The sequence below is a fragment of the Sminthopsis crassicaudata genome, chromosome 2, assembly GCF_048593235.1.
Source record: "Sminthopsis crassicaudata isolate SCR6 chromosome 2, ASM4859323v1, whole genome shotgun sequence".
NCBI lineage: Eukaryota > Metazoa > Chordata > Mammalia > Dasyuromorphia > Dasyuridae > Sminthopsis > Sminthopsis crassicaudata.
Genome location: NC_133618.1, coordinates 502,439,670 through 502,666,803, shown reverse-complemented (window position 1 = coordinate 502,666,803; position 227,134 = coordinate 502,439,670). Strand labels below are relative to the sequence as shown.

Below are 227,134 nucleotides of genomic sequence, written 5' to 3'. Positions count from 1 at the left end.
GCTAATGGTACCGGAGATAGGTGATAATCCAGCAATGGAGAATGAGAAGAAGTAGACAGGTAAGTGGAAAATCAGGAGGAAGCAGAAGTCATTGATGGAGAAAAGATCTAGGGTTTCAAATTTTGCAAAGGAGTCAGGAATAAAGACCGAGAAAAAGCCAGTTGAGATCATTAGTAACTTTAGAAAAAGCAATTTCAGCCTAGTGGAGAGGTCAGAAGCTATATTGCAAGAAAATAAAATAAAAAGATGATAAGGAAGTGGGCATGTTGAGTATAGATGACTCTAGGATTTTAGCAGTGAAAGAGAAGAAAGCTGTAAGATAACAACTTGAGGGAATGTTAGGGTCAAGTGGGAGTTTTCAAGAATAGATCTCAGCATGTTTGCAGGCAGTGGGGAAAGAGAAAAAGTACATAGGGAAGATTGAAAATGAAAGAGAGAAAGTGATTAATGAGACAAGCTCTTGGATGAGTTAGGAGAAGATGGGTATCAGGGCAGAAGGATTGGCCTTGACAAGTGGAAGGGTCACTTCTCTATCAGAGAAAGATAAGGAGAAGATAAATAAAAAGGGGTTTTGTTTTGTTATGTTATATTTTAGGAAGAGGGGGAAGAAAGGGAAATCCCAATGAATGGCGATAAGGACAATTTTTTAAAAATTTTAGTTAATTTTTTGTTTTTTTATTAAAGCTTTTTATTTTCAAAACATATGCATAGATTATTTTCAACACTCACCTTTACAAAACCTTGTGTTCCAATTTTTCTCTCCCTCTCTTCCCCTTCTCTAGATAACAAGTAATCCAATATATGTTAAATATGTGCAATTCTATATATATTTCCACAATATCATGATACACAAGAACAACTAGATCAAAAAGGAAAAAATAATGAAGAAAACAAATTCAAGCAAACAATGATAAAAAATTAAAAATACTAGATTGTGATCCATACTCAGTTCCCAAAGTCCTCTCTTTGGGAGCAGATGGCTCTCTTTATCACAAGACCATTGAAACTAGCCTGAATCACCTCACTGTTGAAAAGAGTCACATCCATCAGAATTGATTATCATCTAATCTTGCTGTTGCTGTGTACAATGTTCTCTCACTTCACTTAGTATCAGTTCATGTTTCCAAACATCATCCCACTGATCATTTCTTATAGAGCAATAATATTTCATAACATTCATATACCACAACTCATTCAGCCTTTCTCCAATTGATGGGCATCTACTCAATTTCCAATTTCTTGACACTACAAAAAAAGGTTGCTACAAAAATTTTTGCACACATAGATTCTTTTCCCTTTTTAAAAAATCTTTTTGGGATAGAGGCCCAGTAGAGACCCTGCTGGATCAAAAAGTATGCACAGTTTTGATAGCCCTTTGGGATATCACATCCAAATTGCTCTTCAGAATGGTTGGATCACAATTCCATCACAATGTATTAGCATCCTAGTTCTTCCACATCCACATCCGCATTTATCATTATCTTTTCTTAACGTCTTAGTCAATCTGAGAGGTGTGTAGTGGTATATGGGAACAATAATCAAGAAGGAAAAAATGGAAAAGACGTGGTGCTTGGAAAAAGAAAGTTTGAAGACAGAAATAACTGCTAAGGAGAATGGGATAGTGAGATACTTAAGGAAGAATAAAAAAATTTTTTAACGTAGGATTGAAAACCCATTTGAAAAATGAAACATTTGGATTAAATGTTTTGTAAGGTGTGTTCCAGATCTAAATCCAGTCATATGTGAACAGACAATTTTCAGATAAAGAAATTAAAACTATTTCTAGTCATATAAAAAGGTACTCTAAATCACTATTGATCAGAGAAATGCAAATTAAGACCTCTCAGATTGGCTAAGATGACAGGAACAAATAATGATGAATGTTAGAGGGGATGTGGGAAAACTAGGAACTGATACATTGTTGGTGGAGTTGTGAACAGATCCAACCATTCTGGAGAGCAATCTGGAACTATGCTCAAAAAGTTATCAAATTATGCATTCCCTTTGACCCAGCAGTATTTCTACTGGGATTATATTCCAGGGAAAGGGACCCACATGTGCAAGAATGTTTGTGGCAGCCCTTTTTGTAGTGGCCAGAAACTGGAAACTGAGTGGATGCCCATCAATTGGAAAATGGCTAAATAAATTATAGTATATGAATGCTATGGAATATTATTATTCTATAAGAAACTGATGGGGATGAACCCTGAAACTGTGTCCCCTTTAATCTGTAAAAGAAGGGAGATTTGGGGTCTCAGGCTCACCCATGGGAAAAGCATACCTTTCCCAGACAAGCTCTTCCCAAGTTAAGTGGCTTCATTCTATTAGAGATCTTGGTCAAATCACCCTCCATTGAAACTGAGATCTTTTGGGGGTGGTCTGGATCCCCTTCAGGGAATTCCCAGACTTTAGGGAAAGGCCTTCAAAATAATTTTATTCATTTGAAGATCTCTGTCTGATGGTCCTTCATTGATTAGCCCAGACATTTTCCAGCCCCAGGCCAACATTTTGTCTGCATAACCAGGGGTCTATTAATACACTTTTGCCAAATTACTCATTAGGAATTTGCCAGCTAAGAGAGCTCCTTCTTAGTAAACAATAAGCTTTCCTTTTCTGCCATTCATACTTTTCCAGTTTGCTAATTCTTTTGCATTCTTTCACCTGCTCCAGACCAGAAGGGATTCCAAAAAAACAACAAACAAACAAACAAATAAACAAACAAAAAAACAGAAGGGATTTCCCACCTCAATTCTCACATCTCTTCACTGCCACTAGCACCACATCAAAACGATCAATAGGATGATTTCAGAGAAGCCTGGAGAGACTTCATGAACTGAGGCTAAGTGAAATGAGCAGAACCAGGAGATCATTGTTCCCAGCAATAACAAGATTATATAATGATCAATTCTTATGGATGTGACTCCAACAATGAGATGACTGAGGCCAGTTTGAAAAAAAAAAATGGTGCCCCACATTGGGCGCCATCTGAAAGGGCAGGTCACTTCATTTGCAAATACCCTAGTGTTACTCTGCAGCTCTTTACAATGCCAGTCTGTCCTAATTCCCAGGGCTTCCGAGAATCTCTGGTCACTGATCTTTTACAGTATCAACCAATAAGCTGGCTTACCTCTTCTGAGGTCTTCAGAGGTCTCTAGCTATGATTTCATGAACCGCAGTTTTAAAACCGATAGCCCTTGCTTTTATATTGTCCTGACCTGTTAACTCCCAAGTGAACATGATGTCTGAGAGAGACCCACGTGCTCACTATCAAGCTGCTTACCTCTTAGCTATCCATCCACTCAGCTCGGCTCCCCAGGCTGACCTCTTGTTGCACTGGGCTTAAGAAGGGTCTGTGAGGTCACACACAGCCAATCAGAGAAGGAACCATCTCTCGTTATGAAGCTATCTCAATATGACCAGGGTCCCACCCGTGAGGTGGTTTCTGGTCACAGAAATTATTTCTAGGCCGTTCAAGTTCAACCTCCTGTTTGCACTGGGCTTGACCCTTGCAAAAAGACCCTAACACAATAGTCTTGTGATAAAGAAAGCCAACTACACCCAGAGAGAGGACTATGGAAACTGAGTGTGGTGCACAACCGAATTTTTGCTCTTTTTTCTTGTTGTTTGCTTGCATTTTGTTTTCTTTCTCATTTTTTTCTTTTTGATCTGACTTTTCTTGTGCAGCAAGAGAATTGTATAAATTTGTGTGTGTGTGTGTTTGTGTGTGTGTGTGTGTGTGTATATATATATATATATATATATATATATATATATATATATATATATAAACATATATTTTAATATGTTTAACATATATTGGATTATTTGCCATCTAGGGGAGAGGGTGAGGGAAAGGAAGGGAAAATTTGAAACACAAGCTTTTGTAAGGATCAATGTTGAACAATTATCATGCATATGTTTTAAAAATAAAAAGCTTTAATAAAAAAATTTAATTATAAAACACTCAGCTTTCTTTTTTCCTGTAGAAATAGTGGTTAGATAGTTCGTTCCATGTTCAGGTGACTTAAGGAGAGCCAGTTCAAATGGACATTTTTATCTTTCTCAAAACACAGTGAGAATGAAAGAGATTAAAAAGCCCAAATTGTATTCTTACAATTAAGTGGCCCAAAATGCCTTGTTTCATGCAATACTAGTCTCTTCTATTTTTTGGTGTTCTTCAGTGACTAGGATGCTGGGTGAGATCAGTAGAACTGGGACTTATTCATTTGGTGTTTCCCAGAGTGATTATACAAAATTTCAAGACAATGGTGTCATTCCCCGAATGGATCCCTTAGCTCTATTATGTTCCGCTGGATGCTAGACTCCTGGTTTGTTTATTTTTGTTTTGTATTATTTGGGGAGTTAAGTTTTTTGGGGAAGGAGTGCATCTTTGATCATAATGGTGAGAATGAGTGAATCCATTAGATTAAATTACAGATCCAAAAATCTTTGGATTTAGAAGATTCAGATTTGGATTTGGAACTGAAAGAGATCTGAGACAATATTTTGTTCAGTTCTTTCCCTTGGGGAATCTGAGACCCAGAGAGGTTTTCCAATATACCTAGATCATTAAACAATTTATACTGTTAAAGCTAACTTAAAGATCTTCTGATTCATTCATTTTATGATTTATTAGTTGTCTGGTGAGACCTATGCATTCCTTCTTAGAATGTTTTTAAATGCATAAAATAAAAATACATAGGATCACCAAGAAAATAAACTACTAAAATACAGTTATCAAAATATTTTTTAAAACCAAGTTTATGGACTCCAGGTTAAGTGAAATCTTTCCTTTTGCCAATGAGAAAATAACTACATAGGGGAAGGAATCTGCCCTGTAGCAAACATCTGGCTCTTGGCAAAGTAAGGATCATATTCTAGCTCTTCTGACTCACAAGTCAGTTCTCTTTCCATTCCACCACACTCATGTAGGCAGATGAGAGGCTTCTTCCTTCCTGAAATGCAGAGCTCAAAATAAGGTGAGAGAAACAGACACACATGACAACTGATCTCAATACACCTAATTAGTACAAGCTGACAATAAGATCCCTTCTAAGGAGGGCTTTGGATTTAGTGGAGAGCTTCAAGCCTGCATTTATGGCTTTAGAGACTTCCATCAGCAGATTCAATAAGTGCCAGTAGATTTAGAACAAATTTTGAGGATCACCTGTTAAACCTCTTCATTTTACAGTTGAGTAAACTTGATGCCCAGGGGAAAGTGACTGCTCAGGGTCAGAGAGTTAGCAGAAAAGCTGGAACTAGATCCCAGAGCTCTACCTCACTCCAGATTACTTCCTACTAAACCAAGGTCAAAACTGTACATGAATGCCTACTCAGGTTAAAACTTTATTTTATTCCCTAGGCTCTGAGCTGAGGCCTTCCTTACGTGCCAGGACCACATACCCCAAACCTGTCTTGGTACCATCTTCTCAAGATTAACTTGTCTCTTAGGAGCAATGATAAGAGCGCTGGACCAGCCCCACATACTGTTTTCAGGTATAGCTCTGGCCTAATTTGCTTTATTCACAAAAAGACCCATGCACTTCACAGAATTTTAGAATTTGCAAGTTGGAAAAGACCATGGCAGCCACCTCCTCTAACCTGTACAGGAAAGGAATCCTCACTGTATTATGCCTGAGAAATGGTTGCCCAGCTTCTGGTCTTGCCCTCTTGTTCCTAATCCATCCTTCACATGATTATTCTTCAAATACTTGAAGATAGCTATTGGATTCCACCCCCAAGTCTTCTCTTCTCCAGACTAGATGGGCTCAGTTCCCTCAATCAACCTTCTTATGACATGGATTCAAGGCCCTTCACACTCCTGGCTCCATGGGGATACTCTCCAGCTTATTATCTTAAATGGATGTGCCCAAAACTAATTACAACCCTTCAGATGAGACCTGAGTTGAACAAAGTACAGAGGAACTCCCACTTCTCTCACTATTTCAGAGACCCATGCCCCTTTTAATAAAGCACAACCCGGCATTAATTTGTTTGACTGCACACTCCTGACTTACATGGACTTGTCAGTCCACTAGAAATCCGTGGTCAGTTCCAGAACAACCTCTGTCTATTCACAATTACCCCATCTAATACTTGTGAAGTTGATTTTCTGTATCTAAGTTCAAGGTTTTACATTCATCCTTATTGAATTTCATTTCATTACATTCTACCCAATGCTCTTACTTGTCAAGATCCTTGGGAGTCTGGCTCTGTCTTCCACCGAGTCAGTTATCCCTCCTGGCTTGGTGTCATATGCAAATCTGATAAGCATGCATCTATGTCTTTACCAAATCACTGATAATAGTGTTGAAACACCAGTGGATCTATACCAGAGTATAGATACATAAGGTACTCAACTAGAGATCTCCTGCCAAGCCTATATTGAACCAGTGTCAAATAACTGTGAGGAAGTCAGATGACCGCATTGCTAACAGGACATTGGGTCTAAATCCCTCTTTTTACAATTGAGAAAATTGCATCACATAAAGATCAAGGACTCCAGCATCACATGCCTACTAAGAGTCCAAACCAGGCTATGAATTCAGGTGTTCTTGACCCCAAGTCCAATGTTCTGTGACCAATGCCATCTCCTGACTGCCTCACAGTTATTGTCAATGGTTCAATGGTTTAAGATCTCTTTAGAATACAAGTCCAGTAGAAACACTACTGAATCAAAGAGCATGCACAGTTTGACAGCCCTTTAGACATAATTCTAGATCGCTCTCCAGAATGGTTGGATTTGTTCACAGTTCTACCAACAATGTATCAGTGTCCTGGTTTTTCCACATTCCCTCCAACATTTATCATTATCTTTTCCTGTCATGTTAGCCAATGTGAGAGGTGACACTAGTTTTTAAAATTTAAGTTGATTGGAAAATTCTCTGTGCTTACATATTGTTTTTTTTTTAGATGAATACCATTTTCTCCTCAGTGGAATGGCTTATCTTTGTATTTTCAGATTTTCCTCTAAGGTTGACTTCCTCTGAAGCATTTTACTTCATGAGATCCTTCTTATCTTTCCTCTGAAACCTTTGAAATCTGCTTTTCTGAGATGTAGACTGTGCCTGGATTTCCCCTCCTCTATCAATATCCAATCCAATTTGGATTCCAAGATGGAGTAGATGCTTCCTCTCAAGGTTTCCATCATTTCCAGCTCAGAAACAAGTTCCTAGCTACTAGTAAAAATTAGATCCAGAATATTTCCCCTTGTTTATTCTTCCATCTTTAAAGGATGAAATTATCAATAAGGCAAATCAAAAAGTTACTAATTACTCTCCTTTTTTCAGAGATCTCCAGTAAATATGTATATAATTGAAGTCCCCCATGGCTACCACATCATTATCTATGTGCCAAGCTTGTGATCTATTTCCCAAACTCCTCATTCACTGAAGTGGTTTAAATTTATAGCAGATGAGTTAGCCCTCCAAACACTAGATTTCTGAAGTTGAGTATAAAGTTAATGCTTATCCTACTTTCTTCCTTTCCTTCCTTCCCTTTTATGTTATAAGGTCATTTAGATTACTGTGTGAATAATTATATCAGAGGCTTCCTTAAACAGAATTTTTGATATAAAGGAAAAGGAAAGAGACTAAGATTTTGAGTCCCTTTTCTGAGGGTAGATTTTGATATGGAAAAGAGAGAGCCTGCTGATACTTAGGTACCTTGGAGGTAGGGTAAAGGCACAATCCCATTCGCTGCTAGTAATCACCTACGTGACATTGGGCAAATTATTTTCCATCCTTTAGTTTCCTGGCCTTCCTTCCTTCCTTCCTTCCTTCCTTCCTTCCTTCCTTCCTTCCTTCCTTCCTTCCTTCCTTCCTTCCTTCCTTCCTTCCTTCCTTCCTTTCTTCCTTTCTTCCTTCCTTTCTTCCTTCCTTACTTTTTAAGCACAACTTAGTTGTAGATTTATTTTATCGCACCTGTATCCTGTATTCAGAGTCCAGATCCAACCTCAGGAAGTTTGGTCCCAGATTGAAGGCATTGCTTAATAAAAATATATTCTTAGAAGAGCAAATCTTGGTTTCTTCAGTCATTTAAGAAACATGGAAATGATAATTGATTAATCAGTAAGGGCCAGTTTTCAGATAAGACATATGGGTTGCTCGAGATTTTGTTTGTCATTTCTTATAGCATAGTAATAGTACATTGAATACATATACCACAATCTGTTTTACTGTTCCTCAAAGAGTGAACATCAACTTTATCTATAATTCTTTGCTGTCAGAAAAATATTGCTATAAATATTATAGTATATATAGGGCCTTTCTTTTTGTTAATGACTTCCCTAGGGTGTGTGTATATATATATATATTTATGTCTGGCAATAGAATCTCAGAAACAAAGACATAAGGGAATTACAGAAATTTGGGATAGCAAGTGGTTAATTGTGGGATTAGTGAACCACACTGACTATATTTTATAACTAAATTCTAGAGATAGCTCAGTTCCTTTTCTATTTCATATGAGTCTAGTCTAATTTTTGTCTTGCAAGAAAATGATATTCAATTGTGGAAATTGTGCAAAAACCTTGCTGTATTGTCTGAATCTAACCCTGCATGGCTGGGAAGCTGAACCACCTCTATCTGCTATTAAAGATTCAACCAAGCACCTAGGTTATACTGACCAGAAATTTGATCAAATTCAAAGAGGGATGCAAGTATTTTTCTCACAAGTATAAATCCCATTCATAATCAAATATGCAGATAGCCCAACAAATACTAACTATAGATATTAACCATGATCAAAGATGAAGCTAGCCCGACTAAAAGAAAGTTAACTGTTCAAAGGTGTACCTCTGAATTGGGATGGGCAATGAAGGGGGTCTGAATGAATGTACAAGATTTAGTACAAATGGAAATCCTGTAACAAGACAACAATGTCCTTGGGAGTGTTTTTCAGTCATTCATTTCAGCCTTTTCTCCGTTCAGGGGTCTTGCTGGGTAGAGAAACTTGGAACAACTTCATGGAAATAATGCCTTTCTTCTCTCTGGTACTTTCTGGATGTGTCATGACTAATAATGTACTTTTCTATGGCATTTGTCTCACAATGATTCTGTGAGGCAGGTTGTGAAAGTATTTTGCTTCATTTTTGCAGATAAAGATGCAGAAGGAAAGTATTGAATCTAAGACTAAAATCTCCTCATTCTGAGCCCACATCCAATGGAAACAGGACATCATGTTGCCTTCTTAGAAAGCATCTTGGCCACAAACTCATCCTTCCTAGGCAGGCTCCCAAAGAGGCTAATAACTCTTATTTCTTCCTTTTTGCTTTCTGCCCAAGGCATCTCAGGCCTTTCTCTAGGGTCCCAGGAGCATAAGATGTGAAGTGGAAGGAACATCAGAGATCATCTTCTCTAATTTTAGCGGAAGAAATTGAAGGCCACTATTCATTCCACTTTTGAACAGTCCTGATTATTTGAAAGTTTTTCTTGGCTCTGAGATTAATTTTTTTATCTTTCCAACTTTCTCTCTTTCTGCTCTCACTGTCCCCACCCCCCACTCCTCCATTTTTATTCCTAATTTTGTTTTTCTCTTCTCTGGGATCAAGCACAGTAAGTCTTAAGCCCTGTTCCACAGGACAGCTCTTCAAAGGCTTGAAAACAGTTATCATCCTCTTTTCAGTCTTCTCTCCTTCAGTCTATTGATCTCTCTGAATTTTAGTTCTATTCAGTCCTCAGAGCTTTTGTCTTGAATATACCTCAACTTGGAGCGACCTTGGCTATCATCTAGCGCAGCCCCTTCATTTTACAGATAAGGAAACTGGGCTTGGACAGAGAAAGTGAATGACCTAAGGGTACATGATAAAAACTGCCAAGTTTTCATATGTGTGCTTCATCTTTCTAACCAGGTAGTGTTTAAAGGAAGAGACCCTTTTCTTACACTTCTCAGTATCCATCAAGGTGCCCAGCACAGGGCCAGACACAAAGAAGAGGTTCTTCTTGGAAGCGCTGCCTGATGACTCCATCCCACAATGATCTCTCCCTCTCCCCTTCCTCTTTCCTCTTCCCCCTCACTCTTTTTCTCTCCCTCTCCCTTTTCTACTTTTCTCTTTCTCTCCCCCTCTCTCTTCATATTTTCTTTTCTTCTTTCCTCTCTCCCTTCTTTCCTCCCTCTTTCCCTCTTCTCCCTCTCCTTCTCTCTCTTCTCTTTCTCTCTCTTTCTCACTCTCCCCCCATTCCTTTCACACTTGTTTGTACCGTCTAATTAATCCAATTGTATACTCTTCTCTGTATGGCACAATTCACCTCTTCATTATCTCAGTGGAAAATGCTGATAAATCTATTATTGCCTTGTTCATTAATTGTGTGCATATGTGTATGTATTGTAATTTCAGCAAGATTGTTCAGAGAATTTGGGGTTTTTCTCCTTTTTTTTCTTTTTACTCTTTTTTTTTTTTGAGCCTATTTCTGTTATACCCCACAGCACTTAACATCAGTGCTAGACTCACACTAGACTCAACAAACATGGGATGATTGATTGATGGATATCTTCTTATTGCTCTTGCAAAAGGGAAGAATTCATACAAAGGACATTGAGTCCTTCATACCTTAGGAGGTCTTCAAGCAGCCTAGATAGCCACATGTCAGATTCAGCAATCATGATTTGGGGGTGGGATTGAATTAAAAGACCTCTGAGTGGATCTTCCAACTCAGCAGTTCTCCAATCCAGTAACTCACTGCGTGACCTTGAGGAAGTTGCCCTATCTAAATTTTAGTTTTCTCATTCTTGAAACATTGGAATTGGACTAGATGGTCTTTAAGATACTGTGATTCTGGCAGCTAGTTGGTGTAGTGGATAGAGCACCAGCCCTGAAGTTGGGAGGACCTGAGTTCAAATTTGACCTCAGAAACTTAACATTTCCTGCTGCGTGACCCTGGGCAAGTCACTTAATCCCAATTGCCTCAGGAAAAAAAAAAAAAAAGATACTACAATACTTTGAGGATAAGTCCATATATTTGTAATGTGTTGTTGTCTCCAGAAACTGCAGATCGCTCTCTGGGAGATCTGCTGTTTCAACTGCCGCCAACTCTGACCTCATGTAGAGACTCTTCTTCCTCCAGAGAGCAGCCCCAGGTCTGGCCCAGACAAGACTCTCAATCTCTCGAGTGCCACCCTCTTTTATCCTCCCAGAGAATGGGCATGGGATAACGCAAGGGCTTCTGGGAAAAATTACTTCAACCAATGAACTTGCCCCTCCTAAGCATGCAAGCTCTTCCCCAGGAGTTCGAAGGGGTTAAACTCCCAGTAAAGGCCAGGACTAGAGAATTGTTAAGTACCGACTTAGCACTTAGTAAGAACCTAACATATATTGATAGAAATACTGTAGAAAAAGTGTAAGCCAAGTGATCACCTCTAACTCCAATTGCAAGTGATCTCTCTGGCCTATCAATGAAAAAGTAAAACGTAGAGCAGCTAGGTGGCACAGTGGATAGAGCACCAGCCTTGAATTCAGGAGGACCTGAGTTCAAATCTGGTCTCAGACACTTAACACTTCCTAACTGTGTGACCCTGAGCAAGTCATTTAACCCCAGCCTCAAAAAAAAAAAAAAAGAAAAAGTAAAACACTTTGTTGCACGTTGTTATTGCTGCTTCCCTTTTTAAATGTTCTCTAGTCATCTCTTTAATGACTCATTCTAGAATTTTCCAGGAATCAAAATTGAGTTTTTGACTCTGCAAATTAAGATCTAATGAGCTTGAATTCATTTTCTAGGAAAATTACAAAGATCCAATAAAGCTTTATCAATAAGAAGTCATGCCAGACTGCCCTCATTTCCTTTTTTGACAATTACTAAGTTGGTAGATCACAAGAATGTCTAAGCTGGAGTTAAGCTGGAGTTACCTGGAGTTAAGTGAAGGTTTGGATAAATGCACTTTTTCTCTATAAGATTGATTTATGTGATATAATCATTCAATTAGATGGATGTAGAAGTGATTAAATGTTGTAGAATTTGATTTGCTGTTGATGGTTCCATATTAACTTGTTAGTAACATGGATACCCCAAAGATCTTTATTTGGTTCTATGCTACTTAACCTGTTTTTCCAGTGGCTTGTATTCTATATTCATTAAATTTGCAGATGACACAAAACTGGAAGTAACACTGAATGACAGAGTTAGGATTCACAAAGATGGTGAAAGGCTAATTTTTTTAAATTTAATTTTTATTTTATTTTATAATTATAACTTTTTTTTGACAGTACATTTGCATGGGTAATTTTTACAACATTATCCCTTGCACTTACTTCTATTCAGATTTTTTCCCTTCCTCCCCCAACCCCCTCCCCCAGATGGCAAGCAGTCTTATATATGTTAAATATATTACAGTATAATTTAGATACAATATATGTGTGTAGAACCGAATTTCTTGTTGCACAGGAAGAATTGGATTCAGAAGGTAAAAATAACAGTTTACACTCATTTCCCAGTGTTCCTTTTCTGGATGTAGCTGATTCTGTCCATTATTAATCAATTGGAATTGGATTAGCTCCTCTCTATGTTGAAGATATCCACTTCCATCAGCATACATCCTCGTACAGTATCATTGTTGAAGTGTATAATGATCTTCTGGTTCTGCTCGTTTCACTCAGCATCAGGTGATGTAAGTCTCTCCAGGCCTCTCTGTATTTCTCCTGTTGGTCATTTCTTACAGAACAATAATATTCCATAACATTCATATACCACAATTTACCCAACCATTCTCCAATTGATGGACATCCGTTCATCTTCCAGCTTCTAGCCACTATGAAAAGGGCTGCCACAAACATTTTGGCACATACAGGTCCCTTTCCCTTCTTTAGTATTTCCTTGGGATATAAGCCCAGTAGTAGCACTGATGGATCAAAGGGTATCACATTTTGATAACTTTTTGGGCATAGCTCTGAATAGTTCTCCAGAATGGCCGGATTCTTTCACAACTCCACCAACAATGCATCAGTGTCCCAGTTTTCCCACATCCCCTCCAACATTCATCCTTATTTGTTCCTGTCATCTTAGCCAATCTGACAGGTGTGTAATGATACCTCAGAGTTGTGAAAGGCTAATTTTAAAGACATACTTGAATATAAAAAAAAATCACCTTTACAAATACAAGATGGTTAAACATAGTTAGGTAATAATTCTTCTAGAAAATTAGTGGATTTTAAACTCAATATAAATTCATTATGTAACATGGCGTTCAAAACCATTCAATGCAATCTTGATCTGCTTTAAAAAGTTGTAGTTCCTGGAAAGGAGAGGATAATCTCATTGGATTCTACCCTGTTTAACTTTCATCTGGAATATTCATTGTATTTGACATTGGGCACTTCAGTTTAAGAAAGACATTGATTGAGAATAGACCAAGATGGTCAAAAGCCTTGGGTTCATATCACATAAAGATCAGTTAAAAGAACAAAAAATGCATGTAGCCTGGGGAAGAGAAGATTCAGGGAGATACTTGGTAGATATCTTCAAATATCTAGTAAGGCTATTTGATTAGCTTTGTTCTCTGCTGTCAGACAGCAGAATCAAGAGTCACAGGAGGATGCTACAAAGAAGCCAATTTAGGTTCAATGTCAGAGAAATCTTCCAAGTAAATAGAACTTCTCAAAATTGGAATAGGTCACCTCAGAAGATGGTTCACCCTCCTGTGGTTGTTAAGCAGATGCTAGGTGGCCACTTTTGTGTGACACGATGAGAATTCCTGTTATGTGTGGGTCAGACCAGATTGTCTTTAAAGTCTCTTCCAAATCACAGATTCTGATTCCTCAGATTTCTTACAGCATTTTGCTATATAAACCTCCTTTGCCTTTATCATGTTCTCCTGAGTATCACATTTATATATTATGGAAAATGCTACATAAATTATGAGAAGATTAAATTTAATTAGTAGTATGCTTTATTGATTAATGGATCACTTGAATGTGTTTTCAAAAATTCTAACATCTAAAATTACTCATTTTCTAATGACTTTAAACTTTGTAAAATGACTAAAAATGATATATATTATAAAAATAAAGTAGATTAATGGAGGCAGCTAAATAGCTCAATAACTAGAACACTGGCCCTGAAGAAGGAGAATCTGTCACCTTGATCAAGTCTCTTCACCTCTGTCTGCTTCCATTTTCGCAACTGTAAAATGGGGATGATGGCATCTGCTTCCTAGGGTTGTTGTGAAGATCAGATAACATTTGGTTTGGGGGTGTGTGGCAATTTTAGGATTAAGTGACTTGCCCAGGATCACACAGCTAGTAAGTATCTGAGGCCAGATTTGAACTAAGATCCTCCTGACTCCAGAGTCAGTGCTCTATCCATTTCACTCCCTAGCTGTCCTTGGGATAATATTTCTAAGTCTGGCACATACCAGACACTATATAAATGCTTGTTTTTTTAAATGTGTTTCTTCATTCCAAAGGAAAAATTAAAGGTATGGCCCATATGGTGATCAAAAATGTGTACCTATAAATATTGCTCTTAATTTTTTTTTCTTGCTAACATGGACATTGCTAGAAAGAGATCCTTTTGCTTTCCATCTCATAGACAAATTCTTTTTAAGTATCAAATTCCCAGTCTCTCTCTTCTCCAGTCCATCCTCCACATAGCCAAAATAAGCCTCCAAAAGTATACATTTGACTACATTGTCTCTAGGGTAATGTACAAATCCTTTGCTCGACATTTAAAGCTTTTTCCATTCTGGCTTCAGTCTACTTTTTCAGACTTATTTCACATTATTCTTTTGCATGCATACTAGGTTTTAGTCAACCTGATTTATTTACCATTCCCTGAATTTAGCCTTTAATCTCCCATTCCCACTCCCAGAAAAGGCTGTATCCAGTACCTTTCTCACCTCTATCCCTTAAAATTCCTACCTATTTTCAAAGTTCAATTCTTACATGAAGCTTTTCCCAATTCTCTTATTCGTTAGAGCTCTACTTCACACCCCAGAAATTACTTTGTGTTTACTATTTATATTTTGTGTTTGTTTACATGTTATAATATAAGCCTTATAAAGAAAATGATATTTTCATTTTTGTCTTTATATCACTCAGTCCTTGTCTATTTATGTATACATTAGGGAATTAATAATGCAAATTGAGTTGAATCCCCCCAAAACCAAATGCATTTATAACTGTAACATCGCCTGCATTTTTATCACTATTATGCTAGAAAAAGAGAAGAGGTAATAAAATGATGGAAGGGATAATCACATAAGAATATCTTGAAAGCAGTCAAGGATGGAGATATCTTTTTGTCTTAAGTTCTTAAGACTCAACAAGCAGTTATTAAGCAACTGCTATGTGCTGGGCACTGCTAAGTACTGGGATTTAAAAAGAATGAAAGAATCAGTGGTTTGCTGGTAGATAGTGACAATGGCTCTCCGGGTAGAAATATATGCCTAATACACATTTAGGTCTAATCGGAATTATTAAAACTTTCTTCATCACCTTCCTAAGTCTATAATGATAATCAACAAATTTTGAGGTATAAATTTTGCCAATTTCTGAGGTATAAATACTTATACTAAAAATTTAACAATTGGCTCTAGTAACTGGTTTGAGAGGGCTTCATTACACCCCAGATGGGGGTAATTCTTACAAAGAGGAATTATTAAGGACAAGCTTGATTACATTGAAATAAGGAAAAAGATTTATCATTACAATAGCTAGTATTTACATAATAATAACTAGCATTTATATAATTTTTAAAATGTGCAAATGACTTTACAAATATTGTCTTGTTTGATCCTTGTAACAACCCTGAGAGGTAGGTGCTACTGTTATCTCCATTTTACAGATGGGGAGACTAAAGTAGACATACTAATACCTTGCTCAGAGTTACCCAAACTGGTATCTGAGATTGGATTGGAACCCAAATCTTCTTGACTCCAAGTCCAGTTCTTTATTCATTGTTCCACATAGCTAGAAAGACCTTTGTGAAATAATGCATTACACATGTTTTACCTATATTGAATTACTTGCTATCTAAGCAAGAGGGGAGGTGGGAAAGGAGGGAAAATTTTTGGAACACAAGGTTTTGCAAGAGTGAATGTTAAAAACTATCTTTGTGTGTATTTTGAAAATAAAAAGTTATTGTTTAAAAAATTAAAAATAAATAACACAAAGGTTTTTACATACACATATAAAAAAAGAACTAGAACAATAGAGAACATACTGACTACTACCATAAAAGAGGAAATGTTAATGAATAGGAAAACTTAGAGGGAATAACTAAAGGACTTTTATTACTATATGCATTTATTTAAATGAAAACAAGGCAAATTTAATTGCATATGTGTTTATTATTATTTTTATGATTGTTTCTAATAAGTAATTTTTTGAGTTCTATAATCTTTTTAATTTATTTTTTATTAATTTTATAATTATAACATTTTTTGACAGTACATATGCATAGGTAATTTTTTACAACATTATCCCTTGTACTCCCTTCTGTTCTGAGTTTTTCCCCTCCTTCCCTCCACCCCCTCTCCTAGATGGCAGGCATTCCCATACATATTAAATATGTTATAGTATATCCTAGGTACAATATATATGTGCAGAACCGAATTTTGTTGTTGTTGTTATTGTTGCAAAGGAAGAATTGGATTTGGAAGGTAAAAATAACCTGGAGAGAAAAACAAAAAATGCTAACAGTTTTCACTCATTTCCCAGTGTTCCTTCTCTGGGTGTAGTTGATTCTGTCCATCACTGATCAATTGGAATTGGATTAGCTCTTCTCTATGTTGAAGAAATCCACTTCCATCAGAATACATCCTCATACAGTATTGTTGTTGAAATGTATAGTGATCTCCTAGTTCTGCTTATTTCACTCAGTATCAGTTGATATAAGTCTCTCCAAGCCTCTCTGAATGCACCCTGTTGGTCATTTCTTACAGAACAATAATATTCCATAACGTTCATATACCATAGTTTACCCAACCATTCTCCAATTGATGAGCATCCATTCATCTTCCAGTTTCTAGCCACTACAAAAAGGGCTGCCACAAACATTTTGGCACATTCTTTAGTATTTCCTTGGGATATAAGCCCACTGCTGGATCAAAGGGTATGCACAGTTTGATAACTTTTTGGGCATAATTCCAAATTGCTCTCCAGAATGGTTGGATTCTTTCACAACCCCACCAACAATGCATCAGTGTCCCAGGTTTCCCACATCCCCTCCAACATTCATCATTATTTGTTCCTATCATCTTAGCCAATCTGACAAGTGTGTAGTGGTATCTCAGTTGTCTTAATTTGCATTTCTCTGATCAATAGTGATTTGGAACACTTTCATATGAGTGGAAATAGTTTCAATTTCATCATCTGAAAATTGTCTATTCATATCCTTTGACCATTTATCAATTGGAGAATGGCTTGATTTCTTATAAATTAGAGTCAATTCTCTGTATATTTTGGAGATGAGGCCTTTATCAGAACCTTTAACTGTAAAAATGTTTTCCCAATTTGTTACTTACCTTCTAATCTTGTTTGCATTAGTTTTATTTGTACAAAAGCTTTTTAATTTGATGTAATCAAAATTTTCTATTTTGTGATCAATAATGGTCTCTCGTTTCTCCTTTGGTCACAAATTCCTTCCTCCTCCACAAGTCTGAGAGGTAAACTATCCTCTGTTCCTCTAATTTATTTATGATCTCGTTCTTTATGCCTAAATCATGGACCCATTTTGATCTTATCTTGGTATGTCGTGTTAAGTGTGGGTCCATGCCTAGTTTCTGCCATACTAATTTGCAGTTTTTGTCAAATAATGAATTCTTATTCCAAAAGTTGAGATCTTTGGGTTTGTCAAACACTAGATTGCTATTTTTAGTCACTATCTTGTGCTGTGAACCTAACCTATTCCCCCGATCAATTAGTCTATTTCTTAGCCAATACCAAATGGTTTCGGGGACTGCTGCTTTATAATATAGTTCTAGATCAGGTTCAGCTAGGCCACCTTCATTTGATTTTTTTTTTTCATTAATTCCTTTGAAATTCTCGACCTTTTATTCTTCCACATGAATTTTGTTGTTATTTTTTCTAGGTCATTAAAATAGTTTCTTGGGAGTCTCATTGATATAGCACTAAGTAAATAGATTAGTTTAGGGAGTATTGTCATCTTGATTATATTCGCCCAGTCTATTCAAGAGCACTCAATGTCTTTCCAATTATTTAAATCTGACTTTATTTTTGTGCAAGTGTGTAATTTTGCTCATAAAATTCCTGACTTTCCTTTCGTAAATATATTCCCAAATATTTTATACTATCAACAGTTATTTTGAATGGAATTTCTCTTTGTATCTCTTGCTGTTGGATTGTGTTGGTAATGTATAAAAATGCTGAGGATTTATGTGGATTTATTTTGTATCCTGCAACTTTGCTAAAGTTCTAAATTATTTCTAATAGCTTTTTAGCAGAGTCTTTGGGGTTCTCTAAATATACCATCATGTCATCTGCAAAGAGTGTAATAAGTAATTTTTAAAAATGAGTTTATTTCAGAAAGATGAAGGTTAAAAATTACATGTCAATTCAACAAGTAAATAAACATTTATTTAGTCTTTTATATGTGCCAAGTCTATTCTAAGTGCAATAGATACAAATATGAACAAAAAGAAGTATAGTACCTGATCTCAATGGGTTTCCAAAGGGGACTAAAAAGCTAAGGGAAGGAGGGAAGGAAAATGGTAGTGAAGAACAGAGCAGGAAAGATGGTTATTCAAGGAAGAATTTACCAATAAGATAAGGATGTTGCAGAACCAGAAGGCAAAGGTAGCTGAATCATGGAGGAAGTCAATATAACCAAAGTTAATATAAACAAGAAAAGGACAAATGTTGTGGCCATTTTTTTTTCTGAACTAGGATTCTAGAATTACAAGGTTTCTCTTAATAGCTTCCCATTGCCTTTGTGATAAAATCCACTCTCTTTTTAACCTAGCTTTGAAGACTCTTTACATTCTGGCTCCAGTCTTTCTCAGTTTATTTCATATTACTACCCTTTACAAAATCTATATTCTAGACAAACTGGCAGGCTTATTTCCCTAACTTCACTTCTCCATTTCCTTCCTCTGTGAACACAGAGGCTGTGCTTCATGCCTAGAATCAATTCCCTCCTTACTGTGCCTGGCTTGCTTTAAGATTCAGTTCATCCACTTATTGGAGGCCTTTCCTGATTCTCTCTTCTTTTGAAATACATATATATATATATATATATATATATATATATATATATATATATATATATATATATATATATTATCTACTTACATGTTTTGGCCTCCAACTAAAAGTGTGAGATCTTTTAAGACAAAAGACAAAAGACCTTTAAGATAAAAAAAGTGTGTGAGGCTGGATTTTATCTTTGTATCCTCCACATTTGACACAGAATCTTTCACACATCATAAGTACTTAATGAAGGTTTATTGAATAACATTGGATCCGATTGGAAGCTACCAGATATGTTTTAGGAGTGAACACCTTCCCTGCCTTGTGTCAGCATCCCAGCCTCTCTATCTCTATCCCACCTGAGAGTACCTTTCCTTCCTCTTGAACAAATATTACTGTAATAGCTCTGTAGAACTGCTTCGCAAGAATGTACTTTGTGGAAGGGAGTTTGATTTTTTTTGAGGGGGAGAATTCATTGTGACAAAACAAAAGGGATCAATAAAAATTTTGTTATCAATATATTAGTGGTGTGAACTGACTGGCATTGTGGAATTTTATTTCAAAGAAATAAATATTCTCTCTAAGCATTGATAGGATGCCAGTAAGTTTGTAAACTCTTAAAATGAACTTTTGTAAACTCTTACATGAAATCCTATACACATATGTGTGTCATATGTACTTGTAAATCCTATAAATTTAGGCTATATATGTATATGTATGTATTTGAAACTCCTATACACACATGTTTATATGTACATATGTTAGATATAGTCAACTAAGTAGTGCAGTGGACAGAGTACTAGGGCTGGAATCAGGAAGGCCTGAGTTCAAATCAAGCTTCACACACTTACTGGACAAGTCACTTAATCCCATTTACCTCCATTTCTTCATTTGTAAGATGAGTTAGAGAAGGAAATGACAAACCAGTCTGGTATCCCAAATTGGGTCATTAAGAGTTGAAAGTGACTGAACAACAGCAAATATACATATTTAAGAAGGCCTTCATGAGATATTTAAATCTGGACAGGAACTCTGAGACCACTTAGCTCATCTCCCACTCATTTTATAGAGATAAACAGAGGCCCAAAGAAGTGTTAAAGATCATTAGCTAGTTGGTACCTAGCTTCCCTTTGGTTCCATGACTCCAAATACAAAACTGTGCCATCTTGAATTATGTATCTGTATAATCACAGCTCTGCTAATGTTTGTGCTAAGGCCTAGAGAACCTCACTTTTATATTGCATACAGGGCAACAGGGACAATAGTTTCATTTTGATTCCCATTCAAAGGGAATGCAACTTTGGCTGAGCAGGGTTTTTAGCTTGGTGTCCCCTTCTGCCATACTGTACTGGCCTCTAGTGGAATTTGCCTGTAGTTCTGAAAGAGGGGGATCTTGAATGGACTCAATAAATATTCCCTTCTCTTTGTGAAAAATCTCACAAGATCCTTGACTTTTTGGAAATCATTTGCTAGTCCATCAAGTCCTAGCTGGTGAGACATACTTATCATGTCCATAGATGATGTATGGGGAGAGGTATATTTGTTGATTCCTGGGTTTTTTCCTTTTCCTTCCTCAGAACAGATGCAAAAATGCCATTGGTTCAGGCTACAAGGGAAAACCATATTTCAGCATTGTAGTGTAATTAAATAGGGATGTTGTGGAAGTAAAGAGGCAGTCCTGGGGATGGGGGGGAAGGACTAGAAATCAAGATGTTTTATTGACTACAAATCTTACATAATAGTATGTCTGTGAACAGCATGTATTTGTGAAAAGCAAAAATGAAAAATCCCTTATTCATACCTATAATTTGTACCTTAATAGCTACAGATCACAAATATAATTATTCAACTATGTTTTAAGAAACAATGACTAATTAAAAAAAACCTTTGAGCACTTTCTTTTTAAAATGTTTTATTGTTATTTTCTATTTTTATGCCTTCACTTACAAGTGCATCCCTCTTCTCTTCCTAGTTCTCCTAAGACAGTCAAGAAACTTTCACTTGTAATAAAAAAGAAATGGGGGAAAGGAGTTCAACAATATAAGCCAACTCATAAACCAACTCTGACATTATCCAACATTCCATACTCATAATCCCCCACTTCTGCACAGAACAGAGAAAGGAACATTTTTTTCCTCTCTTCTTCAGGACAAAACTTGATCATTTTAGTTATTTAGCATTGTTTCATTTCTACTGGTCTTTAGAAAACAAGTGTTTTCCCCCTTTCTGTTTAAATTACTAGAGTGATTGTTTATGTTGTTTTCCTGATTTTGGTAATTTCACTTTGCATCAGTTCATACAAATCTTCCCACTTTTTCTTTGAGTTCAGCTTCGCCATAGTAACCCATAATGTCTTGTTGGCTGTGGCTCCAGTCTCTGACTACAAATGGGCTAAAGGAATGGCAGATTGCTTGTAGCATATTTGTGAACTTTACAAGTGAACTGCAAGAGTTGATACCACTATGTTCTTCCCCAGAAAAGGTTCCTCTTTCAGAAACTGCACAAGATCAGAGAGTGAAGAAATGACAGGGAACCTCAGAAATGGTATAATCCAATTGCCTAAATTTTTAAATGGGGAAATTGAGATCCAGAGTTGGGTGGTTTCTCTGCTCAAAACTAAAAGCACAGCAATGGCACCCTGAACAGAAACCAGATTTTTGTAGCTGAGTCAGCCCTCCCTGAATGTGGCAAGACTTCAAGTTCTCCACTTAGCAGCATTCCTTTGGGATCCAGTAACATAGGAACATGGTCAGCTAGGTAGTGCAGTGGATAGAGTGCCAGGCCTAGAGTCAGCTAAGAACTATCTTCCTAAATTCATAAATTCAAATCTAGCCTCAGATACTTACCAGCTGTGTGACCCTGGACAGGTCACTTAATCCAGTTTGCCTCAGTTTTCTGAAGAAGGAAATGGCAAACCACTCCAGCATTTTCTACCAAGAAGATCTCAAATAGGGTCTTTGGAGAATTGGATATAACTGAACAACAACAACATGAGGAACCTCTGGGCTTGAGCTCAATTTGTCTAACCCTTGCGCAAGCTTTTAAGTAAGCTCTTAAGCAAATATTGGAACATGTCAGCCCCTTACTTCATAAATTACAATAACTTTCTTTTATCTCTGGAAATAGATATAAATGCCTTTGGCATTTAAAGGCTTTCAAAGTCTGGCCCCTACTTGCCTTTCCAGCCTTATTCATCACTGCCCTTTATGAACTCCCCAATCTAGCCAAACAAGCATTCTTGCTATTCCTACCTACTATACTCCATTTCTCTCAGTGCCTTTGTCTGTCCCCCAAGCCTAGAATACATTCCCTACCTCTCTTCAGCTCAATTTTTTCCTCATTCACCCAGCTGCTAGTACCTCCTCAGTAAAATTATCTCATTGATTTCAGTACTTCTGTCATATGCTGTCTCTATATATATTATTTCCCAAATGACATATTTGTAAAGGGCTTAGCACAGTGCCTGGCATAAAGTAGGTGCTTAATAAATGCTCATTTTCTTGCTCCTTTCTCATAGAATGTAAGGTCCTATAGAAAGAACTGTTTGGTTTACATCTTACTATCTCCAACACCTACCACAGAATATACTTTGGTCGATGATTGATACCAAAAGGGCATAGCTTCATTTAGCAATAAATGGTAATATCTTAAGTGGACACCAGATGGCGATATTATGCTATGAAAACAATCATTTTTCTCTATTAAAATGAGATTATAAATTTAGTGTATGAAGAGACCTGAACCAGTCTAACTTGCCATTTTATAGAAGAGAAAACTAAAACCCAGAAGCTTATCACACTTCCTTTCCCAGAAGGAACTTCATTTTCAACTCCACTGAAAATGTGAGAAAAAAGATTTTTAAATTGTTCTTATTTTTGACAAGCATTAAAATATAGAATCATAGATTTAGCATTGAAAAGGATCTACAAAGTCGTCAAGTCCAACTCTTTTGTTTTACAGATAAGGAAACTGAGCCTCCAAGGAGATTAAGTAAGTGACTTAACCTAAAGTCATGCAAGCAATAAGTGGAAGAGATTCTTTGATTCCAAATATTTTAAGACAGTTCTGGTCTAGCTATGTGCAATCTCTCTCTCTCTCTCTCTCTCTCTCTCTCTCTCTCTCTCTCTCTCTCTCTCTCTCTCTCTCTCTCTCTCTCTCTCTCTCTCTCTCTCTCTCTCTTTCTCTCTCTCTCTCTTTCTCTCTCTCCTTCTGTCTCTTATCTCTATCTGCTTCTCTATCTCTGTTTCTCTATCTCTGTCTCTTCTCTCTCTCTCTCTCTCTCTCTCTCTCTCTCTCTCTCTCTCTCTCTCTCTTTAATTTTAGAGGGTTGATTTTTTTTTTTTAAATAAGATTAGTGACAAAGGCAATGTGATAGCATGGGTCAAGATTGGACTCAAGTCTTGTCTTTGACACATACTGTCTATGTGACAATAGGCAAGATTCTAAATCTTTTAATACCTCTATAAATAACAGAAAAATCTCTATCTGCATAGTCAAAGGGAATTTTCACACAGGAAGGCACCTACATCCATAAAAACACTGGTCAAAACAATAACAATTAGAATTAATGAATGAGTTGTTTCTTTAGATCTGACAAACACTGAGGTTTTTATATTATCAAGATTGTATTTTGAATTGTCAATCTGTTCTTCTCTTTTCTCTCCCCACTGAAAACAATTTCTCTCTGTTTTTTAAATGTCCTTTAACTGGATTTAATATATAAAACTCAAGTCACAATATTTGTTTATTGTATAACATATGGCTCAAATTCCCCCATCCCCATCTCCTAAGCTTCTGGGTGGCTCCCACAAATGACCCCAAGGTAGTCATTTTCTTCTTTTGACTCACTGCCCTGTCTCTTAGTTATTCCAGGAAAAGTTCTAAACACAGCTTATGTTTAGGTTTTACCCATTGTGGGTAATTGGGTCCCAGTTTCTATCCAGGAACTCAAAGTGGCAAAGTGTATTGGTAATACAGCTTTTATTTTATGTGACAAAATTCAGAGACAATATAAAAAAGTACCAGGAGACCATAGGTAGGTATGGAAGACATAAAATATTTAGATAATTTGTTATTCTCCTTGAAGGATAATAAATATTCTAGTTAATCCTTAGCCCTTCCACACCATGGTACCCAGTTTCTCTCAGACTTGCCCATCCTGAAAAAGGCAAAACTAGATTAGGACTACCGAATAGGCAATCCCCTTCTCAATAACTTGCTAGCTCTTCTTAGCAAATAGAGTATTATACAGGAATTATGTACCTGAATTTCTACTTCTTCAAGGATCAAAATGATGTTGGAAATTCCCCTTACTCTAGAATGTCTAAACTTGGAGTAAGTCACAAAGCAAAACTCCAAAGTCAGGAAATCCCCCTTATCTGACTAGAAGACTTGATTCTGAAGAAACTCTTCCTAGAGAGTCCAACATTCCCTCTTTTCTTCACAGAAATCTGGGATTCATAAATGCTGCCAATGAACTATTTTACCAGATTTTGTAGGCAAACTTATGCCTGACTTCTCTGTGCTCTGAAATCAATCTCCCAACCTACACTTGGACTGATAGGTCAAGTGCCCAGAGCTGAACTAGTAAAACCTCCTCAGGATTCTAGAGATAAAACTTTGAGGAGTTGTGTAGTTTCTTTCTAATATTATTGACCAGTTGATCTCTCCTCAATATCAATTAAGCAATTAACATTGATTAACATTTAGGAAAAAGATTTTAAAAATAAAAAATATAAATAATGACAGGAGTGTGTTGGTGAATGGCTCTACTGCTAGGGAGTCTGAGGCTGGTGCAGCTCTTGAGTTCAGCAGTTCTGAGCTTTGATGGGCCTAAGCCAATGAGATGTCCAAACCTACCATGCTTATAAGGGAAGACCTTGGGAACAGGGTCGAACCAAGCTGCTTAAGGACCAGCAAATTGCCCCAAGTGAAAAACAGAGCACAGAAAATGTTCTGTGCTTACTAGTACAGCATTGAGCCTAGGAGAGGCTACTGCACTTTCTGCCTGAGCAAGATAGAGAACCAGTCTCAAAAACCAAAACAAAACAAAATAATTGCCCATACATGATCACCTCAAAAACTGAGGAGCACAGACTTAAGAGGCAGCTAGTAGGTAGTTCAGTGGATAGAGTGCCAGGTGTGGAGAAAGGAAGATTCCTCTTCCTGAGTTTAAAATTTGTCCTTAGATAATAGCTGTGTGACCTTGGGACATAATCCTGTTTGCCTCAGTTTCTTCATCTGTACCACAAGCTGAAAAGGAAAGGGCAAGCATTCCAGTATTATCACCAAGAAAATCCCAAATAGGGTCATGAAGAGTCAGATATGACTGAAATGACTGAATAACATCAAGTACACTCAAATTTAAAATGGTGGTTACATTCCACCAATGCAGTTCTGGCTAGAACATAGTCAGTGGACGAGTTGTTGTTCCCTTGCTTACAGGAAATGGCACACACGAAAAAGGAAAATGACCTATATGTACAAAAAAAATTCATAGCCCAGGGCAAAAAATGGAAACTGAGGGGATGCCCATCAAATGGGGACTAGTTCAATAAACTGTAGTATATGTTTGTTCTGTAATATTATTGTTTTTTGGGAAATGATGAGCAGGATGCTCTCAGGAAAAAAAAAATCCTGAAAAGACTTCCATGACTCAAGCAAAGTGAAACATACTGTATACAAAGTAACAGCAATGTTCTGGGGATGACAGCTGTGAATGACTTTGCTATTCTCAATAGCACAATAATCCATAACTACTCTGTAGGACTTATGAAAAATCCTAACCAGACCCAGAGAAGGAACTGATTGTGTACAGATTAAAGCATTCTCTCTTTTTCTCTTTTTTTTTAACTTAATTTTTCTTAAGGGTTTTTACTTTTTATTAGAATGGGAGATCTGTGTTTTCTTTCACAACTTGACTTTTATAGAAACATTTTGCATAACTTCACATGTGGTTTCTTAATTATGGGTGGGGATAAAGAAGAGAACTTAGAATGTGAAATTTTAAAAACAAATATAAAATTTTTAATGCAACTGGGAGGAAAATATTAAATAAATCAAATGCAAAAAAAAGAAGAAGGCTGGGTGATGCAAGTTATTTATTCACCAGGGCTGGCTTCTAACTGAACTTAAGTGCTGTGGCTACTTGATAGACTGCTACAGATTGTAGTTATTGGACTGGAAGCTCTCCCAACATTTTAAAGCTGGAGAATTGGTAATCTGGCCTGTAGTGTCACTGGTATTCATTCACCTAAGCTCAGGAAAAAATCAATACAATGGAGATAGAAAAACAACATGTGTTCGAGGTCACAAGGCAACCAGGTTAGAGCAGAAGATTACCCCTTGGATGCTCATGATGTTGATGAACTGATGTTCTTTGCTACTAGGGAAAAGAAGAAAGAGTTCAATTCTTCTAGCTCAGCAGACAATTAAAAGGTTTGTAGTGACCATGTAATAAACTGACAATAGAGGACACCTATATCCACACATCACACATATCCACTCTATCACATATTTCCAGAAGTATATTGGCAGCAGAAACAGCACTTTGTGCATACTGTAAAGATTGAGTCTACACGACAACATCCTCCAATGTGTAATTTTTAAAAATTATAATATGACATAAATCATAATATATTTAAAAATTATATAGAGCTTTATTGTGGTAAGTAGGTGGTACAGTGCTTAGAACATTGCACTTAAAATCAAGAAAATTCATCTTCCTGAGTTAAAATTTGGCTTCAGATATTTGTGAGTTGTATGATCCTACGCAAACCACTTAACTTTGCTCAATTCAGTTTCCTCATCTGTAAAATGAGATGGAGAAGGAAATGGCAAACCACTTCAACATCTCTGCCAAGAAAACCTCAAATGGGATCATGAAGAATTGGGACAGTTCTACAATTGAAAAACACTAGCTCTAAAGTTTGCAAGGTAGTCACAATATTATTCTATATGATTTTCATAAAAATCCAGAGAAGTAGATGTTATTCCATTCTTTTTGTGGTAGCAAAAAATTGAAGGGATGTCCATCCACTTGAGAATGGCTAAAGAAGTTGTAGTATATGATTGTGATGAAATACTATTGTGCTGCAAGAAATTGCAAACAAGATGATTTTTTTAAAACCTGGAAAAATTTATATCAACTGATGCAAAGTGAACTGAGCAGAAGCAGAACATTGTAGCAATATTGTGTAATGATTATGTGGTAATCAATTGTAAAGGACTTAGCTCTTCTCAGCAATGCAATGATCCAAGACAATTCCACAGGATTCATGATGAAAAATAGTATAGTATCTACAAAAAAACTGGAAGAATCTGAATACAGGTCAAAGCACAGCATTTTTCTTTTATTTTTTCCATGTTTTTTTTGAGGGGTGTCTTTCACAACATAAAAAATATGGAAATGTTTTATATGGTTGCATATGTATAGCCTATATCAAATTGCTTAGCATTTTGGTAGGAAGAAGAAGGGAAAGAATTTGGAACTCAAAGGTTTCTAAAATGTTAAAAATTATTTTTATATATAACTGGGGAAAATATTACTGAGGTTAAAAAAAGGAATAAGTATTATCCCCATTTTTACAGATGTTGAAACTGAGAGGCAAACAGAGATTGTGATTTAGTCTGACTCATAGCTATTACCTAAAGCAGGAATTGAGTTTAGGTCTTCTAGAGCTTCCAATTTCATTTCTATCCACTGCACTAGTTAGCTGCTAAGAACTACTTTCTGGAGCTGAATAGGCTCACACATTACCCACTTCTGCTATAGGTTTTAGCAGGAAGTCTATCAATGCCCCAGGTCCTGCCATCTTTTTAGCTCTTATTAGGCTTCCCTGAGGCAGATACAACTGCCACACACTTCTGCATAAGGCAATCATTTTGGTACTAGTGGGAAGAACTATATGAGAGAGCACAAGCTTCCCTCTCTTCAGGAACAAGCCTGCTCTTCTGTTTGCTGAGACAGGAGAAAACAGAAAGAAATTCTTTCCTCCCCAGGAAATTTTATAAGTCAAAGAGATGGGCAGCTTTTCCCCACAAAGATCCTTCTTTCTGAGTCCCAGTCAGCCAATTATCTTGGCGGGACAATTACAAGGCAACCCAATGAACCATAAAAGTAGTAGTTCTGAATCCTCTCCACCAAGAATTTGCCAGCATGCCTGGTTCCAACAGATCAGAGCCTCTTGGATGCCTCTAAACAAAGTCTCAGAGGAAATCATCACAATGATCAGTACTCTTGCTCCTTACACTCAGTTTTATGTAGTCTAGTCTTAATTTTTAAATGGATGAATAGAATCATACATTCTGGTTAGAGCTAGAAAGGATCCTAGAGACTGACAAGCCCAGCATCTTCATTTTCCACACAGGAAACTGAAGTCCAGACAAGTGAAGAATATTGTTCCAGGTCACATAGTTAGGGGCAAAGTCAGGGCTAGAATACAACTTTCCTGATTCTCAAGTCAGGATTCACAAGACACACAGACTCAGAGCTGAAAGTCAGGATTCCTAAGACCACAGATCCAGAGTTGAAAGTCAGTATTCCTAAAACCATTGACCTAGATTTTAGAGATGTAATCTAATCCAATCCCCTCATTTTAGAGATAAGCCAAATGAATCCCAGAGTGGTGATTATGACAACATGCTCAAGGTCAAACTAAACTTCCAAATGAAGACAGGTGTCAAACTCAGATTCTCTGACATTGAATCCAGCCTTCTTTGTACTGAATCAGTTTCCACTAGCTCTTTCCACTTGATCAACTAAATCCCCATATTTCCCACTTCCCTTTGTAAAACAATAGCAAGGGTACAAACTAAATAAAGCTGCAGTTTATTTCTGTGGTCCCTAGTTGATTTTTTTTTTCTTACAGATCTCATGACTGAATCATATATTAGAGCAGCAAAGGAAAGTCACTGATAATTCAATCCAACCTTCCAGTTTTACAGATGAAGCACAAAGAGGGTAAGTGACTTGAAGTCATACCATTGACTCTCAGGAGAAAAAAGTTCTTCACCCTCCCTCCCCCCCCCCCCACTTACAGCAATGAAGATCTTCCTTTAAAAAAAAAAAAAGTAAATTATGTTATCTGAGAGAGATGATGCATTACACTAGGCTTAATGTGAATTTGCGATCAGATTAGCTAGTTAGTAATAGTTCCTAGTGAGATTAAATACAGCACAGCTCAATTTTGTTTGGAGAAGGATGAGGAAAGGTCTCTGAGCAAAGTAGAATACCATTGAAGAAAGGGCAACAGAATGGAAGCTAGGAAGAGGACAAGATGGAGAGAATAAATATCTCTGGGGAGTCAAGGAGGCAGCATGAAAGTGGGAACCTCCAAAAAAAGAAAAGCTTAAAACAACAGTACACAAATGATGATCTCCAGGGCCAACTATGACCTTCTGCCTGCTTTTGTACTGCTCATTTTAAAATAAAGTTGTTATTTGTTATTATTTATTTTTATTTGGTTAATATCTGGCTGCTAGTGCTAGATAACTTCATTCACCCCCCATCTTCTCTATGTGATCTCCTGCCTCAGGGGAAAAGTCAGTAGTGTTTGCAGTGGAAACAGTGGAAATCCTTCCAAGGTCTATAGAAATAGAATTAATTACTGAGACTTGTTTATTCTGCACTTCTTTTCATTTTCCATTAAGGTGGGCATCTCTTTCGAGAATAAGTGAAAACTGGGCTAAAGAAATAAAAATATGAGCTGAAGAAATATATATGTAGCACGTAGCCATGTCCTCACTTGGCAGTTAGTATCTTGATAAAGTTATTTTTCCTTCCCTAGGAAAGAAATTTTCTTCATTTTCTTCAATTGTAAAAACAACTCTTTGAGTTAAAATCAACAGTTCTTTGAATATGCATTTATTACCTAAAGAAAAACAGAATTTGGAAGGGCAATCATGTGCAATATTATTTTTGCAACTTGCTTCCATCTCTTTGGTGAGCTAATTAATCCCCTCTCTCCTAGAATGTGCCATGTGGGAAATAAAATTGTGATACATAAATCTAATATTTTATTAGAGCTGCTTCTGGGCCCAAGTGGCTTGGGCCATTCCATTCCATCCAGTTTTCCAAATAGAACCCACTGCTTAGATCAAACAGGGTATAATCCTGGGACAAGCCTGGCTTCTAAAAAGAGGTAGATACTCTTATCCTATTGGCAAAGTTGGCAAATAAGGAAATGACAAATGGTGAAGGGATTAGGTGCAGGGAGAGACAGGAATTGACATATTAAAGTAGTGTTGGTAGAACTGTGAACTGATACAGGAATTCTGCAAAGCAGTTTGAAAATATGTGCCAAAAGTCACTAAACCATGCATACTCTTTGATCCAACAATGCCACAAAAAGGCCTATATTCAAAAGAGAACAAAGAAAGAGCAAACACACACACACACACACACACATATATATATTTATATAGCTTTTTTATATATGGCAAAAATGTAAACTAAGGGATAACTTTTAATTGTAGAATGGCTTGACAAATAATGGTTTATGAATGTGATAAAATGCTATTATGCCAAAAGAATTAGGAAAAATTATAGTTTCAAAGAAACCTGGGAAGACTTATATAAACTGATACAGAGTGAAGTGAACAGAACCAAAAGAACAAATTATACAATAATAATATTGCAGAGATAAACAGCTTTGAAAGAATTAAGAACTCCCTTAAATGCAATGATCAACCATTATTCAACCTCCTAACATGTGATGGACTTGGTGAGAAATGAGACATACATTTTTGGACATGGCAAATGTAATAATTTGTTTAACTTGACTACACACATTTATTTCAAGGGTTTTAGTCTTATTTTTCTGGAAAGGAAAAAAAATAGAGTTTTATTCATTAAACAAAGAAAATTTATAATGTTGAACAAAAAAAGGATATCCAATGAATTGCTAGACTTTCAGGATTTTATTGTAAAAAGACCTGAACTTAATAGAGAATTTGACATAAAAGATCCAAGAGAAATACAAGGTAAACATCAAAGACTAACTACAAGGCATTCAGTAAGGACAAACTGTTGTTTATTTTTTGTATGTGTGAAATGCAAACCATATTAAGATCATCATTAGTAATTAGCAATGTAAAAGAAAGATAGGGGTAGAGATGAACATAATGTCACTCTAAGAAGCAAAACTATGTAGAAAAAGTAAAAGGTATTTTATACAAATGAGATGCAAGAAGAAGAACTGACACAGGCAAAGATGGGTGAGGAGGGCTAATAATTCTGGCATCCTACAATCATCTGGAATGGGTAACAGCGAGAATAATACATATATACACATATGTATATATGTACCTATATGAATGTATGTATATGTATAAAAGTCTTCTAAATTTAGAAAGAAATAAGAAGGCAAGAGGATAAGAGTAGGAAGAGGAAAAGGAAGGGATTTTTAGAGGTAGCCCTACCCACATTAGCTGTGGGTTAAAGAGAGAACAACATATATATTTAAAAAGAAATAAAAGTTTTATATATACAAATATGTAGATTAATGAGAATGGGATAAAGCAGGAACAACATATATTTGGAAGGCTATAAAAGTCTTCTAAATTTAGAAACAAGATGTAGGGGAAAGGATGGAGGAGGAAAGAGGATAAGGGAGGGATTTTTGGAGAGGGGGTAGGTTAAGTAATAGGACAGCAAAGTAGGAGGTAGAAGTAAAGTAGAGGAGTCAGGAAGGAGATGAAATAAGAGATAACACACAAAGATCAGGAGTAGAATTTATTATGTAAAAAAACCAGGGATGATAATTATGATCTCAGATAAAATTAAAGCAAAAATAGATTAAATCAAAAGAGGAAAATAGGGAAACTATATTACATGAACACCCTATTGGATGTTAGGCCTATATTTAGAGTGTTTTTACCTTAGTAGAACCAGTCAGCTCTTGTGCTGTTCAGCCATAATCTCTGAGAATCCAGTCCTTTCCAAAAGGTGATGAGCTACCATAGTAGGACTTTAGAGTTGCCTGCCTTTCCAAACCACAACTTCCTCTATTTAAGAAGGAGCCTCATTAGGAGGAAAAATTTGGCAGATTAGAAAACTTCTAGCTGGATTCTTCCTAACTCTTCGATGTTGGTCAAGTCATTTGAAGTAATGTTTGTAAAACTTTAAAGTGTCTTATAAATGCTAGAAGTCATTATTATTACTACTAATAATTTTATTTTATTTTTTAAAATTAATTTTATAATTATAAAATTTTTTGACAGTACATCTGCATGGATAATTTTTTTTACAGCATTATCCCTTGTACTCACTTCTTTTTCTGAATTTTCCCTTCCCTCCCTCTCCTCTCTCCCCTAGATGACAGGTAATCCCATACATGTTAAATGTGTTACAGTACATCCTAGATACAATATATGTGTGTAAAATCGAATTTCTTGTTGCACAAGAAGAATTGGATTCAGAAGGTAAAAGTAACCTGGGTAGAAAGACAATAGTGCAAAGAGTTTACACTCATTTCTCAGTGTTCCTTCTCTGGGTGTACTGATTCTGTCCATCATTGATCAGCTGGAACTGAATTAGATCTTCTCTTTGTTGAAGATTTCCACTTCCATCAGAATACATCTTCATACAGTATTGTTGTTGAAGTGTATAGTGATCTTCTGGTTCTGCTCATTTCACTCAGCCTCAGTTGATGTAAGTCTCTCCAAGCCTCTCTGTATTCCTCCTGCTGGTCATTTCTTATAGAGCAATAATATTCCATAACCTTCATATACTACAATTTACCCAACCATTCTCCAATTGATGGACATCCATTCAACTTCCAGTTTCTAGCCACTATGAAAAGGGCTGCCACAAACATTTTGGCACATACAGGTGCCTTTCCCTTCTTTAGTATTTCTTTGGGATAAAAGCCCAGTAACTACTAATAATTTTAATCAGCCTCAGTTTCCTCATCCATAAAATGGGAATAATACCCAGAGCACCAATCCCCTGGGGCTAAGAGACTCAAAAGACAGAGTGGATCCATGCTCACACAAACTTAAAAAAATAAAATAAATCTAAATTTATACTAACAAAAAAAAAATCTTGATCTAAGTTTACAGTATACTTTTTTAAACATGTGACCCTTTTACATGAAGTTTAAAATTAAGGAAGTTCAGCAGGGAGCAATTTGTTCTTCTCTATGTTGGGTTCTAATCTGTTTGGCTTTCTAGCACAATCTCCCCATTCATTAAGTCATTTATGAAATGCAGTGACTCATTTGAGGAAATGACAACACCCATGTAAGATGTGCTGTCCATTGACCTCACACTGTAAACAAACTGGCAGGAAGCCACCATGGAAGCAAAAGAACTATTCTTCCTGGTTTTTCTGTTTGTTGGTTGTTGAGTATTACTTCTGAAAATGAATGGCCACAACTACCACCACCGGTAATGTGACAGCCCTTGAGCATATAGGAAAAAGGGACAGCAGGTACCAAATCAGATAAATTCAACTCTGCCAATAACAATGACAGAATGTCAACCTCTTCCAATGTGGTAACAGCTCCTACCAACTGTTCTCTTGGACATGAGAAAAAAAAATGTTATAGGACCTTAGAGCTGGAAGGGATCTTAAAAGGCCCAAATTAATTGTAAAAAGGATAGGCTCATAAAAACCAGCCATTTTTTTTCTATCCCATATTTGTTCAATCAATAAACATTTATTAGATGAAAACTTATGGGCAAATGATTGTACTCCAGTGCCATAAGCAAATCAAAGAAGTATGTGTCCAACATGGCTGTGGAAGGAGGAGCAATCAGCCAGATCCAAAATACCTACTCTAGCAGAAAGTTTAACTTTTCCCCGGAATAAATAATGAACAAGAATCCAATGAGAAACTGTGAGTAATTTCTTCCACCTCAGAATTCCACAAGTCCATCAGCCATAAGTCCAAAAGCAATTTTAAAAAGAACTCCTGACAAAGCATCAATGACACAAACCATCAAACCCCCAAGGATATTGTAAACGTTTGGAGAGAGCAGAGGCCAGGGTGGAGAGTTGGTACTCACACTGTGACACCAAGCTCAGGAGTTCTGAGATCCCTAACGCTGCCCTAAGGCATCAGAGGGGATCTTGACTAACTAATGATCTGAACCTCAAAGATCCAGGAAAGTTAATCTTAGAATTGGGCGTCAACATAGAAGCCAAGGTAATCTAGAGTGAGACCAAGCAGGGCCAACCACACCACCCAAAAAAGCACAATGGAGGATTCAAGTAAATCAAAGAAAACAATAAGTATAAAAATACTATGTAACTCTAAAGATCCCTTAAAAGAAAGAATAGGTAAATAGTTATAACAACAAGCAGAAACTCAAAGGGAAAATAAATTGGTTTTTCATAAGGACTATATAAATACTTAGAAGAAACGAAGTGAGAGGAAGAAAAAAAAATCTCTAAAGGAAACAATTGGAAGGAGAATAAATAACTTTAAGAGAAAAAGCAAAATTTATCCAATTAAGGGAAACCATCAGAACTAGACCAAGAGAAAGACAATAAAGCAATAGAAATCAATGACTTGATGAGACAGAAATATTAGGAGAAAAAATTAAAGATTAAAAAAGAACAAATAGGTACTTAATAAAACAGATCTGAGAAACAGGAGAAATTGTTAAAAAAAATAATTAAACTCCCTGGAAATGAAATAAATAATGATAAAATTAATAAATTAATTTAAATAATTAAAAAAAAAACTTTGACACTCTACTTCCAGAAATCATAAATGAAAACTGTCCAGATTAATTACATTACATCTCTCAGACTGGCTAAAATGACAGGAAAAGATAATGACAAATGTTGAAGGGGATGTGGGAAAACAGGGACAACAATGCATTGTGAGAGTTGTGAACTGATTCAACCATTCTGGAGAGCAATTTGGAACTATGCCCAAAGGGCAATAAAACTGTGCATACTCTTCTATCCAGCAGTGTTTCTACTGGGTTTGTGTAACATGCTCTCCTGGCAGTTACAATTACTAGTCTGTCCTAGACCCACCAGAGTACCTTTGACCACTGTCCTCTGCAGTGTGAACTCTACCTGGCTCACCTCCTCTGAGGCCTTCAAAGGTCTCTGGCCACAATCTCTTGAATCTATAGCTTAATAACCAGTAGCGCACTCAAGAACAGCCACGTGTAATCTTAAAAGCCTTTATTATACCTCCTCACATAATGCCCTGACTGATGCCCTGACTTGTTGGTTCCCGAGTGAACACCTGGTCAGAAGACCCACGTGTTCACTACTAAAACCCTTACCTCTTTTGGCTATCCATCTTGGCTTGGCCACCCAGGCTAGGGAGCCAGGGTGAAGAGCGCGAGGTTAAAGAGGACCACCTGCTGCCTGCAGTGGGCTTACATAGGGCCTGTGAGGTCAGACACACAGCCAATCAGCGAGAGAGTCCTCACCCATTATGAAGCTATCTCATATGGCCAAGATCCCACCTACAAGGGCAGTCCTAATATCCACAGAAATTACTTCCGGGCCTCAATCTCCTGATGCACTGTGGCACCCATTTAAAGGCCCAAAGAGATCATAAAGGAGGGAAACAGACCCACATGTGCAAAAATGTTTGTGGCAAGAAATTGGAAACTGACTGGTTCCCATCAGTTAGAGAATGAATGTACAAATCATGATATATGAATATTATGGAACATTATTGTTCTATAAGAAACAATCAGCAGGATGATTTCAGAGAGGCCTGGAGAGACTTACATGAATTGATGCTAAGTAAAGTGAGCAGAACCAGAAGAACAGCATACACAGCAACAACAAAATTATGTGATGATCAACTCTGATAGACATGGTTCTTTTCAACAATGACGTGATTCAGGCCAATTCCAATGGTCTTGTGAGGGAGAGAACCATCTGCACTCAGTGAGAGAGGACTGTGGGAACTGAATATAGATCATCACACAATATTTTCACTCTTTTTATTGTTGTTTGCTTGCATTTCATTTTCTTTCTCATTTTTTCCCCTTTTTGATCTGATTTTTCTTGTGCACATGATAATTGTAGAAATATTTGTAGAAGAATTACACATGTTTAACCTATAGTTGATTATCTATCACCTAGGAGAGGGGGAGGGAAAAATTTTGGAACACAAGATTTTGTAAGGGTGAATGCTGAAAATTGTCCATGCATATGTTTTGAAAATAAAAAGTTTTAATAAATAAAAAAAAAAAAGAACCAAAGGGTACCAAAGTTAAGGTGGCAGAACTGCAGAAAGAAGTACAACTAGTCTCCTAGCCCCATTCTCCATATATAACTCCACAAAAATCTAGAAAACATGGAAGTATTCATTGGGAAATACATGAAAAAAAATTCTAAGCCACATTAGCAAAGAGGGAAAGGTGCAGAGGTCTATGGACAGTGGGCATGGGATATAGGCAGGAAAAGTCTATGTAGAGCATTCCAATGCAAGGAGAAGTTGTGCACTGGAGCAATAACTGGTCACAGATCCTCTGTAAAGAGGTGTAACCTTTTGTAGGATATAGGAACAAGAGCAAATTGGCAGATCTTTCACTACCCAGTTCCAGGCCATTTATTTAGAATTGACTGAGGAGGGGACCTGCAATTACCGCTAGCATTCCAGAGTAAGGAGTGCTCATTGGCTGAAGGCTGTATGCTGAGCAGGGAATTAGTTCAGAAGCAACAGTCACAGGGCTTTAATCCGACAAATGGAGTATGGATTAAAATAACACTCAATACCCCAAGAAAGCAGCAGCAAGACCATCCCAAATATTATCTTCAAAAGTGCACAGAATCTGCCTTTATATGAAGCTTGATGCCTGGAAGTAGTCTAGAAGAGTGGACAACACAAAAAAAGAATGCTACCATGAAAGTTTTTTATGATGATAGGAATATTCAAGTCACGAACTCAAAGAAGAGAACGTAGTCTAAAAAATCTACAAGCAAAGCTTTAAAGAAAAATACAGCTTGTTCACTATTTCAACTAGAATTCCCAGAAGAGATTAAAATAAGAATTTTTAAAAAGCTTCAAAATTTTTTTTGTAAATGAAGCAAAAGCACAAAATGGGAAAATAATGAAAGTAATGGAAGAAATAATTGGAAATGGAATTAAAAGCTTGATATAAGAAGTACCTATACAACAAACTATCTGAAATTAAGATGGACCAAGAAAATAATGATTCTGTGAGATAACAAGAAATATTAAAACAAATTTAAAAGACTGGAAAAATAGAAGAAAATGTAAGCTCTCCATAACAAAACAAAACAAACAAAAAAAAAAAAACTGATATGAAAAGCAGATCAAGGAGATATAAGAATCATTGGACTACCTGAACACTATGACCCAAAAAAGAACCTAGGCATCCTTTTTCAAGAAACAGGAAAGGAAAATTATCTAGACCTTCTACAGTCAAAGGGCAAAGTGCAAATTGAAAGAAATCCACTGGTGACCTTTTATAAGAAACCCAAAAATGAATATTATATTAATCCCGGGAACATTATAGTCAAAATTCAGAGTTCTTTTTGTTGACGATGTTGATGGGTTGGGTTTTTTGTTTATTTGTTTGTTTTGCTGATTGAAAAAAAATTAGTTCAAAAAAGAAAAAATAATAAATGATGGAAGAGACAATTTCAGAGAATCCTGAGTAGTTCAAATTGATTAAGTTCAGAATTTTAAAATTCAAATGAAATTAGTGGGAAAAAAAAATGAGATATAAGGCATGCCCCCTGTTCCTGAGAAGCTTACAGACTAGTTCAGGATAAATAATGTACACATAATTATATAAAGAATTAGCAAAGTTATTTAGTCATTCATTTATTCAACAAGCATTTACCAAACATCTATATTCCAGGCTCTGTCCTAGGTACTAGGATACAAAGACAAAATTAAGTATCCAAACCTATTATACCCTTTAGCACCCTAATCTGCCCTTTCCTGATTTCACTTGTCTCCAATAGGGATTATAATATTCTCACTGTTAAATCAAACATGTGATTACAGAAGCAGATGGCATTGCACAATGAAGAAAGATGGGGAACGGCAGTGGAAAGAGCTCTGACCTGGGAGTAAGAAAATCTAGAGTTTGGTCCTATTATGTAATCTTTGGCAAGCTGTTTACTCTTTATAAACCTCAATTTTCATCCTCTGTAAATTGGGATTAGCAGGAGCTAATATGATGTGTTGGGGCAGCAAGGTAGCACAGTGGAGAGAGCACCAGCCCTGAAGTCAGGAGGACTTGAGTTCAAATTTGATCCTAGCTGTGTGACCCTGGGCAAGTCACTTAACCCCACTTACCTCAGGGGCAAAAAAAGAGAAAAACAAAAACAAACAAAAAAAAAAATGATGTGTTTTTCTTGTGTGTGTGTGTGTGTGTGTGTGTGTGTGTGTGTGTGTGTGTGTGGCAACTGGAATTAAATAACTGTAGTCCCTTGTCTTTCTTTCATTGTGCAACATATGACACAGAGACATGAGGTGCTATTGGAAAAATGAAGCAGATATTGTGCATAATCCCTATAGCAGCCAAGTGAAATTGGGAAAGGGCAGATTAGGGTGATAAATTCCAAAGTCAGATAGATTTGCTTGATAAAAGTTTACCATAAACCCTCAATTTGTGTAAAAAAAAATAAAATAAAATAACCCAACATCTATGAATTCCCAATAAAATGAAATATTCCTGGAAAGGCTGAATAAGATAAATGATAAAGAAAAGAACAAAGGAAGAGTTATGATCACTTGGGGATCATAAGGAGGTTATCAAAAGAGGAAGAGATAATGCTTAGTTAAGGGAATTAGAGAAGGTTTCATGTAATAGCTGATCCTGAGGCAAGACTTGGAGAAGCAGAAAATTTCGAAGCCACTAGATTTAGAATAAGAGGACCTGGGTTTGTTATCCAGACTCAAGGTCAATGTGGTCTACTAGAGAAAAAAAATTGGATCTGCAGTTAGAGATCCTCTGTTGGAATAGAGTAGCTCCCACTATTCTAGTTGAAAATCTTTTCCCTCTCATCTGAATTGTAATAGCCTAATGTCTGGTCTTCCAGACTACAGACTCTTTCCTCTCTAACCTAGCCTTTATACAAATGCCCAAGGAATTTTTTTCATGTTCTAAGAGAAGATATCCAAAAAGCAGTTGGTTGAAAGTACAGGACTGGAATTCAAGGAAGGTATTGGAAAGGATCTTAGAGCAGCAGAGAACTCAGATCAGAAACAGGGTATCTCCTCTCCCACTCTCCTTGCCTTGGAAGTGTTTCTATGTTAGTTTCTGATTAAATACGAATTTTAATAAGGAGAGGCAACACTACTCTGTAGTGTGGTGGGGAAAGAGCTGGCCTTTGGGTGAGGAATATCTAGGTCGGCGTCCTCTCTGACACATGAGTTATATGGCCATCATTATACTAACTTCTCCTGGCTCTACCACAGTCATCTCCTAAACCTGGCAATGACTTTTTCCTTATAGCCCCTTCTTCTTATTGGTGAGTTCCTGCCTAGAATCACATTTAAGTCCCAGAGCATCTTTGTTCCCGTTTTTCCTGGTTCCACTCCTGATTCTTGTAGGTCCCTCCTACAAGTGGAGACATTTCCTTCCAGCTCTCTTTTATGAGTTATCTTACCCTATTAGTATATAAGCTCCTTGAGGATAACAGCTTGTCTTTTTTTTTTTTTGGCTTACATTTATGTCTAAAGTGAACATTTATTAGCAAGCTCCTACTATGTGTCAGATACTGTATTAAGTGTTGGAAGTACAAATAAGAGAAAGAAAATCAGTCCTAGTTCTCAAGGAGCTTACAGTTGAAAGGTGGAAGACATTACACAAAAGAAAGATGAATGTGCAGAGCAGGTTCCTGGGAAATGAAGAATTGGCTGGGCTTCTGAGCCCTCTTTAAAGGGAGGGGGGACTTTGGGAGGAGACTTCGGGTTTTTTGCCTCCAATTAGCAGTGCAGAAATGACTAAGAGTACTGATGCAATCTCTAGGGATGATGAATTTTCTGGTAACTGGTAGTTCCTTTTTAGGGGTAGGAGTGGGAAGTGGGGCATAATGATAGGAAAGTTGAATTCAACTCAATAAACATTAAGTTCTAAGCACTGTGCTAAGTGCTAGGGATAAAATTAATTTTAAAAAAAAAAAGATATTTCCTGCCTCCAGTCTAAAAGGGGAAGACAACAGGAGAAAGGAGGCAGGAAAGTGCCTGTGTGGGGTGGAGAGGGAGATAGGAACAGGACTGCAGGGGTAATCTTGTGAAATGGAGTTGAAACCAGGCAGGGGGAACCGATGCAGAGTGGAGTAATTTGAGCGTCCAGTTTCTGCCCTTTCTAAAAGAAGGAATTGATAGAAATTTGCTGTTCTGCTCTCCAGCCTTCCAAACATAAGGGAAAGGAGGCTGAGGAAGGTGGAGTCCTTTGAGGCTTGAGTGTAGAAGAGATGAGCTGATTTTGAAGGGGCATCTTGTTGGAACCAGGAAGGGCAGCAAATGGACAGTGGAGAGTGCATTGAACAGTGTAGCCCAGAAGGAAATACACTTAAGCACAATACCTGGCACTGAGCAAGCACTTTCATTTAATAAATTCTCCTCATTCTATCATCTATCTATCTATGCTCCTGGCAATTCTCTAAGATCATCCATTAGAAAGGAATTGCTGATCTGCATTTGTGAAGGGATTTTCACACTGAGAATTCCTTACACCAATGAAATCACACATCTGGACTCTTCCCCACCACCCCAAACAACAAAAAAAAACTATTTCTGTAACGTTTATCTGCTCCATGAAATTTTGTTTTGCTAATTAGAACGTACTTCTTCTGCCTTGCTTTCTATAGGGCACTTAAAACTTCCCACTTTGAAACACAGACCCCATCACCAGCAACGGTTAGGGGTTTGATGATTCCAGTGTTGGGGGAAGCAAAGGAATGGCCGCATGCCAATTTTGCTTTGGAAATGCAGCTGCCTCTATTACAAGGGAAAAGACTATGAAATGAGACATTGGATCAGAGCCCTGTGCTCAGCAACTATCCATCCATTTGAACAGTAAATGAATTTGTCAATCTTTGCCTTTCCTTTTCACCCCTGGAGGGCAGGAAGTGAGGAGGCCAGAAGCTGTCTAGCTCTGTAGGAGCAGCTAGGTGGCACAGTGGATAGAGTGCCAGCCTCATACCAGGAAGACTCATCTCCCTGGTTCCAATCCGAACCCCGGATAGTCACTCTGTCTTGTTTGCCTCAGTTTCCTCATCTGCAAGATGAGCTGGAGAAGGAACCAGCAAATCACTCCAATATCTTGGCCTTGAAAACCCAAAATATGGTTATGAAGAGTTGAACATGACTGAACAACAACATATAAGTAGATATTAATGGAGTGATCACCAGTGGAGAAGGGAGATGCAGTTTTATTTTATTGTTTTTTGAGAGTTTTTTTTTTTTTTTTGGCAAAATATGTTTATTTAGGAGAAGAGATTACAAGACAAAATAAAGAGATATCATAAGACATTTTTTCAGGGATGGTAAATACAGAGTTGGGAAAGAGATACAATTTTGGATCTCAATTTGCCCCGTTTCTTTGCTAGCTTTTGGGCTGGCCCTCCTCCTTGTTGCAAAAAGGAAAGCAAACTAGAATGCAGATCAAACTGAGACAGTTTATGGGATTTTTTTTTTCCTGACACATAAATAGCCAAAAGATCCTGCAAAGGCTGCTAAGTGGCCTAATCATTTGGATAGCTGTTGGATTCAACCTAATTAGCCTTTCCATGTGTTTACCTCAAGTAGGCCAGAAGTTTCTGAGGAGGGGACTTGGCTTGGCTATCTCTGTGTGCGTCTCGGAACCGGGAAGGGGACTTTCCCTCAGCGGCCTCGGCGAGCACTTGATTTGATTCTGGGCTCTGCTCTCAGGGGTTACAGATCTGAGCTGGAGGAGACCAGCGAGAGCTTCAGACAGCACGCCCTCATTTCTCAGATGCGGGACTTGCCGGGCCTCAGACCCCCAGCGGCTTCTCTCCCCGGGGCGTCCCATCGAAAGTCACATTATCCGTACACTTCCGACTCTTCTTTTTTTTGAAATGGGGCATTTTTTCTTACAGGACCACGGAATGTCAGGCCCAGAGAAATCCTTGAAGACTCTCCTTGTTTTATTGTTGTTCAGTCACGTCTCACTCGGAGACTCCATTTTCTTGGCGGAAATACTGAAGTAGTTAACGCCGGTTTCAGTTAAACCCCTTGTTGGGTACATTCTCCCCTCCCCCCCCAATAAAGCCGGTTGTTAAACATTTTATTAGCCAATCTCTAGCTCCAAGAAAGTAGCTACGACAAACGAGGAATTTGGTTAAATCGCCCTTCACTCTGGGAAACACCCTCCGGGAGTGGGAGGTGCCCCCGTCTCGGAGAAGACCCGGCCCCGGGAGCCTTTTGGATCGTTCTTCCATTTCTCTCGTTCCGAGAGGGAGGCGCAAGGTCCCCTCGGCCGGGATCTCGGTCTGTGCAGAAAGCCTGGGAGAAAGGGGAGCGAGGCGGTGCCGGGGACGGCGAGGGCTCTGCCCCAGCTGCTCGCATTACTCTGACCTTCCAGGGCTGGCAGAGGGCCTGAACTGTGTTTGGTTCTCTTGTGAAAAAAGTGCTCTTATCTCCCATTTTACGGATGAAGAGACTGAAGCAGCCGGCAGTTAAGTGATCCGCTTAAGTAGAAGTTTCTGAGGAGGAATTTGAACCCAAGACTTCCTAAATCCCAGTCCATCCCGATGTCTACTAGCCAGTTATAGTTAATAAATATCCAATTGAATTTAACTGCACTAAGCGGACAGGGTATTGCACCCGAGCGCCTTACGAGGGTGGGGCAGAAGGAGCGGTGGCCGAGGACTTGCCCCGCTCGGGAGCTGGGTTGCTAGGAGACGAGAGGACGCGAGCCTGGGAGGGGGCGGCGGGAACATTAGATTGTAAGCACCTCGAGGCCAGCGCCTGGAAACAGCAGGCGCTTAAGAAATGTTACCGTTTGTCCTCGGTTCTGGAAGGAAACACGAGTGAGGTGGAACGTTACAACTGGGGCGTCGCGGGCAGATGCTGGGTCCCCGGGGCTGGGCGGGGAGAGGCAAGGCCCCGGCAGAGGGCGCTGCGTCCTGGGGCAGGGGCGCGGGAGACCGGGAGAGGGTTAGCTTCCGGCTCGGGTCGGGAGAGGGCGCTGCGTCGCCGGGGCAGGAAAGTCTTCAAGCGGGTTCCCGGCACTAGGCTCTGGGCTTGGCCCGCCGAGGGCGCTGCTGGTCAGGGCCGCCGCTCCGCGCGCTGTCGTGCGGAGGCCGCCCGGCAGGTCGCGCTGTGGCTTCGGCTCTGGCCCGGCTGGCGCTTGTTGCGGCGGCGGCGGCAGCGGCCCGGGCTCCGAGGATCCTGGCGGCGGCGGCGGCTGGAGGAGGAGGTGCAGCGGCAGCGGCAGCGGCGGCAGCAGCAGCGGGAGCGGCAGCGGGAACAGCGGCCGCCTCAGCAGAAGCAGCGGGAGCAGCAGCAGCAGCCGCCGCCGCCGCCCGGGAGCTCCGGGAGCAGGGGCGGCCGCCGCCGCAGTGTCCGCTCGGCCTTCGGCCGACGCGCCCTCCGGGGAGGGAAGGAGGGAGCCCCGGAGCTCCGAGGCCCGGGCCATGCTGCGGCAGCGGGACTGAGGCGCCGCCGAGCCAGGGCCGAGCGGAGCCTTCTCCGGGCCGCCCTCCCGCGCCGGCCTGTGCGCCCCGGGCCCCGGAGGAACGGCGGCCTCGGCCTCCGGCGCAGCCCGGAAATGTCTGGCAAGATCGAGAAAGCAGGTGAGGGAGGAGGTAGCTGGGAGGAGAGCCTCGGGGCCCGGAGGCAGCGGGCCGGGAGGGAGCCGAGGCCTGGGCCGGCCCGCTGAGGGGCGATGCGGGTGTGAGGGGCGTGCGTGCCGAGCCGGCCCCGCTTCTTTTGCCCATTTGTCCCGGGAGACGAAATAACGTCTGGCTGGGGCCGGGGCGTCCCCCAGGGCTTTGTCGCCGGAGCGTAACCGGGCTTCCCCGCCCCTCCCTGCTGATCCAGACGCTCGGCCCGGCTGCGGCCGGGCCCTGGGCTTTGCCTCTGGCCGCTCTCCCCGCCGGGAGCCTGCGGGGAAGACGTGAGGGAGCCCGGCGGCGGGTCCGAGAAGGAAGGGGTCAAGCGAGCGCATTTGTGCGGGACTTTGGAACCTGCCCCCGCTCCCGGCGTCCGGCGAGTTTTCTCAGAGACTCGGGGAGACTCGCGTCTCTGAGCGATTTTTAAACAAGAGATACTTATTAGAACCGGAGTCCGTCGGGCCGCAGGTCCACTGGGTCCGCTGAGCTTCCAGCCGGGGTCGAAGCAAAACTGACATCTTCGAGGCCTAAACTCGGTAGTTAAAAGACAGCAAAGTGTCGCCCATTCCACCTAGTTCCTTGTTGGACACTGCTTGCAGTTCAGTTTCTCTGATTGTGGGGATGGGGAGAGAATCAACAGATCCAGTTGATACTTTATTCTTTAAAAAGGACTGGAACGGAAGGTTTCCCTTTAAGCAGGCCCCCCCCCCCCCAAGTATTTGTTTTTCTTAAAACATTAAAAAATAGCTTACAGAGAAGAGCTGATGATCTGGAAGAGATCTGTCATGACAGACACGTTTAAAAGTATCTCCTAAGCTATGTGTTTGTTGCTGGTTGGTTTCCCTTTTATAAGATGAATAACCCTGATAAAGTGTCCCCTTTGTAATGGACTCAGTGTTTGCATTGAACTTAAATTGTCTTCCACTTACTTGGAAGGAAACAGAAAAGATGATTCTGTATGGACACACTGGAGAGTTCAGTCAGCCATTCCTATTATACCAGCTTAGATGTGGAAACTGCCCATGTGTCTACCCCTCATGGCTTGAGGGAATGGGATCTTGTAAATCTTGATGCAAACCTCAGAAAAAGGCTTTGGTTCAGCATTTCTTTGTGTTTCCTAGAAGTCTGGAAGGGTCTCTCGTGGGTATCTGATTTTCTCAGCCCTGGGAATAGCCTCTCCAAAGACTTGACTACTGTTTCCCAGTGTAAAAATTCTGGTGAGAGTGCTTAAGCTGAAAGATGGCTAGGGCTCGACATGGTTAATGAATAGTAGTAGTTTTAGTTGCTGTTAGTGTACAAGTTTTCACAGCTTTCAACTAGAAAGAGGTCATTAGAAGCTGCAGAAGTGACTGAAGCTGAGTTTTTTTTATTGTTGCTGTTATCATTGTTGTTTTGATAATTTTTTTTTGTGGTTTTCTGTCACCTGTTCTTAGTGTTGTAGGAAGATGCATTTTCCCATGAGATAGTCCTAAAGTACTTTCAGTAATGGAAGAGAATAAACTAGATAATCTTTAAGGTTTGTTCTGACTCAGTGATTCCTTTTTTGCTTCAGGAATCTGTTTATAAACAGGACTTTTCCAGAGGTTCAGCAACTTGTACTATTTATTTATTTATTTATTTTTTTAGTTAGTACCACCATGTATCCCATTACTGGACAAGTGCTATTCCAGAAATACCAGGTGTTAATCTGTGCTGGATTTCTTAGGGGCTTCTTAAGCAGTATTCAGTCTTCTAGAATGGTACCATTTCTGAAGTCTGGATTGTTTCTGAATTAGTGGTGTCTTCATACATTTTTTTTTTAATTGTTCTATGCTCAGACTGAGTAAGAACAGCTTGTAGAACAGAATTTTTCAGAAAAAAAATTTTTTTACATGAGGTCTTTTAAAAATGTGATACATAATGGTCTGTTTGGGGAAGATTCAGAATATGTGCCTGCAAAGATGTAGTGAAACAGACAGCCATTCTCTTTTTTTTTTTTTTTTTTGCTGTGAAATGCAAGTGTCTCTCTCTCTATGGAGGAAGCCTGCTTCTCTGTCAAAAGCTGCATTTAAATTGACTTTTGATATCTTCTGGAGAGAGTCCTCCCATGATTATGTCAATGAAAGGTTGGCTAGGATATTTTTATGAGTCTGTCGGTATACTTAGTCAGCAAACATTTATTGAGTGTGCTTAGTACGTTAGTGGTCCAAATAGAAGAAACAATTCGAGCTATCATAATCTATTATGAAATCAAGGCACTGCTGTAGAAAGTTAAATAAGAATCTAAGACATATATTGAGACAATGTGATCTCAGATTGGAAGCCCCTTGAAGTTAGACTTTGTAGTCACTGTGACATTGTTAAAAATGGGACTGGACTTGGAGTCAGGAAGCTGGCTTTAGATGCTCTTGGTGGCTGTTGGGGTCTGCTAACTGTGTAAGGGAACGGAAGTGCCTTCACTCCACTGTCTCATTTTTCTCATTTATAAAATGAATAGGGAAGGAAGTGGATGCAGTGGTCTCTCAGGTCCTTTCCAGCTTTAAATCCTTGACCCTTCATAACTCTCACAGGCCCAGCTCAGTAGATAGCACTTAAATGTTTGTTGAATGAGTGCCAAATAAGGGTGCAGATGGTAAGTGTTTTACCAATTCTAAGGAGGAAGAGAATTCTGTAGTTCAGAAAGAAGGTTTTGGGCAGGGGTCAGATTAGGAGGACAGAGAGAAAGGGAGATGCAGATCTAAAAAAATCTGCCAATTTAAATTGGATTAACAGTTCAATCCATCTAAAAATAGAAGGGGCTTCTGCATCTGGGAGGCTTTCAGGCTCAGGCTAGGGGACAATTTCTTAGCTATTTGGAAGATAAGATTCTTGTTCAAGTTCAGGTTAGGCTAGATGTCCACAGAGATCTCTTCCAACCTTGAGGTTCTGAGCTCAGAATAGAGTTGGGTGTTGAAGGTTTTTAAGAAGGCAGAAGATATTTCAGAACAAGAGATGGGGATGGTAACAGATCTGGAAAAGAATTTCTGGTGGTGATAGAGCATTTGATTTGTGCTGAGGGAATTATAGGCCAGGGAGTAGGGTCAAAGAAAAATGAGAAAGAGAGGCTTGGAAAGGTAGTTAGGAGCCCCAGTTGTGGAGGGTCCTGATAAGGAGAATGAACATTACCTTTAGGTGATGGGAAAGCCAGCAGAAGTTCTGAGAGTGACATGAGGTAGATGAAAACAGCATTTCAGATTAACTTGGACATGATAGGGTTGGATGAGGCAAGAACTTAGAATTAAAGGGACGAGTTTAATGGAAGCCATTCAAAGTCAAGCTGATAGAAAAGATGCTGGAGGTTGTGTCAAGATATGTGACTTTCTTTCTGGGTAAGTCATTTCCCCTTCTGAATCTCAGGTTTCTTATCCCTTCTCTTCTGGACTATTTGTGGTAATCTCCTGATTGATCTTGTATCTAGTCTTTCCCCACTGCAGACCATTCTCCTATTTGATATTCCTGAAGTGCCAGTCTGACCATGTCACTTTTCTGCTCAAGATTCCCTGTCTTTAGGATAATATACAAACTTCTCTGTTTGGCTTTTAAAGTTCTTCACAATCTGATCCATCCTATGTCTAGGCTGAGTATACATCATTCCTCCTCATGTACTTTACTACAACCAAATTGATGTACTTGCTTCAAAGCTTGAGGGTGGAAAACTAGAGAAGGAGGCAAAGACAGAGCATTGCAGATGTGTGAGTGATCTAAGCAGAGACTCAGGGAGAGAAGGGGATCGAGCTAAGTAAAGCTGGAAGGGTTGGTGGGGCATCAGATGGTGGAAGGCTGGCTGTCATTAACATTTTTTTGAGTTTATGAGTAGAATTAATTAATACAGGTTATTGGATAGTACTATGCTTGTTGGTTTGGAGGGGGAATTGGACGCATGTTGCTCTGAAAACCTGTTGACTGGTTTAAACCTACTTCTTTTCCTTTTGCACAGATTTCTGTCCCTAAGTTTTCTGTCCATATTGGCTTACATCAGGCTTTTTACTCCCTTTCTTTAGACATGTTCTTAGACCATCCATGGTTACAAAATGAGTTGTGGGAGGGAAGGAGGGCTTACTAATAGATTATTACCAAGCTTGCTATGTGGCTTGTAAAGATGACTCATATATTAGTTTGCAGAAAAACCATTTCCCAAATTAGACCAAATTTGAAGATGGCCTGTAAGCCAAGCAGTATCATGCACTACTCCAGCTAAATGTATTTGTTGTTGCCACAATAAGATGATGAAATGGAAAGAGGGAAAGTTTGGAAATATTGCCTGATTTTACTTGTTGCCAAAGATCTCTTCCAGCCTTGAAGCTCTGTCACTGAAGTTGTGATCCCCTAAGGCTGTGTCCCTGTTCAGTGGCTAAGACTGAAAGAATCCCAGATTTGATGAGGTTTGCCTCTTGGTTTCCTATTGTGCAAGAGTTCACCCAGGAAAGCCCAAGTCCAGAAGTCCAGAGAAGGAGTTCTAATTTCTTCTCTCTTAGATGACCTTGGTGAAGTGCCTCTCTCTAGACCTTAGTTTTTTTGTTTTGCTAATAAGGGGATTGGTGCTTTCCCCTGCTCTAAGATTCTGGGCTATCTCTCTGTGTATCTTTTTACCTTAATTAGATTATTCCAAGAGTAAAATATCCTCATGTCTTATACCTGGAATCAGGGGAGATCCTATTTTTGAATCCAGACTCTGACATTTAGTTAGTGTGATGTGGGCAAATTACTTAACTTTTCTGAGCTTTCTTCATCTATGAAATGGTGATCATCATGCCTATACTGTAGGAACTACTTCACATGGCTATTGGTAAGATTGAATGAGATAATGTCTGTAAAGTGTTATTTAAACCACAAGGTGGTATATAAATAAATGTCAGTTATCATTGTTGTTATTAATCTTCTCTATTCCTAACAGTGAATTCTCTATTCTCTAACACCTAACAATGCTGAGCATATGCTAAAGGTTAAATATATATGTATATACATATATACAGGTATATGTACACATATACATATGAATACGTATGTCTGTATATTCACCTATATGTGTATGTGTACATGACCATAGAAGCATGTATTGATGCAGTGATTCTGTTAATTAACTCTGAAAAACAACCATATTTTTTCTGGCCAGAAGTTGGGTGCATTCAGTCGTGTCAAACATTATTGAAAAGTGAACCCTAATTCTGGGGCCCTCTGGTTCTTTATCTCAAATTTCCATTCCCATACTCATTGAATTGTCATTGCTTGTTTCATTGGAGGAGGCTAATGGTAAGACAATTTCTTAGATAAAAGGGCATGAAGTTAGCTGAGGTCCTATGCTAAAACTTATAAAGGAATCACTTGGTCAGTATTTAATTATTCTCTGTAAATTTCTAGTAAAGCCAGGACAAAGATACAAGAATACATTATAGAAGGACTAGAGACCTAAGGGAAAGGAACTGCTTGTAAATCAACTGAAATAAATTTTGTGTTCATCCTTAAACAGTTATTTTCTTTATGGTATTCAGCCACGAAGTGAGTGTTCACTCATTAGGATCAGGTTTGCCGCTCTAGTTTTGGTTGGTGGTGCTAGGCTAGGGGCCTGTTCGAGCTGTGTTCATTTTGTTATGTGGTCACCCTCTCTACCTGCTATTTTCCCATTTAACAGCTTGGTTTGATTGAAGGTTTCAATTTGGGCTTCTTTATCTCTTCATCAACTGCCACTTTCTGAAATGTCTCAATGGTTATGTCATTTGTGGGGGGGGTTCCCTATTACATCTTCTGTCTTTCTCCATTTTATTTGTCGTCAGATTGTTTCAAGAAGCTTATGGATGTTTGTGTCCTTTCTTATATGCTCAGTTCCACTCTAGAGTGTCAGAGAAGGGCTTAAAGAAGGTAATTAGAAAATTGTCATTTGATAAATACAGAGGGAGGAAATTTCTCTTCCTCACCCCCTTTGGTTTGAAGACTAAGAACTGAAGCAGAGTGGTTCATTAAAAAGAATGCTGGATTTGAAGTCAGAGGGCCTAGGTTCATGTCCTAGAGATACCACTTACTAAAAAAGGGTGTTGAACTAGATAACTTGCAAAGTTCTGTTCCAGCTCTAAATTCAGGATCTTGAGCATCTGATGGATATATATTTATATATATATAAATATATATATATTTTTTTCATGTTTTGTACTTGTACCTTCAACATTAACCCATCTCTGCCTTTACTTTCTGCCACAATCCAGAACTAACTCAGCTTATATTCTGAAAATTTCTTCATTTTGCCTCCCATCCTGTATGGCCTTGCTTGGGGAGAGAAGCTTTAAAATATGAACAAACCCTTACTTCCCACTTTCAAATTAATTCTTATTGCCTGTTTCTATCAGCAGTAACTTTCCTGCAAGTTAAAGTTTGAAGAGAGGAAACTCTCCTGACTTTGTGGAAGAGGGACCAAACTTTCAGGAGTATGTGGGGGCTTCCCAGAACTCACTTCAGAAGAGGGTGATTTCATGCACTGCCTGGTTGCCCTCCACGAGGGCTGACACATGTGCCACAGCTCACATTGGCCAGTTACCACGCTCACCAGGCTCAGCCCTCCAACTCGTTGGAGCAAGAATCAGATGCTTGTAATGTTTGGAGAGGGAAGGAATGGACATGGAGAGAGAAAAGGAGACAGCTGAAGTCCTGTGGAATGTGATGGGGCTGCATTTCACAAGTGGACAAAGAAAGGGGAAAAAAAATCCCACCAAAAACTAGGGCTGGAAACAATTGTTCTGTTTGTTTACTGGATTTGGATAATCACTTTTGCCCTGTCTTCTCTGAAAGGATAGCCTGTTCACAGGCACAAACTCCTTTTGCACTGTCTTTCAGTACTAAAGGGTACACTGTGGCATTGGGGAAAATATTTGAATAAAAAGGTAGGACTTTGTACAACCCTGAGGAACTCCTGGCTGACATGTTGAAATAGTACCAGGATCCAGGAGGCCTTATTCATGGTGTAAACTTGGACCTGGGCTTCACCTCTATCCATCTGTTTCCTTCTGAAAGGAGGAGATTGGACTTCCAGCTTTGACATCCTATGATTCTTGGCTAGAGTTTAATATGTAATAAGGGTGGAGACATTCTAGTGAATGCTTTTTATAGCACCAATCATGGAAGAGGTACTAAATAATTATTTATAAGAATGCCTTGTATTCATATGGCATTTCCTGCTCTCTGCCACACGGCACAGTCACATTTATGGTTTTGTTTGACCTCATAATATTCTTGAAAGGTGGGGGGGTATATGATGCCCCTGAAAAGCCAAGGCTCTTGAGAAGTTAAAAGCTGTCCAAGGTTACACACCAGGAAAACAAGAATCTTAGAAACTGGGAAAGGCCCAAGAAACCATTCTAGTCCAGTTCCTTCCACATGCGGGGAAGCTGAGACAGAGAAAGAATTGATTCTAGAATCCAAGTCTTATACTTCCAGTCCAGGTTTATAGAATCTGGAACCTCTTGATCTTCTAATTTTATTTGTTATAGCCTTAAACCAGCAAAAGTAATAGGAGATTCAGAGATGCTGCATTATCTTCAATAGAAATGACTGTGGGAATTCCCTGGTGTTTTCTAACAAGCCTGTCTAAATCTGCCAACTCCTTCTTGACACTGTTTGGGCTTCTAATGTATAGAAGTGGCCTACAATTTATGCTTAAAAACTGAGTGGTGGACACTTAACACTCCCTACCTGTGTAACTGGCTCAGCAAAACAAACAAAAAAAAAAAAAATGAGTGAAGTGAAACCATTTGGGAAATATCCTTCCTTAGTCTTAGCAGAGGGCTGCCCTATTTGGTTTAACTGGCCCCAGCTGAAACCCTTAGTCATTCTTCTGAGATGGGATCAGGGTATTTTAGATTTAGAGCCAGGAGTCCCAGAGCTGGAAGGGGAGGACCTTGGATGTCTGGCAGTCCGACCCTCTTCTATAAGCGCGGCAGAAACTGAGGCTCGGACAGGTCAGGGACTCACTGGGGTCCTGCAGCTGCTGTCTGAGGTGGGCCTGTCTGACTCCAAATGCAGCCCCTTTATTGTACAGACAAGGAACCTGAGACTCAGAGACTTGGGAAACCTGCCCAGCATCCCCAAGGCAGTCAGTGGCCCAGCTGGATTCAAGCATGAGTCCCTTTGCCTGATTAAGTGTGCTCTTGAGAGCAGAGATTTCTACACAGGCTTCCCTCAACCAGGAAGCCTTCGTTTTTGGCCAGCATCTAACAAATTCCTTTTGGTTGCCTTTTTTTTTTTTTTTTTTTTTAATAAAGCATCTGAGACTGTTGAATGATGGATTTTTATGACCAAGAACTAAACTTATGAATTACTGAATCTAGAGAAAAAGTGGATGGCATCTCATTTTAATTGCACTAAGACTATTGGTGAGCTAGATTGATGCTTGATTTTTGCTTTCCTTTATGGCTATCTTAAAGGCATTCGGCAAAACTCAAGAAATGTTGGTAGCCGCCAAGCTCAAGACAAGCATTTCCTTCCTCTTTTTCTGCTCCTCCTCACTGCTTGCCAGTCCTAGGGAATATAAAAGCTGTCTCAGTTTTCTCTGCTGTAGGGATGCTATCAGGATTAATTAAGCCATCTTTGTTCAGCAGTGAGGGAGAAGTGATAGAGTACATTCCTGGCTTTTGGTGACAGATGAAATACCACAATCCACTGAAGATTCTTGTATACAGGCAGACTTATAAATTGCTTGTGATAGCCCCAAGAAAGGTGATGAATACCCACCATGCCTTTCCTTTGATTAATTTCCATAGTTAAGGTAAATAGAGAAATGCTAATTTATTTGTTTGGTTCTTCCTTATTAACCTCTGCCTCTATAGGGGCATTTGGTGGCGTCATTTAAATGTGTCTGGGAACCTTGGGTGGTCATGAGTGATGGTTGTCCCATTTGGAGGAATGGCAGAAGCAAGTTGTCCCATCACTTTAATCCTTTGCTACTAAAGATCCTTTACATTAAACAAACTAATTTCAAGTGACACTGTTAAAGAAGGAGCCATTGCATATACAGTATAGGATTTTTAACCCAGGTTTCCTTTTAGGAGTCTGTGAACTTGGATGGAGGAAAAAAAACCACACATCTTCATTTCAACATTATTGGTTCTTCTGTCATTCTGTGACTTCCATTTTATATATTTAAAAATATTTCTCAAAAAAGGGGCAGTAGGTTTTACCAGGCTTCCAGCAGGGTCCATGATGCAAGAAAAGGTGAACCAGTCCTGATGTAGCCGATGGAGAGCAGGCTTCTGGCTGTGTGGCTCTGACCTCTCCATGCTCCAGAAAATTCTAAGACCCAGTTACACAGCAGGTGTGCATCTCTCTTGGGGTCAGCTCCCTATGTAGATGAAATAACAGATACAGTAAAAAATGGGGAGACTTTTAAAGATCAAAAAAATCCAATCATCCATTCTATGGAAAACTGTCTAAGGAAGGGAGAATTGGCTGGACAGAGACTTCATGACTAGTCATTGGCAGTTCTCCTGGCTTTCAGGAACCTTTCCCACTACCCTATATTGCTCTTTATACTGAATTTATTAAAGGAGTTTAAAAATATTTGTTCAATCAGGTTTTGCAGGGGTGAATGTTGAGGGTTGTTTTTGCATGTGTTTGGAAAATAAAAAAGTATTATTATTTGGGGAAAAATGTAAAAAAAAAAAAAAGAAAGAAAGAAAGAAAGAAAGGAAATATTTGTTCTCCCATGGTGCTTATCAGACCAAAAGGCTATATGTATGTATATGCATATGACAAAAATATGCTAGCAAAAACAAACTTACATTTATTAAGACCCTATAATCTATAATAAAAGAATAAGTAAGTGTAGTAAGTAAATAGTAAACTTCAGAAATAGGAAGAACTGGATTCAAGTCTCTCCTCTGACATATGTACAAGTATAACCCTGGGCTTATATGTAACTTCTCAGTTCCCAGCTGAACAGTAGTCAATCTACATTGGTGGAGGGAATTTCCTTAGTGGAGGTCCTTACAACAGCAAAAATACAGGTCCCAACACACTTCTTGATAAATTACTGATTTATTAAATATTATGACTAAGAATCAAGATCCATGAGACCCCCATTGAGTTACACCATCAGCACCTATCTACAGACAGGTACTATAGATGAACTACTAAGCTGGGCCCTAAATTGGACAACAAGCTAGATTGTACTTAGGGAAACTGCCCATTTCAGTGGTCCTGAGTTGCTATTTACTACCGAAGTCCATTAAAAACATTTTTAAAATTTGGTTTTTATTGCCATTTTGTTTTCAGATCATCTACATTTCTCATTTTATTCTTTCCCACTGGTCCTTTCTGGAGAGCCAGCCTTTAATATTTAAAGGTTAAAAAAATGAGGAAGGGGAAACTCAGCCAAGTTAACCAGCAATTTGAAAAGCCTCACATTATATGCATTTTTTTTTTCACAACAGCAGTCCCTCATTTCTGGGTAGAATGAGGTATATTTCTTCACAGGGGCCAAGATTGATCATTAAAATTTCACATTCAATTTCATTTGTTTTGTTGTTGTTCTTTCATAGGAGATTAAGAAGTACCCAGATAACCTGTACAAATTGGAGTATGAGAAGTGTAAAGTGCTTTGAAAAACCTGAGAAGTAGGAGGAGGCCACTTTTGCTAGTGTGGGGCTCCATGAAAGGTCTCCATCCAAGGACCTGCCCTCAGAGTTTGGCTTTGTGGCATTTTAGAGCAAATGACACAGTACTAGGCCAGTGATCTCACAAACTGGAGAAGTCTCATTAACTAGAGAGAGCTTTCCAGAGCTTTAAAGGAGAAAAGGACTTGAAAGATTTTCTAACCAACCCCCTCATTTTACAGATGGGGAAACAGTAGGTAACAGTGTAGTTCTCAGCAGAGACAGGATCAAGCACTATTGCTATGTCAAAATCACAACCAGATAACACAAAATGATGAAGGATGTATAAATCTGATGACTTTTTTCTTTAAAACAGTAGCAACAAAAAGCTAAAAAGATTGAGCCTCCAGTAAAAAGATTAACCAGTTGTTAAATACAAGTGATTTGGACAGATTAGAAAGAATTACACTTGTTTATTTTATTATAGGTGTAGCAGATAAAGTGAGTATATGACTCCTGGGGCCCACAGAATAGTAGGCAATAAATAGAGTTTCTAACAAGTAGCCAGGAGTAGACAGAAATGTGACTCATTTTTTATGTAATTGATGAACTTGGCATTTAATCAGATTTGCTGAAGCCATTTTCTGTCCTCTCCCCTTCTACAGTTAAAGGACTGCCTAAAAGTGCTTCTTCCCCCCCTCCCCTAAATTGGCTACTTGTCCCAGAGGAACATTTCCCTCACCACCCTTTTCTCCAATTAAAGAGAAAAGAATCAATGAGGAGAGGCACTTGTGCTAACAGTCAGTGGAGAAGCCCCAGAGATTTGACCTAAAAAAAAACCTTTATGGCTGCCAATGGTGACTTGGGGGTCATATTTTTCTGGTCCTGCATCTCTGTCCTTAGCTTTCTGTTTTCATATTGCTGTGTATGTTTACTTTAGACTTTGTGACTGTGTCTACTTACATCAGTGTTAGGTGTTTTAAATCTAGAATTTATCATCTTAAGAGTTTCAAAGGACCCTAGAGACTATCCAGTCTAGCCCCCTCAATTTACTGATGAGGAAAAAAGGCACAGAAAACAGAAATGATTTGTCTGTAGTCACAAAGCTGATTGATTAATGGCCACACCAAAGTTCTGAACCTAATTTCCCTGATCTTCAGAGGAAAGGTTCTTAACTTTTTTTTTTTTTTGGTAAGGACTTAGAGACCCCTTTCAGAATATAATTTTTACATGCATAAAATTAAATATATAGGATTACAAAGAGAACTGGTTATGCAATTATATAAAAATATAATGGAATTTTTTAAAATTTATAAATGTGAGGGTAAGAACCTCTATTCTAAACCACCATTCCTTATATGGGCAGATTCCATGCCTGAATTCTACATAACACCAAATACTATAGTCTCTGTGTCTTTGTTTTACGTAATTATTGTAAGAGACAGACTTCTCCTCAAGAATATTGTTAAAAGAGTTTTTCCTCTCATTTCAGAACGTAGAAAAGTTAGGGCTCTCAGAGAGAATACAAATCTTACTTTGGGTGTTTTTCTATGACCAGCCGTGAGTAGGAGGTCTGGCTCATGATTTAGTAAAATCTCAGAAAAATGAACTAAGAACTACTCTGAATCAAGACTCTTAAAAGCCAATTATTTATTTATTTATTTATTAGCAATTAAAAGTGTTGTGAACAATTTATCCGCTAAGCCTTATTTATCTGGTTTGTGAAACAAAAATTTCTTCATCTGATTGATAGGAGTCTGATGGTCAAACTGAAGATTAGTCAGGTCATAACTTAAATTCTTCAAAGACCTGTGATCTCATCTTTGTAAATATTCCCTCATTGATGCTGGTTGTAGCCCTTTTACTGAAGCCTTAGGAGATGGTTCACTAAGTTGCCTAAAAAATTCACTGCATCCTTTTAATGAGGAGATTCACTGAATTCAGCCAGGTTGGCTGAATCCTAAATAACAGGCCTCATAACTATTACTAGGCCGAAAGTCTAAGTATTTACAGTTTGAAAGAACTTGCCATAGCTTAGGTGTTCCCTTGGGCTTTTGATATCACATTTAGGACTTAGGAGAATTAGATCATGAAAGATAGAAATAGACCTTTGTTTGTTTTTTATTTTCATTGCACATGGGAAGTGTTTTATGTAAAGATCATAAGATCATAGATTTATATGGATCATAGGTTTAGAGCTAGAAGAGATCTTAAAGGTCATATGGCCTAACAATCCTTTAAATTTTTTAAATACATTTTTATTCATGTCCTCTATTTCTTAGTTATCCTTAAGATCCCTTCTGTTCTGCCTTGTCCTCCCAGAGACTTATCCTTTATAACCAATGGCTTTTTTTTTTTTTTTAAAGAGGAAAAAAAATCAACACAACTGATCAATACATTGAAAAAGGCTAAAAATATGTGCAGAGTTCAACACCTCTGGACCTCCCAGCTCCTTGAGGGGGTGGGATGGAGCCAGCCCCTTAATTTAATAATGAAGCAGTCTACGTCCAGAGGGTGACTTATCTAGAGTCGCACACAGATGGTAGCAATGGCACATTTTGGGCTCAGGTCCTTTAACTTCAGGCTGATGACCGAAGAGGATTCCTGTAGGGCATTATAAACATAAAGACTTTCTTGTGCAAGACACTTTCTAGGTATGAAGGATACAAAGACAAAATTCCCCTTCAGAAAATTTCCATTCTACTTGGGGGATGCAGTATGTAAATATTTTTAGAGGAAATGTTGCTGCATGGAAATATTCTTGTGGAATATGTTTTCACGTAAATTGATTCAATTTAAGAAATGCTGATATAGAGTACTAGTGGGAGAAAGGGTTGGAAAGGTATTTTGGGGGCAGATGCAGAGGACTTTGAATAGCAGGCTCAGGACTTTGGACTTTTATCCTGCAAGCAATTAAAAATAGGAATGTTTTCTACATTCACATTGTTTCCTGAATATACTAAGGGTTGTGAAATAGACTGAAAGGAATCAGTATTTAAACTTGGATTTCAGGGGAAAATTTTTTTTTTAAACATAACAGTACTTTTCTATCAAGTCCAGATGGGAGTCTTTTCTATCCCCTTTTTGATGTCCCTGTGCTATATTTACTTACTGGCACATTCCTGGTGCTTCCGACCCCCCACCCTAAATCAAAACAAACAAACAACTTCTTCAGAATTCAGGAGTGTTGACTTTGCAGTGAACTCTCTACTGGAGTTAGGTTTCTTTTTATCAACTAGAATAGCTCAATGGGGTCACTTGAAGTCACACAAAAGCGTGTTGTGTGTGTGTGTGTGTGTGTGTGTGTGTGTGTGTGTGTGTGTGTGTGTGTGTACACACACTGTACTAAACTCCTGTAGTTTTCAAATACTAAAATTGGGACCACCAGTTAAGGTGATCATTGTTGTAGAAATCTGTTTCAATTTCCTGGGTGCTATAATGAAGAGGAAGAATAACAGTAATAATATGGAATAGTAATGGAATATTATTGTTCTATAAAAATTATGAACAAGCTGATTTTAGAAAGGCCTAGAAAGATTTACAAGAACTGATGCTGCACAAAACAATCAGAACCAGGAATACATTGTACATAGTAACAGCAGGCTTGTTGATGATCAACTATTAAAACTTATTTCTTTTCATTGCTTCAGTGATCTAAGACAATCCCTATAAACTGGATAGAAAACACCATCTGCATCCAAAAAAAGAACTATGAAGATTGAATGTAAATCAACACATGCTTGTTCATTTCTTTTTTATGTTTTCTTTTTTCCTTCTCTCATTTCTCCCTTTTGTTCCAATTTTTCTCTCCCAACACGATTCATAAAGAAATGTATACTTTAAAAAATTAATATACATGTGTAACATGAAAAAAAAAAAGAAAATCCCCATTTATATCATGTGGAACTCAGTTATTGATATAAGGAAATTAATGGTAGGAGGATATTGTATAGTAGAAAAAACCAGGCAAAGTAAGGCAGAGGTACATGGCATGTTCACCAGATTATTAGATGCTAGTTAGAAGACTTGAAATTGGTTCCTAATTCTACTACATGCATACTTGTATTTCCTGCTGGGGTTGAAGTATATAGCCTTCAATTGAAAGTCCCTTTGATTCTAATTTCCATATTGCTATGATAAGATTAGAAAAGCTTTTGAGGATAAGATAATTAATTTTGCTGCCTGAGTAAGTCACTTAATCCCAATTGCCTCAGCAAAAAATAATAATAATAATAATAAATATATATATATATGTGTGTGTATATATATATATATATGTATATGTATATGTATAAAATTCATTTTGCCGTTACAACTCATAGGAATTTCTCATTCCTTTGATCCATGAATAGAGTTCACAAATTTTGTAATATAGAAATACACATTTTTTTCTTGTATGATAGAAATTTTTTAAAAATTTAAACACTGTTTTTATTTTATATCATCTGGTGCCTTTACAAAGTCTTCATGGCACAAAGTGCCTCATTCATCTTGATGTCAGAGTGCTCTCGTATTCTCAGAGGCATAGATGAAGGTAGTGAAGTCTCTGAGAAGTCTTTGAGGAAGGGCCTGGTTGCCTGTTGGATATGTGTCATTCAGAGAGCATCCAGCCAAGTTTGAAGTTGTTCACACCAGCTTAGTTACAAGACACCAGTCACTCTTAAAGATTTTCTTTTGGTCATGAAGGACTTATAGTCTGCACTGGAGGGAATACTTATTCTGATGAAATCAATGCTCTTTGAAATATCAATGTATATTCTAATATTTAAAATTTAGGGAACATAAACATTGCCAGCTAATCTTCATATTGAGCCAATTTCTATGCTCTTCTGGCATACTCAAATAACTGGAATGATGCTTCATCTGAAAATTCCCTTTTTAGTATATTATTTCCTTTGGAGACAGATAGCATAATTGGGAGTCTCTGAAGAGGAAGTGACTTCAAAGTGGAACTTGGTATACAGTATACAGTAACTGAGTTCCTGCTGGTATTTGGTTCTGAGAATGCTTTTCCTGGGCTGGCTGCTTCATTTCAGTGCTGAAGACTATGGTTTGAAGTGGCCTGGTCTGTTTGTTTATTTCCTATACCCCGCTATAGTTCCCTCCTTGAACGTTCCCACAGTGCCTGGCTGCTTCCTGGTATTGTTGGAATTTTCCTCTGGAAGGGAAGTGGCCATCATCACATTTTCCTCTCCATAGGCACATTCCGCACACCAAACTACAGGCAACTGAAAGGTCACACACATGACCTTGTACTTCAGATGTTTCAGTTGCTAGGAATATGTTGGGACATTCTGATCTCCCTTCAGTTTCCGAGTGAGGCAATATGAATAACTTCGTAAGAAGCATTATGGCGTAGTGTTAGACACAGTAGACTTGGAGTGGGAGCTAGTTGTGTAAATGTGGTTAAGGAAGCAATTTGGCACAATTTATACAGTGCTGGACGGTATAAGATCTACATTCGGAGCCTACTTCAGACACTGCATAAACTGTGTGGCTGTGGGGAAGGCAACTTAACCTCCCTGAGCCTTATTTATAAAGTGAGGGATTTGGACTCAGTGACCTCTTGAGGTCCTTTCTAGATCTAAGTTTATGACCTTATAACTCACTTTCTTTCTAAAATTTCCCCCTTATCTATAAAAGAAAATGATAATTGTACTATTACTTCACAAAATTCCAGCTCTACCCTCTGAGGCTACACAGAGTAATTCAAGTCATTCCCTCAAAGAGTTGAAGATAGCCAACCTTTTCCAAATTAACTTTTCCCAGTTCTTTTATTACTTCCTTACTTGAGGGTAATAAGTTATTTATTTTGTTGACCTGTATCAATAGCTGAAATGACAGGGTTGATCAAAAGAGAGTTTTTGTGAAAGTGCTTTATAAACTGTAGCCTATTTTTATTATAGATGCATATTATTTTTTATATATCTTGTACATACATAATTATCTACATGCCCTCTCTCATACTACATTGTAAGCATCTTGAGGGCATGGGCTGTTTTTTGCCTTTCCTTGTATCCATATAACAAATGAGCACAGCACTTAGCACATAGTAAATACTTAATAAATGTTTTATTGATTGACTGTCACATTGCATCTAAACTTTGATTTTGTCCTATGAAAATGAGTGTCAGATATTTTTGCCTGCAAGATAAGGAACAACTTCCCATTGGGGCTTTATACTGCATACATCTTAGATATACATCTAAGGTCCTTCCAACTCTCATAGTCTGTGCTCTGTGCCTCTGCCATCACAGGAATAGGGCCATGCACATAGTGAGGTGTTGATAACTTGGAAGTATATCTTAAGTATATTAGAGTGCACATCTCCTTGGCTCTCTAAGGAAGAAAAATGAGAGCCAGATATGTGGGAACTAGTGGGAGAGCAACTAATTGAATATTATGAAGCTATGGATCCTGATTCAATTCCTGAGGAAACATTCCTTATGTACAATGTAAGGTTACTCATGCAGTTGTTACTGTTCCAGCTTATTTCAATGAAGCCCAGCATCAAGAAACCAAAGATGCTGGTGCTATTGCTGGTCTCAGTGAACCACAGCAGCTGCCATTGCTTGTGCCCAGACAAGAGGGAGGGAGAAAAGAACATCCTTGAGTTTGATCTGGGTAGTGGCACCTTCAATGGGTCCTTGCTCCCTACTCCTTCATTCTGTATGAATTGTCCTAATACATCTGCTCATTTAGTTCTTTTCAATCCATACAAGTCTTCTTGGCTTTCTCTGATCCATCTCTTTTGTCATTTCTTACAGGACAATAATATTCTGTTACTGTATATCTGCATGCAATAATTTATTTAGCATTTTTCAGTTGATGGGCATCCATTTTATTTCCATCATTTTATCACAACTATATTTTTATCACTATTATAAATATTTTCATATATGTGAGTCCTTTTTCTTTTCTTTTCTTTTTTTTTTTTTTTTTTTGATCTCTTTGGGCTATCTGGGCATATAAATAATGTATAGTGCTATGTCAAAAAGAATACACAGTTTAATGTCATCTTGTACCAAATTATTTTCCGAAAGTTGAACCAACTCATAGCTTTACCAGCAGTGAATCCGGTTTCTTATAGTCCTTACAACAATTGCCATTTACCATATTTGTCATCTTTTCCTTTGCCGATCTGATAGGTGTGAAAGGGGAATCTCAGAGTTATTTAAATTTGTATAACTTGTATTATTATTGATTTGGAACTTTTAAAAATATAGTCATCAGTTGCTTTCCTTTCTTCTTGGGAAGACTTTTTATAAAATCCCTTCCTCAGTAATAGTCCAGTCCTATGGAATCTGTTTTCACTAGGCTGATTGACCATTTAATAGAGTCCTACTTCTAGTCTTCCTACAAAGTGAAGACTAATAAAGCAAGTAATTGTTCCCAAATTTATCTGTTTTGTTTCTCTCAGGTTGGGGTGGGGAGGAAGGGTTAGCTTGGTGTAGGGGAAAGAAAACTGGACCTCAGAAGAAGTGGGCTCTAATTTTGGCTCTGCTGTATGTTCTTTCTTCCTCTTTTTCTCATTTTCTCCATTTTTGACCTAATCTTAAAGGCCTCTTCAAGCTTTATATCTTGTTAGGACAGATATTCCTGGTGTATTAGTAATGATACAGTGGTAGCTGACCACATCTGCTGCTCGTTCATGGTTTATGGGCAAGAGATGGAAGAGAGTCATCTCTATTGGCAGCATGTTATACTTCCTACTTCTGAGAGCACAAGTCATTTTTATTCATCTTGCCTATTACAGTTTCAGTGGTATCTGAACAACATGAGTCAATCAGTAAATATTTAATAAGCACTTACTGTGTGATGGAGCAGGGAGGATCAGATCCAGAATTGGGAACTGACTCCTTCAAAAGGTGAGATTTCAGCTAACTTCAGCTGACAGAAGGCAGGGAATAGAACAAGGATGAACAATATTCAGGGATGATGGGCAGGTAGTACCAAGGGAGAGTCTGAAATGGAATATCCTCTGTGAGGGACAACAGGTAGACCAGTGAAGCTGATCACAGCTTGGATGGAAGGGAATAAATTGTAAGAAAATTGGAAAAGTAGAAAGGAGCTTTTTAACACAGATACTGTACCTTCTGGTTTGGGTTACTATTATCTATAGTTTTGGGGATGGCTCCTTTAAGACTGTGGTTTAAATCAAAGAATTAGAAAGTCTCAGGCTTGGAAGGGACTTCAGGTCTGATTCAACCCCTCATAAAGTATGAATTGCCTTCATTTCATGCCTGAGAAGTAGTCATACAACTTCTGCTATAGTAACGAGGAACTTTCTACCTACTGAGACAGCTTACTTGAGTATTATTAGCTCTTAAGAAGTTTTTCCAGATATTAAGCCAAAATCCTGCCTCCTTGTAACTCTTATTCATTGATCCTCCTTATGCCCTCTGGAGCTGTATAAAATAAATATAATCCCACTTTCTCTAGGTAGCTTTCCAAATAGTTGAATATAGCTATTCCTCCCCCTCCAAATCTTCTTGAATTTTTATAGCCTGACCTCTAGGCTATCCACTCCCAGTTCTTTCAGTGGTTTCTCATGCAAAGATAATAAATGTTTGTTGGGTTGAATTGAAATGAATATGAAAATAAGGATCCATAGATCGTTATACATGGCAACAGCAAGCTTATATGATAATCAGTTCTGGTGGGCATGACTCCCATCAACAATGAGGTGATTTAGACCAGTTCCAGTGGTCTTGTGATGAAGAGAGCAATCTACACCCAGAGAGAGGACAATGGGAACTGAATGTTGACCACAACATAGTATTTTCACTATTTTGGTGGTTGTTTCTTGCATTTTGTTTTCTTTCGCATTTGTTTTCCTTTTTGATCTGATTTTTCTTGTGCACATGACATTTGAAGAATTGCACATGTTTAACATATATTAGATCACTTGCTGACTGGGGAGGGGGTGGGAGGAAGGGAAGGAAAAATTAGAGCACAGGATTTTGTAGGGGTGAATGTCAAAAATTATCCATGTATATATTTTGAAAATAAAAAACTATAATCTAAAAAAGAAAAGAAAAAAAGGATCCATCATTAGTGATCTTATAACATATTGCCCATCAACTGATTGAACTGGCAGAAGAAAAAAAAGTAGTTTTCAGTAGCACTGGTTAATTTAATTCAACAAGACATTTATTAAGCATCTTCTGGGTACAAAATGCTGGATATTACATAAGAAGGATGAAATAGTCCCTAACCTCAAGGAGCTTATGTTCTGCTGAGGGAAAATAACTGAATCACAGATTACTCTGGCAAATTTCTTTTGTAAACTGAGAGTTGTAATGGATGGCCTTCAAAGATTCTTTTCGGTTCTAACCCTGTTAGCCTCTTATCCTAGAATACAGGATCTCCTACTTAGATATGGATTCTGTACAGTTTTATAAATAGTTATGGGGTTCTTAGACAAGCCCACAAAAAGTTATCTTAACCCATGGTACAACTGAAATCTTGATTTTCAGTCCCTTTGCGGGCCTTAACAGCTTTTATCCTTGAGTTCTGTTACTTGAGGGAGTGGGGTCTGAATGGACGGGCAACTCTAAGTCAAGAAGATTGCGATCATGGAACAGGGCAGCAGCTGCTATTCACAAGTGTGAATGAATCCAGATGCTAAGGGAGGAACTACTGTTACAATAAAGAAATCAGTGGCAATAGGCTATCAGTTATTAATAAATTATTTTTGAATTATGATATTCATTAAGTAGCATTATTTAAAATGGAAGAAATATAAGATACTTGGTTCTAGGAAAATGTTATATCAATTAAATTATTATAGAATTAGCAAAAACCAATAAAGTAGCCATTTTCAAAATCATCAGTTCTGTTGCTTGATCCTCCCAAAAGAAAATAGAATGGTTTTCTGATGCTGCTAATTTAAATAGTGGATATTTTATACAATTTTTCAATAAACGACTTTAATGAGAGCTCTTTTGGCCTCATGATGTGAGCATCACTGGGCTATTATGTGTTGCCCATAATGTCTTTTGCCCAATTAGTGTTGTAAAAGACATTATTCAAGAAATAAATAATTGCAAAAGGTGATGATCTGGAGGAGTGAGAGTTGCACTGGTGCTCATGGAAACAATAAGCAAATAAAAACCTTAAAGGATGGCCTCCAACATGTGAAGTAGATTCTCTGTGGAGGTCATGGAGAAGAATTACACAGAGTGAAAAAGGTGATAGTAAGAAAGAGCTGTGTTGATGAGATCATAGACTCACAGACCCACAGAAGTAGACATTTATTCCCAGTCTCTGATGTTGTTATAGTCCTGGGAAAAGAAGGATGAGGAAATGGTAGTTCTTAGCAGTAATTTGTTTTCTCCCCATCGTTTCATAAATCTTTATTAAATTGATTTTCTCTTTTGAGAAACCAAACTCTCATTGTACCATTTTCCCAATTTGGAAAATCTGGATCTTACCTTGTAAAGTGTTTTTGAGATCTGTGAATCAAGGCTGTTTGTTTGTTTGTTTGTTTGTTTGTTTGTTTTATAAAATTTTTTTGACAGTATATATGCATGAGTAATTTTTTTATAACATTATCCCTTGTATTCATTTTTCCAAATTATCCCCTCCGTCCCTCTATTCCCTCCCCTAGATGACAGGCAATCCCATACATTTTACATGTGTTACAATATAATCTAGATACAATATATGTGCATAAATCCCATTTTCTTATTGCACATTAAATATTAGATTCCGAAGGTGTAAGTAACCTGGGTAGATAGACAGTAGTGCTAACAATTTACATTCACTTCCCAGTGTTCCTTCTATGGGTGTAGTTATTTCTGTCCATCATTGATCTTCTTTATGTTGAAGATATCCACTTCCATAAGAATACATCTTCATACAACATTGAAGTGTACAGCGATCTTCTGGTTCTATTCATTTCACTCAGCATCAGTTGATGTAAGTCTCTCCAAGCCTCTCTATATTCCTCCTGCTGGTCATTTCTTACAGAGCAATAATATTCCATAACCTTCATATACCATAATTTACCCAACCATTCTCCAATTGATGGACATCCATTCATCTTCCAGGGCTGCTGCAAATATTTTGGCACATACAGGTCTCTTTCCCCTCCTCAGTATTTCTTTGGGATATAAGCCCAATAGCAAGGGCTGTTTGTTTTTTATAGGCTGGCCCCTTTTTTGTTGTTCCAATTCTGTCTGAATTGGTGTTTAGTGGTTATATCAAGCATCTGTTGAACAACCTAAAAGTTTAATGGTAGTTTAACTTGACATTTCCCCCCCTTTGGATCATATTTTAATTTTATTTTCAGAATCATTTTCCCTTTGTCCCTAGCTTAAGGTGATTGAAAAAGGTTAAGTGACTTGTCAAGTAAATATCAGAATTGGAACTTGAAAGTCACATCTTCTGACTCCAAGATGTCACCATAGCACTCTAAAAAAATTAGATCAGTGTAGATATAATTTCTCTTGTTTTTATATTACCTTAGTTTCCCAACATAATCCTCTCTTCACACCAAGAAGCCACCCTTATAACAAAGAACAAAAAGGAAAAAAATCACCTAGGCAAAACTAAATATATCCATCAAGTCTGATAGGAGATGTTGTGTTCCATTTCCATAACCCCCCACCTCTGCAAAGAAAGAGAAAGGTGCATTCTCAGATCTGCTCTACTCCTCTGCCTATCCTAATTATATATGCCATCCAAAAGAGTTTCCTTTTGAAATTGTGTATTTCTAGCACAATGGTCTGAAGCAGGCATTTCTACAGCAAAAATGCTATTATTGCCTCCTTGCCACCATGATACACTGGTTGGTCTTGCAGTCTAGTTTGGGTGGTTTGGGCCAGTGCAGTCTTGTGCAAGTCACTTGTCTCTGGGCTTCAGTTTCTTGACTGAGGGAATTGGACGAGGTGATCTCTAAAGGAAGAGTTGATTTGAGCTCCAGAAAAGTTCTTGCCAGAAACCATTGAATATCTGTGACAGCCTGCATGTGCTGAAGTTCAGATACTACACAAGATATCTTCTCAAGAGATGTCAAACTCAAATAGTTTTAAAGATCTTAAGTCCTTTGAGACCTTTCTTCTTTAATAATTTTCTCATTATATTTCTGCTCATCTCTTTTTTTTTTTTCATTTTCATTATCTTCAGGCCTTGTCTACAGGCAAGTAAACCTATACCTCCTAAAATTCACATTACAGATCTTACCAGATTTCCTGATGTTTTTTCCTAAAACCGGAATTGCATGTCCTTCCCTTTCTCTTTCCCAGCAGACCTGTACAGAACTCAGGTGGCGCCAAATTTTCTCCAGGGAAACTGTCTGTATGAGTGTAAGGCTGTGTGGTTTGAGGTCTTGCTTTAATTAGTCCCTGTTTGTCCTTGGTGATATTTTTTCCTCTGGAAACTTATGGTGGGAGGTTTAGCAAAGAGGTGTAGCCCCAGGTTTTTACAGATTCCTTGGGGCTGTTTTTTTTTTTTTTTTTTTAAACCTTAGCACAGCAGTAATTAAAGCAGCTTGTTTATGTTGATGTAACACATAACTCACCATTGACTGTACACTCGTTGGTTCAGGATGTATAAAAGCAGAGCATGGTTTTTCCAGGCTCCAGAGCTGTGTTTTCATCGGGGCTTTGTGTGATTCTTATTTCTCTTGGCACACCCCAAAAAAGATGCCATTTATATCTCAGGATTTTGGTCACCTGATTTTTATCCCCTTCCCCTTAGAGGGAAACTACAGTCTTGAAAGTGTGCTTTGAAATACAGTTCATTCTGTGAGGCCACGGCTGAGCCGAGGAGTAATGAACCCCCAAAGGAACTGGCAGCAAAGATTTTCTTAATATAGACTGATTACTGAGACACACCGGTAGGACTGATAGCAAGAGTTTGTGTCTGATTTTTCTCTCTGGGGTTGAAGAAGATTCAGATGTCAAAGACTTCAGTATAATTGCTGAAGTTTTCCTTGGAATCAGGACGTGAGGAACAAAGTTGGTTTTGTGGACTGTGAAACGAGGTGATTCAGGATGCGTATGGAAGGATGAACAGTAACTTGGTTCCTCCTCAGCAGTGAAGGAACCCCGGGATCTTGTTGGTGTAGAATGGGGAATGTTAATGAAAAACAAAAATCTTGGAAGCAAAGCAACTTGTACCTCTGGAAACAAGGTAAGGGGCTCCTGGGGTCATTTAGCAGGCATTCAAGTCTGCCTGCTACTGAGTATTCTGCTTAAAAAGTGAACAGGACACTGGGAAATGAATGTAAACTGTTATTTTTACCTTCTGAATCCAATTCTTCCTGTGCAACAAAAAATTTGGTTCTACACACATATATTGTATCTAGAATATACTGTAATATATTTAACATATATAAGACTGCTTGCCATCTGGGGGAGGGGGTTGGGGGAGGAAGGGAAAAAATCTGAATAGAAGTAAGTGCAAAGGATAATGTTGTAAAAAAATTACCCATGCATATGTACTGTCAAAAAAAATGTTATAATTATAAAATTTAAAAAAAAAAAAAAAAGTGAACAGGAACAGCCAGGCAGAAGAATGGTTTTCTGGTCTAAGAAACTCTTCTCTCATTTCTTTGAACTGGAGACTTTGCAAGTAATTTAGTTAAAAATTAGCAAATAAATCTCCAAAAGATTTAAACAATTCATACTTGTCTTGGATTTGGTGGGGCTTTGCTCACAGTGTACTTGAGCTAAGATGGTTTATTCAGGTGTGGAATGTTTGTTGACCCTTTTCAGTCTTGTTGGGTTTTTTGAGAAATGTTTTTGATGCCAGGACTTCGAGTCGTTACTGGAATTTTTGTAATAGGACTAACCATTGCTTAACATTATCGAAAATAAGACATTGGAGAAAAAATTGGCTGCAGATGTGACTGCACAGGTCAGCAGGGGAAAAGAACTATAGTGCTAATTACTAGTTACCAGTTAGCCAACATGTGGGCCTTAGTTTCCTCAGTAAAAGGAGGATATTGGATTAACTGAAGTCTAAACTCTCCTCCCAACTTGAAATCCCATGAACTTATGAAAAGGGAAAACTTTTGGGGAACATCTTTCCACTCTCTTTAAATATCTGAAGGGCTTCTGTGTGAATGAGGAAAACAATTTTTGGGTATTTTTAAAGGACAGAAGTTGGGCCTGTGTGGAGACCCTTTCTAGCAGCAAAGGAACGAGATGCCTGAAGAAGTGATGAGTTCTGTACAGATGTGTACATATATATTGTATTTAAGATATACTTTAACATGTTTAACATGTATGAGACTGCCTAGGGGAGGAGGTGGAGGGAGGGAAGGGAAAAGTTGGAACTCAGAAGTGAGTGTAAGGGATAATGTTGAAAAATTACCCATGCATATGTTGTCAATAAAAAGCTATAATTAAAAAAAAAAAAAAAAAAAAGTGATGAGTTTTGCATCACTGGAGGCCTTCCAGCAAAGGCTAGGCAATCACCATGGGGCAGTATAGAGGGGATTCTGTCAGGTCCTGGACTGCACTAGATAAATAAAATGAAAAACAAAAAAACAAAACAAACAAACAAACAAAAAAAAAAAACAAACCACAGTGTATTAGAACTGTAAGGGAGCTTCAAGATCTCCTTGGAATGTCTTCTGTTTCTGTGGTCCTATTGCTAAGATCATCTTGTGACTGGAGAGCATCTTGTTTCAGAGGAGTTCAAAGTACTTCCTATAAATGATTTAATATTTATCTATTTAAAGTGTGGCATTGTTTTCAATTAATGCTTGTTAAGTGTCCACTGAGTGCATAGCTCTGTACCATATTATTATCTTTGTTTTATGACGGATGAAACCAACAAGAATAGGAAGCACAGCAGAATGGGGGAGAGACTGAAATATGGAAACTAGCTCAGCTAAAGCCATCTGTTGACTGCCACCCCTGAGAAGAGTCAGTGGGAAGCATGCCCTGCCCTTAAGGCAAGTGGACAGCCTCTCCTTGTTATCCCCTGCCTCCCTTTCCCTCCTCAGTGGTGGGCAGGCAGGAAAGGGATTGGTACAGGAACCTGGGAGTGCTTTTTTTCAAAAAAGTAGAAAGTACCCCTCTTCTTTTATAGAACACTCCATGGTAGTGATCTGTGGCTTATAGGTTAAGAATCACATGGAAATGACAGCAGGTCCCAGTTGGGGGTGAGGATTTCCACCACCTAAAGAAGGATGTTTTGAGTTTCAAACAGTTGAAAATTAGAAATGCAGGGTCCTAATCCCCTGAGGCCCAGGCAGCTAAAGGTATTACCATGTATATATTTATCAGTTTACTTTTTGTCCAAACCCAATGGGATATAAGCTCTTTGAGAATAAGGAATGCCTTTTTCCTTTTTCTTTTCTTTTCTTCTCTTTTCTCTTCTCTTTTCTTTTTTCTCTTCTTTTCTTTTCCTTTCTTTTCCTTTCTTTTTTTAATCTTCATATTTTAAATCATCCTTGAATGATGGGAGGGAAAGGAATAGTTGTGTGATTTTTATTATTGATAGAGAAGTGCTAGATGAAGAAACTCTCTAATACTGCAGGCTGCACCTTCTCTGCAACTGACTTAGTTTAGAGATTTTCTCAGTACCTGGAAAGAGGATGGCTTGCCCAGGCTCCCCTGCCTTCATGTGTGGACTCTATGCCCATCCGGGGCTCTTCTTTCTCCTTGTCTCACACATGGAAGTCGGCCTTACTTACTGATCAAGCCCCTGGAGCAAGCAGCTTTTAGAACTTCACTTGGGCTATTGGTCTGTTGTCGTCAGGCAGTTTTCCTGCTGCAGAAAGTCTGGTCCTAGAAAGCTTCAGTTGGAGGACTGTTTTTTGCCTATGTGTGGGAAGACAACGTGAAAATGGGTAGAAGTTGGAATTAATAGAATGTTTTAGCCTGGATTCCCCTGGCATACGGGCTGGAGCTGTGTGGTTGAAGTCCTTAGCTGTTCACTACTTTTATGATTCTTTGTCTCGGATAGGAAGCCCAAGTCTCTGACCTTCTATCTGCCTGACCTGAGGCAAGGCTCTCAATCTCTCCAGAATTATTGTCCTCCTTGGAATAAATGTCCTGTGAAGTCTTCCAGATCTAAAGCCATCCTTTGCAGAAAAATCAATAGAGCTACATAGGGTTCCTTCTTTCTTTCTTTCTTTCTTTCTTTCTTTCTTTCTTTCTTTCTTTCTTTCTTTCTTTCTTTCTTTCTTTCTTTCTTTCTTTCTTTCTTTCTCTCTTTCTCTCTCTCTTTCTCTCTCTCTTTCTCTCTCTCTCTCTCTCTCTCTCTCTCTCTCTCTCTCTCTCTCTCTCTCTCTCTCTCTCTCTCTCTCTCTCTCTCTCTCTCTCTCTCTCTTTCTTTCTTTCTTTCTTTCTTTCTTTCTTTCCCTGCCTGCCTACAAGGAAATCAGCTAGTGTCAAGTGCCTAAAGATCTGACCACTGCACCACCTGGCTGTCCCATTTCCTTCTTTAAAGGGAGGATTTTAAACTTTACGTAGACATTTAAGCAGCTGGATACTATCCCTGTCTGTTACCTGGGTTGGGTTTTTTCTGGTTTTTTGGGTTTTTTTGGGGGGGTTTTTTGGTTTTGTTTTTTACTTTTTTGGGGGGAAAATGAAGAAAGAGAAAGTAAATTTTTGTTCTGGGGGGGAGGAAGACAAGAATAGGAAGGATAAAAGCAGGTGAAAAGAACTATAGACCAATTTCTCTAATGACCAGTGCTGCAAAAATATTAAATGAAGTACTGGCAAAAAAAAAAAGGGGGGGGGGGAGAGATTATAGAAAAGTGAGCACCAGGGTCCAGGGTGTAAAAAAATCCATTTTAGAAGGGGTTTTTCCTTGAACCCTAAATCTCTTTACCTAATTGCTGACAAATAGCAAATCTTTCCTAAAGTCTGGACTTCATTTTCTCAGCATAGGCTCTGAGACTAGTAGTTTCCCTCCAGCCCCTAACCTTATCCCCCCCCCAAAAAAAAAAAGAAGAAGAAAGAAAGGTATCAGGGAATGGAGCATTCTTGTCCTACTGGCTGAACTTTCAAAAAAAAAAAAAAAAAAAAAACCCCAAGGGCTAGAGCCATGTGCTTGGGGCACTCCATACACAGTTCATTTCCCTGTCTTTGGAAATGGAAAAGTGCCAGAAAAATATACTTTGTAGATATATTTAATGAGTGGCAACCACCCTCTTCTTCTGATAATAAGAGTTGTTGTTATCATTGTGTCCTGACTCTTCATGATTCCATTTGGGGTTTTCTTGCAAAGACACTGGAATGGTTTGCCATTTTCCTTCTCTAGTGGATTAAGGCAGACAGAGGTGAAAAGACTTGTCCAAAATCATATAGCTACTAAATGTCTGAGATCGCACTTGAACTCTGCTCTTTCTGACTCGATACACTGAGCCATCTAGCTTCCCCCTTGATATTAAGAGTATTCTTAGGTTAAACAAAGTGAAACAACCTCTATACTAGGGTGATTCAGGTTCATTTCCTGGCACTCATATTTGACACACACAGAACTAGCAATGCAAACTCATTTGTAAAATACGGGTCAGATTAAATGGCTTTTGAAGTCCTTTTCAGTTTTGATTTTCAGTAACTTTGCTATTAAACTATCTTTATTAACAAATGGCAAGAGAAAAACAAAATTATTGAGGCCATTAATTTTTTTTTTTTTTTACAATTCTCAACATCAAATGAAACAATCATTTCCATATACATAATAGAACAGAAAAAGAGTATTGCACATTAAATTGCAAATCTAAAGAGCTAGTTTTAAAAAATTAATCATTTTGGAAATAAGCACAAATCATCTTTGGATTCTCTGCCATTTAAAATTGTCCATATCATTACTCTTATCTTCATCTGCCTGGATATTGGAAAATTGAAGTTATTATCCAACTGTATGTCTCCTGTTATGTTTCCCACTTTAAAATCAATTATACTTAATGAAGCAACTTCTCTCTCTAATGAACTTGACCAGCATGACACTTCAGGCATGTTTTTTTTTTTTTTCTTTTAAACAGAAGCTGGGTGCAGACCATCTTTTATTCAGTGTTTGATACATTTTAAGGTGGGGAGCTAGAATTTATCTTTTGGGCTCCATAAAGGAGTGATGTTTAGGACCTAAAACCTAATTGACATGAAGAAACTCATTCAGTAGTAGATTAAACTGTTTGTATTTTTCCCCCTCTGGTTTCCATAATCAGTTTTTTCACCATTAATCCCTTATAGAGGGGGATAAAATTACTACTGATTTGCTGGCAAATGCAGAGAGTGAATCTTAACTTGAAGATAGAAGTCATTGTCTTCCTGGACTTTAAAATAATAAAGGAGAATTACTACTTGCCCAGGAAAACCTGAATTTGCAAAGGAGAGAACAGTGCTACTGGAAATTCTTAACTACTCAGAAGGATTACTTCAGGACTAGCCATTGTTCAGTGCTTTTCAAGTTTTAGATTTTTATAGATGATTCTTTGACCTAGGGAGAATGGCAGAGGAATTTACAGCTGAGTTGTTACCCATTGGCAACAGAGGAGACATAAAAAGTGAACTGAGACTAACTCTGAAGTTATAGTGCTAGACTTGTCAGAATTTGACTCCCCAAGGTGGTAGCTTAATGTAGTGAGATGCAGAGAGGGAAGGTTCAAAGCCCAATTGGTTATGTGGCCAGGGGAACTCATGGGGATAATAACTCTTGCCTCACTGGGTGTGATGAGGAACATCAGAAGAATAGTGAGTGTTTATATGATACTACTATGTGCCAGGGACTGTGCTGTTATTTCATTTGATCTTCTCCATAATCTTGGGAGTAGGTGCTACTATTATTCCCATTGTATAGTTAAGGAAATTGAGGCAAACAGGTTAAGTGACTTGTCCAAGATGACACAAAATTGGGTCAAATTTATCTGAGGTCACATTTGACTCAGCTGATACAGTATCATGAGTCAGGCATTGTGTAGGATTAGAGAGAATAATGAAATAGGCCCTGCCTTCAGAAGCCTGTATTCCTATGTGTGGAGGGGTAATATAGACATATAGGATCATTTACCTAGTAAGTACGAGAGAATTAGAGAGCAGAGCTCCAGTAAGAAGAGCTTCGGAGACATGGTGAAGAGGCGGTGCATTCCTGGCATGAGAGTCTTTGAGTAGAGATGAAAAGTTATGTATGAGGAAAGCCAGTCTGTTCAGACCAGAGAGTGGGGACAGGTGGGCTAGAGCCAGGCTGTGAAGGACTCTCAGGGCCAAAGAGAGTTGCTCGGACTAAATCCTCAAGACGATGGGGCACTGCTGGAGCTTCCTGAGGCAACCGAATGACATGGTCCAGTCTTGGATTCCAGAAGCATCATGTGAGCATCTATATCCAGGACAGTTTGAAAGCAGAGGGGAGAGATTGAGACAGAGCAACCAGCTGAGAGGCAGTGGGTTCGGTGAGGGGGCATGAGGAGGTGATGAGGATGCAGAGATGTGTGAGGACGGGATGGAAGGGGATGGAGGAACTGCTGAGAACGGGGCTGAGCTGGGAAACTGGGTGCCTAGGGCGGCAATGGCTCCGAGCTGTGGAGATGGAGCTTGGCAGACCTTCAGTGATGGCTGTAAGGATTCTTGGACTCTGGATCTAGGCTGTCTGCCGGCAGGCATCCATCGCTTCCCTTGGATGAGGCTCGGTTTCCTCATCTGTCAGATGAGGCCTTCCCAACTCTAAAGCCTAGGCCCTTAGATGGCTTTTCCAGGGCAGCCCCAAGTCCCCTATAAAGGGCACCTGTAATTTTTTTGCAATTGGTCTGGAGGTGGGCAGAAAAGTTTCTTTACTGGAATCATCCTGCCTCCGGAGAACAAACAGAAGTGGGCAGAGGCACATGTCTCCCTCGGTAGCGTCTTCCTAGCAGCAAGGGGGCCATCCCAGCTGGGGGATGGAAATGCTAATGACTTGCATGTTTATATACAGTGTGGGTGTAAGTGTATGAAATTAACACCTCTCTGTGCTTGAGCTAACTTGGGGGAAAAAAAAGGCTCTTTCCTAGAATAAGGCAGATGGGGGGTTATTCTTTTGGGAAGCAGTGGGGGAGAAGGAGTTGGACTGGGAAATTTTACTCTTTTGGTCTCTTGCTGATGATACAGGGGGATAAATTCTACATTTTGGAGGTCCCAACCAGAAATGGAAGTGAAATAAAGTGGTACAGTAGATAAAGCATGAGACTTGAAGTCAAGAAATTGAGTTTAAATTCAGACACTTTCCAGCTGTGTGCCTGGTCACGTGTCTTGATCTCTTTTTGCCTAGGCTTCTTCATCTGTAAAATGAAGATAATAAAGGTAGCATCTACTTCTTCCAATTGTTGTGAGGATAAAATGAGATAATAGTAGTGCTTTGCAAACCCTAAAGTGCTATGTAAATGTTATTTTTTATTGTAATTAATAGCTATATATAACATATAATATAAAATCTATATTTATGCCATATACTATGTAATATTTATATGTTTATGTACAAATATATACTATGTAGATATTTGTAATATGTAATACTATATACAATATATATATATAATAACAATATAATCGTAGCTTGTTTAAGCTAGTAACAGCAGTGTACCAAGTCACTAATAATGTTCTTTCTTGCAGAGGTAGTAATTTCTTGATTGCTGTGTCCTGCAAGCTTTCCCCTTCAGAACTTTGGCGCTCCCTATTTCTCTAGTTGGTATCTCTGTTTGCTGTCTGTTGGCTTGTCAGATCTCTTCTGCCTCTCTTATTGACTCCTTCTGAGATCTTATGTGAGTTACTTCTCTCCAGCTTCTAGTGGAGATAGAAGCTCCATTTCTTAGTGAGCCAGTGGATTTGTAATCTCACTGAGGTACTGCTACCTCCATGCAAAACTCCATCCATCCATTCTTTTCCATACCACATAGCTCTTGTCCATCGCAAACCCATTAAGTTTTATCTGGAGCTGGGAACTTGGAGGGACTTCAGAAGTCCTCTGGGTGAATCCCTTCATTTTAAAGATGAAGAAACTGAGGCCTAATGAGTTTAATGAACTGTCCAAAGTTACACATTTAGTCAGACAGGATTTGAAATGAGGTCCTTTGGTTATAGAGCTATAGCTTTTCCCACTGTATTTTGCTTTGGTTGTTATTTTGATGATATCCTTTTCACCACTGCTTCTTGGGAATGACATATCTAACATGTTATATAGACTGTTCATATCTACTGTTTGCCCCTCCATTTCCCTTTGGGTCATCCTCAACTCTAGTTAGTTTCCTCATCTGTAAAATAACAAGATTTTCTCCAAGTTCCTATTGGCCCTAACATTTCAGGGTTCAGTGATTTCTGCTCTTTTTACACTGATAGTGCATTTATTATAATGGCCCTAAGATCCTACCAAATCTTGAAATATCTTCAGTAGCTTCAAAAAAACAGTTCTGTCCATTCAATCTAGTTTTACTGTTATATATAGAATATATAGACACATATATAGGATATATAGGTATAGAATATAGACCTTGGAACTTAAAGGAACAAGCATTGGAAATAGCTAGATGTAGACCAATCCTCCATTTTATGGATAGGGAGGTTGAGGCTCAGAGAAAGTAGCTTGCCCAAAGCCAGCCAGCCTACCAAGCCTCATACCAAGATTCTAGAATAGTACATGAATGGAATGCCTTAGCACCACCTTACTATGCTAGGAAAACAGTACATTGTTAATGCTCGGTTGTTTCCCCCACACACACACATGGTTTTCTTCCCTGATTAAGGGTCTCACCATGGCTTTGCATAGAAATCTAAGCTCTCAACTTACAGAATCCCACATGGTTTCCCAGCCCTATCCACCATTTGATGTTGGTGATCACCAGGGGTCCAGAGATAGTCTGGGATCCATGTGTGGGATAAAAGTTTCCATTTCTATCAGAAAATTTAGTTACTTCCCTTCTTCCCCCACTTAATAGGTCTGGCCTAATTTCTTGTAAGACTTGAAGCCACATGAAAAGGATATGTAAAACCTTCTATTTAATCATGACATTTCTTACCTTAGAACTTAATGGGATTATAAACTTCTTTGATATTTTCCCAGTGTAATAGTAGTATGAGCCTGAGATTGTTATTAGCATTATTATTGCAATATTCATGCTTTATGACTAACTGCCTAACTCTTCTCTCCTACTGCTCCTGGACATAGACTGACTGACTCATTGACCTCCATTTCTGCCTGTGTGTGTGTGTGTGTGTGTGTGTGTGTGTGTGTGTGTGTAAACAGAAGGTTGAGCTTAAGTGCCATTAACACAGATGGAGACTCTGTTATTAAATAGTTTGTTTTTGAAATGGTTGAGTAAAAAATTAGAATAATGTCTCTATTCCTTGGCATCTAGGAAGTGCTTAATAAATGCTTGTTGAACTGAATTGAGTCCTGCCCCATCCCAATCAGAATATACTATAAACCAGTTTTCGTGTTTTTAACCCTAGATATTGGGGCCTTCCACTTAGTAGATAGTTGCTTAATAAATGTTTTGAATTGAAATGAGTTTAGAGAAAATCTGATCCAGTAAAAGAGCAAATTGGATTTGGAGCCAAATCCTGACATTGTCATCAGTTTGATCTTGGACAAATTACTTAATTTCTTTGAGCCTTAATTTTCTCAATTGTAAAATGAGGTGGTTGAACTAGATAGTCTCTGAGGTCAGCAGTATTAAATGTTTAATGTTGGCTCTAAAATCAGAAGCACTGTGTTCCGATTCTACCTCTAATACTTTCTATGTATAACTTTGAACAAAGTCTTAATCTTCCCAGATTTCAGTCAGTCAGTGACTCAACAAGTATTTATAAAGCACTTACTATATATCCAAAGCATTGTATTAAGGGCCAGAGATGAGAAGAAAGGTTAGAGATGAGAAAAAAAGTTTAAAAAGAGGTGTTGCCCTCAAGTTGCCCATGTCCTTATGAGGGAGACCACATGCAAACAAAAAAGTATAGCAGAATAAATTGGAGGCAGCTCTGTGTAAAACAAGAGGGTCAAATCAGATCATCTCTGATATTCATTTCAGCTCTAACTTTGTGATCCTTTGAATTGATAATTGTGCTTTTGAGCTATCAGTTAATTGAGAGTAAGTCTACAGCAACAAACAAGGAGCATATCTAAATGTCTTTGGTTCTTCTGCTGACTCTTGATGCCCAGTGATAGAACTACAGAATTGTTCAAGCTGGAAAGAAACTTTAGAGATCACCTAATTCAGGTTCCCCATTTTGCAGATGAGGAAACTGAAGTCCAGAGATAAAGTGAACCTCATAGGTCAAAAATAACAGAGCTAGCTTTTGGAGCTTATTCAGAAACAAAGCTAAAAGTCTCTTCATACCCTCTTCAATTTAACTTTACTAGTGTTCCCAAACTGACCTTGGCACACATTTTTGATCAGCTGACATATAGATCTCCAGAGTTCCCCCTAAACTGATTGTCCTTAAGTGGGAGATCAGTTGAAGGAAATGGGAACCAAAAGTGTGAAGGAATTTTTCTCATGAGAATTCTGGGGTGTGGGCATGGGTTGGAAAAGGGAAGGAAACTTCACGTTGTCATCAGATAATATTTTTAAACTTAACAATATCTATCTCTGGCCACCAGCTTGAGGAGATGTGTTATCCTGGGAATGTGGATAAAAGTTATTCCCATTTGACGATTTCTTTTTCAGCTGTAGAAAGGTTGTAACCATTGTTTACAGAGAGCAACAGTGGCAAGAGGCCAGTTTGTGTCTCTTTAGCTTACATTTTTCAAAGAATTTTTAACAAGAAATTTGATTTTCAAAGCTACTTGCTGCTGAAATATGCAGCTGAATTTTTTTAATATTTTAACTTTGCTTCACATTAATTCTGCAAGTTCAGTTTGCCTTGCCAATATTGCCTTTCCAGTGCGAAGGTGACTGGTTAGAAGTCTTGGAAAGCATTTGTTGCCTAAATTCTCAAGAGCACTGAGTCAATCTTTCCATCTCTGCCATTAATTAACTACGTGACCCTGAGCAGGTTAGAGGATAGTTGGATAAAGAGCCTTCAATTCCATCCCTTTTGTGTCACTGTTGAGGGCAAAGTGCCTTGCCCAAAGCCAAAGAAGTTGGGGGCAGAGCCAAGATTCCACCATAGGCCTTTTGACTCCAAATTTGATATTCTTTCCTCTCCCCCATGCTGATCCCCTGTTATAACTCCTCACATAACTTCTCTGTCAAACGTGGAGATCAAAAATATCTGAATCCTTTCTATTCAGTTCAGTTAATTCATATGTGTGTGTGTACACACACACACACACACACACACACACACATAATGCTTAATGTATACCAAGTACAAAGAAAGCAGTTAAGGAAATTACATTTTTTATGGAAGTTAGGCTTATGTTTTAGATAAATGAATGCAGGGTGATTTGAGGAGGGGGAGAAGAAGGAAGATCAAGGCTCTTGTCTAGAGATGACACTCAGACTTAGCCTAGAAAGGAGACAAGGATTCTGAGACATGAATGTGAATTAGGATCCTTTTCTAGGTCTGGGGAACTTCTGCAAATGACTGAAGTCCAGACATATGGAAAGCAACAATTAGTTCCATTTGTCTGATGCACAGAGTGTGTGCTTGTGAGTCATATGAGCTAGCCCTAGAGAGATGGGTTGTAACTGTCTTGGGGAGTACATTAAGTACTGGACTGAAGAGGTTGTAATCTATCCTGGAGGTAACAGAACTCCTGAAGATTTGGGGCAATGGTGACATGGTCAGATCTTCATCTTAGGAAGATTGTGACAGAGGAGAGATTTGGAGAGACCATGTAGGAGATTGTTAGCTATGAAGATAGAAAGATGTTGATTGACCTCCAAAATAAGACTTGGCAATTGATTAAATGGAGGTTTGAGAAGGAGGAAAAAGATACTCTAGGTTTTGGGAGCTGTCTATAAAAATATGATCATTGCATCCATAAGAACTGATGTAATGGCCAGAGAAGAGTAATTAAAAGAGGACCCAAGAGAGTCTTGAGGGACAATTCTGCTTGTGAGTGGGAAATAGATGTTGAACCAGTAAGCAAAGAAAACCGAGGAGCCATCTGGTAGGTTGGAGGAGACCCTGAAGAGAACTTCATGAAACTCAGGAGAGAAGAGACTATCTGAGAACAGTGGATAATCAACACCCCCAAAAGCTGCAGAGAACTCACTAAGTATGAGCACAAAGAAGTTATATTACCATGGAAAGATGGTTTCAGTGTTGAGAGAACAGAATGTGTGAAGGAATGCTAAAAACAAAGAATTCCAAGAAATAGGCTTGTATCAAATGATGCAGAATGAACAAGGCGGAACCAAAGGAACAATCAATATCATAACTGTAACCATCTAAAAGAACAACTTTTGGCTCAAATACACTAGACAAAATTGATACTGACCTGTTAAAATCACACTTTTACTCCATTTTCACTAACAGTAAACTATAAAAGAAATGTATTGTTATTTGCAGTTTTTTAGGCAGCTTTGCTTAATTTGTTTGCAGTGATTATAATTTCTGGGGGGTTTCATTTAGGAGTATGTATGCTGTGGAGGAATAAGATAGACCCACAAGAAATTTTTTTCAAGTAGAAAAGGTAAAGCACTTTGTTCCAGCTCATATTTCAGATATTTCTATTCAATAAATCTATCTTAAACACCTAGTTGGATATAAGGCACTATAGTAAGTGGGTGTTGCATATATACAGAAACAAAAACAAGACAGTTGCTACTTCCAAGGAATACTAAGAGCCTGACTATGTGAGAGATCAGGGAAAGCTTCCTAGAGGAGGAAGTAGCCGAGCAAAGAGCTCTGAAGGCTTCTGAGAGGAAGACAAGGGAGGGCAATGCATTCCAGGTATGGCAGATGACTCATGAAGATTCAGAGGAAGAAGGCAGAAGGGTCTTCATGGAGGGGGTAGTGCAGTTTGTCTGCTGTGTATGTAGAATGTTAAAGGGAAATAGGAATCAACTTGTAGAGAACCTTAAATGCCAAGTCAAGGAGCATTGTCTGTCAGATGATGGAGAAGAGAGGCAAGGAGATCAATTAGAGGCTCTTGGAATAGCCCAGAGAAGAGGTGATGGGCTTGTGGACTACAGCAGAATATCTCCCTCCATGAGACAACACTTGTGTCTGAGAACCACATTGCTCTATGTCCCTTGAACCAATCAGCATTTGTCTTATGGAATTGAAGGCTCTCTGCTCTCGAATTGATGGCGTTCAAGGACAAGAATCCTTGCTAAATGACTGTTTATAGTATTGTCTAGTGGATATTGAAACCTCTCCATTTCTTATTAGATATGAATAGGCCCTGGACATTTAATAATACATTTCAAAGCTTCTGCAAATTGTACTTGGTTCTTCCATTGCTTCCAGTTACAATAATCAGTATCTCCAGCAGGGAAACTGCTATTGTATGTCTTTTAAATGACATTTCTTTGTTTATTATTTACTATCCCTGGTAGCTCCTAAGCCAAGCCAGACCACCTTTACTTTTCTAAGGGAGTGATACCAGGTCATGGCAATGGAGGTGTTTGGATCTGGAAAGGACTTGTGAACATAAAATACTAGAATTGCAAAGAAATTGATAATAGAGCATCCCAAGAATGAAAATGGTAGGGATTTTAGAGATGATCTGGTCCAGTTTGCTCTCTTATATGCTAGAACTTAGAATGCTTGACAGGAAGCAGCCTTGGAGAATAAGGCCTAAGACATTCTCCCTCTTTATGTCTCTCCTTCACAGAATCCTCACAGCTTCTTTCCAAGCAAGTAGAGTTGAGGCGTCACCTCCTGCAAGAGACCTTTCCTCATCTTTCCTTTCTCCTTATTGATTCTTTCTACCTTCACCCCAGAAATTGCCTTGAATTTACTACATGTTTTTGTTTGCTCTTATATAAAAATACTTCCCTGTGTATATCAATATTGTTTTTCCTCTGTAGAATCAAACTTTTTTTGTCTATCCCAAGAGCCTGTACAATACTGATACCTATTAGGCATTTACTGATGCTTGTTGATTTAAATTGAATTGAATAAAATGCAGCATGGTTTAGTAGATAGGGCATTCCCTTCACAGTCAAGAAATTCCACCATAGCCACTTATTAGCTGTGTAACTCTGGGGGAGTCCCCTTAACCTTTCTGTGTCTTAGTTTCCTTGTCTGTAAAATAAGAGTTTTGGACTTAAGTTCTAAGGTCCCTTCCAACTCTAAATCGATAGATATTCTGTCATTTTAGGGGCCTCCATACATTTACAGTTAAAGAAACTGAAACCCAGAAAGGTCGAATAATAACAATTAATAATTTCTTATACATGTATTTACATATATGTATATGTTTCATATATATATGAAGATCACTAGATTACTATTAAGATCAAAGGGAATAATATACATATATTATTCCCTTTGATCTTAATAGTAATCTAGTGATCTTCATTTGGATATTGAGCAGCCAGGGAGCAAGAAGGAATCATAAAGACACATATCAAATCTCAGATGTTTGCCAGCCAAGCAAAGAGGAAGAAGTATTTTTCAGAAGTGGCCCAGACTATTTTTTAATAATGGGAAATAGAAGCAGGCAGCTCAATATAGTAGAAGGAACACTGAATTGGGCTTGAGAGGACTCCAGTTCTCATTCTAGCTGACTGATTTGCTGATCTTTTCTGGGTCCAGTTGCTTCATTTGTAAAATGATGGGATTTGATAAACTCAAGCAGGCCTAGAGAAGAATTAGGATGGAGACAGCTTTGGAGTCACTTCCATCTTTATATCTGAAGGAGAAGTGGAGATGGTCAGCCTGGAAAAGAGAAGACTAAGGGAGGATACAATAATTGTCATTATACATTGGAAACACTCTTAAATAGAAGAGGGATGAGATATGTTTTGCTTGGCCCCAGAGAGTAGAGCAAGGAATAATGAGCAAATTTTGCAGAGACAGCTTTCAGCTGGATAGAAATAAAAGCTTCCTCACAATTAGACTTGTCCTCAAGGTGTTCTCCCAAGCTCCAGGAGGTCTTGAGCTCCTTATTCCTGAAAGTTTCAGATGGAGGCAGGGTGATCACTTGCTAGTGATGTTGTGGAGGAAGATAGAGATACTTTAGACTAGGTGACCTCCAACATCCCTTCCAACTTTGAGATTATGTGATTAATAATCCCTTAGTAGCTGTTAACCAAAATCAATAGCAATAATGACAGATAGAATTTACAAAGCTTACTCCTTAGAGGCAGGTAATGTATCTGAGGCTTAGCCAATTAGTTTGCTGTTTAGTAGGTGATAGATTATCCAGACCGAGATCTCCTGCCTCTAAAGTTGAGCACTCTTTCCGTGACAATCTGTAGTATGCTACATTAATAACAAGCCACCAACTTCTGAGATGAAATTTATTGGCCAAGCTAGTCATTTACTGGCTGCCTTCTCTTTTTCCTCTTGGCAATAAGTCTGTGCTGTTGAGATATATACAGGAGCAGCTATTATTATTCCCATTTGGCAGATGAGTAAATGGAGGCTTAGGGCATTAGTGACATACCCCAGGTCTCTTACTGGTAAGTGGCAGAGCTTAGCCTGAAACCTAAGCCTCCTTTGTGGAAGCCTGCTATGATTCCATACTTAATCAAGCCCTGTTTTGGTTGCTTTCTGGGTCCCAGGCCCATCGACACTGTACAGTGTGTAAAACAAAACTGTTAGCTGTCCCCCAGGACAGGACGGTTGGCACGAAATGCACTGTCACAATGAGACAGAGAAGAGTTTAGTAACTGGGATAGGTGGGGGTGGAGCAGTCGCAGCACTAAAATATGGTTAAAAATATACAAGGCACTAGGCAGGTGGCAAGTTATAATGGGGCAGTGACTGAGAGACATGAAGACAGCTAACTATGTTGGGGACTACAAGGGCACAGAAGTATCTCAGACGGTGGCTGGGAAGTGCTTGGACATAATAATAACAGAAACAATAATAACGAGCATTTATCTGTCACCCACTATGAACCAGGTCCTGTGTGAAGTCACTTTATGGATCTTATCTCATTGGATCTCCATAACAACCCTGCCATGGAGGTGCTGACATCCATCCACATTAATGGTTGAAGAAAGTGAGACAAACATTGACTGAGTGACTTGCCCAGCATCACAGAGTTGCTGGCAAGTGTCCAAGAGCAGCTCTGAACTCAGGTCCTTCTGTTCCAGGCCCACTGTGCTCCCCACTCTCCCTGGCTGCCTCAGCTGTATCAGGCTTAGAACCAACCTGCTCATCTGGCTTGCCAGGGTGGACATCACTGACGATAAAGTGAGGAAAACTGGGTTTGTTTTGCACTCTCTGTCTTCTCAACTTTATTTCTCTGATTTGGGGAGCTTTGTTCCACATAGCATGTGTTTGAGGGAAGTGCAAATGATCACTGATAGCTAGCAGTTCACATAGCATTTTAAGATTCTTTAAGGTTTTTTTAATATGTTATCTCATTTGATCCTCACATCAACCCCATGAAGTACAGGAGCTATTATTATCCCTACTTTGCAGGTAAAGAAACTGAGAATGAGAGAGATTACAAATTGAGAAATATAGGGGGGATAATTTCCTTTTATTCCCTAGGAAATGATCCTATATAATCTAACCCAACAGAATATTTATTAAGTTCCCACTATGTGGGTGGCAGGACACAAGATGTTGGGGATATATATTTTTTAAGTCCATGATCTTATCTTCTGGGAGATACAATAGGATAGGATGGGGTCTGTGTTTTCAGCCGCACCTACATCACTTTATGGTGTCAAATTGTAATAGAAATGGGGCCCACTGATTTGTAATGTAAGAATCTCTTCAGGCTACATATTGACCTAGCTTTAAAATGTTATCTTTTTAAAAAAAAAAACTTATTTTATTAAATTTATCCCAATTATATTTTATTCCAATTCAGGCACTTCAGAGTATAGGAAACAGCATGTTTGGCACTCTGGTGCAGAAAGTCTTGAGAGTTGCCTAGATCATAGGCTATCTACTGACTTAGAAAACTACATATTAGCATTATTTATCTTATCTTGTATTTTGTTTATTTTGTTAAATATTTTCCAGTTCAAATTTAATTTGATTCAAGCCACATGTGAGAGTGTTCTTGTATCTACTATGCCATGCTACCTCTGAAACTGATTATACATGGAGGATAATTTGAGGAGAAAAGAGAAAAATCAATTAATGAAAGTATCAGGAAAGACCTCCAGTCTTTGCTCAAACTTGAAAGAAGCTGAGAGACTACAAGAGGCAGGGGTGCTGGGGATGAGGGTGAATTTTAATTTTGAGGGTCTTATTTTTTCTTTTGTAATAAGCCTTAATATAAATACTGAAGAATCATAATAGAATTCTTTCCTTTCTTCTTGTAGTCTTTTCTTAGGAACCCTTTCCAAGGCCTGCTGTTTCTCTTGGCTTAGGAAGCTTAGAAAGAAAATTAGCCTTTACAGGGATGGGGGAGTATGCCATAGTCACTTGAGAATAGCATCTCTCTTGGGAGGAACAACATCTCTAAAGGATGAGCTTGATCTAGCAGTTCACTTCCCTAACGACTTTGTAACTGATGGGTTCAGCTAGTTAGATCACCGTGCTACAGACAGCAGTCTGCTTCTTACCCTGGCTATCTGTTAAAAAGGAAACCAGGCAAAAGGGTAGGAATGCCCAATACAGATGTGCTCCCAAATCTCAGACCCCATTTTTGAGGGTAAGTTTGATGGTTTCACATTTTTAAAAGAAGGACAGTAGAAAGCTTGCTTACAAAATTTGGTTTTCTTCTCCTTAGGCTTATTCACTTTTAAAATGTTTCTTTTGGTTTTATAAAAAATTAATTCACTCCGAAATTACAAAGTCTGCTTTTGAGTGCAAAAGCCCTGTGCTAGATCTGAAAGAGATAGAAATATGAATGGCACAGACCCTACCCTCAGGAACAGTATCATCTCATGGAAGAGACAAAATTTATAACTTATCTTAATGCTCTAAATATAGGCTAAATCCCCAGACCTGGCTTGGATAAAACTTAAATTCATCCTGTAATTGGAATTATTTTTAGGGTCTTTATACATGAGTATACACATACACACTTTTCCCACAGTCTGACTTTCTTTTTAAGAAAGGGAACCTATATTTTAGGGAATAGCCAGTATTAGGAGCCATATAAGATAATTCAAACACCCAGATAAAAGCATGGGAGAGATGCAAACATGTGATGGCAGAATAAAAAGATGTTGCTTCTTTGGGGGGTGTGGTGTGGAAGTATCTCAGGGGCAGTTTCATGGAGGAGTTGCCCTTGACGTGGGTCTTGATGGATAGGGGAGTGTTTCAGCAGGTAGAGATGGGCTGGGAAATGCCCAAGCATGCTTATGCAGAGTGCTACAGGCCTGTCTAAAAAAGTACCTTGGAAATAAATGGAGGTTCTCAAGCAGTCTCTGAGGCCCCTCCCAGCCTCAGTCTGTGATCCTAAGTCCTCTTCAAGGAGCAGAGCAGGCCTAGGACTGGTTTGGGGTGGCGTCAGGCCAGAGGGGCTGAGGTCAGATTGTTGACCTCTGTCTGTCACAGCCTCATGACTCCCGGCCTATTCCATGTGTTCCTCTTTACTGTGTTGTCATTTGGTACCAATAACTTGCTGGCCCCAGGGCCAGAACAGTTGCTGTCCCCTCTGATTCTAATTAGGAAACGAGTGGGAGAGAAGGGGTCTGTCTGGGTGGGAATGATTCAACCTCTTTACCTCAGGCTTCTTCCTATGGCCCAGTCTCATCAGATCTTTGAAGGAAAGACTGTGTGAAGAAGTGGGGAATTATTTTGGAAGGTCATTGCTGATGAATGACCTTTATAAGAAGAGTCTTGAAAGTTCAGTTTAGACAAAAATGGAATAATTTAGATAAATTATCTGACAATTTCATTCTTAGAGCTCCTTCTCCTTCCTCCCATTTTGAATTAGAGGAATAAGTCTGTAGGAAGGGGCTGGGGTCCCTGTTCATTCTATATTCTCTGGGACATGGGAAGTGGCCCTTTGTTTGGGGGTGTATTTTTAGCAAGCTATTGACAGAGCAAGAAAATCAGGAAGCAATACTTGTCTTAACCTTTATGGAATTTGATTTAAGAGTGAAGAACAAATTATTTTTGCCCATACCTTGAGTTATAGTACATGAAAAAGTGATAAATAGAATCTTCTTTAAAGTAATTTTGCAAAAACCCAGAATCAGGTGCCAAATAAATCCCATGTGTGCCCTGTGTAAATTCAACAAACTAATCAAGGTCTCTTTTAAGCACTAACATTCTTTGTTTATGACTCGAGTTAAATGTCTAGCACCTCCTTATATACAACTGTTGGTACTAATTCTATGTTTATATCATTGTTTTATATAAAGTTTCTTAACCACAGTTAAGGTGTCTTCATGGGAGTCATTCAGTAGGAACAGCATGTTTCTATATTGTTTCTCTGACTTTCTTCACATCAGGTTTAACCAATCTCATAGTATTTGCCCAATAGTAGGAAGAAGGAAATTGCAGTAATGACTCTTCACTCAGATGCCAAATAGTACTTAAGCATCTTTCTAATTCTAATTTCTAGTTTGCTTGTATTAGATTTATCTATATTATCATCTTCTCTCTCTGACTCTCCTTTGGGGGAGGGACTTCATCTTATATAAATTTCTTATCTCTCTCAACCTGAACATAACATTTTGCACATAGAAGGCATTTAATAGTTTCACAGATTTGGAGGTAGAAGTCTTATTGCACTTGTTCATTGAGGCAAGAGAGATGGTGCTTTTCCAAAGTCACAGAAATAGTAAACTGCTGAGCCATCATTTAAGCCTAAGTTGTCCGACTCTGAATAATAATTGTAATCATAATATTTAACAATGATATCATGCTTTAAGATTCACAAAATACGTTACATAATTTTAAAATAATGTGCCTTTGGACAGTTAGGTAGTAAATTTGGGCAGTGGATAGATTCCCAGACCTGGTCTCTTTCTGAGTTCAAATGTGGCCTCAGACACTGATCAGCTTCTTGATGATGGGCAAGTCACTTAGCCCTGTTTGCCTCAGTTTCCTCATCTATAAAATGATTTGGAGAAGGAAATGTCAAACCACTCCATGTATTATTACCAAGAAAATGCCAAATTGGAGTCATGGAGTGTCAGATACAACTGAACAACGATTCCGTATTTTATTTCATTTAATCCTGCAAGGTAGGTGATACTGTAATTCTCAAATTATAGATGAGGAAACTGAGAGTGAGCGAAATAAGGTGACTGGCCCAAGGTCACCCAGCAGGTGTGTGAGACTTCCAGCAGTGGGCCTCTTTATTAGAGCTACCCAGTGGCCCTGCCCTGCATTGGGCCACACTGCTTGCAGTGTTGGTTTTTTGCAGTCCTGTACCATTAAATTGAGAGAATGCAATTTATGAGCTAGTTACTTGAAAACATTTTTATATTTTGTAAACTCCTCCAGAATAAAGCTCCCTGAAGGCAGGAGCCCTGGGCTTTCACTTTATTTTTTGTCTCTGTATTCTCAGCATTTTCCCTGCTTCCCCCTTAGTAATAGCTCAGTAAGCAATTTTCTGTTGATGATGCTTTGGGTTTTAATCTAAAATTGTCGTTTTACCATTTCTCATGGATATTCTTTATACATTCTTGCCATGTGCTTTTCTTGCACTCTGATCTTCCATTATTTGTCGAAAAGATAAAGTTTAAGACTTGACCATAGAGCAAGTGAGTGATTGGGGGGGGGGGGCAAAGAGTCACCTCTTAAATAAGATGACTCCATTTTAAGACCTTGGATGTTTTGTTATTGACTATAATTTCAGTGTTTGCAAGGGCAGGATGATATTGAGTCAGGAGGATTGTGAACCATTTGTGTTTGTAAGGCCTCAGTAAATTTCTGTAAATTCTCAATGGGGCCTAAGTTGTGGAATTTGGTGACTCTGAAAAGGAATAATTGTGAGTGAAGATATTGTTGCCTTAAGGCTTGGAGACTCCTTCTTTCCCGGAAGCTATTAAGGCTACAGATCACCTCTTTGGCTGATATTACTGCTACCCAGGGAGATAGTTGAGCATTGACTACCTTTCGCAAAATAGGTATGAGCCCAGGAAACTGCTCATTTTTATTGCTTTTCATGGGTAATTGGGTTCTTAATGAAAATGTTTCCCATTAGGAGGTCCCAAGAAGCCTCCACACATGAGTAACTCAGTATGATTTTTACATGGAGTAGTGCTATGCAAAGTCTCCCCGGATGGATAGTTAGAGGATTCTACCAGCATTCAGCAGGATGTTGCCTTGAAGTTATTGGATTCATGTGATGCTGATACAGGCTTTAGAGTGACAAGTTAATTTTCAATTTCTATGGAAATCTTCAGGGCCTGGCATAGGGAAGTCCTCTTCTCATGTGTGCCCTCTGTGGTACGAAAGAAAAACAGTGCTGGCTCTCTGGAGAAGGTGCAGGTAATACTTTTTTTTTTTTTTTTTTTTGGCTAAACTGCAGCTCTACCTTTTAAAATTCTATTCAGAAAACCATTTGTGAATAAATTGGCTTGGTTCTGAGTTCTAGAGGAGGCCTCGAGGTTGAATGCAGAAGTCTCCCTGTTTTACAGTAGGAAAATGAGCCAGGATGTGGCCACCATAATCTGTCAATTAACAAGCATTTTATTAAGCACTTATTATTGTCTCAGCCAAGCCCAAAGGATACAAAGAAAAAGCAAAAAAAACAGTCCCTGTTCTCTGGAGTTAATGTCCTAATGGCAGAGATAACATTGAGTGGATGTAAGTTAGCCTTAGAAGGAAGCTGGAGATAGCACTTTGGCCACTAGTGTGTTGAGTTGAAACTTGAAGGAATCCAGGGATTCTAAGAAGCTGCAATGAGATCATTTCAGTAGTGAATCCAAAGGCATGGCTATGAGAGATGGAACATGTTGGATAATGACTAGCATGTAGACTGGTATGGTTGAATTATATATAGAGTAATATATGGAAGACTGGAAAGTGCCAAGTTCTGAATAACTTTTTCTTTAATAAAGCATTTTAATTATCAAAACATATGCATATTTTTTAACATTCATCCTTGCAAAACCTTGTGTTCCAAAGTTTTTTTCTCCCTCCCTTCCCCCTCACCTCTTCCCCTAGATGGCAAGTAATCCAATATATGTTAAACATGTGCAATTCTTCTATATATATTTCTACAGTTAACATGCTGCACAAAAAAATCTGAAGAAATTTAAATGGCAAACAGAAGGGTTGTTTTTATTTGATTCTAGAGGTAATAGGGAACCAATAAAGTTTATTGAGTAGGGGAGTAATATGAAGATCAGTTCTTCAGAAAAATCGTTTTGGCAGTTTTTTGGAAGATGGATTAGAATGGAGAAAGACTTAAGTTAAGGAGACTGATTAGGAGGTTGCTACAATATACACCTCTGAATTAAGGGAAAGCACACTTGGAACTTAACTTGAGATAATTCTACTGTAACCATCCGAGCAAAAAGGGATCATAAATGGAATTCAGGATACTTGCCTAATTCTTTAGGGGAGTATTTTCTTAGCATCTCCACTGGGTGGTTGGTTGCTCATTTGTCATACCAGGCTTCTGAGCTGCCAGGCTGACTTTTCGGAAGGATGGAGATACTATACAGCACAATTTAACTTGGCCTTTCTTGAGAGTGACTTTGTCTTACTGGCTCAGTTTTAAACCTCAATGATTGAACCATTTCCCTTAAGTTTAGACCTTTCTCTTTACCAAAATCACATGGAAGGATTCATTATTCAACAAATTTAAATCTAGCAAAGCTTAAACCATCCTGAGACAAAACACTCTGTAGAACTAGTCTAGACCACGATGCTTCTGTGTTTCTAAAGAGCACAGCTGCAAATGACCAGGATGCTTCTGATAGTTGACATGTAAAAAGCATCAAGGTGTAACAAATACTTACTTCCTCTTTTTCATTTGAACTTCATAGCAACAGAGTTAATAGGCAGTGGAGAATATTATGGATCTCTTTTCTCCAAGTAAGAAAATTGCATCTTACAGAGGTGAAGAGCCATAGAGCACACAATTGAGTATCTGGCAGAGCCAGAACCCAGACTGTGTCCTCTGGCTCCAGATCTAGAGTTCCGTCTTAAATGCTAATGCACTTCTTGATACTAGTTTGCTGTGGGGGATGAGTAGTGTTATTTATAAAACTGTAGACTAGAACAGAAAGGGATCTTAAAGGCCATTTGGTCCAGTTTTCTCATTTTTATAAATGAGAATCATAATTCTTAGAGAAATTTCTGTAATGTGTTAAGAGAAGGAAAAATGAATGAATACATCTTAATTAATCTAATTCTGAAGTCTAGAGGAAGTTTATTTAGCCTTATAAGTAATAGAACTGAAAATGAGCTGAGAGGTATCTTTTTTTTACAAAACTCTTTGGGTCCAGCACAACTCCTGGACTGTAAAGGTACTCTGAATTGTATATGGAAAATCCTTTGTTATATTTAACTTAATGGGGTGGAAACAAACTTTCCTGTAAAGGTCTGATTTTGACTGGGTGCTGATTATAACCTTGAAATATATATTTATGTTCTTTTGACCATCCTTTAGAAGTCTCCAATTCAAAACAAAAATTGACTATCCTTAGTATCAGCATCCAAGTGGGTTATGGAAAGAAAGCACTGAATTTGGGGTCAGGAAACCTGTGTTTGAATTCTAGTTTTATTGCTTATTACTTGTGTAACCTGGGATAAGTGTCTCTGGGCCCTTAGTTTCCCCAGAAGTAAAAAAAAAACAAGGGAGGGGATGAAGTTTGGACTAGCTAATCTCTAAAGACCTCTTTCAACCTTAATATTCATGTTTTAAGTAAAGTCTTCTTCAGTTTTGATGGTGTTTAATTGATAGAAATCTTTGAGAAGTTATTTCAGCTGTAACATTCTCTGTTCTGGGATTACCTTAAACTCTACTATAATAAGGGGGCCTGATGGTCTAAATTGTGTTTGGTCTTAAAGATTAAGTCTATCACAGCTTCTTTTAGGAGACATTTTTTTTTCAATAACAAATTTATCCAAAAGTTTAAAAAAAAAAAAGCAATTATCTTGCCTGTGCTACTAATCTCTTTGGATCTCATTTTTCCTCATTGGTAAAGTAAAGGGGTAGGATTCATTGGTTTCCAAATTTCTTCCAGTTCTCTCTATATTTCTGTGTCTGTTTTCTGTCTGCCATTGTGCCAAAATGCTTTGATGTGATCATGTTACTTCTGCTCAGAAATAGTCAGTGGGTTCCCTCAGGGCTTACAGTATAAACTTTCCTAGCATTCCTCTCTCTACACTCTTTATCTCAGGTACTCCACAACTCAGGCTGTGCTCCCAGGTTGATCTCCACCATCCATGTACTTTTGCTCAAAGTATCCCATGTGCCCAAAACGAACCCTCCTCCCAGATACTACATTCCCACTTCCTGCCTCTAAATCTCTATTGTTGAATCTTGTCCTTTACCTCTTCAGGTGCCACCTTCTCCATGTGAACCTTCTTACATTCCTACAACTGGAAGCGATCTTTGCTTTCCCAAACATCTCATGCCTTTTCTTCAGATATTTTTTTTCATTTTTATTTCTCCTATTCTATTCTGATCATATCTAATCTTTCTCCTTTCCATTACATTGTAAGGAGTTTATTTTTGAAAGACAGTGATTGGCCTTTTGTCTTTATTGATGTGTGTGTGTGTGTGTGTGTGTGTGTGTGTACCCACTATATAGTAAGGGCTTAATGAATGTTATACTAACTTACCTTGTTCCAGTTTCTAAAGAGGAGTGGAATGCAAGGGAGTTAACTGTATGTGATATTTCTGGATTTGATACAATAAGATACACATTGGACTCACTCAGAAGGTAAGATTTCTTTTAGCTGTGTAGTCTTAAACAAATTAATTAATCTCTGAACCTTAGCTCCCAAGACTAGTCCTGACTACCTGACAGGATTATTATTATTATTATTATTATTATTATTATTATTATTATTATTGGCTGAGGCAGTTGGAGTTAAGTGACTTGCCCAGGGTCACATAGCTAGAAAGTATTAAGTGTCTGAGACCAGATTTGAACTTAGGTTCTCCTGACTTAAGGGCTGGTGCTCTATCCACTGGGCCACCTAACTGGCCCCCCCTGCCAGAATTATTAAAGTCAAATGAGATGAATTATGAAAAATTTCTTTGCAAAAGACTTACACAAATATAATCATTTTTTTTATATCATTAGCTTCTGAGCACAGTGCCTTTCACATAATAGGCACTTAAATGCTTATCAAACTGAAATAAATCTCATCTCCATACACATAGTGGGTGCTTAATAATGTTCATGGAATAAATTAATATTGTTTTATTTGCAGCACATGATTTGCTTACAGTGGTAGGGAAAAGAAGGACAATGCAGTATTATAGCCAGAAAGTTAATTAGTACTGTTACTAATAATATGTTAGTTTGATTGCATTCTTCCTCCTAAGCTTGAAAAGTATTTTAGCCTTTGCTTGTGTACTTCCTTTATACTGCTTCTTTCTTTTGTAACTGCCAGCTGCTAAAAATGTCACCTCACAGTTTCCTTCTGGAATAAAGTGCAAGACCATGAGGTGCTGTGGTCTTGTACTAAAATAGCTTCAGTGTCTGTAGCCCTTATGTTGTCTGACCTGTGTGTTATTGTGGGATCTGATTAAAAGAAAAGCACACTTTGCATCATTCTCTGGCTTTGTGTCTTATGCATAAGCTGTTCTCTGGTTGAAGCAAATCCCCAGAATCTGCTCTCAGAGTGGGCCATCCAGCCCCACCCACCCCGAACCCAGAATCCCCCCTCATCACTGACAAGTAGATAGCAAACCTTTGTTTGGAAGCCTGCAGGCAGGGACCCCACCACTTCTGGAAAGCGGCTAATGCTTAGAAAAGGTTTTCTGCTTGATAACAAGCCTCAGTGTGCCTCTGTAGATATTGGGGGTCAGCAATTTAGAGTTGGGTTGGGGAACCTTAAAGGCCGCCAAGTCCAACCCCTTCATTCTATAAGGGAGGAAACCCAGGTGCAGAGATGATCAGTGGTTTGCTCAGGGTCACATAGTTAGTGTTGGAGGCAGAATTTGAAACCAGGTCTTTGTGACTCTAGCTCCAGGACAGCCAGTGACTGTAAGGGAAGTTTAGCTCGCTGTGGACCCAGGGAACAGACTTTTAGCTGTCTGACTAGGAACCAGGGTGCTGAGCTTTTCATATAGGGGACGCCTCCCTCTGGAGTTAGTCAGGAGGCACTTGTGAGGAAAACTTTCCAAACTTTAAAGCACTGTTTAAATGTGAGCTGTTACTGCCTTTCTTTGTGAGAAACGTCCACCAGGCAGCAACCTGTGTCTGACTGCTAAGAAGACCTGGGAGAATCCGCTGGCATGAGGGTGCCTCTGAAACTTGGGCAGTACAAAAAAGGCCTCTTAGAGAGCATCTGGTTCCACCCCCTCATTTAATGACCGAGGATCCTGAAACCTTTCCAGAAGGATGACTTGTCCAAGGTCACCCAACACATCCATGGCAGAACTGACAGCCAGGATCCTAGATCTCCTTCTAGTCCAATCTGCTCATCTTACTTCTGGTATGACACTGAGCAGCTCCCCTAATCTTACTGTACTCTGCCCTCATCTGCAGCCCATCTCTAAAGTAATCTTCCTTTTTTAAATCCTGTACCCCTATTCAACCAAATTTAAGAAACATTTATTAGAGACCTATTATGTATGCCCTGGAGCATATATAAACCATATATGGTATAGATAAAGGCATTAGAGATATATAAAGCATGCTTTCAGGACTTTACAGTCTAATGGGAGGGAGGGAGGAAGTGTGGAGAGAAGTATAGAAATGTTTGATTTAAGTTCAGAGGAGAGATCCAGGCAGAATGTAGTGAAAAATTCCTTACAGGATGTGACAACAGAGCTTCAAAATACATAAATGGTGTTTGAACTAATTTATTTTCCTTTTAAAAATTATTGACATATGTGTCTCCCTTTACTCTTATCTATCCATCTAGCTGGCTCTTTTATCAAAAAATTAAAAAAAAAAAAAAGAAGAAGAAGAAGAAGGAACAGTTAAGCAAAATTAACCCAGTCCTTCAGCCCAGTCTGGCATCATTTGCCTTACTACTACTGAGAACAGAGAAGGGTGCATTTTCTCTTCTTTTATCCAGGATAAAGTTTGTCATAATTATACAGTGTTTGGTTTGGATACTTTTATTCCTTCCATTTATGTTGTGATGATCATCATATATATTGTTTTCCTGGTTTTGCTTAGTTCATATAAGTCTTCCCATTCTGGAATTCTTCATATTTGCCATTTTTAGAGCACAGTAATAATTTTCCATGACTGCTCATATACTCATGGTTTGTTGAGCCATTATCCAGTCAATGGACATTTACTTTATTCCCAGTTCTCTGCTACTACATATAAATATGTTGATATATATATATGGGACCTTTCAGTCTTTGACCTCCTTAGGATATGTGCCTGGCAGTTGGGGTCTCTGAATCAGTTGCTTGTTTATTAAGCAATTGAGGTTCAAGCAAACATATTTCATACCTCTTCAAAACCTCGCCGTGAGTCTTCAGAAATTTGAACACCTGTTGTACGAGACTTACAAGGAAGAAATGAATTAGAGTTGATTGTATTATTTCTTCAATACTTTCCTTCCTTCCTTCCCTTCCTTCCTTCCTTCCTTCCTTCCTTCCTTCCTTCCTTCCTTCCTTCCTTCCTTCCTTCCCTCCTTCCTTCCTTCCTTCCTTCCTTCCTTCCTTCCTTCCTTCCTTCCTTCCTTCCTTCCTTCCTTCCTTCCTTCCTTCCTTCCCTTCTTCCTTCCTTCCTTCCTTCCTTCCTTCCTTCCTTCCTTCCTTCCTTCCTTCCTTCCTTCCTTCCTTCCTTCCTTCCTTCCTTCCTTCCTTCCTTCCTTCCTTCCTTCCTTCCTTCCTTCCTTCCTTCCTTCCTTCCTTCCTTCCTTCCTTCCTTCCTTCCTTCCTTCCTTCCTTCCTTCCTTCCTTCCTTCCTTCCTTCCTTCCTTCCTTCCTTCCTTCCTTCCTTCCTTCCTTCCTCTTTCCTTTTCTCCTTTCTTCTCTCCCTTCTTTCTTTCCTTCTTGTTTTCCTAGGAAGTGGTAAATGGGGATCATCTCCAGTATTAAATATTTGTGACCAATAGAATGGCAAGTTCATTTTATATTGTGGTTTTGTATATCTTCCTGTGCTTTTGTGGGGGCCAAGGTTAACAGGAGAGAGATATCCAGAGTTAGCCTGTCAGGTTTCAGCAAGGCCATGGTATAATTAGTGCTTATTCTGTAATGTGATTGGCAGTGCAACACTCAGAGTAATTATAGTTCCTTCATACTATTTTTTTTTTTGCTGTAATGATTATGCACATATGCTTGCAAGTGTTTTTTATTTTTTAATGTTTTATTAGAAACCTAATATTATATGCCAACACAACTAATTAAACTTGTTATACAACTATTTACATTTAAATAAATGAATACCAATGCATAAAATACCATAATAATTTTCTCATCACTCTCTCTGTCTCCATCAAGATCCTTTGTCCTTCTGATCCAACTTGCTTTTCTGCTTACATGGTTTTGATATGTAGCTGTTTAATTTTACTTTGCATGATTTAAGACATCTTTCCAGATTTCTTTGTATTCTGCTTTCTTGTTGATCTTAATTGCTGAAGAAAATAGAAAATAAAATTGTTGATCTTAATTGGTGAAGTAAATAGAACACTGGCCCTGGGGTCTGAAGGACCTGAGTTCAAATGCATCCTCAGACGCTTAACACTTCCTAGTTGGGTGACTCTGGGCAGGTCACTTAACCCCAAGTATCTCTCAAAGAAAAAGGAAAAATACCTTGTTATATTATATCATTTCATTCCATTAATGGACCACAATTTAATTGTTTCACAGTTCTTGGACATTAGGTCGCTACCTTCAATTACAAATAAGACTATCATAAAGATATTTGATAATTATTTTTTATTTTCTGATAACATTTTCAGTATGTATTCACATCAATGGTGTTATTGTCACATCAATGGGGTTATTGGGTCAGAAGATATGATTATCATTGCAACTTTTGCTCCTCACTGCCTGATTAATACCTAAAAATATTCCAGTAACTTGCCATCATATTAGTAATGACTAAATGTAGTTATTTCTCCATAACCTTTACAAACATTGTTTTGTTGCTTTTAATTATTGTTGCCAATTTAGCAGAAAAAACATGATTTAGTCAAAGAACATGGGTTGGAACTCCATCCATGCTACTTACAGTAGTCAATAAGCATTAAATTAGGTGCTTAGCTTTATATGGCTGGGCACTGTGCTTAGTGCTGGGAGTACTAATACTATCATCCTTGTAATTGGGTAAATTACTTGACCACTCTAGTGATCAGTTTCTTCATCTATATATCCAGGATGCAGGGTTTGCCTTTTGTTCCCAGTAGCACATATTCATCGATTGTCCACGTTGTGCAAGGCTCTGTGTTCTAGGCTGGTGATATAGGGAAGGACTTGTGTTTAAGGAACTTGGGAAGGGGAGAACAGTGGGAGATGAGGTGAATGTAGCATGTACACAGATATATTTAATGCCAAGTAGAGTGTGATGGGAGCAAGGGGAAAAATCATCTTCAGCTAAGGCTGTCAGGGAAGGCTTTTACCAAAGCAGTGGTACCCAAGCCGAGCTGAGAAAGATTTTGATAGAGATACTAGGAAGTTCATTCAGGCATGAGAAGTGGCTTTCCCAAGTGAGGAACAGTTTGTCTGGGGAGTGGTAGAAGGCATTAGGGAGTTAGAAAAGGAGGACTGAAGCCAGAAGACCCACCAAAGCTTTCATCAAATAAAACAATTCAGATACTCAAAGGTTTCAGTGGCTTCCAGTTATCTGTGGCTTGAAATATAATCTCCTTAACATGATATTTAGGAATAAATGATCAAAAAGCATCTTGAAGTCAGATTTATTGGAAAAGGCCTATTTAGGGGCCAACATTCCAGAGTCACTTTTAGTTCATAGTTTTTATAAAAGTGAATGTCTGAGATAAAGTAGTTGTCACACACTTGAATTGACCTGGAGTTTAACCAAGTTTCAGGACAAATAGTTCTATGCTAATATTTTTGTTGTGATGAAAAATTCAAAAATATCACCACAACCAACCTCCAAGAGTACAAAAATATTATTGTAAAGAAACCAAGTATTTAGTCCTCTGATCTTTGATGTTTCTTAAAAGTTTATCACAATAACAAAAAAAAATTATATGTTTTGTTTTAATCACCCTGAACAGATATCATCCATACTGCAAAGATTTCAGCCTCCTTATTTTGTTCATTAGGAATTATAGAATCATAAATTTAGAACTAGAAGTATCCTCAAAAGCCATCCAGTCCAACCCCCTCATTTTAAAAATGTGGAAACTGAGGTACAGAGAGGCAAATGTAATGAGGGAAGGGAAAGGAAAGGGGGAACCCCATTTCTCGGCACATAGATAATCCCATGAGGCGCAGTGTCCCCTGTAAAATGAATTTACAGGCCCGAAAACCTAGATTGATAAATAAAAAGGTTTATCGTAGGAATTTGGAAGTAAAGCTCAGTTAGAAAAATGCCAGGGCCAAAGGTGGCCTTTGGCAGGCAGGGACCCTTATATGGCTGGGAGGGCTCCTGCAATGAAGGCGTTCCAGCTTGTTTCTTTTATACCTAGAAAATGATGAGCGGTACCCAGTTGTGGCGGGCTTTTCAGTTAGCCCAGATCAGGTGAAGGCTGGGGGAAGCTGAGCTGAGAGTGGGGGGCTGGGCCCGGATATTCAAAGGGTGCCTTTGACCAGGATTTGTGAATCAAGGTCATCATGGGTTGGGCAATTAGGAATCTTAAAGGGACCCCAACTCTCATCAAATGGACTTGTCTAAAATCACTTGGTATAAATTGAGGCTTAGGATTGAAACTCTTGATTCCAAGGTCAGTGGACTGTCCCTCTTGCCATATAGTGCCTTTTTAGTTTCATAACTGTAATGATAAACTATAGAGCTTCTCTCTGAGATGCAAAATAATTTGGTGGAAAGAGCAGTGATTGGTCTTTAAGTCAGAAGACCCGTATTAATCCCAGCTGACCCAATCTCAGGGTTGTGAGGCAGAAGGAGAGCACATTTGGCCACGGGAGTTATTGAGTATAAAGCAGAACCAGTCATGATGAAGACAGCCTTTTTTTCTCATTGACCTATTATGACCCCATGAAAGAAATTTCAAATAGAATAGAAGACAAGATTTCTTGTTTTGTCCTTACCACTTGATTTAAAAAGTATTTAAAAAGGATCAAAAGAAGTAGCAGTTAGCATTTTCCCTTCCTCTTTCCCCTTGTGGCCAGCTGTGTACTCCCCCCACCCCATGCCTAAAGTGACCTCTTTTAGTTTTCTGACCCCTTAGAGCACTGTATTTGAATGGGGATGATTCCCCCTTTTCTTCCTCTATCCCCAGCTCTATTGGGTATTACCACTTTTCTCTCACACCGCCTCTTAAACCAAGTCAGTCATCATAGATATAGTAATGATGATAACAACTCTCTTTTATAGAGCTACATTCTAATAAAAAACTCATTGGCTAAGGGGTATGTAGAATTCAGATGTGTTTAACCATGGCACTCTGACTTCAATGTTTGCCTTTTTAGGTTCTTAAAGACCTGAGTTGGAATCTAGTGCTTAGCTTAGTACTTAGCTCCTCTGAGCTTTAGTTTCTTTACTTGTAAAATGGGAATGATTATTGCCTTCTACCTTACAGAATTGTGAGTCTCAAATGTATGCAAATCTTTAAAATGTGAGTTATGACCTAATTTTGGCTTGTGTAAACCTTGTTTCAGAAGCTATTTTTTCTACCTACTTTTCCCTACATAGAGGGTCCCAGGAATACTTTGAGGGATTTCCCCTGGTTCACTGTTTCAACCATGTTGAACCTGGTAACTTCCGGTAGCTTCTGGCCTTCATATAAGGGTAATCACCAGCTCCCTTACCATCATGGTAGATATGACTCACAAAGCTTCAAATCTTAGAAGCCTTAAATTGTTAATCACTAAATGAAGCATTAAAATCACTTTTTTTTTTTTAATACAAATAGAACAAAGAAAAGACTTGCATCAAGAGTCCAAAAAGCCTCTGTTTTCCTCTTGAAGCTGAATCATATCTTTACCTTGGATGAAACTCAGACAAGAGTAGGTCAGGGGAAGAATTTGGACTTTGTTGGCTCTCATTCACCACATTGCTCCTCTGCCAGTCTGATAAACTAACCCTGTTCCTTAGCTTTCATCAGGGATCTTACCTCAAGGCGTAAAAATCTCCTTATCTATGGGACAGAAGTAGTAAAGCTAGATCACCCCTTAGCTTTTACCCAGGAAGAGGCCTTTGCCTAGAGGTAATAACCTTTGGGTAGTCCCTATCACATTTAGATAATTAATAATACTACATTTATTAATGTTTAAAATGTTTATAAATTTGTAAGATGTAATGAATTGGGAGGAACTTGAGAAATCATCCATTCTAATCAATCTTATCTTATAGATGATGAATTTTAGATTTTGAGGAGGAAAATACCATAAGGCTTTCTGGTGGGCCTGGAAAAGACTTCCTGCAGAAGGTGATATTTGAGATGAGTTTTAAAGGAAATGATGGATATAAAGAGACAGCATCAAGGAGGAAGATCATCCTAGGCATGAGAACATAGCCAGGTTAAACATCCTGGACATAGGAGATACGGATCATTGTGCAAGAAACAAGTATAGCAGTCTTGCTGCCCATGGAGAGCATGGTCTCTTCAGTCTAGGAGGAAACCTTCTGATCAAGAAACTGAGCATTTTGTTTTTCCAGTGGGGGAAGGGTGAGAGAAAGTAAGTACTTATTAAATGAAAAACAAAAAATTTTTTTAAAAGTCCTGTGGTGGAGGAGCAAGTAGGGAGTTAGTAGAAATAGCACTGAATATAGAGACAAAGGTTGTGGAGTTTCAATACCATTCTGCTGCCTGCTACAAAGTTTCTGGGTCTTTCCTTATCTATAAAATGAAGAAAATTAGACTAGATGATGTCTAAGGTCTCTTTCAATTCTGGGGTTGGGTTTTTGTTTTTTTGTTTTTTTGCTTTTCTTAGCATCCCCAAAACTGAATTTGATGTCTGACTTATAAGTAGATAACTAAGTACTTACTGACTTGACTCAAACCTCTCATCCTGTGACTACCTGCCCCACAAACATCCTTCACACTCTATGCAGGTGCTTTAGAATCCAGCAGACAACTTTTATCTTCCAGACCTAAATACCAGTTTACTAGCATGGTTACTAAAAGATGTATTTACTAGGGAGAACTTTGAAAAATGGGATATAGGGGCAGCTAGGTGACGCAGTGGATAAAGCACCAGCCCTGAATTCAGGAGGACCCTACTTAAAATGTGGTCTCAGACACTTAACACTTCCTAGCTGTGTGACCCTGGGCAAGTCACTTAACCCCAGCCTCAGGGAAAAAAAAAGAAAAATGGGATACATTCTGTGTAAGATGCACAGATTTTCCTGATGGGCAGTTTTTATCCAAGATTGAAAGGACTAGATGGGTCTAAGTACAACTCTTGTTAGAGGCTGTGTCCTGGATGTTGTCTGTCCCTCTAGAATTCTAGATACTATTAGTGGAGAAGACTTTCAGAGAGATGATTTGATTTTTATAAACTTAGGGATTCCAGGCAAAGAAATACTTGTGTCAGTTCTAAGCAATTTAAATTTTGAATTCCAGATCCAGCAAAAATGATTGTTTGTATTTGCTTTATATACAAATAATAAATAACAAACATTTGCTTTATATGTTTATTTAAGTCTGTCAAAAGGGGGCAGCCTGGCAGCCTCTTACAGCAGAATCAATCAGAAAACTTCAGCTTCAGCCCTAGTTATAGTAAACTAAATTCATTCTATGACCCAATCCAAATCACTTCTCTCTGGGTCTTCATTTTTACCCACAGTTACAAAGACATTAAATATCAGAGCTGGAATTAAAAACCATTTCCAGAATTTCCTATAAAATCTTATCTGGTGGCATGCATCTCTTTTGATCAGAGCTGTGGGCACAGGTAATAAGTAATTTTGTGATCATGGATATTGAACTGGAAGGAATTTTATTAGCAGTTACCTGGTCCATCACCCTCATTTTACAAATTCGAAAACCTCTGAGATTTCTTAAGAGACTAGCCCAGGGTCACACAGGATAAAAGGCTTAGCTGGGACTTAAACCCAACATATGAATTGTAAGCGACCCCACGAATACTTTGTTTGGGTTGCTGTTGCATTAGGATCTCAAACATTGCAGTGGTCCCAAGTTAAACGTGCAGATTTCAGCTTCCTTGGCAAGTACCCACTCAGGACCCAAAGAACCCAGCAAAGTTTTTCCCCTTTGACAAAAAGACCCCATTAAGTTTCCGACCAAAACACAAGTAGTAGCGTAGCCAAGTGACCTTTCTTTGATGTCAGGTAGCCTGAATGAGCTGCTTTATTTCTGGAATTTTCCAAAAGGCTATGATTCATCTTTTACATACAGATCACAGAGTTTGGGCCTTTTCTTTTAATCCATGTGGTAGCATGCTTTCCCACTGATCAAAGCTGTGAACACATGTAATAAATGATTCATTTGCTGGGTCTTGACATAAGAAAAAGACACCAGGATGTGTTTTCAATCACTGGATGGACACACAGAGTATTAATACTCCTGGCTTATGCTCTGCTTTTCTCCACATGGGAGGTGTCCAGTAATTGCTTATTGATGATAAAGAGGGACCACAGTAGTACTGCCTCGAAGAAAACATCTGCATGAATAGGAGATGATGATTTTTAAACTCTAAGCTTAGGAAACAATGTCTGGGATGACATATCTGTCATTTTTCTTTGGCTTTATGCCAAAAGTTTTCTTCATTATATGGATTTGTCGCATTAAGAGAAGAAAATGAATATTCACTTGTAGTGGACACACTTGCACACTCTTCCTGCAGGGCTTCAGTCAGTTGAGATCCTCCTACTGACTGTTACTGTACAGGAGCCATCTTCTCTTCTTGGTACAGCTGGGTGAGATGATGAAGACATCCCAGGCGTCCGAGGACTTGGTTTTGAATGCCCCTGCTGCCACCTGCATGATGTGCTCTGTGGGATTTGGGGGAGCTGATTTCTGGGACCTCCAAATCTTTGGGCCCTATGACCTTAGAGTTCCCACCCAGTGGTGCTACACTGGCAGGCAGTTAAGTAAATCCATGAGCTTGTCAACAGCATTAATGTTTGTTTAGTTTTGTCTGCCCACATCTGTGATGCCGGTGGTGGCCTTCAGGTGGATGCAGATTAGTCTAGAGCCTTCAAGAATCACTGAGAGAAATTCTAGATTCTGATAATTAAGCCCTATTTAAAGTGTTTGTAAAAGCAAACAAAAGCATTCCCCACTAATGTTTGCCATGTTGAAAGAGAGGTAGTTTTTCATGTCTTTAAATCCAGATAGTAAAAATGGTTTCCCCAGAGTCATTCAGCCAGTGAGTGTCAGAGGTAGCACTGAAACACAGACCTTCGTGATTCTGAGGTCATCTTCCTATCTATTATGCCATGATGCCCCATAGAAAATTAGTCCTGTATAATTAGTAGTAGCAGTGGTAGAAGTAGTAGTAACAAATTGTATTTGCATAGTGTTTTTAGGTTTGCCCACCTCCTTTTCTGATTGTGTATTTTCTGAATTGTATCTCTTCTGCTCCTTTTACTGACATGTGTGCAGTAATTTGTAGTATTTTCTTTTCTTTTTTTTTAAATGGTATTTAATTTTTCCAAATACATGCAAAGATATTTCAACATTCATTCGCCTTCGCAAAATCTTGTGCTCCAAATTTTTCTCCCTCTCCTCCTCCTTCCCTACTCCCCAAGACAGCAAGCAGTTTTTCTAAACATATTTCCATATTTGTCTTGCTGAGCAAAAAGAAAGAAAGGAAGGAAAGAAGGAAGGAAGGAAGAAGGAAGGAAGAGATCAGATCAAAAGGGAAAAAAAAAACCCACCACAATAAAAGGATGAAAACACTATGCTTTGATCCACATTCAATCTCCATACTCCTCTCTCTAGATGTAGATGGCTCTTTCCATCACAAGTCTATTGGAATTGCCTTGAATCATCTCATAGTTGAAAAGAGCCAAGTCCATCACAGTTGAGCTTGAATTCATCACTGTAATCTTGTTATTGTAAGCTTTGTTATTTTGTTTGTGTTTACATTAATCCAGCATTATCCTCCATATGTAGTATTCTGAGTGTTCCTCTTCCCCTCCAGATTTCTTTCCCCTTCCTCCCATCACCATCAGCCTTTAGATCACTGGTAGTTTTGAGTATTCAAGCAGTGTATTCCAGTTGCTGGAGGTGAATTTTTTTTTGATGGAACTTGAATTTTGCCTACTCCATAACCATTAACAGAGGAGAAACTATTGACATCAGCCAAGACCCTGAGAAGTAAGGCTATTCCATTTTTCATTTAAGAGAGACTCTGAGGCAGGATCTTCTGTTCAGATCATTGAAGTGGGAGGGAGGGGCAGACATTGCAAGCCACTGAAGATGTGATAAGGCCCCCCATTTCATTCCCAGAAAGAGGGACTCTGGTCCTGTCATTAGGTTTAACTGCAAGAAAGACTTTCTCCTAATTCCCCTCAGGCCTTGGAGACCGAGAGTGTCGCTTTGGAGACATGGTTCTGTTCCAATTCTTCAGCTCTGCTGGAGAATTCCGGAGTCTTTCACAAGCCCTGGCCTGCCTTGGCAGCCTGCTGTCTCTCTCATTTTTCTCTAAGTGACTTCATGAAGTTCTAGGAACCATCCAGTATATTCTTTCCCTTCCTGTACAGTCTCCCAAAGAGCCATCAGGGTATGTTCCCCTTGGGAGACCTAATGACAAGGAAGGCTCTTTATGTCCACCCTGAGCCAGGTTCCGGTACTATGAAGCTAGTCAGAAGGTGGCCAGGGTGGTACCTGGCCTAGCTGGGTCCCTAACTCCTGAATTTTCTTCCAGGGTGGGAGGGGAGAGAAAGATGAGCTTACAGGCTGATTCTGAGCCCCACCCATTTCCTTCTCCTCCCAGTGAGCTATTTCTTCGTGGGGTCTGAAACAGCTGGAGGTGGTGTCTCATTCTCTGTTGCTTAGAAAATAAATAAATGAAGACATGCTCTCTGACAAACACCCTCCCACCCCCAAAAGGGCTCCTTTCCTTTCCTCTGGAATCGCCACAGGGCAGCATGAAAACTAATGAATTCTCTGAGTCAGGGAGAGTAGCAATTGCCAGCTTAGAAGGGGCTGGTTTTATGCTACAGCTGCTGCATAGGACAAAATCCTCCCACATCATTGTATCATGGACTCTTAGCTGGGAGTGGGACTGTCAGGCTTCCTGCTTCCAGATCCTGGCTGTCTTGCCACTGACGTGATGCTGAAGAATGGGTTCCTTTGGCTATACAGGAGTGTTGTTTGGATTCTAAAATGTGTGGCCTCCACCTTTTTCCTCTGCACCCTGGCAACTCTCCTAATGTACAAGTCCCCCAGAGGGACCTAGGCTGTTACAAACAGCCCCACCTAAAGTACAGAGGTCAGGGTGGACCTGCTTCCTGTATGATGAAGGACCTCCACAGGGTTTTGAAATCATTTAACATCCTATGGCCCCACCTATCCCCCCCATGATATTATTGTTGTTATTATTGATGATGATAAATTATTGTTTTAACTTTTGATATTGTGTTTTGTCTCTAGGGGAAGAAGTCTTTGTGTAAATAAGATAGATTAGAATTTCTGAAGATTTGTTTGCAATGTTGGTAGCCTTAAAAATCTCTAGTCTGATTTGAAAGTGTACTGGAAAGAATCCTTGACTAAGAATCCATTCCCTGTGGCAACTAAAATAGATCACAGCCCAGAAAGGCCCAGAAAGGACCTCAGTTGCTCACCTGTGAAATAAGAGGATTAAACAAGATGAACTCTAATAACCTATGCAATTTAGGCCCTAAATGATCGTTTTGGGAAAAAAATTTTTTTTTCTTTTCTAGGCCTTAGTTTTCTTATCTATAAAGTGCCAGTAATCCTCAGAGATGATCACTAAAGTCCCTTTTATTGATAATGCTATGTGACACCATAATACTCATACTCATCCACATGTTGGAGAAGAGAGTGACAGTTAAAAATCTCTGCAAGCCTGGCCTGCTGGTGCTTGGGCAGCATTCAGGGCCCCCTTTCAGTTCTCTTTTATGTTTACTCCAAAAGCAAAAAACAAACAAAACAAAACACACACACACACACACACACACACACACGAACTGTGCTGTTTTAGAAATGAGATTTGAGAGGGCAAAGCCTTGAAATTCATCTGGTGTCTCCCTAAACTAATCTATTTATTTAGTGCTATACCAATCAGACTTCCAAGAAACTATTTAAATAACCTAGAAAAAATAACAACAGTATTCATATGGAACAATAGAAGGTCAAGAATTTCAAGGGAAGTAATGAAAAAAAAATTAAGTGAAGGTGGTCTAGCTGTACCTGATCTAGAACTATATTATAAAGCAACAGTCACCAAAACCATTTGGTATTGGCTAAGAAATAGACTAGTTGATTAGTGGCATAGGTTAGTTTCACAGGGCAAGATAGTGAATAAAAATAGCAATCTAGTGTTTGACAAACCCAAAGATCCCAAATTTTGGGATAAGAATTCATTATTTGACAAAAACTGCTGGGAAAACTGGAAATTAGTATGGCAGAAACTAGGCATGGACCCACATTTAACACCACATACTAAGATTAGATCAAAATGGGTCCAAGATTTAGGCATAAAGAACGAAATCATAAATAAATTGGAGGAACATGGGATGGTTTACCTCTCAGACTTGTGGAGGAGGAAGGAGTTTGTGTCCAAGGGAGAACTAGAGAGCATTATTGATCACAAAATAGAACATTTTGATTACACCAAATTAAAAAGTTTCTGCACAAACAAAACTAATGCAAACAAGATTAGAAGGGAAGTAACAAATTGGGAAAACATTTTTACAGTTAAAGGTTCTGATAAAGACCTCATCTCCAAAATATACAGAGAATTGACTTTAATTTATAAGAAATCAAGCCATTCTCCAATTGATAAATGGTCAAAGGATATGAACAGACAATTTTCAGATGATGAAATTAAAACTATTTCCACTCATATGAAAGAGTGTTCCAAATCACTATTGATCAGAGAAATGCAAATTAAGACAACTCTGAGATATCATTGCACACCTGTCAGATTGGCTAAGATGACAGGAACAAATAACGATGAATGTTGGAGGGGCTGTGGGAAAACTGGGACACTGATGCATTGTTGGTGGAGTTGTGAAAGAATCCAACCATTCAGGAGAGCAATCTGGAATTATGCCCAAAAAGTTATCAAAATGTGCATACCCTTTGACCCAGCCATACTACTACTGGGTTTATATCCCAAGGAAATACTAAAGAAGGGAAAGGGACCTGTATGTGCCAAAATGTTTGTGGCAGCCCTTTTCATAGTGGCTAGAAGCTGGAAGATGAATGGATGTCCATCAATTGGAGAATGGTTGGGTAAATTATGGTATATGAATGTTATGGAATATTATTGTTCTATAAGAAATGACCAACAGGAGAAATACAGAGAGGCTTGGAGAGACTTACATCAATTGATGCTAAGTGAAATGAGCAGAACCAGAAGATCATTATACACTTCAACAATGATACTGTAAGAGGATGTATGTTGATGGAAGTGGATATCTTCAACATAGAGAAGAGCTAATCCAATTCCAATTGATTAATGATGGACAGAATCAGCTACATCCAGAAAAGGAACAATGGGAAATAAGTGTAAACTGTTATTTTTACCTTCTGAATCCAATTCTTCCTGTGCAACAAGAAATTCGGTTCTACATACATATATTGTATCTAGAATATACTGTAATATATTTAACATGTATAAGACTGCCTGCCATCTGGGGAAGGGGGTTGGGGGAGGAAGGGAAAAAATCTGAATAGAAGTAAGTGCAAGGGATAATGTTGTAAAAAATTACCCATGCATATGTACTGTCAAAAAAAAAGTTATAATTATAAAATAAAATAAAAATTAAATTAAAAAAAAAAAAAAAAGAAATTCATCTGGTGTCACTTAGTGACAGAATGATGAGATTAGATTCAGGGAACCAAATTGAGATTAGGATTCCTGGTGGTCAGGAAGTTAAATGATGAGGTTAGTGGCAGGTTTTGGGGTTCAGGTTTGGCACAAGGTAGAGAGTTGTAGGAACCCCCGAGGCAGTTGTCGGCCTACTCATCACGCTCCACTACCTGTCATCTGGAAGTGCATTTGTACCTCATGGTCAGACTGTAATTTGGACAACAGATACTCATGGGAGCAGGTTTTTGGTTTTGTTGTTTTCCACCAGAGACTATCAGTTGATATAACGTGACCAGTGGTGATTAGCTTGAGGACCCTGCAAAGTGATTGACCTATGTTTGAAAGTGTCATTTTAAGAGACAGCATATTATTACCTGACATTAAGACTCTAGGCTTAGATATAATTAGCATTTTTCTTGCCCCTTGGCTTCATAAGATTAATAGAGTACAAGATCTAGTGCAGGGGTCTTTTTTTCTTTTTCTTTTCTTTTTTTAATTAAAGCTTTTTATTTTCAAAATATATACATGGATAATTTTCAACATTCACTCCTACAAAACCCTGTGTTCCAATTTTTCTCCCACCCCAAATGGCAAGTGATCAACATATGTTAAATATGTGCAGTTCTTCTATACATATTTTCACAATTATCTCGCTACATAAGAAAAAACATCAAAAAGGGGAAAAAATGTGAAAGAAAACAAAATGCAGGCAAACAACAACAAAAAAGAGTGAAAATGCTAGGTTGTGGTCTATATTCAGTTCTCTCTTAGGGTGCAGATGATTCTCTTCATCACAAGATTATTGGAACTGGCCTGTATCATCCCATTGCTGAGAAAAGCCACATTCATCAGAATTAATCATAGTATAATCTTGTTGGCTTGTACAGTGAACTCCTAATTTTGCTCATTTCACTTAGCATCAGTTCAGTTCTCTGAAATCATCCTGCTGGTCATTTCTTACAAAGCAATAATATTCCATAACATTCATATACCATAACTTATTCACCCATTCTCCAATTGATGGGCATCCACTCAGTTTCCAGTTTCTCGCCACTACAAAGAGGGCTGCCACAAACATTTTTGCACATGTGGGTTCTTTTCTCCTTTTTATGATCCCTTTAGGATACAAGGCCAGTAGAAACACTGCTGGCCCAAGGGTATTCACAGTTTGATAACTCTTAGGGCATAGTGCCAGATTTAGTGTAGAGGTTCTTAATCTATTTTGTGTCTTATACCTTGTTGAAGCCCAGGGAACTCTTCTCAACAAAATGTTTTCAAAGACATAAAGAAAAGTAGATTGGATTTTAAAAAATCCATTTTGTTGTCCATTTCTTATCAAAATATTAAAAGTTTCAAATTCATGGAACCCGATTTAAGAATTCCTGGATTGTGTCTTTCTAAAGAGGATGTAAATACTTGCCTCTAAGTCAGTCCACTAGGTCATGTCTCTGGGTCTCAGTTTTCTGCATTATAATGAGGAAGTAGGCTAGGAAGTAAGGACTTCTTCCAAGGGCCCTTCTAGTTCTAAACTTATAATCCTAAATGGTTCAGTAGAGACTCTCTTCTAGGCCTTCTTACTCCAAACACAGAGCATTAATGAATCCTGCCTCTCAGAATCTTTTCATTGGGTTCCTTGCCCAGGATTTATGAGAAAAAAAAAAAAAGGGAAAACTTAACAGAAATTTTTAATCATATGGACTTGGATCTTATTGAAGTTTGGTTTTTGTGAACTTGAGTTTTGAAACCTGGGAATGGAAAGAGTTTAAATTTTGTCAATTTTAGATCTAAATATTTTGTTAAGGCAAAATATATGTATATGATGTGTCTTTATATATGTAATTTTCTTTTTTTTTTTTTTGCTGAGGCAATCGGGGTTAAGTGACTTGCCCAAAGTCACACAGCTAGGAAGTATTAAGTGTCTGAGGTCAGATTTGAATTCAGGTCCTCCTGCCTGCTCCTCTTTATCCACTACACCAACTAGCTGCCCCTCATATATGTATTTTATAACTGTGTGTATGTGTGTTATCTTAAAGATCAGATAGGACAGTCACCTTTTTTTATACATATGTCAGAAATTAATACCAATGTCTAAGGTTCAACATTAGTTTTTCAGACTTCAAATCCCAAATCCCATTCCTTTCTCACTTCAGCTTGCTGCTGCTGTTCTTCATCTGAAGGCAGGATCTCCATCAATAAATCTTAGAATGCAAATGATATTTGTATTGTGACTAGGTAGGTCATTTTACATTTCTGCCTAGCCTTTTAGCTTCTCATGAGCCCAATAACTTGACATATAAATAAGTCGTGCACCTGTTTTCAGATTCTATAGGATTCTGTTTTTGGCAACCTCCTTGCCCATATCAACAGATATGTGTGTTTTTCAGAACCAAAAAGTATTACCAGATACCTTTACGGGGCAGCTGAGTGAGGAAGAGAACAGGTAGAATCATTTTTTTAAAATCTGCATTTACATCCTTTTGATTTTCTTTTTAGAACACTTGATTAGAAAGGCAGCTTGAGGATGCTCTAAAGAGCATTGCACTTGGCATCAGGAACAAGTTGAGCTTTGATTTGGCCTCTTGCTTTGAGACTGTAGGCCAGTCACTTAACCTTTCTGAACCTTTCTTTACTCCTCTCTAAAATGGAGATAATTATTCCTGTCGTACCTATCTCTCCAGATTTTTATGAAATATGAAAGGAATAATGGGTGTAAAAGTTCTTGGCACACTTTAAAACACTTTTCTGTTAACATCAGCTATCTTTTATTATAAGGAGGGAGGGAGTCTTGTTTGTGGGAGAACCCGAACAAAGGTTTTCTGACAGTTCCCTGAGGCTCAGTTTCCTGTTATCTTTTTTCCCTTTTTCTTTTCCCCAACTAGGTGTGCCAGTGGATAGAGCTTAGATCTGGAGTCATTAAGACTCCAGCCCAAATTTGGCCTCAATACTTACTAGTTGCGTAACTCTGGGAAAGTCATTTAAACTCTATTTGCCTCAGTTTCCTCAACTGTAAAATGAAAATATCTCCCAGGATAATTATGAGGCTAAAATGGAATATTTGTAAAGTGTGTTGATAAACTTTAAAGTGCTAAATAACCTTTAAATGCTAGCCATCATCATCATCATTATCATTGTAGCTATCTATAAATTGGGGATAATATCCTTTAGAACCTGCTTCACTTGGTGGTTGCAAGGATCAGATGAGATGTCTTTGTGTGCTGTCTTTGCCCAGTACCCATGGTAAGAAGGTATCCTTGCTCAAAGATGGAGCAAGAAACCTAGAAGGGAGTCGTCAGAACAGGAAAAGCAATGTGGTGTGTTGGTAAGAGTACTGGTCTTGGAGTCGGGAAGACAGGGATTCAGATCTCTTCTCAGATATTTACTAGATGTGTGATATTTACTAGTGGCAGGTCACTTCCCCTTTCTGACTTGTAAAATGAGAGTTGGATTCAGTGGCCTCTTAAGATCTCTCAAGATTCTGAATACATGCTCCTTTGACCTCTTAGTTTATTATTGTTTACAGGAAATTCTCAATTAGAGGTCTCTGAATAAACTTTCTTCAAAGTCCCTGAGACAGGTGAGCAGTCACAATTGTATATTAATTACTGAGAACACCTGGGACAGGTGAGAGGATAAAGAGCTTTGTGCCTCAAATTTAGTATAGCTCTAAAAGTTCAGAGCTATGGCCTAATGAAGCAGTCCTTCATTGAAAACTGGGAATAACTATATCACTGGGGAAGGAGCCTCTCCTCAAGTGTCAGACCCTGTGAGCTTTGCTGAGCATTGATCATACCACTCTTTTTTATGATTTAAACTGCAGATCGAATATTGTTTTTAGGCAAGCATTTTTTAGGAATTTGTATAGCCATGTAAAATGTATGGGATTGTCTGTCATCTAGGGGAGGGAATAGAGGGAGGGAGAGGAAAATTTGGAAAAATGAATACAAGGGATAATGTTATAAAAAAAATACTCATGCATATATACTGTCAAAAAAATTTATAATTATAAAATTAATTTTTAAAAAAAAGGAATTTGTGTAGCCATCAGCAAATGTGAACATGGATCTAATATTTTTGTCAGAATTGTATGTGATGTACCCTTAATAAAAATGATAACTCATATTTCTTTCATAGCTTATACCACTGTTAGTTTACTGTTCCCACTTACCTGGGAAGGAGGTGGTATAAAGAGCAGTTTTCAGACTAGGAAGTTAAAGAAAGAAGTTAACTGTCTCCTCTACTTTGATTTTCCACTGATACACATCAGACTTGGGATTCAAAACTTTGACCTGTAGAGCTGAAGGTCCTTTAGAGATCATCCTAGTGATGGATATAACATTGAAAGGGATAGTTGAGATCATCGAGACCGATTTCTTCATTTTACAGATGAGACAGCTGGGTCCCAATAACTTTGTTCACTTTGTGGGTTCAAACACAGGTTCTCTGACTCAAATCTAGCTTTCTCTACTCTACAGATGAAGAAATATAGGCCAAACAAAGGGAATGACCTGCCTAAGATCATACTTCCACAGTCATTACTGGATCTTGAGATGTAGAATCTTTTAGGACCTTAGAAATCAGACAAGCCAGCCACCTTTTTTTCTTCCATTTAGGACAGAACTGAGTATCAAATGACTATTTCAACATCAATTCTGGCTTTGAATCCCATTGTGTTTTCCACTTAAGTTTGCGGCAGCCATCCTTCATCTGAAGGTGACAGACTCTTCATCACTGAGATCTTGGAATGCAAATCTACCAGTATGAAAATGGTGTCTGTACTGCATTGTGCTATCCTGAAGAACAAAGGCCCTGTCTGAAGTATTCCACTTCATTAGTGCCTAGCATACTTCACTGACCACAATTAGTGGTCCACAAGTGTCTTATGAATTTTTAAAAGGTATTTATCAAGTACTTACTGCATAGAAAGCAGTAGGGAGTACAAATAGAAAAGTGAAGACATCCCCTGCTCTCAAAGAGCTTCTCTTCTAGTGGAGGATGCATTTAGGTGGTCTCTGCTACAGTTCAGATTTCTAAAAGGCGTTTGTGATTCTTAGGGTGTTATAATGGAACATCTGGAATGGCATTTCCACTGATAAAAACAGTTTGATAGCCCCAAGGACATGAGTGTTGCAAACATTCTTTTCTGATCCTTAAGTAGATGTGGTTGCTGTGGAAGGAGGGGCTTTCTCACTTGCAAAAGCAGTTGCCAGGTGGCTTTCTGGGATGATGGCTGCAAGGGACAGGTTTAGAAACAGGACTGGTGGTCTAGGAGCCACCGCCATTCCTGGGGCTCTTGGACTTAATTGCCCATAGGTGGCAGTTTGGTCAGTGCTTAGTGGTCCGGCAGATGGTCCCCTTCTTCACAGGGATTACCCCTCTCCATGATGTCACTGTGACCAGGCAACAATTCATAAGAAAAACAGGACAGTTTATTTGACCACCAATTTGCTTTCATTCACAAATATTTATGGAGCATTGATGTAATGTGCAAAGTATTATATATAAATTGCTTTATTCAATGTTGAATGAACTATAGCTCTTAAAATAGTTAACATAATCTTAACAGCATTAATAAAAATTTTGATCAAGAACTAGTAATAGTCCTACTATTGTGGCCAAGCCACAATGGAAGTATATTGAGTTCAGTTTTGGACATTACATTTTAAGAGAGAGATTGACAAAGTAGAGCAATATTTTTCAACTCAACTCTATTGAATAAAGGAAAGGTCAGGACTTGGATAGTTAGGATGCTAGAAAGTGAAAGATAAGGCCTGAGTTTGTTTTTAATACTACATTTTAAGAAATAAGAATTTTAGGTAGTAAAGTTCTGTGGACCAGAATAATTTGTCATGGTTATTGTTTTTTTGAAACACTACATTGCATTCTGAATGCTGGTAGAATTGAATTCTAGAATGCTAGAAAACCATGCTTTAGGAGGAACAATTGAAGGAGCTGAGAATGTGTAACCAGGGGAAGAAGAGATTTATGAAAATCAGTTAAAATTTTTGTGAACATAAGGGAGCAAACTCATTTTGTGTAGCTTCAGAGATGAGAGCAAGAATAGTAAAAAGGTTTCACATAAGCATAAGAAAAATCTTAAGTATAAAAACTTCCTGGCAAGGACTATCTCTGCAGATATTCTGTGAAAGTTAGGTGTGTCATCTGTTGGGAAGGTTGTAGGATATACTAGAAAACTCCAAAATCTATTGTAATATTAAAATCCATCTTTCAGTAATCCACAAACATATGTGTCTATGATCCCTCATTGTGACATGGAGGTGACTCTATGCCCTCAAAGCTAAACCAGCTGAATCCAACTTCTGATGCTTATCAGTTTGGAAAGGTTTTGAGGATGGGCCTCTGTTATCTGAGAACTTGCCTAGCTAATTTTGGAGAGGTTCATCACCAGATTGGCCCAAGGGTGATGGATTTTTTTTCTAGTAACAGCTGTCAAAGACCATCTACCAAGTCACACAGTACTTGCAGTTTATGTGGATGAAAGTGGTTCACACACACTGACAACTCACTCATCCTAGAAGCATTTAGTTGGGCTATAAGTATTAAATGCTTACTATGTGCCAGGCACTTGGGCTATAAAGAAAAACAGAGAACAGTTCATTCTTTCTAATGGGGGAGACAACATACAAATAGGTGTGTACAAATAAGAAAAAGGACAAAATAGAGTTAATCAATTAGAAGGAACTACAATCCTGATCTGTTACATATAAAGTGTGACTAAGTGAGGGGGTTTTCCAGGTGAGGTTTAGGAGTCATTCTCAGTGCTAACTGACCACATTTTTTGTATCCTCATGTCACAAGGATCTTAACTGTCCTGAACCCTACTATGTGTGGGTGACCTCTTCTAATATAACTCTGTGTTTCATTTTGACTTTATGGAAAGAAATGCTCTCATGGTAAAACCTGGTGGAATTCACATATACCTTTTACTGTATACTTAATTTTCATCTCTTCTCATTCTTCTGTGGGGTAGGCAGTATTTGTAGTTGATCCAGGCCTCTGGGAATCAAGAGGGACTTGTTTCAAATCATTCTTGGTTTCCTCATCTGTAAAATATGAATAATAATAAATAAATAATGATTAAATAATAAATTAATAAAAATAAATAAAAATTTAAAACCCTGCCTTTCAGGGTTGTAATGAAGATCAAATGAGATGATCCTTTCAAAGCATTTAGCTGAGTCTGGCACAGAGTAGGTGTTCATGGAAAAGCTTTCCTTATTTATATTTTTAACCAACCCTTTGAAATTCTTCTTTCCCTTTATGTCCCTTCAGATTTAAGCTTTCATAGAAGAGCTTCTTCATCTCACCTCCACTTTCTTATCATCCACTCAGTCTTCAACCCTTTCCAAATCTGGCTTCCATAGGTATCACTAAAAAACAAAACAAAACAAAACAAAAAAAACAACAAAACAAAAACCCACCAACCCTTTCAAAAGTTAACAGGAAAAAATAAAGATAAATGTTGGGGGGAATGTGGGACAGCTGGGACATTGGTGGAGTTGTGATCCAGCCATTCTGGAGAGCAATTTGGAACTATGCCCAAAGAGCTATCAAACTTGCACACCCTTTGACCTCGAAGTGTCTCTATTGGTCTGTATCCCAAGAACATCATAAAAAAGGGAAAAGGACCCACATGTGCAAAAATGTTTGTAGTAGCCATTTTTGTAGTGGCAAGGAACTAGAAACTGAATGGATCCCCATCTGTTGGGAATGACTGAATAAGGTATGATATATGAATGTTATGGAATAGTATTATTCTATAAGAACTGATCAGGGACAGCTAGGTAGTGCAATGGATAGAGAACCAGCCCTAAAGTCAGGAGGACCGAAGTTCAAATGACCTCAGACACTTAACACTTCCTAGCTGTGTGACCCAGAGCAAGTCACTTAACCCCAATTGCCTCAGGGAAAAAAAAAAGAAAGAAAGAAAAAAGAAATGATCAGCAGGATGATTTCAGAAAAGCCTGGAAAGATTTAGATGAATTGATGCTAAACAAAGTGAGTAGAACCAGGAAAGTATTGTACCCAGCAACAAGATTATGTGATTATCAGTTCTGATGGAAGTGACTCTTCAGTTCCAATCGTCTTGTGAGGGAGAGACATCTGCACCCAAAGACAAGACTGTGAGGACTGAGTATGGGTCCCAACAGAGTATTTTTATCTTTTTAGTTGTCATTTGCTTGGTTTTTTTTTCTTTCTCATTTTTTTTTTTCCATTTTGATTTCTTGAGCAGCATGATAAATGTGGGAGATATGTATAGAAGAATTGCACATGTTTAACCTATATTGGATTACTTGCTGTCTAGGGGAGGAGAATAGGGAAAAGAAGGGAGAAAAAATTGGAGCACAAGCTTTTGCAAGGGTGAATGTTGAAAGTTATCTTTTTTTTTTTTTTTTTTTTTATTATTATATATATATATATATATATATATATATATATATATATATATATTTTATAATATTATCCCTTGTATTCATTTTTCCAATTTACCCCCCCTCCCTCTATTCCCTCCCCCCGACGACAGCAATACCATACATTTTACATGTGTTACAATATAGTCTAGGTACAATACATGTGTGCGAATATCACTTTCTTGTTGCACAATAAAATTAGAATCCGAAGGTACATGCACCTGGGCAGACAGATATTAGTGCTAACAATTTTCATTCCCCTCCCAGTGTTTCTTCTCTGGGTGGCTACCTCTGTCCATCATGATCAACTGAAGTGAGTTGGATCTTCTTTATGTTGAAGATTTCCACTTCCATCAGAATACATCCCCATACAGCATTGTTGTTGAAGTGTATAGTGATCTTCTGGTTCTGCTCATTTCACTCAGCATCAGTTGATTTAAGTCTCTCCAGGCCTCTCTATATTCCTCCTGCTGGTCATTTCTTACCGAGCAATAATATTCCATAACCTTCATATACCACAATTTACCCAACCATTCTCCAACTGATGGACATCCATTCATCCTCCAGTTTCTAGCTACAACAAAAAGAGCTGCCACAAACATTTTGGCACATATATGTCTCTTTCCGCTCTTTAGTATTTCTTTGGGATATAATCCCAGTAGTAGCGCTGCTGGGTCAAAGGGTATGCACAGTTTGATAACTTTTTGGGCATAATTCCAGATTGCTCTCCAGAATGGCTGGATTCTTTCACAACTCCACCAGCAATGTATTAGTGTCCCAGTTTTCCCACATCCCCTCCAACATTTGTCATTATTTGTTCCTGTCATCTTAGCCAATCTGACAGGTGTGTAGTGGTATCTCAGAGTGGTCTTAATTTGCATTTCTCTGATCAGTAGTGATTTGGAACACTCTTTCATGTGAGTGGATATAGTTTCAATTTCTTCCTCTGAGAATTGTCTGTTCATATCCTTTGACCATTTATCAATTGGAGAGAAAGTTATCTTTACATGTATTTTGAAAGTAAAGATCTTTTATTATTATTATTTTTTAAAAAGTTAACAGTGACCTCCAAAATAAATCGCTGACATTTCTATCAGAGCCTTGATCAATCAGTATCACATTGGACTTGCCTGGGCAAGTCATCAAATCTCTTGGAGCCTTGGATTCCTGATATTAGAAAGGATGTGTGTGTGTGTGTAAGTAAAATAAGAGCACCTACCGCACAGTGTTATTGCCAGGATCAAATTAAATAACAGTGCTTTGCCAACTTTATGCACTATGGAGTTGTCAGCTATTATTATTAATGATGTTAATATGGTTTTATTTAGTTAATTCTGGCTTCATAATCATAATAGTTCCCTTCCGTGAGATAATAGTACAAATATTATTATTGATCCTATTTTACACATGAGGAAATTAGCAAAGTTGCTTATCCACAATTCCATGTCCAGCATCAGAGCCAAGATCAAGTTTTCTGACTTCAAGTCCTTTGCTCCCAGCATTACAATTTGCTCTTAGCCTGTGAAAGGATTGGAGATTTCAAGGCACATTACAGAAAGCTTCTTCCCAAATTGACCTTACTAAAAGGTTTGTTGATCATAAATAAACTGCTTAGAAAACATTTATTTATAGGAAAAGGCCTTGAATTGGGTCTAGGCAGTCCAATGAATCTACATGACCCTGTGGTTTGGAGTTTTGTACCACCATAGAGAGAGCTCTAGGCTTCAGTCCAGTGTGACCCAATTCCAGTTGCCTTCCCATCCTATACAGAGTGGCTCAAATAAGTCTGAATTCAGAGATTGACATATTTCCTATAAAGTCAGAGACTCTCATCATGAATATATTCATTAATCATTTTAAATTAAGGGTTCTTAATCTGGGATTGATTTTTTAAAAAACATTTTTATATATTTCAATATAATTGGTTTCCTTCATAACCCTTTGTATTTGATCCTAATTCCTTTAAAAACAGTATATTCAGAAGGTTTCCATAAGGCTTCATCTAACTTCCAAAAGGATCCATGACACAAAAAATTGGTTAAAAGTTCTCATTCCAGATGTTTTTCTCAGTATGTCTTCCCCTCTTTCCCTCCAGGTGAAAAGGCTAATCTAACTAACTACCCTACAGAAATCATTCCCTCTATCCTCATCAAAGGTACCATTTATTCAATCCTGATATTTTCTTGTAGAGAGAATGGCTATGAGAAGGCTATCAGAAAATGCTTCCCTTGAGCCCAGGACTGGGCTAAGAAGATAGTTCTCTTACCTTGTAGTGAGAGCTTTCTGCCTTTTCCTGTGAAATCTGAATTAGACACGTGCTGGTTGGAGGAGACAGCCATATAGTCCTCAGTAGAACTATGACTCAACAACTGGGAGCAATCCAAATCCAGCCTCCAGAGGATCCTTTTCTTGAGTAGAAGGATGGACCAAACAGCTACAAGATCAGCATTTTTCAACTTGAACAAAAACAGCCAGTGATCTGAAGGACATAGGGAACTCACAAAGAAGTAATTTGCCACGCTAGTTTGCCTTTGAAATCATACCATGCTAGAAGAGAAATATGTAATAAATGTAATAGAAAAAATGTAATAGAGGGAGATGAAGGCTTCACTTTGGGAAAGTAGCCAAAAATGAATTAATCTCTTTCTTCTTGCCTAGCAGAACCCTTCACCCCAATTATTCACTTTGCCTTGTTTTGCATGGGGTCTGCTAAAATTGCTATGAATGGAGTAGCTAGAAACCCAGAGTTCCCCCCAGAGCAGGCTTTGAAGTTCTCAAAGCTGTTTGTATAGCCAGAGCATTCATCACCTGTAGGCAGGTGCCCCTAAGGAACAGGGGAATAGCCCTCAAGCCATTCAGTTTGACTAGAGGGATTTATTATGAACATCCTATGTGAAAGGCAGGATAGAATAATGGGTAGAGAACGGGCCTCAAAGTTAGCCTTACATCCTAACCAAGTGACTTAGAACATACCACTTAATCTCTGTGCCTCTCTCTGCACCGTCACTCCTCCCACCCTCTAAGACTTGTTTGATTATGAACTCAAGGGCAGGGACTGCCTTTCTTTGTATCCCCAGCACTTAGCACAGTGCCTGGCCCTTAGTAGGTGCTGAATATAAATATTTATTAACTGAACAGCTGACTCTTAAGTTGCAGAGCAGCTGCTGACTTTCATTAAGAGAGAATTTCTTCCCTGAGGATTTCCTTTGCCAATGAAGTCTTGGTTCCAACTGCAATAGTGCAGATGCTAAAAAATGCTTCAGAGAGGACAAAATCAAAGCATTCCTCCCCTCACTAGGTTTATATCCTACTGGATTGATTACCTGTTTAGCGTCCAGGAAATCACATAAATCAAATATCAGTTGAATGTGAGAGTTGTTAAAGGATAAATAAAGGTATCATTAAAACTTCTTCCTTTTATTGGCTTTTTTCTGTGTCACAATGAAATTTCTTCCATCCTTGAAAAGCCTTCCCTTAACTGGTCTACTCTGTCCAATTACTGCCCCTTTTAGGAGTATGCTAGTAAATGTGTAACAATAGATTATTTCAAAACATGGCACACTTTTTGTGTTTAATTTGCATTATTAACATTTTCTTCACCACTTTCTTAAGTCTAGACAATCAACAAAACAATAAATCAAGCTTTGATAGGTACTCTTTGCCAATTTTCTTAGGGGAAAATGCTCACATTGAAAATTTAACAATCTGTCTAAAGCCTGGTTGAGCTGGCCTCATCCCACGGCCTCATCCCACCCTTGGCAATCCCTTTCCCTGCCTTCACTGTTAAATCTCTGGAACTAGATATGTGTATATATTCCATGCCTCTAGTTCCTCATCACCCATTCACTCTTTAGCCCCTTCCACTCTAGCTTTCACACCCACTACTCTAATGAAGCCCTCTTCTCAAAGGTTAACAGTGACCTCTGCAGAAGTAGCTGACATTTCCATCAGGCCTTCAGGTTTACCAAGTGCTCTAACCCTCTCAGTAGGCCTTCAGGCATTATTATCCCTATATCACACGATAAATTTATGAGAGTCCCAGAGGGAGATTGAATCAAAACCCCTACATTCAGATCTTGAATCTATAATTGCAAGCCGAATTCATTGATCGTCTCTTTCTCTATTTTATGCAAGTAAGCCTCTAGAGAGATAAAATTTCCCCTTATTACCACTTTGGCTGTGTCCCACAAATTTTAGTATGTTGTCTCATTATTGTCATTCTCTTGGACGAAATTATTGATTGTGTTTATGATTTGCTGTTTCACCCATTCATTCTTTAGTATGAGATTATTTAATTTCCAATTACTGTTTGTTCTATTTTCCTCTGGCCTTTTATTGAATGTAATTTTTATTGCATCGTGATTTGAAAAAATGCATTTACTATTTCTGCCTTTCTGCATTTTATTTTGAGGCCTTTATATCCTAATATATGGTCAGTTTTTGTATAGGTTCCATGAACTGCCAAGAACAAAGTGTACTCCTTTCTGTCTCCATTCAATTTTCTCTAAAGATCTATCATACCCAATTTTTCTAATATTCTATTTACTTCTTTAACTTCTTTCTTATTTTTTTTTTGTGGTTTGATTTATCTAATTCTGAGAGTGCAAGTTTGAGATCTCCCATTATTATAGTTTTGCTGTCTATTTCTTCTTGCAGCTCTCTTAACTTCTCCTTTAGGAATCTAGATGTTACACCATTTGGTGTATATATGTTTAATATTGATATTGCTTCATTATCTATGCTACCCATTAGCAAGATATAGTTTCCTTCCTTATATCTTTTAATTAGATCAATTTTTGCTTTTGCTTGATCTGAGATCAGTATGGCTAGCTCCTTTTTTTACTTCATCTGATCTTGAATCTATAACTTAAAATCTATGTGACCTTGAGTAAGCTATTTCTGTTTTCCATTACTTTCTTATTGCAGAGTAAAATTGTAGAAAATGCAATGAATTTGGATTTAGAGGACCTAGGTTCAAATCTTATCTCTTCCTTTACCTTATAAACTTTTTTTTCAACAAACAAAAATCTTTTCTTTCTCACTTTCTTCCCAGTGGAAAAAACCAAAACCCTTTAATAAATGTGTAGTCAAGCAAAAAGAAAAAAAAAATTCCTGTATTGGGCATGTCCAAAAAAAATTTCATTTTCTTCCTCTTTCTTCCTGTGTGATCACACAGGAGTGAGACACTTAGCTTTTTCATGTGGTAAAATGAGGGACTTGGCCTTTCTAGATCTCAGTCAATGCTGCTATAGGCAGATGCTCTCCAAGGTTCTATACTTCTGAAACCTATGAAATTCTGCTTCTTATTAGGTCTCATGGGTCTCAATTATCTTTCCAGTTATATGACTATGGACAAGTCACCTAACTCCAAGTAATAGAGCCTGAAGATGAAGTCCCAAGTCCTTGACTGATATGTGGTTATCTATACAGGTTTATGTATTGTATTTCCCTATTAGAATCTCAAATTCCCTAAGGACAAGAACAGATATTCTTTCAATCTTGTCTTTTGCTTAAATGATGTTTTGCTCACTATAGGTTGAATACAATTGAATTAAGGGTATTTGACTTTTTCAATGATATTGGGAAAAGGCCAATAATTCACTTTATAGACTCCAAAGGTCCCTGGAGACTACTATTGTTTTCATAGCCAAGTGGGACTTTTTTCTTCCATTAGTATGGAATTGCCTATACACATCGCTGTGAGTTAAACTGGTTGTGTTTGAGTAGACTCTAGCCCACTTAAGAGTCATTTGGTTTCTGATCATTATTAGCCATATAAGTTTGGAATTTGTTCTTGAGTTAGAAAAAATTAAGAGTTTCTTCTCAAAACAAATTCCCCCCATTGTATAGTAATCTTTCCATATACTTCTTTTGTTAAGGCACATAATTCATCATTAACATCTCAAGTCCCCAGCTTCACAAATGTAGCATCCCAGGGTAGCTACAGCACATGCTTTTTTTTTTTTTTTTTTTTTTTTTTTTTTTTTTTTACTTAGGCAAATACAGTCTCTCCTCACCCAATACAACTTGCTATTTGTGAAGGTAGTTCAGGTCACCTGAATAATAGAAGTTTATGTACTTGAAAGCATCTGCCTACTTTGATCAGAATTTTACCAGTATTGCTCAAAAAAAGTTTCCTTGCTGAATTTCTATTGTGAAAACTGCACATCTTATCTTAAGTTGGAATTTGTTATATTCTTAGCTCTCTTAGTTCACTTGACTGTGAATTCATCTCATTTTCCTTTATTGGGTCATCTTCCATTTTCTCCCTCTATGAACATTCTCATTTTTATGATTTCATCCAGTCTCACTAGTTCATGATCATATCACTGTAGGTAACTCAAATCCATTCCATAATTAAATCCAAATCATAACCTTTCCATTGAACTCATTCCTATATTACTAATTCCAGCTGGAGATCTTTTCCTGATGGTCCTATCTAAATAGGAACATCTCAGATTCAGAATGTATTATTTTCCCCACTATGGTTATCTTTCCTTCAGACTTTCTATTCACTCAGGTCATAACCTGGGATTTTTCCATCTTTCTTTCCTGCCCCTCATCTCCTACATTGAATCAGTTGCCAGTTTATTGACTAAGTATCCATAACAACTTCTAGCATCTGTTTGCTTATTACAGAGTGGCTCCATAGAAAGAGTGATGGATTTGAAGTAGATGCAAATCTTGATTGCTACTTCCTTCAAAAAAGATTTTTTCAATGAACAAAAAAATCTGTTTTATTTCTTACACCTCCTTCCCATTGGAGAAAAATAAAAAGAAAAATTTGTCACTGATATGCATAATTTTAATAGCTTCTCACAGTTGCTTTACTTTCACAGGGAATCCATACTCCCCTGGGTTGCCAAAATAGTCTTCCTGAATTTGCAAAAAGCTAGCATTTCTTCTTTTTGGTTCCTCCTAAAGAATAAATGTTTCTAAGTGCATTAGATCTCAGGCACTAAAACTAGCCTGAAAAACAATTTTCATTCAGGTCAGTGACCTTCATTAGAATGTAAAATCCATAAAGACAGGAAATGGGGTTTGTTGGGGTGGTTTTTTTTTCCTTGGTGTTTCTATCACTTGGCACAGCTCTTGAAACATAGGAGCACTTAGGAAATGCCTGTTTATTGTAGTTCCTAGTTCATTGATCTGAGACAGGGCCAGCCCATAGATTCCTCCATCCCAAATTAGAAAAGTCCCACAGAATAACCCATTCTTTACTTGATAGCTGCTGTGTTTACAGATGATTCATTCTGGTTAGGGCCAGGCAGCTCATGGTTTCAGAGGAGAAAATGGTTCATTCATTGGGAGGGGAGGTGTTCCTTGATGCACTAGAGGAAGCAAATGCATTTTTGCTATTTTGTTAAGCACTCAACTTTCTGGACAACCTTCCTCAGTTCATTCAGGGTGGGAGTGGTTACTGTAAATACTCAAATTAAAAAATAAAAACATTTAAAAAGATGCTCCCTGCATCTGGAGAAAACTGATAAATAGAAGTATGTATAGAATAATTATATATATATATATATATATATATATATGTATATGTATATACACACATATATAGTTACCATTCGTCTAATGATAACCATCTCTAGGACAAGGTAATAAGGAAAAAGAAAAAAAAAAGAAATTTACATAAAACTTTTGTTCTATATTTGGAGAGTATAGCAAGTTGTATGTAGTAGATTTGCAGTTTCATGTGCAATTATTTTTTTTTTTATTGTACTGTGTTGTGGAAATGTTCATTTTGTCCTGTGAATTAAAAATAAAACAAAAACAATTTTAAGACCAAAATAGTCTTTCCTAGAGCATATGCTTGACCATGTCACTCTTCTGCTCTAAAGCTGCTTAGATTTCCCTGTTGTCCCTACCTGGTATGTACTGGCACTCAAATATACTCAAATACTTAGATGGATTTGCATGTACATAAAAGTAGATATTCCCTCCAGCAATGCACATCACAAAATCTCAGGATTGCCAGGTCCTGTGAGTCTGGTTCTAATGTTAGCCACAGGTTGGCCCACTCTGTATGCTTGGGGAGTAGGGAGTGATTCTTCCTTTTCTAGGGCAAAAATATGCCAATAGACCACATAGATAAACCATCATTTAGCCAGGTGATTCTCATCACATGACTAGCCCATCTTCTTTTCCAATTACATTTTCTTTGATAACACCCTGTATTACCACAAAACTGACCTACATACCTACTTTCCCACTTATGTAATTTTTTTTTAAATGAGAATAACTGTCACCATCATTAGTGAAGCTATATGTAGGGAACAGGCAGGCTTTTGCAGATGATGGTCTATATTATCTTTATCATCACAGAATTGACTGGAAGATGGAGAGCGTATAAGATCCCATTGTGCTTATTTTTTGTTGTTTATTTAAAAAATATATACTTGATTTAACAGCATAATGCTGCAATTAAGGCTGTTTTCCAAGAAGATGCTTTCCCTGTGTACATCAGAACATTCTAGATGTTGAGCAAGAAGGGAATTTAAAGTCATCTGTTTCAATCCATTTAATTTGCAGATGAGATTTACAAAAAGATTCTGATTTGTCCAAGACCTCTGACTCAAGAGTCAGTCAGTGCTCTTTGCACTGGCACAGCCTCCTAAAGAAAATGAGGAGAGAACATGACAGAAACCCATGCAAAAGTCTGGAGAAAATGACATGGCAAAGTAAAGGAGTAGCAAGTGATACAACTTGGCTAGAATAGAATATGGAAGGGAAGAATGATGTGAAATCATTCTAGAAAGATGAACAGAGCTAGAAACAGAACAGAATGGAGCCAGATTATTAAAGGGCTTTTAATTTTATTTTTATTTTCAGTTCCAAATTCTTTCTTTCCCTACCCATTGAGAAGGCAAGAAATACTAAATTCATTATACATGGATATACAAAATGTTTCTACATTAGCTAGCATTAGCTAATGCTAGGAGGGGAGGATGAAGAGCAAGAAAAATACAGTCTCAGATATGTCCTAGCTGTGTGACCCTGGGCAAATCACTTAACCCTGTTTGCCTCAGTTTCCTGATCTATAAAATGAGCTGGAGAAGAAAATGGCAAGCCATTCCAGCATTTTTGCCAAAAAACACAAAACAAACAAACAAACAAAAAAAAAAAACACACAAAATTACAGAGAAATTAGACATAATTGACCAACACCAAACCTGACACATAACCCTGCCCTGTTCAGGAAAAGGCAGGTAAAGTAATGGATTAATTTCTTGAATGTGACTTACAGTAGCAGACATTCTGACTTAAAACTTGCTCTAACAAGGCTTTGATGTCAAGACTAGGGGGAAAAAAAGGGTGTATATGCATTAAAATATAGCAGCTTTTTTTGTGGTGGCAAAGAATTGGAAACTGAGGGGATGCACATCAACTGGGGAATGGCTGAACAAGTTGTGGTATATGAACGTAAAGAAATACTATTGTGCTGTAAGAAATGATTTTATGACAACTAAAAAATTGTTGGAGTGGAATGAGGGTCAGCAAAAACCTATTAACAAAAATACTCCTACAAAACCAAATATAAAATTCTCTATTTGACATTTAAAGCCCTTATAGCTTGTCTCCCCCATTTTTTCTCTTCCCCCTCCCCTTTATATCTTACACAATCCCTCCTCCCTTTTCAGTTTTTGATCCAGTGACCCTTGTCTTCTGGCTCTTACTCCATCTCCTCTTCTTGATCTTCCTGGTTTAAGTCTTGCCTTCTATCACAAGCCTTTCCTTGTCTGTTTCCTTTTTTATTCTGGTATCTTTCCTCTGTTAATTCTAGTAGCTCCCCTTTGTTAATAGTTATTTGCATAATATCTTTCCTATTAGATTATGAGCTCTGGAGGGCAGGAATTGTCTTTTGTCTTTCTTTTTGTCCTCAGTATTGTGCTTGGCACATAGTAGGTCTTTAATAAATGTTTATTGACTGACAGCTTGCAAACCCTCATTATCAAAGTCTAACTCTGTACCAGTTAATTCTGGACTAATTTCCATTTTAAAATTTAAAAACATTTTTAAAAATCTTCAGATTTGATTATGTCTAGTGATGAAGCTTGTTAAAGGATATTAAATTCTGTGGGAGAGGAGATTTATGGTGGATATCACTTTCACATAATGGCCTTAATCCAGTGATCCTTAAATTCTGGCAAAGGGAAGACTCCTAGGAAGATATTTCAGTCTAATTCAGTAGTTGTATATTTTCATGTTGATATGACCCAAGTCCTGTCTCAACCTTAAGGTACAAGCAGAATCCTAAATCTTGACTGTCCCAGCTTTAGACCTCCATGGCAATTGAGGTTGGACTCCAGCCAGTAGAAGAGAAGGTGTAATTTCTTTCCCAAGTCTGATGATGAGGTGACTGGGGACTTACCAGTAAACTTTCTCACTTATATCAAGGCAAAGACATGAGCTTTCTCTTATTTCTTTCTGATTAAAGTCTCTTTCTGACTAAAGAATAATTTAATGAGAAGGACTTGAACTTTGTGTCTGTTGCCCAGTTCTATTGTATAATTTGACTTGTTTTTTTTTTTTCAAATTTTATAATTTTTTTTCCTAATCTAAGTTACAGAATTCCTTTCTGCTATCTTTTAGAATGGCCTCCCTTTACCTCCATTCACAGATTTTCACTCAATTTCAACCATTACCTTGTCTCATCTGACATCCTAAATAGGAAACTTCTTTTATTTCTGAATTGGGAAAATCAAGGACTGAACTGATAGCCAAGAAACCTAGAGATGGGTTTGGTATTCTACTACTTACCTAGCCATGTGACCTTGGAGAATGCTTATTCTCCACTCTAGGTCTCAATTTTTTTCCCTGTAAAAACAAGGAGATTGGACTACACAGCCTCTAAGGACCTTGTTCATCTCCAACGTTCTTTGAACTACTTTACCATATTCTTCCTTCTTGAGTTCATTGGAAGCCTGTAAAATTAAAAAGATCTAATCTATTAGAAACTTTTTCTCAAAACTCTTTGTCTTCTCTCCTAACTCTACAACCCAAAGCAACCAGCTGACAAGGAGATTGCTGGTACTAAGATTTGTTAGCTATTCCTCAGTAGATCCTTTCTCTGTCCAAGAAATTGGATGTGTCAGAAAAGCCAGAGAGTCTGTCTCTGTTGGGTAGATCGCTCACTGCCTCAAGCAGCAAGCTTGATCCGGTCCATTCCCATCCTTGCTCATAATGCTTCTACCTGGGATTATTTTCAGATTCCCAGCGCTCTCATCTATCCTCCTTCACCATGAAGCTGATGGACAAATTTCACTCGCCCAAAATCAAGAGAACACCATCAAAGAAAGGAAAACCAGCCGATGTGCCTGTGAAAACCCTTGAGAAACCTGTGAACAAAGTAAGTAGCTAAATGGGGCTTCTCCGCATCTTCTCTTGGGTTAGTCTTGCTCGCCTTTACCTGCTGGGATTGATAGGGGCTTCTGCTGTTTTAAAATTGCATTCCCTGGAAATGTTCCTTCTATTGCACCTATTCCATAGTATTTCATTATTTCAGGAGAGGCCTTCTGAGTTGCAGTACTATAACCGTCCAGATGGCCAATGTGTTTAATTTTTACCAAAAGCAAGGTCAGTTGGCCCAAAGTCATTCTCCTTTTCTAGCTCTGTAATCCTTCGAACATTTAAGCAGCTCTTTGTGGAATTTGCCTCATGTTCACATCCCTCCGGTGCAACCGCCTTCCCTCCCCAAAGTTTCCCACGTTTCCTGGCGTGCGTATGTACCACCATGGAGTTTATGATTTCTAGATCATCTCTTGGCTTTAGGGTGTGTGCTTTTAAAAATGCAAAGTCTTTGAACCTTCGCCAAAGATGTCCTCAATTGCTGGTAACCTCAACAGGGAGAATCCAGCAGATGTATTGAAACAGCTGCTGATGTTGTCGACCCCTCCCTCCAGCCTAAAATGGCCATTTCAAGCCCTGTAGGAATCCAGGTTTCCTCTCTTCCAGGAGGCCACAGACAATTTTCTACCAGAGGGCTACCCTCCTCCCTTGGATCTGGATCACCAAGCAGTACAATTTATGTCCACCAGTGCTGTGGTTCCCAGGTCTCAGAGGCAGAAGGTCAGTGTGACATTAAGAACAATTGGGGTTGCCTTCTATTGCAGTGAACCCTGATCCCATTGTTGGGGGGGATTAAGACAATCTATTCACCTTTATGTATTGGGTTCTCTGTTTTCTTGGGGTTGGGTGGTGGCCGTGGGTCCAAAGAGCGTTAAGGAAACATTCCAAGGGGCCTCAGATACCATCTTAAGATAAAATGGAACTGGCAGCTCCAGTGGTCCTTGGGCAGTACTCCATGCTTCCATGTACAACATTCTGGAGCCCTTTCAATTGTTGGGTTGGGTGAAGTGCTCCTTGGAGTCTGTTCCTGGTAAGTGAGTGTGTTTTATCTCTCAACAGCTGTTTTTCCCAATAACTAAAATTATCTGAATAGCTCAAAAGGTAGTAGGACATTCTGGGGAGAGGGGAGGAGGAAAGATATGGATTATATACTCAGGGAAGAACATGTATCTTCTAAGGCCTTGAACTTTACTAGCAGAAAATAGGTCTTAAGAGAATAAGAATTAAGATGTAAAGGGGACAGTTAGTGGATTCACAAAAGGTATGCCAGCAAAGTAAAATTCTAGTAGCACTGGAAAGGCCATTCAGCCAGGTTCTAGTAACAGACTTTATCTGCTCTTCAAGGACCTCCCTAGCCCAACGTGGAGTGGCTTATTCCCCAAAAGTTGGCCAATTGGCGATAATTTTTTTTTTTAAATCTGTGGTGATTTATCCAGAGGAAATTAAAACTGGATATTATATTAGAGATATTCTGAAGATCACATCTCTGGTCAGCAATTAATTAATATAATATCTTCATATTGACTTGAAATTATAACAATTTTTTAAAAAGCTTAATGAATCAGGACAAAAATAAAATAAACCTTAAAAAGAAACAAACTCAAATGACTATCAGAGTTAGATTGTAATTGTCAGTGGTGATGCAACTGGCCTTTAAATGTTGGTGCTTTGTGTTTTTGCTTTGACCTAGAGTGTTATAGTATGACTGTTTTTCCTTTTGTGTTTAATTCACAGAGTACCTTAAGGAAATACTAGATAACTATGTTTGGGGGTGAGATGGAGGAAGTTTCATTGTCTTATAGTAGAGTGAATTTTTAGATGAACTTTCCCCCTAGCAAGGGAGATCCTAGGATTGAAAATGAAATATTTGGATTTTGCAAGAGCTGATCTAAAATCCAGATTGTAAGACCATGGTTGAGTAATAAACCAGGAAATTTAATCTAGACAACAATTATTTTTATTAAAGCTTGTCTAGCACTCTCCTAAAGGAGAGTTTAATATTAAATGCCGAGGAGAAAGAAAGATGTCATATTGCATCAACCTAGACAGCCCAGCTTCAAATGATTTACTAACAGCCTTGTTCAAGCTTTGCCTGGAGCCTGTTGAAATATTATTGGGTTTATTAGTAGGACACATGCACCCTTTGGCTTTTTTAAGGAATAATCTCTCTTTAAAGGGGCATGGGCATATTGGATATTCTTCTGTCTATACTGTTCTCTCTATAATCATCTGCCAATTCACTGTCTATCAGAGAGTATTTTCGCATATATTTGAATGTATGGAAGCTCTTTTTTGTTTTTTTGCTCAGAGAATCTTAGATGCAAAGCTGTTTCCAATTCTTAATTGTTGCTTTCCCCAGTCCCACCCACCCATCCCCACTCTTGTGTATAGCCTAGAAAGGAAAAAGGGGGAGATAGATGTTAAAGTGTCATTTATTAGTGGGGGATCCCAAAAAAAAAAAATCCAGGCAGATGGCCTAAGCTTGGAAGAAGGCAGAAGGAAAAGGCAGAGGCTCTTCAAGGTGCAGAATGACTCATGAAAGTGGGAATACAAAACATAGCCTGAGGTTTCAAGGAATGTTCTTTGGCCCAGTTTAATTCCTTCTTTGTGAATATACCTCTTCAAGGGGTAAATGACTATAATCAGATGATAAGGCTCTTCAGCGATTATGCTAGACAGAGTAAATAAAACATAATAGGGCATTTTTCTAAGTCCACACACATACAATGGGAACATAAGGACATTCCTGGAAAGGTAGGTATAGTAATCCCGACCAAGCCAAAAAGATGTTTAGGATTTCTTTGTTATTCTGAGATTTAATATTCATTTGTGCACTTTGATATTTACCTATGGGGTTTCCATAACACTTTTCTAATGGAGAATATTAAGTATTCCATAAAAAATGTATAAGCTTTAAAACATTTAAAAGTATGAAATAAGAGGGGGAAAATGAAATAAAATAAACAGAGCTCCAAAGATGAGTAAGATCCAGGGAGGTTAAGCCTTCCAGTGCAGTCAGGCATGTTCTAGGCTCTGTGTTAGGCACTGGGAACAAGAAGACAAAAAAGGGAAAACAGGCCATGTCCTCAAGGAACTTACATTCTACTGAAAATGAACAGGAGTAGGACTTATGGTTCTGTGTCCTGGCACTGAGCAGTAATGGGACATGCCAGGCAGCTCCATTTGGAGAGATTAATATTGATAGCCTGAGCTAGTCACAGACTTAATGGAAAGAGCATGAATTGGGAATTCGATGTGCGGCCTTGACCTAGTCAGCCCTTACCCACTAGCCTCTGGGCCTGTCAGTCAATAAGTATTTATAAGTGCCTTTTACACATCAAGTACGGTACTGAGATACAAAGAAAGAGCCCTTCCCCACCCCCTAAAACACAGTCCCTTCTTACCAGGAGTTCACAGTCTAATAGGGGAACAACATGTAAATCCCTGGGCGCAAACAGATAGTGAAGTATAAATTTTCCCAGAGAGAAAGTACTAAGGTGAAGGACTGGGAAAGTCCTCTTGAATTAGTTAAAACTTTAGTTGTAACTTGAAGAAAGCCAGAAGAGAAGAGATGAGGAGACAGGCTATTCTGTCCATCATGGGTGATCAATGAAAATATTCTCATGCAAGGAAGGGCTAGGAAGCTGGTGCCCCTGAATTGTAGAATGTGGGGAAGACTGGAAAGATAGAAGAGGCCAGGTTGTAAAGGGCTTTAAAAGCCAAATAGAGATTTATGTTTGATCCCAGAGGTAATAGGGAGCCACAAGAATTTATATTTTCTTATCTGCCAGATAAAACATTTGGATCATTTATCTAATATCCTTACCCCTCCAATATTTTGGTGATTTTTCTCTTTTATAGGGTACTCTCTAGTTCCAACAAAGTCTAATTCTGATTCTAGAATTTATAACAATTTAGATGGATGAATGGAGTCTATTTTCATAAATTTAGTTTTGGCCTTTTTACAGTATATATTTTTAAAATTGCATCTCATTGTTCAGCACAAGTTTTTATATTTTCTTGAGAATAATAAAACTAAACTTCTTTAGAATTATCCTAATAATAACTCTAACTTTTTACAGATTGGCCTTCTCCCATGGAAAATGGAGACCAAAGATACTATAAGTACTCTGAATGTTTGTAATTGACACAATTATTGGAAATACTAATGGTACCCAGTTAGGAAAATGGCAGCAAAAATACAGAGTAATAAAACACAGAAGTGAATGGTTATCTAGTTTCTAAAAAGAAGCCCTGTAGGACTTCAAGTGAGTATTTGCTGATTATAGCATTGATCTATCTAAGGACCACAGTGAGAGTGCTTCTGTCACCAGCTGCTCAGCTAAACCTGTCTTGGACAGAATATGATAAAATAACTGAGCAGTAGTTATGTAATCATGTCGAAAGAGCACTGGAGTGAGAGTCAGGAGACCTGGGGCCAATCCCAATATTAATTCAGTGTGACTGTAGGTAGATCTCACTTTTCTTAGTCCTATTTGTCAGATTACTAGAATTTCCCTGAGGTTTCTTCTAGGCCTAAGGGTATAATCCTAAAAGCATAGTTTTAAATAATTGAATCTTTTGTCTTTTTTCATCTCCTTTTCACTTTTCATACTTTTTCCTAACTTTCCTTCTGCCTGCCTGTGCTTTAGATCTGCCTTCCATCCCTATGGACATTTCTTAGTGGGGTGATTTTGGGGAGACTAAAAGAGGAGCTGACTCCTGACTCAGACCTTATTCATATGTGTAGAATTGCATGGTGATTTGAGTCAGTGACAGTACCTTGAGCCTGGTGCCATGAGCCCCATGTGTCAGTGAGAAAGTTGGACTGGTTTGGTTTGGGTTCTGAGTATATGTCTTTATCTAAGTGAAGTGAATTCCTATTTCTTGCTCAGGCTTCTTGTAAATAATTATCTCAGCCTAAGATTACTGATTGAATTTTCCAAGAATGCTGTTAATTTTGGAAGAATTTGTAGGAGAGTTAGTATATGAAACCTGAATCTGTCAACTCCTTTTTTGGGAAATTCAGGCTGCTTCCCTAAACAGATTCAACAGAGAATTTTAGAACAACAGAGTTTCAGGTCCCCAACACCAACATGCCATGAAATCTTCCCCTGAATTCTGAATCACCCATTGCCTTTGGAAGGGTTTCCATCCCTATAGCAAAGCTGTTCACAAAGTTTTCTCTGGGTCATCCTTTTTTTCTTTCTTTCAGTTGTCACCATTGATTCCACCTTGTAAAGATATTCCAAGAGCTCTAGGAATATATGTGAACTGGAAATGGAGTGTAGAGATCAGTTATTATATCCCAATTGTCTTACTTTACAGTCTTTGAAAATTGTCTTTTTTTTATTTGTGCACAAATGGAAACACACTCTCTTTTTTATGTGCACAGACAAAATGAAGGCCCCTCTTCTCTTTTCCTTCTGTGCTGTTTTGCTTGATAATCTCATTAGTCTCATGGATTGAATTATTTCTGTGCAAATGATCTCATGGATCTGTTTATCAATCGCTAACCTCTCTCTTCTATTGTCTGGTCTCAAATCTCCAACTGTCTTTTGAAATCTTGAACTGGATGTCTCATAGACATTTTAAACTCAATATGTCTAAAATTAGCTCTTTATCTCCCCCCCCCCAACTTCTCTTCTCTTTTAATTTCCTTATCATTATTGAGGATACCATCATTATTGAGGATACCACCATAATCCCAGTCACCTAAACTTACAACCTGGGTGCCATCCTCAGCCCTTCACTCTCCCAATCCCCATATAAAATCTGTGGCCAAGCCCTGTTAATTATACTTTCCTAACTCTTGCCCATGTCCTTTTCCCATCCTAGAGGTCTATCCTTCACTGGGCTATCAAAAGGATTTTCTTAAAGTGCAGACCTAAGCTGACTTGCGATAATTAACCCCAGAGACTTCCAATGGCCTCTAAGATCAAATAGGCAGTCCTTTGTTTAGCTTTTAAAGTCTTTCACCCTGGTCCTTTCCTACCCTTCCAGCCTTCTCAGACTTTACTCCTTTCCAAGTACTCTGTGTCTTCCTCTGTCTCCTCCAACAAAACCCTGTGTCTCTTGACTCTGGGCATTCTCCCTGGCTGTCTACCATATCTAAAAATCTCTCCCTCCTCATCTCCCCTCCTGGCTTCCCTGACTTTTTTCGGGTCTCACCTCAAAGAAGTCTTTCCCAGTCATGCTGGATACTATTGCTTTCCCTATGAGATTACTTCCAACTTATCCTTTTTATGTCACTGTCATTTCCATGTTGTCTCTCTCATTAGACTGAGAACTATTTCCTTGCGGGTAAAGACTATTTTTTTGCCTGTCTTTGTACCCCTAGTTCTTAATATGTTGCCTAGCCCATAGTGAGTGTTTAATAAAAATGCTTTGGATTTAAGATTTATTCATCCTCTAACGTTCCTTATCTCTTCTCTTTTGGGAACAAGAAGCTAGTTTTCAGATTCACAAATGTAGTATGCACAGACTTTTCATTACTTTCCTTTTAATTATTTAAAGAAGCTACAACTGGAATGGTTAATAAGGTTTGATTGGCAGAGATGTGGGTTTATAATCCAGTATTGCTTTTTGTGTTTGAGTGTCCAGTCTTTTGAGCATTCTCACTGGTTGAATCTACATAATGAAGTCCCCCAAAGAAGGGACCCAATCCCATGAAAAACACGGGATATCATTTTCTTCATATTTCCTTGTTTAAATTTTAATTGTAATCTCTATTATTTGGATAGGTTATCCATTTTGTGAATGTTTATCATCTACCATTCCCTTTTCACTACCCTCCCTTTCAGTCACAGACCATTAAGAGGGGATAGATTGGAAACAGCATGATATGTGGAAAATCTTTTGTTTTTGGAGACAGAAGGACCTAGGTTCAAATCCTGCTTTGCTACTTGTTATTCTCAGTATTTAAGCAGTACAATTAAAGAGTTGGCCTAGATGACTTTCCTATGTCCTTTCTGCTCTAGATCTAGAATCAGATGACCCAGATTGGGAAGGAGAATGGAGATGAGTATAAAAAGACTGGCTACTGAGGGTCTGCATTTCTCTGCCTGACTACATGTGACTTACTGAATCCTAAAGAGAAAATGGCTTGGGGCTACTTGATGCCCTGTGTTAATGTGGATAATCAAAAATGGATTCTTTTCTTCTCCCTGATGTAAGAGTGCTTTTACTGGGAGCCAAGGAAACCTGGATCCTGACAGCCACTGTTTCGGCCTTTCCTGAATGAATAATCATTGTCATCTTTTCACCTAGAGAACACTCAACTCTTGGTGGTTCCCAAGTTCTTTAGGATTAATACGTTTTTAATTTGACATGTGTCCAAGCCTTTTGGAAGTAGTTTTGTATCCAATGGAAAGTTATGACAAAGTATTTTGTTTTTAATCCTCCTAAATTTAGATAGGTCCACCAATCTTTGACAACCCTAGAAGGAAGATTCCTTATATAATCTGTAACCTATCTATATGTTCCTCATGGGGCCCTCCTGCTGGTTTTCTAAATATATTATGGCCATTAGCAAATTAGTTGTCACAATCCCCTTGATTAGTGGCGCTCTCTGTATGGGGATGATGGGGATGATGGGGAATCTAAGAAGTAGGCAGTGAGTGACTTGTCAAGGTTACAAGCTAATAAGTCTGTTTGAGAAGCCAGGAAGGGAATTCAGGAAGAAATATATAAATATTCTATGTCCAGGCACTCTCTGGCTCCCTGGAGGAAGACAGATATGAGTGTGTGTGTGTGTGTGTGTGTGTGTGTGTGTGTGTGTGTGTGTGTGTGTGTTGTGATACAGAGAGATCCATATATGTGCATATGTGTATTATGTATGTATATGTATATATACATTCAGTCACACACATACCTATATCTCCACTGCCATTTTCTGTGGCTGAGAGCTTTTCCTTTTTCCATCAGCCTCAGACTAATTTTAGTGAAATAAAAATAGCTCCCTTTAATCTCTCTCTTTTCCCCCCTCCTCATCATCAACTCACTGTTTCAGAATCTCAGCTGGCTGGAAGAGAAAGAAAAAGAGGTGGTCAGTGCCTTGCGCTACTTTAAGACCATTGTGGACAAAATGGCAATTGACAAGAAGGTATTGGAAATGCTTCCAGGTTCGGCCAGCAAGGTCCTGGAGGCCATCCTGCCCCTAGTGCAGACCGACCCTCGAATTCAGCAGAGGTGAGTTGCTTTGTGGTTTTGGAGAAGGTCCAAACTGGATAAGAACAGTTCCAGAGAATTCAAAATGTCATTAATCAGGTGTTACTGTGGTATGGACCTGACTGGTGTTTTTATCTTTTGTATTTTCCGGCTCCCCTCCACCTATTCTCTGATTTACTCAAATGAGTAATTGCCTAAGATCATTGGACTTAGAATTGAGAGCTCTCCCCTCATCTCACCTCACTGTGTTCATACCATTGACTTCCTTCTTAAGAATAATTTTTTAAAATATATAATAGAATTAAAAAGGAAGCCAGTTATGTTGAAAAAATGTTACATATATATGTATAGGTGTAGGTGTAGGTAGACACACACACACATATGTCTTATATCAGTTTCATGAATCTGGATTAAACACTTCTGATTTTGTCCAGCCCTTTCATTAGACAGTAAAACTAAGATCCGGGGTGGGGGTGGGGGTAGGGGTAGGGGAATGGTAGTGTCTGGTATAAGTACACACAAGTGCTGAAGAGCCAAGCTTTGCTTAGAACTTGGGTCCTTTGAGCCCAAATGCAGAGTGTTTTTCACTCTGTGATGCTACTTATTCACTATGCTATTGTCTCTTGCTTCTGGGTTCTATATGAAATGAACTCCCAGCCCTTTTCCCCTTTCTCTGTTAAAATTTGACCCTGATTAGATGCCACATCCTAGAATCATAAAGTTCTGAAAAAGAAAGTGGTCTGGGCAAGCATCTAACCCAACTCTTGCCTGAAGACTAACTTCTTCTTGACCTCCCCAAAAAGTGACTGGTCAGCCTTGGCTTGAAGATCTCCTATGATGGAAGATTTAACTTACCTTTTGAGATAGCTTGTTGTTTTTGAACAGCTCCAATTATTAGAACAATTTCTCTGAACCAAAGTTTGTCTCTTTTATAACTTCTTTCCAATGGTTCTTGTTCTTCTGTGTTCTGGGGCCCAGATGAACAAGGCTAATCCCTCATCCACAAGATGATCTTTCAGATATTTAGAGATAATTATCTTAATTCCCCCCCCAAAAAAAATCCCCAAACATATCTTGAGTCAAATCATTATCAGTTCCTTAAACTGAGTAATAAATTTGAAGTTCAAAGGACAAATTACAAATCCCAACTCTGCCACTTAGTAGCTCTGTGTGTGACCTCAGGCCAATTTTCTCATCTGCAGAAAGAAATAGTTGTATTTGATGACCTCTTTATGAAAATTTAGCCAGTTCTCTCTGATATGTTTTCAAGTTTCTTTTTCCGTGAAGCTTCCCCACTTTTCTCCCTGTCAATTATGACTAATGTCCTCCTCATGTTCTGAAATCACATGGCACATAGTCACTCTGCTATTGTCTCCTGCTTCTGGGCTCTACCTGCAATGAACTCCCTACCACGTGACACTTTCTTTGTCCCTCTCACAGCAAGCATCTCATCAAAATCCTGTCTCTTGTTCCCCTCATCTCACACATAATAGATACTTACTAGTGTCTGTTGAATTGAATTGTTAAACTGTCCACAGTAATTGAACTGATCTGGACACATATAGATTTTCAGCTTGTTTTTATTAAGATAGTGGTTCACATAAGATACATAAAGCAGGAGAGTCTTATTAACCTTTCCAAAGACCCTAGGTTATTGCAAATTTGAGTTCCCATCTGCTATGTGAGCAAATCTGGAAGTGTAAGAGAGGCAAGCTGATCTTTCCCACTGCATCTGCTTTGTCAGGAGTTTATGTGAATTGTGGCCCTCTAATCTACCAACTCCTTTCGTTCCATAATCACCTATTGTACATAAACTGTTATTCTAGGTTGTGGGAATTATGGGCCGGTTGAATAATTATCCTCATAAAGCTTATAGAAAGAGAGTTCACTGCATCCCACTTTTCACTCTCTGAGTCTGTTTTCTTCTATGTAGAATGTTATTAGCATCAGTAATACCAGCTTCACAATGTTATTATAAGAAGCTTTGTAAATTTCAAAGTATTTCTTAAATTTAGGTTACTGATTTTTGAAATACAAATACAGTTAATTGTAGTATATAATAGTTCACTTTAAAAATGGAAGCAAGGTGCTAACTGAGGTTTAAGGAAGGAAATAGTTATTAATTAGGGGATCAGAAACGATTTCCTATTAAGAAATAGCATTTGAAATAGGGCTTAAAGAATGGATGAGAATTCAACAAAGAAAAGAAGGGGAGGAAACAACTTGAACAAAGGGCCAGAAGCAGCAAAATACTGTTTGTGTTTTGGGACTGGGTCCAGTTTGACTGGTATAAAGGATACGTAGAAGCAAATGATACAGGTTGAGACTGGAGAGAGAAGCTGGTATCAGATGAGGAGGATCTTTGAATGCCTACAGAAGGGCTCGAACTTAATTCAGTAGTCAGTAAAAACCTTGGAGGTAAGGGGCAGCATCAACAAATAAATGTTTAAGAAATACTATTTTGGGCATGATGTGAAGGGTGAATTAGAAAAGGAATGCTTAAAAAAAATTATAGTTGATTATGTCGCTGCTAGAGTGCATGTCTCTCTTAAGGAATAAAGCGATAGATTTGTCCGGAAAAAAAACCATTCTTGTTCAATTATACATGAAAAGGGTTTTTTAGGTTTTATTTTTTAACAAAATCCTCAATGAAAGCAAACCGGGATGAGATAGGTCTTGAGCAACTGCCAGATTCCCTGCTGGTTTCATGTTTTCCTGCTGTATTACCTGTTGAGGATAAAAACGTCCTCATTTTGATTCCTTGATATGGCTTTATACTTGTATAGCCTCCTGAGACTGAAGGTTTTATGAGCTGCTTTCCGAAGCTGATGGTGAGGGGAATATTTTCTTTCTTCAGAGAAAGAAAAAGCAGAAGAGTCTCTTAGCATTTCCCAAGGAACCATCTGCCCCCTAGGCTTCCTTTATAGGATTTCAGTTAGTTGGCCCATTTACACATTGAACTGGCCCATATTGACTAAAAGCTCATTGGAATTAATCTTAGAAGAGACAGTTGGGATTTTTATGTATCAAAAAATCAGTGCTTATCCTGGAGCCTTGTTCAACCCTTGTCCTTAAGTTAAATTTGGCAGGTAGTCATCACATGTGCTGTTTTGTTCTTTATTTAAGAGGCAGCATGGTGTCATGGAAAGATCACTGGATTGGAGGACTTGGAATCAAAACCTGGCTATGCTACTTTCTAGCCAGGTGACCCTGGACCAGATTTCTCATCTCTGAAATGAAATGGGTCTCTGAGGCCCCTAGAGCTTTATTTGGCCTCTACGAAGTGCCTGCTTATGCCAAGCACTGCACTAGGCCCTGGGAGAGATCCAAAGATAATTACATTTGTGTACTGAAGGCTCTGTGAATGATGACAGATGATTCTCCTTCACTAAGTTATCAGCAGATGTCTTAGAAGACATGTTAGAACAGCATTATTGCAGGCATGTGCAAGACTGCTTGCCTCCATCTCAGAGACTGGGAGTTGACTGACCCACCAGGCAGCATTTTCATACTACCTGCCCCTCTCCTTCCTTTTCTGACAGCAAACCTAATAGGAATATTATTTTACTTAGGAGCTAGTGCATAGAAGATGAGAGGAGGGAGTGCTTTGTGCTAGAAAGCAGTATAATTATGGAATTCCTTTTGTGCTTCTAGGTAAACATTACCACCAAAAGGAGATAGAAATAAGTTGTATAAAGTGAGCTTTTTGATTTTTACTTCCATGGAAGACTAACTAGCCTACCAGAGTTACTTTGGGGGAATTCCTTTTTAAGCAGTGTCTCCATTATGGGAACATTCTTGAGAACCTAATGGAGTTTTCAAAGAAGGACTTGTGGGTTCTAGATCTGAAGAGGACCTTAGAGATCCCATCACTTATACGCTCCATTTTACAGATGGGAAAACTGACATCCAGAGAGGGGAAATGACTTCTACGACGTCCCACAGATTTTAAATGGCAGATCCAAGATTTAACCCCAAATCTAATGCCTCTGACTCTCAGATTATTTCTGCTTAGGATACTGTGAGCATTAATATGCCCTCATTTCATTCCCTTCTTTCTCCAAGGTTACCAGTCCTGGACCAACAGTTGGTTCTTTGTACCATGGTTTCTTAAAGCTAATCAGTGAGGAGTTTGTCTTGTTCTGTAGACATTTTTCTGTTTCTAATGGAACTTGAAAGGAGCTTGCATTTTAGTCTTACTCATCTCTTGTTTGAACATGCATGGACAGAACTGGATGATGGGTTAAGGAGAAAAAATGTAATTTTCCTTTGAGACCTGCATTTGAACAATTTTTTTTCCTTATCTGATTTCCAAGGTCTTGTCATTGGAGTGACAAGCTAAGCACTTCCATTTTCTTTCTGCTTTGAAACAATGAATTTTCTTCCCCCAAATAGGGTATTTTATTCCTAAATGATTATGTCATTCTTTCCCCTCCCTCCCCAACCTGTCCCCACAAAGGAAGAAAAGGATATTCATTAAACAAAGTCCCCCCTCTTCCATTCCCCAGTGTTCATTGGTAATGTTTAATGCATAAAATACTTAATGCACTGAATGAAGAAAAAATTGGTTTTGGCCTTCCAAGGAAGCATAAATGAAAGTTAACTGAAAAGTGATTCTAAAGTACATGGCAACATTATGAAAATATCTTTTTCTTGGCTACTGCTGCATAGCCATTAAGGCAACCTCAGAATAACCAAAGCTTCTGTTTTCTTAAACTTGTACTAGAGCAAATGACCTCACAGCTTTGGACTTTGATCCACTCCCCATGACCCCTCCCCCAGCAAAAATCATAGATCTGTATGTAAATTTATTATTCTTGGGATGATTTGATTAAAGTTTGGCCTGTGAGAGACAAATCACAATAGAAGAAAAGCCTCACAGCTTACTATGGGAAAAATTCTAATATATTACAAATGCACTAAGAATTAATGACTACTCTTTCCAAAGAACCTGCTATGAAAATATCATGAGCCTTTGGAGGTTGAGGTCACAATTCACAAAGGTGGTATAATGGTATAAACCAGGTGTTTTTAAACTTTTTCCACTGGCAACCCTTTTTCACTCAAGAAATTTTTACACAAAATTGGGTATATGGGTATTTAAAATAGTTGTACAAATCAAACATTTACTAATAATAACTCATAATTTATGGGATTACATGTGGGGTTACAACCCACAGTTTAAGAAGCTTTGGTGTAGAACATGACTGATAAGTAAATAATACTTTTTGTGGAAGAAGATAAGGGAGATACTTTGTAAATACTGACCATTGATGCAACAGGGAAAATCCAACACTGTTGGAATTGTATTTTATTTTCCAACAGTTCATTTGATGGTAGGATTTCTTAAAGCATCAGACCATGTTCTTGCTTACTTTATCAATCCTGGATTCATTCTCTCCCCTCCAGCTCAGCCATCTCTTCTTGCTACAGCCGGGTATACCAGAGTCTAGCTAATCTTATTCGTTGGTCTGATCAAGTGATGCTGGAAGGTGTGAATTCGGAAGATAAAGAGATGGTGACAACTGTGAAAGAAGTCATCAAAGCTGTTTTGGATGGAGTGAAGGTACTGGCTCCAGATGTCATGCTAACATTCTGTGATGGGATTTGGGACAAAAGGAAATGGTCACGTTTGTGCATACCTCTACCAAACTAGCAGACAGGCTTAGGGTCACCTAAAGCATAAAGGACTTATTTGTGACATTAATACATTTTAATCTTTTACATCAGATCAGGACTGACTGAATGAGCTGACCTGTCTGGTTATTTACTTAATTCTCTTAGGAAAAGAATATCTGGTGACTTTAACAATGAATATTCCCTCATCCTGGCAGTTTAGGAACTTGCTAGAAGCAACCCACCTTAAATGAGCATTGTATTAAATTTACAGCTAACTTTCACACTGCATGTCTGACTGGGCTTGTTTTGTTTCCTGAACAAAATCTGATGAGAGATGTTCTGAGAAACAATATGTCACCCATCACCTCTTCATTTTCTGGAAAGTGCTTTTTGTCAATTTTCTATAGGAAAAACTAAATTCATTCCTCTGCAGGGACATTGCCTCAAGTCTTCTACTTGGGAATAGGACAAAGATTGGAGGCTTAATCTTTCTTTTGAGCACTTGATTAGTCTGAAATCCAACTTCAGTCTTGCATTCTTTTTAAATGGTTAGCCCTGTTGACAGATTTCCTGAAAGATGCATCAACATGACTCTCTTCCCAATAGCTCCAAAGGAAAAACTAGAACTTAGCCCTACAGATTTTGAGAGGCAGTTTCTCCTTCAATAAAAGGAGGATATTTCTAACAATTAGAGCTATCCAACGTAATACATTATGAGCTCCTCATAATAGGAACTGTTCAGAGATTGTTACAGTTTATCAGGAACTCTATAGAAACAAGGCCTGCATTTGGAAGGAGAAACGAGGTTAGACCCCATGTCTTCTAAGGTATATGCCAGTTCTTAACACTATGTTCTAAGGTCCCTTCTAGCTATAACATTCTGTGTTCTAAGGTTCCTTCCAGCTGTAACATTCTGTGTTCTTAGGTCCCTTCCAGCTGTAACATTCTGTATTCTAAGGTCCCTTCCAGTTATAACATTCTATGTTCTAAGATCCCTTCTAGTTGTAACATTCTATGTTCCAAGGCACCTTTCAGTTCTGACATTGCAGATTTTCAGATCTCTTCCAGTTCTGATAGTCTCTGTTCTAATACCTCTTTCAGCCCTAATAGAGGTTATTTTCTGTTCCTGTTCTAATATTCTATGCCATAAAGTCCTTTGCTTTAACAGCTCCCAAGTAGCTTTCTTTCTAATGAGACCCCATTGAGTTGTCATATTTGAGGGATACACAGCTAATTGAACTCACCTTTGGAGCAATGTAGTCTTCTCATTCTCATCCCAAAGGATGGTTTAAAATAGGCATTAGCCACTAGCCCTTCTAAGTTTGCATTTAGAAATGTTCTTAATTAGAAGAATTTTTTAGGACAGATTTTCAGTGCTTTTGATCAAAGACTATTTGGGGGGGGGGGAAGGTTACTTTGGAAGCTATTAAAAAAAAAAGCAAAGTAATACAAAGTAATACATTTATATGTTATTTTCTGAGATTGATAATTAAGAAAATAAAATAAAAAGTAAGAAGTTACCAAGATCAGAAAAGAGTTATACTGAGTTTCTGAGCATGAAAACTTATATTTCTACCAACCTGATTTTCCACAGAGTTATGAACAGTTAAACATATTACTTCTCTGCTCTACCTAACATAGTCTTAGGTATGACTTATGAAGTAGTTGATACAAAAAGAAACATGTTTTTGTCAAAATTGTTCTCAGTTGACAGGTATTCAAGTGCTCATTATTTAGTAGGCATGGATGTTAGGATAGTAAAGAGGGAAAATGGTGCCTTCCTCAAGGATCTTATATTCTAATGAAGAATACAACTTGTGTATATGTGTGTACATACATGCATACATACCACATACAAAGCAAATAGGTAACCTTGGAAGAAGAGACACCAACAACCAGGAAAGGCTTCAGGCAGAAGATGATACTTAAACTGAGTCTTGGATGAAACTAGGGATCCCAAGAGGTAAAGGTGAGAACAGAACATTTCTGTTGTGGGAGACAATGAGTGCAAAGCCTGGAGATAGGAGATGGATTGTCCTATGTGAGAAACATCAAGCTACTGGAGTGCATGGAGGGGTGGGTATTGTGGGTAACAAGCCCTGAGAGAAAACTGTCAAGAGCTTTAAATACCAAACAAAGGATTTCCTATTTAATTCTAGAAGTAATAGGGAACCAGTGGAGTTGATTGACTCAGTGTTATGATAGGATTAGACCTGCACTTTAGGAAAATCACTTTAGCAGTTATACAGATCACTGGTGTCAAGTTCAAATAGAAACAGGATCCCTGTGGCTATATATTGACTTAGAAAACCACAAATAAACATTATCTGTGTTTTGTTGTATTTTTATTTATTTTGTTAAACAGTTATGTTTTAATCTGGTTAATTTTTTTTAATCCAGTTGTATATTAATCTGGTTTTGGTTGTATTTGGTAGTTTTGCAGGATGCCATTGAGTTTGACACCTCTGACATAGGAATGGACTAAAGAGGCTATTGAAATAGTCAGATGTTTAATCTATATAGGATTACTTGCTGTCTAGGGAAGGGGGAAGGAGAGGATAGAGGAACAAAAATTTGAAACACAAGATTTTGCTAGGGTAAATGTTGAAAACTATCTTTGCATATATTTTGAAAAATTAAAAGCTATTATTTTTTTAAAAAGAAATAGTCAAGCAAGAAATTATGCTGGAGTAATGAGTACAAATAAGGGAAAGGAAACAAGTAATACTGTCAAGAAAGAAACAGGATTTAACAAGTACTTGAATATATAGGGTAGAGTCAAGAAAGACATCTCAAGGTGATAGTTCTCTTGATGGGAACACTGAAGTTTGAGGTTCAGAAGAGGGATGAGTTGTCAAAGGAAAGGTAATTGAGTTCTTTTACCACCATGTTGAATTTGAGAACCTATGGCACATCCAGTTCAAAATGTCTAATGTTTAATTTTGATGCACAGTTGGAGCTCAGAAGACAAACTAGGGCTTGAAGTAGAGTAAATTTAAGAAACCTGATCTCTGCATCATTTTATACATTAAAAAAAGATGTTCTGAGATGTACTTACCCTCACACCCCACCTCACCAGCCCCTGTTCAAGACATCTACAAATAAAACTGGGGGCAGGGCAGTGAGGAAGTATGTGGGATCTGCCTCCAATTTTACAGTAATTCAGGCTAGAAAGTTGTTAAGTTTATAAGTTGTGAAGAGATATCAGTTCCTGTTTTTAGGAGTGCTTCAGTTTGAAAAAAAGCTCTGAAGGATTGTTTGCTTTACTTCAGAGACCATCTGGCTTTTAGCCTCCCCTGTTGACCTATTTAGGCCAAGACACCTTATAAGCTAATGTTTTGGTACCGTAAGGAAGTACAACAGTACTGAATACAGAAATGAAGTATGGTTATGAGGATGTATTCATCAACAGTTGGAGGAGAAATGCTGGCACGTTCCTTTGAACTGACTCACCACTTTTGAAGTAACTCATTTAGTTGTTAAATGTGATCTGTTTTTTATAAGGTTATAAAAGTGTGGGGGGATTTTTCTCCCTGAATGAGTAATGTAATTTATCATCACGTATTTCCTCTTCCATTCCCCCTCAAAAAACCCAAAAAACAAAAAACTGTACACCTCTGGACAGGTGAATTATTTTCTAACTTAGTACCTTCCTAGAACTTATGACTGACTGTAGCTTTTGTTTGTGTCATCACACCTCATATTCTGATTACTTAGATATATGTAACCATATTCTTGGAAAAGTTGTCTTAAAAATCATTTTAAAATGCACTAAAAAGGTTCCTGGAAGATTTTTTGATAAAGGAAAATTATCATCTAATTTATCTCGGCTGTAAATTCAGATTTTTCATGCATGAAATGTGAGGCATGCCCATGTTCATTTTTTAAAAGCCTTCATAATATCCTATTTGATGTTTTAAGAATTAAATTTCCCTTTAGTAAACCTGATTTGACTAGAGCATGAGATAGAATTTTTGTTTTATTTATCAAGAAAAAAAGAAGGGTATTTGGGTGTAGAACTACCACATCTGCTCCAACTATTGTAAGGAACAGCAGTTTTCCCTTTTATTTGACCCAAATGTGTTATTTCTCAGTTCCATCCTATTACTCATAGTTATTAGATTGGCTGTTCCAGGCCAAGAAATCTTTTCATATTATCAGGTATTTGTAGATGTTTAAGTTTTCCTAGTAACATACCAAATTTTAAAAAGGAAAAGACCTCAGAGAGCAATTTAAACTGTCTCCTATCTCCAAGACAAGATTTGATTATAGAGGAGAAACTGAGACAGGATACTTCCTCTTTTTACCTTTAATTTTTAGTTGGAATTTTTTTGTAACTGGACGTGTTTATTTCTGATACAAGGGTGTCCTGGTTTCAAAACGGTATTCTAAGTACAATTGTTTTTTTTTGTTTGTTTGTTTTGTTTTGTTTTGTTTTTCCTGAGGCTGGGGTTAAGTGACTTGCCCAGGGTCACACAGCTAGGAAGTGTTAAGTGTCTGAGATCAGATTTGAACTCGGGTCCTCCTGAATTCAGGGCTGGTGCTCTATCCACTGTGCCACCTAGCTGCCCCCTCTAATTCAGACATTTTCCAGCACTGTTAGCCTTCTTTCCTCATCATCCTTTGTTCACACTTGATGTGGGAAGACTTTGAGCTTGCCTCTGACTGTCTTGTTTCTAGCCTTTTTAAAGAATGCCAGTTTGTATCTAGAAGTGAAACTCCTAAGAGCTATTCTTGTGATACTACTGAATCACACCAAATACACTTCTCTATTTTGAACTCTTGCTGCTTTGCTCCTCTTTGAGGAAGAAGCTTTTGCTCTTGGTTTGTTAGCTTTTTTAGAAACGTTGATCTGTGGGCAGGATAGAAAAATCCCCTTTTGTCACCACGATAACATTTGTGTCAAAAAGCCCCATGAAATTTATTAAGCAGCACTGGTTAAGAGAAACATTTCAGTTGTATGTAATTGCTACTCTGACCAGCCCCATATTGCCAGGGGTTCACAAAGCCTCCTCAGTTAAGATCAAAGCAGTATAAGGAACCACATCTCTCAAGAACTGATCTATAGATAAAAGGACCATGACATGCATTGGTGAAGTTGGAACAGTGCCCTGTTGTCATGTCCCAGGAAACCAGACCATCTCCTGTATGACTTAAGCAAGTAGAAAGGAAGGGGAAAAGAGAGATGACCTAGACAAGGACAGCCTTCAGCAAAGTTTCATTTTTAAGACAGTCCTGTAGGAGATAGGTATGGAAATGGGGCTGCTACTGGGGAGTTGTATGGAGTATGCACTTCTTGGTGAATTGTGCTCCATTGATCCTGCCAGTGAATAACCTGGCTGGAGTGTTATCATCAACTGGATATTTATAATAACCTGTCTCCCTTCCCTTGCTAGACATCCTTGTTCCCAAGGAGAGAATCATGAAAACATTTATAAAATGGTTTAATTTTAACAACTTGAAATCTTCCCATTTCCTTCTTTTTTTGGTGGATAAAATGAACAGTACAAGAAGGAATGACAGCTCAGAGTTAGTCTAGAAAAAAACATTAAATAGACCTTCAAATCTCCTTTTTGACTTTTACACAAGAATTAGCATGGTCCAATGGAAAGTGACTCTGGTCTTAGGTTAGATGCCCTATGCTTGAATTCTGGTTCTGCTTTTAGATTGGTGGAGTCAATGTCCTCATCTGAGGTAAAGTAGATGGGTATTCACACTACCTCCCTCATGGGACAATTGTTGAGAAAAAATACTTTGTAAATACTTCGAGAAGTGATTATTATAAAGCACATAATATGTTTAGGAAAGATAGACTTAAATTCTTTAGCATTTTTAAACTTTGTTTTTGGTCTGAACCAATGCTTTAATTGTACCAGTACAGATGAACGTTTGTTTTACTACTTAAGTGGACTTAATTAAAAGGGTTATCTAGAGCAATGATTTTCAAAGTGTGGTACAAGTGTCACAGCAGATTCAAGCAGATATGAGACTCATCCAGTAGTCTTTGAGATTTGTAAAAATTTGTGAAGCATTGTCACTCTTCTACTCAATATTTTTGTTTTTGAAAATATAGTTATTTTTCATAAAAATATATTCTGTTCATGTGGAATGGGTTTTTGTTTTAAATTAATTTTTTTCAAATTCTATCAGTTTTGGTTTCAAATGTTGTAAATATATATTCTAGACAGAGAAAAGCTCTTTGAAGTCTTTAGTAATTTTTAATAGTGTAAAGGAATGCTGAAACTAGGTTTGAGAACCACTTATTTGGGATATAGAAAGGGTCCCAAAATCCATTATATTTCAGAGGCAAGACTTGAACCCAAATCTTCCTTCCTCTGAGATCAGCTCTTCATTTACTTTACAAACATGTCTCCCTGTGTAATTGTTAGGAAGAGCATTTTTAAAATATTCATTCCTATTTCAGTAGTAAAGTCAAAGGTATTCAGTTTGCTGCATTGGAATGTTATATATCAGGCAGCTAATATTTGAGGCTAAATTAGATCAAAGAGGAAAATAAGAAGATGGAATAGAAGTTATAGAGCGCACTCTATTTGTCAAGTTGCTAGCAGTTTCTCAGAAATTGTGTTTTTGTTTTGTGCTTAAAATGTCATTAACCTTCATTTTTTTGCTGCATATACAATGTGGTATCATCACTCATTTGAGTTCTCAGATGTCTGATCATTCTTCCTATAAAAAAAAAAAAAAGAAAGGAAGGAAGAAAGAAGGAAAAAAAAGAAAGGAAGGAAGGAAAGAGAGATAAAGGGTGGAAAGAAAGAAAAGAAAAAGAGAAAGAAAGAAATCTAAGTTTTAGGATCCATACCTTGCTCTGAAGGAGAAAGCAGCAAAAAATGAAAGAAAAAAATTATGTATATAATGTAAGATGTGTCTTACAGATGAAAAGTATCTTCACAGACAAACTAGGACAACATCTGAGCTAAAAAACCTAATCTAAAGAAGGTATCCTTTTACAGTACCCCTGGCAAGTGATCAGCTAATGTTCACTTAAAAATCGCAAGCAATGAGAAACCAACTGTTAGCTCCCAAGGCAGTGCATTCCAGTTTTGGAGAGTGCTAATTGTGAGGATGTTTTTGCTTACATATCCAGTGTAATTCTCTTCCTGTGGTTTCTATTGAGTACATTATTCCTCCTGACCAGCCACTGGGATTAATCCCCCTTCCTTGCCATAGCTTTCCAGACACTTGAAGATGGCAGCCACATTTCCCTCTTTGATTAGACTTCCCCAATTCCTCACGTCAGTCTTCTCTTGTGACATGGCTCCCAGTGCCTTTCACACCCTGATCACTTTCTCTTGCATGTAGGCCTGGTGACTTGAACTCATTGAGGAAAACAAGGTATGTTCACATAACTTATCTAGTCCTCCCAGAGCCTTCATTTACAGATGAGGAAAAGGGAGGACTGGAAGTGTAGTGATGATGTACCTGATTCAGGCATTCAGTGCCAACATTGGAACCCTGGTGTCTCTGCGATTTCAATGCAGTTATCTGTGGAATTATCTTTTATAATACTCAGATTGACCAGTAAAAATATGTTCTGGACATGTATTGGACTCCAAACTCCATTAGTCACGCCAGTCCCATCAGCTTGCTCGAAGGGATGCTAGGAATGCAAGTTCAAGGGGTGCAGCTAACCTCGCCATTGCAGAGGCAGCTCCATGGAAATTTAACAAACTCTTCTTGTCCCTGCATGTAAAGCAGAAGCTTGAGCAAACAGATGGCCTTCAGTCCCGCCCCCAAGGCCAGTCCCTTCGTGCTGCACTAGAGCCTGCAAAGGAACTTATTGTGAAAGACTGGACTTGGCCTTGTAGATGCTTATGCACTTAGTGGAACAAAAATGACCAACAGTCACTCCCCAGAATCAAGCCAATATCCACTGTCCCCCACCCCGTTACTGCTGGCTGGAGTCTTGAAAGGCCGTGTGCAGCGTGACCTAGACACAGGCCCCTCTGGCCACAGTGATTCCTAAGGCATCCTTTCATAGAGCAAAGAAAATAGAGGCAAACAGGACATGGTCCGCTCCCTCAGGCATGGAAGTTACTTGCAGGGAAGTAACTCCCACTTCTTATTTTAGCAGCTGCGAAGCAGGCATCCTCTTAGAAGTCAGAAGGGAGGCTTGCACACGTTTGCTTCTCCAGCCCTCATATGTAGCGCTTTTGCCTTTCTCAAGGGAGATTGGCCACTGTCTTACTGAGGAGCGATGACCACTCTTTATTTATTTATTTATTTTGCTTTATGTATATTTTGTTTTATTAATTTTATAATTATAATTTTTTTTACATTACATATGCATGGGTAATTTTTTTACGGCATTATCCCTTGTACTCATTTCTTTTCTGAATTTTCTCCTCCCTCCCTCAACCCCCACCCCTAGATGACAGGCAATCCCATACATGTTATATGGACCACTCTTATTTTTTAAGAGAAGCTCGACTTTCCCTGAAGGGCCAGGCCTTTGTCTCAGGTTGCTGATATAAGGTGGAGGAGGGAAGCCTCCCAAAGGCAGTTAGCTACATTTGGTCCTGTCCCCTCTGAGCCTTCTGGAGAGAGGGGGGCTTCCCCTTCATTCCTTATGAGGACAAGGACCATGCTAACCTCTCTCCTGTGCGGTTGTACTTCTGGTTAGACGGGGCTCTACAAACCGCCCCCCCTTCCAAAAAAAAAGGCCCAGAATAAACTTCTAACCCCACATGAAACCATTCCCAGTTATAGCTCCAATTTTTCTTTTCTTTTTTCTTTTTTTTTTTTTTAAGGCTGGGGTTAAGTGACTTGCCCAGGGTCACACAGCTAGGAAGTGTTAAGTGTCTGAGATCAGATTTGAACTCTGGTCCTCCTGAATTCAGGGCTGGTGCTCTATCCACTGCGCCATCTAGCTGCCCCTATAGCTCCAATTTCTAATGAAATTTTGAGACACTTCTTTACTCTCTCAATAGATATGAAAAGGTACCCAGCATTTCATTGGGCCCCTTCACTCTGCATATGATTTAAAAGGCTTTCCTATGCATTTTCTGGCCCAAAAAACTTGTCTAAGGCTTGTCAGTAATCTCAACATAGCATCCCTTACCTCACTCTAATTTGATAGTACCATTTTGCAACAAAAGTTAACAGAATTCATTTTAGCTGCTCTTGTAACAGCTTTATTAGCTTTATGGCCTTTGTAGCTATGATATGCTGACTCTCCTCAGTGGCATTGTGGGGAAAGGAGTCCTTGTTTTAATGGTTATTGGGCATATACATACAGCAGGATAATCATATTCTTTTCTCCTCCTATGCTTCTCAGCCAGACTAGCCAGAGAAGTAGTTGCCCTTTAAGTGTTTATAAAACTTTAATGATTCCTAGGGAAATAGTAACATTTACCTCTTTCCCCTTTCTTCTACCAATGTCCTCCCCCTCTAGAATGGGAGAATAGTAGCTCCAAATACTTCTCTCAAGTGAAATCTCATTGTAAGGGAATCTGGTGGCACATAATCTCCTTGTGTACTTTATGCTTTTGTAATTAAGGTTAATTTGATAGCTCTTCACTTAAGAGCCAGCCTGTAACTCCATTTGGTTCTGACATTTTATTTGCTCCATGGATAGGATTTTATTGCTATTTTCTTTGCAAATTTTGGAATAAAAGATTAATAAGAAATAAGATTAGACTCAATACTCAGAAATTAAAATACCAGTTTCTTTCCCCCTTGCTTTTCTGTTAAGATTTCAAAGTGCTGTTGTCATTTCTTTTTCACCCACTATCCTTTCTTGCTCTCAGAAAGTTTTTTAAAATGGTTTTTTATTGTCAGAATATTCTTCTCTTTGCTTTCTAACATATATATGTATGTATATACCCACCCCCCAACACACACACATACATACACACACACACACACACACACACACACACACACACACACACACACACACACACACACATATACACACACGCTCTGAACTCATAGGACCTGAGTTCAGATCTGCTTAATTTAGGCTTCAACTTCTTCAGCTATAATTAAAGAGGTCAGACTAAATAATCTGTGGAATCCCATTAACTTCTTGATCTATGATATTTATATAAATGTGAGTTACTAGTATTTTACGATGTGACTCACTTCCTTTCTTTTCCCTACTCAGAAACTCCAACCAACAGCCCATGGCAGGGACACACGCAAATACAAATATGTAATCTCAAGACTTTAGGGAACTTAAAGATTAGCTCCACCTACAAAAAGACTAAGCATCCCTGCTCTATAGAGAATTCATTGGTCATTAAATAGCACAATCATCTCTGGCTTTTCAAAGCAGTAGACTATTTCTTCCTCTGAAAAGCAGAAAACTTTATAATTTGGAAACTTTTTGGCATGAAACATAAAATGGTATTTTTGGAGGGGAGATTTTGAGAGGAAGTTCAAGTAGCTACATATAGTAATTTCTTTATGGTGTCATGCTGCATCTGCATTTTGGAAAACAAAAGACATTCAAGAAGAAAGGAAGGAGCCCAAAAACTTAGCCTTAGAGGGAAAGCTGATTCAGTGATAGTGAAGATGTGAAGAGAGTTTCATTTCATTGGTGCCTGCCTCATGACTTTTTTGTTTTGGATTTAGGAACTTGTCAGGCTCACAATAGAGAAGCAGGAGCACCCATCTCCCACGAGTCCAGTTAAGCCCAGCTCACCAGCCTGCAAAACTGACAGGTAAGTTCCTCATCCTTGCTCTTAACATAAGAACCCCATAGCCAAGAGAGAAACACTAACCAAATCTGGTCATGCTGTAAAATGTGAAATGGGTTACTTCTGGTTGCATGACCTCCTAATTTTACATTCCTAGATCTGTAAGAAGTAGTTTAGGATAGTGTAAAAAGCAATGGATATGGAATCTAAGCAGCTCAGTTTAAGTCCCACCTTCACTAGCTGCAAAAACCTATCCAGTCTCTTTACCCATCTCAGCCTTTGTGCTTTATTTAGAAAAGTATTCTCCATCACCTATGTCACACAGTTATGATAAGGAAAGCCCTTTATAATTTTATTTTTATTTTATTTTATTTATTTATTTATTTTGTAATTTTAACGTAATGTAATGCATCTGCTTTTGTTGTTCTCACTCTAGAAACTCACTGCCCAAAAGATGATATAGAAATTTTTGAGTTGGGCCTGGCCATGAGCGTTTAGGAAGTGGCCTTTAGAAATGCATTATTTGTTTACTTTGTTTATGTGCATAATGACAAACATTCTCAAGGTTTGGATGACCATCTTTTTTTCCCCCCAAAGTCTGAGAGTTTTGTGGGTATTCTTTTTTTAGTCTGGGTCTGTTTTTGTCTTTTTTTTTGAGGGGAATGGCAAAGAAATTGCATCACATTGTTAATCATATCAGAACAGTTGGCTACATTATGGAAAATTAGATGCCTTATTCAGTTGTATGTTACTTCTTCACATACAATTTTAGAATCTGTGGAAATTGAAAAACTCTAATTTTACATATGAGCAAACTGAGGCCCTTTTAGAATAAGATAACAGGGCTGGAACTTTCTCTGCTCACTCTTAGACCCGTATTCTTCTTACTATGCTACATAGCCTCTCTAGAAAGATTCTGACAGTTTGCCATTCCCTAGGCACTTTTCTTCCTTTTCTTCTTGTGTATTCCTATAAGTATGCATTCCTTGGAACATAGACTCAGAGTTGAAGGGTGACCTCATCAGCCTCATTTTATAGATGATGAAATTGGGACTCAGACAAGTTGAATGCCTCATACATGCAGCATGTTGCAGAGCCAGGCTTCAAACCCAGATCCTCCTAGAGCAGGTCCAAATGCTTTTTTCCCTGTGACACTGAAATTACCCTCCTACCTGGGGCTCAGTCCACTTAGATTTTCTATAATCCCCATCTCTCCTTTAAATTCCACAGCCAACCTGAGCTCCCATTGACTGACCGGGAAATGGAGATTCTCAACAAGACAACTGGTATGTCCCAATCAATGGAGCTGCTGCATCCTGACTCCACGGATGAAGAGGTTGCTCCTCCCAAGCCCCCCCTCCCTGGCATCCGAGTGGTGGATAATAGGTAACATGACCCTCATTGGCTTCCTGTTTTCCAAGCTTTTCTCCCTTCACCTGCCACCATCGATGGCTGGAAAACCTGAATGATGCGGGTAATGTGACTTAGCAAAGCGAATAATTTAATTGTTGGTTGAGTTCTTTGCTACTTAAAAATTGGGCTTCATGACTTTGAAATGAAATATTCATCAGACATTTTCTCTTCTTCATCTTAGCCATGTGAAAGCTGAAGCACTTGATTCTGAGTAAAGAAAAGTCCACTGATTTGGGGTTTCTTGTTATTTATAGGGATTTATCTGGCAGAAGTGAGAGTTGCAGTTAGGTGTGAAAACTGGGTTATGAAGTTTTGACTTCACAATGAGGCTGATTTATCTAGATTTTGGCGGGGTCTTTATTATTGCTTTCTGCTGTCACTCGGAAATTTTTCAAGCCTGACTGGACACATTAGTGCGGGAAGAGTTTTGAAGGCCAACCAGCTTATGTAAGAGGGAGGGAATATTCTTGTGAGTGTCTTTGACTAGAATGGGAAAGGAAATCTTTTCTTTCTTCTTGCTGGGGTCACTAAAGAGGCATCTTCTTTTGTCTTGCAGTCCTCCACCAGCATTACCACCCAAAAAGCGGCAGTCAGCACCATCTCCCACCAGAGTAGCTGTGGTTGCACCCATGAGCCGGGCCACCAGCGGCTCAAGTTTACCTGTTGGAATCAATAGACAGGTAATAGTATCACAGCCATGAAAACGGGGAGATAGGATGAGCTTTTGGCTTTTGATCATCTGCAAGCTGAAAGCAGTGCTGTGGTAGTTATTTTCTGATCTTGGAAATGTCCTGTAGCATATGAAAGATCTTAACTGAAGAAACTTGGTAGGATCCCAAAAAATCTGGAACTGGAAGGCACCTACAAGATCGGCAAGTCCAATTCTCCCACCCCTGTCACTGTGTAAATTTAAAAACTGGACCTGTAGACATACTATTTTTACAAGGCATGTTTCTGCCTCTCCACCTTCTTCTAAAAAGGTTTTTTTTAATTGAGAAAACACAGACTTTGCAGTAGGGATTTTTAACTCAGGATCACAAATATATTTCAGTGGGTTAAAGAGCAACTAGGTGGCATAGTAGATTGTGTGCCAGGCCTGGCGTCAGGTAGATTCATCTCCCTAAGTTCAAATCTGACCTCAGACACTTACTAGTTGTGTGACCCCTGGCAAGTCCCTTCACCCTGTTTGCTTCAGTTTCCCCATCTGTAAAATGAGCTGGAAAAATGGCAAACCACTCTGATACTTTGCCAAAAACAACAAGAACAAGAACAACAACAACAACAACAAAAATCACAACCCTCCAATCACAGCCCATAGTCTATTAGTATACCCATATTAGAAGGTTTTCCAGCTCAGGGGGTGGGGTGGGGTGGGGCTAGGAATCCTACCTGTCAACTAAGCATTTATGAAGCATCTGTTGCATTCCAGGCACCAGTTATACAAAGACAAAAGCGTACTTCTTTCGGGTAACCTTCAGGAACTCAGCATCCCCACCATGGCATAATGCAGCATCAGGCAGTTCCTTAGTGGGGCAGCTGCTGAAAACCTTCCTCCTGTAACCTATTGCAAGGGGATGGGGGGAAGGGCTGAGGAAGGTGGGAACATCTCAGTAATGTTCCCCTCTCTCTGTGAGTTGCTCTACTTTTCTCCTTTCTTATTAACTTATCAATACTATCTCTTAAGAATGATTTGAATTTCTCATCCTTTTTCCTACAAGGACTTTGATGTGGACTGTTATGCCCAAAGGAGGCTGTCTGGGGGCAGCCACTCATACGGTGGGGAATCCCCTCGCCTCTCCCCGTGCAGCAGCATCGGCAAGCTGAGCAAGTCTGATGAGCAGCTATCCTCCTTGGACCGGGACAGCGGGCAGTGCTCCAGGAATACAAGCTGTGAAACACTAGGTGAGTTTGAGCTGTTGTACAGCCACTAAAACCAGAGCGCATCATTTCCTCTTCAGTAGCTTTCCACCATCACTATTGTGTCCACATCTATAGTAATATATCCCACTTACATAATAAGTCTGCTGAGAATTGACAGTACTCTTCATCTGGGCCTCTTGTTCTCTCACTTCCATTTGTGGATCTGGAATTTTGTTGCTTCACCTTCATGTACAACAAAGAAATTCCATAGGATTATTAGATTTAGGGTTGGAACGGACCTTAGAGTCCATCAGGTCCATTCTCCTTGTTTTATAGATGAGAAACTGAAGCCAAAAGAACTTAATTGATTTGCTCAAGATCACATAGCTAGGATGGATCTGAAGCAGGATTCAAATTCAGGTCTTCCCAACTCAAGATCCAGCATTCTATCCATCAGTGCTTCAAAGCCTCTCAATTTTGAATAGGATTTTATGGAAGCAGGAATTAGGCTGACATTGCATAGGATGTCTCCAAAATCTTAGAGAAGTTTTAAGTTTTAATAGCTATTTAGCATTTATTTGTTTGTTGTTTATTGATGTGTCATTCCTGTGTTTATTTATGCAAATATTTACTACCTCTTAAAACTTAAAATTGCTCTAAATTTTTGGGATTATCTTGTATATCTGTGCTTCATTCTTTCAACAAGCATTGAAAATATTGCTAATGATAATTGCTAAGGCTATGATGACATGTAGTACAACAACCATGAGCAACATCATGATTGTTTTATTTTTCATCCAAACCACAATTAATCAACAGGAATATCTGAAGCACCTACATTGCATTGTGCAAGGAACAAAAATATGGCTCCTGTTCTCAAGGAGCTTGTGATTTAGTATGGGATATAACATATAAATCTATTCCTACTTGGAATGTAGCAAGTGTGTTGTATTCTATGTATAGCTCTGCTCTGAGATCAAAAGATCATCAAAGACGCTCAGCAAGAAATGGTTCTTAAAAGTGGATGACATTTGACCTTGGCCTTGAGGAATGAGTAGGATCTTTGGAGATGAGAAAAGGATGAGGGGGCATTCTTCAGGTACAAGGAATAATATGAACAAAAGCTAAGAATAGGAAACCTTGGACTTTGAGGAAGAAGGGATACAGCAAGGCATAAGCTGTACTTTGATTCTTTCCCCCCTGCACTAAATTTTTCTGCTTTGAATCTGTAAATATGTCTGCAGGAGCTTCCTAACGTTGGTGGTGGTCCTAATGTAAATGTATCATGTATTTTATTCCTAAAACTGTAACCTAGTTTCAAGTCCAAATCATTTCTTTAAGAACCTGTTTCTAAGAAAGCAATATGGTGTTGTGGGGCTACAGACAGCACTGAAAAAGACTGCTGATCTCTTTCAGGGGAAGCTACAAAAAAAGTTGGAAAACTATTTCAGATACTCATGTCTGTATACCACAGCAGCTAAACTAGGAACTTAGGAGGAGCATGTGCATGGTATAGTTACCCCTTTGGTACTTTCCATAGTTAGTACTGCTCTGCATTCTTTTACTGCTAACTGATTCTGTAACAAAGGGCTAGTTTAAAATAGTAGCAAAAAAACATTTTTTTTCTTCTGCTATTGGAGGTGCTTCTTTTACAGATGTCTAATTAAAATATTTGTTAATTTGATAAAGGGGCCTTTTAAAGTTGCTCTATGGACCCTGTAGGCTGTGGTGTCTCTCATCTCCAAAGTCCAGGGCTCAGTCATATCAGTCTCCACAAGGTGTTCCAGGATTCTCTGAACCTCACTTTCTTCATCTGTAAAATTAAGAGAGATTAAATCAATAGTGGCAAATTTTTTAAATGCCCTAGAGGCCCACATGTTGATTTAGAAAGCCACAAATTGGTTTGTTTTATATTTTTTATTTCTTTTGTTAAACATTTCCCAATTATATGCTCCTAGACTAAATGATTTATAAGATTCCTTCTGTGCATCTGTAATCTTATAACGTAAAGACAGTATATGAAATGGGAAATATTGCTATTTTTTTCTTGGCAAGGCATGCCCCCCTTAAAAAAATTTAGGGGACTACAGAAAGCTGCTACATGGATCAGAGCAAAGTTATTTTTTCCTCTTAATATCTCAAGAGATTGTAAAAGATGTGGAGGGTAGTTAGTGGGGTAATGGGAATTAGGGGGGTGGAAGGGGAGAAGAAAAAAGATTCTTATTTTCCTCTTGGATAATAGATGCATTTGTTTTCTCTGTTATTACATATAGATCACTATGACCCTGATTATGAATTTCTACAGCAAGACCTCTCCACTGCTGACCAGATACCTCAGCAAATAGCATGTAACCTTAGCCCATTGCCAGAATCTATTGGTGAATCTGGCTCTCCTTTCCATGGACGTCCTTTCCAGCTGCCTCCCAGCAACTCCCCACAGCCAGAGCTTGGCAATTCTTTGCCCATGGGGCATCCTACGGACACACCTCCTGCCCTACCTGAGAAGAAGCGAAGGAGTGCAGCCTCTCAGACCACGGACAGCTCTGGCTCCAGCTGTAGAGTCTCCTATGAAAGGCACCCTTCCCAATATGACAACATCATGGAGGATGATCTCCAGAATCCGGCCTCCCTCCAGCCAGGACCATTCACGCCATTCGCTGCTGTCCTCCCCTTCCAGCAAGGAGGCTCTTCAGCTGATTTTGTGTCTGATTTTGCTACTCCTGACTCAACAGGTCACCCTGAGAAACCACCTCCTCTACCTGAAAAGAAGAACAAACACAGTAAGCTTTTGATAAGATAATGTTTGTGAAAGTGCTTTGTAAACTCCCAGACATAAGGATTGTCATCATTATTTTCTTCCTTCCCCTCCTTCTTCCTCTCTTTCCTGCTTGATCCATGAGAGTGACCATTGAGTTCTGTAGAGGGCTCAGGCCCTTCCTCTGCCTTTGCATGAAGGGTCTTTATTGCTCCATGGGCATTAATCTATGTTGAGGAAGACTCAACACTCTTGAAGAAGTTAGTAGAAGAGCAACATGTTGTGTGATACAAAAAACCTAAACCACACATAGAAACTGAAACCTAAAGACCTGACTTTGAAGCTAGACTTCAGTTCTCACCAAATGGATGACCCTGAGAAAGTCACTTAAGATTCCCAAACTTGGGTTTTTTAAAATTAGGGGATCAGAGGGAATGATTGCTAAGGTCCCTTCCAGTTCTGAGTCAGTGAAATAAGAGATGTGGCTTTCAGTCGTGGCTATATTCCTTACCTAGCTATATAATATGGGCAAGTCACAGAACTTTCTTTTTTCTTTCTTTTTTTTTAAAATAGTTTTTATTTACCCCATATATGCATGGGTAATTTCACAACATTGACAATCGCCAAACCTTTTGTTCTAATTTTTCCCCTCCTTCCCCCCCAGATGGCAGGTTGGCCAATACATGTTAAATATGTTAAAGTATAAATTAAATATAATATATGTATACATGTCCAAACAGTTATTTTGCTTTACAAAAAGAATCAGACTTTGAAATAGTGTACAATTAGCCTGTGAAGGAAATCCAAAATGCAGGTGGACAAAAATAGAGGGATTGGGAATTCTATGTAGTAGTTCATAGTCATCTCCCAGAGTTCTTTCTCTGGGTGTAGCTGGTTCAGTTCACAGAACTTATAAGAGATTTTCCAGTTTATTAGATGGACTTAACGCTACCCATTTCATGAAGTATTTACCAAACAAAGCTCTTTGTAATCTATAAAGCACTATGTTACTGATGAGCTTTTAGCATATTAATTATCACATTAATTTATGATTAGCTGTTAGAAAAGAATACTGATTTTATTCATTTTGTTTCAAATGTGACCCCCTGGGAGGGAATGGCTGGTAAAGAAAATACTTGTCTGAAAGTATAAGGGAGTGAGTGAGTGAGTGTGTGTGTGTGTGTGTGTGTGTGTGTGTGTGTGTGTGTGTGTGTTAGACTAATTACAAGGCTTCATGGGCCAGTTTTTCTATGTTTATTCTAAATCTGACATAACAAAGTATGGTGTAAGAACTGGGGTTTTTGTGTGAAAAATGTATAATTGACTTCTTAACAAAGAAACAAAGACCTGTTTTGCCTAAGAATAGTTCAAGTTGCAGAATCATCCAGCTGGATGGATGCAAACTCAGGAGCATTTTCTTGGTTAATTGTATTTTAAAAGAAGTCCTAGAAGTACCTCTCCACCAAACACTTGCCCCCACCAGTGAGTCTCTTGCTTCTTTGAGGATGGGATGAAGTAGGATCATGGGACTTAGAGCCAGAATGGACCTTGGCCAGCATCATGCAACTATCCAACATCTAAATCAGAATTCAGACTGGAGTCTTCCTGACTCCACCTTCCACATCCTATGCACTTCATCACCTAACTGGTTCTATCTGCTGTAGAATCAGCTGTGGATAGAGAGCTGAAAGGGCCTTCAGAAGCCAGCTCAGTCTACCCCTATTCCCACCTCTGTATTACAAACAGGGAAACTGAGTCTCATAGAAAGGAAGTGAGTTTTTATTCAGGGTGATGCAAGTATGTAGCAGCAGAACTGCCATTCAGACCTGGGTCCAGATTATAAAATCAGGGCCCTTTCTGCTCTGCCTCCTCAGTTTCTAGGAATAGTATAACTAAGGTGTAACTAGAGAGTATAAGGAAGACCTCATGTTGTGGATCATATCCTCAGCTGTACCTAGTATGATTTGCAGTTTAAAAAATTTAAATGAATTCTTGAATTTGGGATGGAAAGGGTCCTCAGCGACCATCTCCTAGGTTAAATGATTTTTTTTCCAGTGTCACACACAGGTAAGACCTCTGGACTCCAGTGCTTTTTACACCAGACCCTTTCACCTTTGAAATGGAGTAAGATTGAATGGTCTTTCCAATACAAGTTTCAGATTCGTTCTCACTCATCCACCAATTTCCACACAGACCAAAAACCCAGCCAGAAGCAAGCAGCTGTTGATGCAGTGGGCATGGTGCCAGGCTAGTATCAGGAAGACTTGAGTTCAAAAATGGCCTCAGAATTTCCTAGTTTTGTGATCCTGGGAAAGTCACAAATTTGTTTCCCTCAGTTTCCTCAATTATCCCTCTAAAATGGGGATAGTAATAGCATCTACCATCTTCCCTTCCTCCCTTTCTCCCTTGTTTACAGGTATTTGGGGGAGGGATTATAGGCTGTGGCTATAGAACAGAGTGGAGTGAATTGTCTTAGACAAAAATCAGTTAGTTGATTAATAAATACCTTAGGTGTACTAGGTGCTAAAGATACAAAGATAAAATTGAAACTCTCTGTGAACATATATTCTATATCGGGGGAGATAACATGTATTGGACTAAATGACCTCATAGGCCCTTCAAACTCTGGATCTTTGATGCAAAATAAATACAAGAGAATTTGCTTGATCAGGCTTAGGGAAAGCATTCTCAAGGAGTTTGCTTTTGAGCTAAGCTTTAACCTAACCCACAATCTAAGTTTATCAGGGTAGTCTGTTAAATCTCTGAGTGAGCCAACTTGCATACACATAAACTTGAGAGAGAAGTGATGGAACCCAGCTGTTCTACATTGCCCAAAGCCATTATCCTATTACTTAGGGTCAGAGTGCTTCTGAGTATTTCTGAATGTCCCAAATAATCATTATCATTATACATGAATAATTGTGTAGACTTCATAGCATGTATGACACTTGATGGAGATATACCTCTATACAGTATTGTTTAACTAGGTATCCAGAGGTGATTTTGAAAATCCTCATCATGAAAGATATTCTCACATGCTCATCTTAGGTCTCAAGGCAAGAATAAATGTTTCACAGGCTATTAAGAATAGAAAGGACCTTAGAGACCCTCTAATACATCTACCTGATGTACACCCAAGGAAATTAGTACCCCCTGAGAAGAAGGCACTTGCCCAAGTTCTTGGAGCAAGGCCAAGGTCTACTTGACTCCCAGTTCAGAACTCATTCCAACTCCACTCTTCTCTACTTTTGCAAGTTAGCTCATGTGATTAGAGAAGCAGAAGGGACTTAATAGGTTGATTTGACTAACCTTTTACTACACAATTGAGTAAACTGAGACTGAGAGGAGAGAAAGGGATTTATACCCAAGGTTACACAGTAAGTGGAAAATCTGAGATTTTAAACTCAAAGTCTTCTGATTTTCTTTCTTATATTCTTTCCAACATGCTATATGGCTTCTTCATTAATGCCTATGTCTTTTGCATTAGGCATTGTAGTCTGGAGGTAGAAGAGCCAGTTATACATAAGAGTTGTTTTCCTTATATAATATATCTGCAGCTTGAAGCTTAGTGTATAAGCAAGTGAGTGGCCCCATTCTGTCAGGGAATCGAGGAAGCTCAGGCAGTTGGCCAGTTCTGTAAGCCTGATTTCATTAATACTGGTAATATGAATAAGCCTTCTAAAATAGCATTTTAAGCTGTCTTCTCCATACTGTCACAGTGCTCTCTAAAACATCAAAAAATCTATCAGCAACCATTTAAGTGCCTACTATATGTCAACCACTGTACTAAGATTGGAGGATACAAAAACAAAAAAGAAACAGTCCCTGCTCTGAAGGAGCTTACAGTCTCTCAGATGAGCCATCAGGTAAGCCAATCAGTTCCAAAATGGTGGTCACTTAACCCCTTCAGTGTGAAAGCTCTGTCTCTCGATTCAATTACAGAAATAGAGAAAAGGAGTTTCACTACCCAATCTGTGATTTACAATAAAGAAAGATTGACTCAGCCTCATCAGTTTGAAACAGAAAGCCATTTGAGTTATAGATATAGTGGACAGATCATGGGCCAACCTCAGACTGAGGAAGAAGTCCTGGGTTCAAGTCCCACTTCTCTCACATACTGGCCACATATGTAATCTTGGTCAAGAGCCCCTGAAGCTCTAAAATACAGACCATGTGCTGATCTGCCTTGGTAGTGGGAGTTGCTGTCCCCACCAGGAGTTTCCAGATTCCAGTAAATCACATATCTGGTCCTCATCTGAAAAAGTCTGGCACAGTGTTTAAGCTAGTATAATTCTCTAGTCCCTGCTGCTCAGTCCTTAGCTATGTTGCATGTCCTGAATTGGTGATACCAAGAAAAACCAAAATGGGCCCTTCCTTTGGGGAGCTTACATTCTAACAGGATATACCATATACTAAAGCAAATGCAAAGCGGTTACTTAAGAGGCTTTGTGATGTAGTCAATTGAGTGTTGAAGCAGACAGAGTCAGGAATACTTGGGTCCAAATCCTGTCCTAAATATTTACTTGTTCTTTTGCCGAGGCATGTCACTAAATCTGAACCTTAATAGGAAAAATAATATCACCAGGCTTAGGTCTGTTGTGAGAATCAAATAACATGATGTTTATAAAACATTTGTAAACATTAAATTTAGCACAACATGAATAAAGCTAACATTACAATTATATGAATATACAAAATTTCTAAAGGGAGAAATGCTAATAACCATAGCAATCTGGAAAGATATGATTTAAGAGGTAATAGCCGGTTGAACTGTGTTTCAAAGAAAACTGAATTCTTCAAGGCAGAAGTGAGGAGAGAAAAGGCATTTTATGCATCAAGGACCACTTTTCAGAAGATAGAATTTGGAAATGAAATGTTAAATGCAGGGACAGTGAGGACCAGAGTACAGTGTGTGATAGGAGTTAATAGTAATATGCAATAATACTAGAAAGGTAAACAAGAGCCATATTTTATGTGAGAAGCAATGGGAAGTCATTGGAGGTTTTTGAGGCTTAGAGAAAAAGAGAGGGAAATCAGATCTGTGTTTTAACAACAGCAATTTGGCAGATGTGTAGAATTGGAGAAAGGAGAGGCTGGAAGCAGCACACTCTTGGAGAAATACCTGTTTGCCAGCACCACCATTTCGTTTGCAAACATTTACAATAACACGTGCAGTAATCCAGCTTGTGATGTGAGGTTGCTTGGCAGGACTGACTGAGGACACTCGTCCCTAATCACACATTTCAGCGGGTGATGCTTTTGAATCACATATTGTGCTGCCTGACCGTGGGTAGTGTTGAGAAAGATGTCAACAGCCCCCCATCTGTTTATTTCATTTCTCTTATCTGCCATGGAATTTCCTTCTAGTGGAAGGCCCCTTTGGTCTTCCTATTCTCTTATCATCCTCCTGAATCCACCAACCTCTGCTTAACAGATTCTGAAGTCCCTCTTAGTTTCTTAATGTCATGGCTTGTTGGTTGATTCAGCTAGCAGCAGCCAACCTCCTAGATAAACAACTTGCCACCCTTGTCTTAAATTCTAATGGTAGTCAACCCTATCCCATTCATACATGCTTCCCTCTTCACCTTCTCTATTTTAATTTACTCTTCCCACAAAAGGTAAAGTGATCACTTTCCTTGCTCTTGATAAGAGATTCCAAAAGGAGCTCTTGTAGTCCTAGGGGAAGAGAACTGTCTTGCTGAATGTCAGTGATTTCAGAAAATAGATCACCTTTGCAAACCCCTGTGTCCTCTGGCTCCCTCTCTGTGGCCTCTTCAAGGAACAAAGATTTTAGCATTTTTCCTTCCCTTCCTCCCAGCTCCTTCTCACACTGCCTCTAATAGTAGGAACTACCAGACATTTAAGATATATGAAGGGGAAAGGCAATAGAGATCAAATTGAAAATGCTCTAGTTTGAAAGTCGATGGACCTAGCTCTGTTCCCTTCTTAAGGGCCTGAGAACAAAGAGTTGCCTTTCACAGCTCATCTTAAGGGTCTTGCCTATCTTTGTCATTATCTCTATGATGCAGGCCCCTTCATATAAGATACCAGGGCTTCTCCCTTCTCTCTTCATGTAAGAAACCAGTGCAAGGGTACTCTGACTATTACAGGTCACTGATGTCTTTTCCCATCTTCTTTTTGAATTGATGCCTCATTAAAAACCACAGCACCAGGGAGAGGGGTCTGCAAAAAGCAATCCCAGGAATATTTCCATTTTCTCAATCTCCCACTGCAAATAGGAGAGTTTTGAGAGTCAGCTTATCCCGCTCTGAATTCCAAACTCTTGTTCCTTTCCTTTTCTAGCATTCTTCTGAGTGTAAAAGCATACACAGGGATTGCATCTTAGCATAGCTGGAAGAGAGACATAGTGTTGGCCATAGATACAGGCATGTAGCTTTATTCCTGGCAATAACTCATGTTATTGGGTGTTTACCCTCATAGAAAAGGGAGAGATACCCCTTTGTGAAGAACAGAAGCAGAAAGGAGATGAGCATAATTTTTTCCTTTACAAGCAGAAGTAGAGTTTTTATTCTTTAAATCAGAGACTAGTTTGGGGGCAGTTAGATAGTTCAGTGAATGGAGCTCCAGACCTGGAGTCACAAAGATTCATCTTCCTGAATTCAAGTCCAGCCTCAGACACTCACTAACTGTATGACTCTGAGAAAGTTCCTTAACTCTGTTTGCCTCAGTTTCCTCATCTGTAAAATGAGCTGGAGAAGGAAATGGTGAACTTCTCTAGTAGCTGCCAAGGAATTCCCAAGTGGAGGCCATGAAAAGCCAGACACAGCTGAATGACTAAACAACCAGGACCAGTTACTATAGGAGTCTTAAGAAAAGAAAGGACTCGTTAGAAGTTAGACTCAGGGTCTGTTTAGTTTTGTTTTACCTTTTGGGTAAGTGTTGCCTGGATCCCATTAGTAAGCAAGCACCCCACATGGGGGACAGAACATGTTTGGGCCTTGTTGATACCTAGCCAGCCTGTTGTAATAGAGGAGACTGGTGTTAGAGATACCTGGAGCCAAATCTGGTCTCCAACCCTGATCAGTGCGACTATGGGCGTCAGTTTTCCTCTCTCTAAGGCAAGTAGGTGCTTTGTGGTGCAGGTTAAGTCAGTTCTCACTCTTGATCCCATGTGGCAGAGATGTGGAGGGGTTTGCCATTTCCCACACCAGCTCATTTGACAGAGAAGGAAACTGAGGCAGACTGGGTCACACGACCAGGAAGTGTCTGAGGCTGAATTTGAACTCAGAGGAGGCTTTCCCATGTCCAGTGGTCTGTGGGGATACCTGCGGTCCCTGTAGCTAGGAAGGCTGAGGCTGAGAGCTCTCGTGAGATTGGAGTTCTGAGCTACAAATGGGCTAAAGCAGACCCCAGGAACAGAGCACTGCCAGCTGCCTGAGAGCAGGCAGACCAGGCCAGGAAAAATGGAGCAAAGGAAAAAGTTTGTGCTGATCTGTCTCCAAAAATAGAGGAAAAGAAGTTGGTAAAATAGTCTTGCGACCCTTAGGGCCATATGTGCTTGTCAGCTATAGAAGGTAGGGTTTGGAGTCAGAACGAACTGGGCTCAAGTCTCATCTCTGACTCAAGTCACTTAACTGCTTGAAAGCCTCCAGGTGACTGACACTCCCATCTGTCTCAGCAGAGAAAACTGAGGAGAAATTCCCTTTGTCCTGTGTACAAGAATAAAATCATAAATCTGGACCCCAAAAAGTAGGTATTACTATGGTGATGTTATTATTATCTTGCTCTTCCTTTTAAAATTAACTTAGTGGGGGGCAGCTAGGTGGCGCAGTGGATAGAGCACCAGCCTTGAATTGAGGAGGACTTGAGTTTAAATCTGGTCTCAGACATTTAACACTTCCTAGCTGTGTGACCCTGGGCAAGTCACTTAACCTCAGCCTCAAAAAAAAAAATAAAAATAAAAATTAAATTAAATTAACTTAGTGGGGGTAGCTAGGTGGTGCAGTGGATAGAACACCAACCCTGAAATCAGGAGAACCCGAGTTCAAATTTGATCCTAGCTGTGTGACCCTGGGCAAGTCACTTAACCCTAATTGCCTCAGCAAAAAAAAAAAAAAATATATATATATATATAAAAACTTAGTGTATGTGAAGTAGACATTTGCTTCCAAGATTTCCTTCCATAGGTCAGATTGACCCTGAGATGAGAGCTGAGCTGCTCAGGCAGGATCCCACCTGAGGCTATCCCGAGGTACGGCAGCAGGGCACTGATCCAGAGCTGCACCCCAGTACTAAGCCGGGCTCTCTGCTGCATGGCCCTGGCCAAGTTACCTACTTTTCTACCCTCCATTTTCCTTCAGGTTGAAGAAAGAGATAACAGTTCTCTCCTGCCTGCTTTATGGGGTTGTCTCTGAGATTAAAAAAGTGATGAAAACCATTCCTTACATTTTAGCAGTACTCTGGGAGTGGGGGTGAGGTGTATGTGCGGGGGGGCAGGAAATCCAGCCATTTACACCACAGCCTTGTATTGTTTTAGATAAGCTATAGAGATCCAGAAACTGCTGCTCACTTCCTCCCTGGGCAGGCGTTTGAGCCCTGGGGTCCTGGATGGGCTCCAGTCTTCATAATTACAGTCTGTCAACCTCAAGGCACCCCTTGGCTTCCATTGCCCACTGCAGCCCCTTCTGTCAAGTGGTGGTCTGGGCCTTTGGGGGAGGGCCGGGCCTAAAATGGGGCAGGGCAGGCCTGCTATTCCTCAGTGCTGGCAAAGTGGTGGGGCAGATTTCTCCCATAGAGAAGTCTCCTTCCATAATGGAAAACCAATTTGTTTGGGGAAACAGTGACGATGATGATGATGGTCGTGACAATGATGACAATGGCACAGAATGCCTTAAGATGTGCAAAACACCTTGTTTGTATCATCCCATTTGATCTGCATAATTCTGTATATCATCATATTCCCTGTTTTTTGAGGAAATCTGAATTCAGATTAAAGCACTTGTCCATTGTCCCTATAACAAGCTGATAAATGATTGAGGTCAAGTTCAAACCCAGGTCCAAGTTCAGTGTCCTAATTATGGGAGCATAGATTCAGAACTAGAGGACCTTAGAATCTATTAAGCACAGACCACTTCTTTAAATCCCCAGATTTTACAGCCAAGGAAACTGAGCAAAGAGATGAAGTGACTTTCCCAAAGTTATACAGCTTTGGACACAAGGTCCAAAGTGGAATTCGAACTCGTGTCTTCCTGACTCTTGGTTCAGCACTCTCTCCAGTACACCACTCCCATTTCTTTGCCCAAAGGAGGGTACTTCAAGATAGCCGTTATAGGTTCTGCCTTTGTAAAACGTAATCTAGCCAGAAGTTACATTTGAGGTGAGGGTAGAAACAGCAGTCTCTTTTAAATCAGCCTTAGAGCTTCATCAGTTTGAAACTGGCCCAGGAGTTGTATGTTTGTGTTGGCAGGACCCAAGAGGCTGAGCTCTTGTAATGGGACTGTCATCGTCTGCTCTTACCCCACTGCCCTTTATCAGAGAGCTCTGTGTCCTCCAGCTGCTAAAATATATGCCTATTTATGTTTGAAAGGAGGCTTTGAAATCAGCCAGAGAATGTTCCTTGGGCACCTGGAGCCACAGGGATTGAGTAAGAAAGAAAAAGAGAAGCTCTTAACTCTTCTAAACTAACCAACTCAGAGGTGCTGCCCCTTGCTCGTTTCTCTGAGTTCTTTTTAGGTTCCTGATTGAGCCATCTGCCTTTATGCTAGCCTGAAAATACAAATTCACTTGTCCTGTTTGCAGACATAAAAAGATTCCTTGAAGTAGTTCCCTGGAGAGAAGCCATTTGATTCACTTCTGAATTTTAGCTCCATCTGTGAGGTAGTAGTAGGAGCCTGGTCTGAGAGGCTCAACATTTTGATTCTGACAGGTCCTAAATATGTGTGAATCTGGTTATTTGTCATTTAATTATCTAAGCTTCAGTCTCAGTCTCCTCTCCTGTAAAGTGGGTATAATTATATGATGCTAGCACTGCCTTTCATCACCAGTTCCAAAAGTACTTTGGAAACCTGAAAGTATATTAAAATTGTAATAATTATTATCATCATCTGATAGATGCCTAACACTGAAGTGACCTAAAATTAAACCACCTTGGTATAAAAATTTTTTTTTTAATTAATTTCTTTCCTATGCATTTCACCACTTGAAATACTCATACTATAATTTCTTTTGCCTAGCACTTCTTGAGTCTCTTAGGATCATAAAAAGCTGGGAGGGATCTAAGAAGCCATCTAATCCAATCCTCTCCATTTATAAAAAGAGGAAATTGAAGCTTGGAAAAGTTAAATGATTGTGTCTGCAAATGCCGGCAAGGGTGTAGGAAATATTTTAGTCCACCTATTTTTCAATAGATTTCAAGTCCACCTATTCATCCAAATCTACTGCACTCTATTACCTCCCAGTATGGTAGCACCTGTCATGTTTCCTTCAACTAGCTGTAGTAAGAGTCCTAGGAGATCCTTTGTGTATGGCCCTTAACCATCCCAGGTAGAGGCAAGTGGCTTTTAGCATTCTAATTAGTGGTAGTATTTCAGGCTTTGCTTCAATTTAGATTATTTACATTAATACTAGACTTTAATTCTCCTCTTCCATTGCCTTCTTAGCCAAAGACTTGCAAATGCCTTAAGCCCAAATAGCCAGAGTAATTACATAATTATGAGTTAAGTAATTAAAAAGCTGAATCTCTGAGTAGGACTGAGCAGCCCAGGTTCTTAATCTACAAGTACTAATTAGATGCTTCTTCAAGAAAGTATGCCTGGAGTATGCAAGCAAACCAAAGAAACTGTGGGCTGGCCTTAGAGGAAGAAGGACTCAGGCTGCTGTCACTTGGTAACTTACATCCTGGCCACAACCATGTACCAAAACCTGTTTCCTTCGGACTTCTGTTCATTTGTTAACTACAAAATCCTGGCTTCTCACAGAAGCCCTCTGGAGTCTGCCGAAGTGGATTTAGGTCTGCAGAGGGGACAGAGGTGACTTTAGCAATTGAACTTGTAAAGCCTAATGAAGTGCAGACTGATGCCCTCATGTGAAGGCTTAGAGCTTATGCACCTGCTATCTTATAGGGAAGGATCTCCATGAGGAGATCATCCCACTGATGACAGCTGAGCTCTTTGTTCTGATTTCTCACCTCCCCAAGAAAAGTCCACTGGGCTTTGAAACACCTGAGATGTATATCACACTTTGCAGAACCAATAAAGTCCTGGCTGCTTTTCCTGGTGAGGTAATGCTCTTGCTTCAGACAAATACACAGTGAAACTATGGCCTGCTGGCACTGGTAGTTGGTGGTATTCAGAATTTGCAGCTTACTGCAACCAAAAGATTTTCTGCAGGAATTTTAGGAACAAGGACCAAAGGTGCATTCTCGTAGCCAGTTTACTTTTCCAACCTCTTCCCATCTTTTTAAAGTGTCCCTGTCCTTCCAGATATGACAGTGACAACCCCTATTAATCAACCAGCACTGATTTAGAGACTGGGGAAGGGAAGTACAGAACCAAAGTGAGGCTGCCCTTGCCTTCAAGGAGCTTACATTCTATTAGGAGAGTCAGCACATACATACTTAGTAAATAATAAAGTAAACAGGATTAGGAAGGACAAGACCTATATGACTTCATCAGTATAAAAAGCTCCTTAAGAGAGAAATTCCCTCCACCAGTGCAGGTCAGCAGCTTCTCTGTGCCTCAGAAAGCAGCCAGGCTCATTTGCTTTGACTCCTGCTTTTCCTGGCTTTGAGGCCGGCCTTCTATTTACTCTGTCAGGCTGCCTCCCAAAATAAAGACGAGGTTCTTTTGAGGAGAAAGGTATTGACAGGTGGGGAGATCCAGAAAGGTATTTGAGCTGACTTCTGAAGGGAACATGCCATTCTAAGAATCAGAGAGAAGAGGGAAAATATTGTAGGCTTGGGGACAAGGAGTAGAGTTTGGAGTGTGAAGGAGGGTCATTTAGAATGAAGTTGAAAGAGCAAGTTTAAGGCCTTTGAATGCCAAACAGGCATTTGTGTTTAATCCTAGAGAATGACACCCAATGAGACCGATGTACACATAGCCCTTCCAGGTGGGCAGAGCTCATGCCATATCTTATCTCGTCTAAGACTCACACTGACCCTTCCAGGTAACTGCTTTGGGTATTTTTTTCCTGCATTTAACAGCCAGGCTAAGAAAGATTAAGTGACTTTTCCAACATAGTCAATGGGAGGCAGAGGCAGAATTGGAAGCCAGTCCCCGTAGCCAGCCTATCAGCTGTCAGAAGCAGCACCATTGGAGTCCAAAGACTTGGGCTGGAGTCCTTCCAACAGTTGTTATAAAATGGAAATAAGAACCTTGTTGCCCACCTACCGCTTGATATTACTGTGAGGAAAACACTATAAACAAGTGTTAAAGGACTGTGGGATACTTTTTTTTTTTCATATATAATTTGTGATAAAAGCTAATCTTTCTGAAATGTTTTTAACATACTCTCTATAGGTGAACTCATTTCAGTCCTACATCAAAATCTCAGATGGGTGGAATGAATATTATTTTCCTCATTTTATAGATTATTCAATCAAAAAACATTTATTAAGCATTAGCTATATGCCCGACACTCTGCTGGTAAGTGTTGGGAATACAAAAAAGAGGCAAAAGGCAGACCTGTTCTCCAGTAGCTTCCCATCTAATTTTCATCCTCTGGTGAAATGAAAGAGTGGGAGTCACCTGCCCCAACTCACACATTTACCAGCGTCAGAACAAAGACTCGGCCCAGGAGGTGCCAACTCCAAACCCACGAGGTTCAGTACCAGGCGTGTTCCTGCTTCAGGCTGAGGAATATTTAGGGTCAATTTAAAGTCAAGCCCAACCCTTAAATTTTGCAGATAAGGAAATGGAAGCCCAATGAGGAGAATAAGACTTGGTCAGAAATACATAGGTATTAAGTAGTAAAGTCAGATTTCCAACCTGGGCCCTCACAGTTCAGATCTAGCTTCAGACCACCTTAGGGGCCACCCATGAGCCCCAAGGACGCATAACAAATCGTGTCACCTGCATCCTGAATAAGACGTTTTCCATGCCTGACTATGCATGTTTGTTGCAAGATGTTTCTTTTTTTTCTCAGGAGGGAAAAGCAGAGAAAATAGAATTTTGTTAATGAAACAATTTTTTTACCCACTGGGAGTGTAACTATTCAACTTCATTCAAAGGTTTGTTAGAACCCTTGTCCTGATGTGTCCCCTCAGCAGTTTCTGAGTTATACCTTTTAATTTGGGAGAGTGGCATTAGGCTGTGCACTTAACTCCCTGGTCATCAGCAGTGAGAGTATCTAGGGTGGAGGCACATGCCTGCAGTCCTTCCTGCTGCAGAAGCAGAGACTGCAGAAGAGCTGAGCCAATTGAATTAGGTATATGTGCTAGGTCTGTACCAATACGGTGAGCCCAGACCCAAGGGGGGATGAAGTGATGAGGCCTGGAAGCAGGGACCAAATCAGAGTGGGCTTGGGTATCAGCTTTGGGGTCAGCCCTGAGGGACCCCCACGCTTCCAGCATGGGAGAGGGGGAATGACCCAGGCTCCAGAAACAAAACAAACTTTGTCTTTCAGTGCTGGCCTACATGCAACTCCTTGAGGACTACTCAGAGCCCCAGCCTTCCATGTTCTACCAGACTCCCCAGAATGAGCACATCTACCAGCAGAAGAACAAACTCCTCATGGAGGTCTACGGCTTTAATGACTCCTTCACCCAGGAGCTGGCTCCGCCCCCTGCCCTGCCCCCCAAGCAGAGGCAGCTGGTAAGTGGCATCCTGGGGTCCTGCCCAGGGCTGGCAGCCTTAGGAGCTCCTCCAGAGAAGCTACTCTGTCCTAGCTCATTCTCAGGCGAACATTTCACGTTTGCACCTACTAGCTCTCCAGAAGCTGGGACCGTCCTCCCTGGTTCAGTCTTGTCCTTTCTGTTCAAGGCTCTGGAGATGCACCGTTCCCTTCAGTTCTTTCTTATTTCCCTGATGTATCAGGTTTGTTCTCACCAACAGTGTGCTGGTCTCCGGGCTGTCCAGCTAACAGTTTCATGCGCTGCTGTGACGGGATTCATGCTGGCGTGTGCACAAACAACACGGCCTTTCTCCACTGATGCTTATTTTGCCTCTTCCTCCCTTCTTCTGATTAGGAAATTAACCCTCCCAGGAAGGAAGGGCTTTATCAGGGCACAGGGAATGGTTTGTGTGCAACCCCAGCCTGGTGTCTCTGCTTAGTGGGGCCTAATCCCTCCTCCCCACTGCATGCACTGCAGAGATGGGAAGATTACATGGCTGTAAAGGGCTTTCTGAATTATCAGATGCTATAGACATCAACACTTGGAAGGGGAAAGAGAGCATCTGCTCTCTAGATTTTAGCCATGGCTATAAGATGTCCACTTAAAAGCCAACAGTGAATAAAGAGATGACTTCAGACCACAGGGTTTTGGCCAGTTTTTGCACCCTGAAGCATTTTGGCATTCTGGTGAAACCTATAGACTTCTCAGTATAACATTTCTTAATGCATAAAATATATAGAATTAAAAAGAAAAACAATTATCTTGAAATACAGTTATCAAATAATCTTTAAAGACAAATTCCCCAGGAACCTTAGATTAAGAACCTCTACTTTAGACAGAGCCATTCTATATTTTTAAAGTCCTATGTTTCTCCTTTTAATAAATCCCAGGACCCTAGGTTTAAAACCAGAAGGGACTTTAAAGGCTGTTTAATGCAGGCCATTCAGTGCATCCCTCTCATTTTCTAGTAAGGAAACTGAGACACAAAGTTATGAAGTGACTTAATCAGCATCCCATCAGAATGTGGCATCTGAGGCAAGGTTGAACCAAGTCTTTCTGGTTCCACCTTGGTGACTCTGTCCATGATGACTCATTGTTCCAAAATCTTCCTATTTGAAAGATGGTGTTTACTCTTAATTTAAAAAAAGAGTCAGCCCCAAAGATAAACCCTAATTAGGGGAATCTGCCTGCCCCTAGGGAGGCCTGGAGGGTCCTGCAGGTGGTATCCTCCTTGAAGCCCTTCTAGGCTCCTGGATCTTACTCACACAGACCCTTTTTAATAATTCAAGCCTGTCGTTCCATCTTCCCTCCTCTGGCAAAAAGACTGTTAGAAGGGAATCCAGACCCTTTCAGCTGGAAATAAGAGGTTTTGCTTCTTATCCACCCGATCTGGTACCTTTTTAACAAGAAAAAGTAGAAGTTCCAGCATGTTGGGTAATTTTAAAAATTGTTTTTCCCATAGCAAGAAGCTCCCACAGTATTGGTCTGACTTTTCTTAGAAGTAGAAGCCAACTGCAGTATTAATTTCACTTTTTTGCTTGCTCTTTAGTGTCATGAGCAGGGCTGATATGATTATTCATCAAAAGTCTGTTCCTGACTTGTGGAGCATTTTCCTGTCTCCTACCTCTGTTAAGTCCATGAGAATATCTGCATTGATGACCCTATTTTGATGACCTCGGGTAGACTGAGCCTTTCAGTTAGTAAAAATAGCCATTTCTAAAAATGTCTTACAAATAGGTTTGCTTAAAGTATTACCACTTCCCAGTGATTACCTCTTCCCCAGTAAAATTTTCCTTTTTGACAAATTAGTGTAACCAACTGACATATAACATATTGGCCAGCTCTGGAAATGTGCATGTAGATCTACCATCAGTCCAAACAGGGATTTTTGGGCCAAGTCTAGGGAGAAGAACTCGAGTGAATGTCAAATGGCTTGGATTCTTCTTCTGGCTCTGTCCCTCACTACCTGAGTAACTTCATGCAAGCTAACTTCCTTCTCTAAGCATGCAGTTCCCCACCTGCAAAATGGAAATAATCCCTGCTCACCCTGACCCCAGACAGTAACTAATAATAATGATATAAAACTGCTTTGAAAAAAGAGTTAGGAGGTAGGAGTGGAGGAGCTCACACACAGATAACTTGCCCCATAAAGGCCCCATAGAACCACGAAACATGAGTTTGCACAGAAGACTGTAAAATTCCTGTTGCTCTGTGAGATCTCATTTAGAATCGAAGTGCTTATTTTCTCCTAAGGCAGAAGGGGAATTCTTAGATTCAGACATTGCAAACACCCTGTTTCCACAGACTTCTAGATACCCTAGACAGGGACCCAAAGGTTCACCTGAAGCCCTCCTCGATGCAAAGGGGGATGGGGAGGTTGGGGCAAAGCTCTTTGATGCAGGACCCCATGGAGGAGAGATTCCAGGGTATCAATGGGCCTTTTACGTTGTACTATGAAAATCTGTTTCCAGAATTCAGCGCCAGCGTCTGAGACTGTTGATCTGCAGCAAGCGCTGAGCATCTCTAAAGGGACTCTTAGTTTAGTGTTGTTGGCCTGTCCACTTTCCCTTTATTCACACTCTGTTGTTGTTGCTTTTTTTTTCTCCTTCCTCCCTTTGTGTCCTCTTGTTTCCATCCAGCAGGCCTCCTATGCTGCCTCTTCCTTCTCTTCTATCTCCTACTGTGTCCAGCCAACTAAAGTGCCCTTCACACCCGAGGATGCCAGCACTGCTCAGGGCCTCGGTATGTCCATCTCTAACTCCTTTCTCAGCCGGCACAGCTCCTTCCCTGTGCACTCGGTGAGTCTGCTCCTCCGATTTCTTTATCTCCTGCATGTTGTATCTGTGTCAGTGCCTCTGCCTGTCCTCCAGACTCTGTTTGCCTCCCTGGGGGATCCATGCTGGCAGCCATATAGCTGATCAGAAAACCCCAGCTCTGCCTTCCAGCAGGTAGTCTAGGAGGGGACAGGAAGGATCGTCTCTCCACGGCCCAGGCTGCACTTGAAGGTTTCTCAGGCAGGTGGGGAGAATTTGACTTTAAAATGCTCTGGCAGGGTACTGCAGGTTGGCTAGTCACCTGCAGGCACTGGGGCCCTGAACACTCCCTAGCTGAAAGGTCTCAGTGGTGATGCTGTCCATCCCATTCCTCAATGGTTCAGTGTTTTTTTCTATCTTGAATCAGCAAAGGACGTTAGCTGACTGTGGAGCAGCTTAATAGTTAGGGGAAGGGGGAACAAGGTTCCCTAAATATGCCTCAGTGTCTGGCATAAATTAACAGAAATTGGCATGTTTCATAGAGCCAATGAGTGCTAGATTTGAAGTCCAAACACTGGGTCCGAGTCCAGTAGGTGCTTGAGGTGGCGAGTCCCTTTTCCAGCAGACCACATGTCAGATATGTTACAATGGTGATTCCTTGGGTGAGCTGAGTTGTATGGCCATTGAAGTCTTTTTCAACCCTCAGATCCAATGCTTTGTCACCTCTCACCTGTGTCATGGAGCTTCTCTTGACTTCTGGTCCCTCTTCCATAAAATAAAAGGTTTGGACTAAGTGTAGTCTACAGTCCCTTCTAGTTTAATCTGTGATTGATGAGAGATAGGAAAGGGGGAACCCCGTTTTGGTCGACGCAAAGATAGTCCCTTGATGGTGCAGTGTCCCCTGTAAATGAATTTACAGGCCCGAAAACCTAGATTGATAAAAAGGTTTATTGTAGGGATTTGGAAGTAAAGTTGAAGGTAGAAAGACACCAGGGCCAAAGGTGGTCGCTGGGCAGGCAGGAAGGATCCTGCAAAGAGAGAGCTCCAGCTTGGCTCTTTTATACCTAAAAGAGGGCTTGTGGGTGAAGTCCCAAGCTCCTGGCGGGCTTTCAGCCAGGGTCAGCTTTGAATAGAATTCAGTGGGTTTAAACTGTAGGGGTTGGGAAAAACTCAAGTTAGTTCAGATCCAGTGGGGGATGGAGAAAGCCCGGTGATCAGGATTTGTAAATCAAAGGTCAGCCATGGGGTTTGGGGAATCAGAAAGGAATCTTAAAGAGATCTCAACCCCCATCATGATCAGATAGTCTATATTCTAGTCCTGTCATTCATCTCCCTAAGTTTTCTCATCTGTAAAATGGGAAGAATGATATCTATACTATTGATCTCATAGAATTATTGGGCAGATCAAAAGACAAAAATGAATCTATTTTGTGAACTACAAGTAGTGATTAATATTTATATGGCACTTTAAATTTTATAGAGCATTATTATATGCTTGATCTTATTTGTAATGCAACATGCATTTTGCTGAGGTATGTACTCCCTCTTACAAATAAGGAAGGTAAAGCTCAAAGAACTGAAATGATCACGAAGCTATTTAGTGTCAGAAGCAGATTTTCAACATATTTTTCTGGAGTCTGGTCCTATACTGTCCACCACTATACACCTAAGTAGTTAGTTGTCTGTTTTTAGATAGAGATAATCCCTACCTGCTTTACAGAACTGTTGCAAAAATAAAAAGGGATATATGAGAAAACTCTACATTTATGACGCATTCTGCCATTATACTCTCATACAAGAGAATCTGAAACCATCCTGCTACCTGCCTGAAAAACACAAGTAAAAGATACTATCTTCTTTCTTTAGTAGGAGGGTTCTTAACTTGGAGGAGATCTGTGAACTTGGTTGTGTTTTTTAATACTTTTCATAACCTTATTTCCTTTGATAACCTGGTTTCCTTTATATTCCCATGTATTTTATTTTATGTATTATTTTGGGAAGGAATCCATAAATATCATCAGACTGCCAAAGGATTCCAGGACACAAAAAGTTAACTCCTGATTTAATATCTTAAAATAATCATTAGGACCTCTGACTTTTTTATCTGGGTTTTGCTGCTACTTGCTTTATGACCTCGAGCAAATCCCTGACCTTTAGGTCTAAACTGCTGTCTCATTTTCTTTGTGATCACTATGACCTCTAGGGAATTCAATTCAGTTAATTCATCAAGGATTTAAGCACTAAATGTGTGCCCACAAAGTGTAACCAGCACAGAGAATAAAAAAGCTCAAAATATAAGTCACTGACCTCAAGAAAATTACATTTTTTGGTAAGTCACACAAAAATTCTCATCATCCTTAAAAAAAAAAAAAAAAAAAAAAAAGAACAGGGAGTCATTTATATAATGCTTTATACAGAAAAGGCAGAGGCAGAGAGTGTTGGACCAGGAGTCAAAAACACTTGACTTTAGATCCTGCCTTAGAATCCATGCAACCCAGAAAGTGATGCCCCCATGTAGTAGAAGGCCAGTGTCCCTCCCCAACGCTCTCTTATTTAGGCCACTATCCCCCAGCAGCCCTCCTGCCACAGCCTTCCTTACCTGAAATCTGGTGCTCCTGACCATTGACTATGCTCTTTTTCCATGCACAGAATGAAGTCAGAATTGTCCTGGTAGACACATATCATTTACTCTATTTATTAGTGCTAGTAACCCTTGCAGCAGTTTAGGGGTGTGATCACAAGTGGGTGGGATTTTTTTTTAGAAATAAATTTCAGGGGAGGGAGTTGACAGAAAAGAATTACTTAGTGTATTTAAGCACATCATAGTCTATGGAGCACTGAAGTAGTTCTGAGACATTTCATATTTGAAAGATAATGTTCCAGTTAGTTCATAAACATTTATTAAATGCTTACCCTGTACTAGACACTGGGGATACAAAGAAAGGCCACAGCCCCTACCCTCATGGAGTTTCCATTCTAATGAGAGAGACACCATGTATACAAGAAAGTACAAGAAAAGTTGGAAGTTAGCCTTACAGAAGACTCTCTTAAGATCCCAGGGGCTTGGTCAAAAGAAAGTGCTTCAGCTGAGGCCCAATGCATCTTGTAATGTGTTAAATGCTTAGAATATTTGATAACTGACACACTGAAATCAGAAAGGTGGTTTGTTCTAGCATAGTACCCTTGTGCTAATCATCTTTCTGACCTTAGTATCTGAGAGATGAGACAAAGCCAGCTAGCAGTATTTGGAATGCTACCAGGAAACACCCTTTAACCCTAGACAGACCACTCTTATATTACAGGTTTGTTAGACCTCAGGCTCATCACAGCACAGGGAGCTGGGGAAATACAGCACTTTAAAGACATTGAAAGTATCCCAGGTATACCCTAGCCCCATTTCCACAAAAAATGTATTGTCAAATAAAAGCCCACCTAAGGGAATTTGTAGGATCTACTTTAAGATTAAGTTGTAGACACTTACTAATTAGTTTTAAAGACTGAGATTTGGGGTTTAAATATCATTCCCATACATCTACCCAGAAAGAAAGCAATTGGTGCTAATTATTAAATTAATTTCTCTGCTCAGCTCTGTGTTGCATTGTGCTAGCAGCTGGTAGAGATCAGGTGATGGTCAAGTTTCTCTGTTAGTTAACATGAGACTATTAATTTGCATTGTGCAAAAAAGCAAAATCCTTCTTTAATCCTTACTGAGCAATTAAGGCAATGCAGAGATCAGATGAGTCAGGCAAATCAGTGACAGAGCACAGATCTCTCTCTGCCCCTGAGATCTGCCTTGCTTAGTGACACCACACTGTACCCACTTCAAGAAGCATCCTGAAGCTCTGGATAAAGGCTGTGTGGTGCAGCCCTATTCCCAAAACCAGGTGCTATGCTCAGGTAGAAGGAGAAGAGCGTCTGAAATCCCTAGAGGTAGCCTCTTTTTTTTTTTTAATTAATTTTATAATTATAACATTTTTTACAACATTATCCCTTGTACTCCCTTCTGTTCTGAATTTTCCCCTCCTTCCCTCCACCCCCTCCCCTAGATGGCAGGCATTCCCATACATATTAAATATGGTATAGTATATCCTAGGTACAATATATATGTGCAGAACCGAATTTTGTTGTTGTTGTTGTTGCAAAGGAAGAATTGGATTCGGAAGGTAAAAATAACCTGGGGAGAGGTAGCCTCTTTTATCCCTAGGGAGCCTTTGAAGGCATTGCAGTCTTGTTGAATGCTTGGCAGCTGGACAGAGTACTGGAGGTAAAGTCAGTAAGAGCTGGATTCAGATTCAAAATCTACCAAGTCCCTTTCTTCCTGTTTCCTCATTTTGAAAATAGGCATAATTATTATAGCACCAACCTCCCAAATCGTGAGTCTAAAAATAAAAAAAAAAAATATGTAAAGCACTTTACAAACCTCAAAGTGCTAAATGAATGTTTACTCATTGTTATTATAGGATTATGATAACAGTCTCTTCTCCATGGTAGGCACATATGATTTTCTCTCTTGGGTAGAGCTTTATCTTTATTAGTACTAGGTTTTTAGAAGGTACTTTTGGAGGGAAGCTGTGTTGTTGATCAGCCCAGCAGGGATTGTCCTGAATATGACTGGAATGGTATCATAGTGCAGTGGGCAGGATACCAGGTTTGAAGTCAGTAGATCTGCATTCAAGTCTCACTTATGTCATGTCTGCATGATTTAGGGGAAGTCACTCAGTCTCTCTGAGCCTTGGTATCTTCCCTATACAATGAGTTCAGTTAGATTAGATGATGTAAAAGAGCCCGTCCAGTTCTAACCCTATGTAGACAGTTATTTAAATTTTTTAAAAGGTCCTGACATGAATAACAAAAAGTGACTTTCTATATATATATATATATATATATATCTTTCATTCACTTTGAATGAAATGTTTTTTTCACACTCCACTTTCTGTCCATTTTTCTAACTGTATTATTGTCCAAGTCCTTCAGAGTGCTCCTGGGCTCCTCTCCTGGCCTGCTTTCCTGGCCCTGACCCCAGCTTCCCTGTGGGCTGTATTCTCAGCTCAGCCCGCCTAGTTTGGCTCACATTGCACAGGCTGTGTGTCCTTCCCCTCTCTCCCCTCCCCTTAATACTGACCCCTCTACAGCTATTCCCCATTTCCTTTCCTAGTTGGACATCTAAATTCCTAGTGTGGCTTCTCTTTCCCATATCCTTTTTCTTGACGTGTGTGTGTGTGTGTGTGTGTGTGTGTGTGTGTGTGTGTGTGTGTGTGTGTGTGTGTTAAGTTCTGGCTTTTCTGACTTATTGTAAGAGAATTTGGATTGAATCCCTGTGCACTTTGCTAATGATTTAATTTAAAAAGAAAAAAAAAAAAAAACCTTTTTATAATTGTCAGGCTTATTTGTGCCCTGAAAATATGAGATGAAAAAAGCTAGAAAAATCTTCCTTTCCCCCTCCTTCCTCCAACACAAATATATGTTCACATACACTTAGACATTCACACATATGCACAAACCCCCCTCCATAACACTGAGACCCATGATGTTTACTATTAGATATAGTGGCTGTGAGATTGGAGAATATTTTTTTTTTTTACTATTCTGACTTCTAGAATGACATTTGGAAAAAGAGCATTTGTCTACAGACCTAGATTTTAAGAAGCTGATTTGAGATCCTCTGAAGGACAGGTTTTTTGAAAAATCTTTGTGGTGAGAAAATCCAAGTCATTTTACCTTGAGAGCTTTGGAGGGGAAGAACACACACACACACACACACACACACACACACACTCTCTCTCTCTCTCTCTCTCTCTCTCTCTCTCTCTCTCTCTCTCTCTCTCTCTCTCTCTCTCCCTCCCTCCCTCCCTCCCTCCCTCCCTCCCTCCCTCCCTCCTTCCCTCCCTCCCTCCTTCCCCCCCTCCCTCCCCTCCATAAAGCAGCTGGTACACCACCCTAAGTAAAAATAGGATAACTCAGAGATGTCGGGCCTCAGTATTGGTGCCCGAGCACATATGTTCATACCAGAAGGCTCGCCTTAATGTAGATTGTAACTTCTGTGTAGCACTCCATCCTCCCTTGTCAATATAATCGTGAGAAAGATATTTTTTCCCTGTTTATGTTGTGTCCTAAATCAAGGAAGGGAAGTGTGTGAGGAGACCATCTTTTTGAGTTTTAGAAGACAACGTAGCACCGAGATCGCCAGATTTAGAGCCAGAAGATGTAACTTCTAGTTGAAGCTCTGCTCCTGCCCCCCCACTCCCACCCCCGCCCCGTCCTCAGACTCAGCAGGAAGGCAACACAAGAAGAAGCTCGGAAGGAGAAGGAAGGAAGGAGACTGGCCTAAGGGCCCTGGCCCGGCCTCCCTCCCAGCACTGCCTCCCAGCATCAGGGTCCTCTTAGAGAAATGAAGGCAAGCTGCCAGAAGCCTCTATTGGAGCCTGGCTGTATAGCGGGTGGGTCACTGAGATGGTCCAGAAGAATAGAAGGATAGGAGCTTGCAGGGGGGCCTCTGGGGTGGAATGCGGCCCCCAGCCCAAGCCAGGACAAGACCCTGTAAAGCCCTTGGCACGAGAGAAGGTGCTGGCTTCCATTCAGCATCCTATCTCCTTCAAGGCTCATGCTCTTGCCTCTTTGGGCTCCATACCCTTCCCCCCACTTGTTTTTCCCCACAAGGACACAGGAAAGAAGAGGGAAGAGGGCACTAAGTTTGGAACAGATGCCCAATGTCAGGTCTCATTGGGGCGCTAGCACCACGGCCACAGGCAAACCCTGTAACCTTTCCAAAGCTCAGCTTCCTCATCAGGAACATGGGTGTAATGACACCGCGTTGTTGAGAAGCTCCAACTGCTACAGCAAGTGCTCTGTAAATGTTGGTCATGTTACGTGGGCCGAGAGAAGCCGCATAGAACTAGAGGGCCCCTCGCCATGGTGGGAAGGCCTGACTTCGGGTTTCCGACACCTGCTTGTAACCATGGAAAGATTGCATGACTTATCAGTGTCTGTAACTGGTCCTCAGCTCAGTGGGAATTTCCATACCAGGAAGTCCTCCCTACAGACAGATTTGAGGAACTGGACCCAAAAAGGAAGAGGGAAGTGGGCAAACGAGGCTAGGACGGCTGCTGGCCCAGCCCCAACAGCTAGCTTGGCAGGAGACATGGATTCTAGCTGCCATGAAGGGCTGACTTTTGGGAAGTGGTTTCAACTCTATACTTACTTAATATTCCTCTTCCCAGCCCTGGGGATGCGACTAAGCTGGCTCTAAAACTCTTTACTATATTTCACCTCCAAGAGTCTGTCTCAGCTCCGAGTCCCTGTGGAAAGAGGACTGGTGGTGGCGAAACAATGATGAAGATAACAGTAATTGAGATTGCCCATGGCCTTTGTCCAGTCCCTGCCCTGCCCCCCACAGGTAGGCAGTGATGTAGCAATGAAGTCGCTTGCTCAGGGCCCCTCTCTGTGCACTTGTGACCAGCTCAGGGCTCTTAGGCAGGACTCAAACCCAGGCTCTTTAGCCAGCATGTGGCAGGTGCTGCAAGCATAGAGGCCCCTCCTCTCCCTCCACATCCTTCTCAATCACAGTTGTTGGCGCTTTTGATCCTGGTTAAGTTGAGGATTTGTCAGATGCTCTCTAAAGAGAAACAGATTCTTCCTGGTAGAAATCTTTTCTTGAAATCTGTCTAAGGAATTCAATTTTTCCCTGAAAAGAACTTGTTGACTTAATGGAAAAGAGAAGAGAAAACCGGCATCAGAAATCTTTCCTACTTTCATGCTTTCTGCTGAGCAGTGCGGCTGTTTGCCCCCTCAATGTTCTTCTCTGGGATTTGGCTTTAGAAATCTGATAAGAAGAAGGATGCTGCCTCAGCTCTTGACCAGCCAGTACAGAACAGATGGAGTTTCAGCAAAATATCTTGCTGGTGGGCAAGGATTTTTTTATGTGAGCATTGTGTTTGGGGACCCTCAGATGGGCTGGAGGTAAGGCTTCCTGTCTTCAAGCAGCTAGAGAGCTCGTGTATCCCCGTAGTGGCTCAGATACTCAGCGTTCTTGGATATATTTGTAGCCTATTTTAAAAAGTCTTCTGCTACCACAGCCATGCTCTGTGGATTGGTACTCAAAGACCTTCACTATCTAATGTGCATTTACCAATTTTTATCATACCACTTCTCTACAGAAAACCCGAGCCCTGGCCAGACATAGTTTTCTGGAAGACACACTAGATTAGACTAGTTATCATGAGATCTGGTTCCTAATCTCAGTTTCATTACTAGCTAGCCATGTGGCCTTGAACAAGAGCCCTCACTTCCCTGAACTTCTGTTCTGTATCTGAAAATTAAGAGGATCAGACCACGATGTCTTTTAAGAGACATCCTTCTGCTCTCTTCCTGCTCCAGAATTCTTTTATTTACTAGGTAGCTCAGTTGATAGAGTGCTAGACCTGGAGTCAGGAAGAGCTGACTGGGACACTAATTGGGTCTTAACATCTGTCTGTCTCAGTTTCCAGGGCTGTTGTGATGATAAAAATGAGGTATTATTTATGAAGTGCTTTGCAAATTGTAAATTGCTATATAAATGCTAGCTGCTATTATTACTTATTGTTCCCTGAATATGACATGCTCATGATAACAACTTATGCTTAAATAATGAGATTTCCTTCCATCTTATATGTACCTGATTTTTTACATGTTTCTCCCATTAGAACAGAAGCTCCTCAAGGACCTTTCTTTGCACCCACAGAGCTTAGCATAGTGAAGTGCTTAGTAAATGCTTATTTTCTGATTGACTAAGTGACCTAATGCAGCAACCTGGTAAGGTGATTAGTACAAGCATTGGTGTCCCTGTTTCATAGCTGAGGAAACCAAGACTCAAGAGATTAAGTGCCTTACCCATGGTCACAAAACTAGGAAGTATTAGAATCTGAGGTTTTCTTCCTCTCCATTTCTCACTTCCAACTCTTTGATTAATCAATTAACTAGCATTTTTCAAGGCCCAGTATAAGACCATCTTCCACAAAGCTTTCCCAGACTTCCAGCTCTTAGTAACTAGTCTCTCTTGTGAAACCCTGTAATGTACATTTTTTCTGCCCTTCCTTTAGCAGTTGGATTCTCTGTCTTGTGCTGTCAGTTATCTATTTATACCTGTGTCCTATCTCCCAGGTTGAGGAAACACTTGAAAGGCAAGGTCTTCCCCTAAAACCTCTTTGTAACCCATAGAACCTTCCCCAGAGTACTGCATCTGACAACTTGACTTAACTTTAAGGCAGGAAGCCTACAGCTTTACCCTTTTTCAGGCTGCACTTCTTGGTTCCCTGCCGTCCCATTAGTCCCCATTCTGCCCACAGCCAAGACAGCCTTAGTGGTGACCAGGTCCTCTGGTGCTTTTGTACTGTGGACAGAGGCCTGCTTCCTCCAGAACTGACCCCCAAAGGGCTTTTGCCTGATGAGTTTTTGTTTAAAGTTCTGTGGGTAATCGCTGTCTACTTGGCTCTTGCTGCATTGTTTTGCTTTTCCGGTCCTGCCCTACCCTTACTTTTTGTTCTTCCTGAAACCAAAAACTGGGTGATGGTTTGACTGTCACTATCCCCCCCAAACACACTTTTGAAAGCTGAAATTTTGACAACATTCATACTTTCTAATCCAGTGATTTGAGTCTACCTTGTTGATCCTCCAAGCCAAGGTGAATTCAGATCTACTTAGAAACCAAGAATTCCAGAGATAGTAGGGGACCTTAGATATAATCTCATCCTTTGCCCCACCCCCTTTGCACAGTTTAAAAAAGAAAACAGAAGCTGGAGGAAGGGAACTGATTTGACTAAAGTCATATAGAAAGTTAGTGGTTGAATCAGAACTAAAACCTAGGCCTCCTTACTTTTGGCCCAATGTTCTTTCAAGCATCTAATCCCAGAGAAGAAGGATAATATGAGCTCTTAGAAATATTTATTTAATAAAGTAATTTTATATTAATGTTAATAATTATTTGCTATTTTAATTGAATATGAATATGAAATTATTTATGAAAATGGCTTCTGGTCTTAATATGAAAGCTGCCCCAGTGGTCCGTCCCACTTCCAGCCCTTTATTGAGTTGGGTAGTTACAAAATGTTTTGGGCCTCCATTAAGACCAGAATCCACTTGCCATAAGGCAAGAAGAGAGCAGGCCTCAATTTTCACCTCTTACCTTCTAATACAGAGTCTATGGTTAATATCTAGTTACATCATTTGGGAGAAGCTAGTGCCCTACATGCATCAAAAGGAGGGATTTTATCTTCCCTATGACTTTATAAGATAGATTATGTTGATTCCCTTTTTTTATTTAAAAAAAAAAAACAGATAGGGAAATCAACACTGATTGGCTGAACCTGAATCAAAACTAGAAGCAGAGCCTTCTTACTGACTGGTATGGCATTAGTCATATATAGTTTAGTAATCTAATGAATACTGAGATCTGTAAGAGTCATAAAAGAATCACTTTAAAGCAGGAAGGGGCCTTAGAGGTCATCATTGAACCTAGCTTTCTCTCTTCATTTTCCAGATGAAGCTTAAGAAGTTAAGTGACTTGCTCAGAATCATAGTTATCACCTAGGACAAGAGTCAAAGACAGGCTCAGGCTCCTTCATTCCAAGAGCAGTGCTCTAGCCACTGTGCTGAGCTACCTCTCTAAAGGTGAGAGGCAGAGAAAAGAAAGATCTGTGGGTTGAGCTCTTGACAGTGACATTTCTCTTCTTTGTATTTTGAAACATCATAGCATATCTCTGTTCCCTAAATAGAGTTCCAATTAGAGGATAAATTAGATCCCCAGTCATGCTGTTTAAATCAGAGCATTCTAAAAATAATGTGATGAAATTTCTAGGACTGAACCTGAGTCTGTTCTTACCATCTACTAAATCTGTAGCAGTCAATAAGGTCAATACTTAACAAGCAATGTGCTGAGTCTCTAACAACATGCTAGATATACTTGGAAAAACTTTAATTAGCCATGGAACCATTGGTGAAAAATGTGGGTGAGGGAATGATATATATATATATATATATAAAGTCTTGTGATTTAAGTTGCAAGAAAGCCTTGTGTAAGGAGGAACTTATAAAAATCTCATTGTTCTCCATCTCATTACTCAAAATACTGCAAGCAGAATATTTTCGCAGAATTTTCAGATGACACAAATAAATTTTATACCAGAACACACACTAGGGTTGAGATATGATGCTGCAAAAACTGTCCCTGGATTTCTTCCCAATGAAGATGTGTTGGCCCTTCAAGAGTCCAATATCTTGTCAGTCACCAAATAATTTACAAGATCAAGAAAAAAAATGTTTAAAAACTATAAAGAGGGCTATATGGGCCAGCCAGCCAGCCTAGGAGTAGTCTATCTCTAGTGCTGCCGTCCTGGGATTGTTTTATGAGAGAAAATGTATTATTTTCCATGACATTAACTTAAAAACCCTCCTCTCTTGGCAGTATACAAAATGCGTTTGTCACCTGGTGTTTTGTAATTGTGTGAACCATGGAGCTCCAGAGTTTGTCTCTGAATACAAAAAAAAAAAAAAAAAAAGGCTCATCTATTAAGTCCTAGGCAAGTGTATACATAGGGAATGGAAGAAAGAGTCCTGACTTGGAGTCAGGGGATCAGGATTCAAATCAGGGATCTGATGACATTGTGTGACCATAGAAACTCCCTGAGCCTTTGCTTCCCCATCTGTGAAAGGAGTTTGCTTTACTCGTAGAAATCACAGAAGAATAAATATTCTTGTTTAATTAGTTCACAGAGTTATTGTGAATAAACTGCTTGTAACCCTTTAAGTATTCAAGGTGAACCCTTGTGAGCTGTTGTTATTATAAGCAAAAACTAAATTGAGACCAAAGAAGGAGAGGATTTGCCTTAAATTTCCCCAAATTCATTTCCAGGGAATGTTATCCAGAGGAGCCCGAGGTTGCTTTGCTATGAATAAAAGCCATCAGTCAGGAGAAGCACACTGGCCTGGCATCTCCTAAGAGACTGTGCCAACTTTTTTTCTCCCTTCCCCCACCCCCTGGGGGCTTTATGTGATGCTACTCTGCAGCTGTTAAAAGACCCAGTCTTCTATCCAAAATAAATAAAATTAGTAGCAACATTTATTTAGGAATTGAGTATCTCTAGTTGAAAGAAGCCTTGTTCTGAAAACAAAAATGGCTTAGTACCAGTGTTGAGTTATGTGATCCAAAGATCATTACTGACAACAGTGCTAGAATGTAGCTGGTTGGGTATTTTCCCACTGATATTTTCCTTGCAAAATAGCAAGCCCAAATCTAACTAGAAAAGCCAAGTTTCCTTTTGGTATATTCAGTCTTATTATCCTGTTTTCACTGTTGAGTCAATAAAAATTGAATTGAAAAATTCCCACTATAGGAAGCAGCTGCCCATGGAATCCCAAAGTAAGAGCTCATCTGTTTTGCTAAGTGGTTTCTGAAATTAGTGAGGTTGGTGACCTGCCCTGGGCAGTGATGACCTTCTCTTGTCCTTCCCAAGCCCTCCACCACATCAATAAGTCCATTCATTTACATTATCACTTTCCCCTGTCATTAGCTGAATCAAAGAGTTCTATTAAGCCTGGCATAGGAACACTTGCAAAAGACTGGGCTCTCTGAGTAACTGGGAAGTAGTTTGATGCCAAGTCCTGGTGCCGTGTCTCTCATTGCTGCAGAAGGATAGCCTCTGTGACCATCTCCCTGGTATTCTTGGAATTTGCAGAATGAAGCAGAATATCTGTTCCTGAACTTTTTCATTTAAGGCTCTTCTCTTCTTCCTCCACCACTTTGCCAAAAGAATACCAACCTCAAAGGCACCATTCCTACCACAGCTAATAGAGAAACTCTCATTTTGTAAATTGTTGGCATGTTTCTTTCTTTCCTGTCTAAACTTGGGAATGAATGGTGACCTTGGGACATCCCGACATCCCTAAGAAGGGCTGTGACTGACCTATTTTTTTTTTTTAGAATGGTATATACTGACTGACTCACTTTTAAACGTGTTTATTCTCCTTTTCCTTCTCATCCAGAATATTTAATGAGCAACCCAGGTGTAATGTTAGGCACGCTTGTGACTCCCAGCAATGGGCTGTGAGCCCTAATGACTTATGGGGTATTTTGTTGGGTCACAGCCCATTAAAGCTATCTGACAAACAGGCCATAATTAGCTGTATCCTCCTTCCTTTCTACATCTATGCATCTCTATATCTCGGCCCTCATCTGCTCCTTTCTTTCACACCCCCAGCATCACCCTGCATAGTACCTTCCTGTAAGGCATCCTTTTGCAAGTCAGCTGCCGAGTCAAGTGAAACAGTGAATTTAGACTCCTTGTGGCCAGCTCTTCCTCCCTCCTCCTTTGCAGAGAAATCCAGGCAAGTGGCCCAGAGCCCGCTGGGTTCTCACTGGAGCCTTGTGTTGGATGAATGGCCTGCTGTACTGGAGGCAGACATAGGGCTTCATTACAGACTTGTCCCCTCGCACGCTTTCAGCAGATAAGAGACTGGTGTGCATAGAACACTGTGCTCAGAGTTCTGTGAAATAGCAGGTTTAGAGAGGCTCTGGGGGCTAGGTTTGTGGAACCAGCCATCTAGGAGAGCAGCCCGAGTGACTCTTATAGAGGATCCTATGGAGGCGCGTCAGAGACATGGGCCTTGCTGGGGGAGGAAGGGTACAACTGGGGGGAAGGAATTTGGAGGCTCCCTTAGCAGTGCTGGCTCCACTTCCTAATTTGTAAAGTTTCCAAAAGCTTCTTCCATCTCTAAATCTATAGACCCATTGATCATGCCCCAAAGGGTGGGAATTCAGCAGGCAGAATAGGAAAGAATGTTCCAGCCATGAAATGTAGTGTGAGGGAAAGCACAAAGATCCTTCATGGGTGTTAAATGGATGAATTATCTCTACCAATTAGTCTACAAGCACTTATTAAATGTCTGTTGGGTGCTGGGTACCAAGAACACAAAGACAGAAGTGAAATATCCCTGTCCTCAGGAAGCTAGCATTCTGTCAGGAGATCTCCCAAAGATTGCCTTTCCTAAATAGGTACACCATCTTTCTTCTCTCTTCCCTCCCCAACTTAGTCTTGTGGACAGGTGACTTTATGTATTACAATCATCTAGCATCTGTGAATTTGGAGTCTCTGAGGAGGAAAATGAGTGACTTAGGGGCAAATCATCCAACTTTTCTGGGCCTCTAGTCCTCTGTCTTCAAGATAAGGTCATACTATCCTATCTCCAAGCTACCAGTGTGGCTTTGGATAAGTCATGAAACCCCTCTGGCAATTTTTGTTCCTATAAAATTCTAGGGCACTGATACAGTACATGATATCCACCTCCTGTGAAAGAAGCAATGGACTCAAGAGGCAGAGTAAGACATCCCTAGGTCTTGGGGCTTGGCCAAGGTGGCAATGTATTTTGCTTGATTATGCATATTTGTAACAAAAGCTTTGTTTTTCTTCAGGGATGGGGGGGGTAGGAATGTGGACAGGAGAAAAAAATAAGTGCTTGTTAAATTGAAAAAAATTTACTTTTTAAAAGAAGTGAGAGTGTGAAATAGCTGGTTTCAGGGCCCTCTGACCCCAGGATTCTCCTGTTATAAAATAGTAACTGTAAGATAAGTTAACCGTGCTAACAGTGTTCTTCAAGAGACATCACACACATAACATTTCACATCACCTTTCCAAAACACTATGTACAAGTATGCCTGTCTCCAGACAGGCAGCTCAGAGTGTTACAAAATCCTCAACCCAAACAAGCTTTTCCTGGCTATAAATAAAAATTCCCCACTGCATAGAATGTTGCTGCCTGTCTGAAGCCGAGAAGCCGGCACCAACCAGATTCTAAAATAAACTCCAGGCGGTGATTTGGTGGAGAGGGCATGGGATGGACAGCATCTCCTTCCTCCCTGCCCCATGAATAAAAATTATCTCTAGCAGCTTGAAAAAGATTCCTATGGGCAATCAATAGTGACTGGCACTGATTGAAATGAGGATGGCAACAGGCTGTGCTATAGCATTGCTGTACACTACTAAGAAACAGAAATGGGGACCTTTGTAGCAATGAAAGATGGTCCCCGCCATCACCAAGCCCCTCCCCTTGTTTCAAAGATACTTTATGTGTTTGGCTCTTGTCCCAGCACGACTGCATAGTTTGAATACCAGAGTTCCTTAAAGGCCTGCTGAGCTTCTAAGGGAAGGGAGGGGCTGGCCGGGAGCTTTTGTCCAAGTGACACAATCAGAAATGCCCCCTTCTGTTCCTGTTCTCACCCCCCCCAATCCCTCTGATCTCTGGGATCCACGCTACTAGTGAAGTTTCCCAGTGAATCTGTTATCTAGCTAATATCGATGACCAGTATAAGCATGTCTCATGCAGGTCCCCAAAATGGAAAAGGGACTATAATTATTGTTTTCCTCTCAATTCAACAATCATTTATTAAGTAAATGTGTGTATATATGTTTATGCACACTTACTCTATATATCTACATGCACACATACCCTTTCACATACATAGGATATGTCAGACATCATGCTGGACCTGATGACACAAGTTTACAAAAAGATCTGGCCTCAGGATCAGGATGGCCTGGTTAAAATCTCACCTCTGTGATCCTTGTGTAGTCACGGTATCATCTCAGTGCCCCCAGGCAGCTCTCTCAGACTCAGCTGCAGATCTACTTTGGGAGAGGGCATTTCTTCATTGCTGATGAAATCGCAGGTATAGCCCCAAAGGACCTACTTCATTGTTCGTGAGATCATATATTTCAGCTGTTCTGCAAACCTTAAAACACTGTAAATAACAGCTCATATTGTTATTAATCTAATAATGAGAAATCTGATTCATACCAGATGTAATAAGAGAGTTTGGAGGAGACCTTATTTTTGATGGTACAGGAAATCAGAGGAGGCTACATGGAGATGTTTGTACCTATGCTGTGTTTTCAAAGAAAAGGTTCTTACCACTGAAGATGGGAAGAGAATATACCCTAGTACAAGGGTGGCATGGTACAGAAAAGGACCCATATCAGTTGGGCCAGAGCCAGAGCACATGAAAGTGTATAGTGATATGTCATTGGGAAGGTAGGTCTAGCTATAGTCCCCTTCTCTTCCCAAGGGAGGTCTCCCCCACCTCCACCCCAAGCCAGGAGCTTAAGCCTAAATGCAGCAACAGAGGACAATGAAATGCCAACTGACGGAAGCCAGGGCCCTCAAACTGCTGAGCCTGAGGGATGATGATTTACCAGGGATTTAACTTTCTCTGCCAGTGAGAACATGGAAGTAGTGCCTTTATTCTAAGCAGCTGAAAGTAAATACAGAGATAAAAGCTGTCAATGATAGTTGGTCAGCAGCATTTAGGAAGGGCCCACAAAGTGCATTCATTCAGTTATTTTTTAAAATAGATATTTACTGAGAATATCTCTGTTGGAGACATTAGGAGAAGTATATAGTTTCTGCTCATGTGGGACATACAGTCTGAAGCCTGGGAGGTAAAAAGAATTGACATTTATATTATAGTTTAAATTTTGCAAAACATTTTACATAGCATTCTCATTTCAAGACTATCAGGTTGATAGTATGGATATTATCCCCATTTTACAGATGAGAAAAGGAAGACTCAGACATTAAGTGACTTCTCAGCTGTTTAGTTTCAGTATCAGATTTTGAGCCTGAGACTTTTGATTGTAAGAATGGCTTTCTTCCATTACTCTGAACTCTAGATGATATACTTACATTCCTTCCTTTGTCATCTACCATTTGTCAAGTACACTGTGTTAGAGACATATGCAAATATTTTCACTGTCAGGCAACCAGTGCTATGAATGGCACAGACAATAAAAGTAATTTACATTTATGTAGCCCTTTATAAATGTAGTATGTTTGTAAAGGGCTTGCCTCACAACAACCCACAAGTAAATTCAAAAGGACAAGTTTCCTCCAGACCTCAGTCAGACAGCCTGAGAAGGAAGCATGGGATACGGTCTTGGTGAGTTTCTTTTCATTCCAGTCAATACTAACTGCCCACAGGAATGGTCTAGCTTAGGGTCTTAGACACAGAGGCTGTTGAATGAAGGGTGGTTGAATTTAAGTGTTTTGTACGAACTGATAGCTTTGTGAGAGGCTAAGGGTGCTGTTCTTCCCTGCTATGTAAAATTGGACTAAGCTCTCTCCCAACTCTGGCCCTCTTTGGTTCTCAGCTTTACTTTGGGCACCCAGGTAATGCTGTGAAGCTAGTTTCATCCTCACCCTCCCTTGTTTCCATGGGGACAGAAATTTCAATGTATTAGCCAGATGAGAAATGTCTCTGTCCCATTTGCATTTGGTTTCACTCTGAAATGCTGTTACTCCCTTCCTATCCCAGCTGACTAATACAGTTAAACCAGAGACCTCCTTTGTCCCAGGCACTGTGATGCACTTTATAAATAGGATTTCATTTGATCCTCACATCAGCCCTAGGAGGTAGATGGTATTATAGTGACTTAAACATTTTTCATAAGTATGTAAGTCTGAATTTGAACTCAGGTCTTCCTCTTATTATCCTCTCCCTGAGCCCACCTCAGTGCAGAGGAAAAGGGAGTCATTAGCAGTAGTGCTCAACTGCCCACATAAAGGGAACTCCAGATCTGTGTTTGCGTGTAGATTGTGGTACCCGCCTTCTTTAGCTTTGGAGGGCAGCGTGCAGAGCTGCCTTCTTGTGGTCTAGGACTCTGTCACCTACACTATACCTCCTCCTTACATACACATCCATTCACTTGTTCCTCAGCTCCCTAACAGAGAGTAACCAGAAGGGTGGTTCACTTAGAAATTCCCTTTAAATTGGAGTGGGCCTCCATGGGTTTTCAGGACGTGTGTTTTGGTAGCTAAATTTCTGGAGCTTTTTATTAAGCTTTTATACTTTGCCTAATCCTCAGAAGTTTTGAGATGGCTTACAAGCTACAAAAAGAAATAAACAAAACTATTAAGGATAAAATGAAACTGAGGTTTCACAAAGGGAATCAGAGAGGTAGAGATACTCAAGATGACACAGTTACTATTATTGGATCCTGAATTTGAACCCAAGATTTCTGGCTGCTAAATTAGAATATTTAAACAAACCTGAGCATTTTCTACTAAAAGAAAACATATAATTTCATTTGTTCTCTTCCCTGAGATTTCAAATGTTTAGCAACTAAATACTTCTATGTCCCTAAAATGGAAAATTTCTCAACACAGGTACAATGTATGTCTGGAAGCTCAAGTCTTTTATGGGAAACTGTGTAATCTCTTATCCAATAAGGAGTTGTGAGTCAGAGTGGGAATCTTAAAAAAAATTTTTAAAGGTAGAAATCTTGTGTTTAGCATCCTGTTCTGATAATCCTTTTTAAAAAATTCTGAAACTAGCTACTCAGCTATGGTTAATCTAATTACTTTTTCTTTTGTCTGTCTTTTCTCGTGTGTGTGTGTGTGTGTGTGTGTGTGTGTGTGTGTGTGTGTGTGTGTGTGAGATTTGCCTCCTTTAGTATAAATCTGTGTTTAGGTCCTACTCCCAGGACTTCATGCCTCACAACCAAGCTTCCGTTGCACCTTTCCTCTCGTCTACCTCCTCTTCCTCTCCACATTTCCCACCTGTCCACCAGTCTCAGAGCTCTGACCTAGCAGTGCCAACCACAGCCAGCCTGCCTCCCAGCACTGTGGATGGGCCCAATTCCTGTTCTCAGGAGAGCAACTTGAATGGGAATTCTGTCTACCTTCCTTCTGAAACCTCTTTCACTGATTCTCTCCAGACGTCTTCGGTGAGACTTCAAAAAAATGCAACTTTCCATAGGACTGTGGAATTTTTTAGAGTGTTATTTAATTTTTCCAAACTATCATCCCTTCCCTTCCTTTCCTTATCCTAGTGACAAAATCAAGAATCTGTATGATAGTGAAATAGAAAAACTAGATTGTGTGTGCATGTGTGTGTGTGACAGAGAGAGAAACAGAGACACAGAAAGAGAAACAGAGGAGGAAGGAGAGAAAAGACAGGGACAGAAAGAGAGAAAAACAGAAGCAAAGAGAGAGAAGAAGACAGAGAAACAGAAAAGGAAGGGGAAAGAGAGAGATTTCAGTTAGGAAAGTGTAGTTGTAGCACAGAAGTCACTTAGTGTGAGAGTGAGATAACCTGTGTTGAAGTAGGTCCTTTTATGACCTTGAGAAAATTGCCTCCCTGACTGACTTGCAGTTTCCCTACTGTAAAATGAGGAGGCTGGGTTAAATTTCTATATTTTATGAAGTCCCTTCTGACACTAACATTCCATGAGATTGTGAAATAGCATTGCCTGTATGGAAGCACAGTGTCTGTGCTAAAATTAAGTTGTATATAACAAAATTCACCTTAAGCTAGTCGTCAAATGGAATTTATTAAGCACCAATTGTTTGCCAGGCACTGTGCTAAATCCTAGGGATACAAAAAGAGACAAAAGATAATCACCATTTATAGGTAGATAGGACCAATATAATAAAAATGACAATTTTATCCAAACTAATTTATATATTCTGTGCCATCCCAATTAAATTACAAAAAAAATTTATTTTACCGAATTAGAAAAAAAACAAAAATAAAAGTCAAGATACCATGGGAAATAATTGGTGAGGAGAGCAAAAGAAGAAGATTTAGCAGTACCGGATTTTGTACTGTATTATAATGTAGTAATTACCAAAACTGTCTGGTAATAAAATATAGAAAGGTAGATTAATGGAACAAGTAGACATACTATTTATATAAGCAAATATAATAACCTTGCAATTGACAAGTGTAAAGACTTAAGATTTGGGGACATGATTCATTATTTGGTTAAAATCACAAAAAATGGGATAGTAAGATGGCAAAAACCAGGCATAGACAATTATCTTATACTGTTTACAGTATAATGTTTACAAAATGGATATATAACCTAGATATAAAGAAAAATACTACAGAAAAATTAAAAGAACATGGTACATATAACTTAGCAGACTTATGGTAAGCACAGAATTGATGACTAAGACAGAGCATAAAGTTAGGTATAAAATGGATAATTTTGATTACATTAAAAAAGTTTCAAATCTAGTCTCCAACACTTCACATTTACTAGCTGTGTGATTCCGGGCAAGTCACTTAACCCCATTTGCTAAAAACAAAAAACAAACAGAACAGTAACAGTTTTGTACAAAAGATAGTCTCTGCTCTCAAGGAGCTTACATTCTAATGGGGGAAATAATTGGGAGAGGGAAGGCCCCAAAATTAAGAGGAGTTGGGAAAGGCTTCCTGTAGAAGATAGTCTTTTAATTGGGACTTAAAGGAAGCCAGGATGTGGAAATGAGAAGGAGGAACATTGCAGCCTGAAGTTTGGAGATGGGGTGTCTTATTTGAGGAACAGAAAGGTCACCAGATTGAATAGCTCTTGTGATGGAAGGTGTAAAAAGACTGGTCATCCTGGAGGTGGGGGTAGGGAGATGGGGAATTCTTCCCAGATATCATAGGTAATCAAGTTGTGTGTCCTTGGGGAAGGCCCTTGAGACTCCAGAAGGCAGTGGCTGTGGTCAGCATGGTGCTGCTCGGGTGATAGAAGAGGCAGAGAAATTCCGGGGTTGCCTTTGCCTTAATGGTTCTCCCACAGGTTACTAGGTGTGTGTCTGCCTGCCGCCACACCTTCTCTCTCCAGGGGACGTCTTCTCCAGCCACCCTGAGGTACAGCCATTCCCCCTGCCGTGTGCTCTTTGCTGTCCTAGGACCCTTCAAGATGACCTTCTTGGTCATTTCTCTGAGAGCAATCAGGAGAATGCCTGCATTTATGGTGACTCTAGGGCAGAGACCAGAGCAGGGGATGAATTCCCAGAGGATGGTATTCCTCAAGAGCAAACACACACTTCCTCTCTGGTTGAGTCAGGATCTTCCCTGTCGGCTGCTCTTGTGGACTCGAAGAGCCGCGGCCAGTCTCCGACACACTCGTGTTTCCTTTCGTCCTATTTCCCATAGAGTGAAAACACCAGTGAGGATGCTGGGGAGGGTGAATATGTCAATCTCTATTCCTCTGGCCAAAGCAACGGGAAAGTCCCTGACTCTGCAGGAGTAAGTAGCGTGCAGAAGGCAACAGCAGCTTTGGGGCATGCTGAGCTCACCCGGGGGCAGCCTCTGTCGTCAGGATGCTTCTGTGGGGCCAGGATGACCTGCCCGCTGCCATGTGAATGGAGGGCAGCCCCATTCAGATGGAGAGCAGAAACATCTTCACAGCTTTTAGGCTTTGGGGACCCTTTTTTTGGTGGCAGTTTTCCTTTGGCATTTGCTCAGATGCACGGGGTAGTCTTGGTGATAGGTCTAGCCCTTGAACCAAAATGTCTCTGTGGAGCTTTTCCTTCTCTCACCTTTTATGGTAAAGAGCCTCCCTTCCCCACCTAGGATACCTCCTCCTACACCAAGGCAGAGCTTCCCTTACCAAATCGTTTCCTCTTCCTCCTCTTCAGCATGTGCTCTGAGCTTATATTAGTACATTCCTCCAAGGATTCTGGATGAACCACCTAGCGTGGCGCCCACATTGCACATGTAGCCATTGACGGATTGTTTGACGTCTTGCTCTTCATTCCACCGTTGCTTCCATTCATGATACTCGAGGAACAACAGTTTTGCTGAAAATTCTTTCTGGGTTTGATTTAGTCAGGCAGGCTCAAGTTAAAAAGCATCCTTCTTCAGAAACTGTGATGATGGGAAAATGGAAACCCAGGGACACCAGAAGGCTTTGCGGTTTTTGCTAGTAATGAAGGAGTAACATGAGAAGGCTTTCCTAAGGCCATCTACTGGATCCTTACTTTTGCCTGGGCCATCAATACCACGTTTTGACCCTGTCATTTGTTATTGAGCACTTAGTCTTGATCCCATCACACAAAATGTTTGGACTTTTTTGTTATTTAGACAAACCCAAAGTCTTACCAAGTCTGCCTTATTGACCCCATCTCCCTTCCTCCCCCTCCCCCCCCCCAAAAAAAATCTTCTGAGTTAAGACTGAGCTCAAAGTTTACAACATTATAGTTCATCCCAAAATGTCAAGGCCCTTACACCTGGTAGACCTGGGTCTGCTAAGGGAACTGGGATATTATTTTCCTAGTGCTCCCAGTCTAAAGTCATCATACCCCTCTGATGGCCTGGTCCAATTCTATCTCTACAGGAGAGAAGAAAAATTCTGATTTACTTTTCTTGGCTGTTTTCCCTCTTTGATAAATGGCTAACTTCAGATTCCACATTTTTCTTCATTTTGAACTTACCTTCCTGCTGCCATACTGCATACATTCGAATTACTCTGCTTCTGGCATCATCTTCAGTACAACAAACCACAGTGTTGGAATTTCATTATTTTTACAGTTGCATTAGTTAGGAGATCCTGAGAAGGAGAAAATAGGAGAAGAGATCTTACACATCTAGGCCCTAGATTAGTGTAAACCTTGAATCCCATGAAAGTCAAAATACTTGAATTTTCAATGTGTATTTCCATTGGGATGAAACCAGTATTTTACATATAATCATAAACTCTAGTCATGTGAATTTAAATAGGGTAGCCACTTCAAGGGATTCATTATGCACTTGTGTGAATATGTTTTGGCAAAATGATTACAGGGAATGAAAAATGGAAAAGATATTTGGAAGAATGACCAAGATGACTTGAGCTTAGTCACAATAAAACATAAGGCTTTTCAAGAACTAGAAAGTAAGCAAAGATTTTTTGAGAAATCTTTCAAAAGGAGATTGGTTTATTTTATTTTGTTCAGGTTGGCAGCTGATATGTATTGTAATTATTGATGTCATTTCATAGGGTCAGAAAGAAATAAAGAGGTATGACATTAGACCCAGAGGAAGCTCACAAATTTCCCATGTAATTAACTCTGAGGTCCCATCATTAAACCTCATAAGGACATGCACGCAAGAATACTGGGACACCAGAGCAATCCTAGTGCCAAGATTAAAACAAAACCTTGTTTTGTTTTTTAGGAATCACCAGCTACAAAAGATGAACATCCCAAAGATTCCTCCTCACATGGTGGGAAAGAAAACAGAGAAGGTGGTGAAAGGTAAGAAATGTGCCCACTTGAGCCATCCCCTCTGCTTCATTTTATTCTGTCCCATGGATCCCCTCAAAAAAAAAAATCAGAGGTCAGTCAGATCCATGAATAGATGGAGTCTTCTCCCTGTCACTTAGGACATCAGTGCACTTGGACTTTGCTTTGTTGGAATGAGAAAGGCTACAAGGTATGCTCCAATTTTAAAGGACTTTTTTAGTTAGGAAAGATAATTTTTTCATTCTTTTTAAATGAGTTAGCAAATAATGGTGCCAGAACATCTAGTTTGTCCTTGCTCTGTCCTCCATGGACTGGAAAATGTAACTTTCAGAGTTTCAAAGTCCTCTCAAAGGAAAGACAAAATTAGTCACAATGCCTAGCTTCCGAACAGATTTTTCTCTCCTATATCCTTTTATGAGCTGCCGACAGGCCATCTGTAAGGCAGATGCTTAGAGCTCTAATTTCTAGAGATAGGGATAGGATTAAGCTGATATTTTCCCTAGGGGCGACACAGTGGTTCTCAACCTGGAGACCCAAGGGGGATATAGATAAATTTCTGACCATCTTTGAACTTGGGTGAAAAGGAAAAAAAAATTACATATTATTTTCACTCACTGAAATTTAGCATTTTCTTCACTTTTCAAAAATATTATTATGAGAAGGCATCCATGATTAGCCCGATTGCCAAAAGGGTGTACCACACAAAGATGGTAAAGAATTTCCATTCTCACAGAAAGAACACTGGTGTGGGGGTCAGATGACCCAAGAGCTAGTTCTGACTCCATAACTGTTAGGTTCTTACTAAGTGCTAATGAGATATTAGGTTCTTACTAAATGCTAAGTTTTTACTTAACAATTCTCTAGTTCTCTAAGTTCTCTAGCACTTAGTAAGAACCTAACACATAACAACTAGTAAATTATATAACTGAATTCAAATTGGCTTCAGACACTTGACTAGCTATATTACCCTAGGCAAGTCATTTAAACTTTGCCTCAGTTTCCTCATCTGTAAAATGGGAATAATGATAGCACCTACCTCCCAAGGTAGGTGGTAAGCCTCAAATAAAATTGTATCTGTCAGTGCCTAGCACAGAGTAGGCACTATATAAGTGCTAGCTATCATCATCATCATTTTTTATTACCCCCTCTGGGCTTCAGTTTCCTTAACTCTAAAATAGAGGTTGAAACTGATGACTTTTAAGTCTTTTCTACCTTTAAATCTATGAACCTATGAAATACTCTCATTTGTAACTCACTGTATATAAGTAAAAATGCAGTATTTTAATCCACATTAGATTCATCCAAATCCAGCAGCTATTTTGACAAAATTCTACTAACATTTAATAATCTGCAATGTGAATTTTTTAAATCACCCAAAATGAAAATATTTTAACTGACCAGAATCATGTTTTTGTGGGTTTTTTTTTTTTTAATAAATAGGAGGTACTGCAGAAATACCATAGCTGTAGTTTCTCATTTTACAGATGAAGAAACCGAGTCCTATGAAGGAACCTGCATTATATCCAGGGTCACACAGCCAATCAGTCATAGACTAAGACTAGCTAAAGTGAAAAATGCCCTAACTTCCCATTCCCACACTTAATGACATATATACTCATAGAGGAAGTTGTCTTCCCCGTTAGAATAGAAGCAAGAAGGATGGTTTTTTTTTTTTCTTTTGTACTTGTGTCCTCAGTGCCTGACATGTAGTCAGAGCTTAATAAATACTTGTTGGTGGATTGAGTCTGTCATGACTCCCTTTTACCTCTTAGACTTAGTGAAGCCTAGAGAGGCTCATCCATCACCCGCACCCACTTATTGCTTCCTTCACTGCCCATTCCTGAATCTCTGAGGGCCTTAACCATCATTCTTCCTCTTCCAGGCAGCTGAAGTCCCCCGATGGTTTGGAATCGACCCAGTCAGAAGAGGAAGTGGACGAACTCTCTCTGATTGACCACAATGAAATTATGGCTAGGTTGACGTTAAAACAAGAGGTGGGTAATTTAGGCTGTTCCCTTCAGGGGAAAAAAAAAAAAAAGCCCAGTTTCAGAGAATTTTACACAGCTGCAAAGAGGGGGAAATGGGCTTTGAGTGGTTTCCAACCTCCAAGGAACTTAAATAGCAAAGACCACATGACTGAGGCTAGCCCATGCTATCAGAGGCTGTGAGGATTCCCACCAGCTGGTAAAAATGGCAGTCACTGCTCCAAGAGCCTACAATAAGAAAGACCAGATGATTGAGACTAGCCCACGCCACCAGAGGCTGTGGGGAGGTCCCCGTCCCCCTTCCCCTCCCTCCCCTGCTGGTGAAAATGGCAGTTACTGCCCTGCTTTGTACAGCAGCACCAAAATGATTTCTTTGCATCTTCAGGCCGTCACACCACCATGGGTTTCCTCCACCTCTTGCCTTTTTGTTGACACACATGACTGAGTAAATAATATACTAAGCTTAGTGCTGGGAAGATAGGGTTTCATCTCTCTGAGTCTCAGTTTCTGCAAAACAGAACTAATCCTCCCTGTAGTGCCTTCTTCAGGGAGCAGATATGTGTCACAGCTGAGATGATGTATAAAAAGTGCTTTGCAAACTTGAAAGGGCTCTGGCAACATCAGCTGTAATTTTTTTTCAAAGAGTTGATAGAGAATCATCTTGAAGTCAGGGGGACTTGAATCCAATTCTGCCTCTAGATATGTGTGACCAGGTAAATCATTTGCCCCATAAGTGCTCTTGGCAACTCCCTGTGGCTCAATTGCAGAGGTGTCAGCCTGCATTGGTAGTTTCTTATGCTGGTGAAATCATGTCTGTTTCCTGTGCTGATTATCATCATTAATTAGGTAGAAGCACCCTGATTCTGAGGCATGTGGATGGGCTGCTGCCCATGTCTGTTACCAAGTGGCTTTAGAGAGTAGCCTGGCTGGCCCTTAAGGAGCTTGTCCTGCTTCTGGGCAGGCACATAGATGGCCTTTTTGGTATGCTGATGTCCTGACTCAGGGATGCTAGAGTAATGCATTCATCCTGAAAAGCTTTCAGCATGTCAGGGAGTATGGGGGGGAGCAATCTATCAATGGCCAGCACTTATAGGAGGCTCACTCTGACAGCTGGAATCTCCTGAAAAGAGGGCTAAGCCATTAATAATCCCCTAAGTGCTCTTTCATGACCCTTGCCAGAATTTCACCTGAAAAATCATATTATGGGCCCATCCACCCTGCAGCTTGAAATGCAAGGTGTTTCCATCACTTCTGATGGAGGGAAGGCATAAGTGCCTGAGGATCCAGGTGCTACTCAGGAGTGTTTGCCCTAAGCATCAAGAGGACAGGGATATTTGATCTTGATTTTGCTCCAAGAAGATACAATGAACAAATGTGTGGTGGTTAGGGCCTGGGCTTTGAGACCCTGACAGCAGCCCTGTGACTCTCTTTTGTTCCCTTCTTCACTCAAACAAGGAATACTAGACTTGACTCCCCTAGGTCTTAGGGAGTTATTTGAGTGGCAGCTGAATAAAGGATAAGGTTCTCTGTTGTCCCCTAGGAAAAGGGCTTGTGGATATGTTGTTATTGCCAAGTAGAGATCAGCAAAACATCTGTTCTTGCAGCCGCTTGTGAGGTCACTTAGAAGGATGGGGTGAACCTGAACCCTGGGGGGTGGGGACCCAATGCCCACTTCAGATATTTCCCTTCTCACTGCTCGTTTTTCAGAGCATCTATCAAAGCCTTCCCATCTTACCTGTTACTTGAATTCTACTTTAATTCAACACACACTAACAAGACATGGAGATGAAGTAGTATTGTCCCATTGTCAGGAGGCTTGGTTTCCTCTGAGAACTCCAAGTTCTTACCTCCATTTCCTCCAAATGAGCACATAAAGATGAACTCATGTCTGTGACCCCAAGAGTCCTGTTTTTCCACTCTTGGCCTCTGAGGTGGGCCCCCCATTAGGTTATATTATGACTTTTTTATTCAGCAATCTCTCAGATGTGACAGCCCTAACCATCTTGTGCCTTTTTGTGTTCACAGCCTTAGCCTTTATATGTGAGCCTGAACCAACACAGAGATTTAGGAGCTTCCCCTCAGCCCTTTAACATTCCTCTCTGTTTTCATTTCAGGGTGATGATGGGCCAGATGTCCGTGGGGGATCTGGGGATATATTGCTGGTTCATGCAACTGAGACTGATAGGAAAGGTAAGTGAACTGAGCTGTTATAGAGTGAGAACCTGCAGCACTGTTTAGCTCTGACATGATCCAGTCTTGGTTTAGCCTTCTCCAGACTTCCTCTTGGCCTGAGCTTGGCCTGCAACCAGACAAGAGCCAGTCTTTTTCAGGCAAATGAACATAGAGGAATTAGAAAATTCATCCCTAGCCTAGAAGAGCATTGCCGAATGGCTCATCTCATTGGGTCACCAGCATCATCTTTGTAAGAGAGGGACAATGAGCCATTGTTGCACTCTTCTTCATGAACCCTGTACTTCATCTCACTATATTAATGCAGTCACAAGCTGTGAGGGCGCCATTCATGTGCATCCCTAGGAGATTGTTGGAAATGAGTTCATTGTCCTCTCTGGTGAAAGAGAACAAATAGAGGAGGCCCTTAATCTCTCTGGCTTTTCCCTTTCTTTGTCTATAAAATGAGGAAACTGGATCAGAGGATCCATTAGGCAACAAACATCCCTACCGTGCACTAGGGATACAAAGACAAAAAGGGGGCAGTGGCTAGAGTTGGGAGGACCCAAGTTATCTGATCTCAGATACTAATACTTCCTGGCTATGTGATCCTGGGCAAGTCACTTAACCCCAAATGCCTCAGCAAAAAAAAAAAAAAAAAAAAAAAAAGTCCCTGCCCTCTGGGAGCTTTTATTCTAGCAGGTCCATCTCTAGGACCTCAGCCTCCCATCCTCTGCACAGAAATGCCTGGTTCTATCATGCTCATAGCAACACCGCCCTCCTAGGAGGAGCTGGGATGTTAGAGAAGTGCCCCTGGGGGCAGAAGAAAAACCCCACAGAAAGAGAGGGCCATTTGCAATAAAGGCCCAGCTCCGCCCCCCTCCAACCTGCAAATACCCTTGGACATTTACTTAGCCCCTCTTTCCAGTGTCTTTGTCTAAGCTAATCAAAGGCTCCAGGCTGCAAGCAGGCCGGCTGAACAGATTCAAATGAAACCAGAAAATGTTAACAAAACAACTCAGGACAGTACCACACAGATAATGCGACTTTGTGCTTGTCTAAGTCAGTGTTTGATGCCACTGGCCTGGATGTTTTTTAGGTTCCTTCTAGGTCTAAATCTTTAATCCTGTGAATTAAGGCTTTGGGGACGAGGGGTTCAGAACAAATAGTGTGTTGTCATGTGATGGCCTGGTGAGTGATCACTTTTTTCCCTCTTTTTTAGACTTGGTTTTGTACTGTGAAGCATTTTTGACAACGTACAGGACATTTATCACCCCTGAGGAGCTCATTAAGAAGCTACAGTATAGATATCCTTTATGCATTGCTATCAGTAATGTTCAGGTCCTTTCCCATCCCCTGTCTCCCCACTTGCAGAGTTCTGAGGAGGCCGAAAAGGAAAAGTTGTATTAGCCAGGGGGTGGTGATTAAAGGGAGTTTTCAACATGGTCTGTCTTCGGGAACACAGGTTTCAGCCATGTCCCATTCCTTGTGCCACATTTGCATTGTGAGCTTAATCTGAAAGAGCCAAGGTACAGTCTGGAGCCTCTCCAGGAGAAAGGGTAGCCTGGCTGGAAAGGCCCTGAAAACATGCCATCCGAGGATTGGCCGGAAGGACCTTAGGAAGAGAAGACTTGGGGAGGGATGTATGATTGTCGTCTTCAGGCATTTGAAGAATAAAATGTGGAAGGCGGATTTAACTTGGAAAGACAGCATGGTATGATGGCAGTAATGATCAGTGACAGCCTTCGGAAAAAACCTGGATTACTACTAGTCAGGGATAATAGAGGGAATTGTGGTTCAGGTAGGATTAAACTCAATGACCTTTGAAGTCCCTTCCAGCTCTGAGCTTCTGTAAATGCTCACATGGACTGGCCATAGTCTTGGCAGTTGTAAGCATCTTCATCATTCCAAGCTTGCTCAGTCATGAGATGTCAGGTCTGCTTAGAGTTCTCACTCTAAAAATGGTTGGAGATTCTGAAGGAGGAAGTAGAGGGGCTGCAGAGCATTATTTACCTACCTTCCCTCAACCCCCTTAACTTTGGACAGTCAGAAGTGATCTTTCAAGAGGAGGCAGGAAATGGTTCAAACTGGCTAATTGATAGTCATCATTTCTAGATAATCTGGCAATTGGGTGAGCACTCTCTCCCGCCTCCCCACCCACCCACATGTCCACACCTGAGACCTTTCCAGGACTTAGAAGCTTTGGCCCTGCTGGGTGATCCTCTCAGCCCCAGGCTACCAGAGCCCAGTCAAACTGTGTAGATGCCTTGGTCTTGATAATCAAGATCCTTCATGAGGTTGTTCTGAAGAAAGCTCTTTGTAACTGCTATAGCCCTAGAGAAATGATCTGGTATCATAAGAGTAGTTAGTCTGAGCTCTTCCCCAGCCACTGACTGCCCGAGCAGAGATGGGGCATCTGGGAGCATTTGGACTGCAAGAGAGGTTAAGTAGTGACTGCTCTCTCCAGGTGTCTGAAGGGCTGCAGGGGAGAAGGGGCCTGTTTGTCCTGCTCAGTCCCAGAGGGCATAACCTGCAGCAGTGGTGAAACCCTAGTTCTGGATGAAAATCGAATTATAAGGACCATTTTCTCCTTTCTCTATTGGGGCTTCCAGAGACCACTCCTTATGGGGCTGCCACAGAGCCCACAGCCCTCTCCCTTGTCTTCCTAGACCTTAAGTCTCCCTGAACTGTTGTTTCCCCAGGAAGCTGTGATGGCTGTAGCCTCGTAGCTCAGCACTTCCATCTGCTGGATAGATGCAGTTATTTCAACACAAGGCCAGAATCCCACTTCTACTGACCATTTCTTTTTTTTTATTTTTTATTGTAGCTTTTTATTTACCAGATATATGCATGGGTAATTTTTCAGCATTGATGATTGCAAAACCTTTTGTTCCAACTTTTCCTCTCCTTCCTCCCACCTCCTCCCCTAGATGGCAGGTAGACCAGTACATGTTAAATATGTTAAAGTATATGTTAAACACAATATATGCATACATATCCATACAGTTATTTTGCTGCACAAGAAAAATCGAACTTAGACATAAGGTAAAAATAACCTGAGAAGGAAATCAAAAATGCAAGTGGACAAAAAGGAATTGGAAATGCTATGTAGTGGTTGACACTCATTTCCCAAGGTTCTTTCACTAGGTGTAGTTGATTCTATTCATTATTGAACTATTAGAACTGATTTGCTTCATCTCATTTTTGAAGATGGCCACTTCCATCAGAATTGATCCTCATATAGTATTGTTGAAATATATAATGATCTCTTGGTCCTGCTCATTTCACTCAGCATCAGATCATGTAAGTCTCTCCAGGCCTTTCTGAAATCATCCTGCTGGTCATTTCTTACAGAACAATAATATTCCATAACATCATATACTACAATTGATACAACCATTCTCCAATTGATGGGCATCCCTTCAATTTCCAGTTTCTAGCCACTACAAAGAGGGCTGCCACAAACATTCTTGCACATGCAGGTCCCTTTCCCTTCTTTAAGATCTCCTTAGGATATAAGCCTAGTAGTAACACTGCTGGATCAAAGGGTATATACAGTTTGATAACTTTTTGAGCATAGTTCTGAATCGCTCTCCAGAATGGATGCATTCACAATTCCACCAACAATGTATCAGTGTCCCAGTTTTCCCTCCAACATTCAGCATTATCTTTTCCTGCCACTGACCATTTCTATGCCCTGGAGACCCTGCTACTTCCCTAGTTCAGTATCTCCACCCACCCCTTCTGCAATACCTTTTCTTGGAAGTAGCTTTTCTCTGCTGGCCCTTCTTTAAATCCTGTAAGTTTATTTATTTATTTTTAGTTAAGTATGTACAATCCTTTTAAGCATATTTTCATATTTATCTTGTTGTACAAGGAAAATAACACTAAAAGGAAAAAAAGAGGAAAATACTATACTTGGATCCACATTCAGTTCTCTGTATGGATGTGGATGGCTTTTTCCATCCCAAATCTGATGAAGTTGCCTTCAGTCCTATAAATTTGAAGCCTAAAAACATATCTTCTAGACAAAATCCAATGTGCCAGCCATTGATATGAATAAAAAAGGCTTGCTAGGTGCTAACAGCTGCTAAAGAAAAAGGCTTAGGGGATCTTCTGCCTCTGCCCTTGACCTGTAATGAAAGAGCATTCTGCACTGGGCCCCAGGCAGTTTTCTACTATTAGTCTTAAACAAATTGTGGGTGCACTTTCACAGAAGTGCAAGGAGTTTCCACACCAGGAATTACTTACCACACTATTGGTGTCAGAGGCACAGAGCTCCCCCCAGTCCCAGATTTGAAGAACAAAATGAGGTGATGGTCCCACCATACTCTGTAAGAATTAGTCATAGGACTGTGGAGCTGGAGCTAAAAGGGGCCTCTGAGGCCTCGTGGTCCATCTCCATTTATAGAGGAAGAAATTAAGGATCAGAGAGCCACAGAAGTCCCAGTGTGCACATGCAGGGTCTTCACCCTGGTCTCCATGACTACAAGTCTAGTACCACCTCATAGTCCAAAACAGAGCTTCTCCATCTTTTGTGACTTCTGGACCCTTTCCCAGGATAATGTTTTCAAATACACAAAATAAAATACAGAAGATGGCAAAGGAAAGCAATCAGGCTGATATAAGAATTGTCAGGATGATTGTAAAACAGGTTCACAGAATCCCAGCTGAGAACCCTTGTCTGTCCTGAAATCTTAAGTGCCTGTCTAGGTATATATACCTTTTGGCAAGGGATCTAGAGGGTCTGGAACACCAAGGGGAGTGAGAACAGGAGGCTCTAATGATGCCTCCCAGAAGGTTGACAATCAAGAGAGCCTGGAGAAGAGATCACTTGGAGGAGCCCAATGTCTCTGGGAAGCTCAAGGGTTGTCATATGGGAGAGGAAGCAGCCATTCTGTGTAGCCTCTGAGTATGGGGAGTCAATCTGGCTAGAAACAAGCTTAAAAATCATCAAGTCTAATACTTTCTTTTTACAGATGAGGAAATTGGGACACATACTGAAATCACACAGGTAGCCCACAGCAGAGCTGGGTTATTCAAAGCCAGCTCCTCTATCCATCTCCAGGGCAAGAGACCGTGCTAAGTCTCCCTGCCCAAGAGAACAGTTGGCATCAGCCTGTCCAACAGTGGACTTGACTGCCTTACGAGACAGTGAGCTTCCCTTCTCTAGAAATTTAAGATACGTTCCTGCACAGAGTAGGAGATTGGATCCAGAGGCCCTTCTGATCCAAAGAATCTGTGGTTAGAACACGGGATTGAGACCCTCACATTTGCTGCCCATTTCCCTAGGAGTTTTCAAAAGGAGCTTTCATTTTGAGCCTTCTCTGTATCCTCCGTATCCTTAACGCAGAATTGGATACTAAGACCCCATAAGACTGGAATGACTTTTCCGGTCTTCTGAGTCCTGCAAGGTTTCAAAACAAGAGTTAACTTCCTTAACATATGCTCCACATATGAGAAGTTCTGCCCCTTCCCAGACACATTCAAGAAGCGAGTCAGCAAGAATACTTTCTTCGTGCTGGTGCGGGTAGTGGATGAACTGTGGTAAGCATTCTGGTTCCCCTCGTTTTCATCAGGGAGCAGGGTTGGGTACAGAAGAAAGAAGACAAGCCAAAGGCAAAATCTTTAGATTTGGAATGTTCTGTGACATTTCCCCTTCTGGGAGGGTTTGCCCCTGGGTTTGTCTGCACCTTCTCTACATACTAGTCCTGGCTTCCAGGACTACAGAGTCTCATTGCTAGGGCATGCAAGCTGTGATGCCTTTTGATTATTTTCTCTTCTCATTTTTCCTTTTGTCTGTTCACTTATCTGCTAGGGATAGAAACTAATTGGAGACAGGGCCTGTATCTTTACTGTGTTCATAGTCTCAAACCCAGTAGGCTTCCTTTAAAGATATACTCATATGATAATTCAGCGCATCTAAAACCTGTTCTGTGAGAGAGTATTGAGCTGACCTTCCTCAACCAGAGTAATGAAGCTCATTAATACTAGAAAAGGAACTCATTCCTTTACTTAATAGATATTTACTAAGCACCTAAGTGTTCCATAAAGATATCTGCAACAAACATTTGTCTCTCAAGGGATTCATAATCCCCATCTAGAATAACTGTAACAATATACAACTAACTATAGCAAACTAAACGCATAAATTTGCTACAAGGCAGAATATGATCAGGGGCAAAATAATAGCCAGACAAGGTCCTGTGAACATCGTGGGACAGAAGAGATCACTCTGAGGTGGTTGGAGAGGAAGGTTAGGGAAGCACAGAAGCAAGAAATCTGCATAGGAAGCTATTCTAGTCATTTGAGAAGGAGGGGATGAGCACCTAAAAAAAAATTCAAGGAGGATTGGAAAATGTAGGAAATACTTCAAAGGTAGCATTGATAGAACTTAGCAACTAATAACTTATATGAGATAAGAAAAAGAAAACTGACTAGGGGCTTCTGTGTCTTGGTGGCTGAAAGAGCCCTTCTGCCTCCCAGAAGTGGAGAATATGGTGAAGGAGCAAGTTTCAGAGAGAAGTCAGTAAGTCTGTTTTGGGGCATAATAAGTTTAAAGGATCAGCAGGTCAGAATAGATGGAGAGTTATTTGCATAGACGATATAATTAAATCACCAAAAGAGAGACTGTTAAAAGACCATGAAGGTTTCCCCTCTTAGTTGTGGGATGAGATTGCAGATCCAGGGGGAAAAAACAGAACTCTCCAGAGTTCTCTTGGGCATTATCATCAATGGCACAGATTCTTTTAGCTAGGAATATTGCCCTATAACATTCTCAAATGAAATAAATCAAAGGTGAGGTGTGATGCTAGGGTAACACACTAGGTGCCCAAGCAGAAAGATAATCCAAGATGCCCCAGGCCAACCTTGGCAGACCAGAAACAACTTCTGCCCTCTCAAAGAGGTGATGTTTCCTCCCTCTCCCAGTCATCATTCTCAACAATGTAATCTACCTAACAAGTGATCACATCTCCTCTTTCCTCAAGTCTTCAGGCAGCTTTCCACTGTATTCCAAAAAAGAATATATATTTCTCCCCATAATCAAGGGCCTCAGTGGTCTGTCTGTAATATGCCTCTCTTTATCTACTACTGCTCCCCTTCACAAAGCCCATCATTAAGCCAAAGTGGATTAATTACTTTTTGTACTCTTTCCTAACTCTGAATGAATGAATGAGCATATGTTAAACGTGTGCTATGGGCCAGGCTCTGTACTCCTATCTCTTCTGCACTTTTCCTCACACTGTCCCACAACCTTGCTTCCAGGCCTTGAAAGGGCTCTCCTCCTTCTCTACTTCCTCCTGTTCAAGAACCCACTTGGATGGCATCTCCTCCATGAAACTGTTTCTGAACTTTCTACCCCACCTACAACTGCTAAGATTTTGTTCTCAGAAGTCTCTGAGCACTGGGGAGCTGTCCGTTGTAGTTACATTCTGCCTTGTCTCATAGCACATGTATGCTTCAGCTTGTGAAGTCCTTCGGGAATATCCTTATGGCCCTTTTTATCTTTGTACCCATAGAGTCTTGCACATTGTAAATCTTCAATAAATGTTTTTTAAACTGAATTGACCTAAATAGATATCGAGAACTAATTGAAAATAGAATTGAAAATTAGAAGTGAGGAAGAGGAGGGAAAACCCCCAAACCCAAGATATCCCATCATTGCTGGCTCTGTTGATCACTGCCTATGTGACTGTAGACTAATCATTTTATCTCTCTGGATTTCATCTGTAAAAAGAGGATGCTGGACTCTGTGATCACAAAGGTCCTTCCCAGCTTCAGATCTGGTGCCCACGTAATATTCAGTTCTTCTGCCTTTGTAGTTTGCAAACACATTTTTTTTTGCAATGCCATTGTTGTCCTCCCTCTGATTTCAAGGGGAGCCCTTCTCACAGAAGCCTGTGTCACTCAAGGTCTGTTTCTCTCCCCATCTTCACAGTTATGAATGCCCCTGGTGGCTTTAACTGTTTCTCCTGAGAGACCAGCCTTGGTCCTGATGCCCCATTTTAGCCACTTCTTTGAGACAGCCATCTGTATATCATAGTGACTCTGGCTAATGTGGGTCTGACTTTTGTCACACTGCAGCCTGGTGGAATTAACTGAAGAGATCCTAAAGCTCTTGATGGAGCTGGTGTTCCGGTTAGTGTGCAGTGGGGAGCTGAGCCTTGCCCGGGTCCTCCGGAAGAATATCTTGGACAAAGTGAACCAGAAGAAGATGCTAAAGTGTGCCAACTCGGACCAGCCCCTGGCTGCTCGAGGGGTGGCTGCCAGGTGAGGAGCCCAGCCTGTCTTAGAGCATATGCTCACTGAGTGCTCCAGGTCATTAATTCCCCAGCCAGGAGAGACGCAGTATGGTGCACTGGAACGGGATCCTGGCTTGGTCACTTTCCACCTGGAGGATCTTGTGCCAGTCCCTTAGCCTCACAGAGCTTCTGTTGCCTCAGTTATAAAGTAAAAGAGTTGAACCTCCAAGATCCCTTCCTGTTCTAAAATTGTGAACCATCCATCATTGTTTTTCCAACAGCCTTTTCCCATCCAACATGCCCCACTTCAGGTCCTACATTCTAAAACTTAAGTGCTCTAGAGCAGAACTTATTAAATTTTTTCCACTCTCAACCCTTTTTCATTCAAGAAATGTTTATGCAATCTCATCTCCAATCCGAGCCAAGATGTTTCTGGCAGCATTTATGCATGCACAGTGCAAAGTGCATGTGTTATATGTTCAGAACCACTGCTGCAGTGAAGATGTGAAATACTGCCAGAAACACCTTAGATTCATTGCACATTTGATTTTAAATTAATTTTTGATCATTTGTTCAGAAATATTTTATTGTTGCCAAGTTTTTCACAATCTCTCACATTCACCCTCATATGAGATCACGACTCACAGTTTAAGAAGCCTAGCTTTAGAGAGCCCACAGCAAGATTCTCCTAGAGATGGGTCCCTTGTGTTTCTCAGATTGCTGGTCCTACAATATAATGCTGCTTTAGAAATCTCTGGGAGAAGGATTAAGCCTCTTGCTCAGGATCACCCAGCCTATCCATATGAGAGGCAAGACTTCAATCTTTCTCCCTTCCTCCAAAACTAGATTTCTTATCACTACACCATGTTGTCTCTCAATATGGTCATTACTAGATTATTATATAAGCACCCCTAAAATGAGTTCTTTTCTATACAGGGTGTCCCAAAAAATCTTAGTGCGGGTTTAAGAACTAATAACACCACGTGAATACTTTTGAAATATGGTGTATATATGAAAAGTAGTTAAGTAAACTTATTGTAAAAATATATTTACAAACATTAGAACTGTCCTTATCTGGAAGGTCCTTCCAGTCCCAGTTGCTATTATTCTTTATGAACAATGATCAGGAAGAGGGGTGAGACCTGCTGCATCCCCAGAATGCAGAACTATATTGGAGTACCTTCCCATGCTGGAGTATGCCCAAAATATTGGGGTGCTGGGGCATGGGCTGCAGTATCATCTCTGAAAGAATTCAGGCTCAAACCATTTCCAAATCAAGCAAAGGGCATTTATTCAGTCTTTGACTAGGGATAAGATTGACACACCCTGCAGGCCTCCTCCTTAAGGGAGTAAAGTAAGGAATTATGTGAGAAGGGAGAGTTGGAAAGAACTGGAGAATTGGGCAAAGCAAGAAAATTGGGCAATCTCAGATAAAACGGGCTTGAGTAAAATCCCTGTGATTAGATATATCTTATAGTCCTTTTGTTCTAGTGAGGCTAGGGCAAGCTAGATATGCATGGGAAAAAAGTCATGGAAAAAGGTCTCAGTCACCTTTCCTAGCAGCAAGAACCAGGGAGGCTGGAATCAAACCCTGGGTCTTGAGGAGAGAAATGAACAAGTTGAATTAGGTCATGCCTCTGTTTCCACCCAGGTTTCACATCATATGGCCCCTCGCAATCTAACCTCCCGCAGCTCTGGGATGCTCACAGATTCCTTCCCCCTTCCCCCCCCCCTTCCTCTCTTTCAGGCCCGGAACTCTGCATGACTTCCACAGCCATGAGATTGCTGAGCAGCTGACGCTATTGGATGCTGAGCTCTTCTACAAGATAGAGGTGCGGAGCCCAGCATGGTACCTGGAGGAGGGAGAGACAGAAGGAAGGCCCAGAAAAAGCTGGAAGTCCAGCCTGGGTCTGCCCCATCCTTTTGAAGGCAGGCCGTGAGCTGTCAGGGAAGGGCCTGGCAAGACTCTGGGTTGAAGGGAAAATCCAGGTGTTCCAACTGTTGTATGAATTTCATATTTTTCCCCCTTTCAGATCCCAGAAGTTTTGCTTTGGGCAAAAGAACAGAATGAAGAGAAGAGCCCTAACTTGACACAGTTTACTGAGCACTTTAATAACATGTCCTACTGGTAAGGAAGAGCAAAAGGCCATCAGCCGCTGAAAAGCATTTCATCTTCTTTTCTCTCTCTGAATTTCACAGACCCACATCCCCTAAGCCTCCTCCTGCACGTGCCCATCTGGGAACACTTTGAAAAAAAGTATGAAATAATGGCACTCATTATCTTGAAATTTTTTCTAATTCCCTAAATAATTCTTATAGGCATGTAATTCTGAGCAGCAGGGAAACCAGGGCCAACATAATGGATTAGCCATACCCTAAATCAAATAGGCTTTGAATTTCTTGGTAAACAAGAGGATGACACTTAGCCATTCCATATGGAGTATACTAAAGTACTTCCTATCTTCTCAAAGAAGGATAGTCTTAGCCTGAAGCTGGGAAGTCAGACATCTAAATATCTTTAAACTATTGACAGATATTCATTGCTCAGGCATTTTATCATTTTCATTAATTTACTCATTTGAAGAATGGAATTGTTCTGAGTGAAGATAACCAGATTTGGGTGGTGGAGGGAAGGCTCTTATATCAGAAAAATATTTTGATCCTAAAGAATGCTGAAAGTTGGTGTATCTTAACATGGGCAATATGCTTCTCTGCATTGTTCTTCTAATACATCATCTCCCTTTCTGACTTGTAAATTTCTCATGAACAGGAATGGAATTTTCTCTCTCTTTTTTTAAAAATCTCCTTTATGGGCTTTAATATAGTGTTCTTTGCCAGTCAGACTTTGTCAGCGCCAGGTGAGTAAGTAGATGAATGAAAAGAGGAAGAGATAAATGGATGGATGGATGGATGCATGCACGCATGGATGGGTGATCTTGTAGGAAGAAGGACATTTCTGCTGATTGGATGCCCAGAATCAAACCAAATTAGAGTGACCTCAGGCTCCTTTTTACTCCAATGTCACAGGGTTCGTTCGATAATCATGTTGCAAGAAAAAGCCCAGGACAGGGAACGGCTGCTTCTGAAATTTATCAAGATCATGAAGGTAATGCAGGCCTAGCTATAGCCCATATTGCTTATTCTTTAAAACAGCTTTGGATTGCAAGAAAGCTTTTTTGTAGTTAGACAGTCACCCCAGTAACCAAGGCTTCTTTCCTTTTGTAGCACTTGAGGAAGCTAAATAACTTCAACTCCTATCTGGCCATCCTTTCCGCACTGGACTCAGCACCCATCCGGAGGCTGGAGTGGCAAAAACAGACCTCAGAGGTGAGCTGGGCAGGGGCCTCTGCCCTTGGAGTTTTGATAATCCTCAAGTAAGAAAGAAACCAGTCACTATACACACAAAAGGCATTCATGAGTAAGATATGAACCCAGTCCCTGGGGGGCTAAGCTCTGAGCCTCTCTCAGGGCCTAACATGGTACCCACAGACACAGAGACAGTTAAAAGTGGTGGTAATGTTGGAAGCACAAAGTAGAGAACATCGGTGGTAAAATTTATTTAGTTGAGTCAGCAAACATTCCTTCCTGGGACCTTCCTGGGCCTCAGTTTCTTGCTTGTAAAATGATGGGCTTGGGCTACGGGGTCTTGGTAGCTCCAGCCCTGCAAGAGCTGACAAGATGGTATATAATTTTCAGAATCTCTCTCTATACAATGAATCCATTAAACAACAGTTATTTATTAAATGCTTCCTGTGTACCAGATGCTGTAATACACTGAGAAAAGAATGAATGGAATTTTCTTTTGGAGATAACAGAAGTAAATGCTCCAAAAAAGGTGGGGGGGTGGGAGGGAGGAGAATCTGGAAGAGATGGTTTTGTCCTGAACTTCCAGGGAAACTGGGCTTTCTGAGAGACACAACACCATAGGCATCTAATAAGTACTGACTGAATGAATGAACCGGGGAGGTAGCCTCTGTCATCCTAAGGCACAGAGCCCCCAGCCCTGCCCCATGGGGCCTTGTTAGGAATCAGCCGGCACGCAGAGGGCAGAGATTGAGGAAAGAAGAGACCATTTCCTCCTCCGGGAATAGTGAGTTTCAGCTACTCAGGTATAAGAAGGCTGGAAAGGTGTAGTGAGGTGACAGGGACCCATAGGAGGAGAGAAGTGACATGGCTGGATTTGCACTGAATGTCCCGTGTGAGAAGCGCTGCTGTCAGGACTGACCAGGATGGGCCTCAGGTAGGGCACGGTGCAAGCTCTGAAGAAAGTAAAGGATTCTGTAGATGACGGAGAGCAGGGAGAAGGCCCCAGGCAGGGCCCCATCCTGGGCAAAGGCCCCGACAGAGAAGTTGGGGTGTTGGGATGCAGAGCAGCACTCAGGCCAGCTAAGGGAATGTGGTGCATCCAAGGGAGACCAGGGCCAGACAGGGAAGGGTTTTACGTGCCAAATGGCCCAGAAGAGTCTGTACTTGAGCCTGATGCCACGGGGAGTCACTGGGGCTTCTTGAGCAAGGGAATGGTGTGGTCAGAGCCTCATGTAGTAATGTCAGTTCTGGGGGCTATGAAGAGTTTGACTTAGAGAAGGGAGGCTGAAGACCGGTTAGGAGCCCACTGCTGAGGTCCAGGGCCTGAACTAAGGCAAGATTGGCCAATGAGAAAGGGATACTGGATCAGGGAAGGCTTCTTGGAGGAGACGGCATGCAGGTAAATGAGGTCCAGAATGACTGCTGGTGGAGAGAGGGAAAGCTGCCTCCAAACATGTCTCTTCCCCAGATAGTTACCTTGTACTTGTGGGTGTTTGATAACAAGGCCCTGCCATTGAAGGGCACATGTTAAAGAAATGGATAAGTGAACTCCTGGAGCAGTAGCTCCAGGAGTGCCCAGGGTGTCCATGGGCCTGAGCAGGACCAACGAGAGTCCTAGCAGCTTGATCCACGATTTTATGGACTTCAAACTAACTGGGCACATACAACCTAAGCTCAGGTACATGGAGAGTTTTTGGCCTAGGAAATGTTGGGTCTTAGCTGGGTTGTTCTGGACTTAGAGTGCTCGAGCTGGGGCTATCTTAGAATGAAGTGCAGGGTGTGAGACCCAGGGGACCTTGGCCAGCAGCATCCAGACAAGGAAATGGAGGTTTCAGGCTGTGGGCCTTGCCCTCAGTTGCCCAGGTGGTCAGTAAGCAGGCTTGTTGCCGCAGCGTGGCGCTCACCCACCATACTGGTTGTCACCTCTCATTGTGTCCTCCCTCAGGGCCTGGCCGAGTACTGCACTTTGATTGACAGCTCTTCCTCTTTCCGGGCCTATCGGGCGGCTCTTTCTGAGGTGGAACCTCCGTGCATCCCATACCTGTGAGTAGTGTCTTCCTTGGGCTCAGAACTTAAGAACTTTGAATGGGAGAGACAGTGACCTCCATCCCTTCCTGCATAAGAACCCCGAATTACCTTCAGACCAAGACATTTGAACCTTTAAATAAGATTCTTTCTCCAGTGGAAAGGACCCTGTGTACCAGCTTTAATCACCACGTCCCTTCATGAATCTCTTTCTGTGATTATTAGACTCTTCTTAGAGCTAAGTTGTCATTACAGATACAATTATCTCCCCTTATCTCCCTGAAGCTGGGGGTTCTTTCAGGTCATCCTTCCCCATTGCCTCTCACAAGGCTCCAGACATTCAGACCATTGAGTGAGGGAGAATATAGCTGTGGTACCCAGGACTGAGCTCTCCCCCAGGGTGGTAGAGGCCAATCTTCATTGCTCATGTAATCCTCCCTCCCTCCAATTTATTTCATCTTTAAATATTTTATTGATAATGTGTCAACACACATACAAACCCCTACATGATTCCATTTGCATCCTCTAAAACCAGTAAAATAAAAATGCAGTCGCTAAAACATGCAACTTTCCTGAGCTGTGGGTACTTGTAAATGGAAGTAAGGTAATCCAATTTTTTTTTTCCAGAAAAAAATTTTTTTTGCCATTTAAAGTTTTCTCCATCTACTGGAGTAGGAAATAATCATTTACATATTACCAAGGTGCCAGGCATTATACTAAACACTTTACAAATATCATCTCATTGGATCCTCACAGCATCTCTTCACAATTGAGGAATCTGGAGAAAACAACTTAAGTGACTTGCCCAGTCACTACTAAGTGTCTGAGGCTAGATTTGAACTCTGTTCTTCCTCCCTCCAGGTCTGGTGCCCTACCCATTGTGCCACCAGTTGCCTGAAATAATTGTATATATTGGTCTTTTAGACTTGTACCCCTTCATATGGGTTTTCCCATATCTCTGAATGCTCACTGTCCGTCATTCCTTATGATGCAGTGATTTCATTACATTCATTCATCCATCATTTTTTCAGCCATTTCCCAGTCATTGAATATTTGTTTCTAGTTTTTTTGCATTTGCCCAAAATTCTGCTTGGAATCGTTTTATAACAAAAGGTCTTTTCTTCTGGTTAGTAATTACCTTGTGGTATGACCTTAGCAATGAGAACCCTGGACCAGAGAATATGACCCATTTTGTCACCTTTCTTGCATAATTCTAAATCATTTTCCTGAATCACTGGGCCACTTCACAGCTCCACTAGCAATGCATCCCCACTAGCAATGCATCCCCACCAATACAAAATTTTTTCTTTTGTCTTTGCTTCATTTGTGAGAGAACACATTTGTTTCCACTTTCTTTTCTATGATCTTTGATAATTTTGAAAACTTTCTAGATGGTTGTTAATATTTTACATTTGAGAATTTTTTATTTGTATTCCATTATAATTTATTATGTATCTTTCCTCCCTCCCTTACTTTAAAACCTGATTTTACCAATTAAATGGGGAAATCATTCTACTTAATGGTCCACATATTTATAGGCAATCACAGAGAGCCAGGAAAGTGGTTACTTCCTTGTAGTTGAGCCTGTGTGAGCTTGCTAAGAACAACTGAGTTATGAATGGTAGCCCAGCCTTTCATTTACCAACCAGAGCCATTCATGGGCCAGAGGCTGAAAGCCTCTCAGAGAGACCTCATAGGATTTAGAACTGGAAAGTATCTTAGAGAGCATCTAGAACAATTTCTCATTTTATAAGAAGGAAATTGAGACCTGGAGAGGTGAAGTGAGCTTCTCATGGTCACCCAACTGGGGGGGTAGCAGAGACAGGATTCAAATTCCAAGGGGGCAGCGGCTGCTGCTGCTAAACAAGGTGATTAAAATTTGGAAGACAATGTAAGAAAGAAAAACTCTCATTGATGAACCAAGAATACATATAAGGGGTAGATATGTAAGTAAATCCATTTATTATTCTTTATCATGACAAAAATAGATAGGAATTGCCTGTCACAGAGTTTTTAATTGGACACATTTTTAACATGAATTTTCTTTTATTATAAACTCAACAAACATGAGCATTTCAATATACAAAGAACAGAAAATGGAATCGTATATGAAGCTGAATTTCCATTTAATTCAGTTTGCAGGTTTTTTTAAAGTATAGATTACCTTTAGTGAGACAGCTGTTAAATAGTAGATTGAGAGTTGGCTTCCAAGCCAGAAAGACCTGGATTCAAAACCCACCTCTGCCTCTTACTGTGTGATTCTGGGCAAGTCACTTAAGCTCTCTGTGTTCTGGGCAGCTCTCTCAGGGCTTCAAATTGAAGGAAAGGTGCTAACCTGAGATGATAGAGGAAATTTGCTATGCCAGTGAAGTCACAGGTCCAATCCCCATCCCCATGTTTAATCTCATGTAGTAAAAATCCAACAAAACTGCTCTGCTTGTCTGTCTTCTTCTAAATAATCTTATGCTCTCTTCTATATGTTTATTAACATTTCATTATTACTTCTTTTCTTAATGTCTTTTGTGCAGCCCTGCCCACCAGTTAATTCACCGAAGTGCCATCCCCACCACCCCACCTGTCCCTAGCCCTCCCTTGTAATAAATCAGTCTGACCAAGCAGACAGCAGTGACTGACGCCCCACATAAACCACCACAAGCACTTGGATTGACCAGAATGCTTTGTGGGTCCTGTTGGCCCTTCCCACTCCCACTAAGGAAATGTCTTGTTTGTCACTCTAGGGGCCTGATTCTGCAGGACCTCACCTTTGTTCACCTTGGAAACCCAGACTACATTGACGGGAAAGTGAATTTTTCCAAGCGTTGGCAGCAGTTCAACATCCTGGACAGTATGAGATGTTTCCAGCAGGCGTGAGTTCTGGCCACGATCCCTGCTAGCTGTCACCCCCTCCTGATATTCTCAGGGGCAGCTCCTCCCTCCACCAGTGCAGGCCCTCCCTCACCTTCTATGGGGGGTATGATTTCATGAGTGTCTGCAATCCTTAGTGGAGGGCCCCTCCTAGGAAAAGCCCTTTTAGCAGTGGGGCAGGGACCCAGCCCTGAAGCTTTTCTAGCTTGACAGTCCTGGAGAGCTAAGGCATTCTAGAGCATTTTTCATGTTATTTCACTTGGTCCTTGTGATTCAGTGCAGGTCTTTTGGCTAGTGTAGTTTGAAAGGACCACATGAGATAGTACTAAATTGGAGTCAGGAGTCTTGGGACTTATAAGGGGGTCACAGAACTGGAAGGGGCCCCCACTCAAGCAAGAAGAATTCCCTGAGAGGGCACTAAGCAAGTGGTCAGCCAAGCAGCCCAACCCACTTTGAGGCAGCTCCATTAACCTCTCCACAGTATCCACCTACTCTTCCTGGTCCTTTCCTCTGGATCCAAGTGGGATGTGTCTGGAGGAAAACAGCCATCGTGTTTCTGCCTCTTTTCTCCTCTTCTGACTAAGCATCTCCAGTTCCTTCATTGCATAGGGGTTTAAGACCCTGGCCCATGCTGCTGGATGCCTTCCAATGTCCAGAGTCTTTCTGAAAATGTAGCAGCCAAAATTGAGCCCAACACTCCAAAAATGATCTGATCATGGCAAAATCTCAGGGCACCTAGCTCTCCTTATTTCCAGAGAGTACTTCTCTCTTAATATAGTCTAACCTCTTTCTTGGCTGCCATATCACTCCTGTTGGCTGATTGAGCTCATGGTTCCCTTAAGATTCCCTTTTTTTTTTTTTTTTCAGAGGAACCACTGGTTCGTGGTTCTGGTCGTGTCTTCCCACTCTTATACTTACAAAGCTGTTTTTTTTTTTTAACCCAGGTGTAAAATTTTGTATTTGTCCCCATTTGTCCCTCACTTCATCTCAAATGCAGCTCATCATTCTATTCTGCCTATTATCTGTTTGGATCTAGAGGCTCTCATCCCACTTGTTAGATGTCCCTTCTTGCTTTGCATCATTTACATATTTTATCAGCATACCATCTCTCCTTTTATCCAAGTAACTGATAAAATATGAAGCAACAATATCTAAATATACGTTCCTAGGATGCTGCAGAGAAGACTTCTTCCCAAGTAAACATGGAGCCAATAAAGATCACCAGTCAGGGAGACAACATGGCATAATGGTATATTTAGAGAGTCTAGATCAGGGTTTCTCAAATTACGGCCCATGGGCCAGAGGCGGCCCGCCGAGGACATTTATGCGGCCCACCGGTTTATGGCAAATGGACTGAGGGGTGGAGACAGTGTGAGCTTTTATTTTTACTGTAGTCTGACCCTCTAACAGTCTGAGGAACAGTGAACTGGCCCCCTATTTAAAAAGTTTAAGGACCACTGGTCTAGATCTTACTTCAAATACTGTCTTACTACCTGGTATGACTTGTACAAATAACTTAATCTCGCTGTAAAATGAGGGAATAGGACTCCACATCCTCTCAAGCCCATGATACTATTATGCCATGATCTACCAGGAACTTGTAAACATTGGAAAAAAGTAAATAAGATTTGTTATAGCATGATCTTTACTTTTAAAAACCATGGGGGTTTTTTTGTTTTTGTAATTTCTACTTTCATTTCTAGATGTTCATTAACCATCCCTTTGAATAATACATTCCAGAATTTTCTTAAGCATCAATGTAAAGCCCCCTGGACTCTAGTTGGACAACAGTTCTTTTTCTTTTTGAAAAGTTGGGGAGGGATTGTCTTCCTCCCCAAATAGACACTTGATATTGGTATCCTATTCTCCATGTCACTGGCGTGAGCTCAGCAATCACATCTGCCAAGTCTTTAAAAGAAAAATAAAATTTCATTGATATCTTTTGTTGTGACACTAGCATATCTCCAGCATACATTATATATATAGTGTCTCTCTCAATATACCTCTCCCAGAAGCAAACCATCCTTTACAACAAAGAAAAATCGATAAACTACTCGGTGATCACATCTTTAATAGAGAACGAAGTCCTGTTTTATTCACTGTTGTCCAGTAACAAGATTGAGAATTAGAGTTCATCAGGATTCGGTTCCTTTTTTGTGATAATTTAGTTTACATTGTTGATATTATTGTTAAGTTCTTTTGGTTCTGCTTACTTTATTCTGCATCAGTTCATACAGGTCTTCTCATGTTTCTCACAATTCCTCATTTTTGTTTTCTTGTGGGACAGTAATATTCTATTTCATTCATGTAGCACAATTTGTTCATCCTCTATTCATTAGGACCTTACTTTTTTTTCCATATTTTTTTTGCTACCCAAGATGGGCTGCCATGGGAGTCTTTCTTTCTGCCTTTGACTGATAGTGGAATCACATCTTTTGTGTACTCAACAGTTTATAAGATCAAGTGATTTGAATTCATAAAAGGCATGTATGTGCTCCTTACTTCTTGTGGAGTGTCATCTCATTGTTGGCCTTTTTTTTTTTTTTTTTTTTTTTGCCTTTTTTAGTCCAAAGACCATTTTCCTTGACAGAGAAAACAGAAACAATACAAGTTGACCAATTCTACCTTCTCTCCACCATGTCCGTCATCTTATCCACTCCAAGCAGTGCAATGATTCTACACCTTTCTTTGTTGTTCTTTTCTTGAATATAGCTTAGAAAAACAATAGTCTCTGTGCTAACCATAGCTGTCATCCCCAGCCCCAGCTCAGGTCATTCTTGATCCTTCTTGTCACTCTTCTTAGAAGGCCAAGTAACATGGTTTTGTGTTCATCCTTCATTCTCTGTCCTTGCTTCCATTTTCAGTCTATCTTTTTCATATCTAGCTTGGGTTGTGAGTTCCCTGTGCATCTATAATAGTATCTTTGTTTTACCTCTCCCTAAAATTATTATTTGTGATTGTAGCTTCAGAATTTCATTCTTAAACTTCCCATCCCTTCCTGGGCTGACTTCCACTGTACAATTTTAGTTACCAGCTCTTAACTAGCTGTTCTCTGAACTCTGAGATCTGCCCTCTCAGGATCTATCCAGAGTGCATATTCAATTGCCATATGTCTGTTCTCTGTCACAAATCTTAAGGGAGAAGATCCCCTTTGTTTTTCACTTTAGTAACCAGTCCTTCCTTATGGGTGATAGTTAAATCCAGAATGCAACTTGCTGTGCCTTTGGATAGATGAAATTACTGAGTCACAAATTCTCTTGAGCCATAGCTTCCTTATCTCAAAAACAGAGGTAGTAATACTTCCTCTCCTTACTCACAAAATTGCAGTGAGAAAAATACTTTTTAAATCTTTACATGTCCTTATAAATAAGAGTCGTAATCATTATTGTAACTGGTGGTTCCCCGTTTTACAGATGGAGTAAATAGAAGCTCTGGAATTAGAGACTTTACCAAATATCAAATAGCCTAAGGGATCCTTCCTCCCCCTTCCTCCCACTCCCCAGAAACAGGTAGGCTTTGAAGCAAAGTTCCTGGAAAGGAAGATAAAAGTATTTCTGGGGTATTTCCTAAGCCTCCTAGAAGCCTCAAGACAGGGCCATTTGGAGACTTTGAGAGAGAGAGAGGCCCTTAGAAGTCATCTCCTGCCCCCTTCCTCCCTGACATCGGTCTGGAGACCCTGACTTCCAGATTGCTTGTCTTACCCGATATCTGATTTTTTGTGTGTCTGGTTTTGCAGACATTATGAAATCCGCAGAAATGAGGACATCGTGAACTTCTTCAATGATTTCAGCGACCACCTAGCCGAGGAGGCCTTATGGGAACTCTCTCTCAAAATCAAACCCCGGAACATAACTCGGCGAAAAACAGATCGAGAAGAGAAGACCTAGGAGGGGGAGTAGCGAGGGAGCAAGCCGCTCAGAAGACACGCCGAAGGCAGCTAGGAGACTGGAATAGACATTTGGGCCTGTTACTGGACAGCTCGCCCAAGCGGCGAGACGTGACTCTCCCCCCGCCCCCGCCCCCTCTACGCCCCAGCCAACTCTGCCAGTGCCCTCTTCTTGGAGCCCGGATGGGCAGCAGTCAGGCCAGCTCCTCCAGCTTGGATGGACGGCAGCTCCCGGGCAGCCCCTCCAGCCCCGGGTGGATGGCAGCTCCCAGGTAGCTCCTCCAGCCATGACAGGAAATTCTCCAGGGCTCCTTCTGTTTTTCCCAGAGGGAGCCAAGGCTCACTCCATACCTGGAGGGAAGAGACTCCATGACCCCAGCAGAGGCCATTCAGGCTTTGTGACTGGTCTGCAAGCCAATGTTTTCCCTTCTGGACATCGGACTGCTTGCCTTCAAGCCCTGTTTCACACTGTGAAGAGGCAGAAGAATGAGGGGGCCTCTGTCCTGCCCCCCCACCTTAGATCTTTGACCTTCCTAAGCCGTAACTCCCTGGGTGTAAGGAAGGGGTCCCTGTCAGAAGAGCAGTACAAATGAGGGAGGATCCGGTCTCCTTGTGGAGATTGTTTTGGGTCTGTGTGGAATTGAGGAGATGTTCTCCCAAATGGGGGACCACCATCTGGCCAGGGACCCTGGTTGATGCTATCACAGCGCCATCTCTTGCCTGCTCCCAGACTCGGCTCTCCAATAGCAGAGGGTGTCAGACGCCTCCAGAAAGCGGCAGGGGTCTGGGTTTCCCAGGATCCATGACCCCCTCGTGGCAGTCCCAGCCCTGGCTTCCCGAGGTGTGGAGTAAATGTCAGTGTCCGTAATGAGGGATGCTGGGATGAGAAAGTCCAGGAAGTTTGGTCTAAAGCCAGGGCCTTGGAGTGGCTCGGGCTCGGGTCGGACAAGGGCAGCCTGTTGGATCAGACCCCCACCTACTCCCCTTAACACTTTATCATCGTCCCCCACTTAAAAGGCACCTCTTCAGGTATTACTTCCTGTAAAAGCTCCTCTTAGGAGCCGTGCACAGTCAGGGAGAGGGGCTTGCAGGAAGGCAAGCTCTACTATTAGAGCAAGAAATCCTGGATCAACTTCAGCTCCGGAGGCTTGTTTTCTGGAAGGAAGGAAGACTACCTTGTAGAGTCTGATTGGAATGGGGAGGGGTCTGAAGGGCATTTCTCCTGTCCTGTTTCTCCTCACCAGCCTGCTGCCAGCCAGCTGGGTCCCTGAGCATCTCCAGAGATCTGTGAGCTTTCCCCATCCCCCAATCCTGAGTCCTGTTCCGGTCTGCTGAGTGCGTGCCTTAAACTTCACTCTCCATCTCTTCTCCACCTCTTCTCTTGCCATTTCCTTCCTTCTACGATGCTTCATGGCCTCTTGGGACGACTCCCCCTCCTCTGGTCCCAGCAGAGCCCCTCCTGCCAAGTTTATGTTGCACATTGAACCAGCTTTCATCTCTCTTTAGGAAGAATTCTTTTTCTCAACAAGACTAGCTTTAAGTAACCTTTTTCCCTATTTAAGTCATATAACAGAGAGAAGGCTTGGCTATTGGAAGTAGACATGGCGGGACGGTGTAAGTTCCCAAACTGATCATTTAACATGTCCAGGTTCTCTTTGGGGCATTTCTCTGAATCCACATAAGTACTTCTTCTGTGCTGCTTATGGAAAACATGATTGGTTGCCTAGATTGACAAGCCAGCAAAGACCACAAGGAAAGAGAGATACAGACATAATTGGGGAGAATTTGTTGGGGGGAGGAGGAGCAATGGAGGAGATGGAGACCCCCTTGGTCAAGCAGAACTGAGGGCTTCCCAGGAGATTCCTGGCTCTCACTGTTGATCATCCTGTGCAGTTTATAAGCAGACCAGAAGGCTTTGGGATGGGTGAAACCATGACCTGGGGCGTGTGGCGTGTTCAGGTGCTTCATGGGACACTTCCCCTCCCCTATGGAACAGAGGCAAGCAGCCCTCGGGGACTTTGGCTGCTTGCAGCCCCAGTTTTCATATTAATGGAACAAAAAATTATCTATCAACATCTGTTGATTATTTAAACAGATGTGGGAGTTTTGGGTTTTTTAGAAACAACTAAGACACTTCATTTTGCCGTCCAACATGGGCCTTGGGGCATCTTTTATCAAGAAGTCATATCTTTTTTTTTTTTTTTCCTGTAAATAGAGGAGAGAGAAAAAAGGAATCTGTGAAATGTTGAACAGACCTAGAGGTGGTTCTGAAAGAGTCACTTTATTATTTAAAGTTGTAGTCTGGATGGCTCATTAACAGTATTGTTTGTGTGGGTGGTTCTACTTTTTGTTTTCTCTTTCCAAGTTGTCCTTTCATTTCAATCTTTTTCCAGCTTCATTCCCACAGCTGCCTCTATACCCTTGGGTTGGGGGAGAGGTTGCCCATTGAATGTTGGAGTGTGTGTGTGTGGTGTGTGTGTGTGTGTGTGTGCGCGCGTCTCCAAGCTGAATGCTTGTGAATCCAACAGGTGCTGGTGGGAAGAGGGGTTAAGTGGGGCGCTCCCTCTTTGGGGTTCTGGAAATGTAAGATGACCCTGGGCTTCAGGACAAGTCTGTTGGAGTCGATCTCCAACACTTGGCCCTGGTGTGTGGTTTTTGAGTTTTTTCTTCAAAAATAGACCCCAAATAACACCCCCACCCCCTACTCAATTCCAGCTGCAGAATCAGTCCTGTTGCTGACAAGTTAGAGACCCCCTTTCCCCACCCTCTCAATCTGGATACTTGTCTGTGAGCAAGGATCACCTCCTGGAACCCCATAGTGGAGAGATGGGTGCGCCTCTTTATAGCTGTGTTTCTGAATGAGCCGGCAGAGGTCCTATCCCAAACACGGTGATGGGGAGAATGTTCCTAGACCTGGCTGGTGGGTGCCCGCCTGCCCTCTCATCCCCTTTCCTGGCCTTGCCCTTCATGGTCTGAGCCCAGTGCCTTGGTGAACCCAGGTGACCCAACTGAGCTGCATAGGTGGAAAGGGATCCCTCCCGGTGTCCCTGGTCCGTGGCCCATTGCATGAGTTCATAGAGTGAGGTGCAGTATTTTTTAATTTATTGGTGAAGATTTGGGCTTTCCTTCTTCCCCACTATCAGAATTCCCCTCCCAGTCTCTGCCATTCCCCATCTCAGTGCCACAGACTGTGACCAGCCGTACATATTTCTTTTCTTCAAAGGGAGAGGAGAGGGTGGAATGGGAGAAGGGAAGTACTGCCTGAAAGGACAGAAGGACCAGGATTCGTTGCCTTTCTGCCGCTCTGTGTGCTAGGCAGCAGGAGCCCAGGACCGATGGCAAGCCAGAGGCAGGAGCCAGAGCCAGCTCCTGTCCAGAGCCTCCCCTCCTTTCTGAAGCCTCTTCCCCCCTCCCCATGTTACATTGTACTATATATTCCCTACTAACCCATCCCAATAGTGACATCTCCCCACAGACATTTCAAATGTGTAACTTTTATGTTAAAGTCAAATAAACACGGATGAAAGCCCCGGCCTAATGATCATGTTTACAATGCATGCAGCCGTGTGTGCAAGAGATTAAAGTGACAATCAAACACCCTTGGGTTGGGCTTGCCTCCTGTGTTCTGTGGCTCTCCGTCTCTGGTCAACTTGGTGATGGAAGCATTGGAGGTGCGTGTCTGGGGCCTCCTGGTAACCGAAAAAAAGGGGAAGGGAGGGGTGACACTGAGTGATCCCCAGAAGTCAGAAAGAGCAACCATTCCAGTTCTCCTCCTGGAAGTAATCCATATTTGGAATGGGCAGCTTGGAAAGTGAGGGATTCCTTCTTCGTGAAGGCTTCAGGCAGAGCGGATGAATGTCAGTGATATTGTAGGAAGGGTTCTGAGCTGGAGAATGCCGCATAAAAACCAGACAGAGATAAGGGCTGTCTTCCTCTCCAAAAGTAAGCCATAACACTATTCAAGTCTCTGTCCCCTTGTTTCCCTTTCCAGTAACATTCATGGGACAAAGGAAGACGCAATGTATATAACAGTTGGCTAAATAGATGGGCAGTGCCAGCAGGGGGCTCGGCATAGAGCATTGGGCCTGGAGTCTGGAAGACCTAAAGCTGCACGTGGCTCCAGACACTTGACCATGTGACCCTGGGCAGCTTCTGTGTGTGGGTAAAGGAAGTGGCAAGCACTCCGGTGTCTGCCGAGAAAACCCTGCATGGGATCATGAAGAGTCGAACAGGCCTGAACAACACACCAGGAACACGCGGGATCCGTTCGGGTACTTCAAGGCGGAATCTGGGAGCAAACTTCTCATGATCAAGACCCTTCACTGACAGCCTGCTCACTGTGTGCAAGGACCTGTGAGAGATGGTCAGAGACATTAGAAAATAGAGGGCACTGCCATCCACCGAGAGATTGCAGTCTCACAGGGAAGGGGAGGGACTCAGGCCCAAGGGAGCGAGACAGATGGACAGGATGAGAATAATTTGATAAAATGCCTTTTCTGATGAGAAGCCAGAGATTGAAGTCTAGTTTGTCCCACTCGGGGAGATGTCTTCTTACATGTCAGCTTTTTCCTATTGTCATAGGAAAGGTGGCCTGGTATGGTGGGAGGATTATGAAGTCAGAGTTCAAATCCCAGCTCTGACTATTAACTTTGTAAACATGAAGAATTTATTTAACCTCTCTAAGTCTCCCATTCTGTATGAATAAAATGGGAATAGAAGCAGTTAGATGGCCTGTCTTCCTGAACCTGCTTGGTTATTTCTTTGGTCCTCAAATGGGAGAGGAGCTCAGGATGCTTTGTTCTCTTTTAAACAAAAGCAAGAGGGGCAGCTAGGTGATGCAGTGGATGGAGCACCCCAGTCCTGAAGTAGGAGGACCTGAGCTCAAATCTGACCTCAGACACTTCTTGGCTGTGTGACCCTAGGCAAGTCACTTAACCCCAATTGCCTCAGCAAAAACAAAGTAAAAATAAATAAAAGGAAGAATGATTTGAGAAATACTATGAACAGACTTGGAATATCTTATTTTATGCTTTGCTTTTTGACGCATCCCACTAGATTCAAGGTGGACAACTTCTAATGCTTTTTGAAGAGGAGTTGACCTGCATTAATAAGAGTTTTCTCATCCCCTGTTTGGAGAGCCCCATGGCTACTAGGTATCTGTAGCAGGATTCAAATCCAGAATGCTGAGTCCAGCCTCTCTACATTATACCTTTTTGCTCCGGCTGCAGAACTGAGGGGGAGCTTCTTGG

General features: G+C 39.9%; 1 protein-coding gene across 1 annotated transcript; it reads left to right on the top strand.

The window, feature by feature from the left end:
* The first annotated feature begins 66,977 nt into the window (after positions 1-66,977).
* Positions 66,978-225,482, top strand: RAPGEF1 (Rap guanine nucleotide exchange factor 1). The gene is made up of 27 exons (XM_074293935.1): positions 66,978-67,636; positions 127,230-127,369; positions 127,975-128,088; positions 135,380-135,558; positions 140,947-141,103; positions 151,753-151,841; positions 153,048-153,203; positions 153,787-153,910; positions 154,949-155,132; positions 157,364-157,870; positions 171,430-171,617; positions 174,277-174,435; positions 192,861-193,133; positions 195,338-195,430; positions 197,339-197,418; positions 199,289-199,400; positions 201,506-201,581; positions 202,783-202,867; positions 207,015-207,107; positions 209,646-209,831; positions 211,551-211,635; positions 211,837-211,931; positions 212,831-212,909; positions 213,029-213,130; positions 215,055-215,152; positions 217,873-218,001; positions 221,736-225,482. Exons 1-27 carry the CDS (start codon positions 67,573-67,575, stop codon positions 221,884-221,886), a joined length of 3,798 nt encoding a protein of 1,265 aa, XP_074150036.1. The 5' UTR covers positions 66,978-67,572; the 3' UTR covers positions 221,887-225,482.
* The last annotated feature ends 1,652 nt before the right edge of the window (positions 225,483-227,134 follow it).

Excerpts from the sequence above, each read along its gene's own strand:
- RAPGEF1 (XM_074293935.1), top strand. The coding sequence starts at position 67,573 with ATGGGGAATGTTAATGAAAAACAAAAATCTTGGAAGCAAAGCAACTTG. Across the intron at positions 157,871-171,429 it reads TGAAAAGAAGAACAAACACA|TGCTGGCCTACATGCAACTC; the intron begins GTAAGCTTTTGA and ends TTTGTCTTTCAG. Across the intron at positions 213,131-215,054 it reads GGCAAAAACAGACCTCAGAG|GGCCTGGCCGAGTACTGCAC; the intron begins GTGAGCTGGGCA and ends GTCCTCCCTCAG.